Source organism: Sylvia atricapilla, chromosome 3, assembly GCF_009819655.1.
Source record: "Sylvia atricapilla isolate bSylAtr1 chromosome 3, bSylAtr1.pri, whole genome shotgun sequence".
Lineage (NCBI taxonomy): Eukaryota > Metazoa > Chordata > Aves > Passeriformes > Sylviidae > Sylvia > Sylvia atricapilla.
The window spans coordinates 12,194,493-12,482,850 of NC_089142.1; the positions used below are offsets into that span (position 1 = coordinate 12,194,493).

At 37.1% G+C, this 288,358-nt stretch overlaps 2 protein-coding genes across 4 annotated transcripts; one reads left to right on the top strand and one right to left on the bottom strand.

Moving 5' to 3' along the window:
- Positions 1 to 11,479: 11,479 nt before the first annotated feature.
- Positions 11,480 to 32,757, bottom strand: DDX1 (DEAD-box helicase 1). 3 transcript variants are annotated; one of them, XM_066314777.1, is made up of 26 exons: positions 32,738 to 32,757; positions 29,427 to 29,478; positions 28,478 to 28,541; positions 27,920 to 27,949; positions 27,587 to 27,683; positions 26,055 to 26,102; positions 25,853 to 25,936; positions 24,414 to 24,497; positions 23,868 to 23,944; positions 22,556 to 22,628; positions 22,367 to 22,443; positions 21,566 to 21,680; positions 20,907 to 21,045; positions 19,792 to 19,852; positions 18,551 to 18,649; positions 17,806 to 17,895; positions 17,003 to 17,191; positions 15,915 to 15,966; positions 15,334 to 15,480; positions 14,575 to 14,666; positions 13,971 to 14,043; positions 13,469 to 13,541; positions 13,310 to 13,352; positions 12,967 to 13,062; positions 12,141 to 12,261; positions 11,480 to 11,809 (listed from the first exon to the last, which is right to left on the bottom strand). In XM_066314777.1, exons 2-26 carry the CDS (start codon positions 29,474 to 29,476, stop codon positions 11,679 to 11,681), a joined length of 2,205 nt encoding a protein of 734 aa, XP_066170874.1. In that variant the 5' UTR covers positions 29,477 to 29,478; positions 32,738 to 32,757; the 3' UTR covers positions 11,480 to 11,678. The 3 variants fall into 3 exon arrangements, with proteins under 3 accessions (XP_066170874.1, XP_066170873.1, XP_066170875.1); XM_066314776.1 differs by lacking the exon at positions 32,738 to 32,757 and adding an exon at positions 31,343 to 31,437; XM_066314778.1 differs by lacking the exons at positions 18,551 to 18,649; positions 32,738 to 32,757 and adding an exon at positions 31,343 to 31,437.
- A 381-nt stretch (positions 32,758 to 33,138) lies between these two features.
- On the top strand, positions 33,139 to 194,303 carry NBAS (NBAS subunit of NRZ tethering complex). The gene is made up of 52 exons (XM_066314779.1): positions 33,139 to 33,358; positions 37,305 to 37,359; positions 37,996 to 38,032; positions 39,755 to 39,832; positions 40,771 to 40,818; positions 41,897 to 41,940; positions 42,351 to 42,484; positions 43,182 to 43,315; positions 43,437 to 43,535; positions 48,364 to 48,502; positions 50,405 to 50,470; positions 53,949 to 54,077; positions 55,898 to 55,961; positions 57,177 to 57,370; positions 58,462 to 58,719; positions 59,528 to 59,653; positions 60,916 to 61,067; positions 61,826 to 61,960; positions 62,236 to 62,314; positions 62,990 to 63,094; positions 63,385 to 63,521; positions 78,430 to 78,513; positions 78,967 to 79,120; positions 80,500 to 80,685; positions 81,668 to 81,841; positions 82,800 to 82,933; positions 83,664 to 83,726; positions 84,389 to 84,511; positions 85,998 to 86,100; positions 88,247 to 88,470; positions 90,814 to 90,926; positions 93,451 to 93,564; positions 100,608 to 100,721; positions 101,579 to 101,736; positions 103,233 to 103,331; positions 110,074 to 110,241; positions 110,827 to 110,940; positions 111,177 to 111,300; positions 116,182 to 116,258; positions 116,797 to 116,934; positions 129,732 to 129,961; positions 132,689 to 132,799; positions 136,050 to 136,300; positions 138,172 to 138,506; positions 148,551 to 148,769; positions 149,016 to 149,218; positions 156,005 to 156,094; positions 158,345 to 158,540; positions 173,616 to 173,755; positions 178,649 to 178,793; positions 184,668 to 184,796; positions 193,543 to 194,303. The coding sequence occupies exons 1-52, from the start codon at positions 33,215 to 33,217 to the stop codon at positions 193,816 to 193,818; spliced, it is 7,146 nt and encodes a 2,381-aa protein (XP_066170876.1). The 5' UTR covers positions 33,139 to 33,214; the 3' UTR covers positions 193,819 to 194,303.
- Positions 194,304 to 288,358: the final 94,055 nt, after the last annotated feature.

Consider the following 288,358-nt stretch of genomic DNA (forward strand, 5'->3'; position numbering starts at 1 on the left):
ACATCAAAGAAATCAAAGACATGGCCATACCCTATTCCTTAGGTATTTATTTAAGGACAAAGTTTCATGATATTAAAGATAGCTTTTCAGTCCAGATGGAGATGAAGTTTCCATTTCTATGATCTTAGCCTAGAAAGGTTATACCAGCAATTAGATAAAACTCAAAAAATAACTTAGAATAACTTATTGTTTATGGATTCTTTCCTCTCTGGACTGTGCCTTAGACCAATGAGCCAATGCACAGCTGTGCTGGGAGCTGAACATGTTCTCTCCCAAAACTAGTTTAAAGCTGATTAGGTGGTGTAATCTCTTGTGACATGGGAGAAGAGGATTTTAAAGCTCATAGGCAGAAGAGAGAATGTGCTTTTCATTCTTCTGTGCTTCGGGTAATGCTCTAACCACTCTTCTACAGGGCAAAAGCTATCACTGGTGATGATACTACTTTTTTGATGAGGAAGGAAAGAATGTTGCTACATTTGATGTGGAACACAGTTATCTGAGAATACTCCCATCAGCTATGTTTTAAAAGTATTTGCAGGCAATTTAGACAGAGAAAGCAGAAATATTTAGCTTGTGGTCCTTGAATATGCACTGAACAGACCCCAGCTTCTCCCCTGTCCTATTGATCCATTTTTGGTTACTTTCTGAAGGAAGACTTCAGGCTCCTGAAAACTATGCAGTTCAGTAAAGAAATTATTTGCAGAACTGAGACAACTTTGGACTTAGCATCTGAAAAATAATTTTCAGGACATCAGAAATTCAACTTCAAAATCAATATCACTTCATTGCTGTTCTAGGTCCTGTTCAGAATCCCTTATCTGCCATCATGGGTGCAATTTTTACCTAGTAGTCAATTCAAAAATGCACTTGGAAGAAAAAATACTTTATAGAATAAACCCAGGTGCCCTTCATACAGATTTGAACATTGTCCTCTATGATCATTATGATTTTCAAATAAAGGAGCATATAATAAAATAAATGTGCATTAATATGTTAATATTAATGATCTATAATTTTGCATCCTTACATAAATATACTCATATCCAGTAGGTCACTTCCCTTAAATCTGAAAAACTTAAATCTATATTTTCACTTTTCTCTTTAAAAAAAAACTATACTTCACAAACAGAACTTACATAGTTCTGCCTACATCAGTGCAAATTTGAACAGAGCAGACAATCCAGTAACACTCAGCAGGGGACTTGGGAATCCTGAAGAATATCATATGGACCAAAATTTCCTACCTGAGCTTCACAATTCTTTGCTTTTACATTTTAGTTAGACCCTTAGCTTTACTTAAATTTTTTTTTATTGCATCTATAAAATACTGAAGTTTAATATATACAGCATCATTATCCTACAGTGTGAAAAGCATAAAAGTACATGAAAATAATAGCTTTTGTTGACACACAAGAGGATTAATGTGTATGAAGTGAATTTTTCTGTGGTCTGTAAACTCACATTTCATGGAGATACCAAATTTATAGATGGAGAAAATCGTTCATCCAGTTTGAACTTCATAGAAGCTTAACATAGAAACATGAGATATGTGTGCTCCTATAATAACCCTTGCAAATTAAATTTCAAGATAGAGATCATTAGACAGTATACTTGCAGGAGTGATTATTTTTTAGATAATGCTACAGTTTTATTTAGCACATGAGAGTTTGGTATTTTCTCTCTTGCTTCAGAAAGCTAAGTTGCAGTGCATGTTACAGAAAAAGGGTTTTTAAAAAATTGTTTAGCAACATAGAAAGCAATGTAAGCTAAAGATGACCATTTTTGTCATCAGCAGATCAGTATCTTCTAGACTTGTATGACTCAAAACTTCCCTGAAAAAATGTGCTGCTAAAGGCAAAAGCATTTAAAATCTATTATCATTCATATCTTTCAGTAAATCCTCTGTATTTGCAGAAAAAAAAAAACAGTACATCGCACCATTATCACACAGCTCTTCTGGGGATCATCCATGATCCTGATGCCACCTATGTACGAGGCACAGTGGCACACAAAGACTTCTTAAAACACGACCATCTAGACTGCTTCTCATTTTTGAAATAGATTTTTGAATAGCTATTTCTGAATTTTTCTCCATTACTTTTATAGAAAGTCAGCTGGATTCCAACAATTGTGTTGTTCCACTGCTGTCAGGGTTTCATTTGTCTACAAATCCTTAGCTAAGTATTCCTTAGTTGATTTTGATAAAATAAAATTACATCAAAGGAACATTGAGGCAAACTGAACTATCCAAAGGCAAGTTTTTAAATTTTCCATTTTTAAAACATTTGCAAATATATATGGGTTTAATTAAAACTCTCATCCAATAAAACAGCAGAAAATGATGCCTAGAGAAGAGCAGGGGCTATGATTCTCTGTGAGGGTCCCTCTCACCAACAGGCTGCCATGTCATCCCCAGCTAACACATGGGAGCAGTCAAGCATGTGATCTGTCTGGGAGTCTTAGTGGCAATAAAACAGGCTGCATCCTCCCACTCTTCTTTAAGGGTGTATCTTTAAGGGGGCTGACTTTGTAAATAAAAATCAGCATTACTTCATATTCACCCAGCCGATCCAGGAGACTTCATCTGGCATGAAGCATGATTGGTCCTGGTCAGACCCATCCAGACTGACCTCTTGTTCCTGATTTGTCAGTCTGGATACACAATAAAACAGCACTTGCTCATGCTTCCCTCAACTGCTATCTGAACCAGAGTACAAAGGAAAAGGAAAAGCTGGAAAAGGGCTTTTTACAGGGAAGTGTATTGATAAGACAAAGGAAAATGGCATTAAACTGAAAGAGGGAAAGTTTAGATTACATATCAGGAAGAACTTCTTCATGGTGAGGGGGGCAATGCACTGGCATGAGTTGCCCAGAGAAGTTGTAGATGCCCCACCCCTGACAGTTTCAAAAGTCAAGCTGGATGTAGCTCTGAGCAACCTGGTCTAGTAGAAGGTGTGCCTGCTCAAGGTATGGCATTAGAACTAGGTGATGTTTAAGGTTCCTTGAACCTAAATCTTTCTATGAATCTGTGAAAGTATGCAAAACAGGAAATGAATAAGTGAATCATCCTTGCAACGTTTTTCTAGACCTTTACAAAGTACAAACTGTGCCAGTCTTTGCTATAAGAGAAAATATAAACCAAAATGTAGTCCCGGCCTAGCCCTTGGCTGTGTAACAGACCACTCCTTAGCACAAGAGGGAATTTAGTGAGTCTTTCAAACAGCAAAACCACACACAGAGTCAGCCAACTAACCTGCAATTTAGGTATTCCCATAAGTTCTTGTCAGTGTGCACAAGTAGTGTTATCACCTGTAATTGACTAGAGAACTTCAATTATGCTGGTAAATTTAGCAATAATTACACATCTTTGCCACCATTCAGGAATTACCTCTCAGGGCATGGAATCTGTTTATACTCACTTGCAACACATTCAGTCTTCACGTGTTTGCTCAGCTACACGGGCTCAACCAACCATAACGATCTCATTCATTACACCAAGTGCTGTTCTCCAGGAAACAGTGTCTTGAACTACACCTTGGTTTCTCAAAGAAATCAGTGTATCTAAAGGACAATTTGTTTGGCACAGAAAGAAAAGCATCTTTTTTCTCCTGACACAGCAGAACTTACAGGAAAAAAAATTATTTCCACTGGCATAGGAAATGGGCTTTGTGGTGGATAAAGTGGATGCTCAGAGAAATCCAGGATTGTCTTAAACTTGTTCCTTTCTTCATCATCTCATTATTTCTCAACTTCAACTTTCCTCTTTGTTCCTTCAAAAGAATGTTTTTGAGCCCAAGAGCTCATATAATTCCCTTCTGGGAGAGCAGTGAGGAAAATGAGTCGTTCTTGACAGGTATCAGAAGGCATCACTTTAGGAAAGCTCTCATCCAGCACAGTCGCAAAACAAGAGCTTTAGAAGAATAGTGCAGACTGTGCCGTGTGATTCACCATGTTCCCCCCAGTCAAATGTAGAATGATTTTGAGTACCATTCCACTGCTGCTCTTAACTTTGCCTCTTCTTAGGTCTCATCTAGCAAGAGCTCTGGGAGGAATGTTGTCCTGTTGTACCCTCCTGTCTCACCTGGCAGATATCTTTGTTCTTCACTTGTGCACACCCCCTAAACCACAGGTAAGGGAAAGCAATAACACAGCACCTGGCACTGGCAGGTGAACTAAGAATGTGATGCATCATGCAAAGTGAAGGCTTAAATAGGGTCAGTTCATAAAAAAAGACAGTGGTTACTCGTGACACACAGATGGTGTAAGCAGAACTCCAAGTAAAAACGTTTCAACATCACTGTATCAGACCAAGCCTTGTGTATGGCCTATCTTTGCCCACTACTGTCTTCCCCCTCCCGTTTTTTTCTTGCTTAAAGAAACAGATTAAATTATTAAAACTAAAGCAAATTTCTGATATTGGTCCTATAAAATGATACATATGTAATACTTTTTAATATTAAAACTTTGCAGAATAAAACCATATGTTTTATTCTGCAAAATTATATCAGTATGGCAAACAAAAAAAAAAAAAACAACTTGGTGCCAACACAATAAAAAAACCCCACATTTAACAATATAACTAAGATAAGCCAAGAACACATGCAATACTGAAAATTGTTTCTCATAGCAACAGCACCTCTGGAAATTAACTCCTTCTTCTTTAAAACTTTCTTTCTCCACATCAAACACTTGTTGGGAGTGCTGTGGCTGCTCTCTTAGGAAACAACCACCTCTGAAAGACCTAATTTCTCTCTAAAGGTTAATTAGTTTAATGCAGGAAATAGTCTAGTGGAGCTGGGGATTTCTTTTTCAAATAAATGAGTTAGAGGCTTGAATTTGGTAAGTATTGCCTGAGAAATTGTGGCTGTTGTATGTGACGCTTTGAACAACTGCTCAGTTGTTCATCACTCTACAAAAGGAGAAACTATAGCATTCCACAAGTTCTACCTGAGTTGGCAATTTGTTAAGTTTTTTATTAAATGCTTAAAAACACTGGAATAGCCTTATTTGGGGGTGGAATTGCTTCCTGCTTACTTTTGTTACACTCTGTTTTCTTCAGTACAAACCTAATGTGAACCAGAACATAGCCAAGGACGGGATTTGTGAATGAGCTGCAGGGATTGACATCTTGTTGAAACACAGATGCTTCAGTGAGAGGATTTTTCATCATGGCATATCAAACCACATTATTTTAATTTGCCTTCGACAATAGTAGTATGCAAGAGAATAAAGAGAATTTGTATTTGCTGCATATTGATTTGAGCAGTCAAGATTATCACATAGATTTAAGATTGTAAGACACTGATCTCTGAAGATCATAACCTCAAAACCACAGCGTATTTGGGCACCACAAACCTAATTACCCCAAATCATGTCACTTATGGAAACACTTATGTAGAAGATTATTTTCATGCTAGCAATTTAGGTCTCAATCAGGATTTGATTTGCATTCCTTCTTTAATTTACGGAGTTTGCATTTCTTCCTTATCTTACCCCGATACATTTTCTCCTCAGCCCATGGTTGATTTTCAAAAGCTGTAAACTGAAAGCCACCATGGAAACAGTCCTGTTGATACAGGAATAAAAGTAAACTCACTTTTCAGCAGTAAGGTAACAGGAGAGGCAACTGGATGCACACATGGTCTAATGAGTAGAAAGGTCACTTTATTGGACGCCTTACAGAAAAAGAGACAACTTTAAGGGGATATTATATAGGCTTGATGAAAATATTTCATATACAAACCCGTATTTCTGATTGTTTCAGTAGCCTGTGCAGTGTTTACTTGGACAGTTTCCCAGGGATTTCCTGCTTTTTTAAGGAGACCGCATCCTGAAGCACAGCATTTACATAAGTTACCTACACGACAAATGAGATAAGTAAAACACATGGAGGAAGCCTCTGATACCACAGGCATTATTCAGGAGAAACCCCCAAGTTTAATATGGAAAGACTAACAACAAACTTTTTCCTCCTTTTGATATAAAGGCTATTTTTAACCCATCAGGAAAAGCTGTTTGACCATATGTACCAGAAAACTTAAACCTTAGCAAGAAAATACAGAAAAAATAGATATGTTTACCATATACTAAGCACTCCTTAGTTTTAGAAACTTGGACTAAATGCAGTCCATAGTCAAAAGCATCACCTGGCAACAATGGCTGTTGGCAAAACTCCTAACCAAAGTTTGGGCTGCTGACAGAAAACTACAGATGACTTCAGACTATTTTATAATTTTTAAACTGATTATGAATTCTGTTCTCCCTGTTTAGGCCATTAGAATTTACACAAAAGGTCAGTGCTTAGAGGTGAATTGACTATCTTTTTGTAAAACTTACTTCTTTTTGACCATTTCAGCCAAGCATGGCTTAAATTCTTGTTATAAGGAAGAGCAAAGCAAGTTTGTTGTTTTTTTTTTTTTCAAAAAGGTTGACTCAATAAAAGCCCCTCAATAAAAGTTGGATTAACTGCATTTGGTAATTAAATTAAATGCATTAAATGCATTACTGCATTTGGTACAGGGCTGGTTAAAGCATTACTGCATATGCCGAATACTAACAATTCTCAACTTCCTATTTTGAATCACTTCATTCAAAATACCATTATTGTTCAGTGGAACTGCAATAATCAAAAAACAATCATAAAAGTTTTTAGTAGAATAGAACAGAACAGAATACATTGCTTAAAACCTAAATAACAGAGCAGCTGCTCCTAATACTGATATACGCCAAAGAGTCAGAAATGCCAGCTAAAGAATTTGGATGTAAGTTCTAATGCTATTTTGTTATCCTACATTATATTTTTCATTGCTGATATAATAAATTGGATTAATTCTAACACAATCACAGCTCTGGTTAAAAGGATGCTGGTTCCCAACAAGGCATCTGTGTAAGGATGGTTTTAATTGATACCATCCAAATCCTCAATGAGTTTTGCATATTGCAACAATCAGCAAACAGAAGAAAGTTACCACTGGACAATTCCGCAACATTTCAGTGCTCTCCAAAGACAGCAAACTGAAGAGGAAACCCTTTAGGAAATGTAAGTACTATGATGTTTCCATAGGTGTTAGAATTTTTAAATTCTTCTCTATTTTACACACAGGATGATTTCAGTTGTCTAAGCACAAGCTCTTCATGCTGTTTAGACAGGGTACCTGAATTTTCTGTCCAGCACTGGCAGGTCCAACATAACACCTACAGAAAGGAGACTTGTAATTTCTGGAGTGGCAAGATTATCCTGTCACCCACGACAATGTTAACTCAATGTTAGCTAGAATCTGAATTCATGCAATATGTTCTCCATGTATTAAGTTAGCTCTTTGTATTTTTAATTTTTCTCCTAAATATTAAATCAAGAAAATCCCTTCAGGACAGAGAAATTTTCTGCTATACATCCTAGGCACTCCAGTAAGCAGCAGTGCTCAGCAGTCATGGGATACACTTCATGAATGTACCTTTATGTTCTCACATAATAACAACCATTATGAAGAAGACTGATTCATTCATGTGCTGAGTATCTTGAAACAGCATTTAACATATTACTGCTGCAAAGATATGATGACAATTCTTGCCAGCCTTGGCTGACATTCAGCAGATTGCTACGTCTCTTTACCTCAGTTTTTCCATCTGTGGATCTGGACACATTTGTGAGAAACCAAGAGATACAGACAAAAATCACTGCAAGTGAGTTTTAGACGAATTTTAATAAGAAGTGATAAAGACCCTGCTCATCATGCACTTAATGCATTAGTTGCTGCAACAAGTAGCAACTCTGAAAAGTAGCAATTTTTTGCTTTTAAGCAACAGGTGGAAAAAAGTATTATTGTAGCGAACTCCTTACACAAGACAAGTTTTGATCTCTCTCACCATTTGCATAACTTCATTTTGTCAACAGGCAAGTGGTGGTGTAATTGCAGTGACAAAGGGTTTATCAAAGTGTCTCTAGCTGTTACACTTTTCCCCACCTACAAATAGGAGTGCAAGGGAGAGGGGTATACACCTCTTGGTAAAATTCTTCCTTTGAATCTTCTGCCCAGTTTTCCTTCCTCTTTCTTACATATCCCTAATCTAATTGAAATGCAGCTATTTTGCTAACTGGCTTAAGCAGGAGCCCAGCTTACTGCATTATATAGATATTCACATATGGTAGTGACCACAGGCCAATTACCTCTTCAAATAGACCAGGCACGTTTATTTGTGTGTGTGATTCCATAAACATGAGAAGACTGAAGTACAAGTCTGTGTTGCCAGCAGCAATTTTGTCTGCTTTCACAGTAGCAAAACAGAACCATACTTAAAGCATAAGAGACCAGCAAACTCCTGCCTTTGGAACTTGCTAAAAGGGGGCCCCAGCTCAGCAGTTTGGACACTGAGTGGCAAACACCATCTGTATCCTTTTCCCTTCCATAAAAGGAACCTTTATAGGAGTGTAAAGGAAAACAAAGAAAGATTACTAGCAGTAGTTATAAATGAATAGTTAATCATCCAATAAGAATGTGAGTTCTCTCAAAGACATTGTGCTAAAGAAAATTAGTCAAAAAAAGCTATTGAACAAGATGCTCCAATAAGCAAGTGATAAACTCAAAACACCAAACAAAAATGTCTCCCTAAGCCAATTTTATAACTATTAGTAGAATATAACTAGCGAAAAAGAAAAAGTTTAAACTAGAATTTGTATTTTGTTCATTTTACCCGGCAAAATCTTGAATTTCCCATATTCCTGCCTTTTGGTCAGAAAAGCTGAAGCACAGCAAGAATGCCGACATGGGATTTGCTTCCAATTTTGACACCAGCAAATTGCAACAAATACTGCCAGGGGTACTTATGAAAGCCTATTTTTTGTTTTTGTTTTCAGTTTGTGAGCGCTAGAAATCAAGCACTGAGAATAAAAATAAATACAGTTTTGACATGTACAGTAGCAAGAATTAGCTTTGTATCCAGACAAGGAGCAAGCCCTCTAAGGCAGAAGTTAGTGGATTAACAATCGGAACGGCTCACACTGCATGTTTATTCAAGCCTCGACAAGAAGTCAGGCAGCGAAGCAAGGGCCCTTCATTGTGAGATTGTGTTCCACACAAACAGCTCTAACAGCTTTAAAGTCTTTTTTTGTTAAGGAGTTTGTTTGTTTCTAAAGAGGGGAAAAAAAAAATAGGGAGAATGTAATTGACCCAGTTGGAAGCAGCAGGCTGGTGGGGAAGGGGCATACGCGGGACACGAGCACCACCACATGGGCACGCCTGGGCCAAGGGCGAGCAGCCGCAGCGCCTCCGGAGCCCACCCAGCCCTGCAGCCTACGGGCAAAGCTACCTTTACAGATACGCACGACAAGTAGGTAACTTGATTTCTACCTGACTTTTTTCCCCCCAATCACTTGGAACATTCCCATGTTCCCATCACCTGATGCTGATTTTTTTTTTTTCCCCTTAGGCAGCAGTTGATTTTTAACATCCTGTACAAAACCACCTTCATCGCTTGACTGGTGTGAAAGCAAGTCAGTGCTTGGTTCAAGACAGGCAGTTAAAGCTTTTAACTGGAATCATGCCAATCAATCTAGATATGGCTTCCTGTAACTAGGTGTAAAGGCACTTCCATTCCCAAATAAAAATAACAAGAGGCAGAGAACATGATATCAGGGAAAATTGTCAAACTTAATTTGGTGTAATTCCTTTCAACATTTTATTTTATTTTGGTTTTTAAGATTTTTTTTTAATAGCCCTACTTGCTTTCTGAAACAATGTCAAGTTTTCCAGTAAGTCCAGTGTAGTGGTTTAAGATAGCAGTAACTGGAAGTAATATAAAACCACCAAATCAGATCCCTTAAAACAATTGCTAGCTTATATGCCATCTGATCTAAATACTTTTCCTAGAGACTACTGATTACAGCAGCGGGGATTTTTTGCCCTTTAGCACAAGATACAGTTAAATTCTTGACATCTCACACAGCTTTTGAAGTCTTCAACCAGAAACTGCCCTGTACCTCTTTCATGCATTTGAAGGCATATCAGCAAAACCCTTCTGAAAGCAAGTATACATCAGGCCATTGTAGTAATTTCAGCTCCAGCACTAAGAAAATACAAATTTTGGTAAGAATTGATGTGCCTAGGCTTTATGCTTTAAGTAATTTTCATTTTCAGCATTTTTTTCCAGCCCCGATTAGTCATGATTTGTAATTATTCACTGAAGTTTGGATACTTAACAACAAATCTTGAAAGCTATCAGCACTTGGGAAATGTAGCAAATGCAGAATAGCACATTTCAACAAAAAGATCAACATTCCCAAGGCTCTGATTCCATCTATCCCTGTGATTTAAAAATATTTCCCAAGATATATCTCTAAAGTAGACGAAACTGGTTTTAATCTCTCAGCTTCAACTGGGAAACATGGATTATCTAATTTCTTCTATATCTAAATGATTTTAGGCATTGCAATAAATTGATTTTGATTGACTTACAGTTGACAGATTTCATTACTTTTGTCTGACAAGACCAATGCAACATACAACAGAACTTTTCTTCGCAAGTTCTAACAAGCATCCAATATGATCTCCTCTCTCCTTGGGATCAAGTAATAACACAAATTGTTGTAAACGCAATACTTCATTTAAATTAATGAGAAATATGTGTTTTTATTACAATCCCTGGGTCTCTCAGTCTTCCCTCTCCAGGTAACACTACAAACAATTATTTGCTCAATGTGAGTTTAAATTGTCACTGCTTTTTGCAGAGATGGAATGCTCTGTAAAAAGACTTCACAAAGAAGGCAAAAGTTTACTTGGATTTGTGGTTGTCTGGCACTCCCAATGACCTGAGACATTTGGAGGACAATTTGCAGGCAAAGTCACTGAAATTTCTAATTACCATTAGAAGAGACACTAGAGGGGGGAAAAAAAAAATCTACAAAGAAATTCCAAACCAGATTGCAGTAACTTCATCTGAACAAATTCAGCGTGTCTGAAAGCAGCACAAGAGGCATTAAGTACTTCAGCTTATACTGCTTCATGAAAAAGCTTTTCCTGCAGTTTTATTAAATGCTTTGATACTCACATGGTACACCCCTATGAATTCAAGAGTGTTGTAGAAATATTTGTAACAATACTGCTACAATATTGTACAATTCATTTCAGAAATTTAAGAACTATTAACTTTGAGAAGTCTAGAACTACAGAATCAAAATGCAGTTATTACCCTAGATGAAGGGGTTTAGGATAACAAAGCGCTTCAAATACATATCTGAGATCTGGGGTTTTGGATTCAGTACCTTAAACGTAAACAGCTGTCTGAATAAGTATGAACCTATCTTTAGTCAGTCCAGCATTAAAAATTTACAGTACACAAATAATTATTTTTAATATAAATAAATAAAAATATAAAACTCTCCTCCCATGTTTGCCTAACTACTCTTGTACTTACAATAAACTAAACCATGCAAAGAATGATTCTGTAAATGAATCCTTTAAGGCAAAAAACCCAAACAAAACCATTTCATCTTTGACTTGTTTTATTTTATTAGGAGAACAGCTAACTCAAAGTTAACAGCGCTGAACACTCTGTTCCTCATGCAAGAATTATATTTAGTTTTAATCGTTTTCTAACTACCTCTACTCAGAGACAGTGTGGGATTTTTGTATTTGCAGGGCAAAGCATTTATTAACTCAAGCCTTCTCTCTAGAGTGGCACAATTAGAATGTTCTGAACAGCTGGTTAGGAAGATAGCCAAGATGCAAGAAAGATGTCTGAGCCTCTTTTTCAAGGGCAGCCAACTCTTGTACTGTAGGTGCCAGAATATCCACATGGCCCTTATACAGTCCACCTGCCAAAAGAGACACAATCTAAATTACACGTTCAAAGCTATTTTTCAGCAGAACTAACAATGCCCAACCACAGTCATTCAGAAAGTTAATTACTTTGTTAAAAAAAAGAACAAACAAACCAAAACAGGTATACACACTCTTGTCACTTGCAACCCGTAGGCTCCATGTAACAAATGCAGAAGATAGCAAAGAACTAGCAGCTTTTTATAATCCATTTATTTATAATCAATTATTTATTTACTTGTAATCTATTATTCTGTAGTTACACACAAGACAAGCAGAAAGCTGAGCACTGCATAGCAAGGGAACTCGAGAGCAGTTCATTCTTACCGCCCAGAGCTCTTTTCTGCCCATATGTGACTTTCCCATCAAAATCATCCACTGGTACTTTTATGTCTGGTTCAACTTGGGCAATAGTGCAGTTTAAGTGTTCTTCAATCTCCCCCAGCAACTAAGAGAAAAAAACTCTTTAAGTACTCTTATGGTCCAACACTAATCAAACTAGTATTCTCAACAGTCACATTTGAGTAGTTTGAACAGGAATGGTACAGAAAACAATTTGGTCACAGATACAGAAGACTAACACATTTTTATCAGCTTGGACTATACAAGTTCATTTACAATTTCACTATGGTTTTACACTACCTAGAAGTCTTTATTTCATTCACTACCCTACTTGTAAGAATGAGGCTACTTCATTATAAAGAACTCATAGTCCAAGCTTATTTGATGACAGATGAGGTGTATTTGCCTTTCTTTATTAGAGAAAGAAGGAAAGTATTGATTTTTAGCATGCATTCATAGCTGGTATACAAATCCCAATGAAAACCTACTTAAGTGATAAGCTATTTCCAGGTTAGAGAAACAACATTTTTAAGTGACAGTTTTGCAAATCTAAACAGAAGTGCATAACTAACATCCTCTAAATTCTTAACAGATTTTGGTTAGGAAGACTGTAAGGAAGCTGAACATACAACTCCAAAAAAATTGGCTGGAAGTATTAAAATAAGCTTTTATAATTACAACTTACAGAACATACACCCTGAAAAGTTTTCTAATTTCTTCTTTAAATGGAACCAGAAGTTATAAACACCCTAACTTCAACTGCAGAGGTGAAACAAGAACTTCATTTGCTTTATTTAAGCAAAATGCTTACCTGCATCTCATTGTACCATATGGTACAACCTCCTTCTTCCTTCAGTCTAGTGTTGTAACACCCTTTTCCACGACTACTGCATACATGATACCAAACCTAGAAATAATGGAAAACAACTTCTAAACTTTGTGAAATAGAACAGTGATTAGTACATTGTACATTAGTACATTGATTTTGACTAATTTTAGAATGAAAAAGAATACAGGCATCTGTTAAAGTTCTCCTTCAATTAAGCATGGACAAACAAGCAGTTTTTCAATGCAAGATAAGAAGGTCAGAGAGCAGCTGTGGACTGTACTTCAGTAAATAGTGTCTGTTCATCTTTGCTTTGGAGTATAATTACCTTTTCTTTCTCTTTTGCCACAAGGGAGATTGCCAAACCCATCCTGAAATATTAGAGGAGAAGAAAGGGAGAAATCTATTTCAGTAACTATTGCCACCTTGTGAAACAACAACAAAAAATACCAAGAAAACCTGGTGACTGCTCTGAATACACACATACCTCTCAGCTCTGCCAACTCTCCCGATTCGATGAACATAGTTCTGTTTTTCATCAGGGAGTGTCACGTTGATAACTGTGTAAGAGAGGGACAGTCCACAGAGAACACAAAAACTTATTTTTTTTTTAATATATGAGCTAAGGTCAGACATCTAAAATATGATTTTGATTGCAATTCCTCTCCTTAGCCTATGTACATACAGTTACAGGTGTAACCTACAATACCCAGAATAAAGGCGCTCACTCTCCAGCTGCTTTCTCCCTGATTACTTTTTGGCAAGAATGGAAAACCAAATGAACAACTTCCAAAAATGCAGAACATCATCAGGTATTTGAGAACTTACGGTGACTAACCAAATTAAATATTGCCTAGTTTAAAAGCCTTTAACATCTATGTCTCTTAAAATTATGCTATAGGTCATATATTTAACTACTGGACAGGACTGCAAATATATTGAAGCTCCAGTGCAATTCAATAGCCTAAGTTTAAAAAACTATGTCTTACCATATGGAACACCATGAATATCAATTCCTCTAGCAGCAACATCTGTGCAGATCAAGAAACGGACATCTCCTCTCTGCAAAAATGGAGTTGTAATGAAGTGTTGTGCTAAATACAGCAAGCAAAATCCCAAGCAACAAAACCACAGTTCTTTGCACTTACTTCCCCTTGAAGTCTCTGTACATTTAGGAACACTTCAAAGCATGAACAGCTCAGTGAATTTACATCTTTGTTTCTTCCCCCAACACCATAAGGCAAGCAAAAATCAGTCAATGGCTTAATCAAAACTAAACTGTAATATTTTAACTTTTTTTTTTTTTTTTTTTAAGTAATCAAGTACTAGACACTTTAAAACCCAATGTAATTTCTAGAGTTTAAAGTTGGGTTTTTATTTCAAAGCAAGCCCACTATCTTCTGAATTCAAACTCACAAAGATCATATTGATTACCAGTACAGAATTTCACCTACAGAAAATGTGCCTCACAGTTTCAGGAAGTGGGACATTTGAGTGCCGTTTCATTTAAATGGAGAACTAGGAACAAAAATTAACATATGAATTCAGGTATTAGGAGGTAAGGATAAAGCATTCAAGAATCTGCTACATCACCTTAAATCTTTCCAGGTTTTGCTTTCTTTCTTGAGGTTTTCTATCACCATGGAGACAGACACATGAGAATTGATGTCCCTTCCTATCAGGGCCTGAAAGAATTTACATGCATTAATAACATCACATAAAAATTATGACACAGAACCACACAGAACTGGAAATATTTCATGGGCAAAAAAAATTTCACAGGCATTGGGGCAGAAAAAAATACTCAAGGTAAGTAGTACACTCTTTCTCTCTCCTCCCCAGAGCACATCTGTGCAGGCACTTCTCCTTAATCCTTCCTGCTCTAAATTTCCCCATTTCTACAAATGACTGTCTTCACCTTTCTCCTCACACATCCTTTTCATGGTTCCTGTGTTTTCTTTCACATTTCTCCTTCTGCATCTTCTTATGTGTGAACGTTTCTTCCCATGTCTCTTGCCCTTACCAAGTCTTAACTTTACTAGTCTGTTTCAGCACAGGGACCATACATGTTCTCACTGGTTCAGATTTTGGTGCATGACAGGTTTCCATTCATTTCAGAACTATCCAAAACAGGTACTAGACAGTTCACTGCCTTCTTTCACAAAGGGCATCCCTGCAGCTGCCTGCTACAAACCCCTGAATTTTATGCCCAGTCAGTATGTAAAGGAACCTGAAGCACAATTTTATTTGTGCTCTGTCCTAGTACTGGCGACCTCTATCACAGAAGTTTGGTGTTGTAAAAACATGGAAGTGAGAAAAGTGAGATGAGTAAGGTTGACATGAAAGCATTACCTCCACCCTGTTGGATGAAGTATTGCTCCATATTATCACAGTCTATTTTAGTCCTGCAGAAAATAATGGCTTGGTCCATCTTGTGCTCTTTGATTGCCCGAACAGTGTATTCTCCCTTGAGAATTTTAATAGCTTCAGACCACATTTCTAAATAAAAATAAAGAAGTTATTTCACTCAAGTTGTTTAAAATCATGGAGAACCTTTGAACTGCATACCTTTGAAGTCCAGCCTTTGAATAAACAGCTAAACTTTTATTACTAGAACAAGTAAGCTACACCTTCAGTTTTTATGTCTCCCCTCCATGCTCCTGTGCTCCAAGAAGATACAATACAGAAAGAACAAAAGCATTCAGAAATTTCAGGTTTCTTGTACACACCAACAAAAACTAGTCTACAAATCTGCAAAATATATATTCAAGTCTCTTTCCCACTCCCCAGGTACAGAAACACATCTTTTTTCAAGACTATGAGAATGTAGAAATAAAATTTTGGAGGAACATGACTCAAGACAAGTTTATACTATCTTTACTTCAAAACATTTACAAAAATTTAACAAACTACTTCTTACAGCTGCTCATTACCTGGAGTGTTAGCGCCAGGTCGTGTATTGTCTTTTGCATGTACTTCATCAGTCTAGGAAAAACACAAACAAAAAAAAAACCCCAAGTCAGTAGTCTGCTCTTCACAGAGAAATACTTAACTCCATTAACTTGTAACTAGGAAGAAATGGAAGTTTAAAAGTAGTCTTAGCATTCTGTTCTCCCACCGCCCACGTTCACCTACCTTCAGCCAAAGGAAAGTCTTGTGTTTAGGCACACAAAACTTGTTCATAAAAAAGGGCAAAAAAAAAACCCCTATGTAGAAACTGGATACGAAATACTTTGAACAAAGAGAAGAATTAAAAACACCCAAACAAACCTGAATAAAAAGATATGGTAAAATATAGTTAAATCACATAAACAGTAGTTCCTTAGCTTCTCCCCTATGCTAGACTGAATTAGATATAAACTTAAAATCCAAAAGAAAAACACATACTAAGGCTTAATGAAAAGGTACTAACATGTGACAAACAGAGGTTACAAAGACAAAGAGGGATTAAGAAAACCTATAGACTTGTTACTGCATCAGAGTGGCCAAGAACAAAATTTGGTTCCAAGTTATTCAGAATTTGAATATTAAAGACCTGAACAGCCAACACCTTCTCACATGGACAGGTGTCAGGTGACTGTAGAATCTGGAGTCTCAAATGCAGTCTGATATGAAATCCATTCCCATAAAATCTGCTCATCTCAGATTTTGGTTGGAGACACAACTACATTACAGAATGATCCGTCTTGGCAGGTTTATTTCCTTCTGCCAAGTCAGAAAAGAGGAACTAAGTACTGTTAGGTCATGGATCATTAGCTGTGAAAAGAGTGAAAAAGCACAGTGCCATTGCTCTCTAGTGCAAATCAGACTGTTACTCTGTCAAGCTCTTCCTCAGCCATGTTTGTAACACTGAGCTGTTCTGGAACAGTGTTATGACATAATTGATATGATCCTGACTACCATGGAACAAACCATTTCAGATTAAGCTGTTTCAATAGCCAGTAAAGATCCTTCAACATTAGGCCCCTGTTCAGAAGGTTAAATAAGTAAACATGGACAAATAACCTCAATCTCCACTTACTCTGATATGATTCTTGCCAAGCCTTTCCCAGAGTTTATCAGCTTTTGGATTTACAGGCACAACTACGTGGTGTACAGTTTCAGGGACAGAATCTTCTCCTTTCAAATCAACCCAAGTAGGAAAATGCATGATTTTTTCAGATAGTTTCTTCACATCAAAAGAATGCAGTGTTGCAGAGCACACAATCACCTGAGAAGACAAGAGCCATATGGATACTATTGAAGATAAGATCCTCCCATTCCAAAAAGGTGGGAGTAGAACTGGATGAATGTTATGTAGTTGAATAGCATAATGTAGCACAGCAGAAAGAGTATGGATTTCATCACCACAGGAACCACTCAGCTCCAAGAGTCAGGACACAAAATAAATTGCTTAACTCTTCTCTTACAAAGACCCAATGAATCAGTAGGAAGAATGCAGAATTACTGAATGCTGATGAATCAAGATTATTAACACATTAGAAATCATAAAGTATGTATTCAGTCATATTTTGCTATATATACATAAATAATTCAAATCAAATTGAAAACTGCTGAATATTAGGCTTTGACATCTAGAATACTAAAAATACATATTCCACAGGCAATTACTGAACTCACTGAACATGTGTTCGTTTTGGACAAGAGCTTTAGCAAACTCCACTTCAAAGAAGTGTGCTCCATGCCAAATAATAGTCAAAAACTGAAAACAGAGCACACCACGCACCCCAAAAAATATACAAACAAACAACAACAACCTTCCCCCAACAACAACCCCCCTCCACCTCAACAACAAAAAAACCCCAAATCACAGACATTTTATACCTGAAGCCTCTTTCCATCTGAGGTTATCTGAGGAATTTGACTGTGGATCCTGTTTATGAAATCTGAATAGCCTTGGAGGAGAAGGCCATCCTACGTGGGGATGAAATAAAAGAGATAAAGCTGCAAATCTCTCTTGTTTCTCAGTCTTTACACTTGAGTTAGACGAGCAATATACTCCTACTCTCAGAAGTTCTTGCATTTAATTAGATGGACAGGTCAATGCATGGCAGAGGTATTACTAAGGAGAAAAAGCCCAGTAAAAATGTGGAGCATTTACACTATAGCTGCTGTACTTCACAAGAAGCTCAGCAGCTACTCGTAGCTAACACCCCAAGGCATTTGATCTTTGTGAATATTGAGTTGTACAACAGGTCAGAGAGGCGCCCTTATGACTGGCTTCAAGACCTGCTGGATTAACTAACACTTATATTTTGTCTTTGTCATTTGAGATCCCTGCAGTGACAGGGACAGACTTCAGTACCTTGTAAATACAATTTGAAATGTATTTTTCTATCAGAAAAATTCCAAACAGATTTAACAAAGAGACTATGAGGGTAGGGGGAAAAAAAGTAGGTTACTATGGTTGCAAATGATGAGAGGATTAAGCTGCAACAGCCTACAGGTATTTAACTGTTCCAACTGAATTATCAAATACTACAGAACAATAATGTTTTACTCTTTTTTTTTGCAAATATCATGTTGCATTAAAGAACAGAATTTAAGCAGCACTTAGTTCTCTACATACAGCTTCATCCAGAACCAGGAATCTAACTTGAGATAAATTAATCTTCCCCGTTGAGACCAAGTCATCCAGCCTTCCAGGAGTTCCAACTACAATATCCACCTATGAAGTACATAAAGAGTATGGGTTGGTGCTGTAACTAACTAGAGGCATTAGAAATTTAATTTAAGGTTAACATTATGAGACAATTATCAGTATAATGCTTTATCTTCTATTAATTATAACTTCATACAATCCTAGAGTAACTTGAGTTGGAGGGATCTCTTGAGATCATCTGGTCTCCACTCCCTACCTTCACATGCAAACCAAGGACAACTTCCAAGTTACTTCAGCTAGCTGCCTAATACAATTTTCAGTACCCTTCTGGAAAGGGATCCCACAACTTCCTCTCTGGGCAACCTGCATTTTGTTCTACAGTCATTTCACAAGCAGAATCTACCTTAGGGGGGAAGCCTTCCCTTAATTGAGAAGTACTGTGCCCCTTTTTTCCTTCCTTGAACCCCAAGCTGTGTAATTTTGTTACCTAAAGCCAACAAATAGATGTGTTTTTAAACGGGGATAACTTTTTCTCATGGTGGAAGGATACAAAGTCTATAGCTATACAAATAAATTAAAAGTTTGCCAGACAGGAGGGTTCACAATCAAGAACTTAGCATTCACATGGAAGTCAAATAATCTTCCAAGTAAGTTCAAGTAGGGTTAACAGAAAATTTTTATTTTTGCAGCTAGAATCACTAGAAAATTTATCAATAGTGATGTGCTTTCACTTCCAAAGGTGAGTCTTAAATAAAAAACATGACCTGTAACTCTGTTCTCCCTAAATTGGGACTGAATCAATTGTACATTCCATGCTGCTGAAACCAGACCACTTCCTTTTATGTAGGACTGGTTTGTAGTGTAGGCTCATCTTGATAACTGCAGACTATTTTTATTCACAAAAACATGGAACAGAAGTTAATAGTAAAACTGTCTAGTTGGTTAAGGACTAATGGCAAACAATTACACCTTTAAGATTTTCAGGAATACAACAGAATTTGACTAAGTACTGTAAGTTCTTGTATTGACATGGAAGTAAAGGAACAACTGTGAGACTGGTGCAACATGGGCCTACTATTGACTGTACATTTTCTTTTTAACATGTTTATTATTCTTATTGCATGAGTTACCACCATTAATATCCTTTAGCAACATCATAAATTACTCAGAACCCAAACTAATAAATCATATGAAAAAACACAACTTACACCTTGTTCCAGTACAGAGAGTTGATCTCTTGCAGCAACTCCACCAATAATTAGCAGTTCCCTAAAATTACATCAATGTATTTGACATTTACCCATTTATTATTTTCAGAAAGTATACTAAACATCTGTCTGAAGACTGATTCTTTTATTGATAGCTGACAATTAACAACTCTGAACAATATTTTTAAGAACAAAATTATAGAAAACATTAATTCTGAAATTCATCCTTTCACATGCAGTGTACTGTATTTTAATTCAAGTGAAAATTTTGTTACCAAACTGTATTTGAATGTGATTACTTTATCACTGTTGTACTAAACAAATTAGCACCTTAACCAATTTTGTTACAAAAAATGTTTCTTAATTTCAAAAATAATGTAACTTAGTTCAAAAAAAGTTTCCTGTGTCCTTGAAAGTGAGAAATGCAAATAACAGTAAACTAACTGAATCTTTCATTGTAGCCTTGCCCATTTCTATTGCTTAGTCTCAGCAGTTCTAGTAAATGCACTCTTATAAACAGATTGCTGTTTAGAATTGGCAGATGTTTATGTTTTAGAAGCACAGTCAAAGCAGAGACAACTTAAATTCAAAGCAACTTATAGAGGATTCATTTTCCAGAATTGCATCTTCATAATTTGTCCTGTAAGCACATTAATTAAAGAGAGTAGACCCTGTATATAACTATTTGATGGAGATGAAAAACAAAGTAAATGAGGGGGCAGAGGGAGATGGGGGCATAGGAAATGTTTAGGAAAGAAGGGCAGTAAGCAAGCAATGTTTTTAGCCAAGAAAAGCATGTGAAGTAGCACACTAGTTATGACTGATAATTAAAAAAACACACCTACCCACCAAATTTGTTACACAACAAAAAGGCAGTTCACAGATAAAACACACCAAAACCCCCCTAAGTGGTCTAACTATAGTTGAAAAGTCAGAAATTTGGCTGGTAGCAGGTTATTACTGATATTATTAGCAACACTGCAGATTATGCTTCACTTAGCTATGAAGTGGAACATCCCCCCTTGCCCATCTCCTCACGAAGTTACATCCATGGAAAATATATAGCCCTATATATATCATAGAACCATAAATCCAACCAACAAATTCACTATTACCTTAATTTGGGATTATCAACATATTTCTTGAACTGCTTCACATTGTTCAAAGTTTGTTCTGCCAGCTCTCTTGATGGTTCTACAATCAATGCCTTTGGAGCATTTGGAAGGTTCTGTGCTTGAACCACTTGAGCATTTCCTAAGTGAAAAAAAAAAAAAAATCACCATTAAGACAAACTACACTCCTATTCTGGAGTTTTTGACTGGAAAGAGATTTGGAGTTTCTTATTAGTAATTAAAACCTAATAATTCTAAATGCTCCATTAAGAAGTGATATGACTGCTCTCCCAATTACGAGTAACTTCAGAATAATGTTCAGAACTTACAAGTGGGTGTACTGATCTTACAGGATAACCCATTTTATTCTGAGGCATAAAGACACACAGACACACACTTTTATGATAACACTGTTGAAAAAAAGTCCAGCTAAGGTTTTTATCTGATGTACTTCTAAATTCAAAATATTAAAGACTATTGGTGGTTTAAGCGTACGAAAATCTGGCACACTCTGAAAAAAGCAGCAATTGCTTCATTACTGCTGAATTCAAGATCTTTCTGATGGCAATTAAAGATCAAATAGAGATCAATAGAGATCAAAAGGTGCTCTGTGACACAACCTGAGTACAGGAAGAAGAGAAGTTTGTAAAAATCTAACCTACCTGAGTGTTGTGATTTTACAACGCTACCCTCAGGAGCCTTGCAAAGACCAACATAGCCATCTTTTGGTGGAAACTTGAAATCTTCTTCACCAAAATTGAATTTCAATTCAGCATTCTAGGTTTCAAGAAAGTCATGTCATACAAATAGATTCAAGAGACAACATAAAATGAGAAACAACTCAATAATGAAAAAAACCCAGAAAGACAAGGAGATAGGGCAGGTGTTTTCTTCTCCCATCTTATACATTCCTCTTCCCCAAGTTGATGGAATTTAAAAAAACCCCAAACAAACAAAGCCAACAAAAAAACCAAAGCATTTTTTCTAAGTTACACATTTCTTTAACCACTGTAATCTATATAGTTTTGCTATAATCTTTACTGCTTGAGAGACAGACTTACAAAGACTAACTGAGAACAACACAGTACTACATTACTACAGTAATGTTAGAGTTCAGAACAAGTGAACAGGACAGCTGACTTTCAAGCTATTTGCTTGTATCAGTCAAATGGCAGTGTACCAAGGTTTAATACACAGAACATGGTACTGTTATTAGGAATTAATTATCCATGCTGCTCTACCTATAAATTCAAGATTAAAATTTGAATTTAAACATTTAGCTGAAATGCTATTCAAAGCTAATACACACACATTATTACTTCAGTAGTGAATACTGGTAAACCAAAGAAAACTGACTTTACATGCACAACTGCAGGTGGCTATGCAAATTGTGTACTTAAATAGCTCATTAACAAACCCAGAAAAATTATAATCATCTTGGACATCTGTAATATGCCTGTTACCTTCAGTACACAAGCTGCAAAAAGTGCTTGGTTCCTTATATGTGGTGGGATTTCAAATGCAAGGCCAAGGTCCTTCCCTGAAAGTAGGGTTAGTTCAGTCAGACTCTGCAAGTGTGTGAGTTCCTCTCCCTTTCTCCCCCCAGGTGAAAGCATTCAAACAGAATTCCAAAGAAACAGAATAAAACCTACCGTTTTTGGAAAATTTTATTTGTCCTTTTTCTGTGTCTAGATAACACCCAATTGTATCATGCATAGTGAATTCCTGCAGGGAAAAAAAAAAAAAAAGAGGTTTGTGAAGCTAAGACATTTTCAGTGCATTAAGAAGACTTAGTGCTTATATTCTGTCAGCTTTTAGTTTTCCCACCTCTCCCTAGTAAATGCTGATGCTTGATAGAAGTCAAGCAAGTTCAATTTATTTCAGTAAGATCATTGTAGATAGAACACATTTTTATTTGATTACAAGTCTTCAGTAAACTGCCCAATTGATCTTAGATATTTAAACATTTATTACTGCTCTAAATTTACTTCAAAAACCAAACACAATGCCAATGATACATTTAAGCCATTTACCTCGAAGTATTCTGCATTATGGAAAAGAACATTAGCCATGTATTTATTAGCCAATGTAAATCTAAGCTTAGAACACCAAACAGGGCATCAGAAACCTGTATTTTGACAATAATAAAAGACTAACTGTTGAAGATGACACTATATGCATGTTATGTATACTTAAGTTCTTTATTTAAGTATCTTGAGATCTATTAAAGGTGTTCAATAACATTTATATATTATAAAGTGCTCCTAATCAACAGCTGAAGAGTCATTACTAAACAAGCTACAGTAGTTGTAGGAGTTGCAAGTTTTATGACATTGAGTTCGTTATTACCACAAAAAGACTTGAGTTTCTGCTGTAATACTCATTTATAAAAATTATGTTTAAACATCTCAATTCCATTGCTGCATTACTCAAAAACCACTACAGGTATTCCCAGCAGACACTTCAGAAATGTATATTCAGATAATGGCAAACCCAACTCAATAGTTAGAAGTAGTGCTAACTACTAACTATGCCTTAATAGCAATTAATAATACATTCTGACAGATTACAGAGTTGTGCTATTACTTCTATTTTAATTTTTAGCACACAGAATATGATGCTGTCACTCGGATGTTCACAGTGTATCCAGACAGGTTGATCTATTCCAGCTAAAACTGAAGTAAGTCAAGACAAATCTCAAGAGGTCAGCAAACTTTTTGTCAGTAACACATAGCAAAACTTTAACTTCTAAATAAGAATAGATATAATTGCTGTCTTACCACTATCATGTCTCAAGCTTACAACTGCTTTTGTTCAATCTTTTAATAAGCTTTTATCCAAAAATGCTTCAATGTTCCATTATACTTTTGCCCAGTGAGCACTACTTCAAAAGACAGTTGATTATAACAGCACCAAGATGCAAAACTTTTAATAATATTTCTATCAAATGCAATTCAAGCTTACCTCACCATAGCTGTCAAATTGCTTGTTGTGAGATTTCTTACCAGTGCCACCAAAGCCAAAGCCAAATTTATCAGTGCCTGAAGACAAGACAATAGGCTTTTATCTTTTGGTTGACAGGTTATGCTTTTTTCTGTTGGTATTAGCAACTGAAATCTCCAACACTACCACATAAACAAATAATACACAGTGCTAACTAAAGATTTCTGACCTGGATGTACACCAAACTAGTACTTTTGTAGCAGTACATTTATAGATTTTACTAGTCTCCAGACATCTTCATTTAAAAAAAAAAAAAAAAACAAACAAAAAACCCACAAACAAAAAAACCCCCAAAAAAACAAAACATAAAAGGCAGTCACAAAAGACAAGAAAACACTGCCACAACCAAATACTTGCCATTACAAGAAGTAAAATACTTATACAAAACATTTTCAACTCTCTGATATTGGGATCCTTCCCAAGCAGTCTCTGCAACATCAGAACAAGACTCCACCCATTTCATGTCAATACAAAAACTATCTATAGGTTCTTCAGAATGAAACTCACCCAGATCTAGTGAAGCCTGCATAGTTGACCAACCAACTCTGCACAAGCCTTGGTCATGACAGGAAACTTCATAGTAGTATTTTCCTTTAAAAGAAAAAGAAAGGCTCTAACAATATCCAAATTCATTAAGCTGGTTCAGTCTTGCTCTTTCCAAGCCCACACAAATCTAACATTCCCAATCCTGCTAAAAGTGTCATAAAATTCCCATCTGTGCTTGTGTGAAAAGGTTGTGTTTGTACCTATGTATGGAATGAAGAAGGAGCAGGCAAAAGAGACAAAGTACCCACTGAGAGGTAGCATGTGAAAGGCTTCAAAGGAGTGACAAGCAAGAGAGAATACATTCCTACTGAGTGCACAGGAACTGAAAAACTCAGGACACAATATTCTGCAGAATTAGCACCAGACCATCAGAGCATGCCCCAGTATCAACAGCTGCTTGTGTCCTTTGAAGCACATCCAGCTGGCTGTCATGTACATTGAGTCTACAGAATTATCTGCACACCCTATGAAAGCAGAGTGTTTAGCGTCTTTCTGAACACACACCCAGAACCACTGCAGTATCAGGATGGCTCTGCTTCTAAGTGTTAGGGTCAGCCTCTTGACTACTGCTACAACCACAGAACCATGAAATTTTTGCATGCACAAACCTGGTTGAAGTCTGTGAGGAAACCACTCAAAGTACTGTGTGCTTAGCTATTTCCTAAAAAAATGCATTCTGATGAATCTTAGTTATGATTCTGCCTCCTCCAACTCAGTCTCCTATTTATGCCTGAAGATTTTTAGCTTTCTATTTATACTTCATCTATTTGTTGCTTAGTAGACTGTTAAATGCCTAGGTATAACTTCTAGTACTTTTCCAGCTTTCTTTCCACAGTGAACAAACTCTTTGATGCATCCCAAAAGTTTTGTTTAGTCTTGCTTGTTAGTTTACCAAGGACATTTTATTTTGTACCGTGTATTGTAGACATCATAAAGGTAGAGTCAGAAGACCAGGGGGAGGACTGCAGTGGGGCAGAACCCAGCAGGGAGGATTTACCTAACCAACTGCTCCTCTAACTGGACAATATTGGCTGGATATTGTAACTGCCCAATCTCATAAAATTGTATGAATCTAATCTGGGGTATGGTTTCCACCATATTGTGTACCTGAAGGCTTTCAAGTAAATTGTTGCTTGTCTATTATCATTTTAACATTATTTTGTTCTAAGGTTTTAAGGTTTTTGTTTTAACAAGGTTTTGTTCTACTTCCAGGCATCACTATCAGGGAAAAGGTAATTTACGACACAAGGAGAACAAAACAGAGCTATTTATCATTTCCAAGTCTTAAGCTACTAAATTTGGTCAGATGGATATGCAACCACTTACACTAACAATGGCAGGCATTTCAGCTAAAACTTTTCTAGAACAGTAACACAAAACACATCACTTTATATGTCTACCTTTTGTCACGCCTCTAGTTGCTCTGCATCCATGCCATTCTTTTATCTCTCTGCTTTGGCAACACAAGCCATCCGATCCAATTGCTGAAAATTACAAGACAGTTTTTAGTTAAAGAAATTGCCTAACTGCTTTTAGAAGAAAACTTTATGCATGCTTTCTTCTAGTTTATTCCTTTTTACCAAGCAAATGAGGACTACTCACCAAAAGCTGATCCTCTGTCATAGGGGTTCATTTGCCATTTATTGAGCACTAAGTTTGAAAGACAGTAACAGAAAAAACATTAAATCAACAAAGCAAGCCTGAAAACCTCAAATTAGAAGTTCAAATTGTTTCCACAGTGTTTGGCTTGGTTTTTTTGGGAAATAGCTTTGTTCCAATGAAATTCATGTGAGATCAAAACAAAGGTCTACAATCTGAAGGAGGGGCACAAATTCTTAATGCAAAGGTATTCTATGGAAGTTCACACTATTCCATTACGGAGAAAACAGATTAAGTTACTTAAAAACGAAACTGAAAACAATGAAGACTTATATAAAATAAGGCAGTTTCACACAATCACAATCTAATTCAGATAGAAAATATCTGAAACTATATTAAGAACAACAAATTTGAAACACATTATTTGTCATTTCGCTTCCAAGTTTACATTAAGGTATTTTTCAGGCTGTAAGTTAAAATGCCATTACTAAGGAGCTAAGATACATATGCACAGAATTTCTGACTTCATTTTTCATATGCCCAACAATATGCTGTAAAAAAATACATACACTATTAAAAGAACCAGATGTCATTTCAGTTAGGTTTACTGAGTGTATTTGTGTATTCATATTACATTCTCTTAAGGAGGATTTTATTTTAACTTTTTTTAAGTTGACTTTACTGTCACCAGTGTAGCAGTGGTTATAATGATGACAACTTCTGTAACATCTTCAGAGCACTGTTTGTGCAAACACTGTTCACTTACATAAAACTCAATCTTACCCATACCACAGACTGGACATGGTTATTTGCTTTATAGTTCCAAGCTTAATTAAATGGATGTATAATAGACTCTCAAGTACTGTGAGGATATTATCATAGTTACAATCCATTCTATATAGCTGAGTTCTGGCCTTGTGCATTTCCTGCTCAATTCAATATCTACTAGAACAAACTGTAGCAACTCAAGATGTTGTTGTTCAATTCCAAACCTAGGCAGATGCCAAAAGGAACACAACAGCTCTACTCAGCACACCATTATTCAAAGATCCTACACTGTTACCCCAGCCACACAAAAGTATGCTTGAGCCTAGAAGAGCTTTCTGCTCAACCCCACTTAATAGGCCCAACCCAACTCCGTGGTGTCATAGCTGGTCTCACCTATTCCTGCAACAGAAAGATGTTTTTTAACTCATTTTGAAGTGGGTATCACCACCACTTCAAATCTTGCAAGGCATTAACCTAGTGTTCAGGAGAACACTGGAAGACAAGGTGTGGATCAATCAGCCTCAAGCTGAAAACAAGAGCATTACTAAGTCAACAGTCAAATGCACACCAGTTCTTTCCATGATTCCACCAGTAAACTCATATTCATTGTTTAATAAAGCACTGAATGATGGTATTCTGTTTACATTATCCCGAATTATGGAAAAAAACCCTTATCTACTGGCAGGTTAATGTTACTCTTAAAAGTAACAAAATAACATGAGTTAGCAGGGTTTTGAATTTAAGGAGTGTGACATATAAAAACTTACCTGCCCCTCCAGTTTTAATAGTGGCTTTTCCTTTCTTGCCTTCCATTTGGTCTTTCAGTGTTTCATAAACAATTTGGATAACTGGAATGCTGAAAGCCTAAAATGAAAAGTTACTTTTATTCACAAGTTACACACTTATTTCCAGGCTTGTTTTTGGGTGCAGTACCCACAGTCAGAAACACTGAAATACATTCCTACATGTATGTTGGTAAAGACTATTATCAATAATGTTTAAGCACAGATACACATTCTCCCTCCATATATGCATACACAACATCTCTCGCCACTTAAAGACTTCTGCTTTCTGCTAATTTAAATTATTTGAATACTTACACCAGTTTTTCCACTCCCAGTTTCAGCAGCCTATAGGAAGAAAAATACAAGAGTTTAACCAGAACTGTAAGGACTGCTGTAGAATTCTATTTTGATAAACTATGTTTACTTTTTAGGAAGTCTTATTTTGGTTTATGGAATCAAGAACAGAGAGATCCATAAAAGACACAATGAACAAGGCAGACTAATCTGATACGTGCAAGGTTATTGATACTGCAGCATTGGCTTAGGCAGTATCAGCCATGTTCCATAGACAGCCATGTCAGATATTTACAGCCAAAAGGAGAGTATGTGAAATCAGACAGCCCTCATTCGTGTGGCAGAGCCTGTCAAGAAGTCAAAAAACAAAGCCTCATACCCTCAGATTTCATCTGCAAGAACAGCTGAAAACACACTAGGAACTCAAAGAGGCTTTTTCCTGAAAAATATACTTTCTGTTGAAGCAGGACAGATGAGCTAGTCTAACTACAGACCCATCTGGAAAGAACAAAATTCACCACACAACCAACAATTAAAAGACACAGGATTTCCATGAGTGGGGCTATCCTGCATGCATACCATAAGTACATCACCACCTCCCAGGATCAACGGGATGGATTCTGCTTGGATATCTGTGGGGAGACTACAGGAAAAAAACACGTTAATACAAGGTAATGTTCTACATAAGTTGAAAAAAAAATTTTACTTATATGGAAATTCGCAGAAACCACAGCCATCTGCAAGATAAAGCAGGCAACTGCTATTCCTCCTAGCTTGCAGCAGATTCAGCAGCACCTTGATAAGAGGCTCCATTTCACATCACTATGCTAAACTATAAAAGAAACTTATTAACTATTTTCTTTTGTCTTCCCTTCTTCAAGTTAGTTTTTCTTTAAAGCCAGCCCTTATTTACATGATTCCTGTTCAAATCTGGAAAAGGAATTAAAAATAACTAAATGTAATCAGCATTTTCAGACAATCACAGCTAATTAATACCATTTATATGAGAAGAACTACATACATTGAGTTTGTCTAGATTGACAACATTCTGAATGACAATTCAAAACAAAGTCTGAAGTAAAAACATTTCAGTCAAACAAGTAACCAAACACAAGAATAACAACATTTTCAGAAGACTGAACACAAGCATTAAGTTTGAAAAACACAATCATAGACCACAGTCTGGAAAACACATACTAAACTAGCACAAATTATCTGACAGTATTTAATCAAATAACCCCATGATATATAATAAATAAACGAGAGGCACAGAGTGAAACTTTTGTGAAACAAAACAGGTGAAGTGTAGGAGGTCATGCTCTGCTTATCCAAATTTAAATGTTACCGCTGCAGTCACAGTTTGTATTTTTCAGTCCTTCACACTACAGAGAAGCTCGTGAGATGCAATGACAGTTGGAGGAAAACATACATCCACTTTGCTTTAATGTGACAGCAAAAGAAGCATGGTAAGCTTTAAGAAGCATGTTATACATTGCTGAAAGGCAAATTAAGCCACACTCCTACTTACAGCCAGTCCATCTCCTCCACTGCTTGAGCGATCTCAGGCATAACACCCATTTCTGTAAGACAAGCAAAGAAAGGATTAAGCAGTGTTATTAACCCCATAGTGCCCAAAAAATTGCCAAGCATCCACACTTCCAGCTACAAACAGAACCACGCAAAACCACTTTTTTTGGCAACAGCATGTGCAGCCTTCACACTCACTGACAGAAATGTTCTACCCTTCTCACAGGCAGTTTTGAGAGCTGTCCCCACCTAGAGCAGATTAAGTCAGGCATGCACAGGGGCAGTAATAGACATAGCAGCAAAGCAAACACACTGGGAACAGAGAACCAGCTCCAGGGCAAGGCACTTATCTTTGCACCTTTAGGAAACTGCCTATGCAGACATCAGGGAAGACTTTGTTAATTGCAAATAGCCAACTTTCTCTACAGTTGAGGTGCAAACAGGAGAAAACACCTGCATCCTATAAGAACCAAATCTTGCCTGACCCACTTGCACCATGTACAATAAAAAGATAATGCTTTGATTTTGATAAAGTATTAACTACCTTCACCTTTGAAAGGTGGTTTTTTTTTCCTTGGATACTCCTTCTGGCAAACTTGTATCAAGATCTGATGACGTGTTAACTCAGACATGAGTTAAATTCAGAGTAACGTGTATGTTGAAAAAACAAATCCTCTGTATTTAAAAAGGAAAACCAAAGGAACCTGCAGCCATTCAACACAGGCAAGAGGAAAGGGGATCCTTTGATGGCAGCACACCATCAAAATAACAATTTATCTGCTGGTCATCTCTTTGGGTACATAAGGTTACTCTAAATCAATTCCTTCAACTATAAACATGCACTGTTCCAAGCAGAGGTTTTACACACTGGCATCTGCACTGCCACATGCTGGGTTTCAGACCCAGCATGCACATGGACACACACACACTGAGCTGGGCTGCTGCAGATGGATGTGTGCAGCCAAAAAGTATTCTTCCACTTGATATAATAAAAATGCTGCAAAAAAAGTGTTTTATTTGTAATGTGATTTCAGGAAGCTTTGATATTTTCAAGCGCTGGCCTGTACTCCTACAATAGTAGGCAATCCATACAAGCAACAAAGTCAACATCAATGAAAGTCAATTTCTACTGATTGCAAATTTTAAACTAATCCATACATATTTTTTCCCATATAATTCCAACTCACACAGTTTAATTCAACATAAAGTACATGAATTTAATCAAACAATGACACCATAACGTTTTCCTCAACTACATCCAAATTAATCCTGCTGTACAGCGTCTAAACCGACCTGTAGCCCTCGAAAAGAAGCTTCAGCATTGTTTCCCATGATAAAACGCAAAAAATTCAGTTAAAAGGAACAAAATAAAACATTGAAACTTTACAGAGCTCTGATCTTGGCTGGCTGCCAACTTCTACAAATATCTGCATGGGGAAGGGGACACTAAGAGTGACGTTTCCTCCTTTAATAATATGATTTTTGGATTACAGTTTGCGATTGTATACACATATATAGAATATATATTTTGCTAAACCGTATCAACAAGCAGAGCTTCTCTTATAAAGAGCTAGTTATTATCCACTGCTCTACAGAAGACAGTTATGATAAACCTCCTGTTACCGAAACCAGTCAGCGTGAGGAACTAGCTTAATTTTTAAGCAGCACCTTTGCTAAATCCACACATTCAATAAAACCTACAAAACCATTCCGGTAATCACTTCTCACAGCCTACAGAAGCCCGAGGACACGAGGAGAGGCACACACAATCCCCGCCGGCCTCGCAACCTCCAGCCTCATCCATGGTCAGCCACACCGTACTGCGGCCCGAGGAGCTTCCCCCGGCGCTGCAGGCAGCCGGGAACCGGAGGGCAGAGGCCAGAGGCTGCCTCAGGGCCGAGCCCCCGCGCCACGTACCCGAGAACGCCGCCATCTTGGCCCTGGGAGCACCGCGAACGGCGAAGGGCGCAGGCGCGCGGCCCGGCCGCCGCTTTATGGGGCCGGGTGAGCGCAGGAGCCGCCGCGCCGCGCGTTCCGCCCCGGCCCGTGTGCGCCCCCGGGCGTGGGTGATCAAAGCCACCTCAGAGGTACGTGTTAGGCATACGCTAATATACATTATTCTCCGCTTTTTACAAAAGTTTCCCCAAGTTCTGCACTATCTTGTTCTAGTGTGACTTCTAGTGACATTAAACGCGAGAATCTTCTGGGTTCTGTAGAAAAGAAAATGAGATTGCAAGTACAGAAATGCAACTTCTACAGTTACATCACAAACCAATGGTGCATTTGTCTGCTAAGTGGAAGGCACAGTATAAACTATTGCCTACTGCTTTCTGTTGTGGAACATAGCTTCAATCCTTCCAAAGACAGCATGAGATAAGACGCATCTGGTTCAAAGGCCAAATCCCCCCCCCCCCCAAATAAACATCTTTGACAATGTAGTTCTTTTGATTGTGTTGCAATTTGAATACTGGTTTTGTCCTGATCCTTTGTTTCAAGATCTTTTATAAAACTTGCTGAGCTCTACTGGCTGTTAACTTTCTATGTAGAAACTGGTGTTTCTACATGCAGAGAAAAAAATACAGCTGGGTATTTTATGCCCTTCATACCAGGCTGTTTGCATTGCAATGCTTTCTCATGTATTAATAATTCCTTTTGGAATATCTTCCTTTGATGTGCCTCTTTTCTTTCACTATTATTCACTATGTCTGTCAGTCATTAGTTTGCTTGCTTTCAGATTAATGACAAAAGTAGTAATTTTTTAAAGGCACAGATATGAATAATGTACAGACTCAACCATGACTCTAAGAAAACCTGTTTGTAGGCAGACCTTGATATCAATATGTACTGCTGCTTGTTGGTGTGGAACGTGGAGTGTAATTTACTATAAAACTCCCACAATTCTTTGAAACTTACAAACACAATATTATACTATTTACTATTCCTTTACAAGCTACATTGTCAAATGTAGTTTAAAAATACAGAAACAGTAAAATGGCTTTTTTTTTCTCAGTAGTTGTTTCTTCTTGAAGTCTTTCCTAAGTACCCAAGATAGCTTTCATATTGCCCTGAATCCCTAGTTTCAGAATTTGAATTTTTGTTTAACCTAATTCTAGGCTGCACAGTTGCCAACAAAAAGCTTACTAAACACAAATGAAAATTAGACTGCAGGAGCAGAAGTGTCAGGGTGTGAAGTAATTTTATTTCTATTTTACAAACGCTTTATAAAGTCGAGGAAATAGGCTGAAACATCAGTTTTAAGACTGTCCTCTCGTCCTGTTTCTTCTTGCCTGGGAGAAGACTGACCGCACCTACCCACAGCCTCCTTTCAGGGGGTTGTACAGTGATAAGGTCTCTCCTGAGCCTTCTTTTCTCCAGTCCAAACACCTCCAGCTCCCTCACAGGACTTGTGCTCCAGACCCTTCCCTGGACTCACTCCAGCCCCTCAATGTCCTTCCTGATACGAGGGGCCCAGAATTTACAAACAAGCTCAATTTATCTGCTTGAGAGAGCTGAACGCTACGGAGTTGAACTTGTAGAACTGAAACATTTACAAGTCCTACGTAACACTATTAAAGTTGGAAGAACACCATGCGACAAATCTCCCTTTTGTTATTTTATCCATTTTTCGCCCCTATTACCTAATGGCTTAACCCACACACCGAAGTCCCGCCGGCACCGGCCGCTCCCAGCCCCGAGCGCCGGCGCCGCGCGGTTAAAGCGGCGCGGTTTGGCCCCCGCCGGCCGCCGTCGCCGTGTCGGCGCGGGGAGGGCGGGACGGCCCGGCCCGGCATGGCCGCTGCCGGCGGGGACAGCGGCTGGGAGCCCCGGCAGCGCGGCATGGCTGGCGCCGGAGAGCAGGCGGAGGACGGGGAGGAGAACATCCTGTACGACCTGCTGGTCAACACCGAGTGGCCTCCGGAGACGGAGGTGCAGGTGCGTGCGGCCCCGGCGCGGCTGCGGGCGGGGGAGGGGACCGGCCACGTTGGCGCGGGCGGGGACGCGGAGGCGCCCCGGGGGCTGCGGGGATGAGCAGGTGTCTGAGGGGAGGCTCAGAGGGATGGCTGTGCTGCTCGTGGCGGGCACGCAGGGTCTCCGTGCGGCCATCGTCCCCTTGTGCCTTCGTGTCACTTAATTCCCACCCTGGCTTGTGCCGCCTGGGGTGCCCTGAAGTGCCTCTTGCTTACTGAACGGCGTGTATCGGGTTTTACTGTTGAGCTGACACAAGGGAAGCTATAGTGAATGAAGTCCAGGTCTCATCTCCGGAAACTGCTGTACGGAGAGCTGTGCAATCTGTTCTGATAAAAATAGGACCTTCTTTGAGTTTGCCTTGTGTGAGGAAAATTAGATCCTCTCTGTGGATCCTGTATCACTATAGCTGTGTCTGTATTTGCAGGAGTGGGGTAAAAGGAAAAAAATATTTCGCCTTATGTCCACAATGCACACAAATGGATTCCAACGCTTAAGAAATCGGAAAACACTTTTTGTACTGCAGGGTTTTAGTTATTTCTAGCTGTTCTTCTTTCCCGGGTCACCGGAAAAGCTGAGAAGCTCTTTCATCTTTCCTTTTTCATGTTTTCCTCTGCAATGTGCTGAGCTTGCTACCTCTGTGTCTGCTCTGGTCTGACTTGGATATAGGCGATGCAAGCAATGTGGTTTTATTTCTTTCTTGTAGTTACTTTTAAGCCCATTGAAGTTTTTAATGCATTTCCCACTGGAAGTTGTTAATGGGCGCGTTTTGACAAAGTTTTACGCTTTATGAGAACAACTGGACAGAAAAGATGTAAAAACATGACTAGTGGAAGAAGGTACCTGTTAAAAAATACTTAGAGCCGTGCTCAAAAGTACAGGTTTTCATTTATCAGATAGATTTTTTTGTTGTTGTTGTTGCTCTTCGTCATTTTTCTCAGTTGCAGCAACAGCTATGGGTGTTTGGAAAATACAATTGCAGTATTTCCAATTACTAACTTAATAGGTTATTTGTACAGATGAATTGATAGTTGCACCTATTTTAATTTAACTGTGTTTTGAAAAAAATAGTATATAGTCTTTGTTTTTAGTAACATATGGAAACAATTTTCCTGTTGCAAACCATGAGGAGGACTTAGATATGATGACAGAGACTGTTTTTTCTGCAGCCATGTTAAGGGGGCACATTTCTGACAACTGTCTTTTCTGATGCCATTAGTGTTCTTGAAATTATCTGGCAAGTTGATTAAAGAACTGATTAGTCTGAGAAACAATTGTGTTGTTTCATCTCCTTTTGTTAAGTGGCCCTTCTAGTACCCCTGTAGGTACCCAGGAGGCTGTGAACAGCGTGTCAGTGAGATGACACCTCCCTTTAGTGGCAGCATGTGGGGATATCACTTTAAAGTGACTGTACTCTGAGGGTACTCATATGCTCTGGTAGTCAGAATTTCTAAGTATTATTGAATTCTGCTTGCCAGCTTAAGTAGATGGTGCTGGTTATTTTAAACTTGATATTTCTTGCCTGTTTACATTATTTTTAAGATAATACCTGTTTTCAATAGCAGAAGTTGGAAGGCTTGAAAATATTATGCTGTATGGCTTGCTTGGGTTTACATTCTTTTTGGAAACTGTCAGTATTCAAGGGCACTTCTGATAGCCTTTTTACGATTTTAATGGGAAATTGATTTTACACTGACAATCATGGACAGACAGATTATTTTGTCAGTATGAGTCAGTTTTTGCCTGAAGATGCCTTAACAGAGATATTACTTGGGTGATTGTGACTTTCCCTTTAGGACATCTCTCTCTTTTAATCCTGTTTTTTTCACACTTTTCCGAAAAAACTCCTACCCTACTTTCTTTTAGAACTGAATCTTTTGCAAGGAATGGTAGAAAGGGAAAGGAAGTTGAATGCTGCACTGGGAAATAAATGTCTTCCTAGGCTAGTAATCTAGGATACAAAGCTGGACCTTAAACTTTCAAAGGTCTTTATTGACTTTATTTTTCTGTTACTTCATTTGGGATGATCAATTTTTAATTGCAGACTACTAGAACTTACAGCTTTAATTATTGGAAGATGAGTCTTATGATGAAGATGTAAAATCATGAAGATGATTTTCAAGACATTGATAAATAAAAAGACAATTCAAGACATTGATAAAACTGGCATGGATCTCTTAGATTGAATGCCCAAATTTGCTGTAATTTTAATTCTTTTCAGGATTGTCATTCACTTATACTGAACTTTCCAGTAAGAATTCTTTGGGGAGAAGAAGAGGAAGAGCAGAGGGGTTATAGCAGTTATTTGTGAAGGAATTGACTGTACCAGAGAAGAGAGTGGCGTGGAAATCAAGCAGTCTGTACTCAGGATAGTGGTGCCATTGTATATAATGCACTCTTTGAGAACATTGCTATTGCTGAAATGATAAGAATATGGTATAAAAAGTAAAATTCAGGTCATCAGGAAATAAATCAGTTTTGCAAAGTGTTTAAGATGTGTGGAAGAGCAGCCTGTAGTTTAGATTCAGGGGTAGACACTTAAAATATTAAAAAAATTCTGAAGAGATATAAGCAACTTTAAGAAATGTTTTTTACTGAGAGCTTCCTCATAGTCAAAAAACTTTTAACAAGTTCTGGTTTTAAGGTCCCTAGGAAATTGCAGTTCTCCATGAGGTACTAGGGTAGCTGTAAGAAATAGTTTATGTTCTCACTGTTTTACTGTAATGCCTTGTTATTTCCTGGCTAATCAATCTGAATGTGGGATGTTATCTATTAGTACAGCTATGTTTGCTTCTTACGTGCTGTGAGACAGCCTGGTTACTTGAAAGACTCTTTATGAATTGCAAACTTTGCCTAGAAAACTAATCTTTACTTCCATAATATAAATTTGGGAGGTCAAATATTGTTTCTTGAGCACAGACATGTTCCAAAATTTGATAAATTTGTTTGTCTTTCAGTGTTTACTGCTTTGTAACTTGGTGAGGTCTGAATATTTCAGATAAATAGAATTTTGCTCTATGTGTTATATATTGAATGGAAGAGAAAATTCAGTCATTGCCTACTCATGCTAAATTTGTGATGCTCTAGTATTTCTATTAGAAAGGTATAAGCGTGATTGCTTTTTTTTGAGAATTTGTTGGTTGATCCTTCCTTATTGGTTATCCTTGTTCTCTTCTCAGTTTTGTATTTTTTTTCTGCTTCTCACTGACAAATAATTTTATCTCCTCTTATAGATAAGAATATACATCTGTGTTTTTCTGTGTTCAGAGAGTGCTTTCGTTTGTATAGTGACTGTATTTGCTCCCTTTGCCTTAAGTAGAGCAGGGCAGGTGGAAAGACTGTGTGACATGGTGAGGAGTAGAGGTGGTTATCTGAGTGGCCATGTTACGTAGTACAAATTGATGTAAAAAGAGTGGAATTTTTTTCAGAAATTGTTTTTTTTCCTTGAAGTTTCTGAAACTTTCATGAGCAATCTTTAGGTAGCTTAGCACTTAGATATTAGCATAATATGTTGCACACCAAGTACTTTGATCTGTAATGCCCAGCAGTTATTGTGGCATTTATTTGGCATAAAAAGAATGATTTATAATAGCTTGCAGGAGAACATAATCAGAAGTCAATGTCTTTTGTTGCTAACCAAAGATTGAGGCAAAGCTGAATCAATAGACAATCTGTAGCACATTTTGTTTATTGCATTTTGGCATTTAAATTATTTGGCAGTATAGCCTGTTTTAGCTTACGCAGTTAAAGTAGACATTATATGAAGTAGTGAGTAATAGAAAATACATAAAGAACTTGAAGGCTAGGAGCCAACTTAGATTTAATCAGTGAATTATGTATGAATATTGCATTAAGTATTGTATTAAGTTAAAATGTGTGACATGCTGTCTGATGATTATTGTTGTAATTGCAGCCAAGAGGCAACAGAAAACATGGTGCATCATTTATCATCACTAGAGCAATTGCAGGTAAATATGACTTGTTCTTACATTCATGACTTCTAAGACTATGTTGATTACTTGTAAATTTTACAATTTCTGCCCTTTAGAGTGCCTAGTGTAATGGAAATAGAATGCAGGATGTGTTTTCTGATTATGAGCATGGCTGTGTTTTTTATGACATTTTGACTTTTTCTGTCAATTTTTTGAGCATTCTTGTTTTCTTTAGTTTGTTGGGACAAACTAGTGAACCATACATCTTAGAAGTTAGCAAGCTCTGTGTTTTGCAAACTGTAGTTGAGCCTTTTTTTTCCATCTCTTAACATCTCTTGCACTGGGCTGTTTGCTAGTTAGTTCTATAAGGAAGTTTTACATTCTGATGATATTACATTGCATAAATAAAGTGGCAGTCACTGAGCTGTATTTTCATCCAATAGGAATTTCTTTTAGAATTTCAAAAAATGTGCAGTGGTTTGGGGGTTTTTTGTTTGTTTGTTTGTTTAGTTTGTTTTTTATTTGCCATTTGCATTTATTCTAACATAAGAATTCATAGGCCAAATATAAAGGATTTTTTCCTCAATACTTTTTTCTTTAATGGGAATTTGACATTCCCCGTGCAGTAAGCTGGAGGGTTAGAGATGTAATTTTTACCTCTTTCCGTTGTAGGTCCTGCATTGCTTTTGCTTCGGTACATCTGGTACAGGTAGGTCTTACAAGAATACTGTTTAATTTTTTAATTTGTGGTAATATTTTAATAGCTTTTTGATTTGATGGAAGGTAATTCTTAATGGGAGTAAAATTGAACGCTTGTTTAGAGTATTGGCCAAGCAACGCTTAGAATAGCCTCTTTTCATAAATTGAGTTGTAGCTGCTTGAGTTGCATCTGAAGCCTAAACAGAAAAAGACTGGTATGTACTAGTTTGATTTTGTACATTTATCAGAAGCTGAAGTAACCTTGCTGTTTGGAGAAACAGATTTCTCCAAACACATATTTGTCCTCTCTACTCCCAGATGAAATACTGCAAGGGAAGCTATTGTGGTTTGTTTTCTTCAGTGTCAGCGACAGATATGATGGCACGACAGGGTTTGCTTCCTTTGGAGTAATAATTTTGAACTTTTTTTTCTTTCACAATTCAGACTCATACAAAAAGCTTGATAACTTCTTGAGCAGCACTCATGCCATTTATAAATTTAAGTTTTGATTCAAAAAGTTTGATTAAATGGTCCCAGAAATATATTGGGGTAAATGTAATGTTTCTGGAAAATTTCAGCTCTGTGGTTATACCACTTAGCAGGTTTGAAGACATCAGTTTCCCCGTTTAAAGGATGGATGATCTTTTTGTTTTGAGTTACATGGAAAGGGACATTGATATGATTTCCTGTGAAACAGTACTGTACTTGAATTTGGCAGGGAATGCTGTTTTCCCTATTGCTAGTTTTGTACATCATTTTTGTGCGCTTACTCCCCCCCACCCTTTTCCCATGAGGGGGTGATGTTTATGGGCACCATACTGTCATGTAGATTCATTTGTAGACAGAATTCCCTCCCTCCTGTAGTTATATTTAAAAGCTAATTTCAAGCTTTTAAAATTTATTCTAGTTGCTGTTTTCATGTATTTGATAGAAGAGTTTTGGTGGGAGCTTGGGAGGCCTCTAGTTTAAAGTCCCACTGAAAGCAGGAGAACACTGAATTCTGACTGGTTCCTTGAGGGTCTGTCCAGCTAAGTCTTGGAAAGGTTAAAGGATGGAGAACCCAGACTCTCTAGTCAACCTGTTCAAGTGCCTGACTTTCTTCATGATGAAAAAAACTCATTTAAATGTCAGCTTGGAACCTCCTTGGTTTTGGAATTACAGAGACGTTTGGGTTGGGTAGGACCTTTACAATCATCAAGTCCAGCTGTTACCCCAGCACTTCCAAGTCTTACAAAGGGTTGATCATAGTTTCTTGTGTTTGTGCCATACACCTCTGTTGCTCCCATCTTCCTGGTAATCTCCTAGGTATCAATCAGAAAGCTGCTGTTCTATCATCCTGAAGCCTGCTCTTCTTCAGGCTAAATAAGTACAATTGCACAGCATCTAATTCATTGTAGGGCAAGTACTCCAGTCCCCTGATCATCTTGGTTCCCACTGCTGTTTACTGGTGTTCTTCTTTTAATAGGTGTACCAAAACTGGCTGGTGACCAGAGTATAAAGAGTGATAAATAAATGATCAGTTTCCTTAGTATGCAGTTTTGTTCTGTTAGTAAAAACAAGGCTGTTGTTAGCATTTGTCGTTGGCAGGGTGCAGTGTTGTTTCATGTTCAGTTGCAAACCCTCTGAGGTAATTGATCATTGCCTTGAAGCTGAGTTGTCTGATGTGTGTATCTCAGGTACTGCATTTGTTCACTGTGTGTTCTGATTTAGCCTAATGGTTTTGGTATTTCAGCCCTGCAAAGTTTTCTCTGCCCGCTGGACTGGTTCGCCTGGTTAGTAAGCAGATCAACTGGCACCTCGTACTTGCAAGGTAACAGCTGCCGTGCTTTGCCACTTCTGACAGGAGTGAGTGTATTAATGCTTCCTCTGCTGCCCCCACCATCCCCATTGGTAGCCATGCTGAGCTGATACTGTGCTAAAGGTGTGTTATTCTTTCTGGTCAAGAGGAATCCTGGAGGCTCTCACAGGTGGCCTCAGTGTGCTACGTGGGGCTCCTACCTGCTTCCCTTCAGTTAGTGCACCTCTCACTCAGGGCTGAATATCTGTCTAGCTTTTGAGGCAAAGTGGCTTGCAGTGCAGTCATTTTCAAATTCAGGTCCTGAAGTCAGTTGATTAATGACTTACAACTTGTCAGGATATATAATTTTTAAATAAGCAATTTATATTTGTGGAAAGTGAATGCATACCCTCAAGACTTGTTGGTTGTTGCATAAACAGAGAAGTGACAGTTCCAAGGCTAGAACCAGCTGTTCTGCAGGAATTTTAGCAACATCAGTGGGATCACTGGCTTTTAAAAGTAAGCACAAGTATGCACAGAAAAATGGTTCAGTGACATGATTACATGAAGGTAGTAGGGAAGGTTTTAGTTTATTTTGTATGCAAAGACACATAACTTACTGAATTATGATAGTTGTTTATGCCAGAGAAAGCAATACACAGTTTTGTACCTTGCTGTTGTAAAATTATCTGTAAGGAACATCTGACTGACCTCCTATGCAGTGGGATTTTAGACATCTGTTTTCTTAGTGCTACTGGAAGAGTGGCAGATAAATTTCTGTGAAATGGAAGAAATATCATAGCATGGATATTTTATTTTTTAATAAAAATGCATATTTCCCATTCAATTTTTTTTAAGTTTATAAATGAGGCAATTTCTATCTAACCATGGACAAAAGCACCCAGGGCTCTGATGTACATTCTCTAAGGAGCGGACTTCAAATGAGCTTTTACATCTGTTTTTTCTTTCAGCAATGGTAAATTGCTGGCAGTTGTTCAAGACCAATGTGTGGAAATCAGGTAACTCAACATTGTCTGTTACTTCAGCTGTGGAGTTCTGAGATAGTGTTTCTGATAATTTGCTAGCAATACTTTTTGTTTGTTTTGCAGTGTTATATATTATGAAATGTACCCATGGAATGATCATAAAAGCAGAAACCTGCTTCTTTTTAGTTCTCAGCCAGCCCCCATTAAAAAAACCCCACCCAAACCGAACATAAATTGTCCTTGACCCCTCCAATTATAATAGATGTTGTTTGTATAAGTATATATCTGTATCTCTCTCTCTGTTTGCAAGATGTGAAAGAAAAACGATCAAAATTCTCAAAAATACTCAGTACAGATCATGGTCTTTCTAACCTCTGCCTTTCTGCCCCCTCTAGAAATTCTCCCCTAATAAATGGGACAAGGAGCTAGTATCTAGTGTTCTTCTCTGTGGAGTAGCTAGCATGTATAATACTTCACCTTGCTTTACAAGTGGTGTGGATTGCTGCAAAGGCTGATGCTTTCCCTTTTCTTGTGCTCTCTTAACAACAAGCCCTCCTTCGCCAGTTCAGGAGCACATTTAGCTGTAGAACAGATCTTGATTGAGTATGTTTACTTGCTTCACAAAAATCCATTTGCTAGAAGGTCAGACCTTCCATTTATATGTAAAAGAAGCAAGTGTATGAAAATTGTTCAATCAAAAGTGGTGTGAGCACCATAAACGTCAGTTTAAAGACTATAAAATAAATCTTGTGTTTCAACTGTATTAATGTAACTATATTCTTGCATTGTTTCTAAAATTGTAACCTAGAGAATACTGACTAGGGTTTTTTTTTTTTCTGAAGTTATATGAAGCACTGAAATGATGCTGTCCTATTTTGTACAGCATTACAAATAAGTGAGGGATGTTGATATTTATGCAGTTGGAGGAGTATCTCTAAAATACTATCATTAGTTACTATAGCTGCCTAAGGGTGGAAGTAACTATCTGCTCTTTTGAACAAGTAGTTAGAGGGTTTGTATTGTGCACTTGGAATATTTTTCTAGTTCTGTTACAGAAAATTGAGTAGTGGGGTTTTTTATATCTAAATTCATAGGAATCTTTTTTCTGTAGGTCTGCAAAAGATGACTTTGTGTCTATAGTTGGAAAATGTCAAGGTATGGCAATACTTATCCTTAATCATTGCTTAGTGTCATCATGGTTTGATTTTATTCATACATTGCTAAATGGTGGTGTTGGTTTACTTTAATGATAGTGATACAACTTCCTAAAATCATTGGAAAGAATCTCTTAATAGTTTTGCTTTGTAACTAGTTCTGTTACCCGCCCTCTGCCACTTCTTTCTCTGATGATTAATATATGAAACCTGAATCTGAAATGAAATGATAATTAGAATTAATGGCTCTGGGAGACATACATGGTTTTTCTTTTTTTTATACTTCTCTGAGATAAGCTTGTAATGCTGGTAGGCCCCCTGCATTTTTTTTGATGCAATTGACTTTTTGTTCTGTTTAAGGGATTGTATTTACTTTTTGCTTTTATTAATAATTTTATTCATTTTTCACAGTGCAAAAGGATCCTAATCCTCAGTGGAGGAGGGTGGCATGGAGTCACGATTGTACATTACTTGCTTATGCTGAAAGCAGTGGAACAGTCAGAGTGTTTGACCTGATGGGTAGCGAGCTTTTGGTCATTGCACCGGTATGTACTCTCTTGGGTTAAATACAAATATAGGAGGACAGTTTCTAAGGATCATGTATAACTTCTACTCTTTGGCCTTTTTCAAATCATGGCTTAGTTTGTTATAAATGCTTTACACTATGAATACCGCGCAGAAATAGACCATAAAAAGTTCCACTATAATACATCCATCAACAAAAGTCATGTTTTGTAAGTAGCCCTTACAGTGGCACAAAGGTCATATTTTACATCTGTCTTGGAATTGTGGTAGATCTGTAGGTGCATCAGGCAGTGAAAGTATGGAATCACCACGATTTGTAGTAATAGATTATAAAGCTGCACTTCGTATGCAGAGTCAAATTGTAAATGGAGAAATATTGCTGCCAGAGTACTTTGCGTGGTGTACAATAGTAGATAATTGTTGGTGACAGGTCCCACACAATATATTTCCTATGTTATATGTTCAAAGGGTTTATTGAACTGGTTTGTGAAGGTGGCTCAAGTGTATTTCCTCAGTATATTGTCTTGGGAAACTTTATACTAATAAGATTTCTTTAAAATCAAGATAAAAGAAAATGCATTTCATTTGTAATACAAACGATGAAACTTTTTTTTTAAACACGATATAGTTAATTTAACTTTCTGGTTGTTTCAGTAACAAAGACACTTTTTTAAAATCCTCTTTCTCTCCCAATGTCTGCTTAATTTTTGGGTAAAGACAGCAAGTTTTCCAGGCGATCTGAGCTACGCTATTGCTGGATTGATCTTTCTAGAATACAAAGCAAGTGCCCAGTGGTCAGCTGAACTCCTTGTTGTTAATTATCGTGGAGAACTGAGAAGTTACCTTGTAAGGTAAGCATAAATTTTGACTTGCTTTGAGGTGGCACAGTGAACTTCAAAGGAAATCTTTCTACTCTTTAAAGAAGATAAATCTGAACTAATGCATGTATTTTTTTTTTCCTGGCATACTTAGTGTTGGAACAAATCAAAGCTTTCAGGAAAGTCATAGCTTCAGCTTTAGCAGCCACTACGCCCATGGGATAACAACTGTAATTTATCATCCTGGTCACAGGTAAGTGTTCTGTTTGCTGCCTGACATTGGTACATAAATGATGAACAAAAAGTGGCAAAATAAGCATTGAAGTGTGTTGGATAGGGAGGGGGAGAAAAATCTATTCTAAAATTGCTATTTAGTGCATCAGTAGTAATAAGTCATGTCTCTTTCTACTGTGAAAGAGAAACGATGACGTTCATCTCACTTGACTTTCATTATTCTATTACTAAAGTTATGTCCTTTTCTGTTTGTGTACCTTGCATAAGCACCATGCATTTTTTAAAATGCCAGAGATAGCTTTAAAAGAGTTTTGTGAATTTGATGAAAGATGTGTAAAGGTTGAAGTATAAGTTTGGTTGTTAGAAGGTTGTTGTTGTTGGAGGTTTTTTTTTTTTTTTTTTTTTTTTTTTTTTTTTTTTTTTTTTTTTTTTTTTTGTTTTTGTTTTTGTTTTTGTTTTTTTTTTTTGGTTTTTTTTTTCTTTCTTTTTTTTTTTTTTTTTTTTTTTTTAAATTTTATTTCTCTATCTGGAGTTGATTGCTGGACTTTTTGGCCAGCCTATTTTCCCCAGTGTTCTGATTTGAACTTCCAAGCTGTGGTATTTGGAGTTCTCTTGTGATGTGCTTTCTCTATGAGTAACCTGTTAAGTGCAGAAATTGGACTTGAAATGAGGGCTGACTGCCTGCTTGCTCTTGAACCCAGTGTTGGAATAGGACCTGGTTACCCTATCACTTATGCTAAAATGTGTCTACTTTTTTAGATTTGTTATGCAGCAAGATAAACTCAGCAACTCTGTTTCTATTTCAGGGAGAAGGAACTAAAGGAACTAAACTTTGTTTTAGGTATCTTTCTTCTATTAGATCTGCTAGGATTGAATCTTTCAGTGCAGTGTTATGGCACTATGTTGTTTTAAATGGAGATTAAGCTTGGCTATAGAATACCAGAAGAAACTTACTGTTGAAAGAACTTGTTCTGATTCTTCAGTGTTAAGTGAGCTGTCATATCTATCTTAGGAAAAAATATTATTAATGAGTTCTAATGTTCTTCTAGCTTATTATTTTGAGAGATTAATTTTGTGTATGGCTTTTTCTTTCCACCTAAATAATATTTAGTGATTTCACATAATTAATACTCAGCATAGTAAATTTACAGTTTTGAAGTAATAGTTATGGGTTATGGAGCTTTGGTTAGCACTACATGACCAGGAAACAACCCATTGTTTCCTTTGATCAGACCAAGGTTAATGGTTGTAGTGTTTTCTGCTATGTGCAGCCAGTTTAGTGGCTTAGTAAGTTAAAAGAAACTTAGAAAAATTAATATGTGAAAGAATGCAAAATTGGATGAAATGCAGGGAAAACAAAAGAACCAGTGTTTTGCCCCGGATGGAGGCAAGTCTTTTCTGTTTTGAATTTAGTCTCTGGTAGAAAGCTTGTAAATTTGACACTGGCGAATTCTAAACTCGTGAGTAGAATGCCTTGTTGAAATTTTTTTGTTATCCCAGAAAACCCTAGAAGGGCTTGAACCCAACTACTTCAAATTTATGTATTAAAGTAAATCGTTGATGTGTTCAAGGTGTGTTGGAGCCCTGGGCACTGAGAAATTTAGAATTTTTAATTTTCAATAATGTGAACTCTGATCACTTAAAACAAGTTCGGCTTTGTCATTTTGTGCTTTTTTGCGTTTCGTTTAATCTCAGATGATCTGATAATCTCAGATGAAATGATACTGATCTCTCTTCACTGCTTGTAAGGCTTGACTTAATGCATTACTGTATTACTGTATATTTGCTCATGACCCATTATAGTGCAATAAAATAGCAGTTAAGAACTTAATTTACTTAATTTTTTCAACTAGGTGTATGATAATTGCCAAGAGAATATGTCAACAGGGAATGTTTCTGAATCTGTAGGAAAGTGTGAAGCGATAGCTTTGGAAAAAAAATCCAATAATGACTTTTATTGTTTTAGAAAAGTATTATATACTTTAATTTATATACCTAATGTTGGTGCTCTCACGTGATCCCCTTTTCATCTAGGACAGGATTTATGGTGCATTTTAGTTGACAAAACTTAAATGTCTGCTTCAGTGTGAGCTCTTTGTAAACTCAAATCCAAACAGCTGCTTTTGTTTTGATATCTTAATCTGGAGCTGCATATCTTATTTCTGAATTATCTGCAATTGCTACAGAAAAATGTTGGATATTAAAGCCTAAAGTTTGCAATGAAGGGCTTGTGATGAAGGAATTTTATAGGGTTTCAGATTTATTTAAATTTTTCTCTACCAAAATTGCTAAGTAAAGAAGGGCTTATCAAATTTTTCTTGGATGCCTCAACTGAGCTTTTTCTCAAGACTGATGTTACACTGGTTATCTGTACTGGTTTGTACAAACCTAAGGAGTGGAGTACAATTGAGGTACTGCAAAAGCAGCCAGATTTTGAGACTGGAGGAACTCTTGGAGATCATCCAATCCATTCCCCTTCACCTCAGGGTCAGCTAGAGCAGGGTGCTTGGAGCCATGTCACTGCAGTCAAAACATGCACATCTATGTCCACCCTTAGGAGCATGTAATGGTCTGTGTTAAGAGCTCTAAGGTGCTGGAGAGCTGCTCCAGAGGGTGCTGGAGACTGAGCCTGGCAGCACATCACTGTGATTGTTTAGAACAGAGACAGGTTCTGGCTGTCATTTTCTGCGAAATGCTGCACTCTAGGCCTGGCGTTTACATAGGTCTTTTTCCAGGAGTTATTGGAAGGACTCCTGGCCCCTCTTAATCAGGTGCCCATCTGGAACAAAAGCTCAAAGCACCCTTTGATTAGGAACAACTTTCAGATCCTGCTCAAAGCTTCTAAAGCTTGCTAGCTATTTCTTCCTGGCAATGATAGGCATTGTGAAATTCCTCAAAGATTTGCCACGAGTCTACTGGTGCTCTCTGGAGTCCTCAGATGGTCCCAGAAGTGTGTAGATCTTTAAGAATCTAGAAATGAAGCCTGGAAACAGCTGCACAAACTTGCATGCTGGCTGCGCTCTGTGTAGAACACCTCTGCAAGAAAAAAAAATTAGGTTTTCTCATGTTCATGTCTTTCATTGCAGTTTTTCGTGGAAGTGACTTCTGTTTTCCTGCCTAGGCCATTCTTTACACTGCAGAATAGCCAAAGCTCTTAAGAACTTTAAGCATTACTCTCAAGAGAGATCTTACCACTTTCTACAACTACCTGAAAGTTAGTTGTAGCCAGGTGGGGGTCAACCTCCTCTCCCAAGGAGCCAGGAAGACATAGAAAATGAGGCTTAAGCTGTCCCAAGGGAGTTTTAGGTTGGACATCACGAGAAACTTCTTCACATTAAGGGTGATTAGGCTGGACTGTCCAAGGAGGTGGTGTAGTCACCATCCCTTGAGCTGGTCTAGTTTACATGGTAGTGTTTGGTCACAGGTTAGGCATGATGATCTCAGAGGTTCTTTTCCAGACTAACTGATGATGTGATTCTGTTATTCATACATGGTACAAAATCATCCTGCTGTACATGTGTGACTAGCAGGAGACCTGGGAATACTAAATAAGTTTTACTGATGTCTTATAGAAGATTTAATGTGGAAGGAATTTTTTTTTTTCCTTTATTCTTTCATTTGACTTTTGCAGGTGTAGTTTTGCCATCCCCAGTGGCCAGAGCTGTGCTGTGTGAGTGGCAGCTGCTGCTGGGGGCAGAGCACTTTTGGAATGGTGTGGCCTTGGGAAAGGGATAATGGAGTATTCCCAGGCCGGAGCTTTGGGCTCCTACAGTTTTACCTTTTTTTCTAGATACTTTTTTACCTTTTGGTGGGTGATTCATTGCAGTGATGCTTCCAAACAAACTTAGACACCTATTCTCCAAGTTTTCATCGAAGCAGTCAGTAGTTAAATATAGAAGGGCTTGTTAATAAGGTGAAAGGGCTTCAAGGGCAAATACTTTGATACAGTTCAGTGGTGATCAGCAATAATTATAAGACTTAGGTAAAAGTTTATAGAATGCCACATATGGTTTGTAACAAAATTATTATGTGTATGATTGGTACAGTGGGGCTAGAAAACAGAATTGATGTCGTAGGACACTAAAGAAAGATGAGACACTCCAAATATTTCAGAAGGCAAAGAATAGAAAAAAGGTTTTATTGTCTAATTCTTATTAGCTTTTATAAGATGTTCCAATACAGACTTAACATGATTGGTGAATAGGAACAACACCTCTCTAATCTCATTGGTTAACTAGAGAAACAGCAAAACACTACCTGGAGAAAGAATGTTTTGAGAAAGGATAGTGGTTTGCCAAGATTGTTTTGAGAAGTTTTCTTGAGAAATATTTCCTTGGGGAAAAGTTAGCAGCTGCTAGCAGGCTAAAATCTCTCAGACCCAGAAATGTCAGGCCTACAAATTGACAAACCTTACTGTGTTCAGTTCTTCGGTGAAAGAGAAGTAGCTTTTGTACTACATCTGAATAAATGGCAATCTGATGCTTAAACAGAATGATGAGAACTTGTCATATGCTTAAGCAGTAATTTTTTATCATTTTTGAGGGTAAGGGGGAAACTCAAAATTGGTGCCAGACTTATTTTATTTTAGATGTTGGGAATTATGACTTACCTGGAAAGCTAGAGATGAGAATGAATAGGTATACATACAAATAACCAATGTTACTTGAACAATATTGAAGTATTTTTTAGAATTTCAGGGTATTCATTCACAGACAAAGTTTACTGTGGCTGTTAAGTGTCTTGGTATATTTAGCCTTTTGTTACTCTAAGCAAACTACTGTAGACATAAGAAAACAAAAAAATGTGGTGGTATATGAAATCATAATACGTCTTTATATATTTTACAGACTTCTCCTTGTGGGAGGCTGTGAAACAGATGAAGATGGAGTATCTAAAGCATCTGGTTGTGGGATATCTGCTTGGAGAATTCTGTCAGGCTCTCCCCATTACAAACAAGTCACTAGTTATGAAGATGATGTTAGAACAGTAAGCATATGTCCTCATTTTACTGGATGAATATTGTCATCTGGAATATGGAAGCTCAATAACTATCTCTTTATGAAAGATGAATTTAATGTGATGTTTTGCTGTTTTCTAAGCTATGATGTGTATGTCTAAACAGTAATCTTTTTCCCCACAGCATCTGTCTGTCTTTGTTTTTTCTGTAGTATGATTTAAACTATAGGTTCTTAATTATCACTTGTGGTTTAAATCCAAAAACAAGAAGAAAGGAGTCTGTAAATTTCCAAGCTACAATATTTTTTGCTCTTAGTTGTACATTGGGATATGTTACCTGTCTTTGTTGGAAAAAAATTACAGTTTGTTCTTCTATTACTTCAGAACAAAAGGCAGCACACTTGAATATAAATGTTTCAGTTTAATTCTGGCTCTTGATTTCTTTTGCTTCTAGTAGAAGTAAATGTTTGATTTGGTAACAGCTTGGTTATGCTGAAATCCATTTACAATATAAATTCCAGTGTTTACTTTTACATAGGTATTGCTTAGTATTACAAGCGAGTTGTTAATTTAATTGTAAATGAGTAATGCTTTTCTGTGACATGTTATATATCTACTGAAGTAGACAGAATTATACAAACTGGATTTTATTATGCTTGCATTATTTTAAAATAGGCAGTCTTATGTCAGTTTAAAAATGGTAACATCATAGAATATGCTGAGTTGGAAGAGACCCACAAAGATCATCAAGTCCAACTCCTGACCCTGCTCAGGACACCCTGAGTCACACCATGTGCCCAAGAGCACTGTCCAAATGCTCCTTGAGCTCTGTCAGGCTGGTGCTGTGACCACACCCCTGGGGAGCCTGTTCAGTGCCCAACCACCCTCTGGGTGAAGAACCTTTTCCTAATATCCAACCTAAACTTCCCCTGACACAACTTCAGGCCATTCCCTCAGGTCCTGTCCTTGGCCACTACAGAGCAGAGATCAGTGTCTGCCCCTCCTCTCCCCCTCATGAGCAGGTTGTAACTGCAGTGAGGTCTCCCCTCAGTCTCCTCCAGGATGAACAGACAAAGTGACCTCAGTCACCCCTCATTCCACTTCCCCTCAAGGCCCTTCACCATCCTTGTGATGCCTCCTGTTGTGGTTTGAAAACAAACCAAGTGAGAGGCTCTAAGTCAGAAATACAATTTAATGAGAAGAAAAGAAAAAAAAATAAAATAGATGCAACAATACAAAAAGAAAAACCACTGACGGAGTCAGAATACAACCTGAGCAGGGTGATGGAAGCAGTCCAGACGAGGTGGTCTTCCCGAAGCAGTGATCTCGTAGAAAGGTCTGGTAACTCCAGTTCTCTGGGAATCCAGTGGGTGCACGCTGCTTCTACTGTCCCAAATCCGTGGCTGCTCCCCATGGGCGGAGCATCTCACAATGGGATGGTGAGTCATACAGGAGGTCCTTGATGGCTCATTAAAGAGAGATAACTCCCTCTGGGAGTTATCTATGAGTCATGCAAAAGGCATTGATGGGCCATTAACTGAAGGTGGTGATAGAATACATCCTAAACTACAACCCAGGACACCTCCTTTGGACACACTAATCTAATCTTAATCCCTTTCATATATTATAGCACTGCTGACTCATTCAACTCACTGTTCACCAGGACCCCCAGGTCCTTTTCCCCTGTGCTGCTCTCCAGCCCCTCATTCTGTGCACACAGCCAGGGTTGCCCCAAATAACATGATCTGGCACTTGGCGTTGTTAAACTTCATACAGTTGGTGATTGCCCATCTCTCTGATTCATCAAGGTCTTTCTGCAGAGCCTCTAAAGAATCTTGCAGAGTTTAGTATTTTAAGTATGACTTAATATTTGGTACATAAGACAGTGTATGAGATTGTTTTTCACTGTATAATTTGTTTCTGTTCTTACAGGCAAAGAGAAGAGGATTATTAAGGATTATGAATTTAAGATTTTACAGCAAGCGAGGAACAGAACAGGTATTAAGATCTAGGTCTACCTCAGGAATGTATTTTACTAGCATAATTGTCCATTTATAACTACCTAAGAGACTGTCTGAAAGTATGTTTTAATTCATGCAACTTAGGAATTAACATTCTATTAAATTAATCAAAGAGCTTTAGCATTAAATAGAGTAGCTTGCCACTTATTTGACTTTCTTAAAAATCCAGTTAGGTCATTTGCTGAAGCTTGAATTGCTGGGTTTCAGGAACAGGTCTAGAGATGTAGAGTTCAATATTAAATGTAAACCCTTATTTAAAAAAGAAGGTATAAGAGGCCACCTAATTGTTTGTTAATGAATATGATAGTCAGACCATGTTAGATGCATTATATATTCTACAAGAGGAAGGTAGATTGTGGTGAGTCTCAAATATATGCCCAAGAAATAAAGAATAAGAACAAAACTCGGCCTTCTGCACTACACCTATCCTACTAGAAAACAACAAAAAATCCTTTGCCCATAGTTTTCACACCATGTGGGGAAGAAAAGATGGGTGGATTCAAACTAATCATTCATGGCCTAAATAAGGCAGACACAATGACTTTATTTTTACAATCTGAGATACTATGGAAACGTTTTGCTAAGTAGCTTCAAAAGTTTATTAGGGGTCAGGCTTCTACTCCTAGGATGCATGTAAACCTAGTGAAACTGCTGATCAGAGTCAACTTATTCTTGACAAACTCTGGGTATGGACCTTGTGTTCTCCTCTGCCCTGAATTGGTGTTAAATCTTGAATGTCATGCTGAGGTGTAGGTGTGTGCTTTCTATATTTCTAAGATGTTGTACACAGTGCTCATGGCTTTCTTCATGCCTTAGGAACTTCCCATGCAGTACTGCACTTCTTTTTCTTATCTCTTGTCTACTCATCATATGTAGCCTTGGTTTAATTTCTTTTTCTATCCTCCTTTCTCTTGTTGAAAAGTTTGTTATCCCTTCTTTTGCTTTACAAGGAAAGAACAGTAAATAGTCTTCTACCACCTTCACTGTGTCCTGAGAGAAAAAATGGCTGATCTGAGTTAGAAACGACCTTAATAGTTTTTGGGATGTTTTGAATGACTGGTTAAAAGAAGTTGCCTGCTTGACTGGAAAAGGAAAACAAATCTTTCTGAATCTTTCTCAAGGGTGGAACAGGGAGAGGTTTTATTTCCTTTGCTGAAAATGCTAAAGCTGACTTAAGCTTTATTTGCTGAAAAGCTTGTACTGCATGTAGCTATACTAAACTTCAACTTCATTGCACTTGCCAGTCCTAAATTAATGAAGAAATGTGGAGGCTTATTCATCTTTGAATGTTTTGGTACAATTTCAGAGATTATGGCTTAAGTATGTAAGGTAGAGTTTTTATTCCTAGTGTGAAATTAACACAAGGGTCACAATATGACAGACACAGCAGCTAGAGGACTTGTATATTACTACTGGCTACACTGGGACTTGATTCTTAGTGTTGTTAAGTGACACTTAAAAAATGTGAAGCGCCAGCCTGCTGAGTTTCTTAACATCTTGTTTTCCTGTTCCCTTAAGCTGATGAGCTGTTTATGGAGGCAGCATTGTCTGCTTTGGCAAAGGACTGATTAATTTTTATAGATAAGAGGGCTTGGGTGATAAATTTAAGTGTGTTAATGGCCACCCGATAACTAAATCTCACAGCCAGAGAATTATTACTGACTTCTGAGTAAACATTTACCTCCTTTCAAGATCTGTGATGTATACCACAGATCAGTTATCTGAATGGGTTATTTATTTTAGCTCTGTTTCTAGGTCCTTTAACAATCTTTTGTTCTTTGTCCTTTGTGCATGCAAATTGATTTGAAAGAGGGAATTGCCATTAGAAGGCATATAAAGTTCCTGGGTAGACTACAGTTGAAAGTGCTGTGTTCCAGCTGCCTAAGAATATAGTCAGAGAATATGAATATTTTCTAATATAAATAATTCTTAATGGATTTAAAAAGCCCCTTAATGCTCTCCTTTTCAATTAAAAACACATTTTAGACATGGAGTTAAGGAGTGCTCTCAACAGCTGCAAACCACCGTACAACAGTAAACAGATTTCTTGATTGTTATTGCTTCTGTGGCATACCTAGAACTTAAAAAACCCTAGGAAATAAAATAAAAATGGTATTTAAACAAAAACCCTAGTCCAAACAAACACATTGACCTGAAAGGAATATTTTTATCTTCAAATAATACCTAGCAGTAACATTCTGTAGAAAAGCCATTAAAACTTCTGAATTGATGCATGTCAACTAACCTTTCTGTGTTTCATTTATGTTGTGTATTTTCTGAGAGGGGAGGTCCTGGCCTAAAAATTGGTCAGCTGCAAACTTGGGCAATTTTAACTATGAATCCTTTTTAAAACTATTTTGAAAGTGAACTAACAAAATGGAATTTTATGAACAATGTAATTTTTGGGAATCAGCATCCTGTTGTCTTTGAGGGAAGACAGGACACTTGAAGAACTGAATGGTCTTTCTGAAAATGTAGAGTTTTCTTCGGAGAGGGGTGAATAAATCTAAAATGTATTTTCAGAAATTGCTATTCATTTGAGTTTAAAATGTAAGTGTGTATTTAGAGTGTCTTGTGGAAATAGCATACAGATCCAGTTGTAAGTGTGCAGGATTTTGTGAATCCTTAAGGAGATATTTTGTTAGAAGTGTGTTCTGCCTCTTAAGGTATCCAGAGCTGAAGGAGAGCTTAATCCATGAGAATTTTTAAAGCCTTGATGAAGTTAACTTACAGATGTTGAATTACTTTATCTCTATGGACTTAATCTGATACTCACTATGTTACTACTTGTCTGTTGTCACTCAAGAGATTCTTGGATTCTGATTCAGTGTCCTGAAATGAACAATGTGCTCCTCCACGATCTCTTAATGTCAATGTTTCTTGTATTCCCTTTTTTTTTTTTTTTTCCTTTAGTTTAAGAATTTGATTTGTAATAATGCCACCCAGAAGTTTGCTCCCAGGGAGAAAGAGCTGTACTAAGGTGTGGTTTGGTAATAGTCTTCCTTGGGTGGACCAGAGAGTCAGGATAGTAGAAACTGAGGCTGCTGAATGGTTTTTCAGTGCAGAGAATGACCTGCAGTTTTCTCTCCAAGTAGCTCTGCGTTGCTGTCAGGGTGTTCTCTTAGGAATGCTGCACTTCAGGTTTTATTTGCCATATAACAACTTGATACAGAAGTTAACATTTCTCAAGATTTGTTCATGCTAAGGTAGTGTTCCTTTTTGCAGGTTGGTTTTACTCTTCCATACCACACCTGATCTCTTATCTTTTTCTTTTAGAAGAAGGGATTTTTTGTTTGTTTTTAATTTAAGTCATGTTAACTTTTCAGAGTGGAAGACTGTACAATTTTTTGTTTCCCTAAAATAGAAACAAAAAAATACACTGAGGTATTTTTTTGGGTGTTCCGTGGTGTATATTTTTATAATGTTTGTATTTGCTTGGATGTCATGTTTGGCAGGATGGAGTTTTCAAGATGAATCTTTCTCCTGATGGAGCTCTTTTGGCAGCTATTCATTTCTCAGGAAAACTGACGATCTGGTCTATTCCATCTCTCAGACAACAAGGAGAATGGGACCAAACTGCTCAGGTAAGAAGAATGTACATGTCTAGAAACTTGGATTATATATCTTACTCCTCTGGAAGTGTGTTTTTGTAGGAGATGAGAGGAGTTTGGATGTGTTAGCTGCATACTAGCTTCCCAGTCAGCTCCATGTTTTCAAGAGCCCTATACTAATCTTTCTATGTTATACCCATAAACTGTAAACTTGAAAAATTAAGAAAAAGAACCAATTATACTGCAATGAATTTTTCATGAGGCATTTTGGTGCCAAGTAGGTAAGGCTGTTAGAATTAGACCACAATGCCATTAGACTGAAATGCCTTTATAGAAGAGAAGTGGAGGCTAACATATATAAATTTGTTTCAGTGGTTGAAACTAAATTCTCCTGGATGTCTCAGTGTATTCTATTCCTCCCTCAAAATTTACGATACCTGGTTCCAGGTGATGCTGTAGAATATTTTCTTAATCAAGTTGCTGTTAAGTACAATGCTTTCTACAGGAATTGTTTGTAAAACTAAGTAGAGGAACTTACATTAGGAATTGCTCAGACACTGGCAAACTTTTATGTGACTTGGGGGAATTTGAATGCTGGTAATTTAAAGCTAATTAGTTTTCAAAGAAAAGAATAATAAAAGTTCATTTTAATGGGGAAATGCATTGTGAAAAGTGAAAATCTGAAACGATGCACACTAGTACCTGAAGTGTTCTGATTTTCCTCCCATTAATTTCTTGACTAATAGATAAAAAAAGACTTCACTTGAAGTGCTCTCGAAACCTATGAGACATAAACCCATATCAGTTCCAAACAGGGTAAACAAATGGGGTCAAAATACAATTTCAAGCTTAGTTAGAAAAGCATTTTTAAACTGCAACCAAAACAAATGGAAAAAAAAGTCAAAGAAATTCTGCTGTAGTGTTGGGATAAGTGTTGTGTGTCTAAATATGCACATCAGTTTATCTCTGTTTATAATATACACATCAGACAAATTTTGCTCCAGTATGCTTATAGTGAGTTGTATTTTTTCTTTCTTTTTAGCAATAATGAATATGTATTCTGAAGGAGCATTTGGGACTTTGTAATTCAGTGAGGATTATTTAAAGAAATATTTAGTGCTTGACTGTGCTCAGATTTTTTTTTACAGGTGAAACTGGTGTCCAAGTATAATGTGTACTTTCATAATGTGTGTTAAATTAACTTAGAGTGGCCTCATGTTTACTTTTCATTAGTAGACTCTCCTCCTTCTACTGAAAAATCAAGTCTGAAAAACACCACCTGCATGACCCAGCTGTGCTTTAGTTATTTCAGCTTCCTGTACTTCCACTGCATTGCACTTGGGGGCAGGATTTCTGTCACTGCTAAATCACGTTTAAATTAGCAGCACTGCAACGTAATTCTAAACTTTGCAATGCAACAATTAATAATGTTGCTTCTTTTCTTGCACTAGTCTTGAAAGAGGCTTTATAATTCTGAAAATAGCTGGGGAAAATACTTAAAAAACTTTGCTAGAATGTCACCCAAGACCGCTTACACACACTCTTTTGGAGATTATTTTATGTGCCTGCAGTCCTATGTATAGACATGAAAAGCAAACCCTTGGCTTTTGATTGCTGGAGCACTTTTATTTCAGAAGCCATTAGGGTATGACTACTGTTTAAAGCTGGTCAGGCCATGACTTGTGGTTTTGGTTTTTTTGTTTTTTTTTTTTGTACTGCAGCAGTTGTATGTTTATGCTTGAGAAAAGTTTGAATTTATAGGGAGAATTTTAATGGAAAAATGAGTGGGTCAGCAACTGATTAAATAAACAGGTTCTTTGTTACAAAGATTTACTTGATTATAATTTTTTTAGCCAGGTTATGATGAGCTTAACCCGGACTGGAGACTCTCTAGTGAAAAAAGAAAGAAAATAAAAGGTATGCAGTACAGTTAGATCATTATTTCATATCACTGTGTAGTTTAAAATAGTAATGCAAATATATGAAGGCTGAAATGGCTTAATTAAATCTCAGTCAGGTTGCCAAGATTGCATTATTTGAATTTGTAGCATGGCATAGCTAAATGAGTGTTGTAATAGTTTTTTTTCAGATTCTCTCTTAGGAATGCTTTTAGAGCCATAAAGAAGTTGATATTAGCATGGGATTTCATTTTTTCTTCCTATGAATGTCTAATAAATCTTGAAAGCTACTGTATTTTAAAGATATCAGTTTAAAATTCTAAAAACAATTCTGAAGCAATTTTCCTCTGACTGGATTTATCTCATCACTCTCTATTGTATTCCAAAAGTTCAGGCCTGTCTGTGCAGCCATTTAGCACCTGGTTGTTGCATGGCTGTTCCAAGAGTGCAAACATCAATAGCAATTTTATGATCCATCTGCTGCTGCTTGTACCCATCTATATTATTAGAAGATTCCTGTTTTTGTGTAATATTTTCCTTGCTGATTCTGTCTTTGGGTTAATTCATCTGACCTTCATAGGTTGGCTGCTGATTAAGCACTATTAAAAAAGGAATAATTTGACTTGTTTCTTAGTGCTGTTTGGGGAAAGGTTATTTTCATCAGAGGAATGGAAAGTGAGCCCACTCTCTGATGAACATTTTATCCCAACACCCAGTTACCATAATCAATACAGTGTCTGGAAATGCACAGCTTCCATCCTCAGTCCTAGAGACTTCTTTGTTTATATGTTTTTTTAGTTTAATATTCCTAACAATCTCCTCTTGAAATATGTTGATAGTTTACTTGTCCTCAAAAGCAGTGTAGCCCTTTCTGATTTTCATTAGTAGTAGGTTTGTTGCTAGGCTGAGGATGGCCTGATAGGTAATGAAGTAGATCTTTATCAAAGATCTGCCACTTTTCTTGCAAGTAAATCAGTTTACTGTGAAACTTGTCCAAATAATTTATATACATTGTATTTGTAATTAAGTGACTTTTTTTTGTTCTCCACAGCTTTAATACAAAAATGGTTTAGTAAAAGATAATTGATATAAAATACAACTTAATGAATCAAGGTTGCAAAAACAACAATAAATATCTGTTAGATTAGACCGTATTTCTTCATAATGGAAGTCTCCTTTGCTCTTACCTGAGGTTTAACATTATCTTTCTTTATATGGTACATTCTTATTTTAGATAAAGAATCCTATTACCCATTGATAGATGTAAATTGGTGGGCAGATAATTCTGTCATCCTTGCTCGCTGCTCTGGTGCATTGACAGTGTCATCAGTGAAGACATTAAGGAACCTGCTGGGAAAGGCGTGCGAGTGGTTTGAGAGTTCTCCCCAGGTCACTTCGGCTCATGATGGAGGATTTCTGAGTCTGGAGGTGAGCAGTGTGCACAAGCAGGCATCCTTTTGGAATGCAGTGTAACAGTTAGCTTTTTTGTATGTGATCCTAAGGTACGGGGGTTAAAATATAAGATATAACTACTAATAGGAAAAGTGATTCTGCTTCCGTATCTGTAGATGGGTTTTACAGAGAGTTTCTGAACTTGCTGCAGCTTAACTGTTCTAAGAAAAACTGTTCTAAGATAAAACAATAAATTACTTGTGGGGAGTAGAAACAAAACGCCTGGAAGGTTGAGTCTCAATGAGAGGAACCTTGCAACAGGAAAGAATTTACATTAACAATAACCTTGCCTTGTATGTTAGTACACCTGAAGAGCACTGCAACCATCTCTCTTCCATTTTGAACCATCTGGCTCATAGAGTGAACGCATTTCAATTAGACATGAGGAACACAATAAAGGCAGAGCCATGTAAGAAATACGCCTATTTATTTTTAGTAGGATTCCAGAAGAGAGTAAAATATAATAAAGTTAATCAGTAATTTTCTTAGAAATGGAGAAAATTACTTTTTTCTAAAGCTTATATTGAAATAGGTCTTAAAAATCTTAATCAAAGGTTAACATTAGAATCAGAAAATCTCGGTACACACCAAAGCTTACGTGTATGCTTTTGGAAAGTTGTATTATTCTGGAAATAATATATACAGCCAGTGACTGGCATACTACAGCCTAATGATATAGTCTGGGATTGCGTTGATCAGAAAACCTTGTTTGAATAGCTGAGAGTTGAAAACACTCCTGTATGCTTCAATAAGCTATAGAAAGCATGGGAAGATGTCTCGACTGTTCTGCCCTGTCTTGGCTGGTGCAGGAGGAATAGTGTAAGGCAGGTGACTGAAAGGCCTTCACTTTAGTAGGTGAGGGATGAAGCCTCAGATCCAGAAGACAGATGCAGTCAGGATTTGTGGAACAGGTTAAGCAAACTGAGAAACAAAGGATTTAAAGGAGAGAGGTGGGGAAGGGTGTTGATTTTGAAATTTGAAGTCCTGGAAGTGCAGATGTACTCCGTTCTTACTAAACCAGTTTATGTGTACTAGGTGGATGCTTCTTGTTCGTGTTTTCTGTGCAGTGTGAGGTGAAACTTGTTCCAAAAAGACTGCGCTTGGAGAGCAGACCTGGTGATGAAGATGAGGGAGAAGATGACTCGGACTCAGATGAGGAAACTTCTGCTAAGGACAGATATTTCAGCTACCTAAAGCAAGGCCTGTACTTTGTGACAGAAATGGAACGATTTGCTCCTCCGCGGAAACGACCACGTACTATTACAAAGAATTTCCGCCTTGTCAGCTTAAGGTCCACAACTCCAGAGGAACTGTACCAGAGAAAAGTAAGTCTAGAAGGAAAAGTCACATCTCTTTTAATCAGCTTTATTTAGAAAGAGCTTTTTATTTTTCTTTTAATTCTTGCTGTGTTGACAATAGGATTTAGGCACATATTTCTGAGATTCTCCCAACTGTGAGTTAAGTGTGCTGTGTCAGCTGATCAAAGGGATCCTTTTTTAAAACTAGCAGTATAATAACTGAAAAAAGGTGATGTTTCCAGTGAGAGACACTGTGCATCATTGTCTTGGCTAGACTTGGACATGAAGTCACGTGTTTGCAAGTGGTGGAGGACTTGGCAAATATATTGAATGGAATCAATTTAACTTGTTGTTGGCCCAGGAGCGGGTTAACTTACAGTCTTCTGTTAATGTTTTGCATGTTTTTTCAGATATATGTACAGATTAAGTCTCTGACCCATTCTTACCAAACAGATACTGCTTGGTTTTTAGGAGTGTTGGACAGATTGCTTTGTCTAGGCCATTCCAGTTGTTCTGATGGTAAACCAGCACACACTGTTACAGTTCCCAGGGAATGCTCATGTCAGACTAAATATGATCTATAACTAATATGATGTTACCTAAATAACATCATTCTTTTACTTGGGGAATGAATTTGGGGGAAAATCTCTGATTTTCCAGAGGTGTCTGTCAGATCTGAGTCTTACTTTTCTGTATCTTGAACCGCTCTCTTTCCTACCTGCTTATGTATACCCACAGTAATTATCCCTCTACCTCTTTCAATGCACAGAATTAACAATTCATTGTTTAATATGGAAATCAGATGACTTTCATTTTCATGTGTTTGCTTTTTTAGATTGATAATGAAGAATATGGGGAAGCTTTGTCTTTAGCTCAAACATATGGCCTTGATTCTGACCTTGTGTACCAAAGACAGTGGAGGAAGTCGGCTGTTAATGTCACTTCAATTCAAGACTACTTGGTGCGTTTGTGTTCTGTGACTTTTTTTAGGGTTTCTTATCAGACTGAATGTGTTATCTTTACATAAATGGAATTCTCAATTGTGTTCTAATTTATGCAACGTAAATTGGTGACAGTTTGAAGAATTGTCCTGCAAATTCCATCTCATGTCATGTGGAAGACAGCTATTTAACTGAAGGCCTGATCTAGAAACCTTGGCAGTTTAATGAAAGTCTTTCTTTTGGAATGTCTTCTAACTTCTGTTAATAGCAACACACTTTCTGTGTGTAGTCTCTTCCCCCGCATGCAGCAGTAGATTATTGCCTGGAAAATGAAGAATAATAATTGGAAAAATCAACTATTTGAACTTCCAATTATTATAAAAAATGAATTGGAAAGGTGAAGCTGGTATCGGTAGCTATATCACAAAGTTTGAATAACAAAATTTACAGTGACTGTAACTGCAAACTGTAACTGAGCTTTTCAGTAGAATTTGACATGGGGGTTTTTTGGCTTGGAAAAAAGACTTCTAACTCAACAGAAAAATGGTGTTGAAGTTGTACAACCTCATGGCTGTGGTTAAGTAATAGAAATATAGGATTAGTATAGAATAGTGACATGTAGTTTAATATTAGTATAGTAGAGTATAGTATTAGTAACCTAGGTATATTAGTGTATATATGGTAGTATAAATAGGTATGTTAGTCTAGGCTAAAGTAACACAAGAGATCAAGAGAAATGCAATCTTTTTTGTCAAGTCATATATTGACTGAATGTCAAAATTCAGCTATTCTATATCTGATCTGTAATGTCAACCAAAGATCAGCAGATAAGGCAAATACATTTTGTAATTCTGACGCCTTTTCTGTCACAGAATCTTACTGGCATGTGAAGAGGATTATACTGAAAATGACTAGTGCTATTGTGGAATATATACACTTAGTTTATAAAACATATATTTTACCCCCAAATTGTCACATTTTGTTTTGTGTAAAAAGGAGTGACGTTAATTAGGATGTACAAATAATAAATTCTGTTCCACTTGTTTTGGAAGTTCTGCTAAATCATTTGATATTTCTGTGCTCTTTTCTGCTCGTATACTCTGAGGGAATTGTGTTTGTGTTCTTTTCTCTTTTGTTGGTTTGCATTGTCAGTCGCCAGAGGAACTTGACATCTTAAGTGAAAGAAATACCTGAGGAAACTTGAGCCTGGTTTAAGTTTTCTCTGGTTCATTGCTTTGGTTGGACCATGTAACATTGTGTCTGTGCTCTTGTTCTTGGACAGAGCAAAATCAAGAAACGTGCGTGGGTTCTTCATGAGTGCTTGGAAAGAGTTCCAGAAAATGCAGATGCTGCTAAGAAGCTGCTTCAGTATGGCTTGAAAGGCACAGACTTGGAGGCTCTTGTTGCCATAGGAAAAGGAGAAGATGGTGGCAGGTTTGGAAATAGCTTTTTTTTGTTTGTTTTGTTTTTAGAGAATGGTGCATAAAGTATTTTATAGTAATTCTGTAATTTTTTTTTTTACCAACCACTCGTTAAAATATTGAGAAGCTTTTTGCAGGACATAAAGAAAGGCCATGTTTTGACTCAGACTATTCTATGCATGTCCACAAAGTACCTATATGTTTCACCCCTGTATATATATGAAATACAGTGTTCATCGTAAATGAATTGTAATTTCTTCATCAGAGGGAATTTATGATGTCAGTATTTTACTATGAGAATCTGTTTCTCTTGTTGCTTCTGAAAGCTGCAACTAGCCCTATAAATGTGTTTTGTTATGTCTTAATTGAATTGATCAAGCAGAAGCAAGATACAGTAGAGGCACTTCTCATCAGTGTTTGCTCTGGTTTTGGTGGTAGAAATAGAAAGAGGCTGTTCCTTCTTTGTGCAGTCTTTTATTACCACTGTGTGCTGTAGAGCTGCTGCCAATCCCACTGCTGGCTGTGGAATTTAGAAACTTTTATCAAGATGGTTTTGGTTTGTTTTAGGGAGAGAGAGGAAACAAGAGTTGATTCCTCTTGTTGACAGGAGAAGAATCCCTTCTTGTTTACACCACGAAAATTCAGTATTTTTCTATAAATGTGCAGATTTTTAGTCAAAACTTAGACAAAAACCTGTTTTAATATGTCTCTTCAAAAAAGTTCACTTTTTTTTTCCTCTTCATTGCTTGGATTGCTGATTTTGTCTTCCAGATTTATCTTACCAGGGGAAGTAGACATTGAAATTCCTTATGAAGACCTTTTGTCACCAGATGAAGAAATGGATTCTAGAAAGGAAAAAGAGGCCAAGAAGCGTCAAGAACTGCTATTATCAGTAAACTTCTCAAAGTAAATGAAATGTTAGGCCATGTTTTATTCAGAATTATTGGTTTATAATAACTACACAGTTGCAAAACCCTAATTAATTAATTTTCTATGTATTAAACCTACTAGAAAAGTGGTTTAAATTTTAGTTGGCATTATACTGTGTCCAAGTTCTCGTTTTACTTAATTTCTTGATATATCCCAATGCAAAAAGTCATTAAAATGTGTAACCTTTGTCTTCATATGCATGTGACATAAAATATTAGTGACAGATGTGAAAATTCCTGTTCTGAACACAGGCTGACACTGGAACAGAAGGAGCTCTGCCGTAGCAGGCTGAAGCTGTTAACTTACCTTGATCGCCTTGAGACCTATGAGGTGAGTCCTGAGTTCTCACACCACAGCTATTCCTGCAACTTCTGCATCACATCATCTTATCCTTTTTTGTTATTGTGGTGTTAATGTTTATAGCCTTGTGGAAAGGCTACAGTCTGCCACTGGAGAAAAGTAAGATGCTTTCTGTTCAAGTACCTGTGTTTCTCCTGTTCACTGTTTCAAAAGGATGGCTTCCAGTCCTGAGAGGTGCAGGTGGGCAAAAGCCTGCTTTGAACATCCTGTGTCTGCAGGGAACTGAATTATGCAACAACATGAGATGTAGAGTTCAGGCAGGATTACTGTGATTTCCCTGTCAGTCAAATTGGCAAGATCTGTGCAGGTTCTCTGACAGTTCTTTTTCTTCCATGAGCTTACCATTGTGAAAGTTTTTCCAATGCCAAACTGTATTTTACTAAGTTTTTAGATTTTAAGTTTGCAGTTGGCAATGCACGTGCTCCCATTATGGTTCTGTAACTAATGATGTCTAAACCTTAAATAAAATAAGGCAGAAAATTGTCTTAGCTTATCAATCAAAAATGCATCTGTTTTTTTCATACTGAAACAAAAACCCCAGCATATATCTCATACTTGCTCATCCTAGGATAAAAAGATGTGTAGACTTTTTGATGCTTTTGTAAATCTTGCATAAAAAGCAGTCTCGCTTTTTTTTTTTTAAAGGAAATCCTTGGAGGGCCTCATGCAGCTGAGCAACATTATGATGGAGAATTCTTTAAGAAGTTCAGAAATCAGAATATTGTACTTTCAGCAAGAACTTATGCTCGGGTATTAATATTTATGTTGATAGAATACAATGTTGTTTTGGTATTGCTCTTTGCACTTAAGTGCTTTTCCTCTTCCCTTTTAACTTGTTTGAATCTCAATGGAAATTTTAGAGGTGGTGTCATTGTTTGATTTTAAATAAATAAATGCGATGACCCTGAACTTGTTTTATTTGTTGCTAAAGAAAATTTTAAAATTAGCTTTTTTATTTGTATTGTACGACCTAAGCTTTCTTGCTCATTTTTTAATCTAAATCAGTCTTAAGCCCTGCAATTTACTGTTCTGTTCTTTAGGAAAGCAATGTCAGAGCCCTGGAAATTTTGTTCACTTTCCATGGATCAGCTTTACTTCCACACAGACAGGCAATTCTTTCCAATTTTCCAGAGACTACTTCACCACATGAGTATGCTTTGCTGTTACCTGAAGCTTGGTAAGGATGCATCAATAGATACTAACTCGAAGAGAGATGATTTTTAGATTAATACATAAATTAGTTTCCATGTATGGCTGTCTGCTGCTATTGGTTATTATCAGGAATCAAGAGCAAGTTTGTCTGTGTGGTCTAGACTTGACAGTCATTTTCTGCTTTACTTTATGTCATTTGTGGAATCTTTTTGTTCTTCGATAGAACAGCAGGGATTTCAGAGCTTCATGGCTCCATTACATATATGTAGGAGGGAACATGGACTTTTCTGACCTGAAGCTGCCTAGATTTTCACATGTGTAGTACAGATCTTTGTTTGGAATAACAGCCAGTGTTAGGAAATGAATAGTACAGGTGTTAGGTCCCTGGAAGCAAATACGTTTTTCTGGAGTTGTTTTGTGAAGTAATTTAACACTTAAGCAGTCAGTAACTTAAGAATCATCAATCTTCTTGCTCCTGATTCTTGATCAACTTGGTCAGGTAGAATTCTAAAAAGCTGTAAATACAGACTTTCCTACTGTTTGATTTCAGCATAAAAGGTTTACTGTAAATTTCATCTAAATTTTTATAAGTCTTCCTTGAATATCTCTTTAGGTTCTGTATACTAATTAGAAGAGTTTTTTGCTTTTAGAGTGTTTCTTTTTGACACTTCAATTATGAAATTAGATTTGAAGCATATTGTTCAATGCTTGTAAAGACATGGACAGATTTCATTATTTGAGATTTTACAATAGGACTTTGAAGCCTTACTTCAGAGGGAAAGTTTTTGGAGGAGCTAATAGAATATTTTTTGTAGTCGTCAATTATTATAGTTAAGCTTTTCACTTGAAGATTTTACCAGTCCCATTTGGGCAATTGTCCTTTTAGAACAGGTTTTTGCAATTCATCAAGTTACTCTTCTGAAACTTTTCCTAACTTAAAATATTTACCAGTTTTGTTGTCTCTGAAGAGAAAGAACCGTCTTTATTTCATGATAGTTAATGCTTTCCTTTTTATTTGTTGGTAGTATTGGGAACACATTTAGAGATTTAGTTAAGGTGTAAAAACACTTGTTTCATCCTTTTCTGTGAGGTAAAAGAACCATGAAGAGAAATTACTGCCGTGTTTATAAAATTGGTAAAACCTATTCCAATCTTTATCTTTTGTTAAGGTTTAGAATGTGAGACATAGGGAAGAAGGGTCATCCTTAAAGTGGTTATGATCTATTGTTGGTCATAAATAGGCTCCTCGTGTTTCTGAAGGGTTATTTGTTCTTGGTTTTGGTTTTTATTTTATTTTGTTGTTTGGTTTGTTTGCAAAACTGACTTATGTGCCGAGAGGCAAGATGACAGCTAAAATAAAGCATTTCACCAGTGATCTAGTAGTAAAGATGTGAAGTTATGGGGTAAGAAGTTAGTTTTGTCTGCTACTGAAAAATGAAAGTATATATTTTGAATCTTTAGTCTCATACTAGACAGAACTTTCCAGTCCTAGGATCAGGTATGTGCAGGTTCATGCTTTTTATTCCCCAGATTGCAGAATAGACAATACTGTGTGTCTTTTGAAGTTTTTTGTCTTTGGACAACTACAAAATGAGGATGAGATCAGCCCCTATATACAGAAATCCCATATAAAAACACAGAAATTTGCTGTATGTTTTATACAACCTTTTTCTAAAAATGTTTCTCAGTTACAAATTGCTCACTTAATATTGTTAAATATGCTTCCTAAATCAATATTTTATTAATGTAATTAAATTAAATATGTACTAATGAAATGGATTTAAGTTGTATAAAGTAAAATTTTCTTATTATTTTAATAAGGCTTCTGACAATTCTTGTTTTGTGTGAATCAAAGAGAATTGAAGTTCTTAGTAATTTTTTGTGAGTTTATTGTCCTTTCAGCTCTGGCATTTGTTTTTTAAGGAGATTATTGTTATGGATAAAATTACTGACATTCTGTAGATATGTTGTCATTGTTATGAAATGTCATTTAAGTAAGTGTGCTGTCTAGTTTTCTTCATATTAGAAGATAGTAAGTAGGCATAATTTGCTGTAAATTACCTGACTGAGCAAGATTATTATAACATTTATTCATTCCCACAGAATATTAAAACGTTGTAAGTAGTGACTGGAATTAGTACAGTTCTGAAAAAAAGAAAAACACTACAAAATATAAATCCCAGTGTTTTAAGTGGTAGAAAAAATGTTGCAGCATTACCATATGGTCTCCTTATCTTGTGTAACTTGTACTTACTGGGGTCTCAGGACAAGCAGTGAGAGTGAATCAATCTGTGTTGATAAACTATGACATCAGGCAAATAGATTCTGAATCAGGAAAGGACTGTCTGGTTTTCCTTTTGAAATTTCACACTGTTGCAGTTGGGGAATAGGGTGTATCCTTCAGAAGGGTTTGTTTGATTTTTTTTTTCTTTCAGTTGCAGAAAAGGCTGCTTTCTCATTATTTCTTTTAGCTGCTTGTTTTTCCTGAAAGTTCTTGGTTGCAATGTCTGTATCAGCAGATTTCAATAGGATATTTGGTTGCTGTGGTGCATGTGACGAGATACAGATCAGCTGATGGCATTGCTCCTTTAAGAGTGCAGCCTGATCCAGTGGCCTTGCTTAAAGAGCACCTTGTTCATGCCTTGTTGATGCCTTCCTTGCTCAGTTTCCTGCACTCAGACCCCCAGCTGATCAGAAACGATTTTGGTGGAGGTGTCTTCTGTGTCTTCATATATGTGTCTGTGTGTGTGTAGGATGAAGTATTGTTTTGAATTTACCATATTGTGTCTGTGTACATTGCACACTGTGAACAGTAAGGGACTTGATTCCCAGCTGGAGCTCTGTGAGGTGACACTCATCCCTGTGGGAATTCACTACATTGCTCTATGCTCACTTAGTTCTTCCATCTCTAAGGGAATTTGGAAGAGGAAAAACATGAGATTGTATAGCAGGTGTTGCCTTGTTTGTGCATGGAAAGGGTGAGGTGTGTAAATAGGCACTTGCATTTACAGCCAGGGTAAGAGCACTGAAACAGTTGCTTGCTGTGCACCCCCTCCAATATGAATGCATGTACAAGTGCTGTACATGAAGAATTTCCTAACCTATATAAAATGTTTTCTAAAGATTGTGTTGAAACTGTTCAACTGCATCCTCCAGTTCTGCTGATGATAGTAAATTCTAAGTACCTAGTGAAAGTACCTTTGGTTAGTGCATTCTGTAGGCATAAAGCAGGTGTTTTTCTTGTACTTGCAAATGTCATTTACATTAGGATGGCATTTAAAGGGCAATGTCACAAAAATTTGAGGTCTTGTCAGTCAAGGAAAAACTGACATAACAAATGGAGAAAAAAGTAGATATTTTTTCCCCTTTTGGGGCAGCTTATTAGGAAATACATATATTTTTTCCTGTATCTATGTTGTGGTTTAAAAAACAAACCAAGTAAGAGGCTCTAAGTCAGAAATAAAATTTAATGAGAAGAAAAGGAAAATAAAATAGAATAAAATAAAATAAATACAAAAAGAAAAACCAGTGACACAGTCAGAATACAACCTGATCAGGGTGATGGAAACAGTCCAGACGAGGTGGTCTTCCTGAAACAGAAATCTTGTAGAAAGGTCTGGTAGCTCCGGTCCTCTGGGAATCCAGTGGGTGAGGGCTGCCTCTACTGTCCCAAATCCCAGCTTATATCCAGGTGAGAATGCTTGGCTCTTCCCCATGGGCGGAGCATCTCACAATGGGATGATGAGTCATGGAAGAGAGCCTTAATGGCCCATTAAAGAGAGAGATAACGCCCGGAGGGAGTTATCTCTGAGTCATGCAAAAGGCATTGATGGGCCATTAACTGAAGATGGTGATAGAATACACCCTAAACTACAACCCAGGACAATCTACTTGTAAAAAGTCTCAAATGGTAGATATCCTTTTGTTTCTCATTTTTGGCACATATTTTATAGCTTAGCATCTTTTGGGGTTATTCAGAACAGTTCAAGAGTTCTTTGTATAAGCAGGGAATTTATGTATTCATGAGACTCTTGCAACAGTCTGTTATTTAGGTTAGCTAAACTCCTCCCTATTTGAGAAGGAATCTGAAATACTAAGACACATTGGTGGCTGTAAATGGTATTGGCTTCAAATTGGTATTGTGATAGGTAGACATTACTAAGTAATGTGTTTTTGCAGAACTGGGATTGTAATATTTTCCTACTTCTTTTCATATTATTTCTCAGCTTCTTTTATAATGATGGCTGCTGTGTCACTGCTATCTCTTACTGGGATTCATGCTCCTTCTCAAAGATCCATCAGATGCACAGATTGCATCTGTTAGGACAACTCAACTGAAGGTAGTAGGAGTTTAGGTATTCAAAGGAGATGATAGCTCTTTATAAACTCTGTTTTAATAGCTATAACTAGTGTTCTTAATCTGTAGTTAAGACTGTTGCCCTGAGGTTTTTAATTGTGATCTAGGAAAATAGGGTTTTACTCCCATTATAAATACATACCCAGAGTATTTTTCCATTTTTTAAAGTTTCTTATCCTTTGTACTAGGCTTAACTGCTGTATTGTAACATTACTGCTCACATTTTCAACTCACAGAAGTCTGGAACTTCAAATGTATAGTTTGTCAGCAGCCATAAGTCTGCTATATTGCACATTATGCTATAGTAAAAGTCTTCCCCCTAAGACAGGAACTTTTTATGTGTTGTTGTGGGTTTGCTTCTTAACTTTGTCAAATACTGGTGTTCAGTTGTGATATAAAATGAATTTTTACTGGAGAGTTGTGGATAAACTCCATTTGCCTGATGAACTGGGATGAGAATGTGAAAGTATCTCCTAAAAACATAGTGAATGCTTTAAAACCTGAAAATTTCTGTGTAGTTGACTTTCATCTGTAAATGAGTAAGTACTACTAAGAGTTCATAGGCAGTTAACTTTGCCTTTCCATAATGATGCCTTCTTCTGAACTAAGTTTTTAGTTATTGCCTGTGGCACTGCAGTTTCAATAAACCTCTTAGAGCTTCGTCTCTTCCCTTCCTTATATGTGCATGTAAATAGGTTTGATAACAAATGTTTGCAGAACTGTCTAATATGTAGTCCCTTCTTTTTCATATTTTTTTTCTTGTGAAGCTGAACTCTGTCTCTGGTTTTAGTGTAATTCAGTGGTGTTCACATTAAAAAAATTAATCACATGGTCAGGTATTTTTTTGAATTTGCTTGAATTCATTTGTGTGGTGCTACAGTAAAAATAATAAGGGCATGTGTTTTATATGCATGTCTTTTTTTTTTTTTTTTCACTAACAGGAAGAGAAAAACAGTTCAGGGGGAGAAATGTAGTTAATATTATTTCAAGGATGTGTTTGGTAGAAAGAAATAGCAGATCTTCTACTATGAAGAAAAAATTTTTTTGAGAAAAGGATTAACTTGTCATGATGACACTCATGTTCTTGTCTTGATTGACTTCTGGTAGGAACAGGGATAGGTTTTATCCATGTCAAAATTTAGCTGTGGTTTGGAGGAAGAGAGAGACTCTTCTGCAAACTGCTGGTGTGCGAATCTGCAATAACAACAGGAATAGCTCTTTATTAGCCAGAGGCTGCTGAAGACAGTGAGCTGGCAAAAGTACCATAGGTTTTGGTTGTGAGGAGTTTTTGAAGAAGAGAATGAGAGCTTGAAGCCATGAGGGAGCTGTGGAGAACACAAACTGTCAGGGAGGAAGGAGGGAAGTTTCACAGACCACTGTGCTGGAGGTGAGCTGTCATTCAGCTGAGGGAGCTGAATGTGTTCAGCATGGAGGAGGTTTCAAACAGGCCAATAGCAGCTGTCACATAGCTTCCTGTAGCATGTGAGCTGAACTGTGGCTGTGCTGTTTATCCACAGAACATGGACAGGATTTCCTTTGTATTTCTGGCTGCTTAATGCTGGACTTGTCCTGACTTCATCTGCCATGTGTGTCTTTTGCCTGCGTAGTCCTGAACTTGCAGGCATTTGGCTTGCCTTGTCCAATTTGCTAATGAAGTGTACTGCTGCCGTTATCTCATCTGTTTGTTGTGCTTATACAAGGTTTCGAATAAAATTTCTCCCAGGAACATCCATTATGCTTTGTAAATGTACACTTCTGAAGTAGTATTTTCATGATTTTGGTGGCAGACAGCTTTGATCTTACTTGAGTTCAGCTTTGTCTTTAAAATAGCTTTCACAAAATCAAAAAAAGGCTGTTGTGTCACAATTTTAATTGTATACATGAAGAAAAAAAATGCCAGTGAGGTTCTGAACTGTGCTTGTGTAGTGTTAGCTGACTTTTCTGATGTTTAGATTATTCATTCTGGGGTGTTTAGAAGGGAAGAAAGTTTCCCTCTCCCCAAATTTTATTAGAGGTTAACCACATCATTAAAACATAGCTTGATTTGTTTATATGAAATCAGTTATAACTTTCTCCTCTGGTGGCAGAGCTGCTTCAAAAGACCTGTCATTGCAGTGTGCACAGCAGGGATTCTGAAGGTTAGTTAACTGTGGCAGCCAAAAGCAGTGGGATACCTTTTCCAGTGGTTTATGCAGATCAGTTTTCCCAAAATGCATGATGGTTTAGGCAGCAGCTGTACTTCAGTCTTGATAAATTTGTCACATCCTATGGATATTTCTGGAAAATGAGGCACTGCTCTCTCTGCCCACCACTTCTGTATCCTGTAGTATATTGAACAATTGGAAACCTAAAAATACGTGTAAGCAGTTCTGTAGTTGCATTTACTAATTCACTGTTCAGATAGCATAATGAAAGAAAAGAATGTTTTCATGCAATATGAACAATGTAATACATGTCATAGTTGTTTGAGACTGTATATCTGGGATGCATTTCTTATATTTCATCCTTAGCTATGGAATAATCGTGATGTAACAAAACTGTTTCAGAGACATAAGACTTAGAGGGCAACATAAAGTGGCACTCATTTCCTCATTGCTCTCTGAGAAGATACAGACTTTGGACAAATGAGTTTCTAAATTAAACTAAAAAAATATTTTAGTTATTTTGTGTATGTAACACACCATCTTCCAAATGAGGAGGTAGTGAGTGTTTTTAACAATATTTTTCAGACAGGGAGACACGATTAAAAAAGACAAAGCAAAATGCCCCTCTCCAGACATACTTCTAGAAACATCAATGTCTTTCACCAAAAAGATACTGTTTCATAAATGTGTTGGGGCACATTGCACTTTGCATTCAATGTGGATGAGTTTGCAAGGGAAAAGATTTAAAGAAAAAATATTCTGAATTTTTAACTTGAAGAGTCCTGGAGACAGGCCTATTTTATGAAATGCTTAAAAGGGAAAAAAAAAGCAAACCCACACAGTTGGTATTGGTAGTGGAGAGAATTGGTATCTGACCTTAAAACTGAGTTAGACTTTCTTCTTTTGAAAGCCTGTCCTTGGAGAGAAAAATAAATCTGCAGGTTTCAACAAATGCTGTTGGTAAGATACAGAAACTACAATAGCATGGACTTCTTTTGTCAAAGAAAAGAATGGGAAGAATTGCTAAGCCAACGTAAACAATAGAGTGAAAAGAGCAATATAGGAAAAGTCAGCTCTTTTTGAAGAAATAGAGTTGAATACCTCCATAATCAGTCAATGTACTGGATTCCAATCATACTTATTCTATTGTTGAAAAGAAAAGAGAGAAGGGTAAAGGGTGGGGGAGAAACAGTGGCTCAGAAAAAATAAAAAATACCTCAAAGCCATGCTAATATTTGCATGCACTTACAGTGTGGCACAGCTGATCATTTCTTTAGTTGGAGAAGAAAGCCACCTGCCTTAGGGACTACAGTGATCTGTCGCTGCTGGCCGTGTCTGGAATTCCAAGTGCATGGAAATGCAGAGTTAACCTGCACTGTCTCTGACCTCTGTGGGATTTCAGTTACAAGAACAAGTCTGCAGAGTTGTGTAGCACAAGGAGAGTGAACTCTGGATCCAGCAGCACAGTGTACACTGCGTATACAACAGGCTGCTTCTGCATGCTGAATTCACCACTTCAGCCCTGCTAAATCTGTCTGGTGTGCAGGGCATGGGTGGAGGTTCTGATGTGCCCCCATTCAGCTGGATTTGCTGTACAGGCATTGTGAACAAAAGCATGGTAGAAAAAGGGGAGTTCTGCCTCATTTCGGATGTGTGTTCACGTCTCTATCTCTGTCTTGTCTGCACGCGTGTTTTTGAATTTTCTGACCGCAATAGTATTTTGACACCTAAAGTCTTTCTCAGCTGACTTACTTCCATTTTAACAACTACTTTTCCAGAGTTTTGTTGCTCTCTGTTTCTGCATGAGTCACTGAAATTTACTGACAATACAAATCTGAGGAAAAAAAAAGCCTGTGCTAAAGCATAAGTATCAATTAAGAACAAACTTTGTGATCAATGTTGAGATAAATGCAGCATTCTAATATTTGCCTTTATAAAGGGCTTAGGTACAGGGATGTCTGATCCTTTGCTTGTGTCAAGACTGGTTTATTCCAGTCCTTGTATTTAATTTCAAATAAAAGAGTTTTTATTAACTCTTCAGAATGAGCAGAGATGGTAAGGACAGTTGGATACAGTCGTGTAGGGGGCAGGAGAGAGTTACATATTTTATTAGTGTTGTTGAGAAGGTGAATGGAGTTCAGAGTCAACTCTAAGTGCTGTGGGTTCTGCTAGAGGATTTTTGTGTATGTGTTCTAAGCTCACCAAAAAACTTGCCTGCTAAGAGTGACTTTACATAAATGCTGATTTCTACTAAGTTGAAAAATCTTGCAGCTGTATCTTTTTTGGTGGTGTTTTCTTTAAGCGTTTAGAGAAGATGGTTCCTGAATGCTGCTTGACTCTTGGTGAGAATTTAAAAATCTGAAATTTTCTCAATTTAGTCCGGTGGTGAACCTGAAGACTTTCAAAAAGGCAAATAGAGCCAGAGCAGAAAATACTTTAAAAAGTATTTTCCATGGCTTATCCATACACTTGACTTAAAATATTTAACTTTTTCTGCTGTGAGAAGGGAAAAAGGGTAGACGTAGACATTTTCCAGTCAAGATTGTACTGCATGACAGTTCTTTCCCATAAAATGAAAAATATTTTCCTCTCTAGCGTTTCACAGTGAGATCTGTTGATAAGCTTTTACAAAAGACTTCTGAAGTATGCTTTTAGCACTTCTGGAATTGAGGTGTCTGGACAACTGTAGGTTTCACCGCTGCAGAACTTTGTGCTGAAATGTGAGATTGATCTTGGTAGGTTTGGCCAGAAGGCAAATGGCCAACAATAATTTTCAGGAGAGCAAAATAGGTACAGGCAAGCACACTGCAACATTTACTTAAAGTTTCTCAAGTGAGAAATAACATGCATCTATAATAGATGGTTCAAATATCCTCAGCAAGATACTTTCTGGATGTAGTAAATTTCCATGGGACTTTATTCCAGGAATTCAGTCTATTTTTGAACCCAAGTTACATGGTGGTTTATCTTCTATCCATGCAGGAGGTTGTTAACAGCTTAGTTAAGTATTGTGTTAAACAGGATCTGCCACTAATTGTAAACGAGGCCCAGTGTTATCAGTATTTACACTATTGTAGGAAGTAAGAACAGTGAAATTCTGCTTCCCATTTAAGTGAAATGATAACATGAACAACATGGTATCAGTCTTAGCATATTGTTTCTTTCTTCTAGGATTCTTCAATCTGCTCTGGCATTTAGAAAAGGTAGATCATACACTTCTTGCCTCTAGTCATTCATATTGCTTGTCTTTTTACTTTTCACCTTTATTTTTATTGTACCCTTTTGAGAAAACATGCAGAAAGAGGCAGAGGTGCACATTTCTTCATCACTTGATGGATTTTGGAGTTACAGGGAAAGGAGGAAGGAAAAAAACTTTCATAAAGGGCAAAGCCTGGGCACTTTAATTGAGAGAGATCTTTCTTAACCATTACTTTTTTTAAGCAGTAAACTTTCAGCTTCAGTTGGCGCTATAGACCTGGGATGTTAGGGAAATTATTTTTAATGTAGTCTGTATGTAATTAATAACTGCTGCTATCTGGAAAATGTTTTATTTTAAAGTCTATTAAAAATATTTGAAGCAGTTGGAATTTGAGGGCAAACCCAAGTTGTTTTAGTGCTATAAGGATAGGAAGAAAGTATCAATTTTTCAGTGGAAAAAGGGAAATGCAAATTGTTTCCTGAAAATAGTTAGAGATATAGAGTGATTGCATGTCTGCAAAAAGAAGCTTTTGCTAGTGACTGTTGAGTTTAGGCTGATGTGAGTAATGCTTGCATAAAAATTAAACATTTTAGTTTCTAATAATGGTTTATCAGAGTCAGTAAAGTAACTATGTTAAGAATAATTGGAGGTTAGAAGCATGTAATTTGTATTTTTATATAAGCCAGTTAAAAATGTGCAAGTTTTGCCAACTTTATTGTAAACCTTTTGTGCTACAGAATCTGTAAAGAAATGACTTTTTAATGGGGACTATATGTCCTGGATGTGGCTTCACCACATCTACGGCAAGTATGCTGCATATGACAGCAAAATTATGAGTGTGTTCATTGTGCTATTTGACAGTACAGGCTTGGGTCACTAGATTTTTCTTTAACTTTTTTTTTTCTTCTTCTTTTTTCTCCTTTCCAATCTCATATGGAAGGGATCGTAGCTTTAGGATTGTGTGTGTGCATTTTGAGATGTCTTTGTTCCTTGTCATTCAGATCTCATTCATGCAGGGGTGGCTTTAAATTTGCGTTTTAAACATCTGTATTTGTTTCTTTGTAGTAATTTTCTGTTTTAATTTTTTAGTCTAAAGAGGGGAGTGTTAATCTAAAGAGGAGAATGTTAAAGTTCAAATATCCATTAAATGTGTGCGCCTCTTTCCTTACTATATTGCACAACTTTTTTCTCTCAATAACAACCAAAGCAACCACAAGAGGAACAGCCAAACCAAGGAAAATTTCCCTGAATTTTCTTCTGGGCTGCTGAGATTAGATAGGAAGATTTATTCAGATGGGAAGCTCTTACATAAGAGAGTCATGAAAGTGCAGGTAACTACTGGGAACAACACCTTGCTTTCAGAGTAAATACAATAAGTGACATCTGCTGCAATTTTCTTAAGGGTTCATGCTGTAATTATTTAGTTACTGTATGTCTCCCCTATTACTCCACTCTCAGGTAAATGCAGCAGAGACTCTTGCAAAAGGCAGAGTCTTTTTGAAAGAAAGGGGTAGGGGCACAGTTTGTGTTCCCTTTTCTAGAATAATGGAATAGTTTATGTTGTAAAAGACCTTTAAGATCAAGTCCAGCTTCAAACCTAACACTGCCAAGTTCACCTGAACCATGTCCTTAAATGCCACACTTCCATGTCTTTTAAATATGTTCCAGAGATGGAGACTCTCCTCAGAGATGGAGAGGTGAGTGGGAGAAACTGACAGAGGGTCAGACCTTGTTTTACAGGTGCCTTGGTACTCTATGGGCTGTTCTTAGTGGAGCCTTGGGAAGGAATGAGACTAAGGGAAGGATCTAGTGCACATTCTCTGCTTTCTGAATCTTCAGCCTCTGAAACTGCTCAGGCCCTCAGGCTGCTTTTAGAGCTTCTGTTGCCAGCTGTTCCTTGCCAACAACTGAATATCTTCTTGCCCCTGTAGTTTATAAAGAAACAGTTGTTATTTTATGGTTTTCTAACAAAGAAATAATCTCAAATGGGCCAGTAGGACTTGACTACATCAAACAACTTTAACAAAATGCATTACAAATTTTGGAGACAGAATAATAGTTATGACATTAGTATGTGAGCTAATGTTGGAGGAAAAAGCTATCTGAAATGTGAAATTGGAGTTGTTACCTGAAAATCTTCTCTTAATGTTTTTTGTCATAGTAGTTCTGCTACAGTTTTGCAGACATTTGAAACAGCTTCTGAAATGAAACTGTTCACAAAACCCTTTCTGTCCTTTGCTGTATAAAAGCTCTTTTTTTCCCATTAAGAAAGTGGGTTCATATTAAAAAAACCCCCACCTAATTCCTCCCAAAAAAAACATCAAAACAAAAACCCCAAACCCAACCAACCAGCCAAAAAACGAAACAAGCCTCCTGTCACATGAAAACAGGAGGGATCTCCTCAAACCCTTGATTAGTCTGAGGCCCTCGTGTCAGACCAGTGTGTCAGTGCCCCATTACGGGGATTCTTCATGGAGTGGTGCTAGGTTGGAGGGCAGTCCTGCACCAAGCAGTGACTCCTTCTGGGTCTCCACACCTTTATTCCCCACTGCCAGTGGCTGCCAGCCCCCTCGAAGGACTCGGGCTTACAGTCTATGGAATAAGACTCTTTATTAATAAAATGGTGGTAGGTTAAGGTTCAAGGATTGCTGATGATAGTATCTGACTGTAAAAATGTATTCAAAACAATATGTATTACCTAATGTAACAAGCTCTACTCCCTAACAAAACTTAGATGCTCATTCAGTGTGCATGGAACATGGTTCTTACCCAGTGGACATCCCTGTGGGGGAGAAGACAAGTTTGGCCAATCAGCTGATCCCAGAAATTTTGATTGAGTCTTTCCTGACTTCTCCCCATTCTTAACTTTTATACTATTTCTTCACATTTAAGTGAAGAAATTAGTATAAAGGTATATACTTTTATACCTGTTTAGTGAGAATTGGAGGTGCCTTGGAGGCAGGGAATGTTGGTATAGTATCTGATCAAACGTTGGGATGGGAATATGCACCAGACCAAGGAGAGTTTTTTGCCGTGGTTGACAATTCAACAGCAAGACATCTTCCTTTATCTCCTTTGGGTTTTAGCTGCTCTGTGATTTAACAGCTAAAAAGTAGTGCTGAATTCCTTCCTCTGCAAGGATTTCAGCAGAGCCTGGCCATCATGTCTCTGGTCTGCTCCACCCTTCATTTAGTCCCCCTTGGCATTTATTGTGTGGAGGAAATCAGCTGCACCGACATCATTCCATGCAGGGAGGAGCAACTGAATTTTCCTCTGTAATTTCCATGCTGTTACAGCTGTGTCCATAACTTTACACTTTCCTTTAATTTTGCCTCCAGTCTTTTCCCCTGCTTCACACCCTCCTGCTTCCCAAACAAAGTAACTAACCAACAACATCACCTTCTTAAGCCTACTGGGAAATAAATGGGAAAAAATTGCTAAGAGATGAAACAGTCTTAGACAATTTTTGTTCTTTCTTTTCTCTTAAATAGAACACAGAAAAGGAGAGGATTATCAATTGAAATATCAAGTCCTGCTTGTACTGTCTTGATTTTATATTTTAGAAAACAATATTAATCACACTTTAGCTTTTCTGGTATTTGACATTTCAGCTGATAAAGAGTTTTTTCCACTACAAACTGGGCCTTTCATAATAACATTCTCTTGTATGACATTTGAAGTGTAACTATATTAATTTGGTTTATGAAGTCAGTTTTAAACATAAATTATTGGTAAATTATGTTATTTGGTATTTAAACAGTGATAGCACCCCTTACCCCCAAAATGTATGGGCTGATGATAAATCTTTCAAAAATAAGAAAGTGGCTTTATTCCTGTTTATATCACAAATGTTAGTTTGTAGTTTTCTTTATGTATTATTTTTTGATGATGTTGCCACATGATGCATAATTATAAGGACTGCCATGGAACTGTTCAGGTGAACTAGAATTGAAAGCAGGTGTTGGTGTAGCTCTGACACAGGAATTAGCAGCCTTCCATCCTCACCTCCCTTCATTTGTTTGATTTCTATAATCTGCAAACTTGTCTCTACCATTTTACTACTGGATTACTACAGTATGTATAATTTGGAGGGTTGTAATGACTATCTTAAAACGCAAGATATCGCTTGCTAATGCACGGGGAGGGAAAGAAAAGAGTGCCCAGCCTTCCGGGTGAGATGTGTATGGGGCAGGGGAGTTCATGAGCATGCCTTGCTTTGTTCAGTAAGTTCAGTGGCTGTTGCTAAATGAGGTGGAGTTACTGATTTTTACCTTATTGTTTCAACTCTTACTATATTGGGAAATTGATTTGTTGTGTTTACTTTTAAGGTACTGAGTTACAGTGCTGCTCTTCAAGGGATGAGAAGGTTGTGTCAGTTGTTAGTTTATAAATAGGGATTGTCTGTGTAGTATTGCTGTCACTGTATATTTTCAGGGTCAGGAGAAAAGGAATTTAATTTAAAATAGCTTATTGTTCCGGTATGCTGCAGCTCTAATGTCTCTACCTTGTACATGGTTTGTTTCTTATTTCAACAAATGCCAGAACCTATAAAGTTCTTCTCTTTCCCATTGATTATGCTCAGCATAGCTTGACATGGTTTTTCAGTGTTTTATGCTGCATAAACAACTAGCCTTCTACAGCAAGCCATAACTAATCATTCTAGTAATAATCCATGATGTTCTTAACTGCATCTTAAACAGGGTTGTTTTTTTTTTTAATTCAACCTCTCAGTGTAGAGGTTTGTAGTCAGAAACGCACATTAAACTTGAGAAGATCAGCAGAGCGGGGCATATGTAGTTGCAGTTAGAGGATTTGTGCTAAAATTTGCACAATTGTATTTTTTTCAAGTTGTGAGTATCATAGGTTTTTACTAATTTCAGGCTTTTGTGACAGCTAATGAAGTCAGAATACTTAGTTTGAAATAGTAAAACTCTGAAAGCATATGAGTTTTTTCCTTTGTTGAAAGCACGGTCAGTAAGAAAATTAATGTTTTTTATTTGCTCTTTAATGGTATAGGTACAATATGGGTTTGTGTGGATAACATACAGGGAAAACCACACTTGTAAAGCTTCACTAAGTAGTGAATCTTAAATAATTGATACTGTAATTGACTGACATGTTGACTATGAATTCACTGAAATATTTTTGTATGATTTTTATTCCATTAATTGAGTGTCATAAAAAACTAAAAAGACATAAAGTTATGTAAAGCTTCTCTTTTTTGTCATACCAGCTACAGGAAGGGAACATTGAAAATTCTTCCTTGGAATGAGCAGAAACATCGTGAAGAAGACTGGTGTGAAAAACCAGAATGCAGGTAAGTATATATAAAAGCAAAAATAAAAAGAATTTATTTACTAATTCTTAAAATGTGGTAATTGACCCAGTAAGACTCACTTATTATTTGTGGGTCACTTATTATTTGTGTGTGAAAACACACTAACTTGTGTTTTCAGCTTTCTTAGGGAGACTGACTGAGCAAATGGGAAGCAGAGGTTGTGAAAACTCAGATCTTCAGTTGAGAGCATTCTTTCTTTCATGATCTGTCACATGTTTGAAACCTTTCACTAGTTCAGTAGAGAGGCTTCTTTCTTTCATGATCCATCTCCTGTTCAGAATCTCTTAGTAGTTCCTTTGCTGATGAAAACTAACATTCACAGTGGTAGGTTGGTCGTATCATTTTCTTTCAGAAGTTTTAGGAAAAGACTGATGTTAAAAAATAGCGGTAAACAAATATATACTTAAACATATCCTTACTTTTATTTTAAAGGATGGTTATTGAACCAACTTTGCAAGATGAAGGCCAGTTTCTGTATGAAATACAACCTGAGTTACTGAAGTACAGGACTACTGACCTTTCTGTAGATCTCGTCACTGATTGGTATTTGAGCAGAGCACAAGAAATTGAAGAATATGCAATGCAGGTGAGAATAGCAGTGAGGAAATGATGATGACTGAGCAGCCTTCTTCAACAGAATCCTTAACAGCCTTAATGCATATTAATAGGACACTATTCTCTCAGTAATGTACACTCTGTCTCAATTTCATTATGAATTTTAAAGGACTTGTTTTTTCTTTTGCAGTGTACTTAGGCTTGCTCTAAAGTTTACTCAGCCAAATAATTAATCCATATAAATGAATAAGGAACCCAGTAGATTCTGTTTTATTTACCATAGCAGACAGTAGCTCTTTTGTAATCCGTGAAAAGTGTTTACCGTTGCATTTTGTGTTTGTGACTAAGGGAGGGAAAGTTGTGCATGGCATGTTGGGAAATGTTTTTATTACCTGTGACATGCTGCTGCGTTATGTGTATTGATGTGTGTTAGTCCCACGTGTCGCTGTCACATCAATAAACGGTATTGTCGTGATTTCTTCCTGGCAGTCCTACTGTGTGTCTGTGGGGCTGCCATGCAGCTTATTTCTGCTTGATTTTCTGTATATATGTTAAAAGTGTTTGAAGCTTTATGAGATAAAGATAACATTGCACATAAGAACAGAGCTCATCACTCGTGTGCTCTGGTATTTTATTGCTTCTCATGCCAATTTAGCTGCATGAGAAGGAGGGTGACTGGAAGTATCACTATAGGTTAGTTCTGATGAGTGAATTCTTCTATTCTACAAGCTTGCACTCCACCAGGGCTTTTTTTAATCATAGTTTCCTGTGATCTTAACAACGAATAAGTAGGTATGGAAATAAAAGCAGCTTCCAAGGATTAGTTAAATTATATAACATATAATTAAGTTGCATCCTGCTCTTCAAGACTTATGTCTGCCTTGCTGAATATTTACAGATAGTATTGTGTTCTTTGAAATCAAAACAGAACCTTTCACATACTTTTTCCCTAGTATCAGTCACTAGGGAAAAAAAAAAAAACTTCACTCTTTTTTTTGTGACATAAAATGCAGAAATTAAAATTATTGAATCATGGTCAGCTAGAAAAGTCATATTGTGTATCAGTTCCCTGACTGTCTTAGTTTAAAGCAATGCTTCGTATTCCATATATTGAGATGAGCTGTGTGTGATCTCCAGGAGGACTAATATTTTAATTTACATGCATCTGTACGATGCGTCTTGGTTAAAGGCATATAATGATATCCTCCCTTAAGATTAAGCATTTTATGTGGTCTTCATAAAAGTGAGAAGGGCAATCCATTTCAAAATACACAGTCCACAAAAACTTCTAGGAACTTCAAATTGCCTATCAAGCAACAGGGGAATAAAGTAGATGCACAGAGAGGACACAGATTGAAGTTGGTGTTTGGCAAACAACTGTACAGCAGTGTTTTTTAATTTGGTTTTCAGGTTGATTGTGCTCTGTCCCTTGTTCGTCTTGGCATGGAGAGGAACATTCCTGGTCTGCAGGTGCTTTGTGACAATCTGATCACTCTTGAGACAGTGGTTTATGAGACTGATGGTGATCGAACTTTGACTTTGAAGGAGCTTCTAGAGATGAAGGACATTGAGAAGCTGAGACTGTTGATGAAGAATGTAAGTACTTTGAATAAATCAATAAATCAATAAGTGTACCTTCAAATCCAGTAACTCAGGTTACCCTGGGTCCTATGTATATAAAGACACTGCCATTTTTCTGAGGAACTTCCATCTTTAATTCAGTAAAAATTCTATATTTTCACTGTTCCTTTTCCTATTATTGTTGTGGTAGGGCTTATTTCTTTTTCTTCCTTCTAACAAAAGCTAAATTTGCTTAGTTTTCTCAAAGACCCACTTTATCCCTGGCTGAGGACTCAAGGTTAATAAATCCTGTTTAGAAAGCTGTGAATTGCGTTTTCATTGGCCTTTTTTAAAGGATCTTCAGTATAGCTTTTGATTATGCTGCAGATACAACAATATTGAGTGTGCTCCTTGGATGTTTTTTGGCGTCTTTAAATATTGTCAAGCAATTTTAATATTTACCTCTGCACCAGATATGTGTTTCTGTCTTTGTATTGAGCTTGAGCATGGCATTTCAGAATAGAAAAAGACCTCTTGGGAGGGTTGAAAAATAGTCAGAGATGGAACTAGCTATGGGTCTGAAATTCCGTTGAAAAACACATAAGCACCAGAGGAAAACAGGAAGATATGGACTTTATTTGTTTTTGGTTTTGGATTTATGTAGCCACTCATCCCTTGTTTTTTATCTTGCATTCCTTCTGAATTACTGAAAGTAATGCTACTCTGACATGCTTGCATAGTCTCTCACTCATTCTGAAACTGCAGGACGAAGACAGACTTTGCTCACGGAATGGGCTCTACTCCTGTTCTGCTCAGTTTCCCTAAGCCATTGGGTAGCAGAAAGATTGTTCCAGTGCTTCATGGATGTAGTGATCTGTTTGTGATAGGTGAAGATAACTGTTTCAGTTACATTGATCAAAAAAAGGTTCTATTTGGTTTTTGCTTTTCCTGCTTGTTTTGGGCAATGAAGCTGAACCTGTTTCTGTGTTTCCTTTCTGTAATTCTTTGTGCTTTCCAGTCCTCAGATGAAAAATACGTGAAGAATGTTTATCAGTGGATGATCCCTTTTCTCCACCGCTGTGAAAACCAGTCCCCTGGTCTTGCAAATGCCCTTTTCAAAGAGTATTTAGTAACACTGGCAAAGGAGGACTTGACTCTACCTCTGAAGATATTTCAGAATTCAAAACCTGCTGTAAGTAAAGAGCTCTGTTGATTCTACTGGAAATTCTTGTCCTGAAGAGATTAATTGAGAAATAGAGTTGGTTCATCGAAGTCATATTATCCTTCTGATCTTTTCTATTTTCTTGGACCCAGCATTTGTTATGTTTTAGAAAACATTAATTAAAGAGTTTTTTACCATAAATTATTATGCAGCTAAGCTGTCCTTGATGAGACTCTCAAACGCATGTGATAATGATTGTAGCCTAGTAGAATAAGAATTATTGAATGGATTCTTCTTTGAAGTAATTTCCTGGTGACCTGTTTGAAGTAAATTCCTGGCATTTTTCCTTTACAAAAAGTGGGTATGAAAGAGTTTAATGATATCACTATTTTTTCCTTGAGGAATTTTACTATGAGTAAATTTCAAGTTACTTCTCCCTCTCCTGCCTTCCACAGCAAATGTAAAGAATAAAGTGGGGGCCATTAGGATTGAGGTGAGACTTCAATAAGTAAGGATTGAAGTTGCCTTCTGTGTGTGTGTTTCATGCTGCTTCTATGGTTTAAATAATTACTTCAGAGCACACAGGCACATATTTGCATGCTACTGAATGTTCTGAGTTTATGGACAGATATCAACCAGCAAAGCACAACCACAGCTCTTTTATGTATGTCAGTGCTATTGTACATATTTAATAAGTCTGACAAATGTTTTCAGCAGTTGCCTTCCTCTGTCCTGCACCCTCTCCACTTCTCAAATTCGGAAAGGGTATAATGGCATACCACTGTTCTTTCAAGTGTCTGCACTGCAGAAAACTGGCCAAGATAAGTTTCAGGTTGTGACTTTTCCAGGTTGTTAGCAAAAGACATTCTAATTGCAGCTGAAGAGACTTTATTTACTTGGAGTACACATCCTTTTATATTTAAAAGAAAATTAACTGTTGAATCAGAAACAAGAAAATAAAAACAAGTGTACTTTCTTTTCTTGTTAGTGTCAGCAAAAAATTATTCCTGATCAGGACCAGCTTATGATTACAGCGTTGGAGTGCATTTATAGCTGTGAGAGAGATGACCAGCTATCTCTCTGTTACGACATTCTGGAATGCCTTCCACAAAGAGGATATGGGTAAACATTTTCAGCTGGTTATTTGTAAATATTTTGGAAATATTAAATACATTTGTGAATTAATGCTTTAAAAAGGGTTGTTAAGTTATTAAAGCGCAGACAGAGTTGCTGGAATATTCTATTCACCTCTGAGCTGCCTTGACTGTAATGTACGTATCTGAATACTTCTGCTGTGTACATACTCTACCAGTAATGCAGCAAAACAAGAGTTAAAGTAGCAGCCTAGACCGAGGTTTCTGTATTGTTTCTTAGACTTTTAGAGTCTGATGAATTGAGACCAAGTGTTAGTGCCGTCTTACAGGTTTTGTTACAACAGTGGCATCTTGCACTTAACTTAAAAGCAGCAATATGTCCCTGTGAGAGGGTGGAAATAGAAAACCTATTGAGGGACAAGTAATGCTCAAGAAAGCTTGAGGAGGAGATACTCTGTGATCTGTGAGGTGCAAACTATTCTTCCACTATCTTTTACACGAAGGAGGGAGAGAGCCTGAGAAAATCTAAGGAAAAAGGAAGACCTCTGTTCTTGGGAAATTGAGGGACCCTCTAAGTTTTAACTGTCTTTACAGCAAGAAGCCAAACAGTTTTAATATTTCCAACTAAACGTATATTTGATTTTAGTCAAGGAGTGTGTCAGACTGCTTATCTTCATATCTATGTAATACAAATTAAAAGAGGAAATTGTAAGGAGTATATGTGAATGTTTATATTTAATTGTGTGATATCATTACAGGCCTGAAACAGATAAAACTAACAGTCTTCATGATGAAGTAGATGAACTGGAACGAATTCTTAGGTATTTAATTTTGCTAAAATAAATAGTGTATCACAGAAATTACTAGGCAGAGCCAAGAACTTCTTATGATAAGAAACCAATAAGAATATTTATCTTTATTTATTTTAATGCTGTCAAGAGGATTATCTTGTATGTTTTTATATTCAGAACATAGAAATTTTGAATGGATTTATCTATTTGAATATTATAAGTATCTAGAGATATTTTTCTTGGAATAAAAGTCTGGGGGATTGTGAGGCTTTTTGTTCCTGTTTTCTTTGGGGTTTTGTTGGGGGGGGGGCTTTTTTAAAAAAAATTGTTTGAGGATTTTTTTTGTTTGTTTGTTTTAATTTTGGTGGGTTTTTGGGGGGAGGGGAAGGGGGTTAACTTGAGGAATTTGTTTTGATATTGATAATCTATACTGCTTTGAGGGATCAAAGACTAAAACTGCGAGCATATGTGATCAGGTATTGATAGTATATGTTTACCTTACAGTATTACTAATATACTTATATTTAAAAAAAAATGCACATAATGTTACTCTGGCTAATCTATAGTGTAATAGATTTTATGGAGACTGTTTGCATTTGCAGTGCATGTTTTGAGAGAGCTTTAGGAGTCCTGCTGCTGCGGCAGTAGTGTTGCCGCTGTGCCGGACTCCAGGGCTCTGCCTGTGTTTGCAGTGTGTCGGAGCTGCTGGAGAAGCACGGCCTGCAGAAGCCGGTTTCCTTTGTGAAACACACCAAGGACAATGCCGAGGAGGCACGGAAGCTGATGATTAGGCTGACAAGGCACACAGGTCGCAAGTCAGTATTCCAAGGGGAATGGGGGAGAAGAAGGGAAGGGCAGTGAGGTAAAAGAGCCTGCCTGCCTGCTTTGTGGCAGTAGGGAGCTGTGGTGTTCACCCTGCAGACAGTGTACGTAAACACTTTTGTTGAACTGATGATTAACATGATTAGTGTTTTGGCTGCGTTCTCCATAGTCAAAAATCTCTGCCTGCCTTCAAACCTGCTTCAGTATGTTCTTGTTCAAGTAAACAAGCTTAAAATGCATACTGGCTGCAAAATACTGCAGGATGATGAAGTGTGAAAGTTAACAGATTGTAAAAGAGGTCCTTTAAGACCTATTTAATTTTATTGAGAGTGTAGGATTTGTAAAATAATTGTTAGGGGTTTTTTGGTGTGTTTTCTTGGAACCCTTGTAATAGGGTAATTTATTGATTTTAGGTATTGATTCTACCACTTAGATTCCCAGTATAATTTTTCGATTTTTCTAGTTTGACTCATCTTTCATTTAACTCATCTTTAAACTGTTATATGAATTATTAAATAGCTCTTGGTAAATGCAGAAAAAAATTTTGAATCCTGGGAAAACCAGCCATAATTTTGGGTGATTTTTCTTTCTTGTTTAAAGCAAATATGCACAGCAGTTCATTCACGATGGTAGAGTGGTATTTGTATTTTTAGTAGCTTTTTCAGCTTTTTAAGACTTTCAGAAACTTCTCTTTAGAAAGATCAAGACAATGCCTCTGTAGGCAAAATGTTGATTTTTCCACTTGTGTTGGAGACCCTTTGTTTTGCCAAAGTAAAAGCTAATGCCACATGAGAAAATCACTATTAGTTGGAACTAGCTCATGTAGTTTTAAAAGGTCTTTTTTTTTAATCTGAAAGGCTCAAGGTAATGTCAAAAAACATTCATCATGTTTTTACTTGTAAAAATTTTGGTAGAGCACAGGAAGTCAAAGCTCTGTGGATAAACAGAGATCTGTAAATCCACAGAGTCAAGAATCTGAATACCAGTCAACTTTAAGAAACAAAATAAAGTGGCAGCCTTATTCTCCTGTGATTGCATGCCATTGATTAGTCCTTTGAGATTGCCTACAATGAACAGCACTTTAATGATCATCAGTTGCTGCTACAGACTTGGTTTTTGCCCTGCAGTTCCCAGGTCAGCAGGAAGATAGCACTTCCAACTTCCTGATGTATTATGGAAAATTGTCAAAACCTACTTGGGGGATCTTGGGAAACATTGCTTAAATCCCTGTCTTATCCCACAGAAAACAGAAAAAGTATTTTGGGTACTGCATTATTGTCAAACCATTTTATACCACAGATACTGTTTTAATATTAATTAATCTTAAAAGCCTTCTGTCTTTGAATCACTTCTGGTTAAAAGTCTAATTAAATATTGTAATAGAGTTTGAGAAAACTCATATTTTTAGTCATGGAATCTACTGATGGTCTTTAAAACTGTTGGGGAAGAGAATATTCAATTTTAGAATGTGTTTTCTAGGCAACCATCCGTTGATGAGACGCAGTGGAAGGAATTGCTCCAGGATATGTTGGACATGCAACAGAAAGTGTATAGGTGCTTACATTCAGATACTTGCTATGAGGTGAGTTTTAGGTCTTCTTGCTGACTTATGTCACAAATAGGCTACACATTCCTAGTTTCATATTGTTGCTCAGAGGTGTAAATACACTTTTCTGTGTTGTTACTTGATTGTCTACTGCCTTTTTTACAGTATTTTATTTAAGTAAAAATGTTCTGGTGTTTATTCATTTTATCTAAAGCTCGTCTAATAAATACCCTGTATATCTTTCATTAAAATTCAACTTTTTAGAAATTGAGTCAGCTTTGTGAGGTTTTCTCACATAGCCTGTAATTCTGTGTACAAATGTGTTTAGCAATAAATGCTCCAGTGTAATGAAAATAAAACGTTATCTTCACTCAAGCATTTCTTAAACATGGAGTTCTGGTTTGATAATATTATCCAAGATCATTATAGGATTATGGACTTTCTACTGCTTGCAATTGAAATAAAATTATGTGCGATGAGAAATCTAATTTCATTGAAGGTAAAACCCTTGCATGTGCATAAAGTCCAAATCCATGTCATTAGTATTTGCAAAAGACAGCTATTAGACAGATGTAGAATTTGCTGTGACATACATTGTTTATTTACATTTTCACTTCAATTTACTGCAATTGATTACAGATGCATTACTGTGTCCCATATAATTAGCGTTTATATCTATACAGAAGCAGGTTTTAGTTTTATTGCAGTTTACAGAATTAATTGCTTATGGCTACCCCTCTGATTAGCTCTTAGAAGAAGTTTTAAAAGCAAATTAGAAAAAGAAGCAAAAAGACAATGCTATTCAACTTTTAAGTGCACGTTAAGAAATTGTAATACTAGAGTACTCTGCAAATAAGGCATTTGCTTTACTCAGATCTTAATGTAAGTTTTCTATTACATTAAATTATTTTTTTAAACCTTGAACCATATGATTAAAAGAGAAACACAAGAAAAGGATTCTGGAAAAAGTTGTGTAGGAATGCTGAAAATGCTTTGAAATGTAGTGCTGTCATATACAATTATACTTTGATAACTTTAAAATTGATAAAGTATGAGGCAGTAAAGATTTGCAATCCCATGTGAGGCTTGGGTATTTTTTTAGCATGATGCTTACTCTTTTCTTCTTTCATGCATAGTGAATTCTGTCCTCTTGACTTGATAATTTTTGAGAAAGTTAAATGTTCTGTGTGTGGTCTTTGAGGAGGAAGGGTCAGCTATGATATTTTGCATCTCTCAATGTTCCTTGAGGGTTAATATGTTGTGAAATGGAAGATGATCTAATTGTGTCATGTTCTTTGGGAAACACTGAACTGTTTTCCTTTCCAGAGCATGAGATGATTTGGAGAGGTTCTTCCTATAAAATGAAATAAAGTATGATTGGATAGAGTGCTAAATAAGCTCATTTATGCCCTCCTCCCCATGAAAGGTTGGACTAGATAATCTTTTGAGACACCTTTCAACCTGGGCTCTTCTATGATTCATTGATCCTCTTGAATTTGTTATGAACTTTTAAACTTTTGATAAAGGTCATATTGTTGCAGCTGTGATATTTCTGAAATGTTTAAATTTTTATGTTCCTTTTCATTAGGACAATAATGACTGTGCTTAAAAAAAAAAAAAAGGCAAATTATTTTTGAAAGGAATTGAGGTTATTTTGAGTGTCTTAAATTGGGCAAAACTTTAACCTTGAAATAAATTAGATGTTTTGTGGCAGATGTAGCATTATGAGTTTGCAGTCTTTGAAGATACTCCTGAATGAAATTTAAAGAACATCTTATATACTCAGTTCTAAATATTTTTTACTTTAGGAATACAGAATTTCTTTTCTCACATTGTTGGTTTTAAGGTCTTAATACTGAACTGCCCTTTCGGATTGTTACAGTGTATTAACACCTCAGAATATTTTGGTGGCTTAAGTCATACTGTAAAAAGGCAGTTAATATGCTGGGGTTTTTTAACTTCCAGTAAATAGAAACTAGCTACTAATTAATTTTAGGTTTACTTAAGTGCTTTGCAGAAATACTTCCCTGAGAAAAAATTAGATTTTCTGCTTGGACTGAATGTATTCTTTTTGACTTCAGACATCCTTGTACTCAGAGGGGTTAATGCCATACAATAAGCAGATAAGCTTATCTGAAGCTGCTGCTCTTGCAGGTTATTAAATTACTGTTCTTTCTTTTAGATATTCACCGAAAGTCTTTTATGCTCAAGCAGTATAGACAATATCCACCTCGCTGGGCAAATGATGCACTGCAGTGTTTGGTCAGTGGATCTACCAAGTTCATCAAAAGGGAAGCCACAGTACCGGGTCAGCTATGCCAGAAGTATTGAACTCATTTTGGCTGCTGGGAGAGAATATTTCAATTCTTCAGCGAGTCTAACTGATAGCTGTATGGAATTGGCCAGGTACATTTACAACTATCATGTACATTTACAACTATCATATACATTACAACTGATTTAATGATGTCATAGCATTAGAGTTTATTTGTTAGTACTGGCCCACTCAGTCTTCTGTTGAGAATCTTTTTCATAACCAGGCTCTGGAAATACTGAGTAGTGTTGCTTTTAATGCAAGGAATTAAAAGACCCTTTTAATGCATAAGGGTTCTGTAACCAGCTTTTCTCTTAGGGTTTTATGGTGATATTTCAAAATACATGGTTTATAGCTCAAATACTTGCTATGAATGTGTAACTGTATGTTTATTCTGTTTAGTAACATGTTTTGATCCACCTCTGATTTATGTTCAATCAGTTGTTTCATGGTAACTTGAGTTTCTCTGAGTGATTATCGTGTAGAGGTCTCCTAGTAGCCTTCCTGTGTGAGTTGGTTTAGGTAGGATGTATTTACAGAATCACTGGATTGGAAGAGACCTTCAGGATCTCTGAGTCCAACCCAGCACTAACACCTCAAACTGTGGTACCAAGTGCCACATCCAATCTTCTTTTAAACACACCACGGATGGTGACTCCACCACCTCCCCAGGCAGACCATTCCAGCTTCTCTTTAGCTCCTTTATTCCACTCCTGTTTTAAACTTCACCCTGAAATATTTGTCAGTGGGCCTGAAAAATCTGATGGTTTCAGATGGGACGTTCAGCTAACATACAGTCTTGGTTTTGACTTAAAATGTGTATTCACAGCTAGCATGTGGAGAAAAAAATGTGATAGGCTGGACAAATCAAATACTGTCTTGATTTAATCTGTATGGTGAATTAAGCCATTTAAAATCATTGACATGAGTTGCCATCTGGACAAGCTCAAGATGTGAAGCTCCTAAGGCTCAACAAGACCAAGTGCTGGTGCTGCACCTGGACTGGGGCAGCCCCTGGTATCAGTCCAGGCTGGGGGATGAACAGATCCAGAGCAGCCCTGCCAAGAAGGACTTGGGTTACTGTGGGTGAGAGGCTGGACATGACTCAGGTGTGTGTCCTTGCATCCCAAAAAGCCAAATGTGTCCTGGGCTGCATCCAAAGCAGCATGGGCAGCAGGTGAGGGAGGGGATTCTGTCCCTCTGCTCTGCTCTGCTGAGACCCCACCTACAGTGCTGCATCCAGCTCTGAGTCCCCAGCAAAGGAAAGACATGGAGCTGTTGTAGTGAGTTCAGAGGGATGAAAATCTCTCCTTTGAGGAAAGTCTGAGGGATTTGGGATTGTTCAGCCTGGATAAGAGAAAGCTCTGGGATGACCTAAATGCGTCCTTTCAGTATGTGAAGGGAGCCTGCAAGAAAGACAAAGAAGGACTTCTTACAAGGGCATATAGTGGGACAAGGGGTGATGATTTCGAGCTGAAGGAGAGTAGGTTTAGATTAGGTGTTTAAAAAAAATAAATCTTTACTGTGAGAGTGGTGAGGCACTGGAACAGGTGGTCCATGGAAATTGTGGATTCCCCATCCCTGGAAGTGTTCAAGGCCACGTTGGATGGAGCTCTTGAGCAACCTGGTCTAGTGGGAGGTGTTCCTTCATGTGCCAGGGGATTTGGAACTAGATTATGTTTAAAATCCCTTCCAATTTATGGCCATTCCATGATTCTATGATTTTGCATATTGATTTTCTTTGTTCAACATGTATTAATAAAACTATGTATAATAATGCACTGTACCAGAATGCAGCTTGTATTTTAAAAAAAATATCTAAAAGCTTATTAAATAATATATTATTCATATAATATTAAAAGTGTATTTAGAATATTGTGCTCTTGATAATTGCATGCATTAATTCATCTTCAGAAGAATTTAGTGGGATTTTTTTTTTTTAATAAACTTTGTTTTATTTACTGTACTTAGTTAAGGAAACTGAATTTGTGACAATGACTCTTAATGTTTCACTTCTAGTCAACATTTTCCAGTATTTTGCTTTTATCTTCTACTATATGACAATACCGAAACACAAGAGTGGAAAAAGAAGTATTTCCCAAATGTATTTAAGTACATGTACCTTCAATGTCATCTATTATGACATTATCTAAATTCAGTAGGGTTTTAGGTGATGTGCTTATAACAACTAGTTGAAGGCAATGAAAAAATAGAAATTTATTAAAATATTTAGACAGCTGTGAGAGAGACTGTGCCAAACACCTCTCGTGTACATTACAAAAATAGTGAGTATTCTGGCATTCCATAAGGGCAGTAAATTACTGCTGGTGGTCGTTTTGCTTTGTTTTGTTTTACTTACCAGTGAACTTCTCCCACAGGTTTAATTTTGAATGCTTTCATTAGACTTCAGGAAAATGTGTTTTGTTCTTATTTAGGTGCTGTCTGCAACTTATTGAAGACAGTCCAAGTGCTGTTCAGGAGGAGTTGGACCTCATTCGTGCTCTGGGCTACCTGGAAGAGTTTGGTGTGAAAATATTACCACTGCAAGGTACTGCATAATTTCATTCTTTATATGATTACCTGAATCACAGGCACAAATATGCATGAGAAATAGTTACTATTACATAAGTGTGCTATGATTAAACTAAAGAGTCCATATACTGCCCCCAAGGAGTTTACAGTCACAAAGGAAAAGCAGGTTTTTAATGGAATTTTTTTTTGCATGTGAAGGAAGAACAGTATTTGCATATGATGTCTTAGTTTTTTGACTTTTAGCAGGACTTTAAAATGGAGTATCAAGTGTATGAAACTCCTTATCACTTGAACAGAAATTGACCTCATCTTTTATTTGCCAAATAATCTGCACTTGCCTGTGTGCTTTAAAATAAGAGGTAGGAGAGAGGTAGTTCACGCACAGGCAATTTTCATGTCTCCACTGGGCTGTTTCATTGTGAGGTATATAAAGCCCAATGACAGTGGAAGTGAACTTTTACAAGGTATTTCTTTTGATGACGTGCTTAAAACTACATCTTTTGGAGCTCCGACTCCAATGGAACAGAAAGTTGTTGGATGAAAGTTGGAAAGAAGTTATGATTATGTACAATGAAATTGCATGAACACTACTCATGGAACTGGCTGAGATGAGCACTGAGTCATGAGATGTGCTGATGATGTTTTACTTCTGTCACTGTGCAGAGAAATACTGGGATTTATGGAAAGCACTTCTGGTGCTTTCCGCTTCATGGAAAAATGAAGTAAATTTTCTCTCTTGTTACTGTTGTTATAAAGCACCTATTGTTACTTTACTTTTTTTGTGTTCTCTTTTTTTCTAAGTATTTATTCAAGTTAATTGTTGCTTGAAATGTTATATTCAAAAATCTTAAAATTTCTGGACTGAGACTGCCTGATTTCTAGATCTTGCAGTGCTGGCCTGTTCATTTCTGGAGTAAAATTATTTTTCAAGCCGTTTTTTCAGCCTGTAAAAAAGTGCATGGATATTCTTCAACTTCTTTTGATTTGGAAATGGAGGTATAATTTTAAAAAAGTAGGGACATAATACTGCATTAACAGGATATGTAATACTACCGATACAGATTAATTAGAGTATGTGAAATCATGCATGTAATTTCATTAATGATCCTGACTTATTTTTGCTTCAGTATCTTTCATGTAAATCAGATTAATCTAATAAAATTAAAATCATGTTTTCAAGTTTTAATGAAAACCTTTAAATGATCCGTTACTTTGATAGAATGTCATTAAAGTAGCACTAAGGATCAGCTATTCCCACAGCAATACTCTTTTAGCAATAGACCTTTATTTGCAGTTCTGTGTTTAGTTTTCTGTAGATCTTCCCTCACCTCTATTTTTAGCAAACCTGGCAGTGTAGGTTTAGGAACTACCATGATGCTAAATTGTAATAAAATTTGGTTTGAAGACTCCTTACTAAAAGCAAATGTGAAGACAAGTCCATCTTTAAGTGTTTGCCCCATGGTATTATTTCAGATTACTTTTAATTACGCTATGTATTAAAAATTCCTGCTTAAATAATCAATGACTGAAAACATTTTATTGTTGTATACCAATATATGCCTGTGATAGACTATTAAAAATGAAACTAAAAATATGGCCTCTTCCTGCTCTTCTATTCTTATTCATTTTAGTCTAATTTCCAGAATTGATAGTTTTCATTGTACTAATATGTCTTTGCTCTTATTTAGAGGCCTGATACCTGTTTTAAGCCCAATATGCTAATGCAGAGTTTATCACCATTTACTCTTACTGAGTGTTAAGTGGAATATCTGCATGCTGTTCTCTGTGTTCTGAGAACTTGCATGGTATGAAAGCATTACCTTTTAAAGCAGCAACCTGAAGTTAGCCACCCACTAATTAGCTAAATAGAGCACTGGAATCAGTTAATGATATTAAATTATGCAATTAAAATAATTGTCTAATTCTGGTAAAATCTTTTTTGAAACAGTACTAATTATAAGCTGCTCAAGATATGGTTGACAGAACCATATCTGCAACCAGGTGATTTGCAAACTATCCTTCCACTTCCTCAGGAAATTTTTAAGTAAATTAAAACAAGCTGAAGCATTTGCTAATGACAGTTCTTTCAGTCTGTGTGATGTATCTTGTCCTTGCTAAATAAATGACAGTTACAACATTCTAAACAAAAGTTAATGCCTGTGTTAGCAGTCTTACGGGATATTGCAAAAATTACAGTTAAAAAATTGTACGAAAGTATATCAGTTAATTGTACACATTTAAAAAGAGTGAATGTGAAAACATGAAACAAAAAAGAGTTTTCATTCACGTCAGTTTTCCTCTTTTTGTTCCCTTCACAGCCTGACTTGCTAATGATTGGAGCTGGGTATCCTGTGGTGTTATTTTAACTTTCTGTTTATAGGTATAATTGAGGATCTGCATGCAAGCAGCTTTGAGCTGGTTTTCAGATTGTGTTTGCATTCTTACATTCCCCAGCACTCCTCCTGGCCTGTGTTGTTTAAGCAGGAGCACAGCAGTCGAGTTCATTTGTGCAGTCTCTAAACCAGTTCTGCTTTCAACAGTGCGTTTGTGTTCCGATCGACTCAGTCTCATCAAGGACTGTCTGGCTCAGATGTCAACAAACTATAAACAGTCTGCCAAGCTCCTGGGACTGGCAAACCTCCTAAGGGTTGCAGGTAAGCTGTGTTAATAAGACACTGAACTGCACTGCAAAGAACATTTATATTATGCTTTAGGATGTTTGAGTTGATCATTAGAATATGCATTCAAAGATGCCACTAAAAAATCACCTGAAGGAGCAGTCACTAGGGAGGAATGAAGCATGTCACATAAATGGAATATTTCATGTGTAAAACAGCTGAAATGGTCAGCTGCTATGTTCTGCTACTACCTGAAATAAAAAAATGCCTTGTCCAATCTAGAGTTGGAATATAGGGTGATTTCAGATTGGAGGAGCTGTGGATGAAAAGATCTTGTTTTACACTTAATTGGTAGTACTGAAATTACTGTGAATGTTATTACCTCTGTCAAATAAGTTAGCTTGATTTAATAATAGCTGCATTTAAGATACAGGGGGAAGATAATCTGTAAAGCATGAATTTCAGCTGTTAGCCTTCAGTCTGTGCAGCATGTATCTCCTTTGGGCACTAAAAATAATGCATTAAGTTGAGTGTTCATTTGAGGAGCTGAACATCTTCAAAGATTGAATCCTGAGGATATTAGGGGGATTTTTAAGTGTTTTTTTATAGCCTACCTAAAGTATCTGCTTTTTGATATTTTTTTTTTTTTGGAAAAATACTTAATCAATGCAGCTGTAAACCCAATACTGCTGTATTTTTATGATGTAGAAATAGAATATAGGAATACAAAATATCTATATTTTATGCAGCATGGCATATAAAATCAATGCATTCCAGCTTTGTCACTAAAACATGACTGGCTAATTCTTTTCTCCATCTTTATTTGTTAAATCATTTAAGATGTTTTTTCTTACATTTTTAGGAGGCTTAGTACTGGCAACTTTTTGCATAGTATTACAAATAGAGAGAGATACTCAAGACAATTGTGTGAGGTTGAGAACAGAGGTATGGAAGTTAGGTTGCTGACCTCCCAAGATAAGGTCCCAAGGAAAGAAGTCACAGGAAACATCCTTACTCTGGTCAGCCCTGCTTCATGAAAGGTGGAAGATGGCACCATGTTGGGTAACTGGATCCAATCTACATATTTAAAATTAATCGAAAAAATCTGAATGACAGTTGTAACATCTTTTTATTTGCTTGTAAGGCTTTTAGGAAAAAAAAAAAAAAAAGTCTTCCTTATTGCTTCATAAGACGAGATTACTGTACAGGTCTTTCCTTCTCCTCTCTGCTTTGTTACACTCACATCAAGTTAACATCTGTGAATTTTTCTTAATATTCTGGGTTCTTTGGGCAAATGCTGCAGATTTTTGTTTTGTCTTCTTTTTGAATCTGTGATTCTCTTTGTGTGAAAGAAGGAAACTCAAGATCTAGAGAGATTATATAAAGCTTTGTCTAGTAGTGTTATTCTAGTGCCTTAGCTGTAGGATTTACAGTGCCCTGGAATGTACCTTTGGAAAGTGATCAAACTCATGGCTCCCGTCACCAGGGACTGAAAGATGGCCATTGCTGCACAGTATGTAGAGAACTTCAGGGAATTTGTATAGAGGTCATTGATACAGTAGTGTCTGTGCTGGTGTTATAATCACAGAGACTTACTGACTCACCACTGAGAAGAGAGATTTAAGAGACACTTAAAGCCAGATGATGAAATGGCCCCCCAGTTCTTGTCTTCCATGTACTTACCAGGCTAGAGAAAACCAGAAGATGAATGTGTGAGGTGGTTAATTTTTAAACAGGTGAATGATTTAAAAACTACTACTTACTCTACTGGTGACATATTTATCCTGTGAGTGTTGGGCTCTCTGACTTTAGTGGTTAACCTTGGGAGTAATGCTCCTCTGGTAAGTAGGAAATTTTAGTAGTAAAATTATATTTCAAGTATGAGTCTTGGTAAGGAATACACTACTTAGACCATTTTCTCTTACTCTAAAAATACAAGTAAGTTGGTTGCTTTCAAAGTAATCTTTTGGTTATAGAATAACATTAATAACATATCTGAAAAGAAAATACAGCAAGACAATATTTTCAGTAGTGACTTTCTGTGGTGGGGGATTTAATGGGGTGTTTAAATTTTGTTTTACATAAGTAGTTTTGAGATTTTGTGATTAAAAACCATTTTGCTGTCACTGAAAGATAACTGGTTGTATTGCTTATATTGGAAAACTATTATCTGTAGAGAACATTCATTTATGAGTAAGATATGGTTTGGTGTGACAATGCCATTGTTGTGAATTTTACCTAAACTTACTTGTTGTAGGAGATGGTCTATTGAAAACAGATTTTTTCATTTTAAGAAAACTTACTTGTTTTAGAATGTTCTTGTTTGCTTGTTTTTCTGGATTTGGAAGCTGAAACAGCAGACCACTGTTACTGCAAATTTTTTGTGCCTGACTGTCTAACTTACTGACAAGTATCCAGCAGATTACCCAGTAGCATACAAAGGAAACATGATTGTCATGATTTCAAATCATGTGTGTAAATACAGTATTTTTCCAAATGATTTAAGAAAGGCTGTAGAGGATTACTCTTGGGTCCTCTGTGTCCCTCTGATGAATGATAGAATAGGTAACCTTACACTGAATTTAAAGAGTCTTAGAATTTGAATAACTTGATTATTAATTCTTTTGAAAACAGATTTTAAGTGAAATGCTGGTATAGCCTTAATCACAGTCTGTAATAAGGAGCATTGTGTAATTTGATGGTAGAGATTAAAAACATAATATGAAACAAGACATGTAGAAATGGTATTTATGTACCTGTCAACTTGTAAGTTAAGTTACCAAGTTACAATTAATTATTAACATTTATATTACTAATACTATTTTTAATATGATGAAGAGTTATATTAGGACTTGGTAGCCCTATCCTGTAATAACAAACACGGGTATTATTCCACGAAGTAGTTTATAGACAAAAGGGCAAACCATGTATACAGATTCTAAGAATTCTGAATTGTTTTATTTTAAACTTAATATTAGAAAAGGAAAACCTTCCCTGCAGTTTTAGTACAGGTAGTCCTTATTTGCAGGTGTAAAACTACTGGGGAAGGGTATTGTGATTTCTAACAGCTTACGATGAAACCAAATGGTTTTACTGAGATATTTGAGATGGGTGTGGATATTGAAAAAAGGGGATTCAACTTTATGAATTTAATGTAGAGTTAGATAAAATGCTGCCAGGAGAAAGATTTGACTTTTGTCCTTAACTAGTTTTCACTGCTTACACAATTACCCTGATCTGTGAGCCACCTTTGCTGTGTAAGAAGTTCTGATTTTGTCCTCGGGAACATACTGACTAGTATTGATTGTGCATGTTTGAAGTTGTGGTTCCTTCCGTTCCAAATCCACTTTGTAGAGTGCTGTCTTGTGTTTTGTCTGCTCAGTTGCAGCAATTTGTTTCAGTATTTTCTCCACTTCTCCTGCTACTCCACCCTGTACAATTACTGGTTGGGAAAGACCTGTTTGCGGCATCTGTCCATGTCTATGTAAATTGTCTGTGTCTATATAGAGCATAAATAATATGCTGTGTTTTATTGTATGTAACAGACTATAAAACCCTAAGAACATACATTCTTTAAATTAAATTTTAAAAGAATGCATTTACTGTGGGTGCAAGGGTAGATTACACAGAGTCATTATTGAGGAGCTTTATGAACTGAGTACTCTGAATACAATTTGCTTAGAGAGAAGCACTGAAAGTGAATAATAGAATTTATATTCATACTTATCAAAGTTAAAATCTTGCTTAGGTAATGATGTATCAGATAGCTTCTTAATTGTTTTAAAGTATTTGATTAATTACAGTGAACTCTACTTAAGCCTCATGTCATTGCCTCTGCAAAGTAAGCCCACAACTGTTATCTTAATTTCACAGATGGGTAAAGTGAGTGAGGGAGAATGTGCTCAGCATGACAGCCAGAAAATCTGCACCTGCTCAGGGGGCTGGAGCTGCTCTGTGTCTTGCAATCCTCACTTAATTTGTGCTCTTTGTTAAGAACGGGTGTGAAGAATCCACTTTATGCAATTACTTGAGTAGATGTGTGCAGAAACAAGTAGGAGAAAAAGCGTCTGTATCAGAAATCATGAGCATCTTCTCTACTCTTACTGAATGTCAAAAAGATCTACTGAGTGTTGGTCATTTCCTTTGTCAGGCTCTCTAGAAATGTTTCCATTATTCTCTTTTCTCACAACTTTCTATGGTGATTTATTTAATTTCAAAATCCATAAGTGAATCGAGTAGCTTTAAACTTTGCTCAGATTCTTTAGTTAAAGCTTATTTTTTAAATCCATCTTTCTTAACACTGACTTTCTTGCATTTGGAATTAACCATGTAGATGGCTTCTAAACTCCTAGATCTCCTAAATCTAGGTGACATGGAATTTCTGAAGTGTATGTACAGTTTTGATATCATTTGACTTCTAAGTTTTACTGGCATGATTTCATTCAGGATAGTGTTATTTTATCCATTCACAAATAGCATGCATCTTACCCAAGGTATTTCAATCAGCTTTTTTCTTTATATAATCCACACTGGATACAAGTTTTAAAAAGTATTTGAATATCCTTTATTTCTCAAACAAAAAAAAAATCTATTATTTTTGAGCTCTTATGTTTTTCTCTTATTATTTTTATTGAAGCCTCAGAATCATTTAGGTTATCCTTTTCCACTTTCCAGTTTCTGAATTTGATTTAAGTCTGTGTATCAGGTGTTATCATTAAGACTTGAAGCATAATTACTATGTAATATAATCAGGTCACCATTTGAAGAATTTTGTCATTCCTGTCTTGGTTTTAAGTCATGGATAGTTGTCAAAATGTCAAGGGAGGTAATTTAGAATTCAAAACTTCCTTTTATAAGACTTTATTATTAAAAAACCATCAAACAATGTGTTACAAAGCTGAAGCAGTGAGTTTTTCTTATGTCTGAGTAGAAGACAATGACTAAACTGCAGCAGTGAGCATTATCAGTCCCTGCATGGTTAATGAAAGGTGTGTGAAAAAGGGCTTCACTCAGGGATTCATTGAGTAACCCTGGAGCCAGTGGTGGTTATGTGCTATAACAGTGAGTTATAACTGTGCTATAACAGTTCTGTGCTATAACAGAGAGGTAATGGAAGTGTCAGTGAGTGGAGATAAGATGAGCAAGTACAGCCATGGACTGGAAGGAAAGTTACCCTTTTATTTTATACATGTGCTTTTGTACAACATGAAGAGATGTATCCTGCTGCACCAAAAGTGCTGAAACACTGGGGATGGGGGACTTGATACCATACAGCTGCTCAAGCACTGCTAAAGAAACCATTCCTTGGTCCAAGTGTTCTTCCTTTCTTTCCTTCTTCCCACTGATTTTTAAGTGGGCATAAATAGCAGTGATTATTTTGTCTGAAATCTAAGGGATGATAGTTTGATTGTTTCTCTTGACTTTTCTTTTGTGTCTGCTACTTAGTCAAATCTCTCTGTAAGAAGTCAAGCTGTCAGGGTGAAGTGGGCTTCAGGAGGTGAGTGGCAAGTACGTGTTCCTCGCTTAGAGAAATGACAGTTCACATTTTGCTTGTGAGGATAGAAGCACCTCTTTGTCATCTGTAATTGCTTTTGCCTGAATGAGAGGTTCCCAGGTTCCAGAGGGCAAAATTTTGCAACAGGAGAGCCTTGAATGTGATTAATTTGCAACATTGAGTGCTGGCAGTATATTGAGCAGGAGGCCAGGAGATAAAATGATGGGAAGCTAACCTGTTCTCCCAGCTGAGTTAGTCGTGATGTGCAGGGATTAGAGGAGGCTTGATTGAGTTTAGTAATTAGGGTAACTTCACTTGCCTGAATGTCACTGTAGTGCAGCTGCTACAGTTTTTCCTTTTGAAAAAGCTTTAAAAAGAAATTTGCTTTGTCTGTGGTGATGGATCTGCAAAGTGGAGCTAAAAAGAACAGCTATGCAATTTAAGAACATGTACTCTTTAAATGGTTTTGGAAACTGGATCTGTTTAACCTTCTGAAATATTTGCATTTCACAAGTTGTAGTAATACAGTTTCATAAACCAGTGCCCTTTTCAAATGACTGTAACAACACTGCATAAAATTGCTTTTAATAACAGAGGAGAAGCATGAGCAAGAAGCTTGCATTAGAAAAATCCACTTGTTTTTATTCTAAAAATTCTTGCCTAAATTAATAGATTATTTTCCTATGTATGTTTTGTCATCTTCTCATACAGTGCATGGACATACATAGTATTTTGAGCACAAGACTGGACAAACTAGTGCCAGCAAATTGTTCACTCTAAACTGAAAAAAACTTTAAAAAAAAATAGATGACTAGTGACAGGTATAAACGTTACTTATATTAACTATAACTGACTTTGAAAACGAGATGAGCTGTCTCATTAGATTTTCATCTGTGAATGCTGATGTATTAAAATTGAGGTCAGGATGTTTTTCTGCAAAGATTCCTGATGAAACTTTAGTCAGAAGGCTTCCATAGCATTAAAGAGTAACTTTTGATTCATAAGAGGCATTGTCCAGAAAGTCTGGTGACTGAGACAGATATATGGTGTGAAAAAACTAGTTTCAGTTCTACTCGTTCAATTTATGAGGTTAGAGATTTTTAAATGCTTACATTTTCTACATCTTGTGCATTATTTGGAGCCATGAAGTGGCAGTTTAAAATGGATGTTTGTATATTATAGGAAAACAAACATGTCAATTTTTTTCTTCTATTACAGTACATAGACTTTATTTTTTTCAGTGTCAGGATTTTGATTTATATGTCCCTTAGCTTAAATATCAGTTTTGACCTATGCTTTGGCCATCACATGAAAATTTTCAAAACGTTCTTTTTTTTAGCCTTGACATAACATACTAATTGGTTTGGGTTTTTTGCAAGCTATGATGGTAATGTTTTTTTTAAATACTCCTTTTATTGTTTCTTTCAGGAAAAAGCGGACAATTTTATTTCTGTTTTAGTTTCAAGAGGGGCTTTTCATGTTGTGGTATATAGTTAATTCTTAAGAAATAAAGTAGCACGCTTAAGTTGACCATTAATTCCAGTAACTAATAAAAAGTTTGATTTTTTTTTTTTTTTTCTTACAGGAGATGATCAGATGGAGAGAAAAGGTCAAGTTTTAATCCTTTTAGTGGAACAGGCTCTCAGTTTCCAGGACTACAAAGCAGCTAGTATGCATTGCCAGGAGCTCATGGCCACAGGTGAAGTGAATAAATAAGGGAGTGCATGAGGTGATGATGGTGGAAATCTGAGTTCTGACTTTTGTCTGACTGTGAGGTGTGGTATTTCAGATTGTTCCATTTCATTGAAATAGCAGTTAGATCTTGCTAGTGGAAGTGCACTGACATTAAATAGAGACACATAAAGCAAATACTGCATGGAATAAGTGTGTACTGAACTACTGGATGTGTAACCTCAGGGAGCTTTTTGTATGCCTCTGGGAACCACAATTTCTACACTGTATCCCTCTTAGACAGGTAAAACCATGTGAATGCAGCTAGCAAAAAAGTGTGGGTCTTTTAGAAGTCTGCTTTTCTATTTAAGATATTTATATATTCATGCTATTTATATAATTTGTGTATGTGGCAGTATGAGTGGAGGTGAATGAAATACATGTGTCAAGATACTAAGAAAGGTGGGATTTTTGTTTCTTTGCGTCTTTTTTTCTGCTTTGAGAATGAGGGGGAAAATTTAAGGTTTATTGAGATTTTTTTAATATATCAAGTAATATATTTTATACTTTGTTTCTTACAGTCACTCCACATCATGCTCTGAAATAAATGATGATTTTCTTATTATAATACGTAAAAATACAGGATGTAAGCTTACAGATGACTATTTTGCTGTTACCTCCAATATGATAAAAAATAGTTTTTTATGTATTGAGTCAGTCTAAAGTTGTGCTACATCTCTGGTTTCTGGAGCCTTTATGGTTCCTTTTTCAGAGGATGTTAAGCCTTGACACAAATACCACATTTCCCTTTATCTCATCCAGTAAGATTTGGGCAGCATCCTCCTTTCTCTTGTGATAAGAAGTGTGTTTTGTGTTCCCTTGTAGGTTATTCTAAAAGCTGGGAAGTGTGCAGTCAGCTTGGGCAGTCAGAAGGCTTCCAGGACCTGGGGATGCGCCAGGAGCTCATGGCCTTTGCTCTGACACACTGTCCCCCCAGTGCCATCGAGGCGCTGCTGGCAGTGAGCAGCTCACTGCAAACCCAGGTACCTGTTTCTGGAGCTTCTTTCATGAAGGTTCAGTGCCTACCAAAGTGAAGGGGACTTGGGCTCGTTTTCAAGTTTGTTCCCTTAAGTTCTACCCTCAAGTATATTTGTACTTGTTCTGCTCTACTCTTCTACTTTCATTGTTGTATTTCAGCAAATGACATCTCTTTCTAAGCAGTTCTGTGTGAGGAGTTGGTTTCTCAAGTAGAAATGCAGTTGCATTCTCCATCTTATAATTTCTTTAAAATGTCTTTAAAGATAATTTCATTAAATTATCTTTTGATTTCTTTATTGATTGCCTGATTTAAACATTTTATTTGCAAATGCAGTTGATGAAATTTCAAAATATTTTCCAGGTATTTATACTTTGTTATGTAACTTCATTAAATGCCCATGTGAATGTCTATTAAGGATTTATTCTATGATATTTATGATCTCTACCCAATATGCAATGAAATTGTTTTCTCACAGATTTCAATAATGTAATGGTTTTAACAACTGCAGTAGGCTTTGTGTCTGAGCAATCTTTATTAACTCTGCAGTGACTGACTTGATAGAATCACCTCTTCGGTGTTGAGCTGATCACAGTATATATGTCAGAACACATAACTGTGGCATTTAAATACAACTTATGTCAAGGTGACATAGCAAAACTGAAGGGCAGTAATTTAGGTTGTCAAAATGTTAAATTTCTGTTCACTGTAATTGGGGCTTGGCCTACATACTATGACTTGTTTGAGTTCATAATTGTCTTACCTGTCTAAGAGTTCACAATGTTCTTAGATTTATAATTGTGTAACAGAAACAGAGGTCTTTGGATGCAGAATATAAGAATGGGGGAGAAGAGAGTCATAGCTACAGCACGTGTGCAGCCTGTTGAGGACAGGGCAAGTGTGTAGCTTTTTCCTTAAAAAATCCCCTGAACAGCAGCATCTGGGAGAATACAGGCAACTTGTAAAGGTGGAAGTTCTGTGCAGAGCTTCTGCTCACAAAGCCACTGTCCTGTGGAACACTTCTCTTTGTGGAGTTGCCCAGTGCCTCAGAGTTTCAGTTCAGATCATGGATGTTTTCATGACATTTCTTCACCCTACATTGTACAGCATGGTATATAAAATTAAAAAAACAAAAAACAAACAAACAAAAAAACCAACCAAACAAACAAAAAAACCAAAAAAAACCAAAAAAAAAAACCCCACACCACAAAAAACAAAACAAACCGAAACAAAACAAACAACAAAAAAAAACCAACACCCTTTTAGATTGTGGGAAAAATATTGCATAAAATACATGGAGAAGGGAAAGTAATTTTGTCTAGTAACTACAATAGTGAGAGGATGTCAGAGATGCTGTGTTTTCTTCTTTGCATCTTCTCCTGCACTCTTTTCTATCACAGAAGCATTTACATCACAGTTTCTTGTGTTTCCTGTGAAATCAGTCATAATTCTTTAGTTGGCTTATTTGACTGGCAAAAGATAATATATATTTCATGTTTCTAGATTCTTTATCAGGCTGTGAATTACCAGTTTCTTCCTTCTGAAGGAGGTGAGAATTCAAATATCACGGGGCCTTCTTTGTTGATCAGTAAGGATACAGAGGTAAGTTGTAATGTGAATTTTAAATGTAATAATGACTTTGTTGTACGTTATTCTGAAGAACAAAATTTGAGTTTTTAGCAACATCTCTCTGCTCACTGTATCAAATGAGCAACATTAGGCATATACTACTTTCTGTTGTTAGATTAAGTTCAAGGTTTTGCTTATGTATTTATACTTCGTTCTGATTTTTAGTTGCTTCTTCCTGCATGATGTTAGCATTATTAAAAAATTATAAACACAGAGGCAGGAAAAGTGCCTCTTTTAATGTAACTTCTTAACAAAACTTATATTAAAATAGACATTTATATAGTAGTTTTCTTTTTAAATCTGTCCCAGTTGCAAAACAAAATATTTAAACCTGAAATATATATTTAACCAAAAAATGTTTTGAATTAAACTTACTTTCCCCCTTAGTTCTGTGCCTCATGAAGTTTATTACTTGTTATTTTATAATGATCATATATTGCATGTGAAATTATTTTTATATGTAAGATCAGAAGCAACATTGAGTATTCCACAGGCAGGACAACAGGAAACAAGTCTTCTGTTATTCTTTCTGCTTTTATGTCTATTATTTTATGTCTGTATGTGCACAATTGCAAGTATTTTTCTCTCTTTAAAGAAGATGTAATTATTTACCTCTTTATGAAAACGGGAATGTTTTTCACACTCTTTGAAGTGGAAAATTCTATATTTAGTTTACTCTTTTCTCTGTTTTTTGTTTAATTGAATAGATGAGTGATAAATCTAGGGGTGAGGAGAGGGGATCAAAAACATTACAGAAATTCAGGAAAGAAGGGATAAAAAAGGAATGGAGTAAGAGGGAAGGGAAGGAAAGAAAGAGAAGGTTCATGTTACATAGGGTGGGTTTTTGAGAAATTATGTGAGTTTCAGCCTCCTTGGAGAATATGCCCTTATTTTGTGTATGTTTTTATATATGTACATGTATATATATGTGTAAAAATATATATGTGCCTGTATATGTATGGACATACATGTACATGTGTGTATTTGCATATATATAAAATGAATGGCAGGAAGGTAAAACAGCACTGTAGACAATATCCAGAGGGAGAGGGCCAAACATTTTGTATCTGCCAGAATCATTAATATGAAAAACAGGTCTGTTTCACTGGCACAAATGCCTTTTATTTTCTGGAAGTTGGTGGTTGCATCTCTCTGAGCAGGAGGTTATTAAGTAGATTTTAATAAAATCGATATGGGTGTGAATGCACATGTTTACAATATTTTTATGTCTTTAAAAAAGTTGTTATGCATCACCTTTCCTGTGCTGTGGTACTGTATTGTGGCAGAACAATTAGACATGCATATAAATTATTCAGAAATTTATTCAAAGGTTTATCAGAGTTGAGTAAACTCACTAATTAACTTCCCTATCATTTCAGTTCACATATTGGAAGCAATTTCCATTGTGCTGGAGAATTGACATTCAAAAATTTCTCCAATAAAGCTTTCATTCCCCCCTACCTCCCCTTAATTGTGGTTGATTGTCTCTTCAGAATTGGAAGTAGGTAGACAATTGACCTGGCAAGTTTCTATGTTGCTGCGCTGAGGTGTATTTTCCATTTGTTTAATATGGCTCCTTGGCATGTCGTGTTTCAGACTGTTACAGTAGGAAATGAAGTTCTGTATATTTGCTAATTCTTTCATTTTTGTTCTCTCCCAGTTGACTTAATAGGGATTTATAGCTTTTTTCATTTCCTGGAATGACACTGGGGAAACATAGCCAAAAATTTACTCACTGTATACCTTTTCCTTTGTTACAGACACCTGCAGTGTTTGAAAAGCAGTATATTCAATAACTCAGCTTCTCTGACTTCACTGAATCACATAACTGCAATCCCTGTAGTTACACTTCATCTGATTTTGTGCTCTTCACCTTCATTGTCTTACACTGAATTTTAGTTTCTTTTAAGAAAAAAAAGAAACAAATTGGAAGACTTTTCTCCTTTTTCTTGTACTCCTTTCATTTTCACTTACATCCTGATTAACTTAAAGAACCCTTATTTCAGGGAATTGATAAATGTTCTTTCTCAGTGATACCTTTTCAAATTGGTGCTCTAAGATTTCTTATCTTGACTTGATAAAGGTCTGGCATACATGTGTTTGGGCATCCCTTTTTTCTATTGCGTTCAAATATGTATCTATGAGTATATTAGTTTTGCTTTTTAAGTCTTTAGTGACCTTTTTCTATCTCTCTTATTTTTGTCTCGCATTGAATTATTCGTCTCCACTACCATTTCTTCCTTTAGGTCAACCAACATCACCAGCTGGTCATACTTTTTCTTCAGTTGTTTTTTGGTGAACTCTTCCCTAGAAAATTCTAATATAATTTCATTTTTATTCAATTTTTCCTCCAATTTTTCCCCCCTAAAACTTGTAGAAATCTTGACAGGAGCTGGCAATATATATACATAGACTGCTTAGAAATGGTTCATTTAATGCTACTGTCATGTTGACTTCAGCATAACTTTTTTCCAAGTTTTTGGTGGTCATACCCTAAAAGAAGTTCATGAATGCTGTGATAAAGATGCATGTCATTGTCCTATAGGTGCTAATGCATTTGCACAACCTTTGTGTCAGCTTGTCACTGTTGTTTGAACTCATGGAATCAACTTGAGGGGTTATCCTTTGGAAGCTATGATGATTCCAATGTACCAGATTGTTTTTAAGCCAAATGTGAAGTTTCACCAATCCTCTTCCTTTTTACTTCCTCATCCGTTTTACTTGTGTGTGCTGCAAATGCCTACACAACTAATCTTGTGCTTCTCAACCAAAATATCTTGATGAGAAGATTAAGCTCTTGATTAATGAAAAGCCTTTCAGAATATTATGGTAAAACTATTAAATTCAAATAAAATGCTTAGTCATGAGATGCTGTGTATAAGCACAAAACAATATTAATCAGTTGCCTTGTAAGTGAGCTCTGACTTTGTTAAATCTGCATAATACTTAAAATATGTTTACTTCTTTTATAAATCATTATTTTTTTACATATCTGAATATGAAAGCATAATTACTGTAAAGTGGCACATCAACCCAAGAGAAATTAAGTTTAAAGTTCTTCTGAAAATGAACTCTTGATAGAAAAGCAGATGTATTTTCTAGAGAAGAATCTGTTCAAATTATAAGAATGATTTTCTTAAAGGCTTCTTAAAGAAAAGAAAATTTCTCATTAACAGAGCATTAGTGTATTTGCTTTTCCAGTTTTCCCAAGCACTACAGCTGGGAAAAGACAGGATCTCTTAGAACATTTGTTTACATTAAATTGGTAGGTCACACATTTTTGTCACGTCTGGTTAGGAATTATTAGAGAATCAGTTATGCTCTTGTCCTTTAGCTGCTGCCTCAAAATGTCTAGTCCTCTGTCAGATCTTGCAGGTGTTAAGCAGCTGTCTTAATTACTGCTGTATGTCTCAGGCAGTCATTAAAGCCTGTGTTTCAGCAGCTGAATGAAATGCATTATGTCTGCTTAAGGCTGGGTTGCTTGTTTCCAGTGATGTTATCACCCTAATAAGAGCCTAGACATTCAGTGACTCCTGAATATTAGTGTTGTTATCTTGAGCTGAATCTTTTCCACAGTCTCTCAATTAGGCTCTGGTTTATTGGATGGGGGTTTTCACTTCAGCTGGTTCATAACTGTAACAAATATTGGAAAAAAAACCCCTAAAAATCCCCAATATAAAACCCTCCAAGGCACAAAAAAATACATGTAGATTCTACATTAACATTTATGTAAATAGACTATTTTAAATTCCTGTTTGGCAATGGAAGTACTAGAAAGGAAAAAGGAAGACCTAAAGTGCGATGCTCTGTTTTTGAACAGACTCTGTTCTACATCATTTCATTTCCTTCATAGTCTTGACATATAATGATTCTTAACATACAAAGTGTAAACAGTGTATGGTTTTTGAATGTTTTAATCCTTGCACCTTGACTAATTGTCATTAAATACCAACAACAGTCCTAAAACCCATGCTGTTTTTCTAATTTATTGCTGGTCTCTTGTGTGGCTTGTCTCAAAAACAATTGGCTTTGTTATTTGTCCTCCCATTAGACTGTTTGGAATTATATAAGTGTATGTAGGAGCAAAGGTATATGTATATAAACATATGCTGTATAAATATATCTATTCATATATATATATAAATATTGTAGCTGTTATTGTAGAGTAACTTGATAATTCAGAATTTGTTGGCTGTCTTTTTTTATACCATTTAGATTCAAGCAGATTTTGAATCTGCTAATTTGCCTGCTATTTAATAACTTGTTGTTGCTGTTATTATTTCAAGGATGTCAGGAAGAATTAATAGAAAAAAATTATTTCCCCCAAACACCTCTCAGAACCCCCAAAATACACCTTCTCCCTGAAGATACAATTGAAGTTGATTTCTTGAGATCTCCAACCTTATTTAAGAAATAACTTCTTTTGTGATAGATTGATTTGGGATAGCAAAAAATTGTAACCTGGAAGTGTTGCTGCTCCAGGTACAGAGTAAATTGGCTTCTCAGAATACAGAATTTCTATTTGTGCTGAAAAAAACTGTAATGACTTGTAAGAGTTGAAATTCTTTTTAAACAAAAGTCAGTAGAGTTTATCTGATACCAGTAGTGCCATAAGCATTCACACCCAGATACAAGTTGGCTCATTAGTTTTCACAGTGCTGAAGGAGGTTGATTTAAAGAAAAGTGTTTTGCTCAAAAGCAGTTGACAACTTGGGTGGGGGTTTTTTTCTCATTCTGTTTTGGTTTGGTTTGGTTTTCCTCCATGAAAAATCAGCTAGGTGTCTCACAGCATCTACTCAAAAACTGTACTAGAGAGGAATTAGTATTCTCTATGTAACATTTATAATAAATTACAAAAAGTTGTCTTACTAAATACTTAAAAGTGATTTATTTAAAAAACATATGAACAAGAAATTCTCCTCCAAGCCACCAGACCTAGGATTTTCAGTTGGTTTTAATTTTTCAGAGTAGCAAAAATTCTGACAGGTTGTGCTTGGCATGCACTTTCTTCATTTGGTGAAGCAAGAGCTGAAATTCCCAGTTTAGCCAGTTAGTTCATTAACGGCGTATCTGTGAAATGCACAGTATGATATCAGAAGATATTAATAAAAATGCTGAAGGACTTGAGATGAACCTGCTCCTTCAATGGTCAGCTTGAGGCAATATACTGTATATTGTAGTAAAAGCTACTAAAAATAAGGTTTTCTACATGAAATTCTACCTTATTGAAGCTGATATGTTTTTCCTCTGAGGTTACAGTGGGATGTATTTCTCTTCAGCATGACTTGGCATCCTTTGGCTCTCATGTTTGAAATTTTGTCATAAGTTAGTAAATTCTAAACTAATACTTCCCATGCAGTTATACAGATAGAAAAATTCTATTTCAATATACTTCTAGAAAAATTCTATTTCAATATACTTCTAGAAAAATTCTATTTCAATATACTTCTAGAAAAATTCTATTTCAATATACTTCTAGAAAAATTCTATTTCAATATACTTCTAGAAAAATTCTATTTCAATATACTTCTAGAAAAATTCTATTTCAATATACTTCTAGAAAAATTCTATTTCAATATACTTCTAGAAAAATTCTATTTCAATATACTTCTAGAAAAATTCTATTTCAATATACTTCTAGAAAAATTCTATTTCAATATACTTCTAGAAAAATTCTATTTCAATATACTTCTAGAAAAATTCTATTTCAATATACTTCTACTTCAATATACTTCACATATTGAAATAGAATATTGAAATATTCTATTTCAGTGTATGGGGAAATTAATAGTAGAGTCATTAGGGATAAAAATGGCTGTTGAAGTTTGCTATATGGAGGAAAGTACTAATTTTTTGCAAAAACTGTGTTTAACTTAGTACTCTAATTATATGTTTATGAGTAATGTGCACGCATTGTAAAGCATGCAATTAACACAAACCTTTGAGCACTGGAATAGCACAGATCAGACAACAGGGATGTTCTGGGTATTAAATGTTTTACATGAGAAAGAGCTGGTATAGAGAGCTCCATTTGTGGAACATATCTCTGCTTTTAAGAATGGAGTTTTGTTTGAGTTCACACTAAGAGAAGGTATATGTGCATGTATTGCTGAAGCAGTTTTTGACTGAGAAAAGTTGGGGTTTTATAGTCATTTAGGCTGGCTATTTTCTGTATTTTGTGTGCCAGCTGCAGAATTTCAAAGCTTGATGATACTTTATTACTCGGTCTAAAGATGTATATTTACATCTCTACCATTTCCCCTGTTGGGAATTCAACTTACTTAATGCTGCCTCTGTAAAAATACAAGATGGTATCAACTTTCTTGAATTATCAAAGATTAACTTTAGTATACTCAATCCTCACATTTGTAGAGAGGTGATTATTTCAGTGGAAATATTCAACATTTATAAATGTTGAATATTTTCATTATAAACTTTGGAATTAAAACCGGTGCTTTCTGTGGAAACAAGGGCTGATAACTGAAGAAGGGGCCAAATATTGTGGTGATCACACCACTTACTTCACAGTGAAACTCCTAAATCGCTTTAGTTTGTCTTTTGTTTATTTTTTGGCAGCTGCTGCCTGAATTAATGACCTTTCAAATATGTTATTAACATAGTGTGTCTGAACTCTAACGCATTTGTTTGGCTTTAAGTCATTAACATAATTATAGCAGGAGTCTAACCCTTGCATTGTGTGTTGGATATGTCACAGGATGAAACCAACATCTCCTCTGGCCAGTCCGCCGATTTGTTGTACTGGACGACATCCAAAACCATGAAGGTGTTGTCCAACACAACACTGACTACCAAAGCCATGCTGCACGCTGTCAGTGATGGGCAGTGGTGGAAGAGATCATTAACTTATCTGCGGCCATTACATGTAAGGGATTGCTGATCTGTCTCCAGATGTTCACAAGTTTGTGATACATTAGTATAAAATCTCAGCTCCTTTGTAGGACCTGATAGCTGAAGGCCTCAAATCAGTAAATGAACTACAGGCATCATGGGACTGTTTGCAAGGAAATCCCAATGAAGGAAGGGGTCTAAAACTGTTTTCTAGTCTGTTTTCTCCTGTTTTCTTAGTATAGTGTAAGAAGGCCTAATTGAAATTTGGCAGAACTTTAAAACATTGGGGAACAAAGCGCAGTAAAGCCCGCTCTTTAAACTCTGTCATCTTGTATTCAAAGCTGTTCCTTTTCAGTTTCTCTTTTCCACTTTCTGTATTTCAGTGAATTTTCTGTTTGTGATACTATTTTTTCTGACACTGCTTTTGAGCATGATTCTCTTTCCTTTTTTTAAGAATACTGGACTTCATTCAGAACTGGTTTATGTAAGATGACTCTTTTCTTGCTCCCCACTGAATTCAATGATCTTTTCATTTACAGTTGTTTCCCTTTTGCACAGTGTTTACAGAATTTTTATGAGCTTTTTTACAACTAGGCTCAACTATACTTATTTTTCCCAGGGCCAAGAATTTGGAGATGTATTAAAAAGTGGGCCTGGAGAAAATGCTACTGTGGAAAAACAAGGCTGCCATCCATTTTATGAGTCTCTAATTGATGATCCCTGTGTTGCAGAAGTAAGTTACAGTTACAGAACTCTGCAGGTTTTTTTTGCGATCTTATAATCAAGTGAAAATATAGAGGTTTTGATTATATGTGGGACTTGAAATTCTGTGCCATAGTAGGAAAAAATCCAGAATTAAACAAAGGAAAGCAAATGAAGGAACTGAGGTAGGCAACTGCATGTGATGCAAGTGATCCAAATGAAAGTGCAGGTGTAGAGTGCATGTGTCAGTTGTCTTTTTACTTCCAGTCTGAAGTCAGCTATGGAACATACCAGAACAATTCTTTGGAAAGCTTTGCTGAAGTGTTGCTGAGAACAGGGAAGCTCGCAGAAACAAAGAGTGAAGGAAAAGACCTACTTCCAACTACAGAAGGTATGGACATATTGTATGTATTCACTCCATATATAGTAAATTCAAAAGTAATCTGTGGGTGCATTTAAGTGTGGAGAATTGCGCAGAACGATCTGAAGTATTGTCTGGTGTTTTGCATGAATTTTGATCTGGTTCCACAGCTCTTGTTGGTAAGAAGTCTTGTTAGAAATAGCTGCAGAGTTTTCAAGGGAAGTGGTGATTTTCAGAGGAGTTGCTCAGCAAAGACTCCAAAAATGAAAGTTGTCTTTAAATAACCTGAAGGTGTTATTTGTGGGTTGGCAATGATAGGAGGAATTGTTGAAGGTTCTCTGATTATTACCATGTCCAGGTAATGGGAATTTGCAAGCCAGTGTGAGTTATTTCTTTGTATGCCTGCACATTTAATTGGTCAAATTCTGTGCCACTGTGTATCCAGGTTTCAGTATTGCAGGCTCATTGTAGTGTTGTATTTGCCAATTAATGCTTAACTTCAGCTGGAATCATGAGAACTTTTTGTCTTCTTCCAAAATGTCTACACATTATAGGTTATATTTAATAATTTCTTAAGTGAAACAATTTAGCTTTTTAAAAAAAAAGACAAACTACAAAAAAAAAAAACACCTGTGGTTGTTTATCTTTCCTTTTGGTTGCCTCCTGCTGGTTTGAGAAATTAACTGTTTAAATATCTACATGCTTTTAGTGTCTTTTAAAGGAAGATATATGTATTACTTGTGGTAAATTCTGTCATGAAAAATGAGTATATTAAATCACTTGCTATATGAGAAGGTTCAAGACAGGTTTTCTTCATAAGCCACACATTTACTCAAACGGTTTCATGAAAAACAGCATGTCTGTCTTACAAGTAAGTACATGATTCAGTTGTTTGAGATATGTGGTATTTGTACAGATAACCTGTATAGTTCTAATATAACCACACTGTGAATCAGAAAAGGTTAGCAACAGCTTGTATAAGTTGCGTATGTGCATGTTTTGTTCTTTACATGCTTTTTTAATGCAAAATAATCCTTTAAAATCAGTACTTAAAATCTCATGTGTTGCATGCTGAACGCTCATAGGCCTTCAGCTTTGATTCCTGTGTCTTAAAGGGGGGAGGAGGGCGGGCAAGGATTAAAAAGTATTTATTGCTTTCTTAGGGAAAATGATTTAATTGGCGGGTCTGTGGTAATAGTTCCTGCTTGAACTTGAGTAATTGGAACTGACTGTTTACACTACAGTGGCTGCTTTTAAGATGGAAATTTCAGTGTTGGGGACTTCTGCTTGAAGAAGAAAAGAAATTTTAGATTCTAGCTTTAGTCTTTGTCTCTTTCCTCTTAAGAGCGCAGCATAATGTTCTGCTATTTAATATTTCTCTTCCACCACTTTTATCCTATAGTCAGAGTTTCACTTAAGGGTCCCTCCAGCTGTGCTCTGAAACAGGAGTTCCATGTTTTTCCTCTGGAAAAATGGGCTGTGGACTCATCAGTCCTGCTGTATATTACCTTTTGGTAGTCAGTAAACTGTTCTTAAACGTAAGTGTAACAGAGCTTTCTGTAAATAGTTGGATTAAAAATTTACTATTTGTAGTGTGTTCAGCCCTGGATTAATAGTATTGGTTCCCACCTCTTACGATGATTCAACACATTCAGGAATGTGCAGCTTGGAAATGTACATATTGATAGCACACTGCTGAAGTTTAAGAAATCACACAGATATGAATGCCACTTATTCTGCATTTTTATAATTTTCAGGCTTCCTGTATGTTTTTGGGAGGATTTTGCCATACAAAACTTGAATTCGAATAGGAGATGTCAGCTACTGCACTAGCCTAGTAATTGCAAGCGTAGCAGATTTCAGTTGATTTTGCTGACAAGTTTGAATCCCAGCTGTTTGCTTCTAGCTGTCTTCTAGGACAGCTACAGCAGCAGGTTTCAACTCCATCAAAAGAACTGAAGAACCTGGAGGGAGATGCAGTTTAGCAAAGAAATCTTCACTGTACTTGGCACTTTGTCTTAGGAGAGGTTGGAGTAGGCATCAGACTCTGTTTACTATGACAGTGACATGTGCAGTGTGAGTGACTGGCTAACCACCTCCCCCACAGGCATTGTGCATCTTTGTCAAATTATAGAATGGCTTGGGTTGGAATGAACCTTAAAAATCATCTCGTTTCAACCCCCTGCCATGGGCAGGGATGCATTCCACTAGACCAGGTTTCTCAGAGCCCAATCCAGTGGGGCCCTGAAAACCTCTGTAACAGAACTCAGTGTATTTTGCTGCTTTTGTGGATTTGGTAGTGTCACAAGCCTTGGATCTTGACTTTTCTTGTCCTTGCTATCTGGATGTAGGTGGTAAACTGAGTATTTCCAAGTGAAATGGTAACACTCCTTCCTCAGCCGTGGGCTGATAGGGCACCCAGACTTGGTGTGGCTGAGGCCATGTTGTGCATCTCTGTTTAATTGGGGTTTTCTTTCTCCATAGGCCTTAGGGCTTGATCTGGAGGTTGAAGATGTGATTTTAAATGATGGCTGTGTATCCTTGTAACCATTTTAGGCTCTAAACTTAAAGTAAACCCAAGACAGTTGGTAATACCTATTAATCCTCAGGGGGTTTAGAGTAAGTAATACCTTAATATTCCCCATGATTTTGTAGTTACTTGTAGATACTGCTGTTTAACTGCAGTATGTACCTGTAAGATTATTGAGATTTTATCAAGGGCTAAATGAACATTTGAAGACTCAAAGCAGTTTCTGCGTTTCTTTTCTGAAGAAAATCCATGGAAAGTGAGTTGAAACTTTATAGATACTGGGACATTCTAGTTTTCACAAATAAAACATTTTTTTCAATACTTAGCCTTAGTAAAATCTAAATAGCTTTGTGTTTTCCTGAGAAAGTGTGCTTGTGGGAGAGCAGGGGGACAGCAGCATTGGCATTTTGCATTTCACTGCCTGCCCTCCCTGGTTTGCCAACCCTGTAATGTCTAATCCCTTTGGCAAATTCCAGATTTGGCAGCGGTCTGAAATGACATTAAATTCCTTTAAATTTTGGGAAGATACATGACAGGACCAAATGGCATCCTGCTAATATGTGGAGCCTGTTATTTGAACTCAGCCCTGTTAGACTGCAGAGGATTCTTGCAGGGCTTCACTGGGAGACAGAAAGCTGTATGAAATAATTTGGGTATACACGTATTTGTGTGTATGTAAAGTGGACATCTAAGTAAGGATACATGAAAAGCTATCATGAACACACTAGCATGCAGAAAATTTATTGAATCAGTACAGAGGAATTTTTTTTTTCTCAGAAGGTATGGCAATGGAGGCAGCTCTTCCTTCTTATGTACATTCTGGCAGCTGGGTTGCCATTGTGTCACACTTTATGCAAAAGTGCGAAGAAAATAATATGGTTTTCTAGCCCTGTATTGCTGCTGTGTTCCTTCCAATTATAGCTATCCTAATGGTGAAGATCAGGTTTTGCAAGTGTGCCAGTTGTCATGGTGGGGAAGTTAGGTTGGAAGGCAACCCATAATTTATTGTTTATTCAAGAGGTTTTACTAACATTAACTCTCCAAAGAAAGGGAAAAGAGAGCAAAGGTGAAACACTTCCTTCCCTCGTCCCCTTTTTTTTTTTTTTTTTTTTTTTTTTCCTGTTTAACTAGAAGTGGTTGTAAGAATACCTAAGTAACTGCCTGTGATCAGAGGAGGAACCAGCAAATTTCATCAAGATTTTAATATTAGATATTTCTGGAGATCTTACAGTCTTGGCTTGGACAGCATACAGACTATTTAGAGTGTAGCAGAAACAAACTATCAGTAGCAAGAAGCTGTCTGAAGCACAGGAGAAGCTATTTGAAGCATAAAGGATAGGTGCTGTTGGACAGGCTTATATAGCAGCCTCTGTGATGACTTGTCACCCAGAAATTTAGTGTTTGTATCTGGCTGAGAGCCAGCATGTAAATCCACTTTAGGCTGATGGCAAACTAATGATAATCTAAAAGTTGTAATTGGTCATTCATGCCTTTTATAAGTCATTCTTTGGAACAAAGAATTCAGTGGGGGAGTGTGTGTAAAGTAATTGGGTTTTTACCAGCATGCCCTGCAGAGGAGTTTATGTAATGTGGGAATACAGGTGTTTGAGACTTCCTTGAAATAAACAAAGAGCAATGTTGCTGGAAGATAGTTTCTTCCTATTGAAATAATATCATTATTAATAACATTAGTAATAATGTAATCTATAACAATGGGAACATCCCCTCCCAGTTTGGTATCTATAATGTAGGAAAAGCAGGTGATTTTTGTGTCAGTTTTACCAGAAGTATATGTGTTTATAGTCAGAATATGTATCTTAGATGAATTTATTTCAGTTGCTGTAGTATTAATATTTGTTTTCAGTATGTGGCAGAACCTGGTTTTGGTGTTTCTTACAACACTTGGAACTTTTTGTTTTTATTATTAATTAAGGCAGAAGTTTTTTATATGTTTTTTTGTGTCCATTCATAAGGGAATTTGAGCTCCAGCTTGAAGAGAAGACATTTTGTACCATTCCTCTTCTTGGTATCTTTGAACCCATACAACATTGCATTAATTTCCTTGATTTTACAAGTAAAATACTTACTTCTTGAAAATAAGTACAGGTGGTTTTGTTCAGCATCTTTTGCTGTATAGTCTCATTCTTCTTTGGTTAATACATCAAACACTTTGCCTGGAAGTTAAGGTAAAGCTGTGCTGCAGTTTAATTATATATTAGCTCTTTCTGGATTGCACTGATAAGTGTTTAATGAAGTATGTCTGGAGTGCATAAGCTAGTGTTTAATAAAATATAGTTGCCCTGAAAACATTTCATTTGCTAGCTCTCAAGGCCAAGTGGGTCAGTAATCCACACTTTGTATCTGCTCCCTGTGTGTTGCAGTTCTGCTACAACTGGCAAGTGATGCTTTACCAAAGGATGCAGCCTTGTCTCTTGCCTATCTACTTGCACTGCCACAGGTAAGTTGACAGGGACTTTGTATGTTTTTGCCAGGAAAGACTGTTCATAGCATTTCAGAATTCCATTAGAAAATTTCATTTCCTTAAGATTTTAAAATCTTAAGCATTTGAATTCATTTTAATACACATTTTTACAGATTGGGCTGGTGCATATTAAGGAAACTGAACAAATGCCATTGGACAGTCCATTGAGTATGGCACTGGTGAAAAGACACATTTTCTTACTTAGAATAGAAGTTGGGCCACCAGACTGACAATTCTAATATAACTCAGAAATGTAGATAATAACCTTGTGGTATAGAAGCAGCAATAGTGTAGTTTGAGTAAAACATTTTGGTTAGGTATTTGTGCAAGGGGGAAAAACCACTATAATGTAGAATTGTCTTCATGTGTAGAGGTTACTGATTCACTTCTGTGCCAGAAAAACATAGTCAGAGCTATTTCTAAATGACAGCAAGTAGCTTTGTAGAAAGTTTGTATGCTTAATGTTTTATGCTTGCTAATTCTTTCATGTAAATTAATGCTCTCTTTCTTCTAGGTGGTAGATGCCAACAAATGCTTTGAAAAGCAATTACATTCAGCGTTATCTCTCCAGCTGGCAAGTTATTACTATAGCCTGCAGATCTATGCTCGTTTGGCACCATGTTTCAAGGACAAGTGCCACCCTCTCTACAGGGTTAGTACTCTTTTCTTTTTAAAGCCACATTCATTAATGTTCAGCATAAAAGCTATTCTAAAAAGCCAGTGCATGAGTTAAGCCTGTTAAGGAGCTGATCTGACTTACACTGTAAGCAGCCTTTTGGGTTATGCATAATTATTCTGCTGCAGTGCTGTAAACAAACAAGTGCTTCAGTTTGTGGAAGAGTTTTTGAAGCACATTATCAAGTGTCATTTTTAGGTAACAGCACTATCAGTCTTCAAAGCAGCTTATGAGCACTGAGCAGTAATGAGTATAGTCTGTGCTGTTACCTTGCAATACTGTGTACAAGGCAATCTAGTACTTCCCAGGAAAAGTGAAGTTTCAGCAAGAACAGTGCTTTTCAGAAAGTTTCCATAGGTTCTCCTAGGGTGTGTTGAATTCTGTTTTAGTTTACATATGGTGTTTTGAAAATTCATCCTCTTTCCTTGAAGATTTTTTTTTTTCCTTTGACAACTTTCTGTTTTTGGAATAGCACTACTTTGCCCATTCTCCATTGCCAGTGGTTAGAGCAGTTTCGTGGTGAACTCCATACTAAATGGAAGAGGTAGCATACAAAAGTTTAATAAGGCACCAGTTGCCATTCTTACTGAGGTACCTGCATAAAAACTCTTGTTTGCTCAAAGAGAGCCTTTCTGAATTTATACCAGTTCTTTCCTCCTGTGCAGAAACTCTCTGGACTGTTTGGGTTTCAGCCTGTCTCTCAGCTGTAGCTAAAAGAACACTTCTGGTCACAAGTTTTCTGAAAATGAAGTAATCACCACTGTGGCATGAGAGAATTGTTTTTTCTGTGTCAAGAATGGCTCCTGATTTACAGCAGAAAGCCTGTTTTGAGGTTCTCCCAATTCTGCAATTAGGAAGCCTTTCATGTTCCTGCTGAGATGTTCATTTTACTGTCTTCTGCTTAGATGCTAAAGGAAAATGTAGCCCACAACTGTGGGTCTTGCAAAATATATTGGTTGTGAAGAATTAATTCATGCTTGTTAGAAAGCTTTCTTTGAGCCTGTAAATCTTCCTGCTGCAAGACAACTTTGATGAAAAAAGTTTGTGGATTTTTTTCTTACTTTAGCTTTTTTAACAGTCCTATTTTACAGGAAGAGCTAAGAAGCCTTTGCAAAGTGTAAGTTATGAGGACAGAGATGTTACATTGAACTATTTGTATGCCCATTGCCATTTAATAAGCAAAGTCTTATCAATGGCACCATGCAGTTTATCTCTTAACTGTGATTTGATCTTTGGCTAATCTTAAGTTCCATCTTGGTAAAATGCTGTGTGTGACTGTGATAAATACTGGATTCGAAGTTGTTTGCTAGAAAGAGTAGGTTCTGTGTTTAATCTACTCTTAAACAATAGCTTTTGAAAACAATTGTATAAGAAGATTGAGGGAAGAGCACACCAAAAAAAACCAGGAAAAAAACCCACCAAAACTGGTCTGGATGCCATTAAAAAATCAATATAATTTATAATTTATAATTTGTATAATAATTTATAATAATATTTATAATAATTAATAAATAAAATTTTATAATAATTTATAATTTATAATAATAATTTATAATTCATTGTTACTAATTCCAGGAGTATTGAGAGAAGGAATGTCACTGAAGTAGAAAGCAAGATACAAAACCAGATACTTTTGACCAAAATAAACACACTTGTTTTTTTCCAAAAACCCTAAACGCTAGACTTAAATGCTTAATTTATACTGTGAAACAGATGTTTGTTCAAATTTATGTCTTAGATGCTGGTAGTAAAGAATGGGTCCCCCTGCTAGTTGGTTTCATCAATGCCATTCTAGTTTCTGTCCATGGGAATAGATGTAGCCATGGGTTTGGGGGTTGGTTTCTTTTTTGTGTTTCTTAAGAGTTCTTTATGAGGAAAAGAAAATTGATCTCAAACTTTTATGAACATGTTACATTCAGCTGGAGATGTCATTCTGTAGTAGAATGTCTTCTGACTCATCTCACTGGTGGCTTGCATCACCTTTATCTTGTGGCTGTTTGTGAAAGCAGAAGTGCATCCCTGGGTCCTTTATCTGCCTCAAAGCTATACCTTATTTTTAGAAGGTATCAGAGAGCGCATTTTTGTGACTGAAGGTGTATAGCCAATCCTTGGTTTCTCCCATTCTCACTCCTTACATGGTCAGTAATGATGTAAATCTGGTATTTCAGCTACACGCTTAGAAGGTGAATCCTCAAAATCGTAGAGCATTTATTTCTGTCTACTAGCATCTGAGTCACAGTAGCAGTGATTTTCCTAGTCCAGTGAATCAAGTATACTGTTGGAAAACTATCTGAATTTAAAGGAAATATATAGAAGCATGGAAAAGTCTACACGTCCTGTGTTTCTCATCTTAAAATGATATTGTTTGAAGAGTTCATAAGTACCTCTGGTAGAACAGGAGAAATGTTGGTAGAATGGAAATGACAGAGCATAATATCACAAGGATAATGGGCAATGGGAGGAGAGCTCCTCTTCCATTGGTTAGGACAGACTTTCAAGACTTGCTAGTTAGTCAAGTTAGATATTTTAAAGGAATGATTTGGTCTATTGCATGAAGGCTTGTGTCTTTTTTTGTTTATTTCAATTGTGATGTGAAATTCTGACAGCTAATACTTATGCAACAAGCCAGAATCATAAATTGTCAGAAATTCTCACTATGATTTTTGCACTGTTGATGCCCAAAAGGAAATAATCTTGATAATTTCATTTTCTGGTGAAGTTATTCCTTTGCTTTAAGGACAAATAAAGGGATTTGACTGTAAAGTACTGCTTTAATTTTGTGCCCAAGACATTTTCAAATTTTAGTTCTTATGATAACATAAACATAATAGTCACAGTTGAGGGCATCTGAGCTATATTACTTTGTTGTCCTGAGGAATACAGTAAAGGAGTTCTCCAACCTAAGAAAACTGCAGATAAAGGTCAGAAGAATAGAACAGAATTTCCAGAAATGGACTCTGTGTGGAATGTACTGGTATGAGAAGACAAATTACCCGTTGAGGACCAATATATTTTTTTGGTTTTGGTCTGTAACAGGATGGGATTGACTTTTCATTACAACCTTTGTGGTGCTGTGCTTTTGCATTTGTGGCTAGAAGGGTTGGTAACATATCTGTGTTGGCTTTGCTGAACCTTGCTTGCACAGCATCAAGGCTGTTGTCCCACTGCCACTTTCATTCACCTCTCACTAATTTTCAGTCTTGATGAGCAAGAAGAAAACCTGTACCACTGACCAAGAAATTTGCTGGGTAATGCTTGTTGTTAGCAGCTTATCTCCCCTTTTTCCAATCCTGGTGATCTGATAATTGACCAGAATAAATTGTTTACTCTAGAAGGGAGTGAAAAGGCTTAATTATCCTGAGGTTAATTAGTATGTTATGTTCCTGTCCCCATGCTAATACTCTTGCTGAGGTGTTTCTGTTGTTTTGAAGAGGATTATTTTACTGACCTCAGCTGAGGGGGCAAGCTTTTTCTTGGAGCATCAAACAACAGCTACAACAAATACCGCTAAGATCCTCCAAGGGGAACAGAAATTTTGCACTTAATAGCAGATGAGGAAAGTTGCTGTTAGCAGAAAATTCTTATTTTTTTGTTTTCTTCCCTTATATGTTACTTTTTATTCAAGAAGGTGAGTTTGATTAGTGTCCTTTTTTGCATTGCAACTGACAGTATTTTGAATAAGCTCAGAGATTCTCCTTAGTGATGCTTCTCCTGTTGTGGCCTGGAATTGGTGAAGAAGCTGGGAGTTCAGATCCCACAGAGTTAAACAGCCTGATATATATATTTAGCCAGTATACGACAGGGTACATTTATGCAGTGAACTTGTGTTCTGTGCACTTAATCTGCTTCCCTTTTCTCTTGTTTCCTGCTTTGGAAAGCCTCTATCAACATCTCTAAGAGGCAGAATTAGGTCGAAAGAGTGCTTTGAACTTGGGACAGAATGTGTAGAAATTTCTGTTGATCTTCTGGATGTCGTTCTGCCAGCTTAACCTGGCTCCCCAGGTGGTTTTGTTGTTTGTTTGTGTAAGATTGGTATAAGTTATAAATATGAATCCAGAGAAGTAAAACTCCCAGCCATGGTCCATATGCTATGACTTTATGTAATATTCCTAATACAGGATGTTGAAAATAAAGACTTAATTTGAAATGGAAATAGATATTATATAAGAAGGCTGCATACAGGAAAAGGGGAGGGAGGCAGACCTGATGCATCTGAAAACAGCTGTATTACCCATACTAGATGAGGTCTTAATGACTTTTACCTGGCACTCTAGTGCAGCTGAAGGTAGAGTTTCTACACGAGCTAATCTCTAAATCTCTTATTGGAATACTCATTAAATGGTTGCGTATTGGTTTGCATATCCTGTCACATTCCTAAATAACAGCTTCAGCTTCCTAGATATAATATATACATTTTTAATTTCAACTTGCATGTACATAACTAACATGCAAAACTGACAAACTATGTTAGGCAGTCTTGTTTCATTTTGTCTGGCCATTCATCTTTTTAATCATAAGTGCAATGGTCATCACTAAGGCTGCTGTAGATGGTAAAACAGTTGTGTAGTACTAGTGGTGGTTTTTTGTTTTTGTTGGTTTTTTTTTTTTTTCTATGATGGACTTCTCTGTGGGATCCTGCCACTTCTCTAGCTGGCTTCCTGATTTTGAGCACTTTCCAGAACTTTGTCTGTCAGCTTTACTGTTCTTTGTAAAACATGTTCCAGGAGCTTTTTTAGCACTTTTCATTTCCTTTCTAGCTTGTCATATTTTGTGAGTTTTCCTCATTGGTTTGCTTATTGTTCAGTGATGTCTCAACACATAATCACACATTTTCTAAATGAGTGAATATCTAAGCTAAGAAAATGGAGAACTCTAGTAACAAACTGTGATGTGTCCAATGGCTTAAAGCTCAAGGAAGCTCTCCTGAACTGCCAGCCATTGTGGTTAGTTTTGAACATCATCTGGTATGATCCCTGAAAAACTAATCCAGCAGTTAGGGAACATTGTGGCCAGATTGTGACAAAGTAGATTCTTTTGGTTGCAATGTGTTTTGATATAGACAAGCCAGTGTTTCACAGATCCTCATCTTTCTTTGCTAAGCACACAAGATGACAAAGTACTGCCATTCTTAATTGGGACCAAATAATATTTAGGTGACTCAGAAATGACGTATTGTTAAATAATTGTTGAGTGCTGCCCCCATCCCCCTGTTTCATTTCAAGATAAAGTGTATTTCTGAAATGAGATGCTTAGGCTTGCTTATTTCTGTTTCTCAAAGGATTATATGAGCTATTCTGTCAAATCCTACTTCTGAAAGCAGAGCAAGTGTTCTTTAGACAACTGTTCAGAAATCTTTCAGAAAAGAGGATCTTCAGACTCACCTTTCATTTAAGCAGAGGGTTGAGGTTTAGCTTGCCCATGTTTCTCTGGAGACATAGCTGTGATTTCTGATGTGTAGGAGATAGCTGCTGTAAGTGCTAATGCTGCTTCTTGTGAAGGGTTTTGTTCCTCTCTGGAAAACAGTACAAAGGTGACCAACAGCATTTTGAAGCAGTCTTATCCTAGTCAAGTGGTTTTCTCTTTTACATTCCTTTTCCAAAGCTTCTGTAACTGTTCTCCAGTCATTGAGCATCATGGATTTTACCAGCAGCCTGCTTGAAATTTGTTAATCATTTAATAATAAAGAACATTGTAGCAAAATTTTATTCATCTGAGTCCGTGATATAGGTTACTTGTTACTTTTCAACTGCTGAATTTCCATTAAGTGAGAGAGTAGGCTTCTCCATCCCTTTGTTTTTCAGTTGTTTGACTCCTTGCTGATGGGTTTGTTGGTTTTTTGAGTTAGGTGGGTTTTGTTAGTTGGTTGGCTTTGTTTTTTGGGGTTTTTTTACATCTTGGAGAATTGAGGCTAAATGCTAGATTTTGAATGCTAGCCTTTGTGTTTAGCTGAGGAAGCTACTAATGAAAATGTACATCCCAATAACATAAGATAGTCACTGAGAAACCTCTACTTCTCAGAAGTGCCAGCAGTGCTCTTGGATTAGGATGAAAAATATCTGACTTCTGGCATTTTACTAGCTATCAGGGAAGAGGAAGTTAAGTGTTTTTGTAGCTCATGGGATATCTAGTCTTCAACCTTTGGATTAGTAAGATGTAGAAATGTTGGCACCTATCCAGGCAAGTAACTGTACAAATTAAAAAGAAACAGTATTGTACTTAAACTGAAATTGCATAACACTGCAGTAAAATTTTACAGTAAGAGTGTATGCTTGTCCCAAAGTCTGCATATGACTACAGCTGCTACCATATAGGTCAAGATTAAAGACATATTCTCAAAGAATAGCCAGTAACATAATTTATTCAAAAAGAAAGCAAAATTATTATTTTTTTTTAGACAAAAGGAAGATAGACAGAAGGTTAGGATAATTACCAAAAATATGGCACTTATTTACTGAGTGTAATGCTGACTGCAAATGGGAAATGAATTATATGCTATGAATTTAGTAGGCACTTCACTCAAAACCATGTAGTAATTTTCTATTTTCAGAGATGTTCTTTCCATTGACAGTTTAACCTTTTATATATCTTGTGTTATTTTCACTAAAAGAGCTGTCAGATGAAATGATGAGATTTTTCTACCTAAGCCCGACTTATCAATCAGAAAATCTGTAAAAGAGCACAAGGGAAAAAAAAAAAACAAACTATGGAAACATTTACTCTTGGGTCAAATTATTCCTCATTCTTGTTTGACTAGCTGATAGAAATCAAAGCAGAAAGTGCTTCTCTGAGGAGAAACTCAACATGAGCCAGTGACATGTGCTCGCAGCTGACAAAACCAATTGTATCCTGAGCTGCATCAAAAGCAGTGTGAGCAGCAGGGCAAGGAGGTGATTCTGCCCCTTCATTCTTGTGGGACCCTACCTGCAATGCTGTGTCCAGCCCTGGGGCCCACAACCTCAAAATGGACATGGGCCTGTTGAAACAGGTCCAGAGGAGGCCACGGAGATGCTCAGAGGGCTGGAGCACCTCTCTTAAAAGCAACATCTGAGAGGATTGACATTGTTTGGCCTGGAGAAGAGAAGGATCTGGAGAGACCTCATAGCACCCCCCAGTACCTGAAGGGTCTACAAGAGATCTGGAGAGGGACTTTTTACAAGGGCGTGACTGGACAAGAGAGAATTACTTTAAACTGAAAGAGGGCAGGTTCAGATTAGATATGAAGAAGAAATCCCTCAGTGTTAGGGTGGTGGCACTAGAGCAGGTTGCTTAGAAAAGCTGTGGATGCCCCATCCCTGGAAGTGTTCAAGGCCAGTCTGGATGGGGCTCTGAGCAACCTGCTTTAGTCTAAGCCGTCCCTGCCCATAGCAGGGGGCTTGGACAAGATGATCTCTAAGGTCCCTTCCAACCCAAACCATTCTGCAATTCTATGAAAACAGAGCACTAGAGAAATTTGTTCAACTCTTCAAGCACAAGTCACTTAAAATGACTATAAAAAAAACTGCCTGGACAGCATTTCCAATTACTTTTGTTTTATTAACGAAGCAGCGTCTTGCATTTTTTTCTTTTTATTCCTGCAGCAGTGCTCTAATCCAGGAGTGGGGTTTTTTAATGCAATCATACATCTGGAATGAAACTCTAAAACATTCATTCCTTGGGAAAAAAAAGAGACATCTGCATGAAATCTTATGTAAAGGTAGGAAAGGAGGCTAGGGAATTATAAGTCCACAGCTGCATTCCTGTATCTACATGATCCAGGTACAGTAAGAAATACCTTTGTAGTACTATGTACTATACTCTGGTCAGAAGCATTTTCTTAAGAGAAAGGACAGGCTTTAAAACCATTATACTTATAGCTGAGACATTAGTGCATGCTACGAAGTCTTCTGATAGATGATTTAAGATTTTAAATCTGAAATGGAATGTTGTTTAAATGTCTGAATGTGTTAGACTTACAGGTTTAATAATAGAGATGAGATGAGCAATAGATTTTCTACTTCATTTTTAAAATAAGTTTGTACAATTTGATCTTGATGCATTTTGTAGCTTACAGAAGGTGTTCTGGTAGGTATTCTTTTATATTGACCTGGTGTAGTTTCACTGGTGAGTGATGAGATCTGCTGCTTCCTGTACCCAGTTAAAAAATGATTGTGAAACCTGATCCTGAACAAAACTATTGTCACACATGTAGCTGCAGCAGTGGAAGGACAAGAATGCTGAGGTATCCTTGCAGTTGAGTGATGTGACAGTAAATTTTTATTTTTGAGATGTTCTGGTCTTTCATTTGAGCCATACATTTTATTTTTTGCTTTGGGCAGATCAGATGTGAGATAGCTGTGATATGGAAGGTTGGCCAACCCAAATTCATGTGGTGCTGTATCTAAGTTAAAGTACTCTTGATTTACAGCATAACAGAAGTCTAAGTTGAAGACACATGTCATTAATTTAATTAATGAAAAGCTGTCCTGTGGAAACATGGAGTATATTTCTTGAGGGAACAGGAATGTTCAGGGTTTTACTTCTTGAGTGAACTGTGTTGTTCCTGTAAATCTTTTTTTCCTGCTTCAGTATGTGAGGAAAATTATTGTCTTATGTGCTTCACTTCATTCTTTTTTTCTTGCCTTCCCGTCCATCAAATTTGTATCACATTGAATCTCATGTAGCAGGGACTGTGGCAGTTGCTACAAGGATTAGGGAGAGCTCTCCTTTCTGAAATGTAAATGTATTCTAGAAGTGTGGTTTTGTTCCCAGCTGCACTGATGATGGGCAGCAACTGCAGAGGCAAGGAAATGGGTGAAGTACAAATGTGTATGCAGGAGGAATGCTACACCCTGCTCCTGGGTCGCCCCTGCTCATGTGCTGTCATCTCCTTGTTTTGCTAACCATGAGGATTTTGCTTGGTGTACATGGCTCCCTCTGGAGCATGATTTCCTTCTTAGGATTGCTAAAAATTATATAAAATAAGCCTGATGTTACAGGGATCTAGGCACAAGGAGCATGTCCTCTGCCTTCCTCTCTGGATTTCTGTGGCTGACCACAGTGGCAGCTTTTGACCACTGGCAGGGGATTACAGTTCAAAAGGTCATGGAAGTGCTCTGCTGCCTCAATCCAGACAGGTCCACAGTGTCAGTTTTGTCTTTGAAGTGATGATAAGCAGATTGGCCTCTGCTAATCTAAGCAGTTTTTCTGATCAGTTTTTCTGATCATTTCTGTATTGCAGTGTGTAGATTATTTACATTAAACACAGAATCAAAAGAATAATATATTCTTTAAGAACAACTGGATGGATTTTTGGTCTTAAAAGAAGTAAGCAAGCCAAATAGCCTTACAGTGATCTAATATTGTATCAGTAATAAAGTGTTCACAGTAGAGCATTTTATTTTATACTTTGTTATTTTATTATTTTTTTTACTAGTATTACCATAGTTGTAAAATTATTGCCACTTCCTGAGCATGAAAGGAACACCATAGCAGCTCATACTTTTTTGTTTTGTTCATTTGTTTCTGATATGTATAACTGAATTAAGTCTTAAATAGATGGGAATAGGAGAAAAGACATACCAACTTGCCAGGAAAAAAAGCCCCAGGAACTGAAGATTAATTCATGCATAAGAATTAAGACATTCCAAGATTAAAATCTCATATTTCCTTTTAAGACCAGTGTTGCTTTTATGCTATCACAGTGCATATCATAGGTACACATATTGAGAGACTTCACTGATGTCACTTTCAGAGGATGGTCAAAAAAGAACTGCTTTAAAACATTTACTTAGATGGACCCTGAATTCCTGCTGAGGCTTATTGGTAATGACCAGTGGGGCAGTAGGGATAGAAACCTGATCTGTGCTGAGTAAATCACATCTAAGAGATTGAAATTAAATTAGCTTTATGCTAAAGTGATGTGTGCCTTTTCTTTTCTCTCCATTTTGTTTTGGTTTTTTTCTTAATTCCTAAGTAAGGCTTCTGTCAGCACAAATACAATGTTAGCCCAAGAGATGAGTAAAATGCGTTGGCAGGGGGTTCCTGAGGGATTTCTTCTGGCAAAGCTAGGGAGGCTTCTGAGTTAAGGGTCAGCTCTTGTGGCTTCTCTGGAAACTTACCCTATGCTTACAGTGTGTGCATGTAAAATGCCCTTCCTGCACCATCACAGGAGAGAAAGCTTTTTTCAAACATCTAGAAGTACTGGTGGAGATTATATGGCAAACTGGGGAGTTGGGCACCTAAACACAAATTCTGACAGGCCAAAGGACTCTGAAAAACCAACAGAGGGAAAATTGTATAGTAGCTGTGTTGGTGTGGTTTTTGATAGGTGATGTTAGAACGGGAACATGTTGAATATGGCTTCTTATGGGCCTTGTCTAAATTAATTTGTATTTACACAAATTGCTGCCTGTTACAATTTGAAGAAAGTCCAAGAATTTTTAAACTCTGTGAATGCTGCAGTAAGATTCAGACTTGACTGATCTTGCTGATTTACTTAATGGCCAGGTACTGTTACTAGCTAGTTATGTTTTTTTCAATTAAAATTTGTTAAAACGTTTTTTGAAAACTGGTTATACAGCTGTACTGATTTTTCTCTCTTACTGTTCACTAGAATAAGCATCACATCTAATTGAATTAGGTATCTAATAGATGTAGAAATAATGTTGCTTTTCTTCTAAAAGATATGTATTATTAAAAATGGGAAGATGTTAAAAAATGAATACTTAAAATTATGAAATACAAGTTCTGTGCATCTTTATACCAAATAGAAGACTGTGGCATTTCTCTAAGCTAATTTTGGATTTATATGCTGTGATAGTTTGGGCCATAGGTTTTTTAAGAGATAAGAGGATAACACTTGATTGAAAGAATTCTGGTGGTGAAGAAAATACGTATTTTTGGTAACTACTTGCAGTAAAAAGACTTCAGTTGTATTTTCTTAATCTAAATGTATAATTTTTATCTTCTAGATGGAAATGTTTGCATTTTATTTTGCTGTATATATGCATGGTTATAAATACATGGCTATTCATATAGCATATGGCTCTTTTATTCGAGATTTGACAACAGTAAATCAAATAGACCTCAAAACATTATTTCCAAATAAGGTCCTTGGGACTGTAAACAGCATGGAAGATTACACACAGGTGCTTTTACAGAAATCTATCAAATTGGGCTGTAATGGAGAGAGGGCAAACCTAACAAAAGAGAGCAAATTGACTTCCATAGTTTGTCAGAGAAACCTGCCTTTCTCAGTGGACTGGAGGTTTTAGGCAGTTAGGTTAAACACGTTTCCTTGTCTTGCTCTGACTTTCCCTGTCTCTGTGCTGTTTTCTAGTGTATCACATAGAATGAGATACCAGGGTACATAGTAAGTTGTGGATGGGTTTCCAGCTGATATAATTGTGTTGTAGAGGCATGCTCTGCTTGCCTGTCTCTTTTTCTGAGATTTTATTATTCTTGTACCAACCTCCTAGGCAGCCTTGAAAGAAGTACTGCTGTTGTTTGTAAAACCAATGAGTTTGCAATGTTTGGAGGGCTTCAGAAGTGTGTAGTGGAGAGGAAAAAGGATGCCCTGTAGCATTTAATGTGACTTGGTGTGCAGCCTGTCCATTAAGACTTAAAAAAAAAATCAATTTAGAATGACCAGCAAGTCATGGAAAAAATAAAGCACGCCTCAAAGTTTAAATTTTTAGTGCATGTTTTACCTAGCTGTGCACTCTAGTCAGTGTTCACAAGTTTTTCTTCTAATGTAGCAGAATAAATCTGTAGTAAAAAACAAAAGTATATTGCTCTGGTATGCTCAACATTTTTGAGATTGCAGCAGTTACATCAGCTGTTTCTCTTTGGAAATATTTTAATTACACTGGTATCCCGAGGTATTTTTTGATGACTCTTTTGGAGGTACTCCTTCCTCAGTGGATGCCAGAAGTCACAGTACATCTTTTTGGCATTGAGCTGCTGGTGCCCTCATTTTTCATGGAAGAGAGAAATCAAGGTATCAAGTAAGCCAAGTGTTTACATATTACACAGAGCTGTGTTCAAGTGGAGGTGCCTAGACATAGCCACTGTCCAGATCTTGAGATAATTTGGAACACTCCACGGTACCTGCATTCATTTTTCATGCTTTGTGTTCTAAATTGTTGCTTTGCTGTGAGGGTTTTTGACCACAGAAGTTAATGGTTTATAAGATATGCACTTGATGTGTAATTTCTAATGCAGAAAAGTAAGTTTTATTTGTGATTAAGCTATTTTGAAAACTGAGGTTGCTGTAGTCCGTGGATAATTAGTATTTAATTTCTTTGAAGATTCAGGGTACAGGCAATGTCTCAAGTAATTTGTGGATCCTCCAATACTTCTTTGATAGTACTCAACACTTAAAAGCTCTCTTCAATTCTGTACAAGAGAAATGTATCAGAAGCTCAGTAACTTTGCTTTCACTTCAGTGTTTGACCAATCAATTGCCTAGTTCAATGTAAATAAAAATTAGGAATTTAAAAATAAATAAATTCAGTCATACTGAAGCATTTGTTACTATTAATTTGGTGATGCTTGTTTGGAGTTTTTTAATATTTGTATCATATGGAGTAGTCTAAAACATTCCAAAAGGATAAATTATAATATCAGAGCAAATGGGCCTTACAGAAAATTTTAAAATCTGCTTACTTAAAAATTCTCTGAAATGGAAACAAATCTAGTTCTGAACACAGAGATTAATGTCATATTGATAATTTTTTGTTCAGAACTATCAGGGATTTTTTTTTTTTTTAGTTTGTTGTCAATTATTTTCACAGGCGGATCCAAAAGAGTTGATTCAGATGGTCACAAAGCATGTTACTCAGTATGCCCATGCAGACTGGCCTGAAGAAATCAGCACTTTGATAAATCAGCTGCATTACTACAATGAACGACTGCTGGACTTCACTCAGGCTCAGACTCTGCAAGGACTTGGCAAAGGAGTGGACGTGCAGAGATTTACAGCAGATGCACAGTACAAGAGAGAAACAATACTAGGATTGGCAGAGTAAGTAATGTGCATTAGGTTTGTTTTCTTTATTTTAGAATGGAATAGCTTTAAGATTTAAATTAGGGGAGTAAATTGAAAGTTGTGCTGACCTTCGGAGAGATAATTTCCTTGCTTTAGAGATGTACACTGTAATGCTGCTACAATTGGAGCTTTTAATATGTAATGGCTCTACTTAAATGAAATGTTGTTCAAATAAATGGATCTATAATTGAATCTATAACTCTTCATTTACTAACTGCTAATATTAAAGTTAATTTGGGATTAATGAAGCCAGACCATAGGTGAAAGTTTGGTCTTTGGTCTCTTCTTTTATCTTCTGTAAATCTGCCTTAGTAATCTATTAGTGTATGCTCATGCATCAAAGTTGGGAATGAACTATAGTTAAAAAGAAAAAAAGTTGTTAAACTGTATTTTATTCTTAATAATTTAGTTAAACTGCTGTATATCACGATATTTTTTCCCTGTAGTCATTTGGAAGTACTTCACCACATATGTTCTGATATTTAGCGTGCTTCTATCTCACCTTTCAGAAACCCAGAATAGAAAAAAATTGGAATATTTAGGATAGTAGTTTTCATTTAAAAAAATACCTGTAATTAATATCTGCATGCAGGTGCTTCAAACTGTGGACAATAAGAATATGATATATGGTTTAGGGACAGTCACAGCTGAATAGCTGACAGACTGTCAGAGGAAGAGTTCTCTGCAATAAGAAGCTTTAAAATCCATCTCAGGTTATCAACTGATGTCTGCATAAAGCTTTTGAAGAGTGTATTTAAATATTTTGTTTTCCACATGTGTAGCTACTCATAGCTACAGTTCCAACAGAAATTGACTACTAAACAGAATTGAGATACTGAATAAGAGTAGTGATATAAGGTCAAGTTTTGAACACTAAGCTGATGCTTTACATCTGTGAAATCTGTACCTGCACAGATTTTGTCACTGCATTCATAAAAATAGTTTTTTAAATGTTTCCATTGCAATTATCTGCTTTGTATATATTGTAAATAAGCACATATGTCTAGTGTGTCACTAGGTTACATCTTGATGACTACAGCAAATTCAATACAAGTAGTCTTCTGTTATTACAGATACTTACGTTGATTAGAGCAAGGTTACTTACATTGTCACCCAAGAGTTCATAGTGATTGTCTGTTGTAAAATAAAGTAAATACGAAGAGGAAATTCCTTACAGTAACTAGAAGGAAAAGCACAATATGCAAAGGTTAGAAGTAAGGCTTCTTACTGTGTGAATGAGAGAGGCACTTCCATATTGGGCAGTTGCAAAGATCCAGTTAATTACTTGTTCAGCTTGAGCTTTCTTGCTTTAATCTTCTCAGTGGAATCTTAATCTGCATTTTCCAGTGAAAAAGATGCACAAATTCAGTGTAATTGTGTAGCATATTTTTTCTCATTTTTTAATTAGGTGCCTCATGTTTTTTAATCTTTTATGAAGTGCTGTTTGAAGGAGCAACACCTGGAAAAGATTGCATCTTATTTACCAACAGCTTTGGACTAGAAGGAGCAATTTGCTCAAACTACCTAACCAGTAGTTGTCTGTTATTATCTTCTGTATTTGGTGTATATCTTTGGACGCCGTTGTTTATTGGGCTTGCGGCAGTCAACACCAAAATACATCCAAAGTGTGCTTGTGCTGGAGCCTTCAGTGAGGATTCCTTTGACAGTCCTTGGGCTCACACTGACAGGCACAGTGCTGGGCATGAACAGGGGTGTGTAAAAGAAAGTGAAAAGATTCTTTGCAAGGTGGTAGACAATTTTTTTCATCTTTTCATTGTGCAACAGCTGCTTGTTTTTGTCGTTATCTTGACAATGAGTAAATTGCTTGTACTGTTTTCATTTATATGGTGTAATTTCTTTAAACCAGCACTGCCTTAGGCTGCTGCTGCATGCCACTCCTGGACAGGAAGGGAGGATTGTAGTAGAGCTTATAAAGTTCCAGGAGGAACGGATCCCACTAGTTCCAGGAGCCACTTGTGATCTGACTGGATTATTTTGCAACTCAAGCATTCATACCATCTTTCTCTCTTCACTGAATCACAGAATGGCTGAGCTTGCAAGGAGCCTCTGGAGATCATCTTGCCCAGTCTCCCTGTTCAAGCAGAGCCACCTCAAGTATTCACATTAAATATATTTTTAAGAAGTTGTTAATGACAGGCCTATTAGGAAGTCATTGTACACAGATAGTGTTGTTCTTGGAATTATCCTGAAAAGACCAAACCAAAAACAAAAAAATCTCAGCATTAGCCTTAATAATATTGGTTCTATTTATATACCAGTTGTGCTAAAAAACTGTAGGTGTTGCAACTAAATCAAATAAATGCTAACTGTGACAAGTTACATCCTTCATCACTTTGAAATTGAAATAAAATGAAAACTGAGATTTTTGCTATAGCACAGGGCTGAATAGAAGTTGCCATTGAGAACCAGTGTTTGTGGAGTAGGTGCCTGTCTTTGAAATATCTCTGTAGGTTTTTTTTTTTTGTTCTGTTTTTCTTTCCCAAATGGAGCACCAAGTATAAGTAAATGCAGGAGGACACACTTAATGTATTTTTATTTAAAATGTTTTCTATGTTCTTGTTTTATGAAAAGAAAATAAAAGAAATAAGGAGTTTTCTAACATAAAGATTTATTTTCATGTTATGTCTTATAGGGCTTAGCATAACTTTGTCCTTGTTTTCTCTCATGTCTCCCCTCTACCAGGACACTTGAAGAAAATGTCTATAAAATTGCTATTTCTCTGGCTCAGCGATACAGTGTTCCACTTTGGGAAGTTTACATGACCCATCTGGAATTTTTATTCACTGACAGTGGGTAAGTTATCTCCTCTGCAGGATGCACATACTATTCTATTACACAGAAATAAATGCTAATGTATGACAATATTGAATTATGTTGGGGGTGGAGTTTGGGTTGTGTGTTCATTTGTCTTGTGTTGAGATCATATGGGCATTCTTATCTTTTCCATGTAATGCTTCTACAACCAGCTGTGAAAACTGGTGTTGCTGGCAAGGTTAAAAACTCCATATGTGTCTTACTGTTCTTCAGAGTATTCCAGGACTTTTGTTTCAGTGTCCGTGACTTTTGTTTAAGTGTTCAGGTTTCCACAACTTTGAATGTTTAGTTCCCTCTTCCAGCAGCAACTTATCCTGTAGTTGCTCTTACAGTCCGTGTAATACATCCTGAAAACTGATAGTTTATCTTCTAGCATTTTGCTCTTTATTGACCTCTATTCTACATAATAGAGGAAATAAATATATTGGAGCTCCCTATTCACATTGTGCATCTGTTCATCTCAGTTTCGTTTTTTGATAGAAGCGTGCTTTTTCTTTTGAACAAAGTTTTACTGAAACTGTTCTAGCCTGCAAGACTATGACAGACCAGACCTGGCACTGGTGTGGCATAAGGGGTGGGGTGCTTGTAGTCCTCACTCCAAAGTGGCTTCAGGGCCTTTATTTTTTAATTAATTTACTTATTTTTGACCACTCACATCATGTCAGGCATTTTTTTTCTACTGAAAGAGGAATAAACCCATTTGACGGAAGACCAGGCTACTTGCCTGAATAGCATGTGCAGACAACAGTGTTACAGAACTCACTGTATAATGCAGCAGCTCTTATCTCCTGTTCCAAGACATGATCATATTAATTTGGTTTGATTCAAGTGTTAAATTCTTAAAGCACCTTTAGCTTGCAGCAGTGTTTGTACCTGTCCTAATTAACTATTAAAAGCATTAAAATATTTTAAAAACATGAGGAATAAATAGCAAAGCCTGGTGAATTGTCTGGAGAAGATGAAATAATGTACTAAGATTGTCTTCACTTCCTCCAGAAAACAGAGAAGTCATACCCTCTAAATTTTGATGCTGATAAATTATTTACTGCTTTAAACAAAACAGACAGGATATAAACATGGCAACACTGGGGTGAATGACAAAGAGCTGTCTGCCTTCTTTGAGACTAGAATATTACCTAAGGTGTTTTGCAACACTTTTCTATCATTTTCTTTGTTCTTGTCCTCCTTGGGTTAGTATGAATAGAATTCTGAAATCACAGAATTACAGAGTAACCAACCATATTTTCCCTAGTGACATTCCAAGAAAGTCTTAAAAGTTGATATATAATAGGATAATATGCTGCTGAGCATGTTTTTGTTGTATCATAATCTCATTTTAGAATTGATTGACAGCAAATGACCATTACAGTATATTTGAGTCTTGGGATTATGGCATTAATAATACATGTTTCATTATGCATTCATTCTGAACTGAAGTGAAGTTTATTTTAAGACTTAATCTCTTTAGCCAAATATGCAGTATTTCTATAAGCCACTTTTCATAGGGAGAGCCTCAGAAAAGCTTCATAGTTTGTATTAGCATAGTTTGTATTAACTATTTCTTTGATTACTTGATGACAAGGAATTATGACTTTTTTGTGGACTATAACTAAAATTCATAGCCACATTTTATAAAAACTAAGTGGACATTTAGTTACTTCTTTTGAGGAATATGATCACATTTGATTATCAAAACTCTATAAAATGCAATTTATGATTTCAGCAACACAAGATTTTGTCTATCACAGAACCTCTTGTTCCAGAATCCTTCTGAACACTATAAACTCTTCCTATCCACAATCAGCCCTGCCCTAAAAACTCTGCAAACATCTGCCAATCCTGTTAGTATTATTTAATGTTCAACTAGCTTTTAGTTTGAGTATGAGTGCAAAAAAAAGAGTCAGATCACAGTCTTGAGATATAATCAGGTCCAAGTGTCTGCTTTCTCTGATATGAAGGGTGAATGGTACTTTATTTCTCCTAATATGATACTTGTTTTCATTAATATTGTAGAAAAATTAACAAATAAGAAGAACCTATAGAATCAAAAGATTCCTTGCAATGTTAACCATCTTGGAGTAGGTTGTAAATGTAAAAATAACTCAAAAATATCTTATCCTTCCTAAGAAATCAGTTAATTTTAAACTGAGAAGGTTGGTTGCGGTATTTGCTGTAACAAAATCATCTTTAAGAATGAAGCTGAGATATTTTACTTGGATATTGAAGAGAGACACTAACTTACAGCATGGATATTTAGAGAGGGAAATGATGAAATTCTAATTTAATCAGTTTTAAAGGTAGAGAAAAATCAAGTGGTATTAAAAGACATCAGATTTCCAAACGAAATGTACTATCTAATATCCCATATGATTGGATTTTGGGGTACTTGAGGTAGGAATCATCTGTCAGTTACTTCTTTCCTCAGATTCAGGGAAAACTTTTGGTTGAGAAAGATATAAACTTAAGATGATATACACCCATTTTTTTCCCAAATGAGGGAAAAAGGAGGGATTATCTTTTATGTAGTCAGCTGAAGGTGTCTGAATTCATGCTGTGGAAAAGCTAATGCATCCTTTTCAAAAGATGCAGGAAAGAATTTCCTGAAGCAGTGAGACTGACGGAGGTCAACCCAAGGCTTACTGATATTTTCATAAGCTTTGGTGGATGACAATTTGAGAAGCAACTTGTTAAACTGTCAAAGTCTTGTCCCAAGCATGAATAATAGTGCCAAATAGATTAATTGCTGTGCAGGAGCAAATTTTCAGTGATAATTTCTGAATAATATCAAGGTGTACACCTTGATATTACTCATCAACTACAGAAAATAGAATGTAATAGATTGGGAAAGATTCTAACTGGGCAATAGGATCTTTGAGCATCATTCAGCCACAAGTGGTTGGTTGGTTTGTTTAATAAAGTCTTCCTTTACACATATCTTGGATGTATTTTTCCTTTTACGTATAACTGTAGTCACAGATGTGAAATCCTGCTTTGAATTCCACTTCAGTATTCATAACCCTTAATCTGCATGTCCAAGCTAACAGGTTAACAGGACTGGGAAATACAAGAGTTGCTTAGCTTTTGTTTATAGCATGTACAATTATCTAAATGTTTGTGAGTGAGACCCTAAAGAGAGGAAAGGATTGTCCTGTCTCCTGAGTGAACAGCTGTTGTAAAAGTCTTTCATGGCACATCCAGGCCTTTAAGCAGAAGTTATTTCTAAATGCAGGTTATCGACACTGGAAATAGAAGAAAGAGCACAAAGTCTTGGTCTGTTGGAGACTTTGAAAACCAGTCCTGAAACCTTTCATGAACACATGGCTAAATATGTTTACCCAAGTATTGAAGGCCACGATCACCAGCGGTTCCTTTACTATTTTACACTCCTGGAAAGCTGTGGCTGCTCAGAAGTGGTGAACCATGGTCTTAAACCTGAAACTCACATCCGACTCCTGAAAAAATTCAAAGCAGTTGCACCAGGTAGGAGAGTAACTGTTTTCTTCGTAATGGTATTTATTATTTTGCTATGTAAGTATTGGCATGATTATCCTTGGCTAATTTATGTTTTCCAGGTAATTTTTTTTTTCTGTGAGCAAAGGGGATGAAAAAACTAGTTAAGAACAAATTTCTGTTAGTGATGCAAGTTAAAATAATTGGTGATATTTCATAATGAAATTTTAAATGAAAAATCTCAAGTTCCTAAGTATAATTTTTAATGCTACAATTTTACCATGAATATTCTGAAAGGACTTAAGAAAGTTTGCCTTTCTAGAGTCTGAATTACAGAATGTATTAGGTACTTTATGCATTTTGCGTTTGTTTGTCTGAAAGAGGATAATTTTTTATTATGTTTTACCTTTGATGTTACTTTTTGCTTTCCCAGAATTATAGCATTTGTTTTAGCCCTATATTTTCCGACAATCACGGTGAAATACACTGCTGCTAAGGACTCAGAAATTTTGTATACTGCTTTAAATTTGCTTGTTAGTTGGGTGGCATCTTGGATTTTAGTTGTGCAACTCCAAATCCAGTTTCAGAACGAAAAATGCACACTATATGACATAACTTCCTGTGAGGATGAATTAATTCATCAATATTGACACCTATTGTGTATTGGACACTAACTATGCTTCAGAGTTGGAAGAGATGGTACATATTGTATTGCAGAAAGAGAAGAGTCAATAATTTTTTTGGAGAGGAGGGATAACCTTCTGTTCTTTTTGATGTTACTCCACACTCAAGTTCTCTGATGCTTGCCAAAGAAAATTCTGCCAAGAAATTATTGTTTACCTTCAAAGCTATTAAAAAAAAAAAAGACATCCTGGGATCATATGTCAGACATAAATTAGTCAGTTTGTGTGGTAAAAAATTAAATCTTTCTATTACACCCCTAATCAAAATTCTCAGTGTTCAGCATAGTTTAGAGATAGGAGTCAAGGAACAACAGCTAAGTGTTTACAGAGGTTGCAGGCCCAAAGCATGCAAATAAAAACATGGCAATAGAAATCAATTATCTTAGAAATTATATACAAATAAAATAAAATAGTATCATTGCTAGAAATACTTCTGCTGTTGGTAAATTAATTTGCAAGGGTGTTCTTCCTCTAGGAAGCAGAGTAGTAACATGACTATTGATTATGTAAATATTGATATAAATGGATCTACATCTCCTATCTCTTTCTGACCTTATTTAGTTTACTTGTAGTTAGTGCCTTGCAGTTTTTGCTAAGTGGTAAGCACCAGTTGTTACATGATCAGAATACATGTTTTAAGTTAGTGAAGACTTATGCCTTGACTTGCATGAGGTTTTCTAGGGTTTACATTTAAATTCTAGCACAATTCTATATATCATGCATTCATTCTTGCTTCTTTGAGAATCTGCTTTTTTCAGGTTGTGTCATAGAGTCACAGAATGATTCAGATTGGAAGGGACCTTAGAGATCAACCAGTTCCAAATCCCTGCCATGGGCAGGGACGCCTTCCACTAGACCAGGCTGTTCAGAACTGCATCTAGCCTGGCCTTGAACACTTCCAGGGATGGAACATCCCTGGGCAGCCTGTTCTAGTGAAGGATTTCTTCTGCATATCTAATCTAAATCTACCCTCTTTCAGTTTGAAACTATTCCCCTTGTTGGAGCAATATAGAATGTTAAAATATGTTCCATGAATTGAGAAATTTCACATGCACCGTGTCATCATAAACTCTAAGTCTGTCAGTATATATGTTTGTAAAAAGGAATGGGCTAGAGTCTTTTTAGTTCTGCAGATGCTAGTGTATTCATTGTTTTGCATGGAAACGTGAGCAGATTTAATTATGAATAACTCCTGTCTCTTTCTCCTTCTGTCACTAGGTCTTAATTACAAAAAACTAACAGATGAAAACGAAAATCCACTGGAAACACTGGAGCCCATCCTTACAAGTCAAAATATCTTATCTATTTCCAAACTGGCTCCCAAAATTCCTAAAAAAGATGGCAGCATGCTGTCACCAAGTTCTGTTTATGCTGTGTGGCTACAAAAACTTTTTTGGAATGGTGATCACCATCTTGTTAAAAAAATACCAGAAACCATGGATGAGTGGCAACATGCATATGATATGTGTTCAAAATACTTTGATAGACTTGATCCAGATGATATTGTTACTTTCATTGATGAAATTACTTTTTCTTCCAAAGCTGTCACAAAGGTAAGCAGATATTTTTTAATAATTTTAGTCCTCAGGTGAAGCATATAGTATATGGGTTCAATATAATATCAAGAAGAAAGTCTCAGTAAGTATTGCAGTTTTCATTTTGCAGTATTTGAAGATAAATTTGTAAACCTGCCTTGCTCTGCCTACCTTTTTTATTTTATGCCTGCTGGTATAAGGGATTTTTATTCAGTTAGAGGAGTTAGATCTGTGGGTATGGGAGTTTTGATAGAACCCCAAAGTCCCTGTGTGCTCTTTCAACAGAGAATAAGATACTGTGTATTTCATAGAGTCACTGAGTGGTTTGGGTTGGAAGAGACCTTAAAGACCATCTCGTTCCAACCTCTCTGCCATGGAGAATTTCTGCATTTCTTCCATATATCTAATATAAACCCTGCCCTCTTTCATTAAAGCCATCCCCCTTGTCCTATCACTACAGGCCCTTTGGAAAGCTCTTGTGCAGCCTCCTTCAGGTGCTTGAGAGCTGCTTGGATGTCTTCATAGAGCCTTCTCCTCTTCTTAACTGAACAGCCCCAGCTCTCTCAGCCTGTCCTCATAGGAGAGGTGCTCCATCCCTCTGAATATCTTTGTGCCCTCCGCTGTGCTCAGTCAGTCCCAATGTCCCTGTCTTGGATATAGGTGTTAAACACTGTCAGTCCCAATACTGACCCCTGAGGAGTGCCACTTGTGAGTACTCTCCATTTGGACATTGAGCCCTTAATGCCAATCCAGCCATGTCTTTATCCACCAAGTGGTCCATCTGTTATAGCCATCTCTCCAGTTTGTATGTCTTGCAGAACAGTGTCAAATGCTTTTTCACCAGTGCAGGTAGATGATGCCAGTTGCAGTTCCTCTTTCTTCATCCAGCAACTCTTTAACCCTATCAGGGAACGCTACCACATTTGTCAGGCACAATATGCCCTTAGTGAAGCTGTGTTGGCTGTCACCAGCCACCTCCTGATTTTCTGTGCCTTAGCATAGTTTCTAGGAGGATCTGCACCATGACCTTGCCAGGCACCAAAATGAAACTAACCAGTCTACAGCTGCATAGGTCAGCCTTTTTTTCCTTTTCTAAAACTGGGGAGGGTATGTTTCCCCTTCTCCAGTCAGTGGGAATTTCACCAGACTGCTACAGCTGTCTCAAATGGGTGAACAGTGGCCTAACAACTTCATGTACCAGCTCCCTCAGGACCCACACAAGTGTCTCATAAGGACCCAGGACTTGTGCACCTTCAGGTTCTTTAGATGGCCTTGAGCATGATCTTTTTCTGCAGGGAGTTGTTCTTCACTCTGCCAGTCCATGCATTTGCCTTCTGCAACTTGGTTAGCATGGCTGGAACACTTGCTGGTGAAGACAGGTGCAAAACTGTTATTGAGTAACTCTATTTTCTCTATGTCTTAGGTAACCACGTTTCTTTATTCCTTTCAGAGAAGATACACCTTTTCCCTACTCTTTCTTCTATCACCATTATATCTACAGAAGCTTTTCTTGTAGCCCTTGGCATCCCCAGCAAGATTTAGTTCTAACAATGCTTTAGCTTTCCTAATCTGATCCCTGGCTACTGGGACAATTCCTCACTATCCCTCACAGGATGTCCTTGCTTCCTGTCCTTGCTTCCACCCTCTGTGGGCTTTCTTTTTGGTGTTTAAAGTACTTTATTTTCCAAGAGCTCCTTGTGCATCCCTGCAGGCATCCTAGTGTTTTTGCCTGATGACTTCTTTGTTGTGATTCACTGCTCCTGCGCTTGGAGGGGACTGTCCTTCAATATCAACCAGCCTTTTTGGGTCGCTCTTTGTTTTATCCCATGGTACTCTACCAGGCAAATCTCTGAGGTCCAGAGTAGTGAACTTCCTGTGCACCCTCCTCATTACACTAAGGGTCTTTGTGGCTACTGCAGCCCAGGCTGTTCTTGAATGTCACATTCACCCCCAGTCCTTCTTTGTTGGTGAAAGCAAGTTCCAGTGTAGCACCTCTCCTAGGTGGTTTCTGTATGACTTAGAGAAGGACATCATCAATGCATTCCAGGAACCTCCTGCATTGCTGATGCCCTGTTGGGTTGTCAGTCCACTAGATACTGGGGTGGTTGTATTTATTTACTTGTGCTCATCCTAAAATTTACTGTGTCACAGGCTTGTGCTTATTACCATGCTTTTGCATTCAGAATAAGATGTTCCACAGAAAAAAGTATTCTGGCCCAGAGCATGTGGTTTCTAAGCATTGTAATAATGTAAATTATGAACTGTTGTAATCTTCATCTGGCTAAAAGCCTGGCTTTGAAAGAATGCATGAATTCATATATGCGTGAATTCATATGTATGTGTAACATACATTACCAGATGTTGAGTTCCTTTTTGCCCAGTGAAACCTCCTTGCAAGGATATTTCTAGCATAAAGTTTTACTCATGCATCTTTACTGTGATGCACAAAGGAGAAATGAGATTTCTTAGATTTTACCTTATTAAAAGATCTAGAGATGTCTTCACTAACATTATCTGAAATGAAAAGGCGATGAAAGTGTCCAGGGTTTTTTTGTGTGTATCTTGTCTATATCTTCTTTTCTTTGGTTTGGGACAATTTTTCTGAGGTATTTATATACCATGTTTAATGAGGTGAACTTCAGTTTGTTCCATCTTTGAATACTGTTTTAATGTTCCCACAATATTAGTACAGGTTTAACCTTTATCTATAACCTTTATCTATATCAGAATTTGGTGAAAAAATTGCTAGCTGGGATAATAAGAAATTGTCAGCACAGAATTTGTGCTGTGATCTCATGATGTCATGGTAGACCAGCACATTTTATCACTATTTCCATCAGCTGTCTTTGAAGTCTTTTTAGCTGAACTGCTGTCTTGGCTTAGATGTTTAGATCCTTTTTATCTCATAAAGGTATTTTTTCATGCTTATGAACAATGATTCAGACTCATCCTGAGATCTTAATTGCCAGACTTGACCCTGAACTGAGGAAGCAAGGGCATGGCTTTCCTAATGAGCAGGAAATACTGCCTTTACATGTGATTACTGCAACTAACTACTTGATGCTCGTGCTTTTAATGTTTCTTGAGCATTTCAAGGTTATTTCTCATTTATTCCAGATGAATGGTGCAGGGAGAGAGTGGATATCCTTCACTGTGTATCTGTTTTGAAACACATTGATTATTTTCCTTTGTTTCTGTTCAGGATTCTAATACATTTTCTCTACTCTCTAGAGAGTATAGAGTAGGAATAGCATGAAAGAAGCACCAAAGGCAAGATGATTGTTGTTTGTGGTCAGGCAGAATTTTTTAGTACAGACCTGTTAGGGTTTTAGCTATGAAGGTTGCTCAAGAAGTACTTGAAACAGTTGGTCAGATTATCTCATGTGCCATGCACTGAGTTTGGGATTGAAACAGCTGTTCAACCAGCTTGCAGCTAGTTTTGCCTCAGGATCCTGTTCAGTTCTCAACTATAATTGTACAATGAGAAACTATCACTGTAGGTGCTGGAAACTTATCTCTGAGGTATCTTTCCGCTATATTCCATCTGAAAAATGCTTCATATGTAAAATCAGCCTTTTGGCTTGCACCTGTTACTTAAATTTTATGTGTTTTGAGGCTGCCCTGGTCATGTGTTCACACTTTTAATCTCTGATTCAGCACTTTCTTCCCAGTCTAGTTCTGTTGCCAAATACTTTACTGTATCAGTTTCCTATTCCCACAACAGGTGCGCATTTAGGTATTTCAGGGAACTCAAAAGCCAAAAAACCATGGTAATTATCATGAAATTACCTGTACAACTGAGACAACTGAGCTTTCTCTCCTAGAGGAAATTTGAGAGGAAGCTTACAGTAAGATAGTGAAGTGCGTGTTTTAGGAGTGTTGAGAGGTGAATTGGCAAAAAAAGGCCAGAAAAAAAATGCTGCATACACTCTCAGCTTTCTTCCACTCCTTCAAAATTTCAGAAGGGGAAGGTGGGAAATGAGAGAGAGAGTGAATATTCCAGGGAGATGATGAGATGCACTCCATTGTTAGTCTTGTGGAACAGTATCTCCATCAAAAAAACTCTTTTAGTCAAAAACAATCGAGAAAACTCTCAAGTGCTAAGGGGTAATGGGTTACATAGCAGTGTAGCCTATATGGGTTTATCTTCTGAGATAACATTGCTGTTGTCACCATGTGGGAACTTAGCAAACAGGCACCAGAATATCTACCGTTGTTTCAGTATATCAGTAGAAGTAAGGAGAGGCAGTGGTGGACCAGCAAAGCAATAGGCAGCTGCTTCTTACTTGTGTCACTTGGATATGGCAGAAAACCTGGAGCAAAATGTATAATTATGCTAAAGAGTATGAAAACACAGGGGTTTAGTGCTGCCTTCCACAGCTTGTTGTTCTTCCTGACAAAGATAGGAATGTGATGGGCTTTGACAGGGGCCCTTTTATTCACCTGTTCCCTTCCACAAACTCTTTGTTTTAGCTTTCTCATGAACTGGGCCAGCAGTGACTGAGCAGTGCTTGACTGGGCAAAGGGATTGAGAGAATGTCTAAACTGGAGAAATGGAGTTCAGATTTATGAAAAGGCAACTAATATCGTTATACCGACTAGTTCAGGATGTGACACGGTTTTTAGGTACTTCCAGCTCTAAGAGGCCAGAGAGTCTTTTCTCCCATGTTTCCTGCAATCAGTAGAAATGAGTTACCACCCAGAAGAGGAGGCAGGGCAGGAACTGTGTGGGCAGAGATAGTGGGACTTAGTAAATCACAGAGCTAAAGTAATATGGTTAATGTAGTTGAAGAAGGTAAAGATTGATGCAATATTTTTTTGTGTTAGTGGTAAATGAAACAGGCAAGGACCTTAATGCTTTGTCAGTACCTTCCTCACATTTTGAAGGACTGAAGAAATATTGATCTGTTGTCCACAGAAGCTCACTGCAGCAAGCAGTTGAGAACGTTCCTGCTTGTGGCACTTCTACTCAGATATCCTTTTAACTCTGTAAAACTATTTAAGTCTTTCTGGCTAAATAATAAATCATTCGATCTCTGAAGTGTTAAGAATAGGCTATTCGCATGTATGGAACAGATTTATTCCTAAATGGGAGATATTCCAAATACTCATTGGAATGGCTGCTTATATTTTTGCATGCATTTTGAGTATGTCATCTTTTTTTCCATCAGCTCTGTTTGCTTTTAAATAATACTGATGTCATAGTTTCTTGATTATAGCAATGATCATATCAACTTCTTATCATGATGATTTCCCATTTGTTCCTGTTTCTGTGATCTTTGTGAAGCATTTTAGATAGTTTGGGGTTTTTTTTTTATTTAATTACTTCATTGCCAGCATTTTGTTCATTGTGCTAGAGAGTTGGTTATGTCTTCAAAGAACCATCTGTTTCAGAGCTCATAGGTCATTGCCCTGATGGTTTTTTGATTAACAGTACTCTGGAAAAAAAGCCTAACACAACAAAAAAAAACTGAAAACAATCTTTTTTAATCACTGTGTATTCATTATTGAACACACACTACAAATGGAGATTGGCACAATATGTTGATTAGGAAGAAAAGGCTACAGCTTTAGATAGGAAAAGCAGAATAAAAAGCTGTGGTATCATCAGTCAGGTCTTCTGTAGAGAAGAAGCTGAAATTTTCCTTACATGGGTACTCTCTCACAGCCTTCCATAGATTCAGCCACATTCTTTCAGAGTACAGCTGCTGATGTTTTTTGTTTAACATTCCATCTTTTTCAAGTTCTTTCCCAAATTCTAATTTAAAAAGTTTAGAAGAATTTACTTGCAACTTACTGATTTTAGTTGAAAGGTTAACTTATTTTCTCTGAGTCAGTAATACTCTTTTGACCACTTTCTTTTCCTTTTTTGCTTCCTCAAGCAGGAATACAATGTCCACATTTTCACCCCAAACACCAAATACTAAACAGGTGTGGAATGGGAACCTGTTACAACCTGCATCATTTTCTTGACTTCAGAGACACTAAACACTGTTTAAAAACTGTATAAAAAAAGCTTTAAGAAAAGAAAAAGCCCAGAATATTGTTCACTGTCTTTTGTCTGGCTGATTGACTTAATGCTGTATAAAACACTAAGGAAAAAGGGCATGACATTGCTTGAAGGTGTACAAGAAATACTCTTATATAGTGACTGCATTCAGATGTTACTTTTTGAATTACTTGGCTTCATTTTATCGCTTTCTATCACTGTGCTCCAGGTTTGCCTTGCCTGATGTTGTTTTGTTCATGGATATTGACAGTATTTCTTTTTCTAGTATCAGTGCAAGGTACTTTCTTGTGCCTTTCATTTATATAGTTATTTTAATTAAATCTGCTTCGAGAGTGTGTAATAGGAAACTTCACTAATAGCTTTCCTTTAACTGGTTCCTTTCATACATTTAAACTTTTTCCAGGTGAATTTTACAGGGTCTGATAGGAATGAAGCTAATTTTCATCACAACAGCCTTAATGGAGCTGTGCTTTGGATTTGTGACTGAAACAGTGTTGATACCACACTAGGATTCTGACTTGCTGAGCACTGCTTGTATGGTGTCCAGCTGAGTTTTTATCTCAACATCTCAGCCCTGAGTAGGCTGCAGGTAGGCAAAAAGTGGTTAAAGGACACAGCCAGGACAGCTGACCAGGGCAAGCCGAAAGTGTGTTCTGTGCCATCTAATGTCATGCTCAGTGGTAGCAAAGAGTTGGGTAAGATTAGAGGAATGGAGCACCTCTTCTATGAGGAAAGACTGAAAAAATTAGCATTATTCAGCCTGGAAAAGAGAAGACCTTGGGGTGACTGAACTGTGTCCTTCCAGTACCTGAAGGGAACCCAGAAGAAAGTAAGAGCATGTCCTGGCAGGACAAGGGGGAATGGCTTCAAACTGGAGAGTAGGTTGAGATTAGACATTAGGAAAAATGGTTGCCCAGAAAAGCTGTGGATGCCCCATCCCTGGAATTGTTCAAGGCCAGGTTGGATGGGGCTTTGACTGATCTGGTATGGTCGGAAGTTGTTCTTGTCCAAGGCTAAGGGGGTTGGAACTAGGTGATCTCTAAGGTCCCTTCCAACCCAAACCATTCTATGATTCTGTAATTTGGCAGCAGATACAGGAACTGGACCCAGCTGTTCCATCTGAACATCAAAACCCATTTTTCATTATGAGGGTGAGTGGACAGTGGCACAAGTTACACAGGGAGACTGTTGAGTCCTCTCACATCGAAGATATTCAAGAGCCACCTGAATATGGTCTTTGGCCACTGGCTCTAGGTATCTGTGTTTTAGCAGATGCCCTTTGGAGCCCCCTTCATTCTGTTTCAATGTTGCTGGGATCCCAGGTTCCCGTGCCATTAAAGGGAGTGGAGCTGTTTCCATAACCTCACACTTGCATGTTAGTCACTGACAATAAGAGTAGCAGGGTCAACATTTTCACATATAAGTAAATGTTACTTGTACTCTACTTTATTAAGGAATACTTACATACTCTGAGGAGAATAGGCTTATGAGATGAATTTTTACCCTGAGGAGTAAAATCTGTTGAGGTGGAATAGTATGTGATGTTTTGTGGTTTGAAAAGAGATTTTTAGGATTTTTTTATTGCACATTATAGCCTATAGATTTAAAAATGTTCTTAAACTGTAAAAGCTTTTCAAATATAGAACTTCACATGCAAACAAAGTTTGAACTAGCCTCTAAGCTACATTTTTATCACTGGCTCTGATACCAAATCTCATTACTGAAGCTGACTAGACGTACGGAGGAGAGCTATTCATGGTTTGGAATAAAATAACCAGAGAAATTATATGTTCATAGTGCTGCATTTTGGCACTATGCAAAAGTGAATCCAAAATTAAAACAGGCTTGGGAAAAACCTGTATTTTCTTTTTTTCTTTTTTTTTTTTTTTTTTTAATCTAAATGCTTTATTCTGCATGTGCTTATGGCAACATGACTTCTAAACTGGCAGTATATTGACACTGTTCTCTAAGATATAAGTTAGATAGAATACTTTATTGTTTGCTTTTTGCATCTTTCTTAATTGCATTTTGAACATTAGAATGTACACTAGAAGAGGAAAAAATGAAATACGTAGCTGTTTTCTTCTTTTATCATGTTTACAAAATGGATATATAAATCCAGCTGTGGTTGTTAGATTTTAATGTGATGTGGAGACTATGAATTTTTCCTTGCTTAGAGTAAAACTTGATATTGAGGCCTCGTTTGCAGTAGCAAACTCAATTACTTTGAGTGGGAATGGAACTCAGTTGCATTTGAAACTGCATGGTAAAATTCCCTTTGTATTGTGTTAAAACTGGCAAACTTTATTAGCTCTAACAATAACATGCACTTGTTTTGCTTTGATCCTTTAAAATATCCAGTAGACCATTAGAGTGGTTCACAGTAACAGCACAAAAAGCCAAGAGTAAATTCTAGATCTTTCATTTGTGACTTTTTATCTAGGAGAGGTTGGGGGAAGTATGTAAACCTGTAAAACTTTCCACTAAATCATACTTACCAAACTTTTTATGGCTTTACAAGTAACTAGTTTAGTTCATGATGTAAACATCTCTTGGACTTCATATGAATAATACTGTAGCAGTTTATTTGTCCTCTTTTATGATAATTCATCATATTTTCTATTCACTGTGTCATCCAGATTCAAGCATTTTTTTTCTTTTTCTCATGTATTTGAACCTGAAAGTTAAAATTGTGTTTGTCTTTGTTCAGTATTCTAGTAAATAAAACAGCTGACTGTAAAAGTACCTAATGCTTTGGGTTTAGAGTTCAGGCAGAGGACACTCTCATCCATTACAAAGTATATTACAAGCATTGTTAAAACTGTACTTTAAGTTACAAATGAACAAATTGTACATGAATGCCTAGAATCATCCTTCAGACTTTGTTTTTTGTTGCGGCAGGTGGAGGTAGAGGATGCTGCAACCTCCAAGAAGCGTCCCTGGTTGGGGAGTCACCTGGGGGCACAGGCACACTCACACACACCATCAGTTGTAATCTGCTCAGCAGTAAAGGAAAGGGAAGGGTCTTTGTTTGGAATTCCACAGAGAGGCTTTAATCCAAGTGCACACAAAGGGCTCCGGGGATGAAGAGCACAAGTGCAGGATCAGGGTTTATATGTGGGGTAGTAGGGTGGAGTTGAGAGCAGGGTCATGGGTGAGGGAGAAAGTGGTGCAGAGGCGGGGTGGGAGGCAAAGAGACCCAGTGGGAGAGCAGGGGCAGAGGATTGCACCAAACGAGGACCAGTAGGGTCTCAAGGAAGGGAGAACACTCTAGAGAAGGGACATTTAAGGGAGAAAAGTGGCAGGGAGGCCAATTGGGGAGCTAGGACTGAGGTACATTTCCACCGTGGGAAGAGACTGGTTTTCCTCACCGTGACCTGAAGGGACTTGTCTCATCTAGGGACTGTCCTGTATTCTGGTTTAAGAGCTGTAGTGGCCTCCACAGTTTTAGACTTTCAGCTGAAGCTGTGTTTTTCCCGAAACAGGAAGGTCAGACTTTGTTTCAGTTTAATGCCTCGATACAGCTAGTTGTACAGGTCTTTGAAAGTACTGAATAGTTACTGTTTTGTATAACTTGGGCTTTAAACAGATTGATTTAAAAATTCTTCATCCTTCTGAAATTTCTGCTTATGGTTATGGTCTTAGAAATATATTTTAAACAGTGTTCTGAACCTGAAAAGATTAACCTTAAGTGAGTTATCAGTCAGTCTTGTTAAGTGATTCTCAGACATCTCTCAATAAGGAATTAAAAATCAAAGATTATAAGGTGGCAGTCTACAGAAATAATAAATATTATTATGAAAAGAACTTCATATGGTTTAAAATAAACATGAGTCAGTAAAAGGATCAGTAAAAAGAAGGACAGCAGAAGAAAGTAACTGATCATTTTAATAAATGACGAATCAGAAACAAAGTTGTTTCCCATGAAATACTTCGTTTAGTTTTATGCTGTGTTGTGGAGCCACCTGACCTTTTGCCATTGCTGTAATACAAATAGTAATGTACAGGTAAGGAATGAATGAATAAATAAATAATTGAGCAATCTTTTTCAGCTGCCAGTTGAAGCCAGGATAGAAGTGACTAAGAAGGCTATTAAGGCAGTCAAACACCTTTCTGAGAAAGCAAGAAAAAAAACTTCAGATAATGACATGAAAGATGCTGAAAACCCATCTGCTGTTTATGAAGAAACTCTGAATCATTTGCAACAATCTCTTGCTCATCTGGAAACACTCACTCACAGTTTCATCACTTACTTGAAAAGCAGTGAACAGGTAATGATAACTGATCAAGTGATTGCTTTGAGTGTCACCATGACTAGCAGTGATAGATATCAATCATCTGTCGTATTTTATTAATGTTTTCTGCCTTTGCTTTTGTTGACCTGGGTTTTGAAAATTCAGTTCCATCAGTCTTTTCTTTTTCTCAGTATATGTTAATTCCCAGCAGAAAGGAAGACTGATACAGCCCTGTAAATAAGGAGTACACTGATTAGTGTTCCAAAATCTATCTGTTCACAGGATACACTACGGAACTATGGGTATTTATATGATCTGTCAAGGTCAAAGAAAGAAAAAATCCATGAGCAAGCAGTAGCCATGTGTATAGATGGTCAGCCCCTGCACATGGTGCAGCAGTTGTTACAAGTGGCTGTTGGAGATCTAGGACTTTCTCCCCAAGATATTGTCCAATGTGCTATTAAAAAAATTGTAGGTATATTAAGGTAAGCACACTTCCTTAATTCAGCACAAAAATCTTTCTTCTGGATTTTTGGATGGTTGAGTTGGTGTGTTGGTTTCTTGTGGTTTTTGGTTTGTTGGTTTGTTTTGTTTATTTGCAGTGAATACTTGTTTGCTTTTAATGTCTGGATTTTGCAGTAACAAGAGAGTTCTTTGATTTATGTTGTTGTTTACCTATAATTTCATATTTAGTTATATTTTTATGAGTAGGGGAAGCCTGAGCAGTTTGAACAAAGTAAGACAGAGCTTATCCTGTTCACTGGTGCTTTTTAGTTAAAAGCATTGGCTTTACAGCATTGCTCCATTATATGTATATGCCCTTGTGAATTTTTGTAACTTTTACAAGAGCACGTAATTCTTCCTTAAACAGTGTTAAAAGGCATGTTTATTGGAAAATGGCAACTCAGGCAGGCATTTGGGCAGCAGAGGCCTAGTTATAGCTTCTGCCTCCAAGAAGTTGTGCAATTTCCATCTTTGGAAAAATTGCTGAGCTGTTTCTGGGAGCTGGGGGTTATTTGTGCTGGTTGGTTTGGTTCATTTGAAATACTTTATTCCTCCTCATTTTTTTAAGGGAAGCTGGGGAGGATAATTTTGTATGATCCGTTATAAATTGAACAGATACTTCTCATTTAACTGTTCATGCAAAACTCTCTTCTGAAGTATTTCTGTTTCAAAAAGGTGCATGCAACAAGTATGAAAGAGTGTTCTGCTGTAGATGTCTGGTGAGCACTGTTTAGCACTTCTAAGACCAGTTTAGAGAGAGAGAACTTTGAGAATTTATCCTGTTGTTCTGCATGCAGAAAAATTATATGGGTAGGATGATCTGAATGCACACACCCGGAATTGGAAAACAAGTCTAGCATGGAAAATTTTCTATGGCTCTACTTTTTTTTTCAGCATGTGTGTATATATTACAGCAGATTGAAGTGCCACAGATGAAAAGAAGGCAGCCTGTCAAATTGTTTGCAGTCCTCTTTGGCAGAAAATTGATTTCTCCTGTCACTCAGTTTAAGAGTGTTCACAGCATCCTCAATGATGATAGAGCTTTTGCACAGCAACATAAGTAATGCAGTCTTTCTTGTCTGAGTTTGTCCATTTGAAGAAGAATAATTTAGCTTTTGATAATAACTGTCCTGCTGTTCCTGACTAGAAATGAGATGTATCTGGATACAAAGCTCACAAAGTCCAGTTATTTGGACTATAATGAGTCTCATTAACATGCAGAGGATGAGAAACCTATCAAAATTCTCCTTTCTACTCTGCTTCTTATCAACACTTTTCTGTGAACTGAATTATTTGTTCTTTATATGCATTTGCAAGGCTGGAATGGCTGCAAGTTGATTTAAAGTTCTGGGGCAATGACCATCTCCAGTAACTCCTGTGCAGCACTTCACTGGAAAGAGGGAAATGACTGTCTCATAGTGAAAGCTACAGTGGCAAAGATGAGCAAATCAGTTGGAAGTTTCAATTAAAATGGTTTGGTGTGTGATGTGACCTAATGTGGTCAATAGAAATATTCCACTCTGCTGCTTTTTTGGGAAAAGAAGAAAAAAATTATTTCGCATCATTCTGAACTGTGGAAAGTTCGTCTACTACAATGATAAAGAGCATGAAGTGAAAACCTAGCATAAAATAGAACAGAAAATACTTGAGATAGTATCCTGCCTATGATGAAATTCAGAAAGGGTTAATATTATAAAGCACTAAATATATAATTTTATTATAGAAATATAATCTAAATATAGGGAGGAATTAAAGGTTATTACTTGGCGTCTCTTAAGCCTGCTGGTAGTCAAATTGTTGCTGTGAATAAAATTGGATTAATCTCTATCCTATGCTCAGTTGTTCACTTTCAAGATACAATAAAAATTTACAACATTTTGTTCAATAATTGCATTTCTACAATTAAAGAAGTGGTCTTGCCAGTGTAGCTGGAAAAGCAGACTGCTATTCAATAAATGCAACATTTCAAGGGAAAACCTTCTTTAATTTTATTTACTAGAGCTTTAATATGTTACACAGTGTGGTTATTTTATAGAGTAGTTTTGAAAGAGATAATGTTGGAATATTTCTTTGACAATTAACCTTCAGAGTAGCAGTTTTAAGGTTGTTACACTGAACGTGGATTTTCTGTAGCTATGGTGACAGGGAATATAATTGAGGTATTGCAAACACAAGTGGAAGAGGCCTGTATGGATGTGAAAAGTTATGGTAGTGTCAATGATTTGCCTGTAAATTAAGCAACACCACTTACTGTGACTGAAAATACACATCTTTTCTTTCAGTTACATTAAGTACAACCACCCTTCAAACACAGTAAAATATAATTTTTTAATTTGCATATGTAGTCATTCTTGCAGAAGAACGTTCTTCAGAAAGTAGCGTCTCCATGAAAGCTTAAGTTACTTTTGGCTTCATTTTACAGCAGTGTTTGATATGACAGGCTTAACAACTTTGATACCTTCTCAGGAACAGATTTTTTCTTAACTATAACACAGTTATTTGCCTAATTCAGATTTTTTAATTTGTAAATCATTAAATTGCAATTTTAAGAACAGTATTGTTCTCCAGTTCTTTTAACTATTTTTGTCTCCCTTAACCCTCTTGTTCTGGCACACAAAATTCAAAATAGAAACCCTTGCATTTATGTGTGTCAAAGTTCTCTAGTAGAGCATATTTTCATACTTTACATGACTTATGTATTGCACACTTTCTTGTTTGCCTGTATAAACAGATAGTATAAATAAAAATCAAATGCCTCTTCAGTAGGAACCATAAACTCATGGAAAGCAAAGCAAAATATTTTAGCAGATGTGGTCACCTGATTAGTCTTACCTACGACTCCGTTTAATTCCTTGCCTAAGATCACTCACATGATGGGTAGGAAACATTCCATGATTCATGACTGCAGGCATGTCCATGGTTGATCAGTCAGGAAGGACACTTTGTGGAAGACTCTATGGTCTCCTTCACCTGCTGCTCCTAGAGTTCTTCTCTTAGATGTCCACAGGGATAGAGTGTTTCATGAAATTTTGAAAGCATTCACCAGGCAGTGAGCAGGAAAGGTTTGATGAAATTTTGAGTTCCTTGTTTAATGCCTGGTATTTTCTGAAGAAGGTAAATCCAGCTTTGTTAGAAAGAGTAGCTACATTAGCAGGGGAAAAAAAAATCAGATTTTTTTTATTAGCTCATCTCACATGAGCAGACGTCATAGAGAGCAATTTTGTAACTTGTATATGATGATTTTGTGGTATTTGAGATGGAAATGATGGTTTACCATTAAGATATTTTTTCTCAACTTTGAACAGTCAGACCATCAGTATGTTGTTTCCTTATTTTTCCTCATATTTAAATACAACAAAGCACAGTCAGAAAGAGGAAAATAAAGCTAGACTATTTTCAATGAATACAGTTATTAGGTTAAAAAATTTAGATGAAGTTAATTTATTCTTCCGAGTGTTCTTTGTACTTTATTCTGTTTGAGGAATGTGATGAAATATGCATCACTTTTTCTGACACTGAACTGAAATCAAAATAAGCTTTTATCAGTGTAATTACACCAAGCTCATACCTAGGAGTTTTGAGGTGAACACTGAATCGTGTTCTGTTGTTTAAAACATCCATAAAATAGCATATAATCTGTGTGGAAGACTAATCCTTCATTAATTAGATTTGTTTCTGTTAGTAGCTGCTTATTTTTAATCATTAATTATTAGGAAAAGAACAAGGCAGCAATCTGTGGAAACTTGACAGGATTATTTGTCTCATGAGCTGTTATCTCTTTTTAGTTCCCCTAATCATTAAGCAGTAAAGGCAGTATTAAGCTTAAAAAATTACTAGCTTTCAGTCTTTCGTGATTTTAAAAATATTTCCCTATTCTAGGTAATTGTAGCTTACTGCTTAGGTTAACCTTTTTTCTCCTCTCCTTGTGCTTAGTAAAAGACATCTCTCTGTGTCTGACAAACTTGAAGCTTCCTGTTCATGCATCTGTTGTTCTTGAAAATCGGCTTCACAGATGTATTGTCAGAAACAGTGATTTTTTTTTGTTTTCAGAAATTAGCTTTTGCAGATACATTTCTTTTGACCCATTTTGGTTTGAGTTGGATTTGTTTTGTTTGGGTTTTTTGTTTGTTTGGCGGGGGTTGTTTTGTTTTAGGGGGTTTTTGAGAAGCTCAGAGAGCTTGCTTGTGACAGAAACTACTAACTTTCATTTCTGATTAGAGAGATTAAGGTTTTTTGAAGAGCAAGGGCTGGAACTGTCCACAACTCATCTCTAAATTGAGGATACCCGAAATATAACATTTGCTGATTGGTCTCCTTTCATATGGTAGTTGTTCATTTACACTAAACATAAGTAAGTGCTAGCAGAGCAGTAAGAACTCACTTGCTGTACACTGTACAATCATATAATTGTTTGGGTTGGAAGAAACTTTTAAAGGTTACCTTGTGCGACACCCCCTGCGATGAGCAGGGGCATCTTCACCTTGATCAGGTCACCCAGAGCCCGTCCAGTCTGGCCTTGAATGTTTCCAGCCAAGGGGCATCCACCACCTCTCCAGACAACCTGTGCCAGTGTCTCACTAGCCTCACTGTAAAAAATTCCTTCCTTTCATGGAGTCTAAATTGATTCTCTCATCTGTCACCATTTTTCTCATAATCCCCCTTTAAGTATTGAAGGGCTGCAAATGTCCTGTTTCTGTTTCAATACTCATTCTCTTTTTAGTGTGCAAGTTTTATAAGTATTCCATGGTAATGCCCTTTTGTAGATGTATTTTTATTACAAACTTAATTGAAAAAAAGGACACAAAAAATGGAAAATTTAAATCTGACCTGTAAACAAATAACTAAAAAAGTGGCTTTATAAAAAGAGCATTGATGAAGTGCATTATATCTGTCTTCATTTTAGGGACATATAATAATTTTTTTAAACTTTTTATGTTTTTTAAAGGCAATTGAAACCATCTCCTAATGTATGTAGCTAGTTGCATAAAATGATTATTTGAATATTGGTCTGCTTTTTACCACTACCACAGTACTACCCTATAGGTGTATTTTTTTTTACTTTTTCATAAACCGAGTGTTCAGTTCTGTAATGTCCCCTTTCTGTGATTCTTAATTAAAAAAAAAATTAATATTTTTCTCTTTTTTTTGTCTTCTGAGAATGAATTTTTTTGTGTGTTTTGTAAAAATCGATTTTATCTTTTGGAGGCATATTGGGTCTCTAAGAGTTTAAAACCCTGAATATTTGTATATACTCTGTACTATAAATTTGATTGTTTCCAAATATCCTGAAGATATTTAGAAAAATATCTAGATTTAAGCTTCACTCTTAAAAAAAGTTATTTAGCTACCATATGGTAATACTGGTACTAAGAACAGCATTTCTATCAGTCATATGTACACAATCTTTTGAGAAAAAAGCAGTGTCAACACCCTTCTATTTCAAACTTTAGAAGTGCAACATAATAATATAAAATAAGTATGCTAGATTTTCATCATGCAACAAATCATCTTGCATCTGTTCTGAATAGTGTCATATTGATTTTTAATCCAGTGTTGTTCACTGGAGTGCTGGTCACTTATTAAGATAAAAATAGGAAAGATGAAAATTCTGAATGCAGGAAGGCATTAAAGGTTATAAAGATTTAGATCTCTGTGGTGTCTAGGAGATATATTTATCTTACTCATGTAATAAATGACAAAATTGTAAATACTGTCCAACTCTTTACAAAAAATATTTTGGAATATCACGGTTATTTTTGCACATTACTATCAGCTGTCCAGTATTTTGGCCTCAGATAGAACAGTCAGAGTAGTCTGGGCTTGTGTTTGTTATTGGTAAGAGCAGACCTAGGAAGAGGCTGGCGTTTTTAGTAGCAGAAGAGCTTTGATATGGTGATGAACTATAGGGAAAATACACTTTTTCTCTGGGTTTTTTTCAATCATCTGCAGTCGGACAACTTGATAACTGTTTGCCTTTTTTCTCTTTCTTTAATGCAGCTTTGACAAACTAAGACAAGCAAAGCTGTCTTTCCAGTTCCCGCAGTGGTTTCCATGGGGAGACACTCTATGTTTTGTTGTGTACCAGGGCAAAATGTCTCCCCCTCTCAGCACCACATCTGCTTAATGGAACTTTAGCTGAAAATGTCACTTTCATAGAGATAGGAGCAAAGCTTGCTTTCCTACCAGAGTGGCTTTGGGTTGTTTGTTTCTTTCTTTTTTCACCCCATTTTTACCACCTTTTAACCTCCAGAAGAAAACTGTGTTTTAACTGAAATGTCTGATGGGAGTGATGGACATGTGCACTAAGGCTGCTGTTCCATGGTGGCTTGACCCTAGAGAAAGCAGCAGTTAGGATACTACTGACTCAGTCTACAGCTGAGCTAGTTTAAGCCAACAGAGATACTGAAGAGGATTTGGACAGAAAAAATGGTGCCATTTATGTATAACTTTAGGTCTGTTTAGTTCATATTAATCTTTAAGGTAGTGAGATTACTAGTGAATATTCTGCTGACCTAATTAATCTGTGTTAGAAGCACTAAACTTAACCTATGCCTTTCCTTTAAAGTTTCATATAAGAATTTTAGTATTTTTTCGCACCTTGACTGCTTTTTTTGCATTACTCTGACATAAAAATAAAGCTGCTACCTAAGAAGTGAAAATGGAAAATTCTTAAAATTATTGAACAATTCCTATAAATCCTAGAAACGCATAAAATGAGATAGAATATTAAAGACCATTTTAATGGTAACTTTGTCTTCTTTTAATAGTGGAAATGGTGACTCATCTACAACAGAGAAAGATCCACTTGGAATCCTTGAAGGTATAATTTCTGCAGTGCATGCAAGCGTTGAAAAAGGGTAAGAGCTTCCTGTATGGATTCTTTGGGTAAGACTTTGAAAGATGTTTCTCAGGGAAGCTTTGAAGGTAAAACAATGAATATGGATGATTTTTATTCATGGATATATGTAATGGGTTTGCATTTAATTTTCTAAGACTTTATTCTGGAATGAGCGATCATTTTTCATGTTCAAAATCTGAACCCTAAAAGAAGCCTTTAGTTGATCATTTGGAAGAATGCACTGAACCTAAAATTTAGATAACTGTGTATTATAGTGAAATGAAAAAATAGTTTTTCAGCTATGTCTCCTGCAGATTGTACATCTACCAGGAGCAGGCCACTGCTTTTGTTTCAATTTAGTTGATAAATTGCAAATAATAATGATTCGCTTGCAGATATCTGAGTTTAGATATCTAAGTTTGTCCATATTTGTAAGGTATGGTGCAGAAACATTTCCCAAATCCTATATGATGCTTCACCATGTTTTTTCTCCTCTTTTGGGAGTGTCCTTACTTCCAATCACATAATGGCCTGTATGTCTCACTGACATTTTCCATTTAACTCCCTATAAAGACAAGGGAGAAACAAACAAACAAAAAAAAAAAAACCCACTTTTTTTTTCTGCAGATGTACGTACAAAGAATTAATGTATAATAAGGATAATAAAATCCCATACTTTATGGTAGCTGCACAAAAACAGTTACACTATTTTTTTGAGGCTTCTCCAATGAAATTAACTTAGTTTAATGCTGGAAGTAGACTGAATTGATGTAAAAATTTGCAGCAAATATAATTTGCAGTATCCTAAGGTATAATGGACAAGTTGCTACTATTTTATTCCGAGATGCACTTTCTGGAGTCTTCTATTTGTGTATTTCATCAACATTTAACTGCTGAAACAATAAGCTGGAGTGAAGGTACTTATGATTGCAAAATATTGTTTATATTCTTTTAAATACTTATTTGTTACCTTAAAACTCAGCTACTCAATTTACGAACCAGAAATATTTTCCTCAGGAAAACATATATAAGCGACAAGTGCAAGCTCTACAAACTCTTGAAATATTCCAGCAAGTCCCTTTAATTCCCAAACTTCCAATTTACAGTTTGAATGCCACCTGTTCAGCAAAGGAATGTCTAATTCAGCTGGAGTTCTGAGCTAACAGCATCATTCAGATAATATAAAGCTTAAGTAAAATGGAAATCCTTGTAATATGAAAATCTCAGATGTCAATCTTTATTATTTCATAGCTGCAAGACAGGTTAACTTGCTATTTTCTGTCTCATATTACTTTCCCGTCTGTCTTGTTAAGACAAATAAGGGACCATTAGTTACAAATCACACTCTACCAGGAGCTTGGCTTCTTTTTTTTAAGGGAAAAAGTTTACTTGGGTTTAAAATATTACTGAAAGTTAAAACAGCATTTACTGATTTGTTTCCTCTTAGTTTATAGCCTCTGAGGGACATCATGGATTATTCTGTCTCCAGATGTGAACTGGTTGGTCAGTTCATGGTGATCTGTGAACTGTGAATGGTTCCACATAGTTCAAATATACTTGATATAATTCAGTTTCTGAATCAAATTATATACTGAAGAGTTTTTACAATTAGCAGAGTCTGACCCCAAAGCTTGGGGTTTTTAGCATCTCTCTCTCTTTTTTTTTTTTTTTTTTCCTAAGGATTTTGGGCATTTTGCAATCATTATCATGCTAAGAACTTAGAATGACCAAGCTGGGTAGGGATGGTACAGAAAAAAAAATAATTTGTATATGTGTAATGGAAAAGAAAGGGCTTGTAAAGGAAGAAAAAGAGTGCAGGGTGACAGTATAAATAAACTTTCAGACATAAAAATGTCACACTAAAAATGTAAGCATTCAAGCTGGTTTTCCATTAAGTCAGTTGGTCTGGTAGTGCAGGCATCACTCAGGCCCAGACACCATGGAAAGACTTGGATTTCCAGATGCTGAAATCCAGCACCATTGTATGGTACCAGGGTGGTTTGTGGGAGAATATCTAAATGTACAGATGGATTCCTATGGTATTGCATGGTTATTTGACGTCCAGAGGAAGTTCTTAGAGCACACAGCTTTGGGTTCCTGATTTACAAGGGCTGGTTTCCCTGCAGCCTCAAAGAGGTCAGATCTTCCATTTCCTGGTGTTATGTATTTCTTACATGTTGAATGTGCTTGTTAAGTATTATGAATGCATGCAGTGTGCTCACTAGGATTAGTACCTGAGACTGTTTAACACAGTATTGTTTAATTACAGGGAGAAAATAGTTTCTTCAGATGACCTTCTGGAGTGGTTGAGGCCTTTCTGTGGTGATGACTCCCTAGCAGTGAAGCCTCGCATCAGGGTACTGCAGATTCTGGAGCAAGCTTTCCACCTCAGTGATGAGGATAGCAAGCTGCTCGTGTACTTCAGGACACAAGCTGTTCTCAGAGCTTGCTGGCCTGAAACAAAGGTATTAATACTGATTGCTGCGAATCACAAATTGTTTTTATGCAAGGATTACATAATGAAAAGCTGATCTGCAGTATGTGGTTGTGATGCATCCTGTTGTCTGGAAACTATTCCTACTTTCCTTTTTGAATCAAGTTTCTGATACATTCTGATTCTTTGAAAAGTGAAGTTACATAAAGGTAAGGGACTTCTCTGATTCTTGTCTAGGATCAGGAGTACATAGTACTGAACTTGATTGAACTAGCTAGTGATTTTTCTCCATGACAAACATTGATTTTGATGGTTTTGTACTTCTTTCTTTTCTGACTTATTTTTCTGTCAGTTTTATCTTCCACTTGGTGTCAGGTTTTACTCAGAATTAGAATGATAATTACTGGCCACTGATTGTTTTTTTCTTGAACTTTTAAATATTATTGCATGAATGTGTAGCGGTTTCGAAATCATATGAATAGCTCTTGCTGCATGTAGAATTGTTCAGAAACAAAGTTACTTTTTGTTCATTTTCTAAGTGCCTCCCCCCTTGCCAAGACCTTAGAGAACAAAAATAGAATATTTCTAATAGTTCCAAAAAAAATCTTTGAACAAACCCACTTTATATTCATATAAAACAAAAGCAATATCTCAGTTTTGACTTGCTGTGCTAAATTCATCCAAGGGAACAATCCTAATAAAAATCTTGAAAAGAAAGTACTTATCTCTTGGTTTCTTTGGAAATTACTTTTTCTCTTGTATTTACAGAAATACCAACATTTAACTCCTCAACTGCTATTCAGGTGTCTGTGATTGGATTCTTCATCTTCAGTTCAGTCCTTTGTCAGTATTTGTGTTATCTGTGACCTGCTTTCCAATTCAAAATCATTTCCAATTATAAAATGTTCAACTAGAGTATGTCGTAAGAAAAAAGTTACAGGTAGATAATAGCTTTCAGTTTTCATGTTTGTAGAAGACAGAAAACCTCTATTTGACAGAAACCTTACAAGACTCATGACACTTGTGATTTTACCTTAAATATTTATCAAACTTTTATTTTCTCCCATAATCTTGAAAGTCAGAATGTATATAACTTTGCAAAAAGAACCACCTGTCCATTTGGTTACAAAACCAAATTTTAGGATTTAATTGAATGTATTTCATAGGCTGCTGGCTCATGTGTAATTTACTGCCCACCAGAATCCCCAGGGCCCCTTCAGCAGAGCTGAGACAGCCGCAGCTGTGCTGTCCCCACCTGTGCTGCTCCAGGTGCAGCACAGCTGTTAAAGTTTGTGCAAATTTTACTCTCTTAGTCTTCCAGCCTGTTTAGGCCTTTTCATATAATCAGCTACTTTCTGTTTTGTGAAGAGATTTTTAGAATACTCCTAGTTTCAAGCAGAAAAACCTGGTTTTCTTTTTGTGAGGGAAGAAGTTTTTATTGACTGAGCAACAGTTCCTCTGCTCATAGCACAGAGTTGCTGATCACTTCATGCTTTACACTTTTGCTGATGAGTAAGCAAGTAGTACAGGAAGACATGTAATAAAGCTTGAATAATGCATTAGATAAGCTCAAACTCTTCAGAGATAACTGTATGAAAATGTGCACAACACCGTAATACTAATTTCTCTGTATATACTATTTATTATTTAGCTAAGTGTAGAAATAGCTTTCATGCTTAACAATAGTTAAAGCAGTACTTAAATGTAAGTACATTAAAATCACTGTTTATGCACCCCAGTTTCTACTACAGAGTGCAATTTTGAGTCCTTTTGGAATATATTAATATTCATTCTCATTTTCATGTCAACTCGGTCTCAGTGTGGTTGATAAGAACCCTTTCTTTTCTTCAAGTATTTTGTGCTAGGTAAACTAATGTGTTATTTAGACAGAAGAGTCAGGTTAGTTTTTCCATTAGGCACCTGTCACTGAAATTCAGAGTTCTTCACAAATGTCCAAGAAAACAAATAAGTGGTCTTAGATGTAGACTATTTATTTTGGATTTTTTTTCCTGTTTTAGTCAGCTGATGTCAAATGCTAGTCTACAAACTGATATTAGAAAAGCAAATGATGGCCTTGTTTGAGTACTAACTTTGCGTATTTTGTGAACTAACAAGCAAGGAAAATAGCATCATAAAATAGCAGATTGAAAACTGTACATTTCCCAGTCCTTCAGGTATGTTAATTGAACAAGAACACTTCAGAAGTCAGTGTTTCCATGGCTGCTGAAAAGCAAAGAGATTTCTCTATGAGCTTTGGCAGAGCATTATGGTTAAGACACAATTTTCTTGTGCAAGTTCACACTTGAGGTGCAAAGACTTTTAAAAGCAGCAACCCTGTTTTACAGGAGGGAGTATTGAAGGACAACCTAAAAGTTTAATCAGGTTGCTGAGTAATCCTGGATGAAGAAGTAGACAAGGAGGAATCTCGTCTTTCAAACTATGTCAGTCTGCCTGCCTTGTCTGTAGACATCATTTTCTCTAACATCACTACACCTTTATTAATTTGGTCATTCTTTTTCATCCAGCAAAATAAAAAAAAAAAAAAAAAAACCAACCACATTTAAAATAAGTAGGGAGGGAAGGAGCTGTGGATTGAATGCTGGTTTTAGATTTTACAGGAATGTGTTTAAAAGTTGTTGATGTTCAGGGTTTTTTAATGAACTTTAAATTGCAAATAGGTCAAAAATATATTCATTATCTTGCTTCCAGACTGTTGTATTATTACTTGCTTGGCGTTTCTTACATTGCTTTTAGGGGATCCATCTTTTCCTATACCATTGCTCGGCACAAAAAGGGACAGCAGATATTATAAAGTATGAATGTGGATTTCTATTTAATAAAGATAATTTTAATGATATTGCAGTGTTCAATTACCAGAAAACGTGTGAAAGCCACCCTCAGTGTGTCTACTAATCCTCTTAGACAGACTTTGCATACATCAAGGAGGGACTTAATATTTAATTATGCTCTAGGTGCTATAAGTAGTGGCCCCACAAATCAATGTGCTGGGAAACAGGCCAGCTCTTACAAAATTAAAAATGTACTTTATGGAAGCAGCTACCTATCAAACACTCAGAAACACAGTGATTTCCAGTTCTCTAATGATTAGTTAACAAAATTAAATATTCAGGGGTCTTCATTTTTCAAAGGCTTGAGAGTCGTTAATTCACATTCCAGTAGCATCCCACGCGATGGAGGAGGAGGAAGTATGCCTTGTTTTAATCCCCTTGATGAATTTTATCTGAGCTCTTCAGGTTCTGTAATTTTCTAGTTAACTGGTGCATGAAAAATACAAGTCAAAATACTGACATTTCATATATATTAAAAAATGTTGGAGGGGGGAAAAAACATCGTTTAGAATGTTGGTATCAAAATTTATCTTTATTCATCAAAGATGGGAAATCCACTTCTTTTCAAATAATATATAAAATATAGTCTGTAATGACTCAGTAGTGTCTAACAAGCCTGAAGTGTCAGCTAACAGGTTATCTGTGTGTGTGTGTGTACTTTGCTGTTCAGCTAAGTGACCAGATACAAGGCATAGGTTACAGAAATGAGTTGAGGTTTGCCTCAGGAAGCTATAGTGGCACTAGCAAAGCTTCTGTAAGCAAACCAAATTTTACTTTAAGATACAAAGTTATTCATTGTGAAGCTTCTACAAGACACACCTTTTCTTAAAAGGATTGTTTCATTATTATGCAAATACAAAATGTAATTACTACTTGTATGCCACTTAAATGCAAATAGCTTTGTCATTTAGAGAAGGTAATCTCATTTAGTGTTCCCCCTCATATTGTTATATTATGGTTTTTTACATGATCTTGGGGTATAGAGAGCTGCTGAGGGCTAAATGTTTTTGCAAATTGGAAGAGATGTCTATTAAGGATTTAAAATTGTTACTTTGGGGCACTTCACTTTTTTTTTTTTTTTCTGAAGTTTAGCTTTGAAAAATTGACAGATTAATTGGTGTTGTGTGTGGAGGATGTGCAGAACATATTTTCCTTCCTTCCTGCCTATGTGGCAGTTGATGTATGGCATATGCAAACTTGTGTCTTAGCAACCTTAGTAATGTCTGTGTTGACTTTCTGAGAACTTGGAGTGACTGTCAAGACTCCATTGCTGCTTTGTTCCTCTTTTCCCTGTTAATGAACACCAGTGTATCTGGTGTTTCTTCATACTAGTTCGTTAAAAATAGTCTCATTGAGAATATCAAAGTTCAGTGATTTTCAGCTTTTGCCCATTTCCTCTTCTATTGTCAGAGATGTAAACATGAGAAGTCATTTCACTGAGGCCATTTATCAGGTGACAATGACCTGTTACCTTGATCTGTTAGCTTGATCTGGCAAAATACAAGTGAAGGAGCTGTATCTGTTTCATCCTCAGCCATCTTTTATTTGTGAAAAATGCTTAATTAGAAGAAAGATTTATGTTCCTATCAACTCTGAGTAAATTTGTTATGATGTTGTTTATGATTCTAGAGATATTGTTTCTCTACTGGTAATGCATAAAAATTAAGCTTAAGAAATTTAATTTAAGTTTTAATTAATATTTTAAAACACTAATTTCCATTCCTTGAAGGTGCAATTTATCCATATGAAAACATGTGAATTTTTTTCAGGGAACATAAATTGTAGTGTGTATGATTAATTAAATACTTTTAGATGCAAATGAAATATTTTCCATTAACTGTACGAGTATAGCAGATAAGACACAGTGGAGAGAAAAAAAGTGTAGCATGAGTGCACACAAGTTTTGAATTGAGCCCTGGGCACTGCAGGGCTCTGTGACCATTAGCAGTTGCTTCAGAGGAAGATCAGAATGCTCTGGAGTGGATTCATGGGGCATCATTCACTTTCTCTAATAGGTCTTTTGTAATGAAGGTAAAAGTGCAGAATGGTTGAAATGGTGTATACTCGGTTTTGATCCCAGTTTCAGAAAAATTAAGAGCTTATTAGCGATATAATCAGACTTCTGTTATTAGGTTTCAAAGAAATCAGTGGCTAAACTGTGATTCAGTCTTGGGTATCTCTTGCTAAATTTTCAGCATTAGCAGACACTGTGTGTTACTGAGCACAAAACATGCTGAAACTTTGTGAAGGAGGGATGCCATCCAGAGGGACTGGGACAAGCTCAAAAAGTGACTGGGGCAGCCCCTGGTATCAGTCCAGGCTGGGGGATGAACAGATCCAGAGCAGCCCTGCCAAGAAGGGCTGCGTTTTAAAGAAGGACTTGGGTTGCTGTGGGTGAGAGGCTGGACATGACCCAGCTGTGTGTCCTTGCAGCCCAGAAAGCCAAACGTGTCCTGGGCTGCATCCAAAGCAGTGTGGGCAGCAGGTGAGGGAGGGGATTCTGCCCCTCTGCTCTGCTCTGCTGACACTCACCTGCAGAGCTGCATCCAGCTCTGGAGTCTCCATGAGCAGAGGACTGTTGACCTATTGGAGTGAGTCCAGAAGAGGCCACCAAGATTATTTGAGAGATGGAGCACCTCTCTTGTGAGGAAAGGCTGAGATATTTGGTATTGTTCAGCTTGGAAAAGAGAAGGCTCTGGGATGACCTAACTGTGGTCTTCCAGTACCTGAAGGATACCACTAAAATACATTGGGAAGAACTTTTTACAAGAGCCTGAAGGACAGGGGGAGTGGCTTCAAACTGGAAGAGAATAGTTCATAGAAAAAAAATCTCTACTGTGAGGGTGGTATGACACTGTTGTACACCACAACGACACAGACTCTAAGTTTCAGAAGGCTGAAAATGACTTTGTTTGTTTTTGGGATGTGTCTCTCATATACTTTTTTACACAGACCAATTTGATTGGTGACAAGAAGACAAATCTCTTCGATCACATTGGTCAGATGTCCCTTGTAGGGAAAGAATGTAAACTTAGGTACAGTTACAAAAACTTTCTTGTTGACAGAAAATTCCTTGGGAAAAGAATTTCAGAAAACCAAAACATTTCAGGCATGAACCAGGGCTACAGTAGTGAAGCCCTCAAACAGGTTGCCTATAGACGTTGTGGATGCCCCATCCCTGGGAGTGTTTCAAGGCTAGGTTGGAAGGGACTTTGATTAACCCCATCTAGTAGGTGTGTCCCTTGCCCTGGCAGGGATGTTGGAACTGAATGATCTCTAAGGTCCATTCCAACCCAAACCGTTCTGTGTTTCTATGACTTAACCTTTTTATGTGATTTGTTATGTTCTGTGGATTTTTAAAACCCAGAAAAATCAAATTCTCTATTTACTACACTTTTTCCCTTACTCCGGTGTTTACTCTCAGTGACCAATTCCAGTCACACCACTTCCTCCTCAGCTTTTTCTCTGTGTAAGTATCCTCTCCTCTACCTCAGAGACCACTGTGATATGTAATACACCTCCTGAGAAGTAATTGGAGAAGTGAATATGCTGTCCTTGTGGAAATTAGCAGTCCATGGTTATGCATCCTAACACCTTGATTGCTCTCTTGACTTCATCTGTACATCAACCAGCGGTCTCTGGATTTCATTTAGTGAAGCTCAGGTTTGCTGTTTTGACTTAATTAGGCTAATTTAGCATATTTTAAAATGCAGTAGTTTTACCATTGTTACATTTTATTTGCCATCATATAGTCATTTACTTATTCTAGACATTTTTTTAGTCTATTGGAGGATTCTTTTGACATAAACTAGCTTTGACAATCATTTATCTGCATTTTTGTCTGTTCAATGCTTGCAATCTTTCCAAAATATAATCTATATAAACAAGGAAGCAGCCATAAACCCATGAGAAATTTTCCTTTATTCTTTTACTATTTGATTATAAAATGAGGTGAATTTTTCTAGATTTTTTTGTGGTTTTTCCTCTTAGTTGATCAAGTTCTTCAGTGGTTTCTAGTTAGGAATGTTGTTCTAAGCCCTTTGAAAATATAAGTAAATTGTAAAACTGGTTTTCTTTAGGTATTATTGTGTTAGTATCTTAAATGTATTTTTTTTTTGTTAACAACTGTAGATGCTGTCCTTTCCAAACAGTTTTCTTATTCCATCAGCCATCATGCTAGCTGATAATTCTTATTTAGAGGTCTGCAAACTCTGTATCATCTGAGGGGCCTCACTCAGGTATTCTTAAAGCAGTTCTTACTTTATATAAATTTGTGATATTTTGTGTTGGTTGAGAGAGTGAGGGGTTCTTTTTCCACATTGCTGCTATTAGCCAGGGACCCAGCTATCAAGTTTGTGACTGTGACTATGACTGCTGGGGCATCAACTACACCAAATCAAAAAGAAAACCACCAACTGTAGTGCTTCTGTAACACCATTTGGTGTGACAGGTGTGTGATGCTGCCTGCCCTTATGGGATTAGTTTTATGGCTGCAACAGACTACGCGCTTATTTCAGTTTTTTTCATTTTTTACAGCTTAAATAATTTTGCAATAACCATCCACCTGGTATTTTAATTGCTCCTGGCCTAGGTCATAAAGATGGATAAACAGTGAAGAAATTTTTCATTAAAAATCTGCATTTCCTTTTTTTTAACTGAAAAGAGTAATACTGAAATATTATTTAAAATTGGAGTTGACATCAACAACCTCTTGTTCCTGTAAGACAGTGTCTTAGTTTAGTGTGAGTCTTTCTTTTTACAAATATATCTTTGACTTTGCTAGTCTTGTCTTTCTGCAGGGAGATACTTTGGAAGTATTAATTCTGACAACGTTTCATTGACGTGTAAACAGCTTTTAAAGAATTTTGCTTTATTAGCAAGAATTGCAGGCTCCGGTTATCAAGACAGCAGTTATACATAGGGGTGAATGGATGTGGATGCACTGTTGCTTGATGATTTTTAATTTACCCTTCTAATCATTACTGCCGTTTGTGTATGGTATAGAGGGAAATGGCTGATGCTGAGTTAACAGCTTAAAAGAAATCTTTAAAGATTAAAATCTTGTCATTTCTAAGCTGTGTCTTCCAATGCTGTTGTCTGCTCTATGTTAGAGTATTCATTTAACACATAAATTCTGAGTTACAAAACAGTGATTAGTGGTTGGTGCATGCACAGAAGATTACTTAACATGTTTGTGAGTCCCTCATGTTGCATAGGTGTTAGTTTTAGCCTTACATGTGTCCAAATTTTTTATATATTAACACACATCTAGTCAATATACATTTCAAATATTTTTTTTTATTTAGTCTGTTAGCCCTGTCTCTTTCAGTTCCTGCTAGCTAGCTGTAGGAGTCTTTCGAATGCATCTTTTTGCTTTCATTTTTTGCCCTTATTCTTCCTACCAGTATCTATGTACAGTCCTCAGAGGTTTTCTCTGTGCTGAAATGTATTTGCAGATTAGGACATAGTCTCCTGCAGAATACAAATGAATGGATTTTATTTTCTGCACGAGTTATTCATTTTTATGCATTAGGCAACACATTTGTGTATATTGAATCTATATGCAGTTCTTAGTGAGCTGCATATGAAGCAGATAAGGAATTAAACAATATATAAATCACTTCAGAAGAAAAAAGTTCTTGGGTTTTTCTGTAAGAACTCAGCATGTAGCTGAGCCTTAGTTTGATTCATCACCAGTAGGCTTCTTGTTGATTTGTTTTTTAACTTGAATGCCATAACTTGCTTGCTTATCTTGTACACTGGCTTTAATTTGAGCAGGATTTTGCCTGTGCTATTATGTGCATCTCTTTAGTTTCTGCATGCAGCAGAGTTGCATATGTGCTTAGAATTCAATAATAGTTTTAATATGTGAAGGCGAGCTCTTGGGAAAGTGCAAGAAAGCCTGACTTCAGAGTTCTTCCTCCTCTGGGGTATAAGGCAATCACCGGTTTTGAACACTGAGTTTGTTCACGCAAAACCCTTGACTTCAGTTTTATTTTGAATTGATTGCTCTAAGATTGTAGTTTTAATAGCAGACACTTCCTTCTGGTCTGTCAGACAGTGTTTGTGTCTTCCAGTCTAGGCCAGAGCAGCCCCTGATCAGTGAGTCCTACTCCTGACCGTGCTCAGGAAACCCTGAATCACACCATGTGCCCAAGAACATTGTCCAAACACTTCTTGAGCTCTGTCAGGCTGCTGCTGTGCCCACACCCCTGGGGAGCCTGTTCAGTGCCCAGCCATCCTCTGGGTGAGGAACCTTTTCCTAATATCCAACCTAAACCTCCCCTGCCACACAATCCTTGGAATGTGCTTGAGGAATTTTTTTTGTTGTTGTTGGTTTCTGTGTATTGTTTCTAAGTGACTATTTCTTAATAATGTTGCTTTGCATTAACTGGCATAACTCTATAAGCATAGCTGTAAAAAAGCTACTTTCAAGCAAGGGAGTTTAACCTGCAGCAAGCTGGATCATGTTTTAGCTGTTGTGTTTTTTCATTAAACAAGAGCTAAATCCTTTTATTATACAGGAGCATTTTCTGAGGCAGTGGAACTGTTTTTTAAAAGTTGCCATCTACCAATTATGACTTAGTACCACTTAAGTTTCCATTTACCAATATGTGTTGAAAGTAGACTTAACAAGATGTGAACTAGGGTAGATGGAGAAAGTAATATCAAAACAGCCTATATAAAGCTGACAGGTTCCTTTGCCCTTGACTTACTCCATGCTGTGTGCTCTTGCCTGTATGCTGGTGGACCAGTGGCTGAATGATACGGTGGTTTGTTGTTCCAAGCCTGTTACTACTCCCCCCAGCCTGAGCCTGTTGTGTCCTGGAGGATTTTCCCCTCAGTCACAATTTATAAGTTGTTTAATTTGGATTTTTTTTTAAGAAACTAGTTTAGAAATAATGGGATGCCAGTAGTGTGTTGCTGATTATAGCACTTGTAGTTTTGCCTTTAAAAAGGATTTACTGTTGCTCTGGCATGTGAAGATCATGAATAAGATTAATATTTGGATTTTGTATTGTTTCATGAGTATGTAATGTGGCTACCATCAAGGCTGATAGAATTTCTAGCATCTTGAAACCATTTGAAGAGAATGTAATGAAAAATAGCCTTTAAAAGCTCCTAATCTTACATGTGCAGAGTCAGTAGCTATGCAGTTTCAGGAACAGTTATACAGTGTTGCAGATTACTTTTGGGGTTTTTTTTTAATTGATTTTTTGACATTTGTGTTCATATTGAGAATAATTGACTTTAAAATTTCTATTTAGCTTGTAATTTTATATGTGCTCTGTAACAAGTGTTTACCTGTGCAGCCTTGTACTGGAGGTAGGCTCCAGTAAGGGCAGGGGTGTTGCATTTTTGAGCCATGAACAGCACACCAAGATGGCAATTACAGGAATGCAGCAAAATTGCTACAAATTCTTTCAGATATTGTTTATAAACAATGTCTAATGACTGGAAGGAAGTTTTAGCATCAGTGTTCCCTATCTCAAATCTGAATAAAATCTTTGATGTCACATCTGCCTATTATTTTGAGATGCAGCACAGATGAATTCTCTACCACTACTGCTTGGTCAAGGGCATGGGGAGGTATATAAAACCAGTGCATTTTACAAGGAAGTTCTGAAAAATTACAAGTCTATTTTAGCAATAAGGGACCAGTCAAATGCCTGCGTAGTGTTTCTATTTTCAATGCCATATTAATTCAAATTTATGCTGCAGTATCAAACATGAACACATTTTGAAATACTTAAATTTACCATCTGGTAGATGTAATAAAATTAATTCTGTAATCATGTAAAACAGTAAGTTTTTGGTTGCATTCCTTGGTAACAGCAAATTTTTCTGCCTTTAGTACAGGGAGTTGTTTTTAAGCGTGGATATAGCTTTTCTCAATAAACAAGCAATTATTGTGAAGGAAAATATTTTTCTGGTTTCATTTATAAACATCCTTATCATTTATTTCCTTTGGAGTCAGCAAAACCTGTTGATGAAAGCTGTGGCTCTGTCATACTAACATAAAGTAAAAGTGGAATTTTCAGAATAGATACCAGTGGGCAGAGGGAGGTTGAGGTCTGTCTGCATTAGTTTTTCTGCTCACCATTCTCATACAAAAATGGCATTTTTCTTTTATCTCAGAGGTAGGAGAGGGTTGAATTGTCTGGATCTTTTTATTGGCATTTCCATTTTTTTTCAAACAAAAAGCACTCTCATCAGCCAAGTCAGTCAGTAGCAGATTGTCAAATTAAATGGCTTTAGCAATAAAGCATTTGCAAGTCTATTAGATGTGTCTGTCCTGTAGGAACAGGAGACCATTACATTAGTGGATATCTGTAACTTAAAGACACAATTTAGATACAGCAACATTCCACAGTTGCTGTAAATACTGGTTTTTAAACTAACTTTGATTTCAGGAGTGAGATAATGTACCAGACGAAACCACTGATTCTGTGGTCTGCCACGCCAGAGGCTTTTTTTAACAGTCATGTATGATTTCCACACTTTTATTTAACTTTATAATTCTTCAAGTGTGTCATTTTACAGTTTTTGTAAAACTGTAGGTTTCCAAGGTTTCCAGAAACTCACTAACTTTTGAGGCAGTTTTTTGTATTTGAACTCCTTCATTCATATTCCATGTGATGAGTATGAAGCAATAACAAATCAGTGGAACAACATGATGAGTCAAAACTTTGTGCATTGAAAGTCGATAAACTGAGTGCTTTCAAGATTTTGGGCATCTTAGTAAGATTTAATCTGTGAGGAAAGAGTCTTACAATAATAACATTAAAGGCAAATCATAAAGATTTAATCATAAGGCAAAAAAAGTTGGATTTGTTTGAGGGGAAATTTTAAGTGCACAGAGTTTTTAATTCAACACTGAATCTCTCATTGGCTATGACAAGCTCACGCTGTTTGTGTAGCCAGTATTTTGCTTTGTGCATTTCCTGTATGATCTTTTGAAGGAACATTAACATATGCAGATGTTTATATATTCTTGATTCTGAGCATATTTAGTCCCTCAGTAATGAAACTGTGTGTTTTAACAGTTTAACATAAGGTTTGGCTTTACTTAATTTGTGTTTTGTTTTATAATCTATCATGAGTATAATTTCCAAAATTAATTTCCCTAATTGACTTTGCCATTGTGGTAAATACTTATGCAGCCTTTTAATGAGAAACATTATGCCAACTGTGTTCTACTGCCAAAGAGACTGCCTGAAACTGAGGAGAATCAAGTCAGAATTGAGCAAATCTGTTGTTAAAACTGAAAGCCCTTGCTTTCCTTTTTCTTGCTTTTGTTGTTTTGTTGTTTGGTGGTTTTGGGGGGTTTTTTTCCACTTGTTTTTCATATTTCTTTGGGGTCATCTGAGGTTCATGGCTGGCAATGGGCCTCATTATTCTGTTTATTGACAGGTTCTTCACAGGCACTTGTGTTCAGGGGCCTCTGAGCAGTTCATGGTGGGTTATCTTTGCGTGGTTAACCTTGGAGTGGTTTAGAAAGGTGTTTTGGGGTTTTGTCTTAAAAAGAAAAGAAGAGGAAACATAGTGATATTTTCCCATTACCTTGGGTTACAACATTCAGTCAGGGTCACCTGAATAGATCATCCAAAATTGCTATGAAGAGAGTGTTCAATTAAAAGTGGATTTTAAAAAAATCTGTTATTGCAACAAAACAAGAGGCTTGACTAACCACAGCAACTCATCTCAGGTAGCTTTCACTTTGTAAAGGTGAAATTTCCACCTTTTTACACAGAGCATGCTCTGTTTCCACTATGGGAGGTGTCTACTTCCTCACTGTGCTCTCCCTCACACTCAGTAATACAGAGCAAAACTTAAGTTCTCTCTCTGTGTTTTATATTGATCCATATAGATAGATAGATAGATAGATAGATACACACACATAGTAAATATCCACTAAAACCTCATTCCTATGTGCTGTTTCAAGGTATTGCTTCCTTCTAGCAAGAACTATCACTTGAAATCTCTCGTTTCACATTCAGTGGAAGTGACATGCATCTAAAATGCCATATAAAGAGTGCATTTTCACTAGTCTTCTTAAAAACCACAAATCATTAACACTGTAGAAAGTTCACTTTATTATTCTTAGTGAGAAAAATAGGTGACTTGAAAAAAAGCCACTGTAGAGAGAAATGCTGCAGAAATGCTCTCTGAATTTGAGAACAGAAAGGTAATTCTTCTCATTGACTTTGGTTGAATTAGCATGATGTGTCATGAGCAATCATGTTGCAAGGATCCAGCTGTCCAAAACACAAAATTATGGCACTAGATAAATTAAGCTCATAAAAAAATGTAAAGCCAAGTCTACAAAGATGCATTATTAGGCAGAATTATTGTAATTCAGTTCACGTTAAGTAGGATGTCTGATCTATTCTCTGCTACTAATAGGGGACCTTCTATGACAGCTTTTCTCATGTATTCATATTGTCTTTGCCATTTATTGCCATTTTTATGGTTATCATTAGAAAGATCTTAAATCTAGTCTGTGTTTCGGAGTAACATGCTGTTTGTGAAGATGTACTAAAATGTAATCAGTGGACCATGTAGAATGGTATGTACTTCATTTCAATATATAAAGAGCTAGTTTTCTGAAAAAGGGATTTGGGGATGGGTGCAGTGTGAGAGCTTCTGTTTTCTAGCTAGTACTTAAGTTGCTAAGATGGTAAATATTTTGGAACCTTAGAGTTTAACATCTTCTGTCCGTTTTTTCCTTTCTTGTTTATTTCCATTCTTTTTTCAGTCTTGCCATTTCTATATCTATTATTGTAATATTATATATTACCAAGTTTATATATTACAAGTCGGTAACTGATGTCTGCTCTGTGACATTCGCAGTAAGAAAAATATTTCAAGTGGACAGATCCAGGAAACATTTTTTCACTGTCTGAAATGTTTTAGTATATGGTGCTTTTATATATACTCTGGAGACAGAAGAAAACACTTTTTCAACACTAAATATTTTAAAATCACAGATTATGTAGGGAACTCAATAAATGCATCAGTAATGTTTGTTTTCCAGCCTCTTTTGAAAATTTGCCCTTGATGTATCAGAGCCACTTTGAAGAGATTGGGATGCGATCTTTAATCTTTCAGAGTAGCTGTAGAACTAAGGAAAACTTTGTCCATGTTTGATGTCTTAGAACTACTTGCACTGAAACAGAAAAGTTAACATTTAATGCAGTGTATCTTCAGCAGAATTATGAGATGAAACAGAAGTGTTTGATATTCTGGAAGTTTCTGGACTCTGCAAGAAAAATTCAGTGCTAGAATGTGTTAATGATATAGAGGGAGCTACTTTGTTATTGTAACAAATAATGGTTAAACTCCAAAAACTTGTGTATGTCAGGTAAGCAGTGAATTGCTATTTGGTTTGTGAAAGCCCTCCTGGTGTGATATCCAAACTTTTAAACAGAAGTTACCTCTCATTTAGTAGCAAGTTGGTTCTCATTTACAGCAACTTTCCTTCAGCAGTCAGATCTTTTACCTCGTGCATTTTTACCATGAAACTGCAGGCAGTAATTATTTTTAAAAGAACCTGTCATCAACTGGAGTGAATTCAAGTTCCGGCAAAAGTTGCAGGTTTTCAACTGAGATAGTCCCTTGTCCCAAGACAGAATTGTCTGGGAGCCAATAGGACAATCCCAGTGGGGTTTTGTTTTTCTTAGGTTCAAACACCTATGCAGAGAAATACTGTTTTACTTATTAGCAAATGTTTTTCGCTGGGTAGATAAATTGAGAAGCATCTTTCAAGGCTCTCTTCTAGATGAGAAAAGATGAGATGCTGTAAATTCAGATCAAACTTTTGAATTTTCATGGGTGAGTGAGATTAGTACGTATTAAGAAGGTACTGGACATAGTCATTCTTAGAAAATGTTTGTGTATATGTGTCTATACATTGAGAAAAAGAAATTTAAGGAATTTTTGGTTGTTTGAAGAAGACAGAGATCTGATCCTCTGAAATAATCAAAGATTGTACTGGAGTGGGATTACATTGTTCTAGGAATGTCCGCCTGAGTCATTCCACATCATCTATGTTCTCCCATTTTATCTGCATGTAGTTGAAAATAAGAGATAAGAAAATGTGTTTCCAGGAAAATTATGTTCACTGTGTTTCCTGCATTGTTTTTGAACAGTGATGTTCTCCACAGATAGTTTGTCAATTGCTTTTGAATCACTGATTTCTGAGGGGGGGAAAAAAATCTGATTTAGTTTGTTTGGTGGGTTTTTGTCTCCCTCAGGTAGAGATAACAGATACTGAAAACGAAGAAAAAAGATACCATCTCTTCCTGGGACTTCTGGAGTCCAGTCAGAGTCTGACTGAGTTTCAGCATTTGGTCTTACTGCTTCAGGCTTGGCCACCAATGGACAGAAGCAATGGGTGAGTGTTTCTTCAAACAACCATGTAGCAAAGGAGTTCAAAGTCTTCTTGCTTGATATGATGTTGTTTTCAGACAGATAATTCAAACCTGTTTGGTAGGAGTGTGTCCTTTGGAAAAAGTCATACTGGGAGGAATAAATGGTTTATCTGAAGCAGATTTGAATCAGTTTCTTGTAAAGCCTGTATATACACATATGTAGTTTGTCATGGAGGAAGGCAGAAAAACATTTTACTGCCTTCCTCCACACAGGTGAGTGTTTTATCTTCTTAAATTTCAATCTAGGTATTTTGTTCTTGTTTTTAACAATATAAACAGAGTCCATAAAAAAGGAACAGAAAGTTCGGATTGTTTTTGTATTCAAAGTTACACTTTGCAGAAAGGCCTTTGAAAGGTGATGTTCAGTTGGATGTAGCAGGCAGTCTGGGAGGGTAATGGTACTTCTCTTGTCTAGATCCATTGCCTATTATTTCTGTGTCTGAATAAAGCATCCAAACCAATTTAAGATTAAAATAATTATAAGACTTCGGAATTGCACCAGTCAAAGTGGATATTAACTGGAAATAGTAATTTGGAATATCCAGATTACATTATATTTTATCAGTTTTTTGGGTTTTGTCTGTGATTTTCTGAATACATTTGAAAGTAAAAAATTTATCTGTTGTATTCTATAGCTGCTAATCACTTCTAAGATATAAGGATTCAAATAAATTCATGTGGAGAGGCAAGGGTCACATATCTTTCAGAGAGCAGTAATGTTAATAAATTTTTGGCTAGCCGTGTCTGACAGTAGTTAGGTTAGAGTCATTAAATGGTGTTTATTTTAGATTACTTAGGGGTATTGATCACAACCTATTTTAACTTGGGGACTGCATTCACACACAAAGTGGTTATGTGCATTGATTTTTCAGAAGAGTTAAGGCTCATCTTTTTCTGAAAAGTAAATATCTTATGTGTTATGTAGAGAATTGGTGGGTTACAAGGTAATCTGTAAAGATTTTTCACATTCAGGCTTACAGTTTGTTTGGAATTTCTGCATAACCATTAACTAAATTCTTTAGTGACAGTTTTACAGGCCAAAAATTGTCTTCGGTATATTAAGAATTACAAGGACTGCTTGGGGTCTGTCACAAATTCATGTTTCAGCTTTCGCTTTAAGTTTTGGTTTTGCTTTTAATTGAAAATTGAATGCCTCACAATGTGTGGGAACTGTCAAACTTTTTTAACAAAAACCCAAAACTTAAAGAACAAAAGGTCAAGTGAAATACTGCTGCAATTAGCAAAATCAGTTTTCCTTTGTGTTGAACAGAAAGACTAAAGAGTTTCTGAAAGGAGAACCTTTCTTGTATATGGGCATTTCTTGTCTACTGTTTTGTTACAGAGGACATAAAAAAATTCGTAATTCTGTCTCCATCTTGGTGTAATATTCCTTCAGTCTGACTTCCTAAAGTGAAGAACAGGAAAAAAAAGGTGTAGTCACAACTAACTGTGGATCAAATTCTAGAGGTAGGATGTCTCTTCGACTTCACCAGTCTTGGAAGTAAAACTTTCTGCAAATACTTGGGTCACCTGTATCAAAACTCTTTTAGAGTCTGAAGTAGTTACTATGGCTCCTAGGCAATTACACAGTCACAATTCTTCTCTCTTCTCCCTGTTCCATAATTCCATGTTAACACCATTCAGCTATGCATAGCAGCCTAGGGGGTTATGTATGTATGTGTATATGTGTTCCTGAAAAGCCTGTCTTTAGGATGATTTGGAGTAAAGAACAGGAACTGTTTTGTTAGTGGTATTTTTCAACAATTTAATTTTCAAGCAAGTTGTATGAACAAATTTTTGAGCTGAGAGGAAAACATCCAGAGACTAAAACGATATGTATTAACATGCTTGTTTACTCTTTTTTTCCTCCTCTCCTTCAGAAGAGGGTCATTATGGCTTATTGTTTACAGCCAATGTAATTATCCTTACAGGAACTGGGGAATTTAAGTGTGAGTCATGTGAATACTTAGAACTTAGGTTTTCAATCTAGCAGTAAATATGTAATACTTACAAACGAATATAAAGCTGGAAAACACAATTTTTATTCTGTAAAGGTTTAAAAGGAAGAAGAAATAAAAGAACTAAGATTTGAGTGGGGTTTTGGTAGGCTTTTAATTTTTGTAACCTATATGTTAGTAAGTACATTCTTAATGCTTTTTTTAAGTTACTGTTTTCTAAAACATTCTAGTTAAAACAATACTTATTATCACAATATGATTCTCTTCTTGTCATAATATGCTGTGTTTACTGTGAGAAGACAGGTGGCTTGGTTGTTTGAGTCAGCACTCAAAGCCATACACTTCTTAAAATTTCATTTTCATACCCTTGTTATGCATGCATGCTTTTCCACCCAGATGGCTCATAGTCAGATGTCATTTTAAACATTTCATAAAGGTGTTTCTTTAAAAAATTATTGACAGTACCTGAAGCTCTGCAGTCCTTTGGAACTTACTTCCTACATTCAAAAGGCATTTTTTATATTTATTATAAATATTGATAAGGTGTTTTGGAACTGAAATAACCCCAGTGTTAGAGACCCAGTACTCTAGTTCACTTTTTTAATCTTAATCCCAGATTTTCCTCTTTTGGCTTTGGGAAAATAATTTAAGGTGTTTCTGCTGTGGTTTTGAATTAATTGCTTTTTTTCATTATGAAAATAATTTTTTATAACCACAGCTGAACTAAGGTAAAATTCAGGAGAGAAGAAAACTGAATTCTGCCTGTAGGTGTCATATTTTGGTAACTTAATTTTGGTTTTAATTAGAGATAGTAGATAGTTGTTAATAGTGCACAGGAGTATTTGAAATAGTTATAAGGAACTGTGATGAGAAAAGCTTTATGTATGTAAACTATGTAATCTTTACTTAAATAAATTTGCATATGGCAAGCTTGATGGCCTTGCATCTTTCTGGTTATTTTTGTGTTTTGTAGTGTGATTTTTGTTTCCTTTTTCTAATGGAAAATTCCTAATAGATTTTCTTAATGTACTCTGGGGGCAGCAGCTATAGAAATGGAAACTCAATTTGATTCTGTGCCTCTAAGCGAGAAATGGATAGTTGCAAAGGTGGAGTTGCAGGGATTTTTTCCTTCTTCTGCCCCTACTGGGGATTCACAGATTCAGTGTCTCATGTTCTGTTTGTTGAATAACCTGGCATCTTGGGGTTCAACCCATCGCATTGAAAGGAGCAGAGAGGAGGAGCTCTGCTGTTCCCAGCCAGACTTCTGACAGCTCTGTGCTCAGTGACTGTCACTGATGGAAAGGCTCAATTAAGTTGTCAGAAGGAAGAAAGACAATGACTTCTATTTAATTTGCATTCAAAGTTGCCCACTCCTAGCTTCTCTGTCTGGTTTTCATGTTGGACAGTAATGATAGCTGCATGGGGAGTGCTTTTACTTGTTTACAGTGTTTACTTATGAAAGTGGACAATGAGCAGGAGAGAGCTTTTATGTATGAAATAGTGGATATTGGTGGTTGTCCTCTCCAGAGCTGTCAGACACTCAGTATGTCAATCCAACAGACTCCCTCAACAGACTCTGCTTACAATTATATTAATGTGTTGCTTTACCAATTGCTGTAAAATAATAACTTTGAAAAGCAGCACTTTGACAGCACTTTACTGCTTCTTGTCATATGTACAAAATGAGTTTCTTAATTTTCACTAAATTTTAATACCAAAGTGCCACTTCTTGTCCTGCTGTGAATTGTTTTTATTCTGATCTTGTTTTTGTTTTATTTAAGCTTAACTGGAAAGTTTACTATGTCTTTGGGTTGCTGATTACTGACCAGAGAAATTGATGGGGTGATTTTAAAATGCTCTTGTGCCTTCTTAAGTTTATGCACAGATGAACAGAGAGTTTGTGTTATTTTGGCTTAATACTATTATTATATAAGCTGTAATTGTGCATGATTTTAGCCCACTGTAGGTGGGAATTAAAATGCATCAACTTTGCCATTTTTCTAATGTAAACTATGTAGGCATGTTCCAGTGTTGTGCTTTCAGTTAAAAGGGGTGTGTTACCCATTTCCGTCACTACATTCACTACTAGCCAGTGTACCTATTCAACACAGAAGTGTCCAAAATATCTCCGTGATCTACCAAATAATGGCTATTTTTCACCAAATAATGGTGAAAAACTGTTGCAGCAACAAAAAACAACTTCACAATAAACACTGCCTTTGCCATCCTGCATGATGGAATTTACTTGTATGTACTGTTTGCCATTTGTTTATGTCTGACTTTGTAATGGACAATGACAATAGCATGAGGTTCTGTGTAGAAATAAAAGGACATTTTAAACATGTAAAACAAGTGTAACTGTATGCATATCTACTAGCAGAGGTCAGATGCATGTAACTTAATTTTCTTACCCTTTTTGGATGGTCTGTGAAGAAAAGTTTATTTTTGTTTGTACTCATTGGATGTGAAAATTAAAATGTGCATCTGGCTATGTATTTCCCTCTCAGAAGCAAGAGACAGATACTTGAGAAACAGAAGCTGTTAGAATATGATCAAAGCAAACAAAATTAGGAATGCTGGATTCCTATCATCCCTCCCTCGATACCACTCTGCTTGGGAAATCAGCTGGTGTAAAGCCAGGTGAAGATCCTGTGCTATTCCAATTTGATCCATCGTTGTCTGGTGTATAATTTCTCAGGGTTTGTAATAAGCATGTCATAATTCCAAGTAATTTAAACTTCTTTGTTTAATTGAAAGAGTGATGGCATTATGGACAGTAACTTGTCTCAAAACTTCCTTTCATGAGATAGTACTTTTAAGTCACACATGAGAAACAACCTATAAAAAATGGCAAATATATATTTATGTTCCATAGCAATCTCTTTTTTTACTGGGCAGGTCGTGCACAGATGATAATCCCTGGGTGAAACTGGGGATTTTTATGCTGCAGAGGTGCCCACCTGAGGAAAAGGAGAACACAGGAAATGAAATTTTGAAAATCTGCCGTTCTTTGTATGAGACAAAGCACATGCTCTCTGCCAAGGTAAGTTTTAACTTAGGATATCATGTTTATGAGTTCTGTTTCAAGGTCCCAGCTACAAGTAAGATATTGCCATACTGGATCAGGTCCAGTGGAGAGCTAACAGAGAGGCTGAGAATTGGGTTCAGTCTGTCTTGAGAAGAGATGACTACAGGAGATCTTGTCTTTACTAAGTAGTCAAAAGAGGAAACTAAGAGAGGAATTAGAGTCAGTCTCTTTTCAGACGTGCTCAGTTACAGGACAAGATGTCATCGGGACATGTTACATCATCAGAAACTCTCATTGCGCTCAAGCAAAACATTCATCATCTTTAAAGTAGCGAAGCACTAGAACAGGTGGATGCCTAGAAGAGACAAGGAGAATCTGTCTCTGTAGGTATTTAGGACTTGACTGGATCATGTCACAGGTAGTTTGATATTGTTGGACTTGCTTCAAGTTGGAGGCTGGTTGGATTAGCTTGGCTTTGTAAGTCTGTTCCAGTTAAATTGTTCTTCAATGTATTTGTAGAAAGGCTTTAATAATCTATTATCATTTAAATCTGTGTTGCAAAAACTGCTACTTAAATTATCAGTAATTCTATTACTAATAAACACATAAAAATTTTGTGAGGAACACCTGAAAAACATGGTGGTTGAAAAAAACCTTAATATACAAGTAATTGCTAACTAGTACCTGATATTCTAACTTGTCTTCCCTAACTGTGTATGCATACTTCAATACAAACATCCCTTAAGTATAAAATTATTGAAGTGTTTTGTATGTAAACACTGTATTAATGAAGACAGACTGGAGAAGTTCTTAATAAACTTCACACAATTTCAGAGTAGTTGTGCATATTTTTAGTAGGTTGATTAATCTCTTATAATTATCTTTATGCAGTCACTGTCTGTTACAGAAAACAGCTGATGTTAGGAAGAGAAGCAGAATAAAAACAACACATTCTGTTTAAAACACAGACAGGTGGGTGTGTGGGTTTTTGTTTGTTGTTTTTTTTTTCCTAGTCCAACACACTGATCTGAGTCAAGTTCAGAAATCTGTTTCTGATAAAACATGGTTCCAGGAGGTGGCAGTAAGCTGAAATGATAACTACATTTATTAATTTATTCATCCCACCAAAACTCTCTGTTGGAAAGCAGGTTCTGTATCCATGGGACCCACATAATTATATGCAGCTTTTTTTTGTAAGGTGCTGAAATGATGCATTATAGCTTGGGAACTCACAATCTTAGTGTGCATAGGAATAGCTGAACTTGATCAAAGTAGAATCTTCTTGCCTCACCTCGGTGATCCAGGGATGCAAATCCCTCTGAGTGTCACTGTTATACAGCAGTCAGTTTGCCAGTTCTGCTAAAGAAGGGTCATGGTTTGCATTTCTCTTAGTTGAGTAAACTTTTCCATGATCTCCATGACAAGTCACTGTTTACACACAGTTTTGGTATTGGTAGACAGCTTTGGTTGGAGATGCCTTCCTTTGTTTTTTTTAATGGTACAGGTTGTTTGAAAGAGCCCACCATGTAAGTATGACTGTACAGGTATACAGGTATGAAGTTACTCTGATCTTCAAGATTTAAACAGCCTTAGTGATGTAAAATACATTTTTTATGGCTAGAATGATGTTGCACTAAAATGTGTAGTTGTATGTTTACCTACAAACAGAGGCTGTATTCCTGTAAGTCACTACTTGGGAAGAGGGGGAATGGCATGTATGAATTTAAGTAATTTATCTGTATGTATGGCTACAGTAGTTAAGTGATCAAATAACAGATTTGCAGTAGTGTGGCTGAATAAGATGAAAATATGATCACTGACAATTAACGTGTTTAGATGATTTCACATTTCAGTAAATACACTGATTAAGATGGCAAATCTGAAATGATGGAATTCTAAAACTAAAACTAGTTAATTATAATGAAAAACATTTGCCATTCAAGTTCTCTCCCATTACAGCCTTGCCAAGTTCAAAGGTTGTAATGGAAAACACATGTAACTTAAGTCATGTGGTCCAGAAGTTAGAAAAACTATCTTTGGGTATAGTCATGAAGGATTTAACTCTATTTTTTCATTCCATATCCTACTGATCTATCTCATTTTTTAAGCCAAGTTGTTTTTTAATGTCTTTTGGATAGTTACATAGCTTTAATCTTTGTATCTTTGTATCTGTGTTTGCTTTTGAAGAGGATTTTTTGTGGGTTGTTTATGGTTTTAATTTGCGTTATTCAGCGGATAGATACCTCCATTTCTTTTAGTTGATGAAAGCATTGTTTTATTTGCATCAGAATGCAAATGGACTGTCCAACATCTGCGCTGCCTGATTAATCTCTTCAGAAAGGGATAAATCCTTCTCCCCCTGGTAATTGTTCAAAATGTGACTCCTCTGAATATCTCATGTTCTTCTCTGAGTCTGTGGGTCATGTGTCAGTTTACATGGAATAATGAATCTAGTCCTTTATCTGTAATCACCCTGGGTTCCTAGTGGCTGTGAGATACTTACCTCCTAGAAAATACAGCAGCCAGTTGGTGTCTTTTGTCTGATTTTTGTAGCTAGTTTTTCCTGGGGTTTATATATGATTTTAGCTTGTGTGATTTTGTTCATACACAGTTGTGTCTGCTCATTTTCTTCCCATAATGTTGAATTTAAATGCTGCTTTTCAGTCTGTTTGTAGCCTCTCCAGACATAATGCTGTTTGTATTCATTATCCAGCCCTTCAAACCATCCATGAAAATACTGAATAATACTGGACCCAAAACAGACTCCTATGGCATATGGTTTATTTGCCTTGCTGATGTCACAGTCAACCACTGATAGCTGCATAACTAGATAGAAGACAAAAGTTGTCTTAGAAAAGTTTCAGCTAAATCATGGTAATTCAGATTCTGAATTAGGCCTTCCCTTGACACTCTCACAGGTAACATCAAACCTTCTCTAAGCAGAGCCTCTCATGGCAGGCAGCAGACACCTGAATGCTTTCAAGTGCTCCCTTCAGAACAGAAACCCTCTTATGTTGCTCTAAGAAGTGCTATGGGTGATGACTTCCTTCCTGGGCTTGGGTTTTCAATCCCTGTCCAGAGCAGCCATGCAGTCATTAGTGGCAGTGATACAAGTTGATACCTGCACTATTTGGACAGTCTTCAGGGGCTGGCAAGCTGTCGAGTCCCTTCCTGTGGAAAAAGAAATGCAGGTGTTGGAATGTGTGTTTCTTCTTCAAAAGAGATTATGGCTTCTTCTGTACTTGGGCATGGTAGTTAAGACTGAGTATGTCTGCTGGACAGGTTAGCATCAGGCAGAAGGTTGTTCAACTTGTCCAGCGGGTTTTGAGAGGGAAGTGTTACAAAGAATGGTAAAATTTCTGTTTTGCTCAGATTATGTATTTTATGACTCTTCGAATTTATTTTTCTGAATATAAGTTGCATCTATTGCTGTGAATACACATTTTCAAGAAAAGAAGACTTATAGAGTGAATCCATGACTTTTAACTCATTAAGTTTTCTGGAATGACAGGTATGCAGCTCAAAAGAAATCCAATGGAATATGAACTTACCAGAAGTTTAACAAGCAGATGAATGATCAGATAAAGCTTACTGTATTTATTTAGTTTTCTTATTTCTTGATCCATGTCATACCATTCACAACAAGCATTCCCATGCCACTAAATTGGGAGGAGCTGTTGACTCCCTCAAGGATAGAGAGACCTGGACAAATCACAGGGATGGGCAATCACCAACTGTATGGAGTTTAACAATGGAAAGTGCTGGATTCTGCACCTGGAATGGAGCAGTCCTGGGTTTACAGACAGACTGGGGCATGAGGGGCTGGAGAGCAGCGCTGCAGAAAGGGACCTGGGGGTCCTGGCTGGTGGCAAACTGAACATGAGCCAGCAGTGCCCTGGCAGCCAGGAGGGCCAGCCCTGTCCTGGGGACATCAGGCACAGCATGGCCAGCCAGGCAAGGGAGGGGATGGTCCTGCTCTGCTCTGCACTGCGACAGTTTTGGGTGCCACAGTGTAGAGACATTAAATTATTTCAGGGTCCAGGGGAGGGCCACGAGGATGGTGAAGGGCCTTGAGGAGAAGTCGTGTGAGCAGTGACTGAGGTCACTTGGTCTGTTCAGCCTGGAGGAGACTGAGGGGAGACCTCACTGCAGTTACAACTTCTTCCTGAGGGTAACAGGAGGGACAGACACTGATCTCTGCGCTGTGGTGACCAGGGACAGGACCTGAGGGAATGGCCTGAAGTTTTCAGGGGAGATTTATGTTGGATATTAGGAAAAGGTTCTTCACCCAGAGGGTAGTTGGGTACTGAAATAGGCTCTCCAGGGCAGTGGTCACAGCACCACAGATTGACAGAATTTATAAAGCATTTGGACAATGCCCTGAGGCACATGGTGTCACTCTGGGGGATTGTCCTGTGCAGGGCCAGGAGTTGGCCTGGATGATGCTCATGGGTCCCTTCCAGCTCAGCATATTGTGTGATTCTAAGCACTGGCAATCAGTAGCAGTACTGAATACAAGTGTGAAGAGCAAGTCTGAATAAGAGAACAGGCTTGCCTTAATGACTCAGAGCTTAATGTGATGGAATATATTCCTCTAGGCTGTTCTTCTTTAAGTTGGAGATTTAGAAAAGACTGACCCAAGTACAGCCAGAGAGCTCCCCACCCCAAGCAAAGACAGGTGTCTGTGCTGTACATTACATTTGGAGTATTTAATGTCTCCTCATCTTCAAATAATTAGGCTTTTAGGCTCACAGCTACTGAAACTATGCTGCTGAATGTGTGGATCATCTTGGTCCTTAGATTGTTACAGTTATTAAAGTTCAAAAGACATAAAAAACACATGACTTGCATTCTCTCAGCTTAATATTTAGCTGGTGAGCTCCTTTGAATTGCTCTCAAATTGTTGGAGAGAAGCAGAGAGAATCTCTTAAGAGATGGATACCATTTTCAGTGTAACTACTATACAATATCCAGAGTCTCTTGTGTAAAGTGCCTTGGAAAATGGGACATCTCTGGTGAGCCTCAATGGGAAGTAGTTGTGACAAGCAACCTAAATTCTCAGAAATGGCAGAAAGGAAAAAGGAAGTTACAATTTGGTTTATGATATAATTTGTAGGTTGAAATACATTTTGATGTATAAATGAACAAATCACCACCATATTGAGGAAACTAAAACAGCTCATGTGTAGGACATGTTGTTTGGCATTTTAAGTAAGGGACAAGGCAGAGTTTTGGAAGTGCATAGTAGATTTGTTGAGGGATGATTTTGTTTTTATTTTAGAAGGTATCTTCTGACCAGTTCTGTCTTGGAAGTTGTGTGATGCTAAATTTATGCTGTATTATCAAATACAGGAAACTAGATAAATGACAGAAAGTTAATTTGCTCAACTTTAATTGTTTATAAAATACTGTATAAAATGTTGAGGTGTTTCACAACAAAGCATTATTGAACTCTGGTATGTGCTGTTATTTCTGCTTTATTTTGTTCTACTTTTTTGACTGCATAATTAAGTTACAGAATTGTCATCGGTGTCTGTCAATGTTTCTTTCTGTGTTTTGCAGTATTTCAGTAAGCACAAATATATTAGTCCCACAGAAAGCTGTGATTGCTCTGTTACTTTTTCAGTAAAACTCCTGGTTGTAATGGTGATTCAGTACTTGCCTTGTCCTAATCTAAAAAATGTTCTTTAACCAGTATTCCACATTTTTAAAATCTGGTTAAAACTGCTTTTTCAAGCTTCCAAGGAGGTGTTTCCAACAGGGAATTCATTTGTTGTGGAAGCGTGGTTTTCATTTTGCATTTGACATAAAATTTTCATAAATTTTATTCTGAATGATGATGTTTGTATCTTCAGAGATCACACTGAGAGAATTTACTTTTTATTTCAGTGTATAAAAGAATTATGTTTGCTGCTGCTTAATCAGTCCCTCCTGCTGCCATCCCTGAAGCTGCTGGTAGAAAGCAAAGACCAAGACCTTCATGCTGTGGCACTGGAGCAGATAACAGCTGTTGCTAAGGTATGAACAGTTGAATGAACCACCTTTCAGAGGCTGAGGTAATAAGTTAGCTCTTTTATATTCATGTAGTAAGCAGAGACTATGGAGACACTTGCCATTATTAAGCTTTTCCACAGCTATTGTGTCCACAGTGAGCAGTAACACAGGGCTGGTAAGAGCTTTTATACATACTTGAGGTGATCAAACCTCATAGCACTTCCTTTGAGTTACTTAGTATGCTGTGTTAAGTCAGTGTAGCAGAAGAGAAGCTATTCTGATATATGAAGTAAGTAGATTGTTACCTCTGTGTTAATATTCCCTCACTTTGGGTTTTTTTCAGTTATAGTAGTATGTCAGATGACTTAGCTTGTTTCTGACAAATGTGGCATCTATTTATATACACTTGGGAGCTGTTATGTCACTGTTTTTGTTGTGATGGTGTGTTCAGGGACTTTCATGATATTCTAAACAGACTTGATTCCATGTAGCAAAGTTTCTGGAGAAGAAGCATACTGTCTTTTTCTTTGGACAAGAACTGAAAGACATTAATGTATATTTGTCAATTGCTATATAACATTCATTACATTACTTATGTTACATTACATTACATTACAGTCTTCCCTGTGTATTTGCTTTACAGCAAATGAGAAGGAACACCTAGAAAGATGAAAGTTAGTCTCCTAGGCAAAAGCATTATATAATTTTTTAAATCTTTTATCTGAAAACTGAGCTGAGTTTAAAATTTTTTGAAGCTTTTAACTGAACTTGTGCATGTGCAGCCTAACTTTCTTGGGTTTTATGTTAACTGTGCTCTGCAATCTAACATTCTCCTGCAAAAGAGAAGGAACCGATTGTCTATGACCTGTTCGTGAGAGAGAATGGCTTTCTCCTCTGAATTAACTGCACTGTTAATTTCTAGAATTACAATATGGAGGTAAGATGGCCTCATCTGTAATATTTCTGAATTCTGCAGTGTATCTTAGGGAACTTTTGGTTGTATTAGAATACAAAGTAATAATTTATGTTCTATTTTCCATGTGGCATTTCACAGTGAAACTTCCCACATGGAAACAAACCATGTGTTTTTTTAAATGAATGTCCCCCAAACACAAAAGTTTTAAATACGTGTTTAACTTCTAAACAACATGATCTCATTGAAAAGCAAGCACAAATCTGATAATCTGATATATGCGTGCACTTTCTCATTTCTGTGTTTTTGTTAGCCTTTTAAAATTGACTTTTTTGTTAACAGATGAAAGCTACTGTATAAGTGACTAATTCTGAAGCTAGTCAGCAGGAATAAGTGTCCGAGTACATTTTCTTTAACTATTTTTAAAGCATAATGCTGTGCAGTAGCACTTTCTGAATGGTTACTAATTGTATTGTGCTTTAAACTGGCTATTCCTTTCTAGTGTTCAAACTGAAAGCTCCAGCTTTCAGTTTCCTACACTCTGGGCTGATTACATTATGTTGTAGTTCTAGGGCCAGGAACCTTATTAGCTTCATGCTAGTATAAAGCACTTTGTATACCTGTGCATGCCCCCAATTTTTTTTTTTTTTCGCTTTCTTATACAAGAGGCAGCTTGATAAGCTATTTCTGATTTTTCCTTCTAAATTGAATATTAATTTGAGCACATAGTTTTGAATAACCTAGAATTTTCAAAGCAGTTAGCTTTGGTCTAATGTTTTACTCCTAAGTCAATGAAGATTTAACTGTTGACTTTATTACATCAGGCAGAGAGTTTAGCCAGTACCTTGAATGTGACAGTGTTAGAAAAGCAGCTAGTGCAGAAGAGTGCTGTGCTAAATGTAAAAGCTGTTCTTACACTGTATAAAAAGTACCTTTTATTCCTTGTTTTATATGCATCTCTTATGATCACATTATTTGCTGTTGTACTGAAAGTGCGTATATTACTTAGCTATGGCAATGTTGTTTATTCAGTATAATTTTCTATGCCTACTTTTTGGATTTTAAAAAACAGTATTCAGACTGTTAATGCTTTTTGTTAAATTCTGAATTAATTTTTTATAGCAAGGCCATCTCTGCTTACATTAAGCAGGAAACAGACAAATAACATCTGGCAGAGGGGAATCATAGCTATTGATTCCCCAATCCAGTGCTAACACAGCTCACAAACATGGCTGCAAGAAAAATACAGCACTTGCTTGCTGATAGGATGTATTAGCTAGCCATTTGTTGTATGTTGCTGACAGCTTTATGGATGTTTACAGTCAAGGATGATGCTGAAGTGCTGATGCTAGAAATTGTACAGCTTTTGCCTGTAATAAACCAACCGAGTTTTTGCGTAAGCTTTTTTTGAAATTGCAGACCCCTTTTTTTATTGTGCATCTTTTAATGAACTACCACTTGTCTTTTCTGAGTAACAGAAATAACTGTTCTTCCTCTATGTTGTGTACTGTGTGAATAATTTTAAAAAAACAGTTTACCTAAATAACTTTACTACTGCAAATAGAACCCTTAAAAGTCAGATTGTTTTTTGAGAGGGATTTCAGTGTTGTCTGTGTATTGGGTTATCTTTCAGAGATGAAAACTGATTTTTATACATCTGAGAGAGCAAATAAATATTCTATTGCCTGTTGGTACCGATAATGTTAAAAAGCTAACAAGTGGAGGTTAATAGAAGCAGTGCAAATACTTGTTCAGTTAGTACTTTAATAGAAACTGGAACAAGAAAAACATAGTCTGAAAAAATACATTGGCTGTATTTGCATGCAGTAATTTCAGTGATGAAGTACTGAATCTACCTTCGTAGCATATTTTACTGAAAAATATAATATGAAAAATCACAAATTTTCTTTGGAATAATGGAATTTCTAGTGTTCTCTAGTGTATGCCATTTATGACTACTCACTTAATGGGGCTCAATCTTTAAAATAAGTAGTTAAATTATAAGCTGTTGGTGATTATAATAAATCACCAGTTTAAACAGGATAAATACAGTTTATTTTTCCAGGATTTTTTATGTCACTGGTTTCCTTTCCCCTTATTTATTTGTTCTATAGATACATGTTCCAGGAAGGAATAAAATGAAAAGCATTTTTATCACAAATAGTATTGGAGAAAGGAATACTCTGGGAAACAGCTGTTTCAGTTCTTTACTGCTGTTAAGTCATTAGCAGCTCTTACCACTCATAACTTGTGGATTTTTTAATGCAGAGGCTATAGTTGAAATATTGCCCGTTGGTAATACGAGAACCTCTGGATACCTGTGCAAACAATGCTCATGGGGAATTGGATCATCCAGTTCCAAACCCTGCATAGGCAGGGACACTTGCCACTAGACCAGGCTGCTCAAAGCCTGTCCTGGCCTTGAAGCACTTCCAGGGTTGGGGCATCCACAACTTTTCTGGACAACCTGTTCCACCCTCACAGTGATGAATTTCTTCCTAATAACCAATCTAAACCATTTAAAGTAAGAGAGATTGGATATTTCCTCTTGTCCTATTGCTCCATGCTCTTGTAATGTAAACATCCCTCTCCAGCTCTCTTGTAATGAAAGGCTGTTGCATGGTCTCCCCAGAGCCTTTTCTTCTCTAGGCTGAAAACCCCAACTCTGTCAGCTGGTCTTCATAGGAGAGGTGCTTCAGCCCTCCTAAGATTGTCTTCATGACCTTCTCTGGACCCATTCCATCTAGTCCATGTCTTTCTTGTGCTGGAGGCTCCACACCTGGATGCAGTACTCTCAGGTGCTCTCATAAGAGCAAAAAGTGCTGCTTGAATGCCTACACTTCAGTGCTTGAAAGCAGGTATTAGCCAATACCTAAACAGGAAAGCCAAAGACAAACGTTAGTTCTCCTTAATGTAATTATCCCCGTTAGATCTTTTACTCGTAACCATGGACCTTGTGTGTGGGCATCATGCTAAATCTACACTGTCAAATTCTGCTGAAGGAGAGATGGATATGAAAAATGAAAGCTGCTTCCATTTAAACCTTCCAGATTTTGCTCTAATGAAATATTTATCACCCTTAGCATGGAGTTCCAGGTAGATGTAATGATTTTTCTCTAACATATACCCTCTGATTCTGTCATTATTGTGGGTCACAGTTTATTCACACAATATGGAAATTGGTTGGGTGTTAATTTGTGCAGAAAATACCTGCACCTCTGAGACCTGCTTAAACTGCAGTCGGCTGCATTCCATGTCACTGGAACAGTGATTCTGGGATTAGCAGTAGTCTTAGTTTTATGGCCTAGTTAGGGTCTTGGGATGGCAAGGGCTCTGCATCTGCAGGCAGATCAGAAGTGATTCATTAGTAAGATCTTGACTGAGCTGTCTGCCCAGTAAAAACAGCTCCTTAAAACTGGGATAGCGAGGTGATTGTTTTTTACTTGCTGGGTTTTACTGTCTTACGGATTCAAAAGAATGATTTTGAAAATGAAAATGTAGTGCATTCAGGAATCTCTGTCTACTGTAGGCTAATATTTGGTATGTATGGCAAGCAAAAATAACTTTGGAGGTTGATTTCCATTAATATCTTTTAAAATGTAAAATTTTGAGGATCAAAATTCCATCTGGAACAGCAAGCATCCTGGCTCAAACAGATGGAAGAATTACAAGTCTAGTGAGGAGTAAGAATAGGACAGATGTACAGGCTCTTTCTCTGAAATATTGCTTTCCAAACTTTTGGTTATTTTCAGCTGTATGTGTCTGCTAAGTAATTGCCAGTGGTTTTCTTCCTTGGTTTTGTGCAATTTCTCCCTAAACTTGCATGAGCTTTTACATCTTGCAGTATCATTTGACAGAGAATTCAACAGTGAAAAAAATCTATACTTTTTTTACTTTCTTGTAATCTGATCTGACTAGATTCATTTAATGCTTCATATTTTTTTACTTTCTTAATGAGGTAATGCTTTTAATTAATCCCTTTGTGATGTTGCTACCTCCCCTATGCCCTCTAAGCTGTCTCTTTCTTAGATTGGAGGGTCATAGTTTTGCATAATTTCCTCCATAAAAAACTTATTATACTCTCTGTGGTGTATTTTTTTAAAAAATACATGCTTTTTGTTTGCCTTTTATGTTGTTTTGGTAGTTTGGGGTTTTTTATTTTACTTTAATGCTTGTTTTTCTGATTTAAAATCAATTTTAAGTAAACGTAGTCTTAAGCTACATTTACATTGATTCAATTTTAAAAAAATCTTATGGCTCTATTTAAACAGAGCTGTCTTAATTGAGGTTTGTAAACGTATCAATTAATTGACAATCTCTGTAGGTTGTTACTTTTATTGAAACTAATGACTAGAAATGTCTCTACATGCACAATTGATACCCAAAAAATTGACATGATCTGCAGCTGTTAAATTGATAAATAGTCAAGTGAGGTTTCTTTGCTGCCTATCTTTAAATGTAATTCTCATTAAACCTTGTTGTCTCTGTGTTCTTCCCACACCTGCCAGACTTACACAGTGTGACCAAAGAACAGACAGTGGCTTTAACAGCACGAAATGTATTCACAGGGTCTGGTAGCCATCATGTATCTCCATCCAGTTGCCTGGAGACAACTAAATTACAAGTGTTTCCTCTTCTTTACCAGGTCTTCAGACAATTTGCAAGTCAGAAAATAAGAAATGTTAATCAGTTTAGACCTACTGATCTATTTGGGCCTAAGGATGAGCTGTGGGGTACAACCCAAGAGCTTTTTTGTGGGCTATTTTGTTACATGTGAAACCACACTGATCTCATTTATTTGTGAGTGCAGACAGGTTTCTCTGCTTGTGTGTTGCATGGGCATCTTCATCCCTGTAGTATAGCTCAAATGTTTAATGGCTTATGCTAGGAAAGGTCTTCTTTCAGATTTCTCTCTCTCAATTTTGTAGGTTTTTGGTATTTGAAATCACACTAATCTATAGCACTTTTCTTTAATTGAATAGTAGCCCCCCCAAAAAAAATTAAACCTTGCATTTGCTGTCAGTCTCTCTACTGTAATTACTGTTTGCATTTTATGTTCATAAAATCAAACAGTGAAGCCCTGTGTAAAGCTCCATCCTACATACAAGTTAAGAATAGAGCACACAGGGCTTCGAGGTAGGAGAGAATATCCCTTCAGTCCCATTTCAGAAGAGATGGCAGCTGTTTGGATAATGGCTTAGTATGCTGCATGGTGTGCTGCAAGATGCCAACGCTAGAAATTCTGGAATCAGAATTGTTGAGGTTAGAAAATACCCATGAAGTCTCACCAAGTCCAGCTGTTAACCTAGCACTGCAAAGTCCTCTCTAAACCAAGTCTCAACCACTTCCCTGGGCAGCCTGTTCCAATGCTTGACAGCTCCCTCCATAAAGAATTTTTTTCCTGATACCCAATGTAACCCCCTGCCCTGGCACGACCGGAGGATGCTTGCTCCTGTCCTATCACATACTAATTAGGAGAACAGGCTGATCCCTATCTGACTGTAACCTCCTTTCGGGCAGTTGTAGAGAACGATGATGTTTCCCCTGAGCCTCCTTTTCTTCAGGATAAACACCCCCAGATCCCTCACCAGCTCCTCATATGACTCAGTCTCTAGACCCTTCCCCAGCCCATTGGCCTTCTGTGGACATGCTCCAGCCCTTCAGTGTCTCTCTTGCAAGTACAAGGCCCAGATCTGGACGCAGGATTTGAGGTGCAGCCTCACCAGTGGGGACAATCACTGCCCTGGCCTGCTGCCCACACTAGTGCTGAAACAGGCCAGGATGCCACTGGCCTTCATGGGCCACCTGGGCACACTCTGGCTCATGTTGTTCAGCTCTTTGTTGACCCATTTTATTTAATCATCAGCCTGTCTTCAACAGGAAAACATTTCTGTAGATAACTTTTGGCAGTTATTAAATAATTAAAGACTGAGGTTGGATAGCCTAAAGGCTGGACATCAAACTGGACCTTCTGCTGTGCTAATTAGATTGAAAGTGGCTTGATTATGACTGTAAAGTGTCACTGCCAATCACCCTGTATGCAGTAGTCATGTCCTGCATAGCAGCTGAATTGCTCTTCAGGGGTGCTAAATAACTGTTATCGTAGGGTGTTTATTACTTGCTGGTACCATGGTACCAGTCATGTATGTTAGTACAAAATTTTTATAGAAAGTAAGGCAGAAAGCAAACAGACAATTTTCTTTTTCCTTTTAAACTGGGAGGTTGTTTTGTAAATATAATTTGATTAGTTTATTTGTAACTTGTTAAGGTGCAGTAATTGAAAACTGATTGTTGTCTAGCCCTCCTTTGATCCTTTTTATTACAGAATCACAGAATGGTTTGGGTTGGAAGTGACCTTACAGATTATCTTGTTCTTGGTCTCCCTGTCATGGGCAGGGGCACCTTCCACTAGACCTGGTAGCTCAAAGCTGCATCCAATGTGCCCTTGAAACACTGCCAGGAATGGGACACCTATAGCTTCTCTGGACAATCTGTGCCATCCTCAGAGTAAAGAATTTATTGCTAATACCTAATCTAAACCTGCCCTTTTGTAGTTTCATCATTCTCCTTGTCCTGTCACCCTATGCCCCTGTAAAAAACCCTCTCCAGCTCTCTTGTAGCCACTTTTAGGTACTGGAAGGCACTATGAGGTGTCTGTGGTGCCTTAATGTCTCCAGATTTAGCATCTCTGTCTTCATGGGAGAGGTGCTTCAGCCCTCTGATCATCCTGGTGGCTTCCTCTGCACTGTTTTCAGAATGTCCATGTCGTTCTGTTGGGGATGTCAGAGCTGAATGCAACACTCCAGGCTGGGAGAGCAAAGGGACAGAATCCTCTCCCATGCCCACACTGGTTGGGATGCAGCATGGGATATGACTGGCTTTCTGGGATGTGGGAGCACATGGATGGGTTGTGTTGAAATTCTTATCCACCAACGTCCCCAAGGGATTCTCCTCAGAGCTGCATTCAGTCCATTCTCTGTTCAGCCTGTACTTGTGCTTGGGGTTGCACCAACCCAGATGCAGGTCCTTGCACTGGGACCTGTTGAATTTGATTAATATTTCTCAGGACCACCTCTCAAGCTTGTTAGGGTCCCTTTGGATGGGATCCCTTCCCTTTTTTGGTTATATATAGTTTTTCAATTGTGCTTCATTAAGTGTTAAGTTAACATAGCACTGTATTTCAAAGAACCCAGGAAGGGCATATCAAAATTACTGAAATAGAATTTAAAGTATTCTATAGTGTTATTTGTAAAGCTACAGACAAGATTCTCAAGAGAATATTGTGCTCATATATCAAGCAACCACATTTTTGAGGCATTCAAGGTGTCTCTCCGGTAGCAGCTCTGTGTTTCACATCTTTTAATATGTTATATTCCTTTGAAAATCTCATCCTTGGTGTGAGTGCTGATTGAGTCTGTGAATATTGCCTGTCATATTAACATGTGAAATGTAATGTAATACATTAATATAAAGTGACCAAAATTTAATATACTCTGCTCTGACCTTCCTCAGAGTGTCATTCTTGATATGGAGCTAAGTGGTGTGATCTGTGCTGCACTGGGACTGAAAACCTGTGAAAAGTCTATAAAGCTGGTGGTGTAATCCCAGGCTGTTAAGCATTCTTATTCCTTAACTTTGTGCAGGTTAAGTATTTGTATTAATATGGTAGACTATTAAAGACATACCTTTACGTATTCTGACATATGCAAAGTGTGTACCCCTGTGGGTAATCCATGGCGAATACTCCTCTCACTTTGAAGGTCACACTGTGCAGTCAGAACTGTTGTGACACATTCTGGCTGATGGCTGTATCTGATGATTAATTTTTAATTACTTTGAATTTCTCTTTCTTTGAAGGTTGACGATTCCACTTGTGATGCTGAAATACTCTCCTTGCTCCTCAACGCCAAGCTGGTGGTGAAGTGCATGTCCACTGCCTTCTGCCCACGCCTTATTGAGCACCTCCTGGCTCACCAGGGACAGGGAGGCTGGGATGTGGAGGAAATTGCACAGCAGCTTAAGGAAGCAGGGTTCACTGCAGAGGCTGGTTCCCTCCTGATGGCTCATCGAGGGATCCATCCTGCACTCAGGACTTTTAATACTGCCCTCCAGGCTGTTCAGCATTGGATCTGAAAATGTTGGATTTATGCATTTGTCTGCGTTTTTGCTGGAGATCTCACACAAAAGGGAGAAATTGTTGCTCTAATAAAGTAACAAAGTGAGTTATTACCTACATTTTGTAGAAAACACACAGCACCACAGTACCTGTACTTCTAATTGTTTAAGAAAACTGTTGGTGCAGACTGTATCATTCTGCTGTATGATTAGCAAAGCATTGAATCTGATCATCCTTTCAGAGCAAAGTTAAATGGTTACACTTGGTTACATATAAATGAAACATTAGTAAGGTGGCAGGCTATATACAATCTGTCTTAATTTCTGTAAGTAATTTACTCTTGTCATAATGTAAAACTAATGTAAAAATATAAAGATATATATGGAGCAGAAAAGTCACAGGAGTGATTTTTGAGAATTTCAAAACCTTTAAATTCAATATTGTGCAATGTTGTTATCACAGCTTTTGTTTGCAATAAATAAAATATTTTGCATTTATTGTACTATCACATCTTTCAGCCTTTTAGACAGATAAATATTTTCTTTCTTCAGCCCCTTTTGCTGAAATTCCTGTCTCTCCTTAGTGATGTTTATTCATGAGGACAAGCTAAAGTTTAAAAGATACTTTCCTCCATCCCATCTGAGTTGGAGTTTGGATGGGGTTTGGGAAACCCCATCTCAAATCTTCAACATTTGTTGATACTTTTTGTGAATGTACTTTCAAAGTATTTACTTATGTTTTTCCTGAGTTCTGAAAATTTCTGAAAATGTATAAATTTGCAGAATCACAGAATATGCTGAGTTGGAAGGGACCCATGAGCATCATCCAGGCCAGCTCCTGGCCCTGCACAGGACAATCCCCCAGAGTCACACCATGTGCCTCAGAGCATTGTCCAAATGTTCCTTGAGCTCTGTCAGGCTGGTGCTGTGACCACTGCCCTGGGGAGCCTGTTCAGTGCCCAACCACACTCTGGGTGAAAAAAGTTCTTTTAATATGCAACCTAAACCTCCCCTGACAACTTCAGGCCATTCCCTCGGGTCCTGTCACTGTCACCACAGCGCAGAGATCAGTATGTCTCTCCTGTTACCCTCAGGAAGAAGTTGTAACTGCAGTGAGGTCTCCCCTCAGTCTCCTCCAGGCTGAACAGACCAAGTGACCTCAGTCACTGCTCACACAGCTTCTCCTCAGGGCCCTTCACCATCACGGTGGCCTCCTTTGGACACTTCAATAGTTTAAATGTCTTTGCTACATTGTGACACCCAAACCTGCCCCCAGCACTGGAGGTGAGGCTGCCCCAGTGCAGAGCAGAGCAGGACAATCCCTTCTTTGCCTGGCTGGCCACGCTGGGCCTGATGTCCCCAGGGCACCTGACTGCTGGCTCATGTTCAACCTGCCATCAGATTCATCAGCCAGGACCACCAGGTCCCCTTCTGTGGCACTGCTGTCCACCTTCTCATTCCTCATTCTGTCTGTCCATTCAAGGTTACATATAAATGTGCCAGGTAGAGAATCTGGCTCTTTCCCTTGCTGAACTTCAGATGACTGGTGGTTGTCCATCCCTCTTGATTTGTCAAGGCCTCTCTGCACAGCCCCTCTGCCTTTGGGGGAGTCAGCAGCTCCTCCTAGTTTTGTATCATCTGTGAAGTTGCTCTGTGTCCCTTCTAGTCCTTCATCCAGGTCATTTATGAGGATGTTGAAGAGCACAGGCTGAGGATGGAGCCCTGTGGACCCCCCCTAGTGACAGGTCGCCAGTCTGATGTCACCCCATTCCCTATAACCCGTGTGGAATGGAGCCATGGTTGTGCCCAGCCCATGAGCCAGTTTCTCACCCATCTCATGATGAGTTTATCCAGCCAGAAGGATCCTGTAGAGATACCTCCTGTAGGAGAGACAGTGCCAAAAACTTCAGTGAAATCCAAAAAGATGACAATGCTCATCCTTTCATCAACTAGGTGGGTTACCTTGTCGTAAAAGGAAATTGGGTTGGATAAGCAGGACTTTGCTCTCATGAAGCCCTGCTGGCTGTGAGCAGTGACAGCATTGTCTTTTAGGTGTTCTAAAATATCTCCCAGAATACGCTCCATAACTTTACCGGGCACTGATTCCAAATGCTTCTCTGTCTTATTAAGATAAAACAAATTTTTAATTGTTTTCAGAGGGTTTTTAACAACGGCACTGTCTGTTTATTACACTGCATTACCCAATGGGTTTGATGTTTTGCGTTTATAGAGACTTCTTAAAATTAGTCTGTAAATCTTTTGCTTAATCTTGTGTTCTAATTTTGATATAATAATGTACAGAAACATTAATTGTTATAAGATCCAGAAGACTTGTGATAATACACATTGGAGGCAATCTCTAGGGTAATGTAACCTGCTTAAGGTAGGATGGCTGTATGGTTGGAGTAGGTTGCTCCAGCCTATGTTTAGTTGGGTCTGGAAAACCTCCAAGGATGACTGTGTTGCTATTCCCATGTTGAAAAGCTTTTTGTTTGTCCTCTTGGGATCTGCTTTGTTTTACCAGCTTTTACTGACTCTGAAAATGGCTCAGATATCAGTCTTGCTTCCCCCATTGCACAGGATTTGTAATGAGACTTTTAACAATTCTTTAATTCTTCAGACTGTTAACTTATCTTTTGTGTTTGCTAGTCCCAACTGTCCTTCAGTGTTTATGGAAGGTTATATCATCCGTGTATTTGCATGCATTCCAAATTCCAATTTCTATCATTCAGCTATATTGTCTTAATACTGTTCTCTTTTGTTAGCAGTCACAAGAGCCCCAGACTAGTAAGGCAAGTATATTGGAATTGCAGAGGAAAGAAAGAAAAAATTTTTAAAAGCTAATATAAGTGGCAATCAGTAGATGTGGATAAACAACGTACATGTCCAGTAAGAAAACCTTGAGTTATTCTGTAGAAGTTATTTCAGTACTTTACAGTGAAGCATTTTGGTCTGCAGGTTTTGTTCTCAGGTTGGTAAATCCAGTGCTAGATTTTCTGACTATTCTTATTCAGGATCATGAGAAGTTTGTGTTTAGTGTCACTCTAAAACTGAACTGTAGATAAACCTCTAATGAGTGTTATTCATCTCCTATCCTTTTTTTGGTTTGCTGGCATTACAAATCCATGATAAATGCTTTCCTTGCAGCCTGGATTGTTCCTGATTTATTCTGTATTCAAAATTTTCACCTGTAAGAAAAAGTATTACTTTAGTATATATATCCAAAATGATCAGCCTATATTAGTGTGTGTTTAAAAGAAAATTTAAGGGGGGGGGGGGGGGAAAAGAGAAGAGGTATATCCCAGTGCCAGCCTTTTAGTATCTTCTGTATTGTAGAATAACATTTAAATCTATTGAGCAAGGATTGAGCAAGATACACTAGCAGGTGCTATTGAGTTGGGTTTGGATTTTAGTTGTTTTTTTTTTTTCTTTTGTTCTTTTTAAAGGTTAAGAGACTTACCTTGGTATTACTTTTAGCCAAGTTATTGTTATACTGAACACTGAACAGTTCAGTTCTGTCAGTTTATTTGATTTACAGTTGGGATTTGTTCATAATACAGCATAAGGAGTTTTTTTGTTTTTTTTTTAACCTCAAACAATTCCATGTTCTGGAGATATTTCTGCTCCCAAAAGCAACTGAATAAAGAGTTGAGTTGTGTCTCCAAGAGCAGTGCTTCCCAGGGCAATTAATCCTCTTTTGTCTGAAAGACACTGATAGCATTTGGATCTTTAAGGAGCTTTTAGCTGCTTGGGAGACAGAGCAAAGCAGTAAAATAGATCACTTTTCTTTTGAATAATTACAGCCAGAGAGGGAAGAAAGATCGTAACTCAGAATTTCTTTTTCTGCTGGTAATACTAAATATAGCCAGTATGCAGAGTAGACACTTCTGTTTATTAAAAAAACAATGCAGTTCAAGGAGTAGGGTGGCTACATTTGATTCAAATGTTTTCCTTGTATAATGATTGTTTTTGTGATACTGTATGTGATATTCTGCATGGTGAGAAGATGCTTTGAGAGTGAGCATCTGGTGCCAGAGCATGGCCATCCCCAGCACAGGAAAGACATGGATCTGTTGGAGATAGTCCAGAGGAGGCCACAAAGACGATCAGGAGGCTGGAGCACCTCTCCCATGGGGACAGGCTGAGAGTTGGGGTTGTTCAGCCTGGAGAAGAGAAGGCTCCAGAGACACCTCATAGAACCTTCTTGTACTTAAAGGGGCTTGTAAGAAATATATGGGTAAAGTTTTTAGCAGGAGCTGTTGTGATAGGACAGAGGTTGATAGTTTAGAAGACAGTCAATTAAGATTAGATATAGGAAAGAAGATTTTTACAGTGAGGATGAATAAACACTGGCACAGGTTGCTTGGAGAGGTGGTAGCTGTCCCATCTCTGGAAACATTCAGGGTTGGGCTGGATGGGGCTCTGATATCCAACTGAAAATGCTCATTGATGACCTTCAAATGGATGGTCTTAACCATCCAACCCAAAATATTCTAGGAATATGGATACCTGCATCATAGGGGTAAGAATTCCTCCACTTTCAAAAACACAGTAATTTTTTGTGTTTCCAGTGTAATTTTTGAGACATGGAAGGCAGGAGCAGAGCTGGGCCTTGTGTCAAATGTTGCAGATACACCAGAAGTTCTAGTGGCCTACAAATGTTTCTCAGTTTGATTATTTAACTATTACTGAGCATTTGAGGTACTGTTTGCATAGGATTACTTTGCTTGACACTGAGCTCCCTTTCCACAGTGGCAGAGGTAATCTGAAATTGCTGTGTTTGTTACAGTTCATTTATGATGATATTTCTCTTGTCTATCTGTGGTGGTAAAACTGCCCTCTCCTTGGGCCACCCTGTGACCTCAGAAATGCTCATTAGGCCTCAGCCTTGATGAACAACAGCTGGCTCAGCTCCTCTTAAGTGTATCAGAAACACTCTACTCCAGGAACTTACACTGTCTGATGAGCTCCTGGTTTTAATGAAGAGCCTTAGAAACTTGTTTTTCCTGTCTAAATAACAACCCAAATGGAACAACGTGTTTGTTGTTGAACTTTCAAAGAAAGTTAATGACCTGAATTGTGGTCAGGACAGGAAATTACTATGACTGAAGCCCACTCTCTTGTGATTCCTATAAACAATGGTCCCAAGTGAGACCCACTGAGCTCTCCTGGACTGCAGTGGGCTGTGACAGCATCTCCCTCTCAGTGAGACACCACTGTGAGCCAGAGAACTCTCAAGTTTACTTGGAGGACAGCTGTCAAAAGCTGACAGAGCCTGGGCTGATACCCCGACTCCTCAAGGATCAACCTTCACCCTCTGAAAAGATCTAAAGATGTCTAATGTGAGTACATCCCTGAAATTATGGGGAATTTTTCACAGGGACATATACCTTGCACATACTCCTTTAAGTCTTTGTGTGCAAGTGTAAACACATTAAAGTCTTATGAATGTTTCTTAAATTCTTATGTACATTAGATTTATAAGTAAATTAGGTCTATAAGTGAGTTACCATTGTGCTGTGGTAAATTCTGCAAGAATCTTTCATTAAATTGTTTAAATGAAGCTATTAATTAAGTGTTGTTAAGTGCTGTTAAAAACTTGAGACCTAAACCATTGGTGGCATGTGGGGCTAAGCTTGGTAAGGGTGCTCACTCTTAACCTTGTAATTCAGTGGAAGTTGATCACCCAGACAATTTGTTTCATGAAGACTTCGAACAGTTTTTCATCAAGCTGTGGTTCCCCAAAATTTGTCTTCATTACCACCCCTGTGATCTGGTGGCATGTTCTGATAAATTCTTATACCTTTAATGCAACAGCATTTTGATGCCATTAAAATTAGTCCCTTTTTGTAGACATACAAAATAGTAAACCTGAATCTCTGGCAACTGCCTGCACTTGAAAACAACCAGCTCATTTTGCTGAAGATGCCTCATCTTCATGCCTCATCACATGATAAAAGCAGTATAAAGGTCCTCTGGATGGTCAGAAATAGGCTCTTTCTTTTAGCTTGGCTAAAACATCTGCTGATGTGGTTCTATTCTCCACAAGAGCTCAGTGCCTTAAACTTTCGTGTTTGTCCTCAGCAATGCTCTATTGCACTGGGTGGAGATGGAGTATTGAGTTTGCAGTGTGAATGAGCATCCCATTGTAGTGCAGGAAGATTTTAGCAATAAAAGGACAGAGCCTCATCTTTCCACAGTGCTTAGGAAAGTTGGGGTTTAACTACAACTTTCAGTAGGTAATCATGACTAAAACTTTCTGAAAAATAAATCCCTCTCCAGGCCTTTCTTCCTACCTTGGCATTCAGAAACATGAAAATCTTATTTACTTTGATTTCTTCTTATAGAGATAAATTTCATCTGTCATTTTTCTTCACTTGCTTTGAGATTGTCCAACAAAGAGTGCTGGTGCTAATGACTCTGGTATTGAACAAAGCAGAGTATTTTATCATGTTGATTGAACCACCATGGGGCACACTAAGCTGTGCAAACAGAAGATAAAGTCTGATGTTATGTCCAGCTCAATCATAGCTGGATCTGACAACCTGGTCAACATTTCTACCTAAAAATAGAGACTCTGCTTTCTGAAGCTGCCTGGCAGCAGATGGAAGAGAACCTGACAGCTTCCCTGTTACACAGCCATGTCATTTCCATATCCCAGCTTCCTGTACCCCTTCTCAATACCCCATGACATCCCATGACAGTTAGTGGAAATTTTTGGTGTATGTTGTGGGTTGACCCTGATGGGGTGGCAGGTGCCCACCACAGCTGCTCTCACTGCCCTCCTCAGCTATGAAAGAAACTATGAAAAGGCTCTTGGGTCAAAATAAGGGGAGGGAGAGACCACCCTGCGTTGACCATCACAAGCAAAACAGAGTCCACTTGGGCAAATTAGATTAATTTGTTGCCAATCAGAACAGAGTAGAGTAATGGGAAATGGAAACCAAATGTTAAAACACCTTGCACCCACCTCTTCCATCTTCCCATGCTGAGTTTCACTGCTGATTTTCTCTCCCTCCTCATCCCTGGTGGTGCAGGGGAATGAAGAAAGAGAAAATTCATTTTAAATAAAATTTAACATAAAGAATGTGATTACCACTGAAACTGGATTGTCTGCTCAACATGTGTTCCTCTCTCTCTGACATCAGCATCTTCTGCCACGCTGTGCTGGCACACTGAATGTCTCTGAATGTCCTTTTAGACTGCCCTCCTAAACTTCTGTGCTTTCAGGACTCAATAATGGGATAACCTGCTCTACACAGAGCTCTGATTTATAGTCAAGTGGCCTTTATAATCCAGGTTCAAAAACATTCACAACAGCCTTTTTCCTTGACAATCTTTATCTGCCTAATGTGCATGCAAAATAATTATTCTAATGAGCAAAACAGATGTATGCTGTTTAAAATAAAAAGTAATGTTTGAAAACAAGTAAGCAGAAGGAGTTTAGTCTAAATGGGAGAACAATAAGGAACACAAACTGTGAATGAAAGGGGGGTGATTTTAATTATTCTGATAGTACCCTCTGCACTGGTTCTGGCTAGAGAGGAAAAAGGACACAAATGTAAATTTCAAGAGTATGTGTGTATCTGAATGTAAATTTCAGTAATATGTATGTGAATATGTGCAGAATCCTATATAATGTTGAAAAGGAAATGGAAGTGCAATTTAAGGTCCAGTCCTGAGAGGTTTCTTTTATGACCTTTTCCATTCAGTTAGACACTTAATGACTGTTTTGTCAAAGTGTTACACTGGTGAGGTCACACCACAAGTCCTGTGTCCAGTTCTGGGCCCCTCCAGAAAGATGTTGAGGTGCTGGAGCGTGTCCACAGAAGGACAATGAAGTGGTGACAGGCCTAGAGAGTGAATCCTGTGAGCAGTAGCTGAGGGATCTGGGAGTGTTTAGCCTGGACAAGAGGAGGCTCAGGAGGGAAAACTACTTGACTTCCCTACAGCTGCCTGAAAGGAGGCTGTAGTCGGGGCTTGGTCTTTTCTCCCAATCAGCACATAACAGGGCAAGAGGGCATGGACTCCAGCTGCAGCAGGGGAGGTTCAGGTTTGACATCAGGAAAAATCCCTTCACTGAAAGGGTGGTTAAGCTTTGGAATGGGCAGCCCGGGGAGGTGGTGGAGTTACCTCCCCTGGGAGTGTTCCAGAAATGACTGAATGTGGCACTTAGGGCTGTGGCCTAGTTGCCCTGGTGATGATTAGTCAAAGGTTGGACTTCATGATTTTGGAGTCCAACCTAGATGATTCTGTGATTCTATTATTTCTGATAAAGATATTGCAGAGAAAAGTAGAGTGAAAACAATTCTTGGTAATTTTGGACTTTGGAGCTATAAAATTACACACCTATTTCATAACAAAAATTTTCCTAAGATGTGATTTTTTTTCCAGTCTTTGGTGCTCTCTTAGACTGTTCAAAATTACTGGACATAAGTGCATGAAAAAATAGAAGTGGTTGTGAGATATTGCTTTCCATATGAAGTAAGTCTAGTTTGAGATGGTTCAAAATTCAAGGTATTTAAAGATATAAATTTCGGGTTATTGTTAGCTTCATATCCCAATGTGATCTATAGTTCTTCAATGATTTGATAGGTCTCCATAGGAACAAAACACCTAGGTGAATGTTTAAGTGCTGTGGTTGCTCTTTTATTGAGCATAATGATGAAGAAATACCTAGAATGACCACACCAAGCAGCTCATTTTAATTGTGGGATTTACTAAAACATCTACAACATTCAGGAGTCAGAGGGTCTTAGTCTGGAGAGGAATGACAGCATTATGTATTGCTCATAGAAATGAGCAATGAGCAAAGGTAAATGAATGAAGGGGACTACAAGCTGCCATTTGTAATTAGAGCTCTAAGTTTTTTAATTACTTGTTAATTTCTTTCAGGTTACTTTGCTTTTAGATGGCAGTGTTTATTATGGTAGTATTCCCATGATGCCCCAGTAAAGACTCATACTGCAAAAGCTCTACACCTACATGCAAAAGAACATTCACATTATGTGTTAGAAATTACATGCTTAGAGAAAACAAATAGTAAAGGTATTGTGACAAAATGATCTTCATACAGATCCTGCTCAGCATCTGCTTGGCTTTGCCAACATGAACCTTACCAGGCTGAAGATATATTTTTGGTTTTGTTTACCAAATTGGATTGGTTTCTTTCATCACCTTTATCCAAGGATTCTTAGTTTAAACTGAGGTTTGGTCTTATATGCCAATTATCAGGGAAAAATATACCGACTAGGAAGGATATGCTGCCTCTGGTTAAATGTCAGTGTTCTGTTTATGCCCTGGATCTGTGCAATCTGTCTTTCTATTTCTTTCAGAAGAAATGAAGGAATATCAGTGATAGCTTTAAGAGCATCTCTATTTAGAAAAGAACAGGAAGTTATTTTGGAACTTTTCTCAGTGGTGTTCAGGAGGACCTGAAAAGCAGGATATTTCTTCAGATTTCACTGTGTATCAAGCAGTATTTTAGGAGCAAAAACAGAGGAAGGGACTTGGTTTTGACTCATAAGGTTAGTTTGCTGAAGTCTTAGTACAGCCATCAGTATTCTGAAGCCAAAGGACTGTTTTTCTTAACACTCCATAACCATATTTATGTATAAAATTGTCAGCATTGAAAAAAGATAGGGTAAAGCAAATAACTTTGGCACTTAGCATTTTACTAGCTACAGCAGCATTTGAACACATTTATAACTAGTTCCATGAAATACCACTAAAATATATTTCATTGCCTACATGAGACCTCTAAAAATAGTTGGTATTTTGATAACTTCTTGGTATTCTGCTTTAAATGTGGCGAATTATTATTGACTTTAAAAGCTAGGTTTTCCATCCTATAAGCTGAAAAGACAGAGAAATAAGGGAAGGGAGCACAGGTCATGTTTATGCTGATGTTTTACTTTTAGTTTTATCAAAGAGCAGTGCCTTCTACACACAGCAAAATGTGGGCAGCTGCAGCTCCATCTCTTAAATTTCAGGCCTGAAATGCAGGGAGAACCTTTGAATGTGTTTCCTTGCTCACTCAGGTTCTCACTGATTTCATTGTATGTAACAACTCTTGGAAAAGCCTCAAGGTGTTCAGGATCATCAACAGTGGAGTAAAACAGGGAGCAGAATCGTCTCTCTGTGTTAAATTCCCTGCTATTGCTGTGACTGATGGCACTGGCAATGTTCTGCATATTTCATTTGTTTTTCACAGCATTTTGTGACATTTGAGATTTTCAGCAAGGATTTAATGCAGTTCTAGGCTGTTGAGAATTTCTGCTGACAGCACTGAATAAATGTTCTTTCTCATCTGATCTGTGGTCCCATGGATGTAATGCATCCCCAAGAGAAAACCAATTGGTACAAACAACTAAAATTAGTTGGAAAGATCTTGTTTCATTACCATTTAACCTATTGCAGCTGTTAGTTTCAGCTTCTGGTTTTGATCATAGTTCAGAAATTATGGATATATCATTTGCAGGTGAACAGAAATCAGCAAGCTGGATTTTGTAATCCTAAAACAGCTCTATGCTCCATCAGATCAAATTTCAAACCTACAAAGACTTAACCAGAGGAATATTGTAACTGTGGGGAAAAGAGTGGAATAATTCCTGGCATCCCTAGGATAAGCTTGAACAACACAACCTCCAGTGTTTACAGAGCTGCCAGTGAAGATTACTGAGAAGTGTCGCATAGCCGCGCATGGGAAGTGGTGGTTGACAGCCAACATCTCAGAGCCCTGCTTTGCTGATGAGTTTGGCTTAACACTAGGCCTGCAAGCTCTCCCCTAGGTTAGGAACTAGTATTCAGCTCTGCTGTGGAAAAGAGCTTTTGGGGGGTGTTTGTTGTGAGGAGTGTTAGCTTTCAGTGCTTGGAGCTGGCAGTTTTTCCAGAGCTGCAGATCAGTTTGCATTGCTGTTTACGTTTGTAACTTTGGGACATCGACCTTACAGGATGAAAGTGCCCTTCCCTGTTCTTCGCAGTTACTGGTTTGCACATGAACTATAAAAAGTGAACTGTGGGGCAGATGAAGGAGGGCTTTGTGTTTGCTTGTTCTCTTGCAGTAAGCCAAGATTTTTCCTTATTGGCATGGAGAATTTTAGCAGTTGATAGAACTGCTGTAGCCCCAGTGATGTACAGTCACAGCTTCTGGCATTACCAAAAATTAGACAACCTGAAGTAGGGTAATGTCTGTGTATCAAAACTGTAACAGTAATTTTATTAACATTTATTTGGTAGTCACTTTTTGAAACATCCTCTGAGGAGTAATTTAATTGTAGAGACTAGTGAAAAGGATATGTAGCTTCAGGATTGACTAAACCAATGAAAATTTGAATTGTCTTCTCTCTTTCCAGTGACTCCAGGATATCTTACCAATGAAATTTTTATTAAGACTACTAAAATTACATTACCAATGTAATTTTATAAATTGGATACTACTTATGTATTCAGCTTTATATTTGTAGAGTTCATGAGTGAGAAGAAGGTGGGTTTTGAGAGGTGTCCAGAAACTTTGCAGCTTGGCCAGCCCATTCCTCTCTTTTAGAGCAGACACTAGGAAATATACACTCAGTCACATAATGGATGCTTCTTCTAGAGATTCACCAGAGGGAAGAACAGGTCCTTTGGCTCATCTTTCTATTAAATAAAAGGAAGAAATTCTATTCTAATAAAAGGAAGAAATCTGCTCTTTTTAGAGCTATTCCAGACATTTGTGATGGAAAATTAAATGAACAAATGTAGCCTTACTTTCCTTTTAGAGTTTCTTGCAGACAAGCTTAGATTTTTCCTGTATTTTAGATTTTTCCTTTATTTTAGCTTTTTCAAATATTCAAGTAGCAATTTTGGTATGAGTTTTATTCTGCAGATTGCTTACCACAACTTGTTACTTTTATGAGCTTCTAGGATTTTTAATTAATTCTCATTTGGCTAAGAGGATTTTAAAGCCCAATACATGTCATGTTTCACTCCTGGAATACTTAGCTAAAGCTCTTTTAATTTTTAGTGTTGGAAGTGCATTGGAATCTGTTATGTAAATTCCATAGATAAGCACGTGTCTAACAGCAAAAGTCTCTTTTACAGATGTTCAGAATAAAATGAGAGGATCTTCAGACCCCAGGGCTATGAATTCATGGCTTGTATCCTGAAGTGTGTTAGTGAGTAGTTTATGGCTCGGCCTGGGAGGGTACTGTGAAATAATCTATCTGCCAATAACCAGATGATGTTACACAGATGTGTTAGGTCTCTACTTTGATTTAGCAATGATTTGTCTGGCTTGGAACTCACTCCATATGGCGCTTCTTATTAACCTGTTGGAAGGAACAGGGCTCATCCAGCCTTCTGTCTGTAGCCTGCCAGCAGAGAGGGGGGAAAGCTCTCGCTCATAAAAGGGTGGACATAGTATCAGCTGTTCCTGTAGCTAGGCTGACTGTAGGTGTGACTTCTCCTTTCCCACCTTGACCTGGTGATTCCTGTGAGTCTGGAGCTGCAGGCCTGAATGCTCCTAAGCAGGAATAGATTGACTGACAAAAGATTTCTCCTCTGAAATTTTTCAGCTGGACCAGTCTTGGATTTATTGGACAGAGGATCAGCCCATGCCTCAGGTTTAGTTTTTTCTTTAGGGCTACTAATGTGGTTTCTTAGCTAATGTTGTTCCAAGTTTTGTCCCACAATATTTTGATTAGGCAGCTTCTAACTTGATTGGATTCCCAAAATACAAACAGAAAGAACACCCTGGGTCAGCGTGTGCCCCACTGTAAAACATTATAAAGTCCTATAAGATAGTATTAAGCCAAGATAGCATTTTTCTTTTTTTTCCCTTGCCATTCTTGTCTTATATGTACCCAAAACAAAAGTTTATCCCTACAGGGAATAAATTTATTTAGGAGAAACTGCTTTAAAAACTTTAGTATTGAACATACAAGGTGACATTTTCATCCTGTCACATTTCTGCACTACAGAATGTGAAGTCCCTTGTCCTGAGGGCAGGGAGTTCCCTGTGATTTTGCCCTGTTTCAGATGTATGCATTTCCATTCCTGTAATCCCGTCCTACCTTCCCACCCCATATGTACATCTCTCCAGAAACTCTAGGCCAATTCGTAGTACTGAGTCTTGAGAGGGATTTTTTGGGTTTGTTTGTTTGCTTTTGGTTTTGTTTTTTTTTTTTTTTTTTTTTTTTCAAAATTTAATACCTTTAAAAAATTCCTCCTCAGCCTAAGTTTTATCAAGTATCACTTTATCCTTGAGTATGATCTCTCTCCTGAACTGTAAGATGCATCTGTCTTTTCTAATTGGGCCTCTTCCTTATCCTCGACTTTGAGATATTATTTTCTCTGACTTCAAATTCATGTTTTCATGGATATTCTGGTATTTCATTTGACATAACAGTGCAAAATGTGTAGTTAAGGTAATGAAATCTGCTATCTAGAATGAGAAACCTTGAAAAAACAATGCCCTTGGTAAGTCAGAAGGAAATGGCACGCTATATCTACTATCACTCTGCTGCTGTGCTATTTTCAATGTTAACATCAGAACTCCAAGTCTGATGCATTTAGCAAATAGCTAATTTGCCCTTAAAGTTTGTCATTTTAAAAATAGCACTCACAGCCTCTTGTAAGCAAGCAATTGCAAATACATAGTACAAATAAATTCCCTGCAGATCCTTTTTCATCCCAGTCATTAACCAAAGAGAAACCAGGTCAAACATCTTCAACACTAAGAAAGTCAACCCAGGGACAGCAGACAGGAGCTGGGCTCTGCACTGGTGGATATTTACCCTGCCATTCTGTTTCAAGCAGTGGAGTGACAATAACAGAGGCCAAATTAGAAGCTGTGCTAGGTACTTTCTGTGTTTAATTACTCCTAGCACTGAACTGACATCATGCTGAACAGCTTTGTTTTGTTTAATTTTCCTAAAACTGCAATAGAATTACATCCCTTTCTCAAATTAAATGTTTGCATATTGGAGAATACTTAATTGTTGCCTCCTTCTTTATTATGAATTTTATATTTTGAAAGTCTTTTTAAAACATTGTCTTCAGTTTCAACAAATATAATTCTTTGATTTTTCTTTCTTCATTTTTTTCATGTTATTTTTAGAACACCTTCTTTGGTTTCTCCTTGAGTTGCCAAATTTTATTTGAATTACTGTACCATAGTTATGGTCTTGTCAATACTTTGTAGAATGGAACAGCTACTTTTCATGGCCTTCATGAAATACTTCTCTACCTTCATTAGAGAATTACTTTTGCTCCATACTCATGCTCTCAACTCATTTTATTTGTGGTTTATTGTAGCCTCAGCTATGTTTCTGCTGTGCAAACAGTCTTATTTTTATATTTACTACTTTAATTCTTCTTTCTCAGGTGTACCATCTTTTTGGTTAAATTTCATGGCATTTCTTTGATAAGGGGCTGTAACCATGTCCTTGAGAATCTTTAAGGCATTTTCAGCATCCAGAAATTGTTTTTGCTTTCAACCATATCACCACAGAAAATTCAGAATATAATTCAAAACCTATGACAGACCTCCTGTTTCTTCTCCCACCACTCCAGGCTAAAAGTAACTATTAATAACCATTCTACCGATATGTTGTTTTCTTAGTATTGCCACTTGGTTGTGCAGGCAGTTAATATTAACTTCACCTAAACCATACATCCCTAATTTTCCCATGTAAATATCAAATTCTGGAAGTCTTACTAAAGACAAGTTGCATAAATTGAACTTCTTCCCCTAGCCTGATAGCCTGTGAATTGGGTTTGTGTGGTGGCTTGTTGGTGGCTGGGAGAGGCCACAGGGAGGTTTCTGTGAGGAGCAGCCCCATGTCCAGCAGAGCCCAGCTCCAAGATTCACCCACTCCTGCCAAGGCTGAGTCCTTCTGCAGTGGTGGTAACACCTCTGGGATAACAGGGTTAAGGGAAAAGAAGTTATTGTGCAGAAGAAATTGTGACCAGAGAGGAGAGGCGGGAGAATATGTGAGCAGAGCAAGCCCACAGACACCAAGATCAGTGCAGAAGGAGGGGCAGGAGATGTTCCAGGTGCCAGAGCAGAGATTCCCCTGTAGCCTGTGGAGCAGCCCATGGTAAGGCAGCTGTGCCCCTGCAGCCCAGGGAAGTCCATGGAGAAGCAGAGATCCACGTGCAGCTCATGCTGGACCCACATGGCAACAGGTCTGAAAGAGGCTGTGACCTCATGGAAGTCTGCACTGAGGAAGACTCCTGGTTGAAGCAGCTTCAGTCAACCCACTGAAGCCAAAGTCAACTCACCTCACCCTGTCAGAGAAGCAGATTTCTTTATTGTGGCATCACGTGCTTTAAAAAAATCATTTTTATATTTTTTCTCATGTTAATATAATGTCCTATCCATAAAAGCATTCTTTCAAAAATTTTCCACTTTCAGATATCAGGATTTGATCTTCAATTCACTAGTGACTGATGAATTTTTTATTTCTTTTTGTGTAAAGGTATGTAAGTTTTTACTCTGGAATATATCTTACCTTCCTTAAGCTCTTGCAGGAAACCATTGAGGATTTGGAGGTTGTTTGGCATGTTTCTGACATTTATTCAGATACTTGATACTTATCTGTATATCTGTTAACTGCATTATTTTTAGCAGTTCCAGTTACACAGTCTGGGCAATACAAACACTGACCTTACTTGTGTGTTTCTGCTTAAAAGCTCTGTCTCCATTGATTCCTTGGCATGAAGCTGTGTCAGAGGAGGTTCATGTTAGTCATCAGGAAAAGATCCTTCACCCAGGATGGTTGGGCACTGAACAGGCTCCTCAGGGCACATGGTGTGACTCGTGCAGAGCCAGGAGCTGGACTTAAATGATCCTTGTTGGTCCCTCCAAACTCAGGATGTTCTATAATACTGTGGTTCTTTCCTGATTAGTACAGTCATAAAAACCTTGTTTAGATTTTCTGCTGAGGCTATATCTGTTCTGAACACTTCTTTTACACCTTGATTGTCTAGTAGCCCTAGAGACACTCTTGTCAGGCTTTCTACTTCTACGAAGAAGCAGTTTCTATTTGTTTTTATGCCTTTAGCAATGTCTTACTCAATTTTTTTTTTGCTTATCTTACTTTTTCTGAGAGTTCTTTTTCCCTTCTTTATTTGGACATGACTTAAGAGACCATCTTATTTCTAGCAGCTTCTCTAACTTGATGCTTCATCCCTGCAGACAATCTAGTGTTTGTGTTTCAGGAATGGCTAGTTATATTTTCAGCTGTTAGGATGATATATTTAAACCATTTCTGTCATAGCTCCAGATTTTTCATCTTTTGGATTTCATGTGTTATCTGCAAATAACTTTTCTTTTTCTAATTTTATTTTTCTGTGATGTCTCTTTTGAGATAAACCAGTTCATTAAGGCTTTAGGGGAGAGGACATTGCATTTTTTTAGCCTGCTGAGTAAGTGAATGCATGTATGAAAACCAAGTGTGCTGCCTAATATAGCTGTGGTTTGATTTTGGTGGGTTTTTGTTTGGGTTTTATTTGGTTTTGTTTTGTTTAGATTCTGGGATTTTACTGGTTTTTGTTTTGTTTTGTTTTAATTTCCTGCTCTCTTTGTTCAAGTCTGGCCAAAGTATTTTCCTACTTGAGTTTTGACCTATTCTATTCTATTCTATTCTATTCTATTCTATTCTATTCTATTCTATTCTATTCTATTCTATTCTATTCTATTCTATTCTATTCTATTCTATTCCATTCCATTCCATTCCATTCCATTCCATTCCATTCCATTCCATTCTGTATTTGAAGTTACACAGGTCTTATGACTTGTCATTTTTGCACTGTGATTTCACCTTCTGTCTGCTTTTCCACTGAGTGGTAAATGCAAGGATGCAGTCAGGGAGTTCTTTAGTGTTCTACATAGTAATTGGCATATTGCCTCCAGAACCTCTCCTTGCTGTTGTCTGGATTATGGCATGTCACTGTACCACAGCTGTTGGCCCTGGGTTTGCTGTTAAGGTGCTGTTTAAAACAGCACATTGTTTCCTCCTAGTCAGAAAAGTCACCAGAGGGGTTTCTAGCATCAAAATTCTTGTCACCAATAGTCTTGGTGATCCTTCACCTGTATAACCCACCTCTCCTTGCCTGTGAGGGGTAAGTGTATTGCAGGGCAGTATGTGGCCATTGTGTGGAGGAGCCATCACCACAAATAGGGTTGGGGACATCATGGTCCTCTGAAATTTCTCTTGCATCATGAGTACTGTGAGCCTGCAATGAAATAACTCCATGGCATCTCCAGACAGTATTCCTCCTTTTGCTGACAAACTCTACAAATAGGAAGCTGCAGAGACAAATATAATCTTAATAAAAATGGTATTGATAACATGTCCTATAGAGTCACTTGAGAGAGAGAGAAACCAATTAAAATCTTGGTTGGTTCAGTAAATCTCAGAGCTGCACATCCCCCTCACCATCGAGTCCTCAGACAGGCAAGGTGAACATGAGGAACATCAGTTCCACTGACATGAATGTGAATTAAGTGCTCAGCCTGTTCGGGAGCTGAGCAAATCCCACCAGCTACAGTACTGGGACTCTAATACCTTTGAAAATCAGATCCATCAGATTTGCAATGTGCTATACATAGATGAATGAGCTGTTATTTTGGGAAAGGCTGGTGCATGAGTTATACGAGTGGGAGACGATGTACAAATGATTTTTGGCATAAGAGAACTAGAACTATGTTAGGCAATCCAGGAGGTCATGATTCCCACATCAGTTTCTGAACTGCTCTTCTGTTGTTTTTTCTAAACACATGACCTGTAATAGATTTTATTTCTCTTTCAGTGCCCTCTGGTGTTTGTATTTTCTTTTGTTTAGTTCTGATTTCTTCTTCTTTTTTCTGGCATACTTATGCACTGAGATATCTTTCAGCTCAGTCCCTTTGTCCTCTGCACTGTTCTCTCTGACAGGTCCCATTTAACAATACTAGTCTGTCCTTCTCTCAAAAGTGTTTGCAATGTCCTTGGTGTGTGTTATTTATTTCTCCCTGTCTTCTTTTCATTTCTTCCTTTTTTTTTAAATATAAACTCTAAAAATCTGGGGTTTATTATTCCTTGGACCACGCACCTGCAGTGGTTTCCATGGCAACACAATTCTGCAGCCCCCAGCTGTTCCATTCCTCATTCTTATTAGCAGTTTGCTGGATGCTGGTACAAATGCTGTGGGTTTAGAGAGGCAACCTCGCAGCTGAGAGCACGAGTGTTTAATTACTTTGAAACTGCTTGTCTGGTTCTAGGTCCCATCACTTTACCTGGGCTGAGAACACGAGTCAGCTCTGACTGTTTCACCATCTCATCTCATTAGTTGTGCTTCCTTGTAATCTTTGCATATCTGCCTTATGCTTAAGTTGATAGCTCATACCCAATCCAATTATTTCTTATGATCTAAGCACGTTCAGATTGCTCTCATTTTTCCTACATCTTTCAGGAAACCTGAAAAATGACTGCATTCCTTTAAATGAAATGTTTAAAAAGCTTACTGTAGACAAGCAGTAGCTGGGCTGTCAAACCTCCTAAGTACTGTCACAAAAATACCTCCATCATGTCCCTGAAAGTAAAGTCCTTATTACTTTGTGATGGGGTCTTGAGCACAGATTATATTGAAAGAATATAATGATCTTTCCATCTGCAAATCTGTCTTAGTTTTATGCCCCTCATCACAGTGGAATTTGAATGTCTAATGAAGAGAAATGATCAGCGAGGATTCAAGGAGAAAATCAATCTTATTTTACTCAAGTCTTACCTAGCTGCTACTAATAAAAGTGTAGTGAATTAACACCTGTTTGTATTACTGCCTATAAAAGCGGTGCTGTCTTAAGGAGACTGGCTTCATATTTGTTTTATTATTCCCATTAAACAAAGCACAAAATAAATACTATGAAAAAATATAAATAACCTATTCTGGGTTTTTTGTAACTGAAATGAATAAAATTATATATAAATAATAATGGGTTAAAGAAAGACAAAAATACAAAATTTGAAGTACCGGTTACATGAAATATATAGTTTAGCTAAAAGTGGAAAACTTTTGACAGTCAAACAAAAAGGAAAAAAACCCTCACACATTAAACCCCTGGTGTCAGACTTTGAAGAATCAAGTTATAAGAGAAAGCAACAGAGAGGAACTCTCTGTGAAAATGGGAATTTTAAGATGGCCAAGTAGAAGTTTTTTTGCAATCCAGACAGATGCTGGATAAAGCTGACTAGCTGAGCCACGTTTCTATTTGGTTCATGAAATACAAATTTATTGAAATAAAAACATCATTGAAAGGTGTTACTTTGGTAACTCTTTCAAACAAGCTTTCAACATAGTTTAAAGATGAATTACATTCATCTTTATTTCCAAATTACTTCACTGGAAGAATTATTTTGGCTGCTTTTTTAATTAACATTAAATTGCAAGAACTAATCAAGTGTGATATCATCAATGATAGAAACAATTTTTCTGCATTTTGTTAGGGCTTCTTTTTCCTTTAGAATTTCCCTTATGCTTAATAATTGTTATGCTCCACATAATTATTTAAAATAGACCAGAAATTCAGTGTCCTGATTTTAGACATATTTATAAATTTGTAGATTTAATTTTTTTTTCTTCTAAATTGTAAATAGACCAATTTATTTTGCATTTCACATGAAGAAATTATATTCTATGTACTCTAAAAAACAAAAACTGGAGGGAAACTGAAGGATCAATTACCTACATTCCTCATGTGAAGGGAAGAATTAGTAAAATTGTCAGTATCCAGTTTGCTTTTCTCTACATGTTGGAATAATGATATGATTTTGAATGAAGGCTTGTTCCCATCCTCATTTTTTAGTTTTCACTAAGCTAATAGGAAAAAAGGCAATGCTTTGGTCCGACTCCAGCCTGGGATATGCAGGTGAAGCTGGATTCTCCTCTCATGCAGCCTGGTGACTTGTAAAAATATTTAGCACCTCAAGCAGAGAATAACTGAGGGGTCTTATGAGTTTCGGGGTGTATTTCCCACCCCACAGATTGTTTTGTAGTCATGCCTCCTCAAGTGAATTCTTGTTTATGTCTGTGTTCTGACCAAGTGTTAATGAAGATATGCTATGAACTTTTCAGGGGAGGTAAAAAACTCTCTACAGAATATGGGCAACACAGGAGTTTCACAGTGCTTGGGTATGTAGCAGACATTTAACTGACTGGAAATCTTTATTCTGTGGTTTTTAGATGTACGTATAGGCACACTTACTATAGAATTGGTGATCAATAAGCACAAGACACAGTTTCTTTGGAGTGCTGAGAGACTTGCACTGTCCTCCATAAGCCTGGGGGGAGGTTCCTCTGCACAGCTGAGTGTCTCAGCAGGTTTGGTGTTTGTCCTGGACATATGGGTCAAGTTGATAGAATCATTGAATAGTTTGGGTTGGAAGCAACTTTAGAAGGTCACCTAGTCCTTCTGCCCTTCTGCAGTAAGCAAGAACGTCTTCAACTAGCTCAGGTCACTCAGAGCCCTCTCCAGCCTGACCTTGAACACTTCCAGGGATGGGGCATCCACGATCTCTCTGGACAAGCCGTGCCAGTGTCTCACCTCCCTCACTGTAAACAAATTACTCTTTTTATCTGATCTACACCTACCCTCCTTCAGTTTAAAACCATTACCCATTGTCCTGTCACTATGGGCTCTATTAAAATAAATTCTGTCCCTGTCTCTCTAAGTACTGAAGGGCTGCTGCAGCCAGGGCTGAGGACATGAGCACAAGGGCTCTGCAGTCAACAATAGGTGTCCAGGACCCTAGGAAGGGTGATCACGGGTTAGAGTAGGAAAAGACTGAATTTTAAGACTGGATCTTGTGTTTGCCAGCTCTGCACAGCTACTCTGTGAACTTCAGTTTGAGTGCAAAGTCAGAGCTATGTGCTGTTCTGAATAAATGGAGCTATCTGCTTTCTGAGTCATTATTTAATCACTGAAATTAATTTTGTTTTCAGAAACATGCAGTGTGTGATTTCAGCTAAAAATTATCTGCTTCCATTCACTAAAACTTCTACTGCTTCAACATCTTATTTTTTTTTAAGAATTGTCCAGTAGACTGGACACAAGATCTGGACAAGTAATTAATTCATTATTCTAAAATTAATTTTAATTCTTGCTTTATAAAGGAGAAGCTCTGCAGGTTTTAATGTATTGCTCTATTTCAGCACCAGTACACTCAGAACAGTATAGCTGGAATGTATTGAAAACCATTTAGTTAATGATTCGGAACATTTTTCAGGCCAAAATGAACTTGTTAATTGTGGAAAGAGATGATTTATGTATATATTCCTGTGTGGAGTACGATGGTTTATCTGTCTGTGCAAGTCCACACACTATGATAAATACAGGATTCAAAAGTTAAGTACTTGCAAGAAAAATAAATGGTACCTGTATTGAAGATCCCTTTTTGCAGCCATAAAATCCATAAACATTATATTAGATTATGGAGGTAGGGAGGGTGGGAATGTCATTTAATTTTTTTTTTTTATTTTTTTTTCTTTTTCCTTGTCTGGCAGGTTGGAAAGAGTCACAGCAGACAGAGAAAATGAGTGTGGATTAACCATCCACAAACACTACTTTGACCCAGCTGCCCCCTGCAATTTCAGCATGCTGTTTGTGACTGAACTACCTCTTCCAGGTGGCAAATAGAATTTTTGTGGTAAAGAAGTCACAGTTCAGCATTTGGCTTCTTACTGCTGGATTTTTCTTGATGACTGAAAAAGGATCCTATCTATGGCACTTGCAGAATTCAGACCATGTGATGGAAAGGAGAGAAATAATAGTTTTAAGCTGACAAGGTAGGGTCTGAAATAGCCACACTGCTGCTTTACGTGAATGTACTTCTACTGACTTTTTTCTTAAATGTGTATAGTATAAAAAATATCACAAGAAAGAATTGAATTCTGACATGAGATGACAACAGCTATTGTTAGAGATGAGAGCAGCTAAGAAAGGCCACTGGCATCTTCTGTGGTATTTATGACTGTCTTACGCAACTGTGTCTTGTGCCTGCACTCTGAATTTGCCCGGACTAAAAATTTTTCTGGTGTTTTTGTTGTTGTTTTATGGTTTAGGTTTTTTTTTTGGGTTGTTTTTTTTTTTTTTTTTTCATTATGATGCTGTAAGTAGCCCCTGCTGTGTGCACAGGGGATCACACTCACTTGCCAAGGGGACAGTGATGCTATGTATCTGATGTGCACTTTTCAGTAAGGACACATCCCGTGGCCAGCGTGCTGATGGGTCTTGTCACAGGCAGACCAAGACAGAATCAGCAAATCACACTGAAACTGAAAAAGAAATCCCCAAGGACTGGCTGAGCACTCTGGAACTGTTGCCATATGCATGATGTGCGAGGAACAAAAGCAATTACAAGTTAACTGGTTTAATTGGCTTGGTGAAATAGAAAGGAGGTGCTGGGTAGCATGCTGAGAGGCTGCCAGCAATGTCTGCACAGCTGGGGGTGAAGAGGAAGTGACTTCAGCTGGCCACAGCTGTCTGTCACCTTGAAATGACATTTCATCTTCTTTCTCCCTTCTACCTACCTCAGCACAATGGTAGTTGGCTTTGTGCTTGATTATAAAGCACTTTCAAAAACTCCTTGTGAGGCTGCCAATATTAACAAAGAGGATTGCTGTGTAGTGAACATCCATGCTCATGGATGCTGTCCTCACAGAACCAAGAGATTTCCTTGACTTAGCACTCTTTTAAACGTCTCCCCAGTCTTGGTTGAAAGAAAAGTTAATTTGTATTCACAAAATCTTTTCAGACTTACTGGGACAAGTCGCCTGTCCCAATAGATAAGAGTGCTGCATTGAGCAGGTGACACTCGATTGCAGACTTGGATGAGGATTAGATTTATAAAAGTATGTGCTGTCTTGACAGGATTGTGTTTAAAACCAGAGCTTTTAATATCTGAGACTAAAGGCCTGCCTGTCCCCAAGCACAGGGCTATGCCATACAGGGGAATAACCTGGCTCAGCTCTCTGAATACAGAGCTAGCAGCTATGTTTCTCATCAGATTGCTTTGGCTGTGATTTACATGAATTTGGACAGGTTGTTAGGGAAGTCAAGAGTGGTCACGAGAAACGTGTTTGGTTTAACAAACTAGTTAGAAGTGCTGATGCTTCTGGAAAGAAAGTTCCTTTGTATTGTCCATTGAACACCTAGCGAGATCCAGATTAACAGCTACCCTTGTGAAAGAGAAGATAAAAGAAAAGATGATTTTATTACCTGAGAAACAGCTTTACTTCAGTCTTACCTTTCCATAGTGGCATATAAACCTTCTGTGTGTCTTGGCACCAGAACCATATTAACAATGAATAGTTTTTGTTGTGGTGGTTTTTTTGAGAGACCATCTGTGCAATGAAATGCAGATCTGCTGGAATGCTTACGTTGTGGAAAACAGAGCTGGAAATGGAGTTGAACTTTACAAACAGTTGGGGTTAATCTACATATAGCAATTACTTTTGTTGTCAACAGTTTAGAATTACCTGTTCAGAAAGGTTTAAGAGAATTGAACTTCTTTTAAGATGAAGTGTAAGCTACATGTAAATGAGCCTTTGGTGCCTCAAACTCCCTCTCAGTCCTACCACGTAAGACAGGCTTGCAGGGACTCCTTATTAACTACCTTTGTGTGGCTGTGGCAGGAGGTCCCAGCAGAGCCTGAAGGTCCATTCCACTGGTTTATGCACTGATGCATTGTCTGCTGGTGTCTGTAGCACGATGACAGAGAAGGGATGTCAGTCCCGAGGATTCTTTTGCAGGAGGAAAAAGTTTCAATCAGAGATGTGCACTAATCACGTACCATTTACTTCTTATTAGTATTTACTAGCAACAGCAGCAAGTGTACTTGGCTGATAAACAAAGTCGGAAGGAGCAGTGGGACAATCCCTCAATACAGTCAGGGTTAGTAAGGGCCCATTAAAATGACAAGACACAGTGACTTTATCTGTGGCTCAAGACTTAAAATGGATTTAATGGCCACTAAGCACACTGCTTTTTATTGAAAGGTCAGCATGACTTTATCATGAATGAGATAGCAATTTTTGCACTGTTTATGTTTTGAATGCCCAATACATGCATAATAACAAATAAAGTAAATAAATAAATAAAATAATAATAAATAAAATCCCCTAGACATCTGATACCATTCCAAACTACTGTTGAGCCTTCCCCAAAACTATCCCTGATATTTTCGTAAAGAGGACCAGGCACAGAGATATCTAAGTAATGATTCTCTTGAAAGCGCAAGAAGTGAAAGTCTATTCCCTATAAAGTGAACCCAGTGGTAAAGTATGCAGCAAGAACCTGATTTACTCTTGTATTCAACATTGGTCTTCAGTGCAGTGCAAATGAAATGAGGCAAGGGACCTTTGTAAGCTCAAGTTGCCATCTGTAGTAAGAAAAAGAATCTTATGCTGGAACTAATTACATGACTTTAGGGATCTTGCAAAAGGAATATCCAGAGGATCCTCTTGGTGATCCATTCTTTCTCACAAATCAAAGCAGTTGAAGAAAAGAAAATCCTGGATCTCAGCCAGCAGTTATGTGAATGATTTAAAACTAAAGGTCTTGTTTCTGAAAAATGGCAGTACCCTGGTCTGGTGCTTCAGCCAAAAATGGTTGTAAAATTGAAATTGTTCATCTTCCCTTGAGGGCACTAATTCTGTCAGCCAGCAACTATCTGGGACAGCCACATGTGTCTTAGAACAGCAGCTTGAAAGGAGACAAAGTGAGTGTTAGACAAACTCAGTCTTCCATGAACAAGTTGAACAAAGAATCATTTGGCTGGAAGTTCTTGTTTCCAGGGCTAAGGTGTTTCATGCAACGAACTCAAGCAAGGCAGCAATGTTGTCTTACCTAGTTACAATATATATTTACTATGGTTATAATAAATAGGAAATATATTTAGAACTCTTTCATTTTTCAATTTTTAGTAACATGATTTTTTCACATAAAATGGCCAGTTTTTCACTAGATGAAATGTTCCTAGTTTTTCTGCCCTGGTGGAAAAGGTAATCTTGATCCTTTGGTGCTGGATAAGGATAGTAGAGAGTAGCATAAGAAAGCAATTTTCATCTAACATTGCTGAGTCAGTGGATTATTGAAGTAATTTAATCTTCCAAAATACAATAAAATTACTGAGGACTTAGAACTGATTCATAGCTGTCTTACAGTGAGAAGCTTAGGCAGATGTAAGTTCTGCAAAAGAAGACTATGAGGTATTTTGATATTTGGGGATAAGACTCTCCTAAGTGGGGCAACTGGAGGACTGAAAAGGTTTTTTTTTTTACAGGTAAGTGTAGAACTATCACTACATCAAAGGCTTTGGATAGTCAGAGATTTTGTTTAGCAGCAGATATAATTAACCACTTGAACAAATTTTTTTTTAAGTGATTTCTTTAACCTTTAACTATTTTATAGTAAAAGTAATATGCCTACTATAGCATACCTACTATAGTATATCCATTTTATTGGTATTTTCTCTCAGATGACCAAGCTTTAGTAAAACTCTTATATGAGTTTCTGCAGTAAATGTATGGAGTAACATCTTGTTAGGTGGGCTGATCTCCAAATTCTTTCCTTTAGAACTAAACTAATTTAGTCTCATCTTAGATTCAGTGCCCTTCTGCACATAGGTGTAGGTTAAGGCCCACAGATACCATTCAACCTTGCCAGGTACTGTTACTCATACATAAAGTCAGTTAGAAAGTGTTCATTCTTCAGTATCTTTCCTGTATTAATTGATATAGATAGTTTTCAAGGCCATTTTTTGAATTATTTAGTCCACTTCCTATGATTTTGTCAGCTGAAAAAAGCCTCATTTTGCTTTAAGATTGGATTACCTGTACTTGTGTGATTTATTTACATAATTGTTTCCATTTAGAGATATCACTGCTTACTAAAAGTGGGACGTGCTATTGCAGTTTTATAAATGAGAGAGGTCAAGAATATAAGGTTTACTTCAAGACATGAGCTAAGATTATTACCACCATAATTTCAAGAAATGCATTGATTAATACTTAGTAGAAAGAACCCTTTCCTTTGATACTGCAGCAATCCTGTAGCATCCAATTAAAGCTGTTTTGGCTGACCATGGAGCCTCCCACATAGGAGAGCTATTTAGAGAAAGTTTTACTGTCCCTTAAGGCTGAATGCTATTCTGTTCTTCATAGCTGTGATCCTGCAGTCACCCAGTAAGAGTGTCCTGGAATAAAAATATCCTACCTGTAACAGGAAAGTCGTTTTAAGCATCGTAAGCCAACCCCGAGAAACTGAAAAGGGAGGAATATTGAAAGTCCCAATGTCTCCTTCCATTCCTTACACTTGAGGCCCAGACACTGTGCAATGTGTGTCTTGTAAGTCACAAAAGCAACCATTGCTCCAAAGGTGAAGTAGGCAAGAGAAAGAAGAAGAAAGGTGTAATTGCAAGGAGAAATGAAATTATTCACCTGCTCTGACACCTGACAGAGGAGGAATGCTGCCTTTCCCCTCCTCCCAAGGCAAGAACAGAGGCAGGGGACTAGCAGCACTATCCTGGCATCTGTCTGGAAGTGGGAAGGTATGACCACTTTGCTTTCACATCTTAATAACACTGGTGTCTATTTCTGTTTTAAAAGCTGTGTTGTAAACAGCAGAGAGCTGTAATAATTACAAAGATGTTGGGTAAAACTTTTAAAACTCATCTGGTTTGTATATGCACGCCTGCCCAGCAAGGCAGGAGCCTTGGAGGGAAGAGTACACAGGCAAGACACATAAAGATTGTTTCAAGAGTAAAAGAAAGAATCTATTTAGAAAACTGGGTTTTGCGGCATTCAAGTGTGTGAATCTTGTAGATAATGTCATGCCTTCTAAAGGAATTAAAATTGCTGCTGGGTTTCTGTGAGAGGAGGCCCAGCAGGCTGAACCCAGGCTGAACCCAAGCTGGCTGCAGAGTGAGCTGGCTGGCAACACAGCATCAGTCCTGTGTGCCTCAGCAGCAGAGCCTCCCACACATCCCCTGGTCCAGCCCTTGTGCCAGGCATCAGTGTTACAATGATTTAGGCTTGGGTAAATATCATAGACACCTTCTTTAGGGTAAAACTCAGTTTGGGTAATCCTCACTGTTATATCAGTAAACATTACGAGGAGTAAGAGGTGGGTTTTATCTGGTCAATTTTGTGTCATTAGCCATCTTTGCCTCTTGAATTATTTTGGATTTGTAGATTGCTGCAGAGTTGTGTTGTCGTTTTCTCTCCTTTGCTTTTCCTAAGACCTGTTTGCAAAATTCAAAGGACATCATGTACAGATAATCCCCTACTTTGCTCTTTGTTTAAGTACAAAATCCTAGAAATGAGAACTGGGAATTGTGGACGCAGCCTGTGTGCTGGTGGGAAAGGTGACCATCTGGAAAACAACTTTGCAGCAAAGCACCTTGGAGTCTTCATGGATGCCAGACTGAACATGAGCCAATACCAAAGACAGCACAGTCCCTGTGGGTGGAATGCTGCTGGTGGGGTGAGGGAGGTGATCTTCCCCTGGTGATGTTCCCCTGATGTGGGAACACCCAAAGTCCTGTGTGCACAGTGAGCACAGGCTCTCCAGTACCAGGCACATAAGGACAGGGGACAGGATGCAGTGAAGGTTTCTTCAGACATTCCTGAAGAAACAGTCCAAACAAGATGGAGCCAGATTATTTTCAGTAGTGCCCGCTGGCAGAACAAGAGGCAAGAGACACAATCTGAGACAAAGGACAAATGCACCTGAACATCAGGAAACACTTTTCTCAGTGAGGGTGACTGAGCAGAGACACTGACAAGACACCTATCAGAACAGTTGATGGATTTTGGTCTGTGTTTTAACCTCTAACTAATTGTGTGAACAATTTGTTGATTTCTGAGTTGAGAAACATCTTTATGGTACCTTCAAAATAAGTTTTAAGCTTTTAAAAACCTTAGAAGCATTGAAGAAGAATAAGAAAGAAAACATGACATTTTTGCTTTTGGAAGTTTATTCTGTGGCCAGAAGGAAATTGTATTACCCATTTCATATGTGCTTAACCAAATCTATATCAGCCTCCTGAAAATAAAGTAAAATGTCACTTTATTGCTGAAAAGAACTTCAGTAAAACCAGTTAGTGTGACTATTATGATTTTATTTGGATTAAAGCGAAGTCTTTTCATGCTAAAGAAATTTTCTTTGGCAGTATTTAAAAATGACAGAGGAGCTGGTGTTTAAAATGCAGTATCAGAGGAGATGAGAATTTGGAGGGAAAAGCAGTTGGTGTTTGCCTCCCCCTGGCTTGTCTAATGCTGTTTTGTTTCATATAATTAATAACAATAATATGGGCTCCCTGGTAAAATTACTATATTCAATTTTGTGGATCAATAATAAACACTACATCTATATATATAAAATATATGATAGCATATCTGTGTAGGCATCATTTAGACTCAAGTGAATTAAATTCAAGGTCTTGGTTCTAGTAAGTTGCTTGATAAATTGAAGTTGTTAAAAAGCATCTTTTCAAATACTCTTAGAACTGTGGATGAGAAATACTGTAAGATCTCAGTATTTTTATTGTTGTAATTTACGTTTAATCTTTAAACTTTTGATTTGGATAGATTTGAAAAAATACTTTTTTAATACTGTAGCAAATTAATTCCAATTTGCAGTTAATTTCAATTTATTTTCAAATGAGTATTCAATAATTTCTGTTAATAAGTAACGTGCAAATTTCTGAAAACAGTGTTTTTAAGGCAGCAGGCAGCTGTTTTGAAAACAGTGTTCTACAGGCAGCAGCGAGCTTTTTTATTCTTAAGGTAACATAATGTTTAGAATCTTACTAAGTATTTGATTTTCTCTCAATTTTAAAAAAAATCAAATAGCATTCTCAAATTCTATCTTCTTGCAAACTTGTCCATGCTACAGATATTAGGAAGCTTAGGATATTGTATCAATACCAATAGTCTAGGGATATAAAAAATTCAAAAGAGGTATAATTGTGGACTCCCCTCACCTGGCTGCCTAAATTGAATTTTGATCTGTTAAGCACAAAGTCTTAATACTGTTGTGTAATTTTGGTTTTGGAGCATCTGCGACCAGAACCTCCTGGGGAAGTTTTGTACTGTTCTAAAATGAAATGGGCTACACCTCATCAGATAAGTGTAGCAAAGCTTGGTCCTCAGAGCTGAATCAGCTGAAGAAGAAAAGATTTAAGAAAAGGTTTAAGAAGAAATCTTAAGCTTCTAAACTTGTAATAAATTACTAAAATGCAGGAATATTTACAGAAAAAGAAGAAAACATAAGAGGTGTTTTCTCAAAATGTTAACTTACCAGGAATCTTTAAATATTTCATGCTGAACATTCTGTGAGTAAAAAATTTACATTGCAAATAATGGCATCGTTCCCTGACAGCTTGTGCAAACTGAAAACTGCATTGTACTTAGTAATCTGGTATTAAAATAGTTCTTTATTATAGATAGTACACACATATCATTAAGGGTATAATTCTGAAGGAGTCCCGTGATTGCAGAATAGTGGCTATTCTCTGGTCTTATGTGTCCATTGCAATACTTTTTTCTGATTTTTTTTCTTTGAAAAATATCAAAGAATAAAACCAAACTCACTGATAATGTGGGGATATGTTAATAAATAATGGGCCCTGGAAGCTATTCCACAGGCTTAACAGTTTCAGAAGTGAATTTGATATGTTTATTTCTGACTGTAATTTTAAAAGGAAGGTTACAAAACAAACAAAATGGGAAAGATGATTACTAAACAAGAAGTCTTCAACTACTGTAAAAGCACTCTCCAGAGCAATGTTGTTGAATGTCCCCAGACAGCTGAATCTGTTCTGCCTCTTGTCTATACATCACTATTTCTCTGACTGAGGAGAAGACTGGCTGTGATCTTGAGACTGGCAATTTCATGCCAATTCATGCACCTTCCCAATTATGTGGTCGGTTTGGGTTTTTTAGGGGTGCTGGGATTGTTTTTTTCTGTTTGGGATTTTTTTTATTTTTATTTTTATATAATGTCAGTGTGGGGCAAAACTAATGACTTATGGCTGCTAGAAGAGTTTTATAATGAAAGATCCTTATTTTGGGTGGTCTCAGAGTACACTTTTGTCTTCCTACACAAAAATGTGAAATGTGTGTGTTGTTTGACCTGAACCTATGGCAATATAATGGAGACTGACACACTTAATTGTGTTCAGCAGACATGATGGCAAATATATACACTCCTGCAACTGCCACAAACTGCTTTGTGCATGAAAAAAATATGAATTCTGAAAATTACGAGCACCAAACAATGCAAGCAATCCTCATAGTTACAGAGAAATACTGCAGATCCCAAACAAGCTGCTCTTCCTCTTCTTTCCCAGGCCAAGAGTCAACTTTCTGCAGTATGTCTCAGCTCTGGATGCTTGTTTTTCAGGGCTCTGTATGTTGCATTCTAACTTCATTCAGCAGTTGCTGCTGCCTGGCTTTGGTCCTGCTTTTACTGTGCTTTAAAGTAGACCCAGGTGCATTTTTGAAATGTATATTTAGAAGACCATATATTGGCATTTCAAAGTCCCAGAATGTGCAAATCTAGCCGCCTTCTGCTCTATTCACTCTGGCACCTCTTCTGCTTCCCTCAGAGGGTCCCTAGGGAAGAAGTGCAACCTTACCTCTTGCCCTGAAGTTGTGGTATGTGTTTTTATCAAGATAGAAGGAGGTGGTGGGAATTCCAGAGCGTTTTTGTAGTTTAACAACCTTCTAATAACCTCTGGCTGTGGGGAAAAGCTGTAAAACTTGCATTTCTTGATAATAATGGCAGACAAATAACATGATTTTTGATCTGTATTACTTCTGAGATTATTATTTCTCTTATGAAAAGCTATGATAATAGGAATGCTTTCTTCTTCTCATGGTTATCATCTTCCTATCATAATTTTTAGCAGCTACTGCTAAATTGTCATTACTTTTTCTTTTATTTAGAAAAACATTGCTATCTTTGTTTCTATGTGATTGGGAAAGGTATGAGTTTCAGGAGCAAGCTATTTCCTTTGTCAGAGCATTGTGTGCACACAAATGTGTGACATTTACCCTTGCGCTTGTCTTGAACAAGAAAAGTATTTTTAATTAGAAAGATTTGCTGATGACAGAGTTAGAATTCTGGAGAACAGTTATGGTTTATCTTGTCCTTGGCTGTAGAATTCCAGTTTGCCTCCAGCCCTGAACTGCCATAACCACGTTGCAAGCACAGCTTCAAAAGAGGTCACAGAGCCATTGGTAACACCAGCACAAAGTGTGGTTTTCAGTATGAACTCTTATAGACATAGCTGAATGTTTTTGTATAGTGCAGAGTTTTATATTTATTTCATTTTCCTCGTGAATCTCAGCTTGACTGCTCCTCAATTCCAGCAGTGTCAGGACAAAGTGAACCAAACCAATAAATGTATCTCAGCTCAGTGGACGAAGGGCAAGGCTCCAAGTTTCCATGTAGCATGTTTTGAAATCATGGCAATTTCATTATGGCAATTTCAGGTTCACTGCATTTTCTTAATCCTTTTTAAAGACCTAATTTTGCACCATAGTTATTTTATTTATATTATTATATATTTTGGGAAATCTCTGTTACTATTTAATACTATGTAACCTCTACACCAGGCTGATGGAAGGGAAGAGCTGCTTCCTGGGATGGAGACACACTCAGCATATCCATGTTGATTTCATTTTTTGTATTTGTGATGTCATTTGACCTGAAATTTAAAAAAAAAAAACAAAAATACATTTACTAAAGAAACACCTTCAACAGTCAAAGAAACTGGCTTAAGCAGAGTGCCATTCCAATTCCCGTGACTTTAAGGAATTAAGCCGGTTTAGTATTATTCTTCTATATAGGTTATAGTCAAATAGGAAAGCAGTTGAAAGTATGATATCATAGAATGGCTTGGTTTGGAAGGGACCTTAAATATGATCTAGTTCCAAATCCTCTGCCATGGACAGCGACAGCTTTCACTAGACCAGGTTTCTCAGAGCCCCATCGAGCCTGGCCTTAAACACTTCTAGGGATGGGGCATCTACAACTTATTTGGGCAACCTGTTCTAGTGTCTCACCATCCTCACAGAAAAGACTTTCTTCCTAGTAGCTAATCCAAACCTTCTCTATTTCAGTTTGAAGCCATTCTCCTTGTCCTGTAACTACAGGCTCTTGTCAAGGGCCTCTCTACCATCTTGTAAGCTCCCTTCAAGGTGCAGGAAAAGGAACTAGGTCACTCTGAAGCCTCATCTTCTCCAGGCTGAATAATCCTAATTCTCTCAGTGTTTCCTCATAGCAGAGGTCCTCCATCCCTCTGATTATCTTGGTGGCCTCCAGTGGACTTTTTTTGACAAGTCCATGTCCATCCTGTGCTGGGAAACCCAGAGGTGGATACAGAACTCCAAACTGAGTGTCATAAGAACAATATCCTCTAATTTAATGTTGCTTCTAAGACACAAACTGCTGTTTCTAGACAGCATCTGCATTACTTCTATTAGTGTATGTAGATTTCCTGGTCACAGATCTGTTGATGGAGGTTGAATCTATTACTGCAGTTATGCCGAGGGCTGGGTATAATTTGCAAGTTAGTATATATGAAATATGTCCTTCTTCTTCCCATCACAGAGAATATAAATCTTCTGCATATTCTGCATGTACAGCCTGATTTGTTAACTCTGAATGCTCATGTTCTCTCCTTTCAAAGACTCTTCTGTCAGTGAAGCAGGGGATCATCCCATAAACAATGTCATTTATTAGTATTTAAGAGGATTTAGTGTTTCTTTTCTGTGCAAGAATTTTGCTACCTGCTGAGAAATAATCCACCAGACTGGATCTTGCCATGAGGATTAATATTTCCCTAAATATCAGTATTAAAGTGTAAAAAGAAATTCATGCCTGTGTCATATGCATTGACCTTAATTTAGCTTTTTTATCTGCTCCTTAAGCAGCTGAAAATGAACTGAGCTTTCTAATCTAATTCCAGAGACTTTGCATGATAAATACAGAAGCATATGTATTGAATAATGAACAACAGTCTCAAACTGTCTATTTCTTGTTTTAAAGACTGATCTTAAAAACTACTTGGTTTTACGTTTTTGCTGTAAATTAGAAGCTGTTTCCCTACATTTGCTTTACGTATTAAGGTAAAATAAAATTCATTTTGGACCTGAAAAAAGCTATTTCTTTCCTGCAGTCTCCATTTATAAATTGAATTAGCTCATTTCAGTCAACTGCACCCTCCAATTTAAAAATGTCAGCATAAATTATAATCAAAAAAGATATTTCAATAAACATTCTCTGATAATCTAATTCCTAAGGGGACATTTCAGAGTGAGCAGACTTTGATACACCATCTTTTTCTCAAGTAATGATTGAATATAGGCTTCTACGAGTGAAACTTTACAAGTACTAGTCCAAAACTCATTAGAAGAGAAGATACTTTTCCTATGTATTTTTGACCATGCTATACATACTTTGAAGTGAGTAGATCAAACTGTGCTCTTACTGTGTTCCATATGTTGGTTTCAATAGCTAAATGCTCATACTAGTACAGAGAGCTTCAGTTGTTGACACCATTTTTGAGTTGATCTTTATCTGGTATGAAACGAGGCCTTCCAGAAATTAACTTCATATTTTGATGAGAGAATATGTGTGAGGAGCAGCAGAGGGAGTTAGGGGTGTTTAGCCTGAAGAAAAAGAGGCTTAGGGGAGACCTTATTGCTCTCTACAGCTCCCTGAAAGGAGGCTGGTATGGTGGAGGTAGGGCTCTTCTCCCAAGGAGGAAGAGGCAGGACAAAATGAAGTGGTCTCAAATTGTGACAAGGGAGGTTTAGATTAGGTACTAGCAAAAATTTCTTCACTGAAAGGGTTGCAAAGCATTGGAATTTTCTACACAGAGAAGTAGTGGGTCACCATCCCTGGAAGTGTAGGTAAACAGTATAGATGTGGCACTGGAAGACATGGTTGGCAGAATCACAGAATGAACTAGATCAGAAAAGACCTTTGAGATCATCAAGTCCAACCTATGACCTAACACATCCAGTCTTTTTTTTTAAATGTGGCCAGAGATGGTGACTCCACCACGTCCCAGGGCAGATGATTCCAGTGCCCAGTCTCTCTTTCAATGAAGAATTTTTTTCCTGATGTCTAACATGGTAGTGGTGTTATGTTGATGGCTGGACTTGATGATCTTCCAACCTTAACATTTGTATCATTCTATGTTTTAACTTGCTTTGGGGTCTTCAGACTTTGTGTCCCATCTCGGACAGAAAGGCTACCAAATCCCTGCAGTCCTCAGGGGCTAAAGCCATCTGTGATAAAAACAGTTGTTTGAGTGTTCTGTTTTGGGTTTGTTGCTGCTCCAGGAAGACACTTCCATGCTCCAGTGTCTCCCTTTTATGTATTGACCTCCTTCTTGGCAGATGAAGTAAACGTAGTCCAATTTAGGAGCTGGATGTTTAGAATTCACGATCTTGCAATATTCGGTCCTCCTTGCCCTGTTTTCAAGCAGAAGCAGGTAAGAGTAAAGACTTACAGTCTTATGATCACTTCCTTAGCCATCTCTCAGTTATAAAAGCATTATAATTTAGGTTGGAGAATGCCTTCAGGGGTCATCTTGTTCAACCTGCTACACAAAGTAAAGCCATTGCCAAAACTGGATGAGTTTATTTGGCGCTTTTTCTAGTTGAGATACGAATATTTCTGGAAACATTGATTCCATAACCTTTACAGGAATCATATCCCAGCACTCAGCCACTCATTGAGAAAAAACATTGCTTCAAGTTTAGGCTCTATGATAGAGGCAGCTTAAAATATATTTTGGTCTCTGATTTACAGTTATTCAGAAATTTCAGACTCCAGACTAGGAGGCACTGTAGTCCAGGATTAGGAGTTTTAAATGTTATGAGACTGTAAATTTACCTAAAAACTGGACTATGGTCTATTCTAATAAACATTTTGACTGCATTTGTTAAGGGCTGTTTCTTCAATTTCAATCCACTAATTTCTCTCAGCTTTTTTTTTTTTTTTCTTTTTTTCTTTTCTCTGTGTTGTCTGCTGAATTAAATCTTGCTAAGTCTGATACCTTCTCTTTCAAAGAAAGAATGCAACAGAGGGGTAAGCAAAAGAAACTCCCTGCTAAAAAAAGTGCTCAGGCTGCCTGTTGTTTTGGGGTGTGGGAGATCAGTTCCCAGATTTATAAACAAATGATGAGGTAAAAAGCAAAGAAGTAGATGTCTGAGTAGCCATATAATACATGGACTTGAAAATCGAATTTATAAAATCTGAAGATGTGAGAATGCGAGGAAAAAGAAGAAATGAGCCAGGAGACAATGCTGCAAAGAAGATTAAATGGAGAAAAATAAGTGTGGTTTGTTCTTGTCATACAGAATATAAGATAGCTGTATACTTGTTTTCATAAGCAGATGGTTTCACTTCTTGTACCATGTTTTACTGCAAATTGGAATTACTTCTAAATACAGTTGGGTAATTTTAAACATAAATACAAAGAGTGTAGCATTGACACTCTTTAAGTATGTGACTTTGACACTGGGATTCTGCCAAATCTGAGAAATATAAATATTTAATGGCACATTAAAATCCAAATAATTTGATTAAAATGGGTTATGTGTTCTGCTTCAGTGTTAAGAAAATTTGATAACAAAGGCACAACATGATGCTATTTGACTTTCTTCCTGGCCAGTTTGTTTACAGCTTTTCACTGCAGCTGTAGCACCACACTTTGAGGTTCCTGTATGGAACATCCTTGAAGTTTGTACATCCAAGCACCTCTGTACAGCTTGGAGCAGAAACAAAAGACAGACTTTGATCATGCTAATTTCGGTTTAGCAGTCAGCCAGCAGTCAATAAAATATTGAAAATAGAGTTGCAAAATGAGGTGTATGATAATCCTGTAAAAATATACAGATGTTAAAACTTTCCATATTCTGACTGAAAAAAGCCCTGTCTTTCATAAACTCAGTTTCTTGTTGTATCTCTCAGTCATAGCAAGGGGAAATGGAAATTAAAGTGAGAAAATTGGGAAGCAAAGAGAAATAGAGATAGGTTAGGCTTTAAAATAGGAAAATACCAATTTTAAAGGAAAGAGTAGGGAACAAGAAAACAAGAGCGGTAGGATTTAGATGAGATATCATAACATTGCTTTTCTATGTAAAAATTTTTAAAAACTGTGTTGCTGATCATTAATTTTTTTGTTACATGAAAGTTAAAAAGTGACACTATTAAAATAACTGAACTGTTGACAAAATATGTATCTTTCAATATAGATTTGTTTTTAAATTCTTATATTTGTTAATTCTAGCAGACATTTAGTGAATTTATCATTGGGCACTAAGTGATTTCTTAGCCAAATGTTTACTGACTATAAACAAGATTTAAAGAAATTGAATTTTTATTGTTGTTTTTATCAGTTCTTGAGACATTAGCACACCTCTTTTTTTTTTTTTTTTAATAGTGTAAGAGCATGAATATATAAAATAGAGTGAATATATAAAACAGAACAAGTCTTCTGAAGAGGTCTTGCATGTTTTTACCTTTTTATCATTTTAGACCTTTAATTTATATCTTCTTTGACAAAAATCTTCTGTATGAACTGAGAAATTTAAGACAATAGGCTTTCCTTTTTGTTTAGGATATGCGGTTTTTTTTCAGTCCAGAGCAATAGATCTAGAGAAGAGAGATGATGAAGAGACAGACCTGAAATAAGAATGTCTGTAGGACATAGAACTACATTATGTTCATTGATTTGTGCAGATTCCCAGTTATTTATAGCAAAATTTGTAAATCAGCAGCTGGATGCTTAGTTAAAAATTTGTATCACTTTGAGGAAGATGATAGAGAAGAAGCTTTACTTCTGGCTGGTATTTTTAATTCTTTGTTTTAGTTTTGCTGCCAGATGATTCAGCAGTGAATAGATAGTCAAGTAGTATTTAACTTGAAAATAATGAAAATTATATTAACTAGAACTAACAAAGACTTGAATTATTGTGGCTCTGGGTTTTGCATCTATCTTCAGTAGTGTTGGTTCCATTGGCTTTTTTAAAATTTCAACATAATAATGACATATATATTCTTAAAATACCTTAATTTTAATGATAAATATATTGATAGATGTAATTAAAAAGTACTCCATTTTCCCATTCTGTTTTTTTTCCAAATAATTTCTATTTATAATTTTTAGCCACATTTTACTTTGCTGTCCAAAAATACTGTTGAGTTTCTGAAGCAGAGAGATATACCTTCTATTACTGTATGTACATAATTGAACAATATGGACAAAAAGCCATCACCATCATTTTGGGTCAAGTTTTCTTCAGTGACTTACTGCACTCTTCTGCACTACTGTACATTGGTTTAGTTGCAATTGCCTACACTTTATCCACCCATGAGATTTGGCTGAGCCTTGTATACCGAGGCTAATACATTTGGAACACAATTCCAGACATTATTAAATGTTTCAATATGCAGATTAATAAAAAGGCCTTTCTGCAGTCCGGGATGAATCTCATGTGCAGCTTAAGGCTGTGTAGCTCTCATCTTCTGCAACAGTGCACACACCACCATGTTTGCATATCTATTTCCTTGTGGGCTTCCACCATGGAGCTCTGCTACCACAGTTTGAACAGCTTCCAAGTTACTGCTGCCTGGGATAGGCTTTACATAAGCCTGCACACATTTTGTTTCTATGACAAATGGAATATCTATAAGATCTCCCATGTCAGCTGTGTGAAACAGTCTCCATTTATACAGAAATGTGTGCGTCATTATGTCATCCTTAACGCTCAGGGGGTCTGCAAGAGGATGGCAAAGTGTGTTTCTCTTTGAGAATATCAGCGTTAGGTATTTCCTCTGTAGGAACTGGGGAAGCCTCACCTCCCATGAGTGCCTACAAGAACTGATGCAGATGGATGACCCACTATTAGCTGGATTTGAGCTGATGACCTTGACATAAAACCCTTTATATCCGAAAATGAATTTCCAGGTTTAACTGGTTCTTGATATGTCTGCTCTTTACTGCCTGTGCTTTCACACCGCTGAGAAAATGCTGGGGTCATTCACAAGTCATTAAGTTCTGGGCTGGTGATATAGCTCCTACCTATTTTTGCAGAGCTCTTGCCTCTTTCTGTAGTTGTAGACTTTGTCACACAGTCTGCACATCTGCAAGTGGCAGCAGGACAACTCCCTGTGCCTGGTGACTGTGGGACCAGAGACCAATCCTGCAGGACCAGGTGTGGTGTGGCACCTTCCCCTTCAAATGCCAGCTCCTGACACGGTGCCTGGGAAAACCCTGGCCCCTTCCCAGACCATCCAGAGTGGCTGCTCCCTGACCACTCCTGGTCAGCTGAATTGCAGAGCAGGGCTCTGCCTTTCCCTCACAGCAGCAGTGCTGCTCTGCAGGACACCTTTGGTGGAATGCACCGAAGATCAGGGTAAGAGACAAGAGAGGGATCTTCTGTGTGGTTCCCAAAGAAAGTTTATTACCAAGGAAGGATCAGGGCCAGAAGACAAGGACACAGGCTGAACCAGGATTTTGAAATGGGGGTGGTACAAGGGGAGGGTACAATACACCACCCAGTCACTGATAAACTGGGGACGAGCTTGAGGAGGAGCTTACAAAACAGGGGCCAATGGAAGAACACAGCAGGAGGGCACAGCCTGAACAACTGTCTTTGAACAACACAGAACTTTCCAGAACCAGGGGAAGGGATAAACCTAGATTGACAACAAAATAGGTGGGGTAATGGGTAGGGGTTTGGTTCAAAGGAGGATTGACATTGGATTCTGGAATGAGGGGCAGGGTTTGGGGAGTAATTGACAACCGGGAGAGGGAGGAGATAACTTTGGATGAAACCATCCATTGGGGGGGGGGAATATGGGCCAACCATTCAAAGAACTCGTAAATAAAGGAAAACACACTACCACAAGTTCCTACCTTACTTTGCAGTAATGACCATTGCTTTCATACCTCACTCATGGGTAGATGAACTGTTCTACATTTATATCTGTTGTTTGTAGTTTTACAGGATTTCTGCTATGGTAATGTCTTGCTATCTTTATGGAATACAGCAAATTGCCTTTGTACCTCTGTTAGTTGAGTGCCTCAGAAGAAAGACTTCAACCCCTCCATACCTTCTCCAGTGGTATAAACAATTAAATTTCTTTGGATTTGTCAGACTATTTCAGGAAAGAAAATTTCAAAGTAATGCTCAACTGATTTAAGATTAAGTACAATTTCATTGCTATTTCCTGAGTATGAAGTAAACAGAAAGACAAAAGTGCTCTTGAGATAAAGCAGGTGGGATGTGACAATCTGAAAGGAAGATTTCAGTTGTATCCTGTACTCAACATATAAAGCATACAACTTGATGGTCCTGATTTCCCAAAGAGCCTTCTGTTAGGTTTAATTCTGGGTTTATTTGCCTCTTTTAAGGACATCCAGCCTTTTCTCTGACCCAAGGAAGAAACATGGCAAAATCCCAGTTTTTATTACATTTTCTCCTGTGCTTTCCTCTATAAACTAACAGCTACAGCCAGGCTGATAAATGAAGTGATAGAGGGGCTGCTTGCTGGCCAGATATATCCCTCCGGCTGGATTCTCTGACACCCCCAGAACAGGATGACTGCACAAAAATTGTCTGTTGGGGCTCAGCCAACCCCTGAGATATATGCAGGCACTGGGGGGAACCCTCTGCTGATATTGTGGCACAGAGCTCACTAAATGTCAAAAAAGTAAAGATAATTGCATGCCATTGCTTCAGCCTGTGCTTTCACCCTTTTATCTCCTCAAATAAATATAGCTAATTTGAATGATTATTCCCATTTCATCCCAAATATTTCCTTTTCATTTTTAAGATGTTACATAATAAAAATTATAATGAATCAGTCAGTTTAAGGATTAGATACATTAAAATAATATTTTTTCACCAGAACTTGTCTTCCTTTCTTGTATTTCAAGAAAAAGTGTGCAATTCTTCCCTCAAGAAAAGCTTGAACCTGTTACCAGCCAGTCTGCAGAAATAATGAATTCCTAACATAGTATGACAGTTATCTTTGCCAATTAGTCCACCTGAGTGAGTTCAGCTAACAGGTGCATTTAAGCTCAGTGAGACTGCCTTCATCACTCTCTCAGGGAAGAGGACAGCTATGCTGGTTTCTGAATTAGACATTGGAAAAAACCCAAAATATCTAGCTCTGTTGCCTAGCTGTCTCTCTGATTGAAAGCCAGTCCTGCAGAGGCTGGTGCAAAAAGAGTGCCTGTGATTGGGAGTTGTGTGTCTGTCTGAACAAAGAAATGGAAAGCAGTGAAAGAATCACTAATTAGCTCTTATGAATGTTTCTGATTTTAAATTACCTTTTGAGGAAAAAAAGAAAACCTTTCCTTAGATTATAATTAAGCTAAAGAATAAATAAATCTCATTTCAAATGTTAGGGAATTTGTAGAATTTCTGTTGATTTTTCATACAGAGAAGGTTAATATGTGTATAGAAAGGAAATATAAATCCTGTGTCTCTGCCTGCATATGGATTTGTGCAGACATACTTTAAGAGCAACTAGCTGGGCAGTGGTTTTTATGATACAGCATGTAGAATATGTCACTTAGGTTTTCTCCAGTATGCCAGGCAGAATATAAATACACAATGTAATACATCTCCACTGATATTTACACCTGTAAAACATGACTAAAGGGGAAATAGAGAAAAAAGTACCCTGTGGTTTTAATGTTACTTTCGACATGCCTACCCATATTTGAGCTTAAATATTGATAAAGCCATTTTACAGGAGTAAATTATTAAAGCCTTCAAACCTAGTCAGAACGAAGACGTGTCAGAGATAGATTTTGATTTGAAGCTTTGTCAGTTTTGAATGTAACACTCAGGTCTCATTCTGTGTCATTAGTCAATTTTATCATAGCTTCTCTGTCAGAAAATTCAGCAGTGTTACTTATCTCCCGTAAAACAGATTTTGGCACCATTCCTTGGCTGAGGCTTCTTTGAAAGAGAAATTAGTTTCCAGAAAGGGAAGCTGTGCAATCCCAGTATCCAGTTAGTAGCTCCCCATCAGGTTCTGCCTGGCTCCATTGCAGCAAACCAAGCACAGGCAGAGGACTGTGTGAGCACTCTGTCTGATCATATTGATGAACTATTATCATGATCCTTAGTATGTTTTTGGTTTGGTTTTAAAGCAGAAATATTCCAAATAATGGTTGGTCATGATTCAGCAGTTTGCAGGAGTGAGGGGTGATTCTCAGAGCCAGTCTGTGTGTATGTCCCCCTCAACTGGGTGGGAACAAATTCACGTCTGCCCTCTCATCCTCAGGGCTTAAGAATGGAGGCTTATGGATTTTTTATATTTCCTTGTGTACATACACCTTGTCACATAATGTCTACTACATTTCTTCACTTTGAAAGAAAAAATGTATTCTATAAAAGCACTTAAAAGCATCGGGCATATTTGCAGGAGGCAGTAGAGCAGTGTAGTGACTCCACTGTACAGCTGAAATTCCAAATTTTCTGCAAAAGAACTGTTAGGCAAAGACAAGCCCTTAGGAGATAAAAGTCAGGAACAATTTTCTAAGTGTAAAAGGGCTATTTATTTATAATAAATAGATAGGAATAAGATAGTTTACTTTTTAGTTGAGATGTTTTGATAAGAAGGTCCAATGAGCAGTGATAACCCATAAGCACTTCCTTTTGTAAGCATAAGAAGTCCTGCATTTCACTACTTAATTGTGATTTTTTTTTTATTAGCTTTGTTGTGGTGGTTTTTAAACTTGAAAGTCATTTGAATGTGATCCAAATAGGTCAGTTCCTATTTGGATCATGCAGATACATTTCTGTTGAGTTTTCATTTCTGGAATAATTAAATAAAAATGCTATTTCCTGTGAACACAAATCCGATATGCACACTCCTGCACATATCCTGAAAACATTTGTGATCTGTGGACTGATTTGCTAACCCTCTGTCTGGCATTGCTGAATCTTATACTCACTAAAAGAATCTGCTGAATGTCTTGTCTTGCTGTGCTAACTCACTGCTGTGTCATCCCAGGGTTACCTCTTGTCTGTAAAACCTTGTTCCTGGTATTTCCCACAGCTCATGTTATTAACTCACAGAAGGAGCAGATTGAATTTAGTTTGAAGATTTTAAGCTGACAATTCCTCAGGTGTCCAAGCCTTTTCTTTCTCTCTCTGTGTTTCCTGATACTAAAGGTGAAATCTAGGGCAAGGAAAATTCACTGCCAGGATGTAATATTTTTACTTTTTCACTGTCTTCAAGTTTTGTGCCAGGAAGACTTTCCTTATTAAATGACACTTAGTGATTTAGGTAGAAAAGCTAAGGATTGTTCAGGGAAACATTAAACTATCCATGTCCATTATAAGAATATTCTAAAGGTGGCATCATCTCATCTGACTTTAGATATTTTATTGCAAGTTCACTCTCTCCGAGTTATCTTTTTAGTTATTGAGGGCAAGATGATCTGACTTAGACTTTCAGCAGGAAAAGAATTCATAAAGTCATAAAAATGTGAAAAATGTGGTCAGGAGAAAGAATAACTGCCAAAGAATCTTGTTTGCTGCAGAGGCTGTAGCATGGACCTCTTGATCATAGAATCATAGAATATACTAAGAGACCCACAAGGATCATTATAACTTCTGACCATCACTTGAACACTACTTAAATTCTTGTCAGGCTGGTGTGTAATGACTTTTCTGGGGAGTCTATTCCAATGCCCAGCCCCACTTTTGGTGAAGAACTTTTTCCTTATATGCAACCTAAAGCTCCCCTGACACAACCTTGGGCCATTCCCTCGGGTCCTGTCACTGTCACCACAGCGCAGAGATCAGTGCCTGTCCCTCCTGTTACCCTCAGGAAGAAGTTGTAGCTGCAGTGAGGTCTCCCCTCAGTCTCCTCCAGGCTGAACAGACCAAGTGACCTCAGTCACTCCTCACATGGCTTCTCCTCAAGGCCCTTCACCATCCTTGTGGCCCTCCCCTGGACTCTCTGCAATAATTCAATGTCTTTCCTGCATTGTGACACCCAAACCTGCCCCCAGCACTGGAGGTGAGGCTGCCCCAGTGCAGAGCAGAGCAGGACAATCCCCTCCTTGCCTGGCTGGCCATGCTGTCCGTGATGTCCCCAGGACAGGGCTGGCCCTCCTGGCTGCCAGGGCACTGCTGGCTCATGTTCAGTTTGCCACCAGCCAGGACCCCTAGGTCCCTTTCTGTAGGGCTGCTCTTCAGTACAGGCAGTAGAGGATTCACCTGTGAGGCAATTCATTTAAGTACTCCCAATTTTTAGAAAAGGTACAATCTGTCAACAACAGGCATTAATCCAGATAAACCAAGTGTAATTTGCACGTGTGTGATCATGGAACTATTTGTTTTATTAAGAATATCTGTGATTGAGATGAACTGAAGTGTTAATAATTAAACATCATGGTTTAAAATATGTTTATTTAGTCTTACCAGCATGTCTGGAATAGAAAAGCATATTTTATGAATGTGACATTTTGTTTAACACATTTTTTTCCCTGAGTTTTTCCTGTATTCCATCACATTTCCTGTGTACCCAAGTTGCAAGTGAAGAGCTCTCTATGAGCCCCCATGGTCCTGACATGCTGTTTTGATCAGTGCCTGACTGTCATAAAGTGGACATTAAGCCCACCTGTCCTGGGATGTAGAAATACAGAATGGGAGCTAATGCTGGGGTGTTCTTTTCCTCAAAGTGTAACTTCTCATATTGACCCTAAAAAAATAATTAATCCCTTGGAAAACTCTTTCATTTGATTATTTGTAAAGCACTGTCTGACGTAGTTTCAGAAGTGTTCTCATTGATAAGATCTGAAGGGTTTATGAAATGCCAGAAGACCAAAACCAGACAAATACTGTGTGCAGGTTTGAAGAAGTAGAAAAAGGAAAAGGAAAGGAAGATTATAAACCTGACACTTATCTTCAATTTCCTCAGCAATTCTGGAAGGTAAGAGGCCTTTCTACAGAAATAAATTGTAGATATGTTACATCGTAGCTTCAGAAAAGCTTTTGGCACAGTTTAACCCATCTTACTTACAAGAAAAGCTGTTGAGGTGTTCTTGAGGAAAGTACTATAGCATGGGTGAAAAAGGGGTTGTACAAATTTATAAAGAGAAATTTCATGGTAGTTTTTCTGGTTTTCTTTTTAATGGAAATGTGAGACATCTATATCTTGTATTGTTAAGTACTTCTATTAACCACTTCAATTATTGTTGTTTCAGACTACCTGAAACCAGGAGATAATGAAATTATTTTGAAGTACAGATTAGAATTCAACAGGTCTTAAGAGATTGAAGATATGATATGAAAATAAGACAAAGCTCTTCAAGATAACACAAGGTACAGTAAATTAATGGGAACAACTAACTACAGATATGGATCTATAAAGTGATACAAATAACTACACTGTCTCTTCTCAGGAATGGTTCTCTCGTGGGTAGGAATGGACTTGAGGAAAGATGCAGGAGGTGGTTAAGGCAATATGATATGTTCAGGAATGACTGAGGCTGTGAATGGGGACACAGTTACTGCCCATAGTTATACAGCATTGGTGTAAAGAAGGGGAGGTGACCTTTTCTACAGATTCAGGGCAGATATGACAAGAATTAGCCTGCTTGAGTTGCAGCAAGACAAAATCAGTTTACATGTTTGGAAAAATATTTGAACTGTAACCATAATGTAATTCAGGGATAGATCTCCTGGGAACTTTGGAGATTTCCTGCCACTGAATAACTTTAACAAAAGAAAACGTTTGAGAGTTGTCAGCTTAGATAAGTTGTTCAGGTCCATTTTTGCACCATTTTAACTTAAGTCTGTGAATTTGGTTGATTGTGTTTTCTATGGGAAACATAAATTGAAGATGTGCTGAGTATGTGAATTGCTTGGCTTCATTACTGCCTGAATGTAACTTTCAGTATTGGCCAATTTTCACTCCTTATTTCCATAGAAAAGACTAGATAACAATAGCTGTGGATATGTGCTTTCTTGAAAAATGCTTGATTCTTTTTTTTTTTTATCTATAGTTTTTATGAGTAATATTTTAAAAAAATAGAAAGTGGCTGTAAAATCCCATGTCGCAGTTCCTAACTGGAATATGTTTCCTGGTCCAAGCCAATAATTTACATTAGCTGAATAACAAGCTGGGTTTTAAAAATACTCATTTGTTCCTTTCAAGGTGGCAGGTGATTGACTTGTTACCAGACTTTTTTAGCACTTTAAATTTTAGGATCATTGCATATATCCTGCTGTCTTCCCAAATACAGTATTTTTTTATCAGCTTCTTGTAGGCTGGAAGTAACCTATAGTCCAATATTCTTTTCAGTGAGAGTGAATGTTTCTCTTAGTTTTTTTTTTTTTTTTTTTTTTTTTTTTTTTTTTTTTTTTTTTTTTTTTTTTTTACCTAAAAATATCTTTGCTGTTCACTAACACAGTGAGTAAATAAAATAAAATAGGAAGAATACAGGATGAAAGAAATACAGCTAAAAGTTAAAAAAAAAAAAAAAAAGGTATATGGCACATATTTTGTGGGATAATCAGGATATATTTATTAAAAAGTAAAAGCACATTTCTTTAAGATAGTTCACAAGTGTTCATTTGCTCACTGATAAATCCTTATTAGCCCTTCATACTGATCCTCAGCAGGTCTCCAGACCTTGGTTCCAGTACAGGTTCCTGCTCTTATCTGTTGCATCTGAGATGGTGAATAACAGCTAATTTTACACCTTTTTGAATTAAATATAGATTACAAAAGGATGTTGTTGAGGGAGTGTTTGCTTTTTTGTGTGTGTGTATGTTAAGAAAAAACCTGGGATTTTTTTTTTTTTCCTATGGGTCTGTAATGAAGAAAGATGTTCATCCACTTTGGATGAAGACTTGCAGTCCTGATTGTCTTCCGTGCCTTCACATATTCTTAACACATTGATAAATATGTTCTAGATGATGATCAGGTGTTTCTTGTCGATCTTTGAATAATAGAGCTGCTCAGCACCTTATCGTATGTAATGCAATCCATCATTATGTAAGGCAGACAATCTGAATTTTATAATGAAATTGAACTCTGTTTTGAAGCTTTAGAGCAGAAATAAAGAAAATTTATACATTCATTTACTTCTTTTTAATTTAATAGTTTACATTATATTTCTGTGCAATTTCCTATATATATTTTGGTGCCTTTCTAGAACCTAGATTTTTTAACTTCTGACATTCATAAGGGAGAAAGTTCTCAAGCTTTATTCTGTAGTTTCTTTCATATGTATTTTCATTGCCTTGCATTCTTTCACTTACGCACCTTTAGAAATTTGCCTTTCCGTCCTCAGTTGCATTTCCTAGAAAAGGATTAGCAGTTTAATAGAACAATAGTGAAGAAAGATAACATTTATAGAGCTGAAACAGACCACTTCAAAAGCCATAGTAGCAAAATTTATTGCACTGGAACTTTGTCAGAACAGTTGTCATGGGACTGAGGTTTGAGTGAACGAAGTGAAAACAAGATTGAATTTGTTCCTGAAGTTCTTATACAGCTCCAGCTTCTTTTACAGGAGTTCTCTGGGAATGATGTTCTTCATTGAAGCAGAGAACTTCTTAAAACATGGGAAGCTGGACAGAATAAGGCAGATCCAACCACTATGGTTAACATACGTTCTCCATTTATTCTGTCTAAAATGGCAGGTTATGTACATTTCAATATAGTTTACAATTACAAGTATTTTCTCACTGGCATACAGCATAAGGAAAAATGCAAACAGACATTGTTTATCTCATTCTTAAGGTGGCTAAAGTGTTCACACTGCAAACTATACCTATTAATACCTAAAAACCCCACTGTCCCATGTTCATATCTTAAAATAATTTCTAACTGCACCACAGGCTTCATAGGCCTGAATCTGGGGCCCAGGATGGGTTAGCTCAAACCTCTATCCAAATATAAATCATGCCCTTGCTCTCTGAGAAATTCTGCTACACTTCATCACAGCAGAAATTCCTTGAAACTGGGCTTGGTTCTCTTACTTATACCTGGAACAAGGAACCACATCCTCTCTTTAAGAACCTCTTTGAAGACTTGTAAATTGTAAAGACAAGTAGTCAAAAAATAGATAATGAACATATCTATTTGGCCCTTTCCCAGTTTCAATTCCAAAGCTGTGTGGGTATTACAGTATGTTATAAATTGTACATATACTTTCATTCATGTACATAGTCTTTTTTCTCTAACAAAATACCTGCCTCACTCAGAGAAAAGAATAGAAAGGTAAAGGGAAAGAACTGAGATTGTGCAGGTTAGCACAAATCTAACATTTCTTTTTAGTCATCTGAGAACATGAACCACTGGTTTCCATTAGCATTAGTTTCAACTGTGGAAACAAGCATAGAGTCATAAGGAAATGGGTGACCGTATTCAGAAAGAATTCTGTGCAGAGAACACAGTAATTTACCAGGGATTTATGGGTTATTTTTGATAGTTTCTGTAGACTTCTATGGGACTTCCTGAGTTCCCCAAAGTGAAACATATTTTTCTTTCCTGTTTCTTTGCCCTGTTCCTAAAGAAGAGAACTGCATAGTGCACATGGGATGTAGGAGGTCTTCACCCTACTTATTTTTTATAGTTCTATGCCTTTAGCTTGGGCAGCTTTGGGGCTTGATTATTTTTTTTTCTGTCTTATGTAAAGTGTGAAAGGACAGCCTAAAGAAGAAATTAGGGAGTTTGTGTGAATCATGACATAAATATTTATATGTGTAATAAACACTCTGGTTTTGGGTTTGACACATCTCAAATGAATAAAAGCAAACTACTACTTCCATAAGTAAGCTACTGATGGAAGAAGAGAAACTGTTTAAGGTTTAGAATAGTATGATATGTGCTTTTGGAGGAGAGAGAATTCCACCTGATATTTTGCATATTTTCTACATATTGTTAGTAACTAGTCCATTAGGGAATTTTCTTGGTTTAGATAGACAGGTATCTGCCAGGGAAGACTGGAGTCTCCCTTGGAATGTAAGCCCCCCCACACTCCCTCTTTTCAAATTATTATAAATTTGCAATTAAAAGGCTGTCAGGCAAAGATTTTGGGAATAAGTATAGCAGTTCTTTACTAGGGATATAAAAATACAAATGTTGTAGTACAGAAGAATAAGCAAGCAAACAAAGAAGAAATCCTAGAAAACCCTGACAGGGTCAGAAATACACCCTGACACCCTGTTGGTCAGGGTGTGGGAAATAGTCCAAAATAAGCCTTCATGGAGTGGCAGATGTGGTCCTATTGGAAGCAGAGATGGTCCTGTGGAGAAAAGGGTCCAGAGATGGGTCCAGTCTTCCTTTGGGAGTCCCATGGGAACACTGGGTGTCTGGTGACCCTTGTGGCTCCTTTTATCTAGGTGAAGATGGTTTGACTTCTCTTCCCTGGCAGAGCATCTCACAATAGGATGAGATAATGTGTCATGTCATTGGTGAGCTTTAATGGCCCATTAACAGAAGATATCCTTGTGGTGGTAGTGGAAGAATGAACAGGGATAAGAAACAATGCTCCAGATGGTTTTAACAGCTGGCTTGTTACCAGGGAGGCAGTTACCCCCTCCCTTCTGGAGTTACAACAAATAAAGAAAATCTCCCCAACTGGGTTTCGACAGATAGAATAGAATAAACATTTTTTTGTTACAAAACTCAAGACAGGAATGAACGGAGGCTCCAACTCTATTCACATAAGTAATCTGATGTCTTTCATAAAGATTTTTATTTGCTTTTTAGATGGTCCAGTGTCATGACAACCAGCTCTGAAACAGATTTTATAGAGAAAGAGTTTATGTCTCATTAATCTCTTGATAGTATATCCATCTTGGCACAATGGGAGTTTTGTTCAGTTTTTATAATCATTAATTTTTATGAAAGTAGTTGGTTAGCCTTATTCCCTCTCTTTATTTTCTTGGTTTTTTTTTTTGTTGGTTTTTGTTTGTGTATGTTTTTGTTTGTTGTTGTTGTTTTTCTTTGTATTGTTCTGTTTGTATTTCCCCTATGCATAATTTGAGATATATAATCAAGTACAGAAGGGACAGTTATTAATCTATTTAGAAAGAAATTAATTTGACATGAAGAGCCTTTGTTTAGAAAAGCACGATTGTATTGCCTTGCATGATGTGGGGTTTGTGCTTTGAAAATTTATTCCTTTGACAAGATTTAATTAAAGTCAATTCTACATGTAATTGCATGTTTTACATTTTACAGAGAGTATGATTACTAGTGGCTGCAAATTTTGTCATGTAATTGCCTTGATGGTCTTATAAACAAGAGGCTATGACTTCCCATTATAAGCTGGAAGGAGGAGGAAGGGGTAAAGGTCTGATTATATGGCAGAGAGGAAGCTTTGTGTCTCGAAAATATCATCTTAGTACCTAACAAACTTTGGGAAAAAAGTGCAAGAAGACCGCTTTTTTTGCTGCAGCAAAGAAAGCAGAATGCATCAACAGGGACATCACCAGCAGAGATGAAGACATTATCCCACTCTACTCAGTGCTTGTCAGGCCACACCTGGAACACTATGTTCAGTTTTGGTCCCCCCTAAACAAAAATGATGTGAACAGAATGCAGAGTGTCCTGAGAAGAGGTCCAGAGATGATCCAAGGACAGGGAAGCCTGATGTATGAGGAAAGGCTGAGATATCTAGGTGTGCTCTTCCCTGAAGGGCAAAGATTTATAGAAGGCCTTGACACCATGTCCCAGTGTTTAAGCGGTGGCAACAAAGGAGATGGAGACTTCTTTTTAGAAGGAGTCACAAGAAAAAAAATTGGGGTAATGGGTACAATTTAATTCTGGGGAAATTCTGATTGGACACAAGGGGAAAAGTTTTCAGTGAGAAAAATCTGCCCTTGTAATAATCTCTCCAGGGAAGTGGTGGATTCCCCCATGATTCCCCTTTAAGATTTAGCTGGACAGGTTGCTGAGCCGTCTTGTCTAGACCAAGATTTACCATGCTGTTACCAAGAAAGGTTGGGCCAGATGATCCTTGAGGACCTATTTCAACCTGTATTTTGTGATTCTGTTAACAAATAATTTGAATGAACATTAAATCAATACCTTGTTTGATGCCTTTTTTTTTTTCAAAATGGAAATGTACAGATATACATTTTTAATGAGTATCAGCTGTTAAAAGCATGTATCTTGAAATATCTGTAAATATTTATCCAGTGATATTCCTAAATAATCACTCTACTTTGCTTAGGATCACACCAGAATAGGACTTCATAACAGAACTCAAGCATTATTATTCCTATATTAGGGTGTAATAAAAGGTTACTGATGAAATTCAGGGCTAAGTGAATAATTTGTCATGAAGGTTAATGAGTGTTTCCAACAGGGCAGCTTCAGCCATAACTTAACATTTCTTAGAGCCATTGTTCTAAAAATGTCATTGTTGGGGCATTTTTCATGTTTTTACCTGGGTCATCCTCCCACCTGCTGCAGCTTCTTCCTGAACCTCCAGCATTGCTGTGGGCTGACATCCAGCCTCCTCTGGAGTGACTGCCACTGCTCCCTGTTCCCTGGCAGAACTGACCTGGCCTGACCTCTGGCACACTGTGGCCTCAGTGTGGAACAGTCCTCTGAGAATTCTCACTGTCCAGCTCCCAGTGTTTCCTCTGCTTTCCCATCAATTAGGTTACTTTCCATTCTCCCACTGAAACTTCACCCATAGCACATCCATTCTATGTTTGGGGAGGATGAACACTTTTTTTCAAGGGCTCTGTATGTACACCTCCTCTGCAGCCCTATTTCCAGCAATTTCCCTGACTGCTGCAGCTTCTTGCAGCCTTTCACTAAAGGTGTTTTCTCCTAGATGGAAAACTTGAAACCGGTTACACCAGAAAAAGAGAAACAACATTTTTGATGTTTTCTAATCTCAGTGTGACAGGTGAGATGGAGGAGATGGTGATTAATTGGAGGTGCTGTAGTCTCTACTCACATCCTTGTCCCAGTGTCAGTTGTATTTAGTTAAATAATGGGCTCTTCCTATGGAAGTCACATTAGAAAGTCACAAGTAGAAGACTTCTAGTCAACAGAGTGATCCAGTGAGAGAGACTTGAAATAGAAAAGAGCACAGATGGATGTTGGATGGAGCATTCTTGGGGCTTACAATTTGGAGAAGAACCACCTCCCAGTTCAAGAACCTAGACCATCTTTTTGTAAGAGATTAAAGGCCAGATGTCATAGCTTAGGACAATCAGAAGGACTGTTTGAGATACACAGAGTCCAGACTGGGAAATAATTTTTTAGGCGTACTGTGCTCCCTTTCCTATGTTTTGAAAAATAAAAAATCTAGAGTTTGACATGTGTTGGAGTCCAGGACATCCCCTTGGATGGCCTGGGACCCGAGGAAGGGAATTTGAGCCCTGGACAGGGGAGTGTGGAGCCAGTCCAGGGGACTCGGAGACCTTAGCACAGAGCCCAGGAAAACACCGGGTTTGATTTTAATCCCTGGGAAAAGCTTCCAGCACTGCAAAAGGAATTACAAACCACTGGGATATGAAAATAGTAGTTTAGTACAGTAGACGATACAGAATTCAGTAGTTTTAGAGTTTATAGAATAGAAGTAAATGGGGACAAGATGGTGGAATTTGGGTGGTACCTCATGTACTTCTCCTCCTTCCTCGTCCTCCATCTTTTGGGGTGGTGATGGCACAAAGTAGTTAGAGTGGATTGGAGCAAAGTAGAAATGACACTTTTAGTGTGGGCACTGGGCATTGGCACAAAATAGTAAATAACTGATATGTAGTTATCTGTATAAACGTTAGGGGACATCCCCTGGGGCAGGGAGTTGCCTCGTGTCCCAGCTGCTGTCCGGACCTCAGCTGGGAGCAGAGAAAATTCTGAGATATCAAATAATAAACAACACGAGAAACCTGAAAACAGACCTTGAGGACTCTGCTTTTTTATACTGACGCGACTTGGGGCTTTTAGAAGGCCAAGGACTTTAACCACCTAAATCTAGGGTGAGAAACCCCCCCCGAGAGACATGAACATTTGAAATAATTTTCTGTGTAATGAGCATGTAGGAGTAAACAAGGTAACATGATGTTTTTCAGCCTGCAGTATAAACAGAGTCTATGATAGAATGAAAGCGTCTCAGCAAAGTAAAATCTAGGAATATTTCTTTTATTTTTAATTCCATTAATGACTAAGCAAATTCTTTCAAAGCAAAACTTTCTAATTAATGGAAGAATCCCAAATTAAAGATAACTCCAATTTTAAAAATGTCTTCAATATTTATCAGCATGAAACGTTACTTACTTTGTTAAGTTATATGCATATAATGTAAGACATAATATAAGGTGTTTCTGATCTGTTTATATTTGTTCATATCAAACTACATCTTATTAAGTATATCTACAGAGTTTACAGAAATATCAAGAATATCTGTTGTGGATGTCACAGTCTAACATTCCATTTCACATTTCTAAATCCCAAAAGCACTTGAGGAAATAATAGGGGTTATTTTTCTTCCCTTTATACCTTCAGAAAATAAACTTCAGTGAATCCTACACGGATTTCACAAACTGTCAAGGCAAAGCTAAGATGAAAATCCAGCTTTCCCCTTCAGTGATCTATACCTTGACCATGGTTCCATGTTTTCAAAGGCATGTAGACTGGACAAATAGGATGATTGCAAAGTCAATATCTGTACTGAAACAGCTAAGGCAGAGGAAGAAGGGAGAAATGGAGGCTCGGAGTTGAACAGAAGTTGTAGGATAGAAGCTATTACTTTCAATTTAAGGTTATTTCCTTGTTTAAAGGTTAAAAGCTATACATTGTTAACAGGTACTTGTTAAAAAGAAAAGTTTCTGACTACTCTGTATATTTTGAGAGACAAATTCATGCTCATGCAGAGGCCAAACCATAGCTCCTCTGCTCGACCTCAACTTACATAAATTAATCAGGATGTAATGAAAGAAATAAGAATGAAATTATACTTAGTCTGTAGCTGAAGTGAAGGTTATTTTTGCTGTTATCATGATTGTGATTTTGAAGGACAGTTTGCTACATCTGAGAAAAGGTTTATTTCCATTAGTTCTTAGAAAAATAAACTCTTCAAAGAATAACGCATAAGTTTTTCTGACACTGTCTGAATTGAAAGAATAGAAAAAATATTTTTGAATTATCTAAAGCTTTATATCTTACATTGTCCATATTCAAAAATCAAGAACTGTATATATTAAATTTTATTTTAGTAAGTTGTAATTATTCATGTATTTGAGTATTTGAAGAAAATTTACCGTTGCTTGACACTGAGAAATAAGACTTGATTTGCCAAAAGTATGAGTAATTTTAGTGAGAATATGGATCTTTATACCAGTGCAGCCAGAAGGAAATCAAAGAATTGTAATACATTTTCAGACTGAAAAATAAAGTTGGAGTGACTACTTTCCTTTGGCAAATGTGAGAGTTATAAATCTCTGCCTCAAAATACCCAAAGCCTTCTATCTCTGTTTTTCACCCAGCATTTCTGATATTGCTCATATATAATTATAACATGTATTTCTCTTTAATCAGTGGTGCATAATTTATTTTGTCATGGTTATAAATGTGTTTTTCAGGCATGATTATTGAAATATTTAAAAAAATCTTCCTATAAAAATATTTAATGATAAAAATATATAGAGATTTCAGGGAAAAATAGTTGTAGCTTTCTAAATATTTTTATTTTCACCTTAGTATTTTCATTTTTAATAGTAAACTTCAGAAACAGAAAGCAGCGTTTTATTCCTTAAATTTAAGGTATAAAAAATACGTGAAAGTAAGAGAAATTTCTAGAGATTTCTGCCCTATGTGCATTTACAGATGCAAATCTGATGACAATATTCACAAACAATATATTTTTAAAAATTTTTCTTGTTTTTCTTGGACGTATCTCACACCAAAAACAGAGTAGGAAGACCATAATCTTATTAACAAAGGAAGTAGTGGTTAGATATCAAACCAAGGGCATCATTATAAGATTTAGTGCTGGATAAGCTGTTGCTAAGGAATTTGATGATAAATATTAATACAGTGGAATTAGAGCTCTATTTTATGTCTTTTATTTTGTTATAAATATAAAAGCTATATCTATACCATTAAGCTGAACAAGCCCAGGAGATTGTCCCAGCATTAGCATGGGATTATTAATAGTCTTTAATCATTAGTGTATTCCTTGGCACAGTTTTTGGTTTTGCTGCTTAGCACTAGCCCAAATAATGCTAGTTTTTAACTTAATAAAAGTCATGGACCTCTAAGACAGAATAGATGAAACCACCTTATTTTAGAAGGAACAGAGTTGATCTTTTTAGAGTGGAGTAAACTGCACTGCTTGGTCCCAGGATGAACAGACAGACTACTACACCTTTTAATTCCTTGTATAGTTCCAGCTGAGGTCACTGCTCATTCCCCCAGGCAGGCTGCAGCTCTTTACCACATAAACCACACAGAGGGAGAGCCACCAAAGCACGGAATGGCTGACATTGGAAGAGGCCTCTGAACATCATCTCACTCAACCTCCCTGCTCAAGCAGGGCCACCCTGAGCCGCTGAGGACCATGTCCTTGCACACCTACAAGGAGGGAGAACTCTCCAACCCCCTGGGCAGCCTGAGGCAGTGCCCCATCACCCTCACAGAGCAAAGACCTTTCTGATGTTTAGAGAGAATCTCCTGTGTTTCATTTTGTGCCTATTGCCTCTGCTCTTGTCTCTGAGCTCACTGGAAAGAGCCTGGCTCTCCCTTCTTTGCACCCCCCTCCAAGTATTTACCTGCATTGGTGAGATCTCCCCTGAACCTTCTTCAGGCAGAACGAACAGCTCTCTCATCCTTTCTTCATAGGGGAGATGCTCCAGTAGCCCTCCACTGGACGGAATCCAGTGTGTTTGTTTCTCTCTTGTACTGGGGAGCCCATAACTGAACACGATATTCCAGGTCTGGCATCAGCAGTGCTGAGTAGAGGGAAGACTGTTCCTTCTCACTGTGAGCTCCAATCTCTACATAAATGCTTTCACAAAATCCTAATTTTATAATCCTGAAATGTATTCATTTTCCCCTTGTTGTGAGGAGGTGTATGGTACATTTTGACATTTACCTAATTCAGGATTCAGCCAAAAGATAGAAATTTAGTATTTTCTGTGAGGCAGTCTGATGGCTCTACCACTGTCACAACTGTTTCATTGGTGCGACACTGACAACTCACTCAGACACTGCTGGGGATAACTTTTAGGTTGCTTTCTCTCAGCACTGTAATCCACACCTGGATTGGACTGTTAAGTTTCCTGAAGAGCAGATAGGAGGAAAATTGACTTTTTAGACTGGGTTCCATGAAAAGTGGCAGCCTGAGCAGGCAGCCTGCTGAGGATAAAGATGACTTCCAAGTCTTACTCCTTTCTGCATTTAAATGATTCCATAATTTCTTGTTTCCAGCTTCTTTCTAGTCATGAAGTGCTGCCTGCTGTCCTCTTTTTCAGAGTATTTCAGAGAATCAACCTGTGCTAAAAAAAGCAATTAAGAATATGTGTTTTTGGGAGGGACAATGATATTGATATTGTTAATTGATATTAACAACTCCTTTGTTTTGATGAATGCAAGTGGATGGAAGATGTTCCTGTTCTTGCTGAAGGAGCAGGAGCAATGTGAGTGACACGACAAGCAGGATGTTGTCCATGTTGGTATTGGCAGTCTCCTGCTGGACCCTGAGGCAGCATGTTTAAATCAGTCCTGGCTCTGCACTGTCTTCATGGGAGCCATCTCCAAATTACGTGTCTATCTAAACTTGTCCAGATGGAACAGCTCTGTGCTGAGGAAAAAAATCACCTCTGGAGAGCAATCATGTCTCCAGTGACAAGGAAACATAGATGACTGGTTTAATTTAGGCCTTAATTAACAATCTTGCCAGGTTTTGTTTCCCACTGGGAAAAGCACCAGATACATTTACAGTCCAGTTTAGTGAAACACAGCACATATTTAAAGTGATTTTTATTCAGACTCTTAAGCACATGCATAAGCCACACAATATAATGAATTCTATAAAAGTATTTGAAGCTAAGCAAATGTTTAAAGATGCTTTTGAAGAGAAGCTCAGGCAGGAGCCATATGAGATTCAGCTCACTGCTTTCCTAGCCTTGTATAAAGAATTGGGTTGAATACATGTAACATTTTGTCAGGAGTCTTGATATATTTCATCTATCATTACACAGTATGCTGGGTTTCAGGTTTTCAAGGACAAATTTTTAACTTTTATTTTTTATGTTTATTTTTTGCATACAATTTAATCAATAACAGCTGTTAACTATCTATTCAAATTCCTCATTATACATGTATTCAGACTTTAACAGTGTGCTGCTTCATGTTCTTTATCTAAGGTGAAGTCACTTCAAAAATTTCAAATCAGGAACTCTTGGTTTTTTGACTGTCTTTTTCATTCACTCATAGTTTATCTGAAACTGCAGTCATCTTGAAATTAGATGCTGGCACTGAGTAAGGTAACCTTGTTCCTCCTAATTCTGCCCTTTCTTCACATTAGATATTCCCAGGAATTATTTTACATGTAGTTATAGATAGTTTTATATAGTTGTAAACTATTATTATCACAACAAATCTTCCTGGCCACTCAAGTGAATCAACTTACTACTATATTTCCATAAATGACAACTCAGAATTACTTAGCTCAAGACTCTGCTCATGAGCCAAACTTGCTTTATAAATCAACAATTTAATTTTCTTTTTATTATAATAATTTGGTCTAATTTTGAGTAGGAGAGATTAAAGGAAAAATTTTTTTTGGCTGCCAGTATAGAAGGCTAATCAAAACTAACAAAGTTCCATACTTACTTGGCTTAGATCTGAGCCAAAGAAATGCTTTCCTGCTTCCTGATCTCATTCTGCTCCACACAGAAAATGTCAAAAGTTGCAGGAGATAATGCTATGAGTCTTTGATAATTTTGAACAAAATTTTTTTCTCACACTTAGCTATGTTTCTAATTTTATCAATCTGAAACAGAACACTTAAATTAGAGCAACAGATACAAAACTGTGGAAAATGTAATTTTGCTTTGTTTTTAAAGAAAATGCATGCATCACTTGAAGTGTGTAAAACTTCAACGTTTGGAAACCCTTAGTATGCACAATTTACAAAAATCTAAATTCAAATATGATGTTATCACAGTAAGTCATTGCATTATCCAGTTGTTTTACACGCAACAGTGATGTTGTACCCTAAAATAAAATAGGATTGTGGCAGTGATAAGGATTGCTAACCTGTGCCTGTGGTAAATGCAGCAAGCTTAGCCCATGAAGGAGGCATGACTCCATCTCTGGCAGATGTTCCCTGAAAGCAAGTTATGCAGGCAGTGGTGGGAAGTGAAACAGAGTTTGCCTCTAATTTACCTTTCTGTGGCATCACACTTGGCCCATATGTAGATGCTTACAGAGAAAACATCGCTATAAGAATCATTAATCTGAAACTAGTTCTCAAAATAAACTTCTACTTTTGCATCTTCAGTAGGCTATGGTTGAGCCAGGAATGGAAATGGTAAATGCACAAAATAGTTTCTTAAAGAGGAGAAGACTTCCTGGGTTGTGTCCTGTTTTGTTATATTGCGTTATCATGCACAAGCTGAGGGAATGAGAAAACAAGTTTTCATGAGGGGAAAGTAAGAAAAAGTGGATCTTATAGTTTACCAGCACATAAAAGGTGTGGTCTCCTTTCCACTAGAGAAAGGGAATAGGACAACACAGTAATCAATTTAATCAATCTGCCACGATTAAGGAAAAGTTTATTTTGAACTGAGAAAGAGAATGCAGGGAGTAGGAGAGGAAAAAGGTAAGATAGGAAAATGGAAACAAGAGATTTTACAGTTTTATAATTTTGTTACTTTGTCAAACCACAACAGCTCACTTCCAGAAGAGGCAGGTCTGCACCTGATAGTTGGAGAAGTTTTCCTGAAGGCATCAGGAGAAGGTATGTCCTATCACAATGAACAGCAAATGCGGTCACTCAGCTCTCTAAACTAGCAGCTGGAGTTAGCTGTAAAATCTGTGATGACAACAGATGACCCTTCTGAAGCAACTCAATTTTACTTGTGGGCTGATATGCACAGAATATTTAAGTTCTTCTTATAGTTGTTGAGCTGGTAACCCTCCCTCACTGTGTTACTGGTCTTTGGTGCCTTTTACCATGCCTCAGATTACTTCTGAAGCAGAACAGACAAGAATACAGAGTGGTTATTTGTGTGTGTCACTTGAAAAAGGCAGGTTTCCTCAACCCTTAGTGTGGGGAGATGGACTTGACCATAAACGTTTGACTTGTCTGTCAGCATCCCAGGAAAACTGAGATTCTTGTGCCTGATCAGTCTGTCAGTGTCCCATTACGGGAACCCTTCACTGAACAGTTCTGCTGGATCAAGGAGTCATTTGACTGACTTGTTCAGGGAAATGTGGCAACTACATAAGGGAGACTCCTCAGTAGGTCTTCCTCTTCATTCAGATGTGTTCCCTGCTGCCAGTGACTGCCAGCACCTGTGAAAGACACCAATAGTTTGTGGAGTAACACTCTTTATTAATATAAAATTGTGACAGATTAAGATTTGAGGATTGTTGGTGACAGACTCAGACTGCAATAACGTATTCAAAGCAACACACATGTAATCCCCAATAAAGCATTCAGTACACCCAGTGCGGCTCTTACCCAACAGGTGTCCCTACAAGGGAGAAGACAGGTTCAGCCCCTTGGCTGATCCTAGCAGCTATGATGGAGTCTTCTCTAAATTTTCTCCGTTCTCATCTTAGTATTTGTTTGTGTTTAGGTGGAGCTTGTGTGACTGTAAGCATGCATACCTCTGTTATGGATTGCTTTACTTTGAAAGATACAGTCAGTAAAATGCAGAGCACACGCCCAGTGAGGGGTGGCTGTGCCTTGGAGGGAGTACCTTTGGGTTGGAGGTGTGTGTTAATATTACAATTAGGTTGCAATGAACCAACTTCATTCAAGGAGAGCGATTTCACCTCATCTGTTGGCTCAGCAGCAGGACATGTTCTCCTGTCTCTCCTGGCTGAGAGGTGTTATGTGGGTTTTCAGCTGCAAAGTACCATTGAATTCCCCTCCCTGGGAGGATTTCAGCAGAGCCCGGTCATGGTGCCTCCACTCCCCTCCCCTCTCTGTTCCACCCCCCTTAGCAGGTGCTGTGTGTGCAGATTGTGGGTGTGGGGAATCACCATGGAATAGATTATGAGCGTGGCAATTGCATTCCATCCAGGGTGCAGCAACTCTAATTTACCCTATAATTTCTGTGCTGTTTAGCTTCTGTGAGGATGTGAATATAAATTCTCTGTTTCCTCTAATTTTACCCCCACCCATCTTTCCGATATGTGCTAACACAGACAATGTGTCTGAGACCTGTGGTATACCACACTGAGCAGGAATATGCTGGTCACCCACAGCAGGTCATTTCTGGTCAGCCAGTCACCAGCCTTGTGGGGAGAGGTGGTTCTGCTTTGATCCTTGGAACAGACTGGTTGGTAATACTTGGTTGTCTTACTTTTCTCTGCCTTTTTTATTCCCCTGTGAATTTATCCTTCACAACAGTATTTTTTCCACTTGGATTCTAAAACAGCTTTTACTACCTCAGCAATTACCTTCCACGTTTCCATTTAGTCTGTCTCACAGAGTTGCAGTTCACACACTTTCTCATACCTTTGCAACAATTTTTTCTTGGCTGATCCAGTGGCAGGCAGCTGTACTACAGCAGTGCCACCCCATGGCACCTTTCCTGCTGGGCTGGGGGCCACCAGCTCATCCTCCAGGACATTTCCAGCTGCTGATCAGCCAAGGGCTCTTTAGGCACCACTGACTGTATTGAGAAGATATTAACCCATTATAATGGTGCTCAGACATTTTGGCCAAATATAAATCCCCCAGGTAGATATCCTGACCTTGGGCTGAACTTTTGTCAATTTGATCTTTCTATCCTTTTTTTTACCTGTGTCCTTGTCCCAGAGGTCTTATTATTCCCTCATAGATGCTGTTACTTTCTAGTACTCTTTAGTACAGCCAAAAGATTATTTATGTAGAATTCATTGTCACCAGATGACAGCAGTGTAATGTGGGTCATTATGCACTATGCTTGTCTTCGTTAATTATGGAATTTTAGTGTTGAATTTTCTTTTAAGGGCTTACTAGAGAAATTCTAAGTAGTTTTCCCTATTGAAAAAAGAATAATTTTCTTTTTGCTAGAATAAGGCAATTTTCCATATCAATTTGGATAATTTCTTGTATGCCTTAAGTTTCCCTCCAGATTTTCCAGCTCTTTCTACTAAGGTTTTCTGAATATAGTATTTATACCTCCTCAAATATTAATTTGCGCTTTCTATACCTTTCTAAAGGAACCAGTTCATACATTTTACCATTTTAATATGTTTAATTTCTTTTTTTAACTTAATTGTATCATGATCAGAGGAGATCTCAGATGATCCCAGAGGATGTCTCGAAATGACGAGCAATTCTTCACCATGGGCAAATTCGCCTGGCTGATGTAACTGATTTCTGATGGAATGCTTTTGATGTAATCTTCTATGGCATCCTTACATCCAAAATTATCAGGTATAGTTTGGGTGTAAGGTGGGGAGGAGCCTGGCTGGTGAGCACAGGGGACAACCCAGACAATGAAACTTCAGGTGCTAAGTACTCCTCCACTTCAGGGCCTTTTGTTGTGATGAGCTCTCTTGTGACCCAGCAACTGTTTGCCTTAACAACAAGTCATAGTCAGAGTCCTCATTCCCCAGTCCTCTTCCAGTTTTGTTTCATCTGAGAAGGCTGAAATTTGCCTGAACAATCTGTTAGGAGAATTTGGAGACTAGCTTGGCAAAATTCATTCTAAATGAGCTAAAACAATATGTGGAGTTTCCTCCCAGGAATGATTTTTTTCTGAAGACAAGTCTTCAGTAGTTGCATGTGTCATCAGTCTAGTACAACCCCCCAGAAATTCTAGTCTTTTTTCTCATCCACTGGTTCTTCTTCTCCAGAGTTTTGGTATCTTTAAGTCAGGAGTTTTTGTGACTGTAAAGTTTTGGGTTTGTCCTTGGTTTCCTTTCCAAAGATGGCACAAAAGTGTTTAGTTACTAGGAGTCACATCCCTAGAAACAGCTCACACTGATTGAATCCAACTTCTCTGGGAAGATACTGTGGGACTGATACAACAAAAAACAGGTAAGAATTGTTTAATGTTGGAGCTCAGGACACAGGCATCTGTAGATATCTTTAGTTTCTCATGAGACTTCTGTGAAAAAACAACCTCAAGAGCCACTGAGAAGAAGGCAGACAGAACTTTAATATAACAGCACAGGTTGCATTTGGTCAGTTAGAAAAGTGCTGCATGCAGCACTTGATTTTAAAGCACTTTGAAACAGAATGACATGCTGATAGAGAACATTCCAGTTCCTCTGTAGAAAGATACTTGTAAGTGAAAAAAAGAGCTAGGAACATTATCCTTGTGATTTTTATTTTATGAAATACTTGTGTCTTTCTTTGCACCAAACAGTATATTTCTCACATAAATGTTCCAATGTTTTATTTTTTACTTTGCTGATCTGCTGTTTCTACATAAGTAAGTTTTTCCGTCCTTCAAATCTCTTCTCTTGAGGGGTGTGGGTGAGGAGGGGAAAATAAGGAAGGGATATAATCTTTCCTGGAAAAAATTGAAACTTGTAAAGAAAATTATCTTTACTTCAAATATTATTGGTGAAGAAATTTCAGATATTATATCTAAATATTTTCTCTGTATTTGAAAAAAAATAGCATCTGCTTGTACACATCTTTGGGAAGAAAACCAATCTCCTGTATAGACAATCTAAGATATCATTAACTGTGCAGAGATTCCATAATTGTGGCATTTCTAAAAATTAATCAGTTAATTTTTACACAAACACATTTCCTCAAGTAAAGGGCAAGCAACCAACCTTGCCATTGTTCTGCAGGTGAATATTATCAGTGTTAAAAATTGAGAGAAAGAGCAGAAATTACAGTTTTCAGGTAAGTGATAAATCTGGGATTAATGTTAAACAGACCCTTATTATCCCTTCTTATCACTCAGTATTTGATGAGGTTTTCCTGGTTTTGATTTCAGCCCTGGAAACTATTCGTTACACACAAAAATTCTTAACCTATTAATTTTCTTTAACATTGAGGAATATTGCCAATAATTATCTGAAAGTTCAAGAAAGTAATAAATGAAAGTTCAAACAATTCCCCTGTAGCTTTTTTGATACCTATAAAAATCATGATTTATCAAAGAAGCAGGATTTTTCATTTAAGAAGACAGATCGGTTCTTCCTGTTACACAGGGTTCATTTAGAAATGTTTCTACTTTAAATTACTATTTTAATCAATGCTTCTAGCACTGACTAACATATAATTCACAGATCAGCTACATTTCCTCTTAAACCTGGTTTTCTTTAAGTTAAATACTGGCTCTAGTTTTGATAGCTGTTAACTATTATGAAATTCACAAGCATATTTGGGGGTTATATCTTTATATCTCTACTCTTGCTAAACTTTGAAAATTAGAAGGGTTTTAGCTCTTTATTGCATCTTGGTTTATGCAAAAGCTACAATGGTGGATTCCTGCTTGGATCTAATACTCCCATTTGAAGGATAAGAATTCTATTTAATGAAAATGAGGTACTTTGAGAAAATGTTATTAGGTTTACTGTTGTAATCAGCACTGATTGTTGTGATTATATGAATTATATTAATTACTAATTATTTTATTTATATGCTCTGGCGAGATCTTCAAAAGATTAAAACAAGGAATGATTTAGATATTTCTTCTTACTATTGGCTAGGTTACTGCTCTGATAATTAAGAGAAGTTTCACCAAAAAGTGGAGGAAAGAGTTATTTTTTATTATAGTAATATAGTAATAAAGTAATATGAAAATAAAAGAAAATCAGGAATTTCTTACTTCCAAAGGAAATGCAAAGGCACAAATCATTGCTCAGTATTACAGAAAGTGCTTTCTGGATATCTGAGAACATACTGAGGGTCTTTCAGTCTGGTTCCCTGCCTAGAAAACTATCAATGACTGCACTTCTGAGCCTGTGTGTTTCTTTGATAATCATTATAAGACTATAAGAATGTCTTCTTGGGAAATAAGTGTTGTCTTTTCTCACAAATAAATAAAGCAATTAATTGAAATTACTGGAATGAAATCTTTAGATTTATATTTTTCCTAGAATGTGCAGTACTGTACCTTGAAATTTACAGAATTAAGAGAATTTCTAGTTATGGAAGAAATATTTTTTTTTAAATTTTTATGAGGATTTTATTCCCAATTGAAAACATGTAAGGCAGGATTTTTTTTTTCATAAAAATGTACTGTGAAAACACCCCAGCACTGAACAAGACTAAGCAGCTTAATTGTCTGAGAAGTCTATGAACAGTGATGTATAGGTATTTTCTTTCAGCAAGTAATTGTAAATGATGAGTAGTTGATTCAGCTACACCCTACATCGTGGGAAGCAGGAGTTTGATGATGCCATAACAAGAAGAAAAGAAAAAGGACTTATCCATTAAATAATCTCCATCAAATGTCCTCTTGAGAAGCTGTTTAAAACACAGATAAATTGTTTCCTGTATGATAAAACAACGGGTTTAGAAAAAAATAGGACAAAAATTAATGGATATGTGAAATACAAGCCAATGAAAACCAGTTATCTTTTGGCCCTGCTATGTAAAATATCTCCATATTCACTGGAGAGTGTAGGGAACTAGGTATGCTGCCTTAGCAAGTGTTTGGAGCACTGCCCAGCACTTACTGAAAATGGTGATCCACTGTAGTCCAGTACCATCCAGTACAGGCATTCTTTACGTTATTGGAATGCTGGTGGTCTCGGTTGGGAATTTTGTGTAGGAATTCTGGCTTTGAGTCACTCTAAGCAGCACAAGCTCCTAAACCCTCAGCGCCTTTCTAGTCCACTGATCTGGTATTAGACAAAGATAAAAAAACTCAGACACTTTATTTTGTGTTTAATTTAATTTAATTCATTTTTCCCCCCTGGTTGCCCCACAATTCATGCTCCTCAGCTGCTGTTTTTGTGCTTTCTCAGCATAGTGGAGGTGAGACTTATTCAGGTGACTGATTCCATCTATTAGGTATCACAGGGATATTTTCCCATTATGCAGGTAAGCCATTACTGTTTCATTATAATCTGTCATTTTTTCCTTCATATATTCTGCATCATTAACTGAACCACTGCTCTGTAAAAGTCTTTGGAATAGGTCTTCTATGAAGTTTAGATATACATTCTCTCAATGGTCTCCAGCATGCTCTATTCCTTTTTTAAAAAAAATTCTTTTCCCCCTCATCCTAATTTATTTAATATGACTGGAAACTGGAGCTGGAAGTTTAAAATGGTCTTTTGTCTTTGCTTATCAGCACATAACAAATCTCTGTAACTGCAGCCATACTCCTAGTGAATCTTTTACCACCTTGTCACCTTCCTGTGTTGTGTAACCCTCTAGCTCCTGGTTACAAGTGGTGCTGCACGCCCGGGGCTGGCTTAGACACAGCCTCTGTCACCCTGATGGCAGGCGCATTAGAAGAAACTTCACTGCATCTACTTGGTGCTCCATTGGCCAGCCTAACAGAAATAAAATCAAACTAATACTTGCTTTTCTCTATCAAAATCAGGAAATCTGATTTCCAAAGTAAATAAAGTATATGTAGTGTTGTTCACATTTTATTACATATTGAGTTTAACCCCACAATCCTCAGGGGTACTACTCTGACCAAAACTAAATTTATCCAGAAACATTCTTAAACTTGGGTTCAAATATTTGATCTTGCCAATATATTCCTGTAGAAATAAATGGATTTTGATCGAAGTAGAGAAATAGGAAGTATACAAGGTCTCTATAAACAAAAACAAACTAAAATGTACACAATTCAATGTAACAAGGTGATGTGCTAATTGACAGATGTAGTGCTGCTTGTGTGATTTTCTATGCTCCTAGTACACTTTCAGAGGCTCAGGTTCTCTGCACTCTCTGTGGATTACAATGAAGTTTAGAGGGAGTGTAAAATGTGTGTAAAATGTTGGCCTGAGAACTGTTAGAACATTGGAGAGAATAGCAATTTTTAAATCTCTCTCCTGTATTTTAAAAGGCACAAGAAATAGGATTTTTTCCTATCTTGTTCTTATGTTTCTGTTTCTTATCTATTTCTTTTTCATCTTGACTGAAACCACAGTCAGGGTTTTAGTTCTAGCAGTGAACCGTAGCTTCCAAGCTCAGTGATCTGAAAAATTACTGAAAAAAACCAAGAAAAGGAATTTATTAAAATGAACTGAAAGATATTCCTTCATTGCCAAGATGAAGGGTAGAGGGGTGAAGGAAGAGGAAAGAAAAGTGCTGTATATGGGACTGAAGAGAAACCTGCAACAAATACGGGAGACTGGGCAATTTTGGATTGAGTTTTACTGCCAAGCATTGTGACTATAAAGCTATTTTAAGGACTTCTGCATTTTCTACAGCAAGCAGTACAACAAATAAATGTTTAAAGAAATTCTTTCTGAGTGTTCCAAAATTCTATCAATGATGGTAAATAAAGAACCACTCTGCATAAGACAAAAAATCCTACACATTTATTAAGGGCTGATTTAATGGTCTATAATAAAGTATAAAATTGAAAAGGAGAAAAATGTAATGATGAGCAAAATTTCATAGATAGGTTTTTCAGTTGCCAAATGCTTCAGAAGGCTGCAATTTCACAGCAGGGTTGGTTCCAGGAGCGGAAATTGAACATAAATAATTCCAGACAGTGTAAATGTAAATGTAAAAAAATTAATTAAGACACACATTTTGCCCTAATGTATTCTCTATTAATAATTATAAACTAATTTCAGAGTTATGGTTTAGAAATCAACTTAATAAAAAAATCTTTAACTAATTAACTTCAATTGTAAATCTGTGACTAAGAATATTTCAAACAGTTGGTCAGTTCTGGTGTATTATTTCATGATAATTGCACATAAAATGGTTGGGGTGTTTTGGCTGCAGAACAAGAAACATTAAAGCTATGACAAATCAGTTATTTTCAGGTCTGGTATAAATAATCTTGCACCCTCACACATCTGTTGTCACTGACTAATAGTGCATTTATGTATTCTTTTTGTCATTGTTTTGGTTATTGTTTTTGATCAGTTGTCTGTGTTTTCCAACAGGGATGTTGTTATCATTAGATCCTATTTGTTAAAGAAAGGTGTAGGAGAGAATGATTCTTTGTTCCCAAACTAGCTTTACTTGGGGGATGTATTGCATGCTAAGGCAGTAAAAGGAAATTGCTACTTTACACTCATGCAGTTGACTTGAAGACATATTTAAGTTTTTGGACTGGCTTTGGTGTAGGTTTATTACAGTGCCAAATCAGCAAGATGAGTGTTTCACTGATGCATTTTTATCATGAGATGTGAGCACTGTGGGGCCTTTAGGACCAGTAGCAAAATGAATAGAGATTGTGAAAATACATGAGTAAGGCAATCCACCAAAGCCAGGGATGAACTCAACATGAAAACAAGTGCTCTTAAAACAATTTGTGTCAACACCATGTGTATGATATATTCAAATCTGTCAAACAAAAGGGCTCTGGCACAGAAAGGTGCTGATTATAAGATGTTGCAATTGACACATCTCTGTACTATTTCTGTTATTGATGGAATACAATCATGGCCTGGCTTCACTGCTGGGCTGAATACCAGCTAGTTTAGAAGCCAACCTAATTAACTGGTAGTTAAGTGTCATCAATGTGGCTGAGACTGGAAACATGCAAGAATGAAAATCGTTCATTTGAGCATACTAATACATCATGAAAAAGGAATCCCAAAAGATAAAGTAGCTGAAGCTGAGCAAGTTTATTAAATTAACTGTTCTACTTAATAAGTTTCTACAATTTTTTAATTTGTATTTTAATTAATATTACATACTTTCTTGTGGAGTGCCTTAGATTTTTTTTAAAAATAATTAGATGGATCAAAATGATGTTTTGAACAGAATGAAGAACTTAAAAGAAGAGATAGTGAACCAAAAGCAAATAATGTTTTTATAGACACCTTCATGTAAAGTCTAGATAAATACTGAAAAATTTTTCAGTGGATGAGAAATTTTTGTAAATGCAAATAAAAACAAAAAAGGCTTTACAAACTAAATGAACCTTCAAATACTTTTTGCTACTGCCTTGGCGCAGGAGTTGATACTTGAATGATATTTTCTGTTTATTCCTTCTGCTTATTTATCCTGGATTTTGAGAATGAATTATTTTTATTTAATTATAGTGTTTCCATTATTTTAGTATATTTAGGATATAACTAAACTGAATGCTATTTCCAACACTGTGTAAATATGAGTAGGAGGGACAGTTGTGAAAGGTGATGAAGGTAAAGTTATTGATAGCAACAGAAGTGATAAAAGGAAAGTTTTGGGGAATGTTAGGGTCTCAAGGGGACTGCAGAGAGGTTTTCTAAGAGAAGCATTATGAAATTAGAAAATTCCACGGGTTAACTTCTTTCCCACTGCAGTATCCTCCAGAGGCTCAGACAACCATAACGGCATCACTTTTCACTGGTTGGGACTGAACAATAAAACTGGACAACATCCTAAAATGAACCACAAATGCTCATTTTGCCATAGTCAACTTCTTTGAATCTGGCCTTAAAATATTTACATTTACAAATTTATAAGGAAACTTATATAATATAATAACTAAATATAAATAAGTTTTGCAGTTAAGAGGAGGGCAAAGTTTAGCTAATGAACTGCCTATGGCTAACAAAATGGCTGATCTGAAAATTCACTGCAAATGCTGTCTTATCTTTTTGTTTTGATCCTTGGACTTCAAACAAAGGTGTGGATAAATCCATCATTCAAGCATGTGTCCTGTGTGTCAAGGTCAAATTCAAACAGTCCATTCCAGATCTCAGCTGAAGAGGGCTTTGCCCTGAGGCATTGCGTGCTGGCTAGAGTTGACTGGCCCATTCCATCTGAAGATGGATGGACTGTTTGAGCTCTCCAAATTTTCTGTGCTGTTTGTTCATATTTGGCTGATTTTCTATGAAATGTATCAGAATGTATTTACATTGTCTTTTCTACCAGGATAGCAGCTCACTAAAGTGGTTGTGCGTACCTAGAGGAGGATTCAGTTATTAGCAAAGTGGATGCTGTCAAATTTCCAAGAGAGTTTTATTTTGATCCAAAATTTGTTCATTTTTTGGTAGTTAAAAAATGAATGTTTTGAATATCATGTTCAAACCATTCACAATTTTTCAGTTCTCCTATTTGCATCAGAGGTACTAATATATTTTTAAAAGCCAGTAATTCTCCTTCATTACCCTGTGGAATCTTTCTAAATGAAGTCTAAAATAAATTAGTAAATACCTGCTTGAGGCAGATACCCAGAGTGCAGGCTTTCAGCATCACTGGTTGCAAGCAATGATAGCAAAGATGATCAGTAAGAGGGAACATTAATTGACAGTTTGAGGTGAGGGGTAACCAGCTATAGTTTCAACAGTTTTAATAACTAGGTGGAGCTAGAACAGGTATTGGATATGTTTGTCCTCTGAAGATATGTTTTAAATTCATTATTTATTTTTCCTTGCCTAGATTTAAACACAGAGGATGAAACAAGTAATTTCATCTGATGTCTGTTGTAAAAGCTAATGAGATCTAATCAACCTAAACCTGGAACATTTAGGTTGATTATCAGGAAAATGTTTTCTGACAGTGACATATATTGTGCTTTGGGGTTGTCCCAGACTGAAAATAGCTAAAGCCAAACTTCTTGGATCACACTGCCAAGTAGATGGAGGTTAAGCAAGTACATTCTGTGAAACAGCCACATAAAGCAGGAAAAGGAAGTGGTGATGATCTGAGAATCCTGTTCAGCCTTTAATGCTGTGATTCCATTATCCACCTTTATTTAATTTAGAGACTGCTCAGTTCTTCATGTATTTCGATGAACTTTCTTCATTATCAGGGCAATATGAGAGTCACTGACACAAAAAGAAGAAAAAAAACAGCAGCAAGAAAAGACCTCTCAAGTCACTAATTAATCATGGTGTGAGTTTTCTTCCAATGCACCTTCTTTCCAACTGCTGACATATGGTGCTCACATAACCAGCTGATTTGCAGTATCACATCCATACATCTGCCTGTCAGATAGGTCTTTTGCTTTTGTAAGCTAGCTTGAGGCCTGGATTCTGTGAGGCAGCGCTTAAAATAATAAAGGTCATCCAGAGGGACCACATGGGTTTAGGAAAGAGAAGGCAGAGGAGAGGAAATATTCACTTAGACCTCCTTTCTCGTATTCAGACCATTATTCTCAAGTTTTAGGGGCAGATGTGCAAGCTGGGAAGTTTTCCAAATTCATTTTTCAGAACATTAGGTGCTCTCAACATTAGGCACACTAAGCAAATCCCTCTTTGTAACAATTTTGCCACCAGCACTGAAGATGAGCTGCTTTCAGGATGAAAATAGATGGCTGAGAACTTGGGCCAAACCAAGCAGTTTGGAGATAAAATTACTTTAAAAACTTTTTAGCTGGTTTTCACACCCTCTCTGATCTACTTAGACTTCGTCAAGCTTTTGAGCACTTACATAAAAGCTCTTCTTATATGGATTGTTTTTGAAAAAATGAGAAATAAACAAAACATAGTACATGACAAGAGGCTGACAAATGTTTCTAGAAAAATTCTGTGTATTAGACAATGACTCACATACCCCAAGCTATTGATCTGATCACAGAGTTTCTAAATATCCAGACACTGCTACTTAACCACTTTATTCTTCTATTTCATTTGGGTTCTTTCTGGAGTTTTGAATAGTCTAGAAGAGTGATTTGTTTTCCTAATAAAGAGGACAGAATTTTGGAAGATTAAAAAAATAAGTATTGATTCTGCTTTTCATTCAGCAATCTCAATTTTTGTTTCAACTTTTTTCTGCTTTGATGAGGGTCCTAGCGGAGTTTAGTTTCTTGCTGCGGAGGCCTTGAGTTCAACTCCTCTCTATCTGCAGTAGCTTAGATATGCTAGTATCCAACAGAATTCAATTGTTTTAATGTGCTTTTAACTAATAAGCTGGAGGGACTAGATTGTAAATCAACTGGATCTTCTATTTATTTTTAAGTCTGACTTATTTATTATTATCTATATCTACAGGGAAACAATGCACAAGAGTTAGATGATAATTCTTTGTTAGGTTTTTTTTGGACAAGGCTTTTAAAATGTAGGGTTCTCAGTGAAGGTGAGGGAAAGAAAGATGTATAAGCTTGGAGTTAAGGCTTAACCTTGCTCCTGAGTGGTTCAGACCATGAGTATGCCCAGGTGGGGGACAGACTGTAGGTGCCTTTGTCTTTCACAGGTTAACACAACGTTGACTTACTTCATTTCTCCAGTACTGGTTGCATGTATCTTTTGTTCTCAATACAATTTATTTTCTACATCCTTTCAACCAAAGGAGGAAAATTAACTTTTAAAACCTCAGTGATTTTATAATGATGATGAATATTTCTGAAGGGACATAGGGGGACTCTAAATCATTGTAAATCACACTTCCAATGACTGGTCATTCACAGCTTCTGTGAGCAACTTGTTGGAGTGTCTCAATACCCTAATTTAAAAAAAAAAAAAAACAAACCACAAATTCTTCCTTATGTCTAATCTAAGTCTATTCTTTCAGTTTAAAACCATTGCCTTCTGTCCTGTAAATACAATCCTGGTAAATATATATATGTGTGTGTGTGTGTGTGTGTGTGTGTGTGTGTGTTTGTGTATGTATATATACACACCTTTTTAATAAGCTCACTTTTTATTGAAAGGCCACCATAAGGTCACCCTGGAGCCTCTCTCCTCCAAGCTGAACAACCCCTAGAAAATGACCTATAAACATACCCACAGAAGGCTCGGTGTTTCCATTAAACAACCTTCCAGTATTTGAGAACCCCACCAGTCTAGTAGAGAATCTATGTGTCTCCACATCGGGAACCTCAGTACTGCCCAGAAGTTGTTGATTTATTCTTGTACTTTCAAGTTAAGGACATGACTAAACATTGTTTAAATGGGAACTGTATTTAGCAGAGGGAACAATGGTATCATATTCTAATATTTCTCTACAATAAATTTACCCATCTACTGGTTTCTTAACACTAACCATTGTATAAATAATTAAGGGAGGATTCAACAGAGGTCTTAACAATAATGAAAAAGATTCCCTGTGTTTCATAACTGGATCACATTAAAGACTTGTACTCACAGCATCTCTAATAATTTCCAGAGCTGAAACAGGTCCATTCCAATAAGTCTAAAGGGGATGGATTCTATGTTTACATAAATGCATATGCAAAAAAAGCTATGTAGTCCTCTAAGGCTCTTCAGCTTTAACTAATTAAATAGGGATTTTGCTGCTTGTCAGAAAATCAGTGGTGTCTCATGGACACAAACAGCTATGGAAAACTCTTCTATACATGGAGCTGCCTTTGGGCACTATGCCACTGAACAAGAGAAAAGGGAAAGGGAGATTGGGAATTGAGCTGGGGGTACTCCAGTCACAAGCTATAGAATTAATTCTCCTAGAATGAGGACAGCCTCAAACATAATTCCTTACAGCCTCCAGCTTGTGGCATATTTTATTTATTGTACATTTTCTATTACAAGATTATAGAATATACATATAGATGTCATTAAAAAAACCCAAAAAAAAAACACAATAAAAAAAACCAAACGAAAATGAAGGCAGTATGCATAATTTTTTTTCCCTGGGAAGGTGGTAGGAGGTGAAGTGAGCCATGCATAGAAACTCTCCTTTCATACTGTAATAAAAGGCACAGCTGAAGCTGTTCCACTGTGCATTAAAAATGGAAGTGATGGATGTGGATTTACACACAAAGTAAATTAGCTGTTGTCCACAGCTGAGTCAAACCTTTAGTGTGTTTAGCCCTACAGCACTGTATGCAGTTCAATCATATATACAGAATTAAGGTCTAAAACGCTGTACTTATGTACATATCCATGAAGTTATCACTGTTAGATGCCCATTTTCCCCCTAATGGTCAGGGAGTTGGGAAAAAAGGGGTCATGACAGATGCATATTCTCGGTAGTCACTTCTGAGGAGAGCTTCCATAACTATCCAGAAGGGAACAATGTGGGAAGAGTTTGGTATAAATGGTGTGATGAATAAATAAGGGGCTAATTCAGAACAGGTACTATTTTATTATTTTATCTTGCTTTTTCCAACACATGCATCTACTTGGAATGTGTGTCAGTTAATGGAAAAAAAAAAGGAAAAAAAGAAAAAAAAGAAAAAAAGAATAAAAGAAAAAAGACAGAAAACTACTTCTGCACTCCTTCAAAGTCTAATAGTCTAATAGCTAAATGATCAAAATGTAGGAATGCAAGTTCAAATTCCTTAATGAAAGTAAGGACTTAAATTATATAGTTTATACCCTCAGGAGTTTATTTCTCTGACTACCAACCTATTTGACTGCAGCTGGTAATTCTGGGTCTTTCACTTAATTTAGCTTTAAACATTCAACATCTAGGTAAAAATTAAGGCAATTTTTTTGGTGCTCTTCTACTTAAAGGACCTAAAAAGAGATTCAAGTAACTAATTTCAAATTCAGGTAAGACATGAAGAAAAATAAGCTTTTTTTCTTGTTAGAGCGAACAAACCCTGGTACAGGTTGCTCAGAAGGGCTGTGGAGTCTCCATCCTTGAACAAATTCAAACCCCAATTGGAATGCTACATTTCACTTGTGTGCTAGGGTGACTTTATGATGCTTGTATTCCCAGTGGTCTGTTCTGTCTGTGTTGGATATTGTGTCCTGTACCTTTTAGATTGGTTGAGAGTGAAGGGCAGGGGAGGAGCACGCAGTTTGTTTTGCAGAAAACAGTGTTCACTTCTCCGGGACTGTGTTCGTCTGAGGCTCAGACAGACAGCGGGACAGTTATCTCTTTGCTTTTAATTAGTTTTAGCTAGCTGAGGCAGAGAAGCTCTCTGAACGTTTTTACCCTCGTGACTGTTTAACCCTGCTCTGGACTAAAACCCCAGAGGAGTGCCAGGAGCTGCCACCTGCAGCTGGGCCTGGGCCTCTGGAGGGGCTGATACGGGACTGAATGAGCGGAGATACCCACGGGAAGGACTTTCTGAACTGGCCATCTCATTTCAGAACAAGCCAAGGTTTATTGTTTCATGTTACTCATTCTTTATGCTTGTGGGCACTTTGTTTGTTAGTTTTTTCCATTCTTCTCCAAGGATGTTTTTTCTTGAACTGGTTGGGTAAGGGGCCGTTTGGGTTTGCTTTCCAGAGGAGCCTCATTCAGTGGTTTCCTCCCAAGTTTGCCCTAAACCAGGACAATTTTTTTTTTTTCTGAAGAGTTTACTCACTTTAGTTTTAGTTTCCTAACACAGATGACATGAATCTCAGCTGATATCAGCTTTACCTGAAAGCCAGACTGACATGCTGAGAGATAGAAGTGGAGGAAAATTGTTAGGTGGCTGATGAACTGAAGAACACCCATTGAGCCTGTGTTAGACAGAAAATTAGACTGAAGTCTTCTGAGATTCCAGCTACAGCATTCTCATAGCAGAACTACACTTTCACATGTATCATGTTAACATGTGGCTTTCAATTCAAAGCCTTGTTATTAATCTTGTATACAGGAGTAAATCATGAACGCTTGGGAATGGCACAAGGCAAGACATGTACAGCAAAATGACTTGCAGTTTTTTCAGTACTGAAACATTATAATTACACTCATGATCATGGCAGATACATCACACTGAAACATTTTCTCCTCTTTCTTCCTTGGTATTCTGACTAGAGGAGATTTCATAACTAAGAGACCTTTTCCATATCTGACAGTTCCTATTACGTGCTTCTACAAGGCAATTAATTTAGACTGAAATCAGAACAAAAATTAAAATTTGATATTAAAAAAGGGAGAAAGATAATGCTGCTGATTCTGTATTATGTATCATGCCTATTTTGACTGTAGCAAGGGATAATTTCTTCAAGAATGATGAGTAAAAATTATTTCCAAAATTACTCCTTACACTTCTAAGAATGTCCAAGAATAGATTTAGTAGAAATTCTCATATGATTGTCTTTTTAAGGCATTTTTTCTTTAATGACATACAAATGATATTATTATTTTACTTCCTTGAATTATATCAAATGTAAATAAATTTGGGAAGTGGATTTTGACCACATCCCCAGCCTAATCATGTATAAATATTTGAAAGAATCAGAGGAACTTAAATGAGAATTGTGTTGCTCCCTTTGAACATGCAAGATAATATGTTGAATGAGGACAGACATGTTGAGCAGGCAAAACTAGATTTATATCAGTATTGAAACAGTCTGACCTTTTGGTCAGATATTTTATTTAGCGATTTGAAATCTGTGTTTAAAATTTAAAACAGTAGTGTGAAAGATTTTTTTAATTTTTTTTTTCAGTGAAAGCTTCCATTTATACACAGTGAATCCACAGTTTTCAGATTATTTTGTGGATCTAAAACCTGTTGTCAAAAGAAGTTGGCTAACAGGCCTAGAAGTTTCTCATTTTTTGCTTTTAACATAGGAAAATCAAAGGTACTTGTTTTGTCTGCTGCAGGACTCACCTCCCATGAAGCTGATAAATAGCACAGCTCTTTTGTATTTCTGAGAAGCAAGAAAGTTTTCTGTGACTGACTTTCTGTACAAAAAGAATGCACTCAAAGTCTCACTCATTTCTTGATTCTGCCATTCCCTGCATGATTTAGGGCATGTCACTTAGCTCTTTCTGGAACTAAAAATAATTACCCATCTCTTCAGAGTTTTGTGTGGCTTCCCTAATTAAGATGAAAGGAAACAACACTATGATATTGTAGAGGTCTACTATCATCTTAACAAAATAGACAAATATTGCTTCAGGGATTCTATACTCTCTGCTCCTCTTTTTCCAGGAAAGCCTGCTCAAGCCACACCAAACTCTGACGATCTGTTGCTGCATATCCTGGGCATGCACATCCAAAAATATCACGGCAATGACTGTGTTCAGTGGATGATTGTTGACCTTTACTGAATCGCTTCCCTAATGTTTGGTATTTATGCTTTTAATTTTAATATAGTACAATGTTCCTACCTTTTATAGCAATAAACTGTACCCTTTCAGGCATAGTAACAAGTACTAGAGAATTTAAGTGATTTCATTACTAGCAGTCCTATAGTCCTCATTACCCTGAGAGCCAAGGAGGGTGAACAGGAACTGAATTTAGCAGTGCTGCTTCTTTTAGAGCATATTTCCAAATGTTACCAAAGAAGTTTTTAGATTTATACTAAAAATCCTCCAAGCGGGAGAGACATTGTTATTGGCATCAAAAACTTCTGGAAACTGTATCTAGGTAGAAAGAAATGTGATTTTCGTTTATCTCAGATAAATGCTAGTAGACACTGAGAGTCTTCTGTAGGAGAGAAGTGTGTTATTTTTAAGCAGAGAGAAAGCTTAAGAATTTATTATTATTTTTTAAATTATAGATGGTTATCTTGATAGCAGGTTTATGGACAGATGTTACAGGAAAATAATTTAACTCAAAATATCTGGTTTTCATTCAGAGTTAGGGGCTAGATCCTAAGAAGCCACAAGGGCTCAATGCCTGTGAACAGTCCAGAGGATACCCCTGTAATATAAGATCTGAAAGTAATTAGTGCTGCCATTGAAAGCATGATGCCAGTCCAGTTCTCACTGTTGGATTTCAAGAAGCAGATGAGATGAGTCATTGCTGTGAATAGAAATCATTGATATCACCACATTCACTCCCACCTATATAGGAATTAATCTGTCATTTAGTTTACCCATCATTAAGGCTCACATACTTGCTCAGCAACAGTAAAAAAATTCTGAGGGCTGGGACATGGGAAAAAAATACACCTCGTATACTTTGTCTGCTTTTTATTAACCTGCTTGTTCTTTCAATCCCATTTTATAACTTCAGAGAGCTTTAAAACATTAAGGCACCTTAGAAAAGCAGATCCTGCTTAGCACACACCAATTCACTGTGAGTTAGGCTGTTAATTCAGATTTAGAATATTTCTCTCTCTCTCATCCTTTTTATACCTAATGAACGAGAATAAATTACAGGGAATCTGTGCAAGTATGTGACATATGCACATGCATGTATGTAGAAATATTATACTAGTTTAAAAATGTACATCCTTATGATATTTGCTTCAGAAATGCTTTTCATAAAAAACTATATACTATTATCCAAAAGGGTGTCAGCTTGGAATATCTCTTTTAAAAATAGAACATTTACTTAGCATAACTGCCTTTTTGTGGCAAAGTGAAAGCTGGCTTTGGATATCCAATATCTCCCAACATTTCATATTCCATCTGGCAATAAACTGAGCCTGAGAAAAAAATATTATTAGCTCAGACTTTGGTTATGCATTTTTGGAGAATATAATGGTACACAGTGGTCCTGCACTAATCAATGATATAAGTAGGAATCAAAATACAAATGTTCTAGACAGGCTACTGAATCTTCAACCAGTTATGGTATTTTCCTGCATGGCAAACTGGGCAGGTCCTATTTTCTGTCTACAGCAGATAGTTAAGATGCAAATCTTACATGGAGATCAACCTGTGGTCATGTAAATGCAATGTACTAATAGGGAAATAAAGGTGTTCTTTCTGCTTGTCCCATGAAAGCAACATCTAGAAGATCCTGATGGGGGGTGGTAATGAGGCTTGCTTACATTCAAGGGATCCTTAGCAATTCCTATTTTGTGGAACTTGTGTTTCTGATGGCTGAATGGCAGCTGAGGTACAGCTCAGCTCCTGATGAAACACAGTCTGAGCTGGCTGATGTAGAGATCAGCTAGAAAAAGTGCTTGTGGTGGGTGGAGAGGGACTTTTCAGTAACGAATTGATAGAACAGTTGAGACTAGAAGACATCTCTGAAGGTCATGTTGCCCAATGCTGCTGCTCAATCCGGGCCAGTTATATCTGGTTGCACAGGACCAGGTTCTTGAATATATCCAGGGAAGGAGACTCCCCCACCTCTTCACTTCTCTGGACAATCCGTGCCAGCACTCAGTCACCCTCACAGTGAAAAAATGTTTCTCCATGTTCAGAGGGAACCTCCTGTGTTTCACAATGTACTGAGCCCTCTCTATGTGCTTTTATCCAGCATCCGTGTCAGACTTTTTAGGCAGAGAAGGAAGGATATTGGTCATGAGCTACACTTTTGAAAGGAGAAATACTCATTATAGTTTTGGGTATGGGTGTAGTCTTCACTTTAAAATAGCCTATTTCCAGACTAAGGTAGGGTTAAAAACAATCTAAGACCTTAAAATAATGTCAGAGTTCATACTATTATGTTATGGAAAAACTGGAACTTTCAAAATATGTATTGCTTTAACTGATTAATTTGAATTGATCCACCTCACATTAGTCCTCTGCAGAGCAACTCAGGTACTTCAGTATCAAGACATATCTACAGTAGGCATCCCACAGGTCGATAGCAGGCCTGCTATTGATTCACAAAGGGCTGTAAATTCTAACCTCTGTATGGTTGCTGTTGCACTGTGATCAGTACCTGAGTTAGCTAAATTGAAGATGGCAGATGTAGTTAACTTCACTGCAGTCCTTTGGATTCTATGGCAGACTCATCTTTAAAATACAAAGCTTTTACTTAGACACAGGGACTGAAAAGTAAAACCACAATTAATACAGAGCAATACCAGCCAACACTGCTCCTTCTAAAGCTGATATTAGAGTAGGAAAGGTTATGGTTCATTATACTGTTCTGCCTCTATTTGGTTAGGAAAGAGTTAGAAACATTCAGTGTGCAGTGATGCTAAGTGCTGATCCAAAAGGCACAGGGCCCATCCTGGCAGTATCGTGGTCATGCTTTGGTCCGACTCAGCATTAATAAAGCCTCCAATTTTGTAAGTGATGCTGGTGAAGTCTGGCTGCCTTCAGCTGATGTGTGGGTCAACCTGGGTGCAGTATCTGTGCACCTCTGCTGTGCTATACCATGTGCCTGACTGAGGAAAATGGATATGATTTGTGCAGTCCAAGTTCATAGACAGAGCTATTTTATGGTGAGGAGGATAATTACCTACAAATTTTAAGCTCAGCTACTCATGAATAAGGCCAAAAGACTTTGAAAAAAAGGTTTTCCTTATTTTTCTATTTTTCTCTCCCAATTCCTTCACTGGAAGATTTTCCTTTTGGGATAAACTCTCCAGGGAAAGGCACAAGTAACAAACACTTACCAAAGACACTGGAAGGCTTTTAAATTAATTAAGAAGAAAGAATATGTTAGAGAAATTTCCTCCTGGACATTTGAAAAAGGAGCTGCAAGCCAAGGCATTATCCATGCTTAAAAAAAGTCTTTCAAAAGATCTAGATTATCTATTTTTTTCAAAGTGCTTAGCCTTTTAAAGAGTTCTTAATTCCCAAAGGAGTAAAATAAAAAATACATCAGTGACAATTAGATACGGGGTGTGTGCCTCCAGTCAAGAGGAGATACTTTCCCAAATCCCTGGTGTCTGTGAGCTTATGTTAAAAACACTTCTGTTTGCTTGCTGGGTACATCCAGACCTGGATCTTACCAGAGAGGACAATGGAGTTGGTTCTGACCAGGTACAGCCATTCATTATTTGGTTGGCCTACTTCCAGTAGATAAGAAACATAATTGACCTGTGACAAGTGCACTGAAAACTCCGAGTGCATGTCAGAAATGTGATAGAGCCCTGATTCAGTAACACACTGCACATGGTTCACAAATTTCAAGCAAATGTTGCCCTAGTCAGCTCTTTGCGGAGTTCTTTAAATGCTGTAATTCCAGTAAAAACCCACTTTTTTATTATCTTATGGTCACATTTAAAAAATATCCCACAGGTTTTGTAAACTCAAAAGAGGAAAACAAAAGCTTTGACAACCAGTGTAAAAAAACCTCCTCAACTGTACTTCATCCTCAGAAAATCATAGTCTGCACACTCAAAAGGTAGGAATATTATAACATACTTTATTACCCTCTTGAGTAGTGTAACTTTACTGAAATATTCTGCTGCCAGGCATCTTCACAAATGCACTTGAATAAAAGCCAGTGCATTTAGTTTATCTTTTTCTTTTACATTATAGTATCTATAGTAAAATAGAAAATTGCCTGCAAGAAATAATAAAACTTAGCAGAAAACAATGAACCAGATCAATCTTGCCTTACTTCGTATAAGTTTCTCATACCAATATACTCTAAAAAAATTAAGATGTTCAAGCAAATAAAATTTACATCAACTTCCGCAAGAAAGATCTTAACAGTACCTGCTGTTTATATTTAAGTTTTCTTGGCTCTGTTTTAGTTGTTAGCTTCATATATTTTCTACTTTGGGAATGAAAACTATAATTCCCTCATTTTGTACTTTCAAAAGGTTTCCCATTGAAATTTTTTGAAGTAATTCTGCATTAATTTTATAAGTGGTAGCCAGTTCTCATCTAAAGTACATGCTTGTTGGTAACCTTATATCACAAGGTCCTGTAGCCAGTATTAAAAGAATAGCTACAAACCATAGAAAGTGGTTTCGTTTATGTGATATGAACAAAATACAATATTTTATCTTACTTTTAAGTGCATGCAATTTTTTCACTTCTGGAGATATGTTGAAAATATTAAAAAAAAAAAAAAAGACAAAACCAGATATATTTTTCCACCAACAAAAATTTGCTTTCAATGTGATGAAAAGAAGACCATGATAATGACTTTGCCTCTAGTCTTAAAATGTCCTGCCACATAAAACTATAAATTTGAGGTTTAGGTGTTTTTTATGATGATAGGTTATGCCTAATGAGTTTGCAGACACTGGTAGGTCTTCTGCAGACCACCAGTTGCACAGAAATTTTTCATGAATACTTCTACAAATTAAAAATTAAGTCCTTATTTTGTGTATAACTATTACTAAATAATATAGAAACCTCAATATACCTTTACTTACATACAGTTAATTTTCTTAAAACAATGATATTTCATCATTGAACAGTAGCATTTTTAACACTTTGTTAAAATTTTTCAGTGATGATTTCAGTCATATCTAATCACTCTAATATCTTACTGTGTCTTTTAATCCAACTGAAAATTTTTATAAATTGTTTTAAAAGTCATTATGTTTCTGGATGCAGATTGATTTTTAGCTGATTGGGAAGCTGTAGGTACATCCTTTGGTGTTTATCATCATCACTGAGCTCAACCTACCACACAAGCCTTACGCCATGCACAGTTCTACAGTTTTTGAGAGTAGTCTCTAAAATTCTAGAAATGAAGGAAAGAGTGTAACTGTTGAAGAGCTAAAAAAGTGTATCATTCAGAAAAAAAGACCAACCATGTGTAAATATGTAAATAAACACAAAATAAGATAATCTGGAGAGCTTCAGCCAGATGGCTGCAATCGTGAGGGCAGCACAGCTATTTGACTTTCCTCTGGAACAAGAGAATATTTACTTTGTCACAACCATTACAGTAATTTACATCCATTAGTACAAGACACTTGAAAAGACACTTAAAAATTTCAGATACTGCTGTCCACAGGCTAATGCCATTAGGAATACTATTTATGGATTAATATCCCCAAACTTATTGTTTGCATGTCACACTGCAGGTGAAAGATTCTGGATGGAGCTAAAAATTATGTTTTATCACAGATTAATCACAGCTAAAACAATCAGACTCTAGGAATAAAAGCTCAAAATTCTGTGTGCTATTATCTAATGTCTCATGTGGGTAAAATTAAAACTACTTGAAACTTACATAATATCCATTTTGAAGGCTACAAACTACTTGGAGAGAAAGCAGAGAATCATAGGAATATTTAGAGCTTTAGAAGATGTGACCTAGTACAGCTGTATTACCTAGAGAAGACAGGCAGGAATGAATAATGTTAATGGACTTCAAGTGCAGAAAAGTTGGCTGCAGACAGGAAGAGGATAAAGGGGTCTCCATAATTACCAAGCATACTACAAGAAGTAATGAGATCGTATTTCAACAGAGAAGAATCAGTTTAAAGATTAAAACCCCTTTCTTGTTGCAGTAATAGAGGAGTGGTGAAACAGACTGCTGGAGGAGATTGTAGCATCCCCATGATTGCAGGAAGTTATGAACAGCCTGAGAAAACATCTATTAAGTTACCACAGGTCATCTTCCAGGGGAGAAGGGACTGGTGTCAAAATTTGTTCTGTGATATAGTTCAGACATATATATCAAAGGGCTATGTGGTGTTCAGAGCAAACTTTACCATGAAGAGGAAGGTGCTGAAGAAGACCCTTGGATTTCTTAGATTCTCAAGGACCACCTCAACTCATATCTATATTGTGGACCTACTTAACGTAAGGGTTTCTGGCAACAGTTGATGGCTGAAAAGATAACATGACAAAAAGTGTATACCCGAAGACCATTCCTGGTTTACTGCTACTTTTTTTTTTCTTTTTTTCCATTGCCAGGTATCACTTTTCTCATAAAAATATCAAAAATCATTAGCCAGACTGAAAAAAATCCCCAATCTTCTTATAAAACTGACCTCTGTGGTTTTTTGCAGAGGGCAGGGACAGGGGTGTAGGCCGGGTGGGGGAAATAATCTTGAGAATATTTGCAGTGAATTGATCAAGTTCGGCTTTTTTTTTTTTTTTTTTTTTTTTTTTTTTTTTTTTTTTGTTCCCCCCCCCCCCCCAATAGTAATCTATTTAATTTGGGTAACTTTATTTACCAAATAAATAAAACTTGACTGGACGCACCTTGCAAAATCCATCCATCCAAATCAAAAACAACTGCAACAAAGGAACTGGTTCCTAAATACAAAAACCTTTTCTCCAGTAGAATAGGATCATAGACTCAAGGATCATCTAGTTTCAACATCCCTACTGTGGGCAGGGGTGGCCTTTCACTAGACCAGATTGCTCCAAGTCCCGTCCAACCTGGCCTTGAACATTTCCAGGGATGGAGCATCCACAACTTCTCTGGGAAACCTGTTCCAGCACCTCACCATCCTCTGAGTGAATAACTTCTTCATAACATCTAATCTGCACCTATCTTCTTTCAGTTTAAGATCATCCCACCCTGTCCTGTCAATATCTGTCCATATAAAAAATCCTTTTCTCTCCTTTTATAAGCTCTCTTTAGGTATTGGAAGGTGCAGTAAAAACAACCAGGGTGAACAACCCCAGATAATGCCCTCACACCTGTTCCTTCATGAAAGACTACTGAATATTTCAATATGAATTGAAAATAATCTGTTTCAATCATCCAAGCTACGTACACCTCTCAGCAGATCTGTATTTGAGCTTTTATGACTACTGAGTGTCTCCAATGACTGGAAATAAATATTGCCTTGTCTCTGGCACTGTAGAAAATGGCTGGGTTTTTTTTAACCTCCAGTTTAACAGTGACAGCTGCTTTTGGCTGAAAGTTAAGAAAAATATTGAGTCCTTTTGATGTGACTTTATACAGATGTTTTCAGGTCTATAATTAGTGATAACTATGTCAAATCTTTTGTGGAGATAAACTAATACAAAAGTCTTTTATAGTACATTTCTGAAAAGCAGCAGGTTACATTATATTGAGAATTAATATAATTATAAACTTTCACCTTAAGAGGATCTTTGGGAAGATAATTAATGTAGTGGTTACCTGTGTGCAGGAGTAGGGTACTGATCGATACGATTCAGCACACTCCACAGTCAATACACAAAAGTAAAAAGAATTAGGAAAGAGAAAAAGAATCAAAAAGGTTGAATTAGAACTAAGCTTTGTTATACTGACTACAGAACAGAGAAATTAGCCAGCTATTAAAAAACTCCAAAACCCAAAAAAACCAAATCAACAACAACAAGCAAAACTTATCTCTTTCTTTGTCCTTTTCAGGTAGAATATAACTTCATAATTAATGTTTATAAATCACATACAATGTGATGAAAAGCTCACAAAAGTTTCTGAAGCCTTACCATTCCTGCATGCACAGGATTGCTGAAGTTTTTTAAGATGTGAGAAAAGCTCTATAGGTCTGACATCCTCTTTGTGGTGAAAAGATGTTTTGATTTGTCAAAAATAGTGAAGCTTTCCATGGGAACACTAGAGTTTCCTTAAAACTTCCTCAGTGGACCCGTACTTGTTAGTGGCAGTGTGAAGCCAGAGAAGGAATATGGCAGAGGAACAAGCAGCCTTACCCAGTATAAGATAATTATTTCCAGCCTGGATTACTGAGATAAGGAAATTGGATACATGCCTTCCAGCTTCCTCAACCACTAATTTACTTACCAAACTGGAAAGGGGCTTCTTTTTCAGCACTATCCTGTTTTGCCTATAAAAATGTATGTTTGTCTTAGTTTTTGCCCCAGTTAGACAGTGATACAGGATGGAGGTTTCCAAATACCTGGATGCCTATTTGGGTGTTTGTCCAACATCAACATTAAAACCAGGCATTTATATCTTAGAATCGTGTTTATGGGTGTGCTGGTTTTGTCTGGGATGGAGTTAATTTTCCTCATAGCATCTAGAATAGGGCTGTGTTTTAGATTTGTGTTTGAAAATGTGTTAATAACACTGGGATGTTTTCAGTACTGCTTGGCAGTGCTCACAAAGCATCAGGTTCTGCTGCTCCCCACCCCAGCAGTGAGGATGCTGGGGGTGCACAAGGAACTAGGAGGGGACACAGCCAGGACAGCTGACCCTGACTGAGACATAGAATATTCCATACCATATGATGCTCATCATATAGAGCTGAGGGCAAAAGAAGGAAGGAGGAGGACATTCGGGGCAATGTGTTTGTCTTTCCAAGTCACCACTATTTGTGATGGAGTCCTGCTCTCCCGGGAATGGCTGAACACCTGCCTGCCCATGGGAAGTGGAGAATGAATTCCTTCATTTCTTTGCCTCTGTGTGGGTCCTTTGTTTTACCTATTGAACTGTTACATATCAACCCATGAATTTTCTTGCTTTTACCCCTTCAATTCTCACCCACTGGGGGGCAGTGAGTTGTTGGCTGAGGTTAAACAGTGACACTGGGATAAAATTGGACAGAAGCGGGACATGATACCAGTTGCTAACAGCATACACATTCAAATGTTCATGCATGCAGGCACACACTCCTGAGCAAATTGCATTGTTCTCTGCAGTTTGAAACAGATTTTAAAATTCTTTCCAAGATTTGTGGAGAAAGTTATAAAATAAGGCCTTTGGGAGAAGGATAATTACAGAATTCAAAGCTAAATAAATAGATGTTAGCAACATCTTTTTTTATTCTTGGGCTCAGTTTCTTTCTAGAGGCTGTATTCATGAGGCACAAAGTATCTCCGTTTTCTTTAGTATTGATTGATTTGTATTAACTGCCTGAAGCAATTGGTAGTTTTTGGACACTACTCACCACTTCTTATGAATTCAGAAAACTGAAAAAAAAAAAATGAACTTAAAGTTTGACCTTGGTAATACTGCACCACCTAGTCTGAAGAAATGCATTGTTGCAATACATGATCTGATCAGACATCATGACTTCAGAAAGAATTAAAATTAAACTCCTACGGAAAAACTCTGGTCACCAAAAGTGGGTGCATAGGTAAATAAATTCAGTGATTCAGATGATGTGTTCTTAAGTGGCAACACTTCAGAAGGCATCAGAGAGAGAAAAAGAGATAACAAACCATTGTAGATCCCTCTTTCCATCTGTGACTGAGCAGAGCCCAAGGGTATTCATTGCAATGTGCTGACTTTACCAGCAGCTAATGATATCTGAACACAGGTAAATGCTCCTGTTCAAAGGTGAGTGAGTGGCAAAGCTCGTATGAGCACCTGATATTCTGAATCTCAGGTGAAAGGAAATTATAATTGTGAAGCACTCAGTCAGAAATGGCCTGGTGCTCAATACCAGGTGAATTTAAGACGTTCCTCAGTCAGGAGATATCAATACAAGATATCAATATCTGGCTGATTTTCAGAAAAAAGTTAAATATTGCACCATCTTTCCATTTCTCTCCACCACACTAGCATTATCTGCCTTTGGTGCTTGTAACTTTTGAGTCACTTATTGATATGAACTCTCTATGAACTTCAAGTCTCCAAAATTCTGAAGTCTTGGCATGACTCAGCATAAGACATTTTTACTTCAAGCAACTAAGTACTCTAAGCAATGCTTAAATGCCGGTGATGCAACTGACACAATGGTCTGACTGTGCCAAACAGCAATTTTTGATAAGAGATTTGTGAGTCTCTCACTATGACTTTGCTTCAGTAAAAAGGCAAAAGGAAGAAATTATCATTACCTGAACAGAGGGTAAAAAAGACACCAGAGTCAGAAAAGCTTTTCATACCTAAAGCAGGATACAGGAATCTCAGTCCAACATGCTGTTTCACCTGCAGCCGTTCTATTTAAACTATTTTTAAAATTTTCCCTTTTTTGCCAACCCATTTCAACATACCTAGAGCTGTGCAAAACTTTGTGTGCCTCACCAGTTACAGATTAGTTTCCTGTAGCTCTCTCCTGTTTGATTTCTCCTGTGCATAATTAGATAACTACTTTCACATTTAAGCCTTAGCCAAAGGTGGATAAAGAAAGATAATTTGGATTTTTTTTTTTTTAACCTTTTGCCCATTTTCAGGCAATGATAATCACTGAAGCCTCCAGACATTTCTCAGGTTTAACTAAAATTAGCTAGTAGGTTCAAAAAAATACTATGATTGGCTGGGAAAAAAGCCTGGCGGAAGAACAGGCGGGCAGACCACCACACCTACAGGATGAGAAACCCATACAGTTCTTGTCAGTGGCCAACTACAGGAAGGAGTTATAACCAAGGAGGTTAAATCTGATTTAAATTAATTTAATTGAGAGATTCAAACTCTCTGTTCAGACAAATGAAAGTTATAAACGTAGTTATGATAATCTTTTTTTTTTTTCTTGGCTCTGTTTTGATGGTGGTGGCTTGGTTTGGATTTTGGCTTTGGAAATGAATGCTAGGGATTTCTAATCATCCAGCTATGAATGGACTGCCATGAAATACACTAATAAGATGCCCTTATTTCTCACAGGGGAGAAAAAATCTGGGAATTAAAGAAATATGTATGACTGTACCTTCTCTCTTTGTATAGATATTGCTGGATGAATTCTAATGAAAAAATGTCCAAGTTCTTTCCAAACCCTGTAAGTTGGTCCTGGAAACTGAATTACAATTTAAGGGCAGACCACCCTCTTTTTGTATGCACAAAATGAAAAAACCTTTCAGTAAATAACAGCACGTTGTTTATAAACTTACCAATCTTGATGAACTTATGAGCAGATTCCGTGCTTTTGCTTGCTTCAAATTAGATAAAAATCCCAAACCAATCCTAGCATTAGTGAAAACTTTAGTTATTAGTCTCAAGATCTCAAAATGGTGTCAAGATTTACAGTTCACTTGTTGATCATTCTCAGTAGCAACTGAGATCTCATTGCACAGGTAGTGAAATACTACAGCAGAGCAAGGAGATTGTGCAATCTCTTCAAAGAAAATTCTTACTACTTGGTGAACATTAATCTGTCTATGTGAAGAAATGATCTAACTGTATTCAAGCCCACTCCAATGCAGATAACTGGAGTAAATGATCTCCTGTAGTCCCTTCCAGGTCTTTATTTTCATAGTTTTGTGTATAATTCTTTATTGCCTACAGCTTTTACACTACATTATTTTTTAACTTCAAAATAATATTTTACTCTTATTTCAAAAACACTGTGTGTGAGGGGAGAGATTTTTTACCTAAGAAAATTACTGTACAGAAATCACTATTCTTTACTTGATTTTCCATTGTTTAATTTGACAGTTAAATTACAATTTTAACAGAACAAAATTGGTGATCAGAAAAGTAGCTTGACAGTTTTCAAACTGTTCTTCCATATTGCAAAATGAACAGCAACAGACTTTTTTCCCCCCCTCAGCTCACTAGAGAGGTGAGAAAAATAGAGCACTACAGTGAGAAGAAGAAAAAAAATATTTACAAGTGTTCCCAAAAGTTCCCTACTCTACTGCTTCCCAGAAGGGCCAGCTGAGTTGGAATAGTCTTATGGTAAGTTCAAAAGTGAGATTTGGGGAAATGCAACAATATTACAGATTGTTATTTGCTGTGAAGTATTTCCTAGTGAGTGACTAGGTATGACTTCTAGCCTCCAGTTCCTAACAAGATAAATATTTTTAGATATTAAAGTCAACAAGCTTCTGATTTAAAATCTGGAAAAAAAAAACTTATTTTCCTATGTTTTCTTTCTTTTATTGTTTTAAATAAAATCTACAAGCATACTGATAAAAATTCTGGGGGGTCCTAATGCAGATCAAATATATAGCTAAAACTGATATGGTATTGATATTTACTACATGCTGTTTGGACTAATAAATGATACACTCAGCTTAGTTTGCTCATTGCATTTATAGATTGAATAAAGTATGTGATAGAAAACTTTCATATAGCCTCCTACTTCAAGAGAATAAAAAACAGTGAGTCTGAGTTTCTGAATCCTTATTTTTATCTGTTAGCTATGCAAAATCTTTTCGATTTTCAGACCTTGTATCTCATCTGAAGGGCTTGTGATTAAGAAGTAACACATTTGGTTGTTAACTGTTATGTGCTTGATATGGAAATTTTTGTGATCTTCCGTATTAAATGATGTCCTCTTTTAGAGGCAATTTGCAATGTATAACCGTGGTGTAAAAGGAACCAGAACAAAAGTATATTTGCCCTTGAGTGTAACTTTCTAAATTAAATATTCAAATAGCTGAATGCATTCATTACTTTATATTAGAGTACCACCCATTCTTAATAGCTGATGTAACCTTTTCATGTTTTTCTTGATCATCAAAGATTTGAAGAATCATCTCACCAATCTTGACATATAAAACATAGAATTCATGTAACACACCTGAGACAGCTGACACCTTTTCTACCCATGTAAGGAGATAAACATGTCTCCATTTAGCATGGTAGAGGGATAGACAGAAATCAAGTTTATAATTCTAGGGAAGGTACTTAATGTGTGTTGGATTAAATGATTCTTGGAAGTCCCTGTCTATCCTAGGTGATTACTTGAAAGAGAAGTGATAACTCCCAGTTTAGATAAACCTGACTTTCGTTGCTAAATATTTTTCTTGTGTTCTTCAGAAGACTTTCTTCTCCTTCACATATTCCTTAAATATCCTTTCTATCTAAACTCTTGTCAAAGCACTGACTCTTTTACATTTCAAGTTGATTACTCTCAGTCTTAAATGTTCATTTGCTTTCTCATTTTGTCCCTGCCTTGGATTTAGAAAGGTTAATAAAAGGCCTTGCATAAGCAAACAACTTCCACTGCATTTTTTTAGAATGAAAGTCATCTATTAGACAGAGAAAGACATAGCTATTAACCCGTCTTTCCTCTTTCTTCCAAACTCTCAGACAACTAGGAGTCAAATGTTCTTCAGCAAATAATTTGGAACTATATTATGCTGTCTCATGAAAGTCAGGCAGGGATAAGTAAAATGACATTCCAAATAAATTGAAAATGCCTTCATGTATAATAAAAAAAAAAAAAGAAAAAAAAAAAAGCTTTTAAGTGGTAAGATAAAGAAAGTGGAAGGTTGGCATGCAATTGAGGGAATTCTTGGAGATCAGATACACTGCACATCAAATCTCCAATATTCTAGCAATAGCCTTTCTAGGTCTGTGCTGAATACGACATCTCCTTGGATTCCTGTTATTATTTCTAATCCCAGCTGACTTCAGGTACCAATTGCATTTCAGCGCATTATGATCTGATTTTATCTCACAGTTATATTGGTCTCCTTTTGCCAGTGCGTAAATGCATAAGTGCAAAGCAAATTAAATGCTTAGGATAGAATGTTTCATTTTACTTAGCCCAAATTTAATCCAATTAAAATACTTTATATTACATCTAGCAGAAGAACTCCCTACCAAGTTCTTCTCCTTCTACCTGAATTTGGGTAATATTAATTGCATATTATGCAAGAGGAAATTATCTAAACTTGTCACCTCAGCAAAGATATCGTCAAAGGGACTTGAATAAGCTCTTGTAACAGGAAATTCTACTCCAAGATTTACATTTCCTTCATAGATTTTGCTGCTTCCTTCAGGAATGTTCATCATCTCTTTTCAGCTCTATTTTTGCCAGATAAATGAATTTCAGCCTTCAAGCTTATCAATAGACTGCTCAGTCACTGAATGAAACACTGTGCTATCAGAAATTGACCTAGAAAGCATTCCAAGAGAAAAAAAAAAAAAAGTAGATTGCATGGGGTGTACAGAATCATAAAATAATAGAATCATTAAGGCTGGAAAAGACCTCTAAGATCATCAAGTCCAACCACTAATCTGGAACTAACCACCTTGTTCACCACTGAACCATGTCCTCAAATGCCATGTCTGCATGTTTTTTGAACACTTTCAGGGATGGTGACTCAACCAGTTCTCTAGGCAGTCTGTTCCAATACTTTACAACTCTTCCCGTGAAGAAATTTTTCCTAATATCTCAACTAAACCTTCTGAGATGCAACTTGAGGACATTTAGTCTCATCCTGTTGCTTGTAGCCTGGAAGAAGAGACCAACCCTCACCTGGATACACCATTCTTTCAGGTAGTTGTAGAGTAGTTGTAAGTTTTCCTCTGACATTCCTTTTCTCTAGGCTAAACACCCTCAGCTCCCTCAGTGTGTTGCGGGTTTTGCACCAATGGGACAGGACCCTGTGAGACGTTCCTTTGAGCCCTTATTGTGACATCAGCCTCATAACAGGGTGAGACAATTGAAAGATGGCAACAGCTCACATCTGCCAGTAGCAGCCAAAGATCTCTTTGTTATAGGGCATTTGAAAAACTTCCTAGCCAATAGCATATTGCTAAAGCTTAGAAATGATTGTTCTAGCCAATCACTAAAAGCACACATACACCTGCTTCAGAAAATGCTTGCTTGTATGCTTTCTATTAACAATACACAATTCTCTTATTAAGCTTAAACCCTTCTACTATCTTGCAGGGCATATTTTCCTGCCGTCTTAAGGTCTATCTTAGGCAAGCCTAAAAACTGAAACTATTGTTTTGTGTCCTTGCTTGTCCTTGCTATTCTAACTTTTCCTACTTTCAGCTTTACAGCTGCAGCTAATTCTAAGTTCTACTCTTTCTGTTTCTGAGGCCTATTTTCACAGCTTTCTTAGTCTTCTTAACTCTAGTATTTCCCTCACCTCAGCTGCTCCTCATCAGACTTGTGCTCCAGACACTTGCCCAGCTCTGTTGCCTTTCCCTGGACATTCTCCAGCACCCCAATGTCCTTCTTTTAGTGAGAGGCCCAAAACTGAAGACAGGATTTGAGGTGCAGCCTCACCAGTGGGGACAATCACTGCCCTGGTCCTGCTGGCCACTTTATTGCTGATACAGGCCAGGTTCCACTGGTGTTCTTGACCACCTGGGCACACACTGGCTCATGTTCAGCTGCTGTTGACCATCATCCCCAGGTTCTTTTGTGATGAGCAGCTTTCCAGCCACTCTTCCCCAGCCTGTAGAAATGCAGGAGGTTGTTGAGACCCAAATGTAGGACTGGGCATTTTGCCTTGTTAAACCTCAAGCTATTTGCCTCAGCTCATTCATCCAGCCTGTCCAGATCCCTCTGCAGAGCCTCCTGACTGTTGACTGCTGTTTCTATATTTACTCACAACATCCAGTTCCAAAAGACAGATGCTATTTCAGTCTTCGGGTTCTGAATATTTTATTCTACTTCCATTTCTGACAAGTGAAGTGGAATCCCAAAGAATGACTGTTCTGTGATGAAGAAAACTTTTTTCTTAGGTGTTGTTAAAAGCATAAAGTTTTTGTACCATCCAGAGAGTAATAAAATTCATATGCCCTGGATTCGGTTTCTAACTTTACTTTGAGACACCTTTGAAAGCATATATTCTGACCTGAATACCATGGGTCACAGAATTTAACAAATGAGTGAGGTATTAATTCCATTGCTACTTCTTCTTGGCTTGCTACTTTTATGATTCTTTACCTTTATCAGTACAGAATGCCCAGGTTCAGCATTATTATTGTGCAGATCTTTTAAAGATACATTTACTCTTTCTTCAAGTATTTCAAAGCTATGTTTTCAGGAAGACATATACTGGATTTTTATAACATTTTCAGTAATAACCTTAAGCTTTATTGAACAAAATCAAGTAGTGAAACAAAGGAGATCCTTTAAGTTCTTTTTTGTTACTGATAACAATATAAAACAGACTAAAAACCAAATTTTCATCTGAGAAGAATAGGATTTTCCATTGCCTTAATTTAGATCTCCTTGGCCTTTCAACCTAAATTTAGTTTGTTTATTCCCAGGATAAATTACATGCACATTTTTTAAAATGAGAACATTCAGAACATCCAGATGAATATTAAATTTTAATATCACTATAGATTAAAAAAATAAATGCTTGTGAAAGGAAAGCATTTATCCTGACAGTGCTACTCTCTGTAGTATAGCTCTTCTCATCAGTCATTAGCAAATAAATGCTTATATGCTTTGTTAGGGTTCTATCATGTCTGTGTTCCTAATTATTTATAAAACCTAGATCTGTCTCTCCTTCAGATAGCTGAGATGTGGAAAGCCTAACTCTTTAGCTGGGATTTGCACATTGGTACCTCCTCTGACAGTCAGTAGGGATGCTTAAATATGATAAATTTTAAAAAAGCTATTTTACTCTTGATAAAAGAAAAAAGGAAGAAGCTATGAGATTTGAATCTGAACTTTGATTATACTCAGCTAATTAAACATGGGGTTGAGTTTTCAAAATCACACAGAGCTTATGCTTTTACAGATATCTTAGCTATCTAGTTTTGGCACCATATTATCTGTTTGGAGGGGAGGACTACCTCTTTCAATGTACATTTTATTTTGCAAAGGTAATGAGCCCAGTTTCCTGTGGTTCCTGACCCGGGAAAACTATTTACCACTGAATGATACCATGATACCATGCTCATATACCATTAAGGACTTTCAAAAATGCGTGGCTACAAGAGCTACACTTGTCTGTGGCTGGCCCTGATTGAAGCACAGTACTTTGATTGAGATCTGCTATTGTCCTGTGGTAGAGAATTGTTATTCACAGATACTAATTTTCTAAACATCCCAGGAAAATAAAACTCTAATTATTGTCTTTGTTCCTCTAAGTTGATTTCCGTTTATGACCTATTACAAATCGATAGAAGTTCATTCATATAGTGCATATCTATGAGAAAACTGCCAGTAAAATATACATTTAAATATAATAAAGACTTTATTTGAAAGGTTGCAATTACTTCTTCTGTCTTTACATTGTAGATGCATTCATGGGGGCACTTTCCAATAAACACATAAAGTTATGACAGACTAGCAGATGCTCTTGTGCTTGGACACTCTTGACTTTGTTGGGTCTTTTTGCAGTACCTCTTTTGATGAATTAAGATTTATTTTCCTGTGATATATTCTGATTCTAGGATCATCAGGTTCAGAGAAGAGATGTGAACCTTATTCAAAATGGTGTTTGGAGCCTCATTTATTTTTATCTCACTAAAATTCAGAACAGACCACTTTTCCATTGTACCATACTATCACTTATAGAGTATTAAAGTCAGTGTGAACACTAACTTTTCATATAGTAGCTGTTGCTGATGCAACATATCTGTAATATATCAAAAGGATCTTCTCATTATCCTCAGGATTTTTTTAATGTGCATGCAGTCTGCATCTTCCATTACAAAGGCATTCAAGCCTGAAAAGTGATTCCAGACTCTTTGATATACAGCAAAACCCACAAAACTTCTTTGATTGCCTGTATTTAAAGTTCTGGACAATGTTATTATGCAGCATACTTTAGTCTCTTGCCTAATACATGAATTAGAGCTTCATTAATAAATCATTATTATGAATCACATTTATCTGTAATGTCACACTTGCTGTCTGAAAGTCTATGAAAATTAGTGGATATGGCATGTAAAAGGAACAAACAATAGTACTTTTATTTTATCATCAAACCATGCTTAATCATAGCTCAAAATGCATAGAGTTTTAGAGTTCTATCACTTGTGAGCTGTTCCTTTTCTGAGTGGTGAGAAATGTCAGCTTTTCAAAAATTACTTTTTCAGCCTAACCTATACTATTTCTGTGACTTCACATTTAAAAATAATTCTGATGTCTCCATTGCTCTAGACTAAAAAGCTATTATTAACAGACTGTTTTGATGATGATCCCTGAGAAATAAATTGAGTTTTGGCCATGTCATAAGTGCAGGTGTTCATAGCACCACTGCCATTGCAATTAACACTCCCTCTGGCATTATGTTTGAGAGGGGTTCTTAAGCAGTTCAGAATGAGTAGTGAATAATCTAAGCCAGAGCTGTGTGAGCATACAGGACAAACTAAATTTTAGACCCTAAAATAAATTTCCACATTATTAGAGTGAGTCATCTCGGTGAATCAAAGTGGAGAAATATATTGTTACAACTCTAGTGTTTTGTTTTGTCCTGTAATAATTGAAAAGCTCTTTCTCTATTCTTGGTTTGTTTTTTTTTCCTAGCACTTTACATAAATTTGGAGCTCATTTACAAAGACTAAAACCTCTCTGACTCTTGATAGCAGCCACTTTATTCTATAGTAAATAGAAGACAGGCTTCTCCTTTGACTCTACTCAGAAATGGCCTGAAGTACTGCTATGACACCACACATTTTTCTGCTCAGATGGCACACATAATATGAAACATCTGTGCAAAGCTCTTTTCCGGATAGAAAGGTTCTTTTTTTTTTTTTTTTTTTTTTTATCCTGGAGGCCATTTGTATTATTTCAGCTTTACAAATATCTGCAGCTCTTTCTGAGGCAGGCTTTTCTCAGTGATGCCAAGTGAAGCAACAGAAGCAATAGGCACAACCTGAAATATGGAAGGTTTCCTGATTAGCAGGAAACACTTTTTCACTGTGAGTGTGGTGGAAAACTGGCACAGGTGCCCTGGTAGGTGGTGCACTCTGTCCTTGGAGGTATTCAAAACCATCTGGACAAGGTCCTGAGTAACAGACAAACTGGCATACAATGAAACATATTGTTCCTCTGAGATTTCAGATGAACAGTAAATAATTTAGTTATCATAAATATATATTTATTTTAAATAAATAAATAATAACATACCTCTCTGAAACTGTTTATGCTGTAGGGTATCTGAGATTATTAGGCTTCCACTAATAATAATAAAAAAAAGGAAAACAAAAAGAAAAAAAACGTACTGCTGATACTATTATTTTGATTTTCTGTCATTTTCATTTCTGACTTTGTTTTGAAAACCATGCAAACAGCAGTGAGTGTTCTGTGCTCTTTCAACTGCTACTGCTGTAAGCACGTTTATCCATAATGCTCCAGACGCTCAGGTATGTCATGTTAGTAGACTCTGGGGAAGATATTTGAATAGTTTTCTGCTACCTTTCT

Bases quoted from the DNA above. Each gene is read 5' to 3' on its own strand.
- DDX1 (XM_066314776.1), bottom strand. The intron at 27,684-27,919 runs GTAAGTATTCAA...TTTTCATTTTAG, and splicing joins CTGGGAGTGGAAAAACTGGT to GCTTTCAGCATTCCAGTTAT. The intron at 14,667-15,333 runs GTAATGCTTTCA...AAATTCTTTCAG, and splicing joins CTTCATCCAACAGGGTGGAG to GCCCTGATAGGAAGGGACAT.
- NBAS (XM_066314779.1), top strand. From the start codon at position 33,215: ATGGCCGCTGCCGGCGGGGACAGCGGCTGGGAGCCCCGGCAGCGCGGC. The intron at 90,927-93,450 runs GTACTGCATAAT...TGCTTTCAACAG, and splicing joins GAAAATATTACCACTGCAAG to TGCGTTTGTGTTCCGATCGA. The intron at 111,301-116,181 runs GTATGGACATAT...TGTGTGTTGCAG, and splicing joins CCTACTTCCAACTACAGAAG to TTCTGCTACAACTGGCAAGT.